General features: G+C 39.6%; 2 protein-coding genes across 2 annotated transcripts; both read right to left on the bottom strand.

Moving 5' to 3' along the window:
* Positions 1–78041: 78041 nt before the first annotated feature.
* On the bottom strand, positions 78042–82075 carry LOC111909173 (GATA transcription factor 25). The gene is made up of 7 exons (XM_023904959.3): positions 81711–82075; positions 81181–81264; positions 80957–81087; positions 79957–80079; positions 79743–79851; positions 79288–79362; positions 78042–78321 (listed from the first exon to the last, which is right to left on the bottom strand). Exons 1-7 carry the CDS (start codon positions 82020–82022, stop codon positions 78268–78270), a joined length of 888 nt encoding a protein of 295 aa, XP_023760727.1. The 5' UTR covers positions 82023–82075; the 3' UTR covers positions 78042–78267.
* Positions 82076–257059: 174984 nt separating this feature from the next.
* Positions 257060–258202, bottom strand: LOC111887799 (UDP-D-apiose/UDP-D-xylose synthase 2). Its single transcript, XM_052767798.1, has 6 exons — positions 258158–258202; positions 257909–258016; positions 257702–257816; positions 257474–257607; positions 257281–257382; positions 257060–257202 (listed from the first exon to the last, which is right to left on the bottom strand). Exons 1-6 carry the CDS (start codon positions 258200–258202, stop codon positions 257080–257082), a joined length of 627 nt encoding a protein of 208 aa, XP_052623758.1. The 3' UTR covers positions 257060–257079.
* Between the last annotated feature and the right edge of the window lie 30156 nt (positions 258203–288358).

The raw sequence follows: 288358 nt of genomic DNA on the forward strand, positions 1-288358 counted from the left end.
CTTTTTTTTTTTTACCATGTCCAACCGGTCCTGGACCCGGTAAAAACCGGACCGAACCGGGAAAAAAACCGGACCGGACCGGATAGAAAACTTAGAACCGAGAACCGGCCCGGGGGTCCAAAAAAACGGTCCGGTCCGGGTCACCGGTCCAAATGCTCACCCCTAATATCAAGTATTCAAGCACAGAAATATCTGCGCAAGGACAACCACGCATTCCTTGCTCACGTCGTCGACACGAACCTCGAAACGAAAGAACTAAAGAACATCCCAGTAGTGAGCGACTTCCCCGACATTTTCCCAGAGGAACTACCTGGATTACCTCCGCAACGACAAGTCGAGTTCAGAATCAACTTAGTCCCAGGAGCTACCCCAGTAGCCAAGTCGCCCTACCGTTTAGCACCAGCTGAGATGCAGGAACTCTCTGGTCAACTTAACGAACTGCTCAACAAGGGCTTTATAAGACCAAGTTTCTCACCTTGGGGAGCACCGGTCTTGTTCGTTAAGAAGAAAGACGGATCATTCCGTATGTGTCTCGACTACAGGGAACTCAACAAATTGACGGTCAAGAATCGTTACCCTCTGCCTCGCATAGATGATCTATTCGACCAACTGCAAGGGGCGAACTATTTTTCCAAGATTGATTTGAGATCCGGATATCACCAGTTACAAGTGCTAGAGGAGGACGTGCCGAAGACAGCCTTCCGAACTCGTTACGGACACTACGAGTTCGTGGTGATGCCATTCGGATTGACCAATGCGCCCGCAGTCTTCATGGATCTGATGAATAGAGTATGCCGACCTTACTTGGATCAGTTCGTCATCGTTTTCATTGACGACATCCTGATCTACTCCCGAAGTAAGGAAGAGCAATGCGATCATCTGCGACAAGTTCTAAGGACCTTACTAAAGGAGAAACTTTATGCGAAGTTCTCGAAATGTGAATTTTGGATCCGAAGAGTCGAATTCTTAGGGCACGTGGTAAGCGAAGAGGGAATCCATGTGGACCCATCCAAAATTAAAGCCATTGAGAACTAGTCAGCACCCAAGACGCCTACAGAAATTCGTCAATTTCTAGGTCTCCCTGGCTACTATCGTAGATTCATTCAGAACTTCTCCCGAATAGCGAAACCTCTTACAACCCTAACCCAGAAAGGCGTTGCCTTTGACTGGGAAGAGAAACAAGAGAGAGCGTTCCAAACGCTCAAGAGAGCCTTGTGCACCGCGCCAATACTATCCCTTCCCGAAGGAATAGAAGACTTCGTAGTCTATTGCGATGCATCAAATCAAGGGCTCGGGTGTGTTCTGATGCAGAAAGGTAAGGTCATCGCCTACGCCTCGAGACAGTTGAAGACACACGAGGTTAACTACACGACCCATGATCTTGAACTAGGAGCAGTGGTGTTTGCTCTGAAGATCTAGAGACATTACTTGTATGGAACGAAAAGCACTATCTTTACCGACCACAAGAGTTTACAACACATTTTCGATCAGAAGGAGGTCAATATGAGACAACGACGGTGGGTTGAGCTACTCAGTGATTACGAATGTGATATTCGTTATCATCTGGGTAAAGTCAACGTAGTAGCAGACGCCCTAAGTCGGAAAGAATATTCTGGTCGCAAAGTCAAGTCATTATCAATAACCATCCATTCACACTTGTCTAAGCAAATTCAGGAGGCTCAACTTGAAGCCATGAAACCTGAAAATGTGACGAGTGAAACCCTTAGAGGAATGGACAAGAATTTAGAAGACAAGGGTGACGGAGCCTTATATTTCATGAATTGGATCTGGACACCAAAGCACGGTGGTTTACAAGACTTGGTCATGACCGAGGCACACAACACTCGGTATTCCGTCCACCCAGGTTCAGATAAGATGTATCTGGATCTTAAAAAGCTATACTGGTGGCCTAATATGAAAGCAGAGATTGCTACCTTCGTAAGTAAATGCCTTACTTGCGCAAAGGTTAAGGTCGAGTATCAGAAGACCTCTGGTTTACAGCAACAACCAGAGATTCCAGAATGGAAGTGGGAGCGGATCACTATGGATTTCATAACCAAGTTGCCCAAGACAAAGGGTGGACTTGACACCATATGGGTCATCGTTGATAGATTGACCAAGTCTTCACACTTCCTGCCTATCAAAGAAACTGACAAGATGGAGAAACTTACGAGAACATACATTAGGGAAATCGTACGACTGCATGGTGTACCTATGTCCGTTATCTCCGATAGAGATAGTAGGTTCACCTCAAGATTCTGGCAGTCACTACAACATTCCCTAGGAACAAGGCTGGATATGAGCACAGTCTACCATCCACAGACCGATGGACAGAGTGAGAGGACCATCCAAACACTGGAAGATATGTTGCGAGCCTGTGTGATTGACTTTGGAAAGGCATGGGATACTCATTTACCCCTTGGCGAATTTTCCTATAATAACAATTATCACACGAGCATCAAGGCTGCTCCATTCGAAGCTCTCTACGGCCGAAAGTGCAGATCCCCTCTGTGTTGGGCTGAGGTGGGTGATACCCAATTAGCCAGGGGGCAAGCTTCCGACAGTACTCTCACCGGTCCGGAAATCATTCGGGAAACAACAGAGAAAATGGTTCAGATCCGTGAACGATTGAAAGCCTCTAGAGACCGACAGAAGAGCTACGCTGATAAACGAAGAAAACCTTTGGAATTTCAGGTGGGAGACCGAGTCCTTCTCAAAGTCTCACCCTGGAAAGGCTTGATACGCTTCGGCAAGCGTGGGAAGCTTAATCCGAGGTATATAGGGCCTTTCGAGATTCTTGCAATAGTCGGCCCCGTAGCTTACAAACTCGACCTACCCGACACACTTCGTAACGTACATTCTACATTCCACGTATCTAACTTGAAAAAGTGTCTGTCCGACGAGACTCTTGTAATCCCACTCGACGAGATCGAGATCAACGAGAGCCTCAACTTCGTGGAAGAACCATTGGAGATCATGGACCGTGAGGTCAAGCAGATGAAGCAAAGCCGTATCCCTATCGTCAAGGTTCGCTGGAACGCCAAGCGAGGACCGGAATTCACTTGGGAACGCGAGGATCAGATGAAACTGAAGTACCCTCATCTTTTCGCTTAATTGTTGTAACTTCATATTTGCTTAAATTCTAATTCCGGGATGAAATTCCTTCTAACGAGGGGATGATGTGACAACGCGAAATTTCCATTTTGTACGAACAATATCTATTCAATAGAAGCTAGTCCAGTTTCAGTGAATTTCATACTTTTCCGAATAAGTTTGTGTATATTAGGGTCTACATTTAAGGAGTTATCAGGAGAGTGGATGCTCATGGGTTTGTGAAACTTGAGTCTTTCATATTCATACTTATCAGTACATCATTAGTGAGTTACCATCGGGGTAACACAGAATCATATACAACTATACTAGAAAGAGAACATATACAACTATACTAGAAAGAGAACATATACAACTATACTAGAAAGAGAACATATACAACTATACTAGAAAGAGAACATATACAATTATACTAGAAAGAGAACATATACAACTATACTAGGGAGAGAACATGTACAACGATACTAGAACAAGTAACATTACATATACATGAATACGTTAACAATTGTGATCCACTGTGTCGGAGCATGCCTTAAATGTCATGGCCCGAGTTGTAGCCAGAATTCTCTTGGAGGGAGAGCGTGAGTTTGCATATAGATCTATACTGGATTGACTATCCTACACCTTGCTGCAAGCTACAGCCGGACCTACAGGTCTGCGGGTGCCAAACGTCATTCCGTTATTACGACCATTCATTATGTCGTTGTTATCACATTATACCTTAATATAAATCCGGTTTAAGGTAGTTAGTACAACAGTAGTTCCTATAATACAAAACTACAGTACTACAATGATTTACCCATTACATATTTTTAGTGATAACCTCACTTAAACATTAATGTACAAACTATATTTGTTAAATGATAGTTACACTTGGGAAATTACACACTTTTACAACAAACGAGTTTACAAAATAGTTAAGCCTTGGTAGAAGGCTACTTTAATAGAAAATATAGGTTTTCTGAGAGATTCAAACTTTTACAAACACTTTCAAACACTTACTTACATTTTTCAAACTTATACTTGAGACAGGTTTAAACGTTTTTGACAACAAACACCGACACTAAAATACTTATGAACTCACCAGCTTAATGCTGATAAACTCTTTCAAAATAACTTGTATTCTCAGGTCATCAGTAGACAGGTACCAAGGCCAGCTTTTGAGAAGATGGAGCGCATCCAAGACTCATCTTATTATTTTGATTTACATTATTTTGGTGTCTATAACTATACAGAAAACGCTTGTATTAAAGTTCTATATTTAATGCAATGGATGATGTTGTTTGCTTATTTACATTTACTGTGTTGTGATACTTTACATGACGTCCTCCACCCCAGAACGTTTCCGCCGTTCTTGGTTTTTGGGTGTGACAGAAGGATTCTGAGCCTAGGAACTCGGCGAGTCAGCAGGCAGATTCGGCGAGTAGGGTTGACCTGGAAGGTTGACTTTGACCAGTACTTTGACTTTGACCAGGACTTTGACTTTGACCAAAGTTGACTTAGTTGACTTTCAGAGGATAGTTAGACTAAGTGTTGCATTGTTATTGGTAGCTCAGGGAGCTAGTGGAGCAGGAGTTCAGAAAGTTGTCGGGCAGCAGCTAGAGGGGGTTACCAGCAAGTTCAGCAAGTGCAGGTGAGTTTCCCTTTGTGTGAATGGGTCTATGGCCACAATGTCGGCCCATGTAGTTATGAGTAGGAAGACCCGGGGGTTAGCCCTAGGCACGGTATGCTAGTATGATATTCAGGACGAGGTCCAGTGTAGTGGGCGGGTGCCCAAGGAATGGTTTGTATGATAGTTATACTTGTTGTCTGTGTGATACATGTATGTGCCTGGTAGGAGGGTGGGTGTGGATGAGGTCCCCTATCTCACCAGCAGCAGAGTATGGACGGTGGTCCATGTCTCATTAGCAGCAGTAGGGGAGAGGCCCAGGTTACAGAAAAGAGTGAGTGTGGGCCGGGCCCGTATCTCACTATCAGTAGGAGCGTGGACGGGGTTCCATGACTCATCAGTTGCAGGACATGGGAGAGGCCCAAGATAGGCGAGGCCTTGAGTATAGGATTCAGTATTATATGTTTAGTTTATGTGTTGTCATATGTTATGTGTTAGTATATGTTGGCAGGCGAGGCCCAGTGACAGGCGAGGCCTAAACGAAACAAATCTGTATCCTAGCAGGCCTCGAAGCTAGGCGAGGCCTGGAGCGGCGGGGCCGTTGTAGCGGGCGGGGCCCGAGGTAGAGGGCGAGGCCCAGAATAGCGGGCGTGGCCTAGTATGTGCATATGTGGTTATGCATGGTATGTGGTAGGTTGGGGAACTCACTAAGCTTCGTGCGTACGGTTTTCAGTTTTGGTTTCAGGTACTTCCGGTAGCGGAGGGAAGAGCTCGGGGTGATCGCATAGTACACACCATAGATTAGACAGCCTAGGATGTTTACTCTGATAACGAACATATGTTTTGGAAATTAATTCTCTGATTATGTTATGGATTGATAATTATGTTTTAAGTAATGATTTTATAAAAGAAATTTTTGGGTATGAATTTTGGGGCGTTACAGAAATGTTAATAATCTCTTAGGATTCTCTAGACATTTCCATTCTCGCACGAACCCTGTAGAAAACCTTATCCACTTTAGTGTTCGACATAAGAGTTGATCCAGACCCAGAATAGGTTCATTGAGAAGATTTCCAAATCGGAAATAAATGAACTAGGACGAGACTATTGAAACCACCAAGTGCCTATACCTTTTAGGGACACCGGTGGGAAATTCGCCTGAACTTCTGAGATTTCCAGTCATCCATCATGAAGCGATGACACCTAGAGTCAGGATCGGAAGTAAGACGGAGTAGAAATTCAATATGTCTTCACGAGAAGAGAACCCTAGGTAACTACCCCAAGAAAACCAATGTCGGTCTCAGTCAAGGATAAGAGGTAGACAGAGGGAGCCAATACATGGAACCCGAGAAGTGTCTTTTCCTCGTATTTGTCGTGATAATACACCCATAAAATTATACAATTAAGTGAGTTAGTGATTACACTACTTACACTATTTGTTAGGTAAATCGCCTTTTCCCCGTCGCAAGTAATACGATTAAATCAGATCCCAGAACCTCAATTGAGAGTGTTTAGTCATAAGTCTTCATGAGCGTTTCCTTCCGCGGTCTTCGTTCCGAACTGTCCTCAGATCTTTCCAAAGCTAGAGAGTGAATCTCTCCAGTATAAAGATAACTTGGTAAGAACGACTCCCAATTTATGGCTTTCCGATACTCTTACCCCCACCTTGATACCCGGACTGCATCATAGGGATTTAGGTCAAACCTTCGAGAACATACTTCTACTCCATAGGTGAACGATTGAAATACATCTAGGTCCAAAGATAGCCTTTACTAGGAATTCTAGTTAAATTATGAAGGGTTAGTAAGAAGGTTATTAGTATGATTTCCTCGCTCATACATTCCCAAGTTATATATAACGAAGACCCGGTAGACAGTAGAATGTGAGGTTGCTGACTTAGTTTCTTTTCCTCGTCGGGATGTGAAACTAAAGTAGAATCACACATTTTACTATCCGCCCAGTCTTGATTATATCATAACGTGTAAAAGCTAAGTTCTCATGTATAATAACTCTTCTCTTAGTCAGAATCAAGTAATCTAGGGCCAACCTTGGTCACTCACGAACCCCTTGTCTCTCGTGATGCAGAATCATGTCGTCATCCGAAAATAGTCAGCTGAACAACGAAACCCCTATCCTTCATATCGACGCTGCCACCTTCTAAGCCGCGGTAACAGCTGCCGTGACAGTTGTCCTCGCAAACCTCAACACTAGCAATGCAATCACGACTGGAAAAGGAATGGAAAAGTCTAATTGTTGTACCGATCCAGGAAGCCAACGAATGGCAACAGTCACGGACATGCAAAGTTGTAAAACCGAGAGGAGGAAACGAAAACGCCGAGCTCGAAAGGAGCGCCAACGACTCCAAAGACTTGCCGCGCAACAGAAGCAAGCGACAACCCCTGCCCTTTCGGCACCGGCACGACCCATTTCACAAATCCCTGGCACTGGGACCAACCCTACAAACAAAGGTGGTGATAAAGCCGGACTCTTTAAAAAGAAATTTTCAAAGTGGACGAACGAGGATGGCACCCGTGTCCACGTAAGTCTGACTAAACACCTCACTCCCACCACCAATACTAGTACAAACCAGACATGTCACCAATGCGACGAGACGGGACACCTCAAAAAGGACTGTCCAATAATAAAGAACTCCGGCGCAGACGGGAAGATACTAAGGATCACTGCTGCAGGAGAAACTACTCCAGACCCTCGTTAAAGTAGTTAAAGCGTTCGTTGTATCAGACTCGTAAACTGTTTCAAACTAGTACAACTAGAGTCTTATCTTTTACGAGATCCCGTCAGTATAGGGACCCTCATACTCCGTATACTTGGCTTTGTAGTATACCTAGTTCACAACATTAATCTTGTAGTAAATCTAGTACTGTAACTCTGTTAAAAGTTGCACTGTTGTGGATTTAGGGCGGAGTCACTCAGTCAACACTCCTTTCCACCTTAATTATACATGACTAGTGTATACTAGGCGATTATAAAGAGGCCTCGTGAGAAATTCATTCATGAAAGGTACATTACTCCGAAACCTCGGGACCCTCTATAGTTCTGCGTCGACTCTATCGGTCGAAGTATCCGCGACAGTGATACCATGGCTGAAACCCGAGAGGCCAAGAACATGTGTGCCCGTTCAGCACATGGCCCTACCGACCCTCATTCTATATCATGTCGATGTATGCCAACTTTGATGCCTCTATCAATCATGGTTCGACTTAGTGCAACCATGTGTAAATTCCTAGTGCTGTGTAAAAAGAACTTTCACCATAGCCATTTTGGCAAATAAAAGATCTTCCGAACTTAATAATAAAACCTAATGCAATCCGTCGGTCGTCTCTCTTATCTAAAACCTTCCGAAATACCTTGGGGAAGGGTATCGCGCACTGTTAACCAACCTCTCTTTAGGCAAAATAGAACCCGAAGCGAAAGACACTGCAGGTATTCCAGAAGACAATAACCATCCGAAACCTACTCCGTAGATCCTCCAGAAAGACTATTAGCACCACAAAACCAGGTTCGTGAATCAAGAGAAAGAACTCATGGGATTAACATACTACTACTGAGTATATGCATTAGAGTGGCATATAATTCAGATTAATAAGATTTAAGATGTGTGCTTCCTCCCTACTCCATGTTCCTCGTTGGGTTGTGGGTTTGGGGTGGGGTCGCACAACTGAACATCCCGTCGATCTCAATTATATGCGGCTTGCATACACCATGTATTAGTGATTAGGCCGAGTATGAGCTCTACCACGAGCCTTAAAGTGAAACTCTTCTTCCTATCCTATAGGATAAGAGCTAGAGTCAAGAGAACCACTGCGGGTTGAGCTACTGAAATGACCACAAATTCGAAATTTGTTGTCATCCCGGTTAGGCCAACATAGTAGCTAACACCCTCAGTTGGAAAAGTAACTCAAGTTGTAAGAGTCGAGAACATTGACTAAGACCATCCATTCACGCTTGCCCCCACGAATTAAGCATCTCGGCGGAGACCCCAGGAAACTCTAAGCTGTGATAAGCTAAACCCTGGGAAGAGTGGATGAGGAAATTAGAAGCTCCGAGTGATGGAACCCTATACTTTCTAGACTTAATCTAAATCAAGGAAACTCAGAAACACTGGAAGAGTAGGTGCAAGGGATACACACACTACTCAAGTACTTCGTCCACCCCGCTACCGCCTAGTAGTGCCTAGGGTACTCCACCTCCTCACGTGGAAGAAGGCACCATCGCCCTGTAGACGATAGACTGCATTCTCCGAAGTGAATACTAGAATGCCAATAACCACAGGATAACCTCAGCAGCCAAGAATGCTTGAATAAAGTCCGAAAGTAGGTTGCGTTAAGCCTTATAACCCAGATCCCGAAGAGATTATAGACTCGACACCAGTCTAGGTGTTAGTCGATGGATTATACAAGAACACACGCTTTCTGCAACTGGAATAAATTGACACCTTTGAGAATAGGGCATGTCTTATAGATTCGTTGGGCTACTAGGTGTTCCAAGGAATACTATCTCAAAAGAGATAGTAGAACCACCTCCTGAAGTAGTCCAGCGCTTCAGAAAATCTCAACGGGCTAAGTTAGCCCTCATCGGAGACTGTTATCCATGAAACAACAGAGCGAGTAAGAGCATGATTCTTTCCAGTAGGAATCATACTGTGAAAGCATCCGTCAAAAGATGATGAAAATCTAAAACCCTCTAAACATCGTCTGGTAAAACCCTATCTCACTGACTCTGAGAGTTTCCGATAGAAACACCTCAAGAATCAGAAGTGTAGGTCCATTTTGCACTAGGTCAAGATAAATGCCACAAAACCAATACATGCCAGTGTGTAGCCAATACATCCGATGATCCAGAAAACCTCCGAAAGCCAATCAGTAGGAAATGCGAATCCGGGGATAACCCGAGCCTTCTAAGAACCAACCCGAAGAACTACACCCCCGGTATGAGAGAACGTTTGGAACTTCAAAATGGAGATCACGCCAGTGATGATCTCACCATAGAAGTACATTATGTTCTAAGTACTGAAAAGCTCTATCTTTCCGAGAGCTTAGGACCATCCGAGATTCTTTATAAGAATTGGTCCAAACATAGTCAGAACACGACTACCTTCAGAAATCCCATAAATTCTATCCCAAATCGATTAGGAAGTACCCTAATCTCTTCGCACGACTATTCATGCCTACTTCCTTCCCTAAGCTCTAATTTCGGGACAAAATTCCCTCTAACGGGGTGATGATGTGACAACCCGAAATTTCAATTCGTCTTAACGACGTAATTAAGCACGTCAAAAATTTGCCAAATTTATCCCAAAATATTTTTGGCCGGATTTAAGCCCGTTGGAATATTTTAAATAATATTCGTCAAGCGAACCAAAAATAAGGAAGTAAAATTTAGAGTTGCCGTGTTTAGCCTAAGTCGCGGAACTCCAAAATTTAAAATTTACGGACAAAAACTCGGAGTTTTTGACCTCGAACCCCGAGAGTATAAATATGACACTTAGTTATTTTCTCTCATTTTTCTGACTTCCACCTCAAGAACACTCAAGAAATCCTCTGAACTATCATAAGTTCATCCCGTCAAATCCGCCAAAAACGATTATCCAAGCTCCTAGAACGTAAGTGCACTTACCCTAGCTTCTTGTGTTCTTAATAGAAACTTGTATACACTTGAAATCATCCAAGAACACCAATAACAAGGTGTTTACGGTCCAAGAACATTCTTGGACCTTAAACCCTTAATTGGGTGCCAAAGTGTGCCTTGGTTCATTCTAAGCCTTGACAACTAGCATACATCCCTTCCTAGATGAGTTTAGCATTCGAAAATCATCATTTTCCCCATGTTCATATGAGTTTACGGTTTGGGGAGTTCATCCCAAAACCGTAAACACCTCCAAGAGGTGTTTAGATGCCCCTAATGCCTTCAAACGGTTGTGTAATGGAGTAGAACCTTACTTGCATGAACTAGGGACCCCAAGAACATGTAATGAAGGGAAAAACATGATTTTATGGTTTTAGAACACCTCCCAAAACCGTAAACACCTTTCCAAGGTGTTTAAGTGCCCTTAACACCTTCCTATGCTTGTATAAATGACTAGAACCTTGCATGCATAGCCTAGAACCACCAAAGAATAAGTGAAATGCACAAACATGAGTTTATGACCGTAAACTCATGTGTTTACGGCCGTAAACTCATGGGGGTTAAGGTCCAGAAACCGTAAACACCCCTAAGAGCCATCATTTGAAGAGTAAACTCCAAAGTGAGTCCATACACTCTTCATATGCAACCCTTGGTACTCCTAACACTTGTAGCAAAGTGTTTTCATGTAGTAGGACATACTTACTTCCTTAATTAGTTTTTAAATGACTAATTAGATACTTAAATGTATCATTATATGTTAAATACGATCCGAGTGATTGTTTAAGTCCTCACTTGACACGTAACATCCTATACCGTCCATTCATCTGAATCGCCCACGTCAGGTAAGTTCATACCCCTGAAATAACCTTTTAATTGATTTTAACTGCTTTTATAGGGGGGAATACAAGTTGAACTGTACAGCTATCAGATAAATCACATGTGATTAATAACTGTATAGTAAAATAGATTTTTGCATGTTAAACTGTTTTATCCAGCTTAAGATTTCCAAATCATGTTTTCGAATCTTGTCAAGGTATGAATATCCCTTTTTAGATCATTAAAGGTTTTCCAAAGGTTTTCTTCTCTTAAACTGTGTTATAAAAATCATTTTCAAGGCTGTTTATGAATGGTTTTTCAAAGGATTCCCAAAGGTTTTCAAAACTTGTTTTACAAAATGATATCAAGTCGTACATTTCTTATGTGTAAAGGTTTTCCAAAGGTTTTACCTAAGTTTATTCTATGCTTTTATCTCGTTAAATGCATGCCTATATTTGTATAGTTATATAAATAATTTTTAAAGGACTTAGGAAAGCTAGTTCGCCCTATATCCTTTTCCTCGTTGGGATGTGCTCTGGTGGGTATCGGTTATCTGTCCGAAGGTCGTTTAAACATTAGTTATATATCATGTATACATGTATAGACATAAAGGTTTCCATCGACCAGTTCATTTCCCTTGGGTAGCAAGGGCATCCTTCCATTCATCATTCATATACCTGAAACATTAGTGACTATTATAGGAGTAGTTAGGAGATTTCTATTTACTCTTTCTAGTACGGAGAATTCTAAAGGAGTCAGTTCATTCGTGAGTCTATATCATTATTCCGGTACTTATAAATTTGAAATACGAGATACATCCTCGGGACATGGATTTCATCGTTGTCAAGTTGGTAACCAGAGTCTCCTGGAGGGAGAGTGGGCATTGTGTGTATAGATCTATACGGCACAGACACTCCCACACCCTGACTGCTAGCTATAGTCCCCGACCGACCAAGCCAAGGGGTGACAAATGTCACATTCATTCTGAAGCTTTCAGGGCGTCAAGTATTCGATTGTCAATCAGTATGGTTACGAGTATCTCTATGTTTACCTTATAATTCATGGCCTTAAGGTAACAAGAATCATCACGGTATCTTTGAAACCATCTTAACCTAGTTTCCTAGTTATATACTAGGTAATGTTATAAATCTGTAAACCAATCCACTTAGGATTACCAAATATTTTAGACCTTGCTAGCTGTATCGTTCATTTGATATTGTCTGGGTTCTGTGTTTCTTTGTTTTAGACCTTGCTAGCCATATCGTTCATTTGATATCGTCTGGGGTCTGTGTTTCCTTGTTTCAAACTGAGCCAGGCGTGTTGTTCATTCGATACCTTCCTGGAGTCTTTGTTTTACTTATTTTAGACTTTGCAAGGCGTCCCGCCTGAATTCTATGATTTATTTACCTTTAATCTTTGCGAGGCGTTCCGCCCGGAGTCTACATTTTATATACTTTTAGACAACAGTGTTTTCTGCTGAGGAAGAATACGATTTCCCTTTTTATTTTACTTGAGGCTTTTCTCATAACTCCTTTAAAGTAAAAACTGTATTTTGATAATGATAGTTCTTTTGGGAAATTACTCTTTGAAACATAAAACAATTAGGCCTTGGTAGAAGGCTGCTTTTATTTAGAAAATATAGGATTTTCTGGAAAGGATTCTAACACTCGGTAGATTCTAAACCACCACCTTTCATGAGGTTATTTTGAATAAAACATGTATTTATACTAATGTCATTAAATACTTATGAACTCACCAGCATTATAAAAATGCTAATACTCGCTTTGAAAATAACTTGTATTCTCAGGTTATCAATAGACAGGTACATCCCGGGAGCTTTTGCGAAGTCAGCCTAGAATCGAGCTGCATCTATGATATGTTCTGTATTACTTGAATGTTGCTATGAAATGTAACCTATGTAAAATTATTACTATTAATGTAATGGTTGTTGTACTTTGATTACTATACTGCATATGTTGTGATATTTGACATGACGTCATCCACCGTAGAACGTTTCCGTCGTTCTGGTTTTGGGGTGTGACAAGGTGGAGGAACTGAAGTATGATATTGTGGAATATCATCTTCATGTGGAAATCCTTTTTCAACAGATTCAGGAAGACCATAGTTCTCTGACCTAGATCTATAAGAGATAAATTCAAGTTAGTTGATTTAAATCCTAAATATAACACCCAAAATGAAATATTAAGGCTAGGACCCAACACAATATTTTACAATTGCGAAGTGGGATGCCGTAATCCAATTTTAAAATATTTGAAGGTAGGTAAATGACGATTTACCAATTTGCACTATGAAAAAAAATGCATTATTAAGTTTTAATTGGATTGAAATTCCTTGATCCTTTGAGATTCATTGAACTTTTCAATGGCATGTTTAAATATCGATTTTGCCCTTCAACTTTGTGACTGGGATGTCGAGGATCACAAACAAGGTGTGAATAACCATCCAATTAGCTTGGTACACCGAATGTTACAAATAAACTAATCAATGTGTTAGTTAACCATAAACTCTCCATTGATCTATGTTTAACGTCAAGCTACCCTTTGTCATACATTGTCAGTCCAAGATTAGTGTTCCGGTTAACCACACACGCTCCACTAACGACTTAAACAAGGTGCAAAGTGTAATTTAATGTATTAGCACCATTTTCACATTTTCCTAATGTACCTAAGATTGGGAATCTTATAAAAGTTTAGTTGATTTACATCTTAGAAATGAACAATAAAACTAGTTAGATGACTTACATCTTAGAAGGACTTGTAGTTCTTGACCTTTGAAAGCTTGAGCACCTCAAGTGTGATGCCTCTAATGGTTCACAAACACCAATATGAAAGAGGAGGCTTGAGAGAATAAGTTACTTAGCATAAAATCAATACACACTCTCCAAGAATGTTGTGGCTATGTGTGTAACCATTAAATTACACTTTATATTTATCATTATACTTTTAATGAGGGAGAATTAATGTCCTATCCTACCCGTTCGGCAAACGACCCTCCACCAGTCAAGGAAGCGGTGGGTGAGAGTGGACACCCATTAAACCACCATTTTATAGGCAATAACCTTATACCCCCCTTATAGACCGACTTCGTGATTGAAGCTTACTAACGGTAAGACTGACTTGTCTTATACATACACATATATTATTAAACTTATAATATTATAAGCTATAAGAGTTGAATTTTAACTTTTAAAACTCTAGGGTTTGGAATTAAAGTTTCATTAGTGAGACTTTACAAATTCCAAAACTTGAGGGCAAGTTTTGAAACTTGTCAAAACTCTTCATTTCTATAACTTATGAGTTAATGTCACACCCCCAAACCAAGGATGGCGGAAACGTCCGGGGGTGGAGGACTTCAAGTATAGTATCATAACAACAATTGCAATAGTGATTAAAGTAAAAAAAAAACAACATATACATAATTGAAAGAGTTACACATTGTATGAATTACATGTTTCTAAATCAATTACAATATGTAGACAAAAAATGTGAAATGTTTGACACCTTAACGTCCCATCCTCAAAAGCACTTGGTTACATGTTTAGTGATTTCCTGAGAATACAAGTTGTTTGAAAAAGTGTCAACACAAAGGTTGGTGAGTTCATAAGAGTTTTTGTTTGAGAAATAGCCGTTTTCCTTGTAAAAGCGATAGAGTATGTTTCCAGAAAATTCAATATTTTATTTATTACGTAACTGTAGTCTTAAGACCCAAAGACTGAAGTGTATAAGTAATTCATCATACTTATAGTGAATCATGCAAGTTTAAATCGACATAAACTCGTTAATTTAGAAGTAAAACCCCCTATTTAAGGTAGAATTTTTCCATGTAAACTTGAAAGATTATTAACTATTTATGTGAGCGGCTATAACCATACTATGACAAGAGATAACCTGCACAACGTCTTTCAGACGCCCTGATCCTATGACTCTTGTCACCCGCAGACCTGCCGGTCCGGCTGTAGCTAGCAGCGAGGTGTGGGATGTCAACCCCAATATAGATCTATATACAATTATCATGCTCTCCCTACAAGAGACTCTGGTTATAACTTACAGGAAATTTGAATCCCATACTCGAACGTATGGGTAGAGATTGTCTCACAACCTAAGTTAACTAGTTTACAAATGATTTGTTATTAAACCCTTTTCCCGTAGAGGGAGTAAAATAACCTTTTATGAATAAATTAGTGATATGAAATCCTTGAACTATTACTTCTATAGTTTATTAGGCCGTGTATGATAACCCGTTTGTTTCGAGAGTAAAGCCTTTGTCATGTGGTAACAATCCCATAAACTATGCTTATTGTAGTTTATTATATGTATTCGAAATAAATGATGAAACCTTATCATGAATGACAAATTTTTAGTTTACAATGATAAACTAACAAGGAAATGCATTTAGTATTTAGAACTTATCGTTATACACTTTGCTCCGCATAATACAAAGTGTTATAAAAGTTATAGGCTGTTATTTAGTTTTAGCCTTTCAGCACTGATTTAGAAAAGTCATAGAAAAATTATATGAAGTCAACAACTAAATCCGTAAATTCTGAGAGTTCACAAAATGTGTCTAGTTTGTTCATAAATTTTATTATGATTTTTGAATGCTTCTAAATTGTGTAAAAATGCTCATATTCACAGACTGGTCCGGATTCGTAGCTATAGTGATAGGCGGTTTTGTAAATATGACCATAAATTGTAGAAAAATCGTATGGAGATGTGCAAGTAGTCATTGTAAAGCTAAGAACTGGAACTACCTGCACCTAAAACAGTTTTGAAAACTAAAATGTTTAAGTTGACCAAAACAGTTCGTGAATGGAGTCCAACTTTTCTGATGAAAGCTGTTAGAAATGTTTAGTTATGTTCTTGGTGTTTTAACTTGTATTCTCCCCCTTAAAACTTATGAAAACATGAAAATAGAGGGGTATGAACTCACCTTGAGTGATTTCAGTAGATGGATGATGGAGAAAAGAAGTGTTCAACTCAAGAACACTTTGGGAGATTGCTTGAAGATTCGAAGATCTAACACAAATATGATGGAGTTTGTGTAAGATATCTATGATTCGAGTAGAAGGAAGTGAAATAATCATATGGAGGATGTTAATACTTAACAAAAGTAGAAGAAAAGCTTGGAGAATAGCCTTGAATCTCGAATTTTAGAGAGAGAAAATGAAGTTTGTTCTTGATGGAAAAATGAGAGGAAATGAAAGAAACGTGAGGAGAGAGGAGGGTTTTCTAACCCTTGACCAAGTGTGTGGCTGAAAAATGGTGGGAAAAGTACCATGAAATGACTAGGTATGGGCTGATGGTGAATAGTGACATGGAGTGGGTATGAGAGTGGTTGCTTGTGTCATAGAATAAAGAAAAGTCAACACTCAACCTTTGTAGTTCATCCACTCTTCATGGATAAGGTTTTATCCCCCAAAACATGGGTAATTAGTAGATATGGGTCCCTAAATGTTAAAATAAAGTTTCGGGTGAAAATCCCACGTTAAAACGATGAAAAACGAAGCCAAAATAAGGTCGGAATCAAAAACCGGGAAGAAATGGGCTTTCCAGCGAGACCTCTCGGTCCTGGCCGAGGTTCGGTCCCTTCTGGTCATGGGCCGAAGGCGAAATGAGGTGAAAGAGGGTAAGAGGCGAAATGGGCCGAAGGTAGCTTCGGTTCCTTGTGCGAGGTTCGGTTCATCATGCAAGGCTCGGTCCGAAAGGGAAGGTTCGGGTTCGGTCTGCCGAGCTTCGGTCCGAGGGGGTAGTTCGCTTCTGACAAGTTCGCTTCTGACAAGTTCACTTCCTAAGAAGGTTCGGCTCCTTAAGAGGGGTTTCGGCTCCTTAAGTCTATTTTATCCGTTTTTACCCCGTTTTAAGCGGTTTTTGACCTGGTTAAGGGTCGGGATGGCCCAAAAGACTATAAAAAGTTTAAGGAACTTTTGAGAGAGATTTGGGAGAGATTTCGCATTCTTGGAGAGATTTCTCATATAAAGAGAGATTTGGGAGATATTTCACATACTTAGAGAGATTTAGGAGAGATTTCACATTCTTGGAGAGATTTCTCATACAAAGACAGATTTGGGGAAAGATTTCACATACTTAGAGAGATTTGGGAGAGATTTGACATACATGGAGATATTTGGGAGAGATTCTAAATAGAGAGAGATAGGCTGAAAACGATTGAGAGAGGTTTCGTGTGTGACATTTGTGAGTGCCCAGCTTCGCAATGCAAGGTCCATAAACCCTGTTAAGCCATGTTTAAGGATCTTACACACTCCCGATGAGTATGCAACATTGTTTTATCGATTTGGTTCGTTACTTACCATAGTTTTAGGTTAAGGAAATCTAGATGTACGTACTTTTCAGTTTATGATTTCTCATTAGAATAGCGAGTTGTATAGTAATTACCTAACATAAGCCCTAGTACACAAGGGTTAGTTGAGTTGACTGGTTTGACTTATTGACTTTATTTGACTTTGACTTGACCAGAAATTGACAGTTGTCACATCATCCCTCCGTTAAGAGGGAATTTCGTCCCGAAATTAGCACTTTGACCGGGACTTCGAGAATTTGGAGAAAAGATGGGGGAAACTTTTCGTAGTACAAGAAATTGGTATGGCGCGGACCAATCCGCCTGATGTTAAATGATGACCTTGGAATTTCTTATTGTAACTTGAGCTAAGTCGATTTAAAGGAGTTATTGTTTTGAAATGATAGTGTATTCTATGTGTTCCTTTAGGCTCTCCACTACAAAGTGGAGACTCCCGTTCATTTCAAATTCGCCAAGTGGTAAGTGGGCATTCCCACGCTTTACCAAAGTTAATTACCCAAGCTATTAACATGTCGCCCGAGGTTTGTACAGTCCCTTTTGGTTCTGCCCGTTGGTTTGCTGTTGGTAGGCCATACTCAAGTCCAACCTAGTTCCGTGTAAGGTTTGCCAGGGTGACGAAACGAATCTACTATCTCTGTTAGAGATAACAGATATCAATAGACCCTGTGGTTGCATAATCTCTTTGATGTACGTTCTAGTCGATTCCTCCATCCTGTCGGTTTCTTTGATTAGCAGGGAATATGCGGATTAGGCCAGTCTGTCGACGGTAACCCAAATGGTATCGAGACCATCCATTGCCTTGGGTAGCTTGGTTATGAAGCCCATGGTTAGCTGCTCCCACTTCCTTTCAGTTATCATTGGTTGTTGTAGGAGACGTGAAGGCTTCCTTTATTCTCTCTTGACATTGGCACAAGTCCGATACTTGCCCACATATGTAATGATGTTTGCTTTCCTATTTGCCCACTGATGGTACTTTTTGAGGTCCGGACACATCTTTTCCGAGCCTGGATGAAGGGAGTAGCGAGTTCTCGTGTGCTTCGTTCGTGACATTATTTTCTGAATCCATCAACCTCGATGTATAGATCCAGTTCATGGGATGACATATCGCGCCGTCCGCGCCTTCTAGGTTCTTATGATCGGTGAAGATTGTATGCTTCGAGTCGTAGAGATGGTGCCTCTAGACCTCTAGGGCGAACACTACCGCTCCTAGTTCGAAATCATGCGTTATCTAGCCGACCTCGTACGTTTTTAGCTGTCTTAAGTTATAAGTAATAACTTTTCCTCAGAGCGTTGCATAGGGCCTGTTGTAGTGTTACTCGATTTCTTAGCTCGGTAGGAAGCATGAGGGTTTGGTTTACGCGACTAGACTTATTCGGATGGTAGGACGTTCACTCGTCCTCCTGGGTAACCTTGGCCTGAAGTTCATGGCAGGACTCGTACCTGGTCCATCTATCATTAACTTACGCATATAGGTCGTATGTACTTAAGGTTGGCAAGACAGTTGGATGGGTGACTTTGCCCCAAGTCCACAACCAGACATGGAACAGGAAATAGGGCGGAAGCATATATCCAATGTCCATAGAATCTTAATTATACATTATCCTCGTGTATACACATAGTAGTGGTAGACTAATCCTATCCATCCCAAGCTTCTGTGCTTGAACCTTGTCTGCTGTATGCGTGACATTCCCGAAGGGTCTCCTAGAAATACTTGTGATAAGGTTTCGGGAAGTATAACACTCCTCTGGTGCGTGTTTTGGGGTTTCACAGTGAGAAATGACCCGGAGGTCCGTGCTGGATGTGTTTATGGGAGACAAAGGTTTCGATATTTAGTGGGTTAGGTGAAGGGTCCTTTCGTACCCATTTACTCGGGAAGGTGGAGAACTATACCATTTGAAATCGAATGATGACAACAGTATCTTTTTAGGTAGGACACGTGTTAATCTGTCTTCATACGGAGTGCTCATTAGAGTGATAGAGTATCTTGTGTTTCTTTCCAGTGTGATCCGTTTTGCTCGATGTTATTATTACTGAAGATGATTCATACCATAGTGTCTAGCACTGGCAGTGGGTGTGCTTCGATAGCTAGTAATGATACTTGATATCATGATCCCTGAAAGGACGCCGAATGTAATTTGATGTTGGTGAAATCGTCGAGTGGGTGGCCCCACTCAATTCCTACTACTAGACATGGAATAGGAGTCATGATGGAATTATTTGTTTCAAGACTTTAGTATTTTGATTATAATTGACCCCGATGTATGTACAAAGTCATCACAGCTTACAGGTAATTATCCTAAGGTCATATATGGGTGTCTTTGGTTTGATTTGAACGAGAGAGTATTTTAACTACTTTTAGAAAGACAGTGATTTTAGCAAGCATACCAAATTCATTACAAACATATGGTACTTAAACGTTTTCGTTGTTGGAAACATTACAAAAGTCCTAAGAAGTTTCCCTTGTTGCTTCCGCTGGTCCAGTTATCACACTCCTCCTGCTCCTCCGTCATTCTTCTCGGTTGGACAGTCTCTCTTGAAGTGTCCTGTTTCACCACATAGGTAGCATACTGGGCCTACCTTGGTTCTGGTGCTTGAAGAGAGGTGTTGGGTTTGGTTTCTGAAAAAGCGAGCAGTATGCCCGTTCTTGTCGCATTTTTTACAGTGCATCACCCGGCAAACCCAATTGTGATGGAAGCCACACTTGATACACTTTGGGAGTGATCCCTTATATGGTCTGGCCGGCGCTTGGGTGACAGATCTTGTGGCTAGTGTCGAGGCATGTGTCGTGACTGTTGTTGTAATCGCAGGTGCAGCTACGGATTGCTTTCTTCCAGCGACTTTTTGAGGTAGGTTACACTTCTTTTCATCCCAAGACTTTCGCTTCTTGTTTGTAGGTTTGTGGCCTGAGGCATTTTCGTTGGTAGACGCCCGCTAGTGTTCTTGATTGGTGTTGTAGTTAGTATTTCTGACATCATCTTCGCGTCTGTTGGCGTAATTATCATTGAGCTGTGACATGACGGCTGCCACGGCTGCCGTGACTGCAGCTTGAAAAGTAGCATAGTCTATCTGTAGGGTTGGCGCCTTGCTAGTTGGTTTGTTGCCTCTTGGTGAAGACGTAGCTTTGTTTCGTGATGAAAAACGACTTCGTGAGTGGGGTTAATTGTCTCAAGTGCATTCTTACGATTTATATTCATATATATAAATTTTGCACACTGTTGTACTATTCTTAGTGTTCCTGCTAACGTTCCTGAGACGAAGTTATTGTAGTGGGTAGAAGTAGGTTTCGTACAGGCGTTAAGCTTTACTCATCTTAGGTTCATGTTTGTCTGAGCACACTTAGCTGAGGAGTTTTGATAGGATCCGGTGCATTAGGGCTGGTATGATCACCCCCTATAGGTCTTATGGAGAAGGCATCCCCTAAATCATAAGGTTTAAGGGGAGAGACGGTAATGAGTTCTTAGAATGGCTATACGTTGCGAGTTTTCTAACTAAGTTTATCTTAGTTCAATTTGTAACGTATTTCGGTTGTTTATGGTGTTCTGAAAACAATTCATAATGAGAGTCTATAAATGATAAACTCATGTGTTTTAGTAGTTCTGTATCCAAGTGAAACCTTGTAATTTGATCCAAGCTAGGTCCTCATAGTGACCAATTGATGTATGCTTAGTTATATAATTAAGACTAAGTAGACCTTTGAGTCTTCTAGGTATGTCCTAAGCACATCTTGTTAATATGATTCTAGTAATTCTGGTTTCAGCGAAAATTTTGACCTCGATGCAGGTTTGTCTCACATCCATGCAAGGAAAAGTTTTGATAGCAACTAGATCTCTCGATTAGTATGACCGCTTAAATCGTAGTGTCGTGCTTACGCTTAGAATAGAGTAGCACCAACGCATACTCATGAACCTATTTTACGAGGTCTTGTGAGCGGTATGAACTCTACACACAACGATCCGTCCCTTGCGATGCCTGAGGCAAAGTTGATGCACCTTACAGCTCTGCCAATCGATGCTTGGCTACAATCCTCCTCTCTTTGGATGCCGTGTGTCTATCCTGTTACTCTCTTGCCTCTGCCCGAGCTGCGATGAGGTTCTAAAAAAAATGTTGGCCTCTGAAATAGTAGTCTATCTCCGAGTCTCAGGTACGTGAGACAGTAGGGTCTGTAGTAGCACGCAGTTTCCGAACTCGGGTTGTATTCTACCTGTTTTAATCCCTGATGTTCGCGATCTGTCGGGTCTTCTCCGGGAGGGCTCTGTCAGTCGGTCCCCTGTGGTTGAGGTCATAGCACCCTCGTTGGTCTCCACATGGTGGATGCTGTCACTGATGTCGACTTCAACCCTCGATCACGGTTGCCCAACGGGGCACAGGTTCGATGTAGTCGAAACGGTTTGCGGGAACCCCAGCTATGCATGGAGGGTTGATTACCTCCGGTTCCGCTTCTGATTCTTCTCATAACCATCTACCATTTCTCTGGTTGGGAAAGTAGGGGTCGTTTGGTAAGTAGGATCTTGCTATGTTGTACGTGCGAGAATAGGAGTGGAAGAGATAATTATTGGACGAACTATCTAGATAATTATTAGATGATATGTATCAGTTATGTCAATACTTGTGTAGTGTATACCAGTTATATGAAATCAAGGCAGGATAGTCCTTCAAATAGGTGACTCTAACTCCAAATCCACAATCCAACGAGAACAGGAAGTAAAGCAATGGTCACAGATTCTGAGTCTATAACGCCTAAATTTCATATAACCTTAGCGTATCCACTTAACAACTATTGACCTACTTGATACAGACATGTTTAGTTCTCATGTAAGCACTTATAGTAACACAAAATACTCCCATAGTTTTTTAAACTCATGTTCTGTTCTAATGTTCTCATTGTGGTAGTGTCGGTAAGTTTTTAGACTTGTCGCCATATCACAACCATTCTTGGGCATGTGCTAATCACTCCTCGGACCAGCATAGTTGATCAGGCTATGCCACTCCCAAGACTGACCATACATCCCCGAGCTTAACTATGATATTCAACAATCGTAACACTTTTTGTTCTGGTCATTGTGACACGTAGGTTAGTATTAATGCAGGTATGAATACTTTAAACATAAAACTATTTATTTTCTAAAAGTATACCCCTTTAAAACATTTTAAAATCAAAGACTTTTAGTCCCAAATGTGTTTATAGTTTGTATATCTTATGTGGCTTGATATACTTAATTCACTATAAACCGTGCTCTGATACCAATCTGTCACACCCCCAAACCAAGGATGGCGGAAACGTCCGGGGGTGGAGGACTTCATGTATAGTATCATAACAACAATTGCAATAGTGATTAAAGTAAAACAAAACCAACATAGACATAATTGAAAGAGTTACACATTGTATGAATTACATGTTTCTAAATCAATTACAATATGTAGACAAAAAATGTGAAATGTTTGACACCTTAACGTCCCATCCTCAAAAGCACTTGGTTACCTGTTTAGTGATTTCCTGAGAATACAAGTTGTTTGAAAAAGTGTCAACACAAAGGTTGGTGAGTTCATAAGAGTTTTAGTTTGAGAAATAGTCGTTTTCCTTGTAAAAGCGTTAGAGTATGTTTCCAGAAAATCCAATATTTTATTTATTACGTAACTTTAGTCCTAAGACCCAAAGACCGAAGTGTACAAGTAATTCATCATACTTACAGTGAATCATGCAAGTTTAAATCGACATAAACTCGTTAATTTAGAAGTAAAACCCCCTATTAAAGGTAGAATTTTCCATGTAAACTTGAAAGATTTATAACTATTTATGTGAGCGGCTATAACCATACTATGACAAGAGATAACCTGCACAACATCTTTCAGACGCTTTGATCCTATGACTCTTGTCACCCGCAGACCTGCCGGTCCGGCTGTAGCTAGCAGCAAGGTGTGGGATGTCAACCCCAATATAGATCTATATACAATTATCACGCTCTCCCTACAAGAGACTCTGGTTATAACTTATAGGAAAGTTAAATCCCATACTCGATTTGTTATTAAACCCTTTTCCCGTAGAGGGAGTAAAATAACCTTTTATGAATAAATTAGTGATATGAAATCTTTGAACTATTACTTCTATAGTTTATTAGGCCGTGTATGATAACCCGTTTGTTTCGAGAATAAAGCCTTTGTCATGTGGTAAAAATCCCATAAACTATGCTTATTGTAGTTTATTATATGTATTCGAAATAAATGATGAAACCTTATCATGAATGACAAATTTTTAGTTTACAATGATAAACTAACAAGGAAATGCATTTAGTATTATTTAGAACTTATCGTTATACACTTTGCTCCGCATAATACAAAGTGTTATAAAAGTTATAGGCTGTTATTTAGTTTTAGCCTTTCAGCACTGATTTAGAAAAGTCATAGAAAAATTATATGAAGTCAACAACTAAATCCGTAAATTCTGAGAGTTCACAAAATGTGTCTAGTTTGTTCATAAATTTTATTATGATTTTTGAATGCTTCTAAATTGTGTAAAAATGCTCATATTCACAGACTGGTCCGGATTCGTAGCTATAGTGATAGGCGGTTTTGTAAATATGACCATAAATTGTATAAAAATCGTATGGAGATGTGCAAGTAGTCATTGTAAAGCTAAGAACTGGAACTACCTGCACCTAAAATAGTTTTGAAAACTAAAATGTTTAAGTTGACCAAAACAGTTCGTGAATGGAGTCCAACTTTTCTGATGAAAGCTGTTAGAAATGTTTAGTTATGTTCTTGGTGTTTTAACTTGTATTCTCCCCCTTAAAACTTATGAAAACATGAAAATAGAGGGGTATGAACTCACCTTGAGTGATTTCAGTAGATGGATGATGGAGAAAAGAAGTGTTCAACTCAAGAACACTTTGGGAGATTGCTTGAAGATTCGAAGATCTAACACAAATATGATGGAGTTTGTGTAAGATATCTATGATTCGAGTAGAAGGAAGTGAAATAATCATATGGAGGATGTTAATACTTACCAAAAGTAAAAGAAAAGCTTGGAGAATAGCCTTGAATCTCGAATTTTAGAGAGAGAAAATGAAGTTTGTTCTTGATGGAAAAATGAGAGGAAATGAAAGAAATGTGAGGAGAGAGGAGGGTTTTCTAACCCTTGACCAAGTGTGTGGCTGAAAAATGGTGGGAAAAGTACCATGAAATGACTAGGTATGGGCTGATGGTGAATAGTGACATGGAGTGGGTATGAGAGTGGTTGCTTGTGTCATAGAATAAAGAAAAGTCAACACTCAACCTTTGTACTTCATCCACTCTTCATGGATAAGGTTTTATCCCCAAAAACGTGGGTAATTAGTAGATATGGGTCCCTAAATGTTAAAATAAAGTTTCGGGTGAAATCCCGCGTTAAAACGATGAAAAACGAAGCCTAAACAAAGTCGGAATCGAAAACCGGGAAGAAATGGGCTTTCCTGCGAGACCTCTCGGTCCTGGCCGAGGTTCGGTCCCTTCTGGTCATGGGCCGAAGGCGAAATGAGGCGAAAGAGGGTAAGAGGCGAAATGGGCCGAAGGTAGCTTTGGTTCCTTGTGCGAGGTTCGGTTCACCATGGGAGGCTCGATCCGAAAGGGAAGGTTCGGGTTCGGTCTGCTAAGCTTTGGTCCGAGGGGGTAGTTCGCTTCTGACAAGTTCGCTTCCTAAGAAGGTTCGGCTCCTTATGAGGGTTCGGCTCCTTAAGAGGGGTTTCGGGTCCTTAAGCCTATTTTATCAGTTTTTACCCCGTTTTAAGCGGTTTTTGACCTGGTTAAGGGTCGGGATGGCCCGAAAGACTATAAAAAAGTTTAAGGAACTTTTGAGAGAGATTTGGGAGAGATTTCACATTCTTGGAGAGATTTCGCATACAAAGAGAGATTTCACATACTTAGAGAGATTTGGGAGAGATTTTACATTCTTGGAGAGATTTCTCATACAAAGAGAGTTTTGGGGAGAGTTTTCATATACTTAGAGAAAATTGGGAAAGATTTCACATACTTAGAGAGATTTGGGAGAGATTTGACATATATGGAGAGATTCTAAATAGAGAGAGATAGAGTGAAAAAGATTTAGAGAGGTTTCGTGTGTGACATTTGTGAGTGTCCGGCTTCGCAACGCAAGGTCCGCAAACCCTGTTAAGCCATGTTTAAGGATCTTACACACTCCCGATGAGTATGCAACATTGTTTTATCGGTTTGGTTCGTTACTTACCACAGTTTTAGGTTAAGGAAATCTAGATGTACGTACTTTTCAATTTATGATTTCTCATTAGAATAGCGAGTTGTATAGTAATTACCTAACACAAGCCCTAGTACACAAGGGTTAGTTGAGTTGACCGGTTTGACTTGTTGACTTTGACTTGACCAGAAATTGACAGTTGTCACAGTTAACGTTGGTTTTATGAAAAGACTCTTGATTTTCCATAACTTGAGGACAAGTTATGGATTTCATTAAAACATTTATGATAAGACTTTTCATGTTCCATAACATGAGAACAAGTTATGGAACCCATTAAAGAACATTTAGATCAACTCTAACAAGGAAAAATATCATATAATTTTTTTAATCATGATCTAAACTAACTCATAAGGCAAAATAGTTTCAAATCAAATGATACAAGTAATTAGCTTAACATATAAGTTAACAACTATCATAAGAATTTTGAGAACTATCTTTTGATGACTCTTGGAATTCATAACTTATGAGTTTAATGTTATTTTAATGGATGAGACTTTTCATTTTCCATAACTTGAGGACAAGTTATGGAGGTCATTAAAATTAATTTAGATCAATTTTCAACAACTAAAATTATCGTATAATTCAAGATTGATCTAGCTAAGCTCATAAACAAGATAATATCAAGTCAAAAATTTGCAAGCAACATTGTTTATCATATAAAACAACAATTATCTTAAAACTTTGATAATTATCTTGTGATTAGATATGCATGATCACTACCATATCATAAAAAACAGATTTAATGATGTAAAACAGTTTGTAGTAGTGATTCCAATCCAATCTAGGCCAAGAAAACTCGAAATTCCATCACCAGAGCCATGGACTCGACGAGTGCATGAACTGACTCGTCGAGTTGCCCTTGTTACTGAGTGGACTCGGTGAGTTCATCAGTCAGAGGTCAGAAAATCGACTTTTTTTCAACTTTGAAAATTAACAAGCATCAAGTATAACAGAAAACAATCCTAGGCTCTGATACCATTGTTGGGTTTTGACCATTATAACACGCCTATGGTGCACATGCAACCCTAAATGCTTTGGATCTATTTTTTCTCTCATTATACATACATATTTTCAATTTTCCAAACATACATCCTAACTAGAATACAAATTGTCAAATGAACAATAAAACTAGTTAGATGACTTACATCTTAGAAGGACTTGTATTTCTTGACCTTTAAAAGCTTGAGCACCTCAAGTGTGATGCCTCTAATGGTTCACAAACACCAATATGAAAGAGGAGGCTTGAGAGAATAAGTTACGTAGCATAAAATCAATAGACACTCTCCAAGAATGTTGTGGCTATCTGTGTAACCATATTAGGTCATGAGGGGTTCTTTTTATAGTGCTAGGGTTACATCTTTGCAAACCCTAATGACCATTCATATTACTTAGGCTCCATGGGTTTAAACCTCCATGGACTATCCATGGATTATCTCATTGGTTTAGCCCATCCTAAATAACCATGGATCATTAGCCCACATTATAAGAATCATTGATTTACACAATCAATCGCCATATATTTAATTAGTCTCTTTTGATCACAAAATTAATTATTGACCAATACTAATTAAATAATATGATTTCATATTAATATATTATACTTGTAATATATTAATAAATCATAAATAACCTTATTCTCAAAAGTTCATCCTTTCAAATTACACTGGTGAAGGCAACCCAAAAGGACCATGCTACAATTGGGTCAAGTACATCCCAGTTATAGTTATGGGATTAGACACCAAATCCAACATTAGTGACCAGATGTCACCCTCTTAAGTTGTCCCTAGAATATACACTCCATTGGCAATGGTGTTCCACCAGTTTGCATCACTAACAACATTTAGAAAACCCATATGTCAATGCTCAATAAACGTGCTAAAATCTGTTGTCATAACCTTAGATTTATGATAAAGATCCAACCTCTACGCCAAATCAGCCAAACTGCACTCTCTTATTTGTCCTCTTAAACAAAAAGTGATGTTTTCCATGTCATAAATATCATCCCTCTTCTTGAACCGGACAGTAGTGAGAAACTCCACACATAATTCCTTAAATATCGACTCTTGAATCCTAAATAATCGCCTCCATCTTGTGCACACAAACTGAATATCATCCCCAACAAATTCCTTGACCAAATATTGGTCAAGCATTTCCACTAATCCAACTTCTTGAAACCAATTCCAATGGAGAGCATTCGACACGTGAATCTCCCGGACCCACATTGAATCTAACTTGTTCCTTCATTCACTCATAACCGGAGGTTCAACAACACTGGGAAAATTATACCACGGGAAATCTTGGGATGCACTAGGGTTTCCTTGTCGTCTTCTGTTCATTTTCTACAAAAACAAACAAACCAAACAACCCAAAAAAACAAAGCAATTTAGGAATGAAATAAAAAAAATCAAAAATATAATGTTCACTGAACCGTCAGCACGACGTGGTCAGGACCAACACATCGTGTTTCAAGAACAGCTCGGCGATGATGAACGAAATCGAACAAGAATCAACCGATTAAACTCAAATTAAGCACAAGGGTTTTGTTTAGGCTTACTATTAACACTATTAGGCATCAATTTCCCGTCCAAAACTAGTAAAAACAACTCCAAATTGAGTCAAAAATCAGAACCCTAGGTTTAAAAAACCACTAACCAAAATTGTTGGACAAAACCATTAGGAGTAGAAAGATGTTACCTTTGTTGAAGAAAAACGTGAAAAATCGAAGATTGTTGGAGAAGGATGTCGCGGAGTGCAAAACTCGACATGTTGGGAGCGTGTACGTGTAAAAGTGAATTAATTTTTTTTACCTTTAGGGTTAAATCTAAATTCAGTGTAAAAACCACCATGTTGTGTATGGAGACAACACGTCGTGTTGGTTTAAAGCTTCGTGATTATCGGGCCCTTTTCCACCACGACATCGTGGAACAGATCATCACGTTGTGGTGGTATACAGTGCACCATAAAAAAGTAACTTATTATTTTTTTTCTTTTATAAAAAAACCACACCCCACACTTGTGCCTTGCTTGCCCTCATAGCAACATTTATTAGAAAAATATTGAAAAATCCTTTTTAAAGCACAATAAGACAATAACAAAACAAAATTTAAAACTAAAAGAAAATAAAAGGCAAACTCAAATTCCGGGTTGCCTCCTGTAAGTACTTCTTTTTGAGGAGTCGTGAGCTAGACTTCTTTCCGCCCTACGTTGCGGCGATTTCTTCCAAAATCATCTCCTCTCCTTCCATATCTTCTTTTGGCATTCCTTCCTTGTAATGTTTCACACAATGCCCATTTACTTTAAACGATGTTTCATCACCCTTATATAATTCAGTTGTTCCATACGGAAAGGCTTCTTTTACCATGACCGGACCATACCATCGTGTCTTTAATTTGCCCGGAAAGATTTCATTCTTGAGTTAAAGAGTAGGACTTTTTGACTGGGCTCAAAATGCTTATTGCCTCTTAACCTAACATCATGCCACTTCTTTGTTTTGTCCTTATAAATCAAGGAATTAGTATATGCTTCATTTCTCAATTCCTCTAAGGCATTCATCTGTATCAAACAGTTAGTATGCAATTCGGATGATTCAAAGCCCAAAATGCCTTGTGTTCGATTTCGACCGGTAAATTACATCTTTTACCAAAAACTAGCCTATAAGGCGTAGTACTAATTGGAATTTTAAAAGCGGTTAGAAATGCCCATAATGCATCATCAAACTTATGGGACCATTCCTTTTTGTTACTTCCGACCAACCTTTATAATATTCTTTTTAAAAGCCATATTTGTTATTTTGGTTTGTCCACTTGTTTTTGGATGATAAGGTGTTGCAAACCTATGGTGGACCATATTTTTGTAATACGCTTTCAAGTCGTTCATTGCAAAAGTGAGTTCCCCGGTCACTAATTAATACTTTGGGCATTCCAAAATGAGAAAATAACCATTTAAGAAATTTAACGACAACACGTGCGTCATTAGTTGGTAAAGCTTGCGCTTCCGACCACTTCTAAACGTAATCAACTGCTACTAATATGTACTTATTACCTCTCGAAGCCGGAAATGTTCCCATGAAGTAAAACCTCCAAATGTCAAACACCTCACAGACTTGAATGATGTTTTGTGGCATTTCATTGCGTGAATAAATATTACCCGAACGCTGGAAAGAGTCATACTCCTTGACAAAAGTGGTAGCGTCTTTGAAGATTGTGGGCCAATAAAATCCCGCATTAACCACCTTCTTTGTCGTGTATTGGGCCACGTAATGTCCTCTAGTTGGCCCACTATGACAATGTTAGAGAATGTCTTTTGCTTCACTTCTGAATATGCGATGTCTAATAATCCCATCCGCATAACTTCTAAATAAGTAAGGCTCATCCCAAAAATAGCATTTGAGTTCTGAGAAGAGTTTCTTCTTTTGTTGATGGGATAAGCCCTTGGGTAGATATCTGCTTGCAATGTAGTTGACAATATCTGCATACCATGGATCTTCACCCATCATTTAAATCAAATTTTCTTCGGGAAAGTTATCATCAATCTCATCTTCATTCAATTCTTCGAGTTTTGGATTATTTAATCTTGAAAGATGACCGACCGCCAAAATTTCCATTCCCTTTTTGTCCGCGATGTCGATGTCAAATTCTTGAAGTAAAAGCACCAATCGAATCAATCTTGGCTTCACATCCTGCTTATTAGACAAACACTTCAGATAAGAATGGTCGGTAAAAACAATTGTTTTGGAAAAAATCAGATAGGGACGAAATTTGTCAAAATCATAAACTACGGCCAACAACTCTTTTTCTGTAGTTGTGTAACTTTCTTGTGTCGGATTAAGGGTTTTGCTTACATAATAAATGGGTTGAAAGTGCTTATCAACTCGTTGTGCCAAAACTGTTCCTAAAGAGAAATTGCTAACATCAAACATAAGCTCGAAAGGTAAAATCCAATTTGGGGCTACCATGATTGGGGTGTGAGTCAATTTATCTTTTAAATTTTCAAAGGCTTCCAAACATTCTTTAGAAAATTTAAAATCCGCATCTTTTAAAAGCAATTGGGTTAATGGTCTTGCAATTTTTGAAAAATCCTTTATGAAATGATAGTAAAATACCGCGTGACCCAAAAAAACTCTGCACCCCTTTCATGTTTGTTGGAGGTGGTAATCTAACAATCGTATCAATCTTTGCATGATCCACTTCAATCCCTGCCTTGGAAACCTTGTAACCTAGGACTATTCCCTCCTTCACTATAAAATGACACTTTTCCTAATTCAAGACTAAGTTGGTGTTCTCACACCTAACAAGAATTAAGTAAGTCAAGGTTATCTAAACAATCATTCAAAGATGAACCAAAAACCGAAAAACCATCCATGAAAACTTCTATGAACTTTTTCACCATGTCGTGAAAGATTACGGTCATGCATCTTTGAAATGTGGTCGGTGCACTGCATAGTCCAAATGGCATCTGACGATAGGCAAAGGTCCCGCTAGGACATGTAAATGTCGTCTTGTCTTGGTCTCGTGGGTCGATGGGAATCTGGAAATACCCTGAAAAACCATCTAAAAACATCAATAACGTTGACCAGATAAACGTTCAAGAATTTGATCGATAAAAGATAAGGGAAAGTGGTCTTTGCAAGTGACATCGTTTAACTTGCGATAATCGATGCATACTCGCCAACCAGTTACCTTTCGTATCAAAATGAGCTCGTCCTTTTCGTTTGCAACCACCATCATGCCACCCTTCTTTGCTACAACATGAATTGGGCTAATCCATGGGCTATCGGAAATGGAATATATAATCTCGTCATCTAATAATTTCACCACTTCTTTCTTCACCACTTTTTGCATCTTTTGATTTAATCTTCTCTGCATTTGTACCACTGGTTTGGCCCCTTCTTCCAGGTTGATTTTGTGTGAGCAATATGAAGAGATGATCACTTTTATGTCGGAAATCTTCCAAGCGATGGCGTTCTTGCATTTTCTCAATACCTCCACCAACCTTTTCTTCTCTTTGGGCTCAAGATTAGCTTATATAATAGTAGGCTTTTGCTTATTTTCCTCCAAAAAGGCATATTACAGATGTTTGGGCAAGGTCTTTAGTTCTTCTTTCATGTTCTGAGAAGCCATAACGTCGTGGTCTTCTACCTGCCACGCCATGGTGTTTTCAAATGGCACGCTGATCACGATTTTTCACTTGATCAAGACGTGGTCAAGTCACCAAGTCATGGTTGGCCTTCTGATTGTATTTTCAGGTCTTTAATTTCACTTTCTTCCATAAGACTATCTAATTCTTCTATGTCATGTTCATCATCAAAATCATTTGTAACAACGTAAATTTTAAAACCAATTTTTTTCATTTTTGTAAACACCAAAACATCAATTAATATTTCAAATTCAAACGTAAATAATATTGTCACAATAGAATACATCCCCAAGATCATAAAATAGTTCTTCCTGATAATGTGTACGATCACGCCGGCGCCCTTCCACGGTCCTCGCTAGTACTTGAAACACATCACACAACAACTGTAAGCATAAATGCTTAGTGAGTTCCCCAAGATACAACCTACGCACATACGCCTTTCCAGACCCTGACCTTCCGGTCCATGTGTCTCAGGGGACTTCCGTCCCGACTAGGTAAACCTTCCGATCCTACCCACATCAACCTTACGGTCCACATCACAACGCCTTCCGGCCCATAACATATTCGCCTTCCGGCTCATATCAAGCATATCATACATGGCACATATAACGAATAACTTATCACCCATATCACATATATCTCATAGTATATCCGACCATCCGGTCACGCAGTCAAACCCTTCCAGGTACAGTATAGTGAGAAAACTCACCTTGTGGAAAGTCTAAGATCTCGTGTCCTCGCTATCACCGAATCCAAACGACAGCTCAGCCTCGCCTAAACATAAAAATATCATTTATTACACAAAGACTTCCACCACTAAAACTTTACCCTTATCATCATTCCTCAGAGGGTAAAAGACCAATGTACCCTTCCTTGACCTAAAGTCCTTATTTGACCAAAACCCTAAAAGTCAACAAAAGTCAACCCTGAGAGTACGCGGGGCGTACTGCTAGATGTACGTGGGGCGTACATCGCTAACCCCCCTGGATCGGGGTCTCCACCCAGTACGCTACGCGTACTGGAAGTTACGCCCAGCGTAACCACCAGAATCAGCCACCCTCCATTTTTGGTCTTAATCGGTTAAGCCATTACTACAACTTCTAGATCCGACTCTTTTAGTGTGTCTAAACCCATAAAGTCGAGACCTTTAAGCCTTGGCATGGCTGTAAAGGCTCTAACATCACATAACAACCTTTTATTCAAACTCAAGGACCTAGATCTCATGCATGGTGCAATACCCACATCCAAGATGCCATTTTTATGAGTCTACAACTCCAATAGATCAGAAATATGAAGTATCTAAGCTTATGGAGGCCATTTGCACAAAAAGTCTCCACCTTTGGGACTTAAACCCTAGAAAATGACATCTTAAGCATATAACATGAACCAAGTGACAAGATCCGAACTTTTTACCTGAAAATGAAGCTTTAGCCCTTACAAAGCTCAGATCTACACTTGAGCACCACTTCTAGCCTCTCCAACAAGCTCTTCTTCTCCTTTGCAACCTTGGAATGGCACCACCAAGCTTAGAATACACACACAATGGCCAAAGAACGAAGGTACACTCTTTTTAGGGTTTCACTCTGAGGGATGGTGGCTGAGAAGTCCAGCCACACATTCCTTTTATAGCCCCTCCAAAGGAAATTAGGGTTTGGATCTGAATGAGTTACGCCGGGTGTAACCTTGGGTATGCCCCGCGTACCTGAGGGGGAACGCGTCCAAATGAGGCGCGCGAGTACGCGCAGCGTACACCTTGTACGCCTAGCGTACTCGCCTACCATGAAAACCCTAAATCATCAACTTAACCAAAATGCAAGGCCAAAAGAAGAATACCTAGATTTCAGGCTATTACAATTCTCCCCCACTAGAATCAGACTTCGCCCCCGAAGTCTCATACTGAAAACAACTCCGGACACTGATCCCGCATCTCAGACTCGGACTCCCATGTCAGCTCGGACCCCTTCCGATGTTGCCACTGCACTTGTACCAGGGGTACTTCCTTGTTCCTCAGAACCTTAACTTTCCGATCCCTGATCGCTACCGGTCTCTCCACATAGTTCAGGCCTGCATCCACCTGAATATCATCCAATGGCACCACTGCCGACTCGTCGGCAATACATTTCCTCAACTACGAGACATGAAAGGTATCATGGATCTGCCCCAACTCAGCAGGTAGATCCAACCGGTAGGCTACCAGGCCTACCCTAGCAATTACCCTAAAGGGTCCAATGTACCGGGGTCCCAACTTGCCCCTCTTCCTGAATCGTATCACTCCTTTCCAAGGAGAGACCTTGAGGAGCACAAGGTCACCAACCTGAAACTCGAGCTCGGACCGTCGCCTGTCCGCATAACTCTTCTAGCGACTCTGCGCGGTCAACAACCTCTGCCTAACCTGCTGAATTTGCTCGGTCGTCTGGAGTACGATCTCCGTGCTACCCATCACCCGCTGCCCCACCTCTCCCCAGCAGATGGGGATGCGACACCTCCGCCCATACAACAACTCAAAGGGTGGCATACCAATGCTCGAATGATGGCTGTTGTTATACGAAAACTCTGCTAAAGGTAGATAGGTGTCCCAGCTCCCTCCGAAATCCAAAACACATGCTCGGAGCATATCCTCAAGAGTCTGAATCGTTCGCTCGCTCTGTCCGTCCGTCTGCGGGTGGTATGCGGTACTGAAATGCAGTCTCGTACCCAACTCCTCATGAAACTTCTTCCAAAATATGGAAGTAAAACGCACATCACGATCTGAAACAATCGACATCGGAACCCCATGCTGCGATACCACCTCCCTCACGTATAATTCCGCCAACTTCTCCGCAGAAGAGCTCTCGCTGATGGCTAGAAAATGAGCGCTCTTCGTCAATCTATCCACGATCACCCAAAACGCATCGACTCCCCTCGCATTCCGCGGAAATTTGGTGATAAAATCCATGGAAATATGTTCCCACTTCCATTCGGGAATCTCTAGCGGCTACAATTTACCGTGCGGACGCTGGTGCTCGGCCTTAACCTGCCGACAAGTCAGGCATATCTCAACAAACCATGCAACATCCCTTTTCATACAGGGCCACCAATACTCCTTCCTTAGATCCAAATACATTTTTGTAGCCCCGGGATGAATCGAGAATTTCGATCGATGCGCTTCCTCCATCAAAATAGTACGCGACCGCCCACAAACGGTACCCAAATCCGACCCTGAAAAGTCATAAGCCCTCGACCATCCGTAACGAATCCTGATACCTGACCTACAACTCGCTCCCTCTTCTGATTTTCTGGTTTCGCAGCCTCAGCCTGAGCTCCTCGAATGGTATCCAAAATCGGGGTCATCACCGTCAACCTCATACAAATATCCCGGATCGGGGCGCTTTCCGCCTTACGGCTCAACGCATCGGCCACCACATTAGCTTTGCCCGGGTGGTACAGGATCTGACAATTGTAATCCTTTACCACGTCCATCCATCTCCTCTGTCGCATATTTAGATTTGGCTGATCCATCAAGTACTTCAGACTCTTATGGTTCGTGTAGATGGTACACCGAACCCCATAAAGATAATGCCGCCAGATCTTGAGGGCAAACACCACAGCCCCCAATTCCAGGTCGTGGGTGGGATATCTCGACTCATGAGGCTTCAACTGCCTCGAAGCATACGCTATCACATGTCCCCTTTGCATAAGCACCGCCCCCAAACCTGATATAGATGCATCACAGTACACCACAATATCCTCCATCCCTTCCGGGAGTGCAAGCACCGGAGCCTCGCACAATTTCTGACGAAAGGTCTCGAAGGAGGACTGCTGCTCCGGTCCCCATGAAAATGCAACACCCTTCCGGGTCATCCTAGTAAGTGGCACGGGGATCTTGGAGAAATCCTTGATAAACCTGCGATAATATCCAGCCAACCCCAGAAAGCTCTTGATCTCAGTGGGCGATCTCGGCACTTCCCACCTTAACACCGCCTCAATCTTGGCCGGGTCGACCAATATCCCTTTCTGGTTAACAAGATGCCCGAGGAACTGGACCTCTCGTAACCAGAAATCACACTTGGAGAGTTTGGCATACAGCCTCTCCGATCTCAATACCCCAAGAATTTCCCTCAAATGTTCCTCATGCTGCTCCCTAGACCTCGAATATACCAAAATATCATCAATGAATATGATCACCGACCGATCCAACATCGGCCTGCACACCCGGTTCATAAGATCCATGAACGCGGCCGGGGCGTTGGTGAGCCAAAAAGGCATCACCACAAACTCATAATGTCCATAACGAGTTTTGAATGCAGTCTTCTAAATATCTTCATCCCGAACCCTCATCTGATGGTAACCCAACCTCAAGTCTATCTCGGAGAACCAAGATGCCCCCTGCAACTGATCGAACAGATCGTCGATTCTTGGTAACGGATACCGGTTCTTAACCATCAACTTGTTCAACTCCCGGTAATCGATACACATCCGGTGTGAACCATCCTTTTTCTTGACGAACAAAATTGGCGCTCCCCAAGGTGAGCTACTTGGTCGAATAAACCCCTTCCCCAACAGCTCCTGAAGCTGCAAGGATAACTCCTGCATTTCCGGTGGAGCGAGATGATAAGGCGCCTTAGCGATGGGCGCCACTCCCGGAACCAAATCGATACGGAACTCCACTTGCCTTTCCGGAGGCACACCTGGTAACTCTTCGGGGAACACATCCGAAAACTCGCATACAACAGGAACGTCATCAACCGAATTGTGCCTCCCCGAGGCCACTCGAGTATCCGTCACGTAGGCTATGAATCCATTGCAACCCTGCTACAAACTCTGTCTTGACCTGGCAGCCGAACAAAACGCCGACCCACATCGGGTCCCCTCGCCATACACCGTAAGTACTCCCCCACTAGGGTCTCGAATCATCACCATCTATCTCTCGCAGTCAATGACTGCCCCAAACTTACTCAACCAGTCCATGCCCACGATGACGCAGACATCCCCCATCGCTATAGGAACCAAGTCTATATGGAATTTAACCCCGAAAATCTCGAGCACACATCCTCGAATCACATCAGTGGCGTATACCGCTTTCTCATCCGCTATAGAAACTCGCAGGGTTCGACTCATCACCTCCCGATCAATACCGATGTGCTGGCTAAAAGCCAACGATACAAAAGACCGACTCGCACCCGAGTCAAATAATACCAAAGTAGGTACAAAATTCACAAGAAAAGTACCTACGTATATCATAATATAAGCACAATACCTTATCATAAAAGTAAATACGCGAAAGAATACATACCGGCTACGACATCAGGCGCCGCGCAGACCTCCTCCGCAGTCAACTGAAAAGCTCTTCCACGAGCCTTCGGAGCCTCGGCCTTCACTGGCCGAGTCTCGGTAACCCTGGCAGCAGGCGTAGAACCCTGGCAAAGCTGGGGGCACTCGGCCTTCCAGTGGCCGGTCCGGTTGCAATGAAAGCAAACCATAAATCCCTTGGGGCAATCCCTAGCAATGTGCCCCTCCTTGCCACACTTGTAGCAAGCACCCGATCGACATGCCCCCTCGTGACCCTTGCCGCACTTTCTGCAAGTGCGGCCCTTCTGACCTCCCGACCTCGAATCGGCAGACTTGGTCCACTTGGTTGCCGGCTGAGACTGAGCCGGCCGCTGATCCACCCGTTGAGACTCGGCCTCCTCCCTGGCCTGGGTCTCTAACTTGATTTCACGCTTCCTGGCATTCGCCTGAAGCTCAGCAAAAGTCTGGTATGACGAGTTCGATACGAACTCCTGGATATCCCTCCTCAGCACACCCAAATACCGGCTCATCCAAGCCTGCTCCGTGGACACCTGCTCAAGGCAAAACATCGCCCTCTCATGAAACTTCCACGTGATCACCGTGACAGAATCATTACCCTGCTTGAGGGTCAAGAACTCCTGAACCAACCGTTCCCTCTCCACCGGGGGAACGTACTCGTCTCTGAACATAGTAGTAAACCTCTCCCAAGACACGGCTGACACCTCTGCAAGAGTGAAGTTCGCCGTCACGAACTTCCACCAATCCTTCGCTTCCAGGCGGAGCTGGTTCAAAGCGAACCGTACCCTCAGAAGCTCCGGACATAAACAAGTGTAGAAGCATCCCTTAATATCCGCAATCCATCTCATCGCAGCGATCGGATCCTGCGTTCCATCAAACTCGGGTGGCTTCATGTTGTTGAACTCCCGGAATAGCAACGAGTCACCTCCCTGTGGTCTGGCAGCAGCCGCAGCCTCAGTCACCGCGGCGTACCGCTCATCGAAAGTCTCCAACAGCGTGGTCTTGATAGACCCGAACATCTCCGGAATCTCGGCCCGGATTGCCGCAGCTACCTCATCGTGAATCATCTGACGAAGCTCCTCGTAACTCACACCGCTCGTCTCAGGTCTGTGACGCATCCCAACCATGATGCCTCTGAAATACGACAGAAAAATTATCAGAGACTCCATCGAGCATAATCGTACTCGATAACGCAACCCTACTCGGTCTCCGATACCCAAGGATTCTTACTTGGGTTGCCCACTGACCCGGTGTCTTCAGTAGTACGGGCCCAATACTACCGACTACACCGCATCAGCATTCACCCCAAGTCCTCCTCCGCAAACCTCGGATCATGAGTACTCTATTCTTGCTATGCACTGGCTACCCACTCGCTCTCAAAGCATCTCATAGCAGCAGATTTCCCTAGACTAAGGCATCACAAATCAGGCCACTCTAGTCCTAATATGAATACCTAGTCTACTAGCATGCGTATCATATCATATCTCATAACACATGTTGTAAGAGTATTTTGGGGAGTTTACCATTCGGGCGCTGGCTGACCGTACACACTTCTTCTTCCTTGGTTGTTTCAAAATCACTTATCAAATTTTCTATTGGTTTTGAAAATTTCTCAAATCCTCGGTTTGAGTTCAGTTACGCCCGCTATCAAAATCACGCAGTCAAACCCTTCCAGGTACAGTATAGTGAGAAAACTCACCTTGTGGAAAGTCTAAGATCTCGTGTCCTCGCTATCACCGAATCCAAACGATGGCTCAGCCTCTCCTAAACATAAAAATATCATTTATTACACAAAGACTTCCACCACTAAAACTTTACCCTTATCATCATTCCTCAGAGGGTAAAAGACCATTGTACCCTTCCTTGACCTAAAGTCCTCATGTTGACCAAAACCCTAAAAGTCAACAAAAGTCAACCCTGACAGTACGCGGGGCATACTGCTAGATGTACGCGGGGCGTACATCGCTAACCCCCCCTGGATCGGGGTTTCCACCCAGTACGTTGCGCGTACTGGAAGTTACGCCCAGCGTAACCACCAGAATCAGTCACCCTCTATTTCTGGTCTTAATCGGTTAAGCCATTACTACAACTTCTAGATCCGACTCTTTTAGTGTGTCTAAACCCATAAAGTCGAGACCTTTAAGCCTTGGCATGGCTGTAAAGGCTCCAACATCACATAACAACCTTTTATTCAAACTCAAGGACCTATATCTCATGCATGGTGCAATACCCACATCCAAGATGCCATTTTTATGACTCTACAACTCCAATAGATCAGAAATATGAGGTATCTAAGCTTATGGAGGCCATTTGCACAAAAAGTCTCCACCTTTGGGACTTAAACCCTAGAAAATGACATCTTAAGCATATAACATGAACCAAGTGACAAGATCCGAACTTTTTACCTGAAAATGAAGCTTTAGCCCTTGCAAAGCTCAGGTCTACACTTGAGCACCACTTCTAGCCTCTCCAACAAGCTCTTCTTCTCCTTTGCAACCTTGGAATGGAACCACCAAGCTTAGAATACACACACAATGGCCAAAGAACGAAGGTACACTCTTTTTAAGGTTTCACTCTGAGGGATGGTGGCTGAGAAGTCCAGCCACACATTCCTTTTATAGCCCCTCCAAAGGAAATTAGGGTTTGGATCTGAATGAGTTACGCCGGGCGTAACCTTGGGTACGCCCCACGTACCTGAGGGGGAACGCGTCCAAATGAGGCGCGCGAGTACGCGCATCGTACACCATGTACGCCCAGCGTACTCGCCTACCATGAAAACCCTAAATCATCAACTTAACCAAAATGCAAGGCCAAAAGAAGAATACCTGGATTTCGGGCTGTTACATCATTGTCTTGAAGAACCATGTACCCCTCTGAATCATTGTCCTTCCACCCATTCAATTCTTTTTCCAATACCTCATCGAAGATATCTACCACCAAAGCCATGTCATCGGTTATTTTTTAATGTTTCATAGCTCGATCACTCCAAAAGTGATAACATCTTCTCCAACTTGAAGGGTGAGTTTTGACTCTCGTATGTCTACCTAGGCCCGTGCGTTTCTTAGAAAAGGTCTTCCAAGAATGATCGGAACTTGGTTGTCTTCTTCTATATCAAGAACAACAAAATCTGCGGGAAAAGCAAATTTGTCAATTTTAACCAACAAGTCCTCACATATACCTCTTAGAAAGGTCACCGTCTTCTTAGTAAAGTGAATTGCCATGCGAATTGGTCTCGGTTCCGAAAGATCTAGTTTCTTGAAAAACTAAAAGGCATAAGATTGACACTAGCTCCCGAATCGGCAATAGCGTAGCTTGTGGCCATATTTCCGAATTAGCATGGGAGTATCAAGCTTCCCGGAACCCCCATCTTCTTAGGTAACTTGTTAAACATAGAGGCTGAGCAATTCTCATTTAAGATATCCTTTGCTCAGATACCACTGATACCACTGATAGGTTTTGACTACTATAACATCCTTATAGTGTACGTGCAACCCTAATGCTTCAGATCTATGTTTTTCTCTAGTTATACATGCAAATCAAAATATCCAAAGCATGAACCCTAACTAGCATACAATTTTCGGAAATCATAACACAAAACTAAGTTAGAAGAATACCTTTCACTTGTAGCTTGTAGATCTTGACCTTCAAGAGATTAGTGCCTCAATTGTTGCACCTCAAATGGATCACATACACCAAGTAGCAAGTTGGAAGAATATGAGAGAGGTTTCGGAAGCTCAAAATTAGTTGGTATTCCTTTTAGGGTTCTAGTGGCTGATTTTAGGGATCCAAGGGGTTCCTTATATAGCTGAGCTACTAGGGTTTCAGGTAAAACCCTAATCCAGTTGCTTAATCCCCAAGCAGCTGACAAGATGCTTCCAGAAAGCCCTATAGATGAAATCTATGTGGACTCCCTCATGGAATTCATCCATCCCTTCCTTAGGGATCCATAAGCCTAACTTTGCAATTATGTTATACTTACAATATCAGTCCCCTTAATTCAATTAGTCTCTTTTGATCACCAAATTAATTTCTGATCAATACTAATTAAATAATATGATATCTCAATTAATATATTATTCTTGTAATATATTAATAAATCATTTATCAACATCTTTCTCATAATTCATCCTATCAAATTTCTATGGTGAAGGCAACCCAAAAGGACCATGCTACCATGGGTTCAAGTACATACCAATTATAGTTATGGGTTTAGACACCTAATCCAACACGATTTTCCGACACCATTGTTTGATCCCGAGGTGTGTGATTCGCTGAACCATAATAAGGAGGGCCATGTCTACCGGTCCTCCACGATTGAGGTTATAGAAACCTCGTGTGACAACCCAAAAATTTCTAGCTTGCATTCTTCATTTCTTAGCAATAATAGACTCGTTTTGCTATCTTGTAGTACCATTTAGGGTCTATTGGAGAGTTCTAAATGTGTTATAATCAAGGTTGGAGTGTGGAAATGGGTTAACTAAAAGTGTAGGAATCAAAAAGAGGCCAAACACTCCAACACATGGAGTGTGCGGCCACACACTTGAGTATGCGGCCACACACATGTGTTTGCGGCCTCACACCCTTCTCAACCGCACACTCCACCTATATATACAACACTTAGTCATTTTTGAACACTTCCTTCACTTCTTCAAGCATAGAACACGAAATCCTCTCAAGTATCATCCATTCTCCTTGAAGATCTTCATAAAAAGGTACCAAGAACACCAAGAACACCATCTGGCAGCACACACCATCTGGCAGCACACATGGCCGCACACAGGGCCGCACACATGTGTTGGCAGCACACTAGGCCGCACACCTGGCCGCACATACACATATAGTGTGTATTTTGGCCATACACTCCCTTATATAGCCTTATACCCCTTCATACAATCATATATGGTTGTAACACTTCACTATAAGTGTTTACTAGTCCCTAAGGTGGTCCCAATTCATTAATTAGTTGTTAATAACACTAATTATATTCATATATGTGTCAATATATGCTAAATAGGATTCGCGTGTGTACTCAAGTCACCACTTGATACTTAGCAATTGATCCAACATTTTCATCAGATCCACTCATTACAGGTGAGTTCATACCCCTTAATCAATGTTTTAAACTGTTTTTAAATGTTTTATGGGGGGGGGGGGATACAAGTAGAATTGTGCTAATTATTATATCAATCACATGTGATTAATATGCAGCATTCAAATGATTTACTACATATTAATCGTTTTACCAAACAGGTTCTTCAAATGATTTTTCTTAAATGTTATATATGTTTCAAAATCCTTATTAAACTGTTCATTACACACTGTATGATCCTTTTTCAAACCATTTTACTTCGATCTGTTTTTACTCCAAGCTGTTATCAAATCGTTTTACTTCAAACTGTTTTTACTTCAAACTGTTTTATAGATTGACATCAAGTTGATCTTTTCTTAAGATAATAATTAGGTTCAAAGGTTTTACAAAACTTATTTATGCTTTTATATTATAAATTGCATGCCTCTATATGCATAGTTATATAAGAAATGTTTAAAATACTTAGGAAGGCCATCCACCCTATTTCCTTTTCGCGCTTGAGATGTGGTCTGGTGGGATATCGGGTACTCGTCCGAAGGTCGTTTAAATATTAGTTATATAACATATATACATATATAGTCATAAAGGTCCTTCCAGTTCATCCCATGCCCTTGGGTAGCAAGGGTATACATCCATGTCCATACGTACCAGTTAGATTACTAGTAAACTACCATACGGGTAGTTTAGGAAGATACTAGAACACTACTAGAACGCGTCACCATACAATGAGTCAGTTCATTCATGATTCAATATTTGCTAGAACATTACAGTACATTACTATACTTGCTAGATAGAGAGCACGTACACTCCAGCTAGAACATTACAGTACATTACTATACTTGCTAGATAGAGAGCACGTACACTCCAGCTAGAACATTACAGTACATTACTATACTTGCTAGATAGAGGAAGAACACACATTACAGCTAGCACACGTAGAACTTTTCCGTACATTACATATACATTACTACGTAGACATAATCGTGATCCACTGTATCGGAGCATGCCTTAAATGTCATGGCCCGAGTTGTAGCCAGAATTCTCTTGTAGGGAGAGTGTGAGTTTGCGTATAGATCTATACTGGATTGATTATCCTACACCTTGCTGCTAGCTACAGCCGGACCTGCAGGTCTGCGGGTGCCAAACATCATTTCTTTTTTTTACGACCATACTTATGTCGTTGTTACCAGTCAATAGCATGGTGCAATTAATCACATAATGCGTTAATATAAATCCGGTTTAAGGTAGTTAGTACAGCAGTAGTTCTTACAGCACTACACTACAGTACTACATAAATTTTCCCTTTACATATATTTAGTGATCTTTTCACTTAAGCATCAAATGTAAAAACTATATTTTGTTAATGATAGTTACACTTGGAAAATTACACACATTTACAAGAAACGAACATTTAGAACAATTAATTCTTGGTAGAAGACTACCTTGAGAACAGTTAGGTCTTGGTAGAAGACACCATTATATAATAGTAGGAATCATAGGGATTTCTAGAGTTTTTCAAACGTTTACAATTGTTTTACAAACATTTTTATACTTACAGTTCATATACAAATTCTTACATACAAATTCATACATACAAATACTTACTTACAAATTAAGACACTAAAATACTTATGATCTCACCAGCTTTATAGCTGATTCTCGCTTTCAAAATTACTTGTATCCTCAGGTCATCTATAGACAAGTACCGATGCAAGGATTAGGGAAGATGGAGCTCGTTGAAGACTCATCTTTCATTTTGATTTATGCTTTAGTGTTTATCAAAATTTGACAGAACACATTTGTTTAATAATTATATTATTAATGCAATGGATGATGTTGTTGCTTTTTTACTACTTTTCATTGTTGTGATACTGTACATGACATCCTCCGCCCCAGAACGTTTCCGCCGTTCAATGGTTTTGGGGTGTGACACCTCGTTCTATGTTGCATGGAGAACGCTGATGTTGCCACTTGCTCCACCTTTCCAGGTCCTCCACCCAGTGGGGCATGGATCCCTCGTAGCGCAGTCGATATGTGGGAACCTGTCGATGTAAGGAGGATTTTATGACTTCATACTCTGTGTCCGAGTCCTCCTCTCCTTCTTCCTCTTCCCCTGGATCCTCTTTGATCCACCCACCATTTCCCTTGTTAGGGAAATAGGGGTCTTCGGGCATGTGAAATCTTGCCATGATATACATGCGAGAATGGATATATGAGAAATACATGTAAGGCTTAAGTGTATGATCCTATAGTACTCTAAAATACTCCTATAGTATTTTAATCTTCATGTTTGATTCTAGGGTTTCTTGGTATTTAGGGTTGGTAATTTTTAGATTTGTTTCCGACCACGACCATTTCCTAAGCACATGCTGGTCATATCTCGTATAAATATAGTTGATCAGACTATATTTATCCCATATATGATTACATAACTGTCTAGGCTTAACCATAGTGTTTAACTCCTCTAAATACTTTTATACGGTTCTTATTATGACATTGTTTCTAGTATGTATGCATGTACGTATACTTTTTAGAAAAATACTATTATATTTTAAAGTATACTTCTTATTCAGAGTGTTTTAGCCCCGTTGGATTTATAGTTGTATATCTTACTTGGTTTGATATACTTAGTTCACTATAAACAATGCTCTGATACCAATCTGTCATACCCCCAAACCAGAATGGTAGAAATGTCTGGGGGAGGATGACTTTTATGTACAGTATCATAACGATTGAATAGTAGCAATCAAAGCATTACAAGCATTGTATTGAATATATAATAAGTTTACATTGTGCTCAAAACATTGTTTATATGATATCATATGCATATGACAAAAGTAAATAACGTGATGCGACGACGTCTCATCATCCAAAAACTCTATGGTTACCTGTTTACTGGTTTCTTGAGAATATAAGTGATTTTAAAAAGTGTTAACAATTAAGTTGGTGAGTTCATAAGCGTTTTTGTATGAGCAGGATTTGTAACTGTCTTGTGTAAAAAGGATGGTGTATACTTCCAGAAAATTCAATATTTTCTATAAAAATGAACTGTAAGTCTTGAGTACAAAGACTAAAAATGTGAGAAAATGTTGTACTGGGAAAATAGTATTAGTAAGTTTTAGCTTTATAGAAAACTACTTGAATGTATGTTATCCTCGTTGTAAGTCATAAAATCCCCAGACTAAGAATGTAAGTAATGTTGTACGGGAAAGTAGTCTTAGTAAGTTTTATCTTTATATAAAACGACTTGAATATGTGTTAACCTCGTTGTAAGTCTTAACCCAAGACAAAAATGTAACTAATGCAGTACTGGAAAATAGTTTTACTAAGATTTATCTTTTTATGAAAACTATTTGAGTGTACGCTAGCCCATAAACCAAATTTTTTGTTAATACCCTATGTGAGTTATTATAATCATACTAATGCGACTAGTTGCCTGAACGACGTGCTTCGGACGTCGGAACTATTACGACATTTGTCACCCTAGACTTGCTGCTCTAACTATAGCTAACAGTTGAGGTGTGGGGTTGTCAATCCCATATAGATCTATACATAAGTGTCACACTCTCCCTCCAAGAGACTCTGGTTATAATGCAGGTCTTAGTTGTGTACTCTAGTAGGTACGGTGAAGCCAAATGTCTCACAACCAGTATCAACCGGTTTACGCCTATTATACTGAAAATTCATTTTCTTGTAAATGAAATAATTATATGTTTAAATAATTTTATGTTTTTTCTGAAATGGTAGTGTAGTTTTGTGATGTTTGTTTGTCAAGAACATTTATATAATCATTTATATAAATACATAGTAATTATCTTGTCTAGTTGCAAAATGTAAGGTCGGACATCATTTTTTGGGTGGTAACCCATGAAATAATGAAATAACTAGAATGTACTCCTTTTTTTTAGAAAAGCTATATTTTTGGTAAAAAGCTTCCTAAAAACCTTGTAGTTTTACAAATCATAATTTTTTTATGATTTTATAACATGGATTGTATTTTGTTTTTGTTAGTTTTGCATTTGAAAACTAATATAACACAAATATTTGTATAAAAGCAAGTAACAACCATAACTCATGCAAATAATATCTTATTTTTAACATAAAGATGAAATATTGCAAGTATTTGTGTGGTAAACCAAGTTGTACTTGTATCCCCCCCCCCCCGGGGGCGCGTAAAACATGAAAAACTTGAAAATGTGGGGGTATCAACTCATCTTGAGTGGATTTGTGGGTTGTTTGAAGAGTTGGTGTGAAGATTTCCAAGCCTAAACACTTGGATGTGGTTGATGAACCCTTTGAAGATGATATTATCCTAAGAGTTTTAACACATAATAATGTGTGTAAATATGATGGAACTAGCATGATAGTGTATAATAAAACACTAGATTAGAAAGAAAAGCTTACCAAGATACTAAGAATAAGCTTGGAGATTTAAATCCTTGGAAGCTTAGACTTGGTTCTTTGAGAGAAGGGATGAAGGGAAATAGAAGAAATTGAAGAATGAGATATGGAGTGGGTGCTTTCTGTCGTATATAAAAAGGAGAAGATGAGGTGATGTTTACTTGGATATTTGTTGGATAATAACATAGATACCTATTGGGTGAAAATTAGTGTTGGAACAGATGACATATCCTATCATGAAGTCAAACCTCCTTTTTCTCTTTATTCCACCAAAATCATCTTGGGAAGGGGTCAAATGGGTGATTTCGGACAAGGCATGACCAAAATCACCTTGTACACCATGTGATTTCGGTCCTAATGGTTTTGGTCTTGGTGATTTCGGCCTAGGTGTGTTCTAGGCTTATGATTTCGGTCCTACACCATTCTCTCATGGTGTTTTTGGTTTTGGTATCCCCTATTAAAGGGGTTTTCAGTCCTAGTGGTCTTTAACATGGGATTTCGGTTTTGTGTTACCCACTAAAGGGTGATTTCAGTCCTAAGCAAACCGAAATCACTAGGTTGGTGGGGTCCTAGGCCTTAAATACTTTAAATGCAAATGGAAAATTGTATAATTCTTGGTTTTGTCAGCTTTCAAGTGTTTGTTACGATTATGATTTTCATATATATATATATATATATATATATATATATATATATATATATATATATATATATATATACATACATACACAACAATACCCTTTGGCTTTCAAAGTTTTATTGCGACAAGGTTACATTGTGGTCGTACTTATACATAGATACATTTCAAACCTTTCTTGACAAAAAATTTGATAGTTGTCAAAATTTACATCGAAAACTCATGTTCCAGATCTTAAAGTTTCATTCTGGAAGCCGCTGGAACACGAGGAATTGTTTTGGAACACAATGAACTCGTATGGAACATGAGGAATAGGTCTGAAACTGGTCTGAAATATTGATCATTTCCATTTCAGAATGAAGTGATAACACCTTTTTTATTTGTGCAGCACGACATGATTTTTGATGCATCAATTACACTCTCATGTAAACCCAAAATCGGCGGGGAAATTCTTGCGGCATTCAGAGACATACCCGAATGAGAGATTATGTTCTGGAATACATGTTTTGGGAGGTGGTTAGTGTCACACCCCCAAACCAGAACGGCGGAAACGTTCGGGGGCGGAGGGCGTCATATTCAGTATCATAACAGTTCATAGAAAGAAAGTACACATCACCATATATATTAAGTTTTTCAAAATGTTTACATAGTTGTATTTGTTACATGATCAAAAGATAAATACATAAACATCTTTCAAAAGAAGTAATTAACGTCAGCACGTTAATCCCCAAAAGTTGATTTCCAAACCTGCTTAGCGGTTCCCTGAGAATACAAGTTATTTCAAAGAAAAAGTGACAACAATTAAGTTGGTGAGTTCATAAGTAGTGTTTTGAGAAAATGTACGCCATTCGAAAGTTCGTGTATGATTTCCAGAAAACGCAGTATTTCAAATGTAAAGAGTTATGATTCGTTGTGTTGAAAATGAATGTATTAGATCCAGAAAATCCCATATTTTCCCTAATAGTTGAGATATGAATTGTTGTGTTTTCCAAGAAAGACCCTTATTTTCTTATAAAAGTATGAAATGCATATGAATGTACGTGTTATAAATTGTAAATAATTGCACCAGGAAAATCTCTTATTTTCCTATTAGTTGTTTGGTTTGTATACAGGAAAAACCCTTATTTTCCTAACATAACTGGCAGTCTCTAAGACCGAAAATCGCAAGCAAACGACGTTCTTAAAAGTTGTGTCATAGTTTTATATAATAAAGCTATACGAAGATCGCACTTGTTAGATGAAGAATAGTTTTAATAACTATTCGTTCATAAAAGCATAATACCATAATAATTGTATATCCGATGAGTTTTATAACCATACTAAACATAGTATGCCTGTAGCGACGTTCTTCAAGCGTCGTAGCGTTATGACAAACTGTCACCCCAAAGGACGGACTGTAGCTAACAGTCAGGGTGCGGGATCATGACTTCCCGTATAGATCTATACACATTTGACACGTTCTCCGAACGGGAGACTCTGGTTATAGACAGGACTTGTAGTGATACCTTTTAGCAAAAGGTAGTATTTGAAGCTGTATACGTCTCACGGATTCTCAACTAACTCTGTATTAAAGTAATAGTCTTGCATGCAAAGTTTATCCTTTTTACAATGTTTGACAAAGCATAAATCATAAGTTCTTTGAATGTATAAAACGGTTTAGTAACGATGGTTACCCTTGTTATGATGTATTTGTACGTAAACGTATAAATGAATCATATTTCTATTTATAAAACATATTGTACTTTGAATAAATCTAGTGCATGCAAGGTATAACAAGAGTTTTCATATACTAGTTATGAATTACATATGAGTCATTTGATAAAAACGAGCAAAGTGAAACTTTATGTAACACACGATAATAACCGTGTGTTTACTTGTATTCTCCCCCGAAATGTATTAAAAGTACATGATAAAGTCTTTGAAAGTGTATGAAAGGGGTACGAACTCACTTGATTGATTGAAGATAGCAAGATGGAAAACTGGGCATAGTTTCGTCTCGGGAAACGGATTTTTCTCAGGATTCTCGGGAATCTCGGGAGTAAAATCGACCTTCGGGACTTGAGCAAGATGATTAGGGCTTCGGGGTAGCGCGGGCACGGAAATCGAGGCAATATCGTGAGAGAAATAAGAGAAATAGGGTGGATTTTCCGGAACCCTCGCATCTCTATTTATAGTGGTCTTGGAAGCATCGGTACGCGGGGCGTACTCGTGCGTCACCCGTGACCGAGTCCTCGACTGCTTCGCTTCGGATGGGACGGATCGCATAGGCTCGCATAGGGGCGACGTGGACAGACCGAGACCAAGGCCTTCGCGTACGCGGGGCGTACGAGGCTACGCAGCGTGTAACTCGGATGAGGATGCTGACTCCCCCTTCGGATATTACCAGATTTTTGAATTAAATTTATATATAATTTATTTAATAAACTTCAAAAAATCATATCTTCTTCATACGAACTCCGTTTTCGATGGTCTTTATATCCACGCGTAGGTGAGACTATGCTCTACAACTTTCGTTTAGACCTCGTTGGCAAATTATGAAATTATTTTTATTATTTATTTATAAAATGTCGTGATTAAGGAATTTCTTTAAAAATTCATAACTTCTTTATCTGACGTCGGTTTTTGCCAGACTTTTTACCGCTGAAATACCATTGTCGGGACCTTCGATTCTTGTTTAGGTCATTCCGGCCAAAAGTCGCTCGATCTCCGATTCGAGTTTTTAGCTGTCTGCTGCTAAGCCGAACTTGGAAAAATCTTAACTTCAATATACGAAGCCGGATTTGGGCATTCCTTTTTACGTACGATCCCGGTTTAATGATATTAAACATAGAAGGAATTTAAATAGATACTTTTTGGGCATTTTATTGAAACTTTGCGTTTTTACGTAACTTCGTATTGCCGGTTTTTGTCGGAAAACTTAGAATGGTCATAACTTCTTCGTTATAACTCAGATTTTAGTGTTCTTTATATGCTTGGAAACCTTAAGACGATATCTACTACATAGCGTACTCCAAACAGAGCCTTTGAATACTTCATTTTTCGATGATATTCTAATTACTTTTTCAAAGAGGTTACAAGACTCAAATTTCAAGGACCTGAAATGACGGGTTGTTACAGTTAAACATTCCTAATGTAGATGGGGATCCTTTGCTTCTACATTACGTCTTTTGCCATGAAGTTGTCACCGACCCCCGAAGCCAAGTACATGAAATGGTTTTGAGATTGGGGTTATGAGTTTTCATTCAGGAAGAAAGAATTTTGTCTCATCACCGGCTTCCGGTTTGGTGACTATTTTCCTGCGTCTGCATCTGGCGCCGCCTTCCGTTCTCATGTCTTTCGGACGAGGATGCAATCCGTGTATGTCTTCTGTACCTATTAGAGAAGGGTTTTAATGGGCAGTTGGCTAAACAGCCTGTTATAGAAGATTATTTCGCTTTGTTATCCAACCTTGATTAATTCAACAAGTATAATATCGTTTATTTTATAATTACTAATTATAATTACTTGTCGTTGCTAATATTTTTTAGAAATTTAATTGTAAACTATTTTTTTATGTGGCAGATATCCATGGAGGGGGGGGGGGGTAATTTGGGATGAATTGTACAAACAACTATTTACTATATTCAATAAGGTTGACAAGCTTATACATCCAGATGAACCAAAAGAGAACGGATCTCAAAAATTGACCTGCACCCTACAGGGGTTTTTATACGCTTTTAAGGTAAATATATGATAAAAAAATTTATTATTTATTTTTGTTTGCTAACATTCTAATAGTTTTTTATTTATTTATTTGCTTGATAAGATTTAGATATTGATTCTTGAGACTTTTCTGTTGAGTATTTGTTTGGTACCCGATAACAGAATGTGATCCTTCGGGCTGTTGCATGGTTAAATTTGAGGCCTTTACAAAAGACTCACTACAACCAGTTTTTACAAATTGACGAGGTATGGTTACTTTATTATTTAAATATTTAGTTATTTTATAATTTATGTTTATTTATAATTTCATAATTTACGTTAGCAGGATAATAGACTCGTACAGAAGTTGGAGCCGACGGAATATGAGATGCATGCTGAATGTGGATATGTAGCTCGGTATGGATTGATCACCTTGATTTTCCCCACACTGAAGTTCACATGGCACCTTCACTAACACCATCACTCAAAAACTCCCCTACCCATGAACCTCAAGAAAAGAAAGCACAGATAGATGATCCATCTCACTGGCCATTACCACCACTGTCGCCCGCTGACCCATTAACTAACAAGGACTGAATTATTAGTAACTTGCAAAATGAGGTTCGTCAGTTGAAAAATGAGGTCCGTGAATGTCACTAGAAGTTGAGATCTCAGGATGATCGTTTAACAGAGCATGAAGCTATTTTAGCCATGGTTCTAAAACGTATCAATAAGACTCTCGGGGATGATGTTGGTACCTCGAAGGGGATGGAGGTACATTTTTAATTATTTCATCGTTTATGGTCGTTATGTTTTTGCGTCGCTTACAAGTATACATTCTTGAACCATACAAGAATACTACAACGACAATGACTTATGGGAGCATAATTATGTCTTAAGCACCCCCGAACACCTTCTGAAAGACGGCACATATAGTGTGTATTTTGGCCATACATTCCCTTATATAGCCTTATACCCCTTCATACAATCATATATGGTTGTAACACTTCACTATAAGTGTTTACTAGTCCCTAAGGTGGTCCCAATTCATTAATTAGTTGTTAATAACACTAATTATATTCATATATGTGTCAATATATGCTAAATAGGATTCGCGTGTGTACTCAAGTCACCACTTGATACTTAGCAATTGATCCAACATTTTCATCAGATCCACTCATTACAGGTGAGTTCATACCCCTTAATCAATGTTTTAAACTGTTTTTAAATGTTTTATGGGGGGGGGATACAAGTAGAATTGTGCTAATTATTATATCAATCACATGTGATTAATATGCAGCATTCAAATGATTTACTACATATTAATCGTTTTACCAAACAGGTTCTTCAAATGATTTTTCTTAAATGTTATATATGTTTCAAAATCCTTATTAAACTGTTCATTACACACTGTATGATCCTTTTTCAAACCATTTTACTTCGATCTGTTTTTACTCCAAGCTGTTATCAAATCGTTTTACTTCAAACTGTTTTTACTTCAAACTGTTTTATAGATTGACATCAAGTTGATCTTTTCTTAAGATAATAATTAGGTTCAAAGGTTTTACAAAACTTATTTATGCTTTTATATTATAAATTGCATGCCTCTATATGCATAGTTATATAAGAAATGTTTAAAATACTTAGGAAGGCCATCCACCCTATTTCCTTTTCGCGCTTGAGATGTGGTCTGGTGGGATATCGGGTACTCGTCCGAAGGTCGTTTAAATATTAGTTATATAACATATATACATATATAGTCATAAAGGTCCTTCCAGTTCATCCCATGCCCTTGGGTAGCAAGGGTATACATCCATGTCCATACGTACCAGTTAGATTACTAGTAAACTACCATACGGGTAGTTTAGGAAGATACTAGAACACTACTAGAACGCGTCACCATACAATGAGTCAGTTCATTCATGATTCAATATTTGCTAGAACATTACAGTACATTACTATACTTGCTAGATAGAGAGCACGTACACTCCAGCTAGAACATTACAGTACATTACTATACTTGCTAGATAGAGAGCACGTACACTCCAGCTAGAACATTACAGTACATTACTATACTTGCTAGATAGAGGAAGAACACACATTACAGCTAGCACACGTAGAACTTTTCCGTACATTACATATACATTACTACGTAGACATAATCGTGATCCTCTGTATCGGAGCATGCCTTAAATGTCATGGCCCGAGTTGTAGCCAGAATTCTCTTGTAGGGAGAGTGTGAGTTTGCGTATAGATCTATACTGGATTGATTATCCTACACCTTGCTGCTAGCTACAGCCGGACCTGCAGGTCTGCGGGTGCCAAACATCATTTCTTTTTTTTACGACCATACTTATGTCGTTGTTACCAGTCAATAGCATGGTGCAATTAATCACATAATGCGTTAATATAAATCCGGTTTAAGGTAGTTAGTACAGCAGTAGTTCTTACAGCACTACACTACAGTACTACATAAATTTTCCCTTTACATATATTTAGTGATCTTTTCACTTAAGCATCAAATGTAAAAACTATATTTTGTTAATGATAGTTACACTTGGAAAATTACACACATTTACAAGAAACGAACATTTAGAACAATTAATTCTTGGTAGAAGACTACCTTGAGAACAGTTAGGTCTTGGTAGAAGACACCATTATATAATAGTAGGAATCATAGGGATTTCTAGAGTTTTTCAAACGTTTACAATTGTTTTACAAACATTTTTATACTTACAGTTCATATACAAATTCTTACATACAAATTCATACATACAAATACTTACTTACAAATTAAGACACTAAAATACTTATGATCTCACCAGCTTTATAGCTGATTCTCGCTTTCAAAATTACTTGTATCCTCAGGTCATCTATAGACAAGTACCGATGCAAGGATTAGGGAAGATGGAGCTCGTTGAAGACTCATCTTTCATTTTGATTTATGCTTTAGTGTTTATCAAAATTTGACAGAACACATTTGTTTAATAATTATATTATTAATGCAATGGATGATGTTGTTGCTTTTTTACTACTTTTCATTGTTGTGATACTGTACATGACATCCTCCGCCCCAGAACGTTTCCGCCGTTCAATGGTTTTGGGGTGTGACACCTCGTTCTATGTTGCATGGAGAACGCTGATGTTGCCACTTGCTCCACCTTTCCAGGTCCTCCACCCAGTGGGGCATGGATCCCTCGTAGCGCAGTCGATATGTGGGAACCTGTCGATGTAAGGAGGATTTTATGACTTCATACTCTGTGTCCGAGTCCTCCTCTCCTTCTTCCTCTTCCCCTGGATCCTCTTTGATCCACCCACCATTTCCCTTGTTAGGGAAATAGGGGTCTTCGGGCATGTGAAATCTTGCCATGATATACATGCGAGAATGGATATATGAGAAATACATGTAAGGCTTAAGTGTATGATCCTATAGTACTCTAAAATACTCCTATAGTATTTTAATCTTCATGTTTGATTCTAGGGTTTCTTGGTATTTAGGGTTGGTAATTTTTAGATTTGTTTCCGACCACGACCATTTCCTAAGCACATGCTGGTCATATCTCGTATAAATATAGTTGATCAGACTATATTTATCCCATATATGATTACATAACTGTCTAGGCTTAACCATAGTGTTTAACTCCTCTAAATACTTTTATACGGTTCTTATTATGACATTGTTTCTAGTATGTATGCATGTACGTATACTTTTTAGAAAAATACTATTATATTTTAAAGTATACTTCTTATTCAGAGTGTTTTAGCCCCGTTGGATTTATAGTTGTATATCTTACTTGGTTTGATATACTTAGTTCACTATAAACAATGCTCTGATACCAATCTGTCATACCCCCAAACCAGAATGGTAGAAACGTCTGGGGGAGGATGACTTTTATGTACAGTATCATAACGATTGAATAGTAGCAATCAAAGCATTACAAGCATTGTATTGAATATATAATAAGTTTACATTGTGCTCAAAACATTGTTTATATGATATCATATGCATATGACAAAAGTAAATAACATGATGCGACGACGTCTCATCATCCAAAAACTCTATGGTTACCTGTTTACCGGTTTCTTGAGAATATAAGTGATTTTAAAAAGTGTTAACAATTAAGTTGGTGAGTTCATAAGCGTTTTTGTATGAGCAGGATTTGTAACTGTCTTGTGTAAAAAGGATGGTGTATACTTCCAGAAAATTCAATATTTTCTATAAAAATGAACTGTAAGTCTTGAGTACAAAGACTAAAAATGTGAGAAAATGTTGTACTGGGAAAATAGTATTAGTAAGTTTTAGCTTTATAGAAAACTACTTGAATGTATGTTATCCTCGTTGTAAGTCATAAAATCCCCAGACTAAGAATGTAAGTAATGTTGTACGGGAAAGTAGTCTTAGTAAGTTTTATCTTTATATAAAACGACTTGAATATGTGTTAACCTCGTTGTAAGTCTTAACCCAAGACAAAAATGTAACTAATGCAGTACTGGAAAATAGTTTTACTAAGATTTATCTTTTTATGAAAACTATTTGAGTGTACGCTAGCCCATAAACCAAATTTTTTGTTAATACCCTATGTGAGTTATTATAATCATACTAATGCGACTAGTTGCCTGAACGACGTGCTTCGGACGTCGGAACTATTACGACATTTGTCACCCTAGACTTGCTGCTCTAACTATAGCTAACAGTTGAGGTGTGGGGTTGTCAATCCCATATAGATCTATACATAAGTGTCACACTCTCCCTCCAAGAGACTCTGGTTATAATGCAGGTCTTAGTTGTGTACTCTAGTAGGTACGGTGAAGCCAAATGTCTCACAACCAGTATCAACCGGTTTACGCCTATTATACTGAAAATTCATTTTCTTGTAAATGAAATAATTATATGTTTAAATAATTTTATGTTTCTTCTGAAATGGTAGTGTAGTTTTGTGATGTTTGTTTGTCAAGAACATTTATATAATCATTTATATAAATACATAGTAATTATCTTGTCTAGTTGCAAAATGTAAGGTCAGACATCATTTTTTGGGTGGTAACCCATGAAATAATGAAATAACTAGAATGTACTCCTTTTTTTTAGAAAAGCTATATTTTTGGTAAAAAGCTTCCTAAAAACCTTGTAGTTTTACAAATCATAATTTTCTTATGATTTTATAACATGGATTGTATTTTGTTTTTGTTAGTTTTGCATTTGAAAACTAATATAACACAAATATTTGTATAAAAGCAAGTAACAACCATAACTCATGCAAATAATATCTTATTTTTAACATAAAGATGAAATATTGCAAGTATTTGTGTGGTAAACCAAGTTGTACTTGTATCCCCCCCCCCCCCGGGGGGCGCGTAAAACATGAAAAACTTGAAAATGTGGGGGTATCAACTCATCTTGAGTGGATTTGTGGGTTGTTTGAAGAGTTGGTGTGAAGATTTCCAAGCCTAAACACTTGGATGTGGTTGATGAACCCTTTGAAGATGATATTATCCTAAGAGTTTTAACACATAATAATGTGTGTAAATATGATGGAACTAGCATGATAGTGTATAATAAAACACTAGATTAGAAAGAAAAGCTTACCAAGATACTAAGAATAAGCTTGGAGATTTAAATCCTTGGAAGCTTAGACTATGTTCTTTGAGAGAAGGGATGAAGGGAAATAGAAGAAATTGAAGAATGAGATATGGAGTGGGTGCTTTCTGTCGTATATAAAAAGGAGAAGATGAGGTGATGTTTACTTGGATATTTGTTGGATAATAACATAGATACCTATTGGGTGAAAATTAGTGTTGGAACAGATGACATATCCTATCATGAAGTCAAACCTCCTTTTTCTCTTTATTCCACCAAAATCATCTTGGGAAGGGGTCAAATGGGTGATTTCGGACAAGGCATGACCAAAATCACCTTGTACACCATGTGATTTCGGTCCTAATGGTTTTGGTCTTGGTGATTTCGGCCTAGGTGTGTTCTAGGCTTATGATTTCGGTCCTACACCATTCTCTCATGGTGTTTTTGGTTTTGGTATCCCCTATTAAAGGGGTTTTCAGTCCTAGTGGTCTTTAACATGGGATTTCGGTTTTGTGTTACCCACTAAAGGGTGATTTCAGTCCTAAGCAAACCGAAATCACTAGGTTGGTGGGGTCCTAGGCCTTAAATACTTTAAATGCAAATGGAAAATTGTATAATTCTTGGTTTTGTCAGCTTTCAAGTGTTTGTTACGATTATGATTTTCATATATATATATATATATATATATATATATATATATATATATATATATATATATATATATATATATATATATATATATATATATATATATATATATATACATACATACACAACAATACCCTTTGGCTTTCAAAGTTTTATTGCGACAAGGTTACATTGTGGTCGTACTTATACATAGATACATTTCAAACCTTTCTTGACAAAAAATTTGATAGTTGTCAAAATTTACATCGAAAACTCATGTTCCAGATCTTAAAGTTTCATTCTGGAAGCCGCTGGAACACGAGGAATTGTTTTGGAACACAATGAACTCGTATGGAACATGAGGAATAGGTCTGAAACTGGTCTGAAATATTGATCATTTCCATTTCAGAATGAAGTGATAACACCTTTTTTATTTGTGCAGCACGACATGATTTTTGATGCATCAATTACACTCTCATGTAAACCCAAAATCGGCGGGGAAATTCTTGCGGCATTCAGAGACATACCCGAATGAGAGATTATGTTCTGGAATACATGTTTTGGGAGGTGGTTAGTGTCACACCCCCAAACCAGAACGGCGGAAACGTTCGGGGGCGGAGGGCGTCATATTCAGTATCATAACAGTTCATAGAAAGAAAGTACACATCACCATATATATTAAGTTTTTCAAAATGTTTACATAGTTGTATTTGTTACATGATCAAAAGATAAATACATAAACATCTTTCAAAAGAAGTAATTAATGTCAGCACGTTAATCCCCAAAAGTTGATTTCCAAACCTGCTTAGCGGTTCCCTGAGAATACAAGTTATTTCAAAGAAAAAGTGACAACAATTAAGTTGGTGAGTTCATAAGTAGTGTTTTGAGAAAATGTACGCCATTCGAAAGTTCGTGTATGATTTCCAGAAAACGCAGTATTTCAAATGTAAAGAGTTATGATTCGTTGTGTTGAAAATGAATGTATTAGATCCAGAAAATCCCATATTTTCCCTAATAGTTGAGATATGAATTGTTGTGTTTTCCAAGAAAGACCCTTATTTTCTTATAAAAGTATGAAATGCATATGAATGTACGTGTTATAAATTGTAAATAATTGCACCAGGAAAATCTCTTATTTTCCTATTAGTTGTTTGGTTTGTATACAGGAAAAACCCTTATTTTCCTAACATAACTGGCAGTCTCTAAGACCGAAAATCGCAAGCAAACGACGTTCTTAAAAGTTGTGTCATAGTTTTATATAATAAAGCTATACGAAGATCGCACTTGTTAGATGAAGAATAGTTTTAATAACTATTCGTTCATAAAAGCATAATACCATAATAATTGTATATCCGATGAGTTTTATAACCATACTAAACATAGTATGCCTGTAGCGACGTTCTTCAAGCGTCGTAGCGTTATGACAAACTGTCACCCCAAAGGACGGACTGTAGCTAACAGTCAGGGTGCGGGATCATGACTTCCCGTATAGATCTATACACATTTGACACGTTCTCCGAACGGGAGACTCTGGTTATAGACAGGACTTGTAGTGATACCTTTTAGCAAAAGGTAGTATTTGAAGCTGTATACGTCTCACGGATTCTCAACTAACTCTGTATTAAAGTAATAGTCTTGCATGCAAAGTTTATCCTTTTTACAATGTTTGACAAAGCATAAATCATAAGTTCTTTGAATGTATAAAACGGTTTAGTAACGATGGTTACCCTTGTTATGATGTATTTGTACGTAAACGTATAAATGAATCATATTTCTATTTATAAAACATATTGTACTTTGAATAAATCTAGTGCATGCAAGGTATAACAAGAGTTTTCATATACTAGTTATGAATTACATATGAGTCATTTGATAAAAACGAGCAAAGTGAAACTTTATGTAACACACGATAATAACCGTGTGTTTACTTGTATTCTCCCCCGAAATGTATTAAAAGTACATGATAAAGTCTTTGAAAGTGTATGAAAGGGGTACGAACTCACTTGATTGATTGAAGATAGCAAGATGGAAAACTGGGCATAGTTTCGTCTCGGGAAACGGATTTTTCTCAGGATTCTCGGGAATCTCGGGAGTAAAATCGACCTTCGGGACTTGAGCAAGATGATTAGGGCTTCGGGGTAGCGCGGGCACGGAAATCGAGGCAATATCATGAGAGAAATAAGAGAAATGGGGTGGATTTTCCGGAACCCTCGCATCTCTATTTATAGTGGTCTGGGAAGCATCGGTACGCGGGGCGTACTCGTGCGTCACCCGTGACCGAGTCCTCGACTGCTTCGCTTCGGATGGGACGGATCGCATAGGCTCGCATAGGGGCGACGTGGACAGACCGAGACCAAGGCCTTCGCGTACGCGGGGCGTACGAGGCTACGCAGCGTGTAACTCGGATGAGGATGCTGACTCCCCCTTCGGATATTACCAGATTTTTGAATTAAATTTATATATAATTTATTTAATAAACTTCAAAAAATCATATCTTCTTCATACGAACTCCGTTTTCGATGGTCTTTATATCCACGCGTAGGTGAGACTATGCTCTACAACTTTCGTTTAGACCTCGTTGGCAAATTATGAAATTATTTTTATTATTTATTTATAAAATGTCGTGATTAAGGAATTTCTTTAAAAATTCATAACTTCTTTATCTGACGTCGGTTTTTGCCAGACTTTTTACCGCTGAAATACCATTGTCGGGACCTTCGATTCTTTTTTAGGTCATTCCGGCCAAAAGTCGCTCGATCTCCAATTCGAGTTTTTAGCTGTCTGCTGCTAAGCCGAACTTGGAAAAATCTTAACTTCAATATACGAAGCCGGATTTGGGCATTCCTTTTTACGTACGATCCCGGTTTAATGATATTAAACATAGAAGGAATTTAAATAGATACTTTTTGGGCATTTTATTGAAACTTTGCGTTTTTACGTAACTTCGTATTGCCGGTTTTTGTCGGAAAACTTAGAATGGTCATAACTTCTTCGTTATAACTCAGATTTTAGTGTTCTTTATATGCTTGGAAACCTTAAGACGATATCTACTACATAGCGTACTCCAAACAGAGCCTTTGAATACTTCATTTTTCGATGATATTCTAATTACTTTTTCAAAGAGGTTACAAGACTCAAATTTCAAGGACCTGAAATGACGGGTTGTTACAGTTAAACATTCCTAATGTAGATGGGGATCCTTTGCTTCTACATTACGTCTTTTGCCATGAAGTTGTCACCGACCCCCGAAGCCAAGTACATGAAATGGTTTTGAGATTGGGGTTATGAGTTTTTATTCAGGAAGAAAGAATTTTGTCTCATCACCGGCTTCCGGTTTGGTGACTATTTTCCTGCGTCTGCATCTGGCGCCGCCTTCCGTTCTCATGTCTTTCGGACGAGGATGCAATCCGTGTATGTCTTCTGTACCTATTAGAGAAGGGTTTTAATGGGCAGTTGGCTAAACAGCCTGTTACAGAAGATTATTTCGCTTTGTTGTCCAACCTTGATTAATTCAACAAGTATAATATCGTTTATTTTATAATTACTAATTATAATTACTTGTCGTTGCTAATATTTTTTAGAAATTTAATTGTAAACTATTTTTTTATGTGGCAGATATCCATGGAGGGGGGGGGGGGGTAATTTGGGATGAATTGTACAAACAACTATTTACTATATTCAATAAGGTTGACAAGCTTATACATCCAGATGAACCAAAAGAGAACGGATCTCAAAAATTGACCTGCACCCTACAGGGGTTTTTATACGCTTTTAAGGTAAATATATGATAAAAAAATTTATTATTTATTTTTGTTTGCTAACATTCTAATAGTTTTTTATTTATTTATTTGCTTGATAAGATTTAGATATTGATTCTTGAGACTTTTCTGCTGAGTATTTGTTTGGTACCCGATAACAGAATGTGATCCTTCGGGCTGTTGCATGGTTAAATTTGAGGCCTTTACAAAAGACTCACTACAACCAGTTTTTACAAATTGACGAGGTATGGTTACTTTATTATTTAAATATTTAGTTATTTTATAATTTATGTTTATTTATAATTTCATAATTTACGTTAGCAGGATAATAGACTCGTACAGAAGTTGGAGCCGACGGAATATGAGATGCATGCTGAATGTGGATAGGTAGCTCGGTATGGATTGATCACCTTGATTTTCCCCACACTGAAGTTCACATGGCACCTTCACTAACACCATCACTCAAAAACTCCCCTACCCATGAACCTCAAGAAAAGAAAGCACAGATAGATGATCCATCTCACTGGCCATTACCACCACTGTCGCCCGCTGACCCATTAACTAACAAGGACTGAATTATTAGTAACTTGCAAAATGAGGTTCGTCAGTTGAAAAATGAGGTCCGTGAATGTCACTAGAAGTTGAGATCTCAGGATGATTGTTTAACAGAGCATGAAGCTATTTTAGCCATGGTTCTAAAACGTATCAATAAGACTCTCGGGGATGATGTTGGTACCTCGAAGGGGATGGAGGTACATTTTTAATTATTTCATCGTTTATGGTCGTTATGTTTTTGCGTCGCTTACAAGTATACATTCTTGAACCATACAAGAATACTACAACGACAATGACTTATGGGAGCATAATTATGTCTTAAGCACCCCCGAACACCTTCTGAAAGACGGCACGAGTAGTTGTCTCCGGTATAAGTCCCCAAAAATATATGTCCATATGGTATAAGTCACCATGGACACAAATGAAGAGGAAAGGTGTTACACGGCAACAACCAGCACCGTTGGACAATCTTTTAGATCCTACCATACACATTGTATATAAAGAATGGGATGGTTCGTTGTTGTTTGGTCACAATTATTTGATTGGTTTTGCTATGCTTGAGTTTTGTAGGGGTGAGCAAAACTGAACCCGGAAACTAAAAAGCCAACAAAACCGAAACCGAACCATAAACCGACGGTTTGGGTTTAGAATTTTCAAAAACCGAAATTTTTGGTTTGGGTTCGGTTTTTGGGTTTGGTAAAACCGAAAGAAACCGAACCGAACCGACTTTCATATATTACATGTATTCTATGAGTTATATATGTATATATACGTAGTCCTTGGATTATAAACACAAACTGAAGCACTGGTCTAGTGGTTAACGCGTTTGGCGATTGTAGGAAATGGCGCAGGTTCGAAACTTGCTAGTGACGTTTTTATCGATTTATTTTGGCAACGAGTTAATTACATCCCACATCACCCCATTACTAAAACTTAGCCAACATTCTCTTCTATATAAGCTCACCATCCTCTTTTGTTCGATTATCTCTAACATTGATTGAGTCCCACATCGCTTAGGATATCTAAATATAACTTATCCTCACCATTATATAGTTGATGAGTTGAGGTAGGATTAAGAAATAAGTTTGAGATTTAGTTTGAATTATAAAACCGAAACCGAACCGTGAAACCGAAGTTTAAAATCGAAAACCGATAAATTGAATCCATTGGTTTGGGTTTCGGTTTGGGTTCAAATTTTCAGAAACCAATCATTTTCGGTTTATGTTCGGTTTTAGGTCACTGACCCAAACCGACCCATGAACAACCCTAGAGTTTTGGACATGGTTATATGCAGATAGTCATGGAGGATGGTCGTCATATGATGTAAGTAATATAATTATTTTCTCATTACATACTACACTTCTAATAACAATACTAACTTTACTAATAAAAATTTAATTGGCAGCACATCATGATGTGGATCTTATTGTTGCTAGAGCATGGAACGGATGATGCTCGGTGGATGGTTGTGTCGTTAGCTTTCAACACTAATACATTTGACTGGAGTGACATGGCTGATGGATCTGTTTACTCAACTTAGGCAGACTGTGATACGGTATAATTTTGTTTGGATTACATTACCTGAGTATTTATTTACTAATTTATTATTTCTAAACCTTTTTGTAGCTTTACATCCCAATCAATATACTACATACTCATTGGTGTTTGGGTGCTTTGGATTTTAAGACATTCCAAATGACTATATACGATAGTCATTGGAAGGGTGGTTCCTGTTTGGAAAATGATGATTGGTTTTTAGGTATGAGAGCCCACATGTACAAAGTGCTAGTGGGAGTCAACTACTAGGATACTGAACCAACTGATTCAATCCCACTTGAGAGCTTCAAGATGACCATCGAAAAGGCCCCATACATACTACAACAGATTGGCAGCGGAGGGGATTGTAGTGTGTTTTTGTTGATTCCTGGAGGCGTTGTGTAACATCCAAAAATAGAACCCAAAATTTTTTGTTTTATTAATACTAAAAATCACATCATCGATAACATACCAAAAAAACTATGGAACAAGTATCCCAAAAGATCATAACAAATGTAACATAACAACTGTATCAAAACATATCACAGTTCCTAATGAAAACTCCCAGGATAAGAAAAACTAAAGTTGTGGTGTATGCGATGCTATCGTCCCGAACTCTTCCCCATACTAGCGGAAGTACCTGGATCCAAAAACTGAAACTGTAAGCACGAAGCTTAGTGAGCTCCCCCAAACTACCACATATCATACCATAATACAGATAACACATACTGGGCCCCGCCCGGCATCGGACCGAAGTCCGGAATAACATGGGCCCCGCCCGGCATCGGACCGAAGTCCGGAATAAACTAGATATAACATATCAAGAACATATAGCATAATCACATTCTGTATCGGGCTTGCCCGACATACTACACATAACAAAACATGCATGAATCACGAAGACATCAAGCATACATACTACTGCATCGGACCAAGGTCCGGAACTACTGCTAACTAAACAGGTCGGCATTATGGCCGTAGACGCGTTCCTACTAGAAGGAAACTCACCTTGTAGTGCTGGCTGTTGAGATGCTAACTCTAAAAGTGGCTGACTGTCGCTCCGGAACTGTCCGGCTACAAATTCCAAAAACACTAGATCAGTTACTGGTAAATGCTCTCAGGTTAAAATGACTATTTTACCCCTAGTCAAAGTCAAATCCTTGGTCAAAGTCAACTCCATGGTCAAAGTCAACTTCCAGTTGACCGGACTCGCCTAGTCAGGGTGCAGACTCGTCGAGTCCCTTCTTTACTAACTCTGACTTTGACTCACCGAGTCCCTTTCCCACTCACTGATTCACCCTGACCTCACAAGTCGAAGAAACACGGGGACTAGCGACTCGACTCGTCGAGTTCGAAGAACAATTCGCCGACTCCTGTCGTGCAGATTCCATACAATCGAATTCTAAACCGTTCCAGAGCATCTAACTCGTAGATCTAAGCCCCTGGGACCATCTAAAAACATAAAGTTGCTTACTTTACATGTAACTAAGAAGGAATGAAGCTATTTCACTCAAACACTACTTTTCCTGGGAAACTCATCCGACTCGCCGAGTTGTTCAAACAACTCGTCGAGTCTAAGGCAATCTTCATCGGACTCGCCGAGTTGCTCATCTAACTCGTCGAGTCCACGGTTATTTTTATATGACTCGCCAAGTCCATTCAGTCCCTTTTCCATACAGACCTGACTTGAGCCATGCAGCGGTTCGAAATCACAGATCCAAGCTTCTACGACATGCTTATCACGTAAAGTTGCAAACATTACGTGCATGCATGGCTTTAAAGGCTTCAAATGCCAAAACTAAGCTCTTAATGGGGTTCTAAGCTCGAGAGGGACCTCAATCACGATTATGACTGAAACTTTACACTTCTAGAGTGCAATGAGGGTCCAGATCTGATGTTTCCATCAAAAAGAGAGTCCATCTCTCAAGTTTGAATCATAAGAGGCTCCAACGAAGGCATAACAAGCATTTAAATGGAGGAATACACAAGGTCATAACTTCATTACCTAAATGAGAACAGATGGAAGCTAACTCCTAGATCTCTCTTCTCTTCTATGGACCTTCTTTCCTTCTTTCTCTTCCCAAAGCTTCCAAGCTAGCAAAAACACACTCAAACACAACAATGGGGCTAGGGTTTATAGGGGAAATTTTCTGAGAGTGATAGAGGCGAGGTTGGGGGCATATAAGTGTGTTTAAATAGGGTGCAAACCCTTAGAATTAGGGCTTCATCCAGACAGGCAAACTCACTGAGTCCCAGCGTATGGACTCGTCGAGTAGCCAGCTTAAATCGTGTGACCATCCTGTCTCTACTCGACGAGGCAGGCTACAGACTCGTCGAGTACCCCTCAAGAAATGAAAATACTTTATTTAAATCACATACCATAATGGGGCGTTACAACTCTCCCCCAATTATCTTAGACTTCATCCTCGAAGTCTGTTGCTGCTGTTGTATCAGAAAATAACTCTGGATAATGCTCCCTGATCTTGCCCTCGGACTCCCACGTGTACTCTGAACCCCTTCGGTGCTGCCACTGCACCATTACCAACTGAACCACCTTGTTCCTCAAGGTCTTCGTCTTTCAATCTAAGATTGCAACTGGTCTCTCGATATAATTTAGGCTGCTATCAACCTGAATGTGCTCCAAGGGTACAACTGCTGACTCGTCCACCAAACACTTTCTCAACTGGGAAACATGGAAAGTGTTATGGATCTGGCTAAGCTCCGCCGGAAGATCCAACGGATAAGCAACCCGACCCACCCGGTCCAAAACCCTAAAAGGACCAATGAACCTGGGGCCCAGCTTGCCCCCCTTCCGGAATCTGATAACACCCTTATAGGGTGATACCTTCAGGAGGACCATATCGCATACCTGAAACTCCAAGTCCGAATGCCTCGTGTCGGCATAACTCTTTTGTCGACTCTGCGCAGTCTGCAATCTGCTACGGACTTGTTGGATTAACTCAGTGGTCTTGAGCACCACCTCGGTGCTCCCAGTGACTCGCTGACCGACCTCTCCCCAACAAATCGGGGTTCTACACTTCCTCCTATAAAGCATCTCGAAGGGAGGACGGTCAATGCTGGCGTGGTAACTGTTGTTATACGAAAATTCTGCTAACGGAAGATACATATCCCAACTGCCACCGAAATCTAAAACACATGCTCGAAGCATGTCCTCGAGAGTCTGAATCGTCCGCTCGCTCTATCCATCCGTATGAGGGTGGAACGCGGTACTGAAATGGAGACGAGTACCCATCTCGTCATGGAACCGCTTCCAGAATCTGGAAGTAAAATGGACGTCTCGGTCTAACACTACTGAAATAGGCACTCCATGCCGTGCCACCACCTCGCGCACATAGATATCAGCTAGCTTTTCGGCCGATATGCTCTCCTGGATCGGTATAAAATGGGCACTCTTCGTCAACCGATCCACAATAACCCAAATCGAATCCACCCCACGTGCAGTCCTGGGAAGCTTAGTGATAAAATCCATAGTGATGTCCTCCTATTTCCATACGGGAATGTCTAACGATTGCATCTTGCCGTGGGGTCTCTGGTGCTCTACCTTGACCTTCCTGCAGGTCAGGCGTCTCTCCACATACCAAGCGACATCCCGCTTCATGCAGGGCCACCAATAGTCAGGTCAAAGATCTCTATACATCTTCGTCGCCCCTAGGTGGATGGAAAATCGAGACTTATGGGCCTCGTCCATCAACACCTGTCGTACTCTGCCCCAGTACGGTACCCACACTCTCCCATGAAGAGTCAACAATCACCGGTTGTCATAATCAAAGGAAGCTACTCGGACCACGATCCTCTCACACTTCTGTCTCTCCTACTTGAGGCCCTTGACCTGTGCCTCCCTGATTTGCTCCAACAATGGAGTAATCACTGGCATCCTCAGACATATATCCCTGATCGGGGCCGCTGCCACCTTGCGGCTCAGAGCGTCGGCCGCTACGTTGGCCTTCCCTGGGTGATAAAGGATCTCACACTCGTAGTCCTTCACCATGTCTAACCACCGCCATTGCCTCATGTTCAGATTCGGCTGGTCCGTGAGGTACCTCAGACTCTTGTGATCCGTGTAAATGGTACAACGGACCCCATAGTGGTAATGTCTCCAAATCTTGAGGGCAAACACCATTGCCCCTAGCTCTAAATCGTGCGTCAGATAGTTAGCCTCGTGAGGCTTCAACTGTCTAGAGGCATAAGCTATCACATTCCCTCGCTGCATCAACACTGCTCCTATCCCTGTGATCGAAGCATCACAATAGACTACAAAGTCATTCACTCCTTCTGGCAGGGTAAGAATCGGTGCCTCGCACAATCGCTGTCTGAGGGTCTCAAATGCTGCCTGCTGCTTAGGCCCCCAACGAAACACCACCGACTTCCTAGTCAGTCGGGTAAGTAGAACTGCTATCTTGGAGAAGTCCTGGATGAATCTCCTGTAGTACCCTGCCAATCCTAGGAAGCTCCGAATCTATGATGGAGACCTCGGGATCTCCCACTGCATCACGGACTCGATCTTGGCCGGATCCACTAGAATACCCTTCTGGTTGACGAGGTGACCAAGGAACTGCACCTCGCACAACCATAACTCGCACTTGGAGAACTTCGCAAAAAGTCTCTCCCTCCTCAGTGTCTCCAACACTTCTCTCAAGTGCTCCTCGTGCTGCTCCTGAGTCTTGGAGTAAACCAAGATGTCATCAATTAATACTATCACAGACCAATCCAACATCGCCCTGCATATACGGTTCATGAGATCCATGAACGCGGCTGGAGCGTTGGTGAGCCCAAAAGGCATCACCACGAACTCATAATGACCATAACGGGTCCTACAAGCTGTCTTCTGAACATCCTCACCCCTGACCCGCATCTGATGATAACCGGAGCGCAGATCAATCTTGGAAAACCAAGATACTCCCTGAAGCTGATCGAACAAGTCATCTATCCTCGGGAGTGGGTAACAGTTCTTCACTGTTACCTTATTCAACTCCCGGTAATCAATGCACATACGGTGCGACCCATCCTTCTTCTTCACAAACAGGATCGGGACTCCCCATGGTGAGCTACTTGGTCTGATGAAACCCTTGTCTAGCAGCTCCTACAGCTATATAGACAACTCCTATATCTCTGGAGGAGCCAACCGATATGGTGCCTTGGCTATCGGAGCCACACCGGGAACCAGATCAATCCTGAACTCAACTTGTCTCTTCGGAGGTATCCCAGGCAATTCCTCTGGGAATACGTCCGGGTAGTCTTGCACTACCGATACATCATCAATTGTCGCCTTGCCCTTCTCCCGAGCATCTAAAACGTAAGCGACGAATCCTGCGCAACCCTGCTGGAAGTAGCGTCTCGCTCTCGCTGCTAAGCAAAGAATCGGTCCGCATTGTGGCCTCTCGCCCTGAATCACTAACTCTCCCCCGCTGGGGGTGTGGACCCTCACTAGCTGTAGCTCACAATCAATCACTGCCCCATTAGGGCTCAGCCAATCCATACCCACTATAACATTATTCTTTCACAGGGGAATAGGAACCAAATCCACTGAAAACTGCTCATCAAATAGTTGCAGTGAACAACTCCTATGTACTATCGCGACCCTGATGGTCCTGTCATCAGCTATCTCAACCTCAAGTGGACAATCCAGCTCCCCCGGAGCTCTGCTAAACCTCTTGTTGAGCGCAAGCGAAAAAAATGATCGGGTATCCCCCGAATCAAACAATATTGTAGTTGGGATGTCGTTCACTAAGAACGACCCTATATACAAATACATATATAATATTAGAAACAATCAATGATAAATGCGGAGATAAAAGGAAATACATACCCGTCGCCACGTCAGGAGTCACTCGCGCCTCCTCTGCTTTCATCTGAAAAGATCTACTCTTCGCCACCGGTGCCTCGGCCCGGCCCTAACGACCGTCCGTAATCCTCAAGGTAGCAGGAGCAGGTGCCCACACCTTCCCTGCTGCGGCTAAGCTCGGACACTATGACTTTTTATGTCCCCTCTGATTGCAATGAAAGCAAATCAGATCTGATGTTGTGGTGGTGGTAGTAGTAGTTGTACAGTCTCTGCTCATATGCCCAGTCCGGCCGCACTTAAAGCAGTCGAGGCTCCCTGCCTTGCACACCCCATCGTGCCCTCTCCCACATTTTCCACACCGACTGTGGCTCTGCTGTCCCCTGGACCTATGATCTGACACCTTGGGCTTTTTGCCCGAACTCCCACTGCCAGATACCGCATCTGGCTTCCTCTTCTTCTTCATCTCTAGATCAATCTCTCTCTCACGAGCCCTAGCAATCATGTCATCCAGCATTTTACAGCTGGACCGGGTCACAAACTGGCGGATATCACTCCGCAACATCTCATGATAACGGGCCTTCTTCATTTCCTCATCAGTTGCGTACTGAGGAACGAGAAGAGCCCTTTCCCTAAACTTGGCGGTAATCTACGCCACTGTCTCTGTAGTCTGGGTGAGATCCTGAAACTCCCTGGCTAACTGCTGCACTTCAACAACCAGTGCAAACTCGGCTCTAAACCTGGTAGTAAAATCAGCCCAAGTCATCACATCCAGTGTTGCGTCATCCCCAATGACATGTCCAATCTCCTCTCACCAATCTCGTGCCCTGTCCTTCAGAAGACAGGATGCTAGTTTGACCTTGTCCCCCTCGGGACATCTGCTGGTGCGGAAAGCATTGGCGACATCTGCCAACCACCTGGTACTCGCTATGGGGTCCCGAGCCCCATGATAGTCAGGAGCTCCACAAGCTCTGAACTCCCTGAAGGTAAGCGTGCGCGACCCCATCATGGTTGCCACCTTAGCACAAAAGGTGCTCAACTTCTCATCTATCAGCTCCAAAATACCCTCCTTGATCAAACCAAAGATCACAGGAGTCTGCTCGAGTATGATGCGAGTAATCTATGAAGAGAGAAACTCCCTAGACTAATCATCCAAATGCTCGGCTCCTAAGCCTCCTGATCCCTCACCAGCACCTGAACTGTCGACTGCTGGTCTCGGGCGCAAAACCACCATTCTGAAACACATAACGACAACGTCAGAAATACTGATATATCTCGAGGGATCACTATTACTACAAGTTTGCTGGTTTTGCCTTGGCCTTCCTTGATTCAAGTACAGATCCTCTGCTTCCAGTAGTATGGGCCCCTACTACCTTCCACATCTATATGTACCTTCCCCACGAACTGCCTCGACTTCACCATGTCCCATCTACTACTACTGCTGATCTCATGCCAATCTCATCCTAGGCTAGTCCTAGGGTGATCACCAACCCACTCTCCGCCATCAGCTGCATAAGAAGTCCCCACTTTCTTCGCCTAACTAGCTCGCGAGTACTATTACATATCACTCAGACTAGATAATTCTTCGAATGAGGGATCCTACCCTATAACGGTTGGACTCAAACGAGAGCTGCGAAATAGAGCTAGACCTACCCTTCTGAAATTATCTAGTCCTTGCAATATGTAACTTAACATATTCGTTTACTAGTTAGTGAAAGACAACTAGAATTCGTAAGAGCACAAGGCAAGCAGCATTCGGGCATTGAGTACATAATCATGCATATACTACTCTGGTTGTCATCTTGACTAATCTACACTAGCATACAATACTAAGCTCATACTATCAGGCATAACCTGACCAGGCTATCCTACTGCTGTCTACTCAATACTAGCATGCAATTCTCATAAAGTTGAAACACATATAGCAGGCACATAAGGCATCCTCCTAGATCCTCAGTCCAATTCTAGCATGCTGTTCTAATGAAACAGAAATTGATAATCATAACATAAGCTTGTATGGGTAATTTGGGAGTACTTACTTGAGCTCGGCTGATCGCATGCACCACACCCCTTTTTAAGAAAACTCTTTTTCTTTCTAAGTTCTTTTCAAAATTTCTTTTCGAAAATGTTTCTCTTTAAAAAAATCTTTCACCATTTCCTTAGTTTGAGTTCAGACACACTCGAAAGTATGCCTGAATCCCTCAAACCAAGGCTCTGATACCAACTTGTAACGTCCAAAAATACGACCCAAAAAAATTTGTTTTAATAATACTAAAAATCACATCATCGATAACATACCAACAAAACTATGGAACAAGTATCCCAAAAGATCATAACAAATGTAACATAACAACTGTATCAAAACATATCACAGTTCCTAATGAAAACTCCCAGGATAAGAAAAACAAAAGTTGTGGTGTGTCCGATGCTATCATCCCGAGCTCTTCCCCTTACTAGCGGAAGTACCTGGAACCAAAAACTGAAACTGTAATCACGAAGCTTAGTGAGCTCCCTCAAACTACCACATATCATACCATAATACAGATAACACATACTGGGCCCCGCCCACTGCATCGGGCCCCGCCCGACATCGGACCGAAGTCCGGAATAACTTGGGCCCCGCCCGGCATCGGACCGAAGTCCGGAATAAACTAGATATAAGATATCAAGAACATATAGCATAATCACATTCTGTATCGGGCTTGCCCGACATACTACACATAACAAACCATGCATGAATCACGAAGACATCAAGCATACATACTACTGCATCGGACCAAGGTCCAGAACTACTGCTAACTAAACGGGTCGGCATTGTGGGCGTAGACGCGTTCCTACTGGAAGGAAACTCACCTTGTAGTGCTGGCTATTGAGATGCTAACTCTAAAAGTAGTTGACTGCCGCTCCGGAACTGTCCGGCTACAAGTTCCAAAAACACTAGATCAATTACTGGTAAATGCTCTCAGGGTAAAATGACTATTTTACCCCTAGTCAAAGTCAAATCCTTGGTCAAAGTCAACTTCCAGTTGACCGGACTCGCCGAGTCAAGGCGCAGACTCGCTAAGTCCCTTCTTTACTAACTCTGACTTTGACTCACCGAGTCCCTTTCCCACTCACTGATTCACCCTGACCTCACAAGTCGAAGAAAAACGGGGACTCGCAACTCGACTCATCGAGTCCAAAGAACAACTCGCCAAGTCATGTCGTGCAGATTCCATACAATCGAATTCTAAACCGTTCCAAAGCATCTAACTTGTAGATCTAAGCCCCTGGGGCCATCTGAACACGTAAAGTTGCTAACTTTATGTGTAACTAAGAAGGAATGAAGCTATTTCACTCAAACACTACTTTTCTCGGGAAACTCATCCGACTCGCCGAGTTGTTCAAACAACTCGTCGAGTCTAAGGCAATCTTCATCGGACTCGCCGAGTTGCTCATACAATTCGTCGAGTCCACAGCTATCTTCATATGACTCGCCGAGTCAAGCTTGCGACTCGTCGAGTCCATTCAGTCCCTTTTCTGTACAGACCTGACTTGAGTCATGCAGCGGTTCGAAATCACAGATCCAAGCTTCTAGGGCATGCTTATCACGTAAAGTTGCAAACTTTACGTGCATGCATGGCTTTAAAGGCTTCAAATGCCAAAACTAAGCTCTTAATGGGGTTCTAAGCTCGAGAGGGACCTCAATCATGATTATGACTAAAACTTTACACTTCTAGAATGCAATGAGGGTCCAGATCTGAGGTTTCCATCAAAAGGAGTGTCCATCTCTCAAGTTTGAATCATAAGAGGCTCCAAAGAAGGTGTAACAAGCATTTAAATGGAGGAATACACAAGGTCATAACTTCATTACCTGAATGAGAACAGATGGAAGCTAACTCCTGGATCTCTCTTCTCTTTTATGGACCTTATTTCCTTCTTTCTCTTCCCAAAAGCTTCCAAGCTAGCACAAACACACTCAAACTCAACAATGGGGCTGGTTTACAGGGGAAATGTTCTGAGAGTGAGAGAGGCGAGGTTGGGGGCGTATAAGTGTGTTTAAATAGGGTGCAAACCCTTAAAATTAGGGCTTCATCCAGATAGGTGGACTCGCCGAGTCCCAGCGTATGGACTCGTCGAGTAGCCAGCTTAAATTGCGTGACCATCCTGTCTGTACTCGACGAGTCAGGCTACAGACTCGTCGAGTACCCCTCAAGAAATGAAAATACTTTATTTAAATCACATACCAGAATGGGGCGTTACACGTTGATTACCAAGAAATTGATTTATGTGGAGGGTAAAACCACCGGTCCATGGGCTATGGGTTATACAAAACGACTAGCGGAATTTTTTATGGTACAAAAACAAAGATAATTTGAAAATCGTATTTGTAATATGACCTACAAACACATCCTTTATTTAGTTTATGTATTTATTAGTTGTTTGTTAATTTTAATTGCACTTTATATTTTATTAAGCCAAAAGTTATACATTTTATGAAAGCAAAACTTGTACATTATATTTTATTCATTTTTTATTTATAAAACCAAAACTAATCGAAAAGCCACAATGTTACACACACAAAAAAAAGTCAAATATGTTTCGGAACCATGATTTGGAATCGTACTTCAGAATTCAAAGACTTCTCCAAAATAATACGTTACGGAGAATATTGTTACTTTACAAACAAAAAGAAATAATAATAAAATGGTCATTTTTGTCAAAAATGTTATTTATAAGGGTTAAATTACTCAATTTCTCTTCCATCAAGCCCTTTGGTAATTAATTTATGATGACTTGACGACAATGAAGGTCAAAGATTATTTTTAAAACAAGAACTTAATAGTGAAATTTATAATTGTTTTTATATTAGTTTTTTTAACAAACATGAAAATATAGTGATTTTTTATACTTTGTCATCTATTATAAAGTATGAAAATTGGAACATTTTAATTGTCATGAATATTGTCTTTTTTTTTTTTTTTTAATGTTTTCTAGATTTAAAAAAAAATTTGCACCATTCTACTAAGACAAAATTGCAAAAATGGTCCCTGTTGTTGGCAATATTTTGCGGTTTTTGTCCAAAAAAGTTTGGTGGTGCATCAATGGTCCAATTTTGGATCTTTTTAGTATTTTTGGTCCCTATACACTTAAAATGACTATTATACCCTTTAGATTTGTATTTTCTATTTTTTTTAAATGTTTTTAAATAATTAAAGATACAAAAAGTCTCTCTCTCTCTCTCTCTCTCTCTCTTTCTCTCTCTCTCTCTCTCTCTCTCTCTCTCTCTCTCTCTCTCTCTCTCTCTTTCTCTCTCTCTCTCTCTCTCTCAAGAATACCCACCATATGCCACCCTCTCAAGAACTCCCAACATATCCCACCATCGTTCACCACCAAGATCCATCTGCTACCAACGACGTTCACCACCACCATTTGTCTGCCATCATCACCATTTACCACCACCATCCACTTGCCACCATCGTTGTTCTCCACCATCCGCTTAAGAACACACCCAAAATCTTTCTTTATCTCTCCTCCTGCCACTATTTCCATTCCCCAACACCATTCGCCGCCAACCACCTCCATCTCCCTACCCTCACCTCTCCTTCCTTAACCTGATAAGCTTTCACCACCAACCACCAAACCACCGGTCATCAGATTTTTTCTAGAAAACCCTACTATATGCCTTTCCCTCCCAGATCTTGCCGGAAAAATCAAACCAAAAGCTTGGTCGAGCTCTGCTAACTTCTCACCATCCACAAAGACCCGAAAAATCGGAAAATCAATGGATTTAAAGAAGAAGGTGAGTGTTGAATGTGGCTTGATGTTGATTTTGTTGTCGAATAGTCAATGTGGCAGGTGGTGGATTGAAAGGAACATATGAGGTCGATGGTGGCGGCGCATCCATCAGCCTCCCAAATTAGCCACCAATCACCACCATAAACACTCCTCCACCCCTTTCTTGATCACACGACAATAACCACCAATCACCTCCCAAATTAGCCACCAATCACCATCATAAATTGACATGACGTCTCTATTTAAAACAAAGAAAAAGAAATAGGAGGTAGGTGTCGATCAATTGTGAAAAACTGGAGACGTGGGGTGAACCAAGGCGATATATGGCAAGAAAAAACCCAACCTCTCTGATCGCCTTCTTCATCTTCAGATTCTGAGATAATTTCCAAACCCCGACCCTTCATGTTCGTCTCCTTCTTCTTTAGAATAAAAAACTGTGGAGATTTGGGGGTTTTGTTACAGGTGTTCAGATGTAAAGGTGGCATGATGGTCGTCGAAGAAACAGATGTGAAGGGTGGTTATTGGTGGTGCGAAGGAGAAGCATGGGACGATGAAGCCTGCAATATTGATCCGGTAGAGAATGCCTTCAAGAACGAGTTGGGTTTCTTTTTGATCTGGAGGATCATAAAGAGAGAGAGAGAGAGAGAGAGAAAGAGAGAGTGTGGTGGGTTTATTTTATTTTTGTTTTTTATTTTATTATAAGAATAAGAAAATAAATAAAAGAAATTAAAATATAATTATTTAAGGGGCGTATTAGTCATTTTAGGTGGGATGTGGACCAAAAACACAAGAAAATACAACCATAGGGACCAAAACTACACAATGTATCTAAAATTGGACCAGTGGTGCACCAACATTTCGTTTTGGACCAAAAGCACATAAATTTGCCAACCACAGGGACCATTTTTGCAATTTTGTCTTCTACTAAACTAGTATTCATGACAAAATTGCAAAAATGGTCCCAATGGTTGTCAAAATCATGCGGTTTTGGTCCAAAAAGATTTGGTGGTGCACTAGTGGTCAAATTTTGGATACCTTGTGCAAATTTGGTCCATATGTCGTTATTTTTAACAGTTTGACTGTTAATTTTTTTTATAATGACTATTTTACCCCGAGAAACCATTTCTGCAATTCCGTCTTTTTACCAAAGACAAAACTGCACAAATGGTCCCTGTGGTTAGCTCAAAATTGCCACTTTAGTCCAAAAAAGTTTGGACTAGCACCAGTGGTCCAAAACTTTGATTTTGTTGCAACTTTGGTCCAAAACTTTATGAAAATATTTAAAATGACAAATATGCCCTTACTTTTATCTTTTATCTTTTTCTTTTTTATTTCTATATTTATAAGAAAATCAAAAATAAAAATATCATCCACCCTTACTATCTACCACACCCACAACCTCTTTCATCTTTCTCCTAACCCCACCAGAATAGCCTGCCGGAAAAATGAGAACGTCGCTGACACCATCGTCGGGAACTGTCACCATTGCCGGAAACAACCATTGTTCGCTGGAAACCACCAATTTTCACCGGAAACGACCATTGTTGCCGGAAACCACTGTCACTGTCCAAAATCACCACTATTTACACCAGATTAAACCATCTGACTCGTTAGCTTGCCAAATTTGTTTCCGTCGATCGTCGATTCTTGGTTTTTAAACCGCCACTTACCACCGTTAGTCGCCTAAACCAACGTCGATCTTCAACTCTAAAAATCCCTTCAATGCAAGAAACCATCAATTGTCTGTCTCCGACTCGATCTGTCGTCGAACGACGACCGGAGTGTCACCCCTTTCTTAGGTTGTCTTCTCCAATATGATCGGTTTCATGTCTAGATCTGGAATCCCCTGCCTTTCGTGGTCGACCTGCAATATTGTCGACAGACAACCTTATTCCAGCCGCCGCCGCCGCCATGAAACCCTAATCGATCGGACCTAATGTTTGTCACAAGTGGCATAAAAATCAAGGGTTTTCAGAGCCACCTTCATCAGCGTTGAAGATCTGGTCAACTTACCTCATCTTTCTTTGTCTTCTACGCCGGAAAATCGAGGGTTTTCTAGATACCGCCGGTGGTGTTGACCGATGTGGTGGTGACGTTCATATCTTCGGTCGATAATATTGGTGGCGTCCACATCTTTGGTCGGTGACGGTGGTGTCGTTTATATCTCCGACCGATGGTGGTGGTGGTATTTATCTTTGTGAAAATTTTGTAGAAAATGGGTAGAAAGACGGGAAGGGGGAGAGGTCGGGTGGGGTGGGGTTGTTTTTGTTAATTATTTGTTTTTGTTAATTATTTGTTTTTGTTAATTATTGTAACAAAAAGAAAATAAAAAAACAAAATTAAAAGGGTAATTCTATCATTTTAAATATTTTCATAAAGTTTTGGACCAAAGTCGCAACAAAATCAAAGTTTTGGACGACTGTGCTAGTCCAAACTTTTTTGGATCAAAGGGTCAATTTTCAGCTAACGACAGAAACCATTTGTGCAGTTTTTGTCTTTACCAAACCATATGGACCATTTCTGCATATCTTCTTCTTAACTTAATTGAAATATTAAACATTAGTTTTTTTAATTAATTTTTTAATTTCTTTTTCTTGGATTATTATATATTAATAAATATTTTTTAATATATAATATTTAATATAATAATATTATTATTTTATTGGAGTATTGATTTCTTTTAATTAATTCTTTTTTAATTTCTTTTTTATACTTCAATAAAGTTAAAAAGAAGATATGCAAAAATGATCCCTATGGTTTGATAAAAAGACTCAATTGCAAAAATGGTTTCTAAGGGTAAAACAGTCATTTAAAAAAGTTAACAATCAAACCTGTTAAAGTTAACGACATAGGGACCAAATCTGTAGAAGGTATCTAAAATTAGACCACTACTGCACCATCAAACCTTATTGGACCAAAACCGCATAATTTTGACAACCACAGGGACCATTTTTGCAATTTTGTCGATATCCATTATATTCCCCGTATCTGTTGGGTATCTTTTTCACCCCACTTGTTGCGGCTTAGCAAGGACAGGGGTAGTATTGGGATTGAAGGTGGGGTACAGGGATGGAGATTGTAGCCTCCGCCAATATCCACCCCCGTTTACATCCCTAAATGTATATCACTCGACCGCTTAAACTTAAAAAAAATAATAATAATAAATAAATAAATAAAGCTTCGGCCCTTATACTTATAAATTTTCAAATATACCGATTTGGGAACTAAATTTTTTGGCCCTTCCATGAGGTATTTCATTACACCACAATCACATCATGGCCCTGAATTTACATATTTATAAATGGAACCAACAAAACAAAACAAAAATGCATATAGCTGCCTTCATACTTAAAAAAAAAAAAAAAAAAAAAAAAAAAAAAAAAAAAGCCTAATGACAAGCAATAGAAGCAGAGAAGTATATCAAAGTTAAGTTTCAGTCTTTACTCAAGTATGCTGGGGATTTTTAAAAAAGACCCCAAGAGAGTAAGGAGTTTGAGGTCAGATTTGCGGATTAAATCCATCAAATGCATATGTACACCAAGTAAAGTAAGGTACAAAGGTCTATTAGTTTGATATTGATATATTTATAACCAACATATATGCAAGAGAAGAGAAGAGAAGAGAAGCAGGTGATAATGGTATCAACTCAGTTACCAAACCCCAGCTCAGCAGCATTACTGCATCTAGGCATGTACTCATCCTACAACAACATTACAACATGGAAATGGAGAATCAGTCATGTATGTTATTATGTAAACTATTCACAATACAACAGCTTGTTCTGTTGTACAAAGTTTGTGCATTTGACACACTACAAAATTTGAAACTTTTGTCCCAACAAACCAAAATAATGTAATTAGGCATAATTCTATGATTCTTAAAGTGTGTGTTTGTGGGTGGGTGGGTGTGAGGGGGAGATAGTGATAGTCTTCTTTTTATGGATTTAACGAAATGGTCGTTAACTTAAATGAGCCATAGACGAAAAGCGTTAAGAAACAGTTAAATAGGGACCAAAATAATAATAAAAAATTACACTCTTTTTTAAGAAGAATATCCAAAAAACAATGATATAACACGGGGATCAAAACTGCAGTTTACTTGAATCAAATATTCAACAACTTGTGGTCCTTTGTCATAGGGCGTGTTTGGTTTGCAGATTCCACCAGAATTGGAATTTGAGATTCCATTCCATGGTGTGTTTGGTTGTCAAATGGACACAACTCATTTCCATCAAAATCTTTTGAACTCCATATCCAATGGATTTCACCATTCCTAGGTGATGGGATGAACCCAATTTCAGTCTTAATTTTTTTTTATTAAAAGACAAAAATACACTCAGTGTATATTGTAATAATTAGAAACAAAAATTCAATTATAGATGAACAACATATGTCTATAAAGATAAAATTTTAATAATTATTTTAAATTTTATTAGTAAATTCCATTCCATTTCCGGCCAACCAAACACTCACAAATTGTGATTTCTTCAATTTCCAATTTCTTTAACGGATTCCATTTCTTAAAAAGAACATTCTACAAACCAAACGCCCCCTTGGTATTCTTGGAGATAGTTAGAGGCAAAAAGAGATTTATTGTATGAGCAGCATAATAATCGTGATATGTGTAAATGGCCTAAACTAGTAGTAGCAAGGAAGAATTATAGTACCTTACAATTGTAGACCTGTTGAGCTAGAGAAGAAGAATGATCACTGGATTTCTTTGAAAGGTCCCTCATTGTGCCCTGTCACGAAGTTTTTTTTAGGTGAATAATAGTAAAAAAGGAATAAAGCTAGTAGCAAAGAAGAAAACAAAATTATAAATCATAAAAGGAATAAAGCTAGTAGCAAGCCCAAAGCTTGTATTTGCATATTAGCATAGCAAAGGAATTGATAGAACTTTGAAAGCCAAATGTGGTTGGTATAAAGAAAATTGGTACTTTGTTTGCAAGCATTAGGAGCATGGGGAAGAAGATGATTTAATTATGGTGGTGTTTTTGTTTAGGCTCACTCTTGATTTCCCATGTGTGCAAAAGATGTTATCATTGGCATAGTATAATAATTTATTTAAAAACCAGGAAAAATGAAAGTGAAACTTATAAAGGAAGAAATGAAAGATGCGAACCCTGTTTGCCCAGAAAAGTCCGCAGGCATTGCAAAGAGTCTTAGGACCATCTGGCCCTCGTCGCATCATAGGGGTGTCCTTGGACCGAATACCACAATGACCACATGATCTGAACACCAACACCCATTCAAATTAGTATTAATATTCTCACATTCCATTAACTTATACATGCATGGATAATTAATGAGGGAAAACTTATATAAGTATAACTCACATAGTTGTGACTGCCATCTCATCTTCTGCTCCACCCTCAGCCTCTGCAGCAGTGTTCCAGGGACCAGATTCCTTTTCCTTTTCCTTTTGGGATGTTACAAATTGGCCTTTCTTACGCTTCATCCTGAAGACAACACAGATCAACTTTACATGAATATCTACCAAATGCTCCCTCATCTATATAAACAATAGAAAATTTTGTAACTATTATTAAGGTTAAACACAACAAATAGTCATTGATTTCTTTATTACTTTTATTTCTTCCGATTACAGCATTGTGCTTTCACGAATCTACCCAATTATAGCAATGTCACTAAAATACAAAGTATATTTCAGTCCTACAATTGAGTAGATTTTTCCAATTATAATGTCCTAATAAGCAAAATATCAAGTACAATGCTATAATTGGGTAGATTACAACAAATTAGTAAGAAAAATATTTGAAAGTACAATGTTGTAATATAATGAAACTAAAATGTGATAATGCACAAAGAACTGAAGAAGTGAAAGTGAAGCCAAAATACAGGAAATAATAATATCAACCAAACTCCATGTAGAAGATACAACCTTCCGTAAGAGACAAGCAAATCCTACTATAAAAACATCAAACAAATGAAGCATCTATGTTTCTGCTAACAATCAAATAGGAGCTTGATTGAGACATATGCACAATTATTAGTAACTAAAGTAAAAGCAACCATATCTTTATATCATTCATCGGGCATATATTTAAACTCTAAATCAAGTAGTGATATATATATATATATATATATATATATATATATATATATATATATATATATATATATATATATATATAACTTCAAATAAGCAAATATGGTTTCTGCAATCAGTTGTGTTGTTTTTGTGTCTAGAATATTATAAAGTGCAAAGAACCAAGTCCCTTTCAGATACAAGATACAAGATATGTCTTTATATTATTTAAAATTTGAGAGCTAATGAATGGTTTTGAATACTAAGATGTCATGTTATGTTGTTACCTAAGAGCAACTTCTTGACGAACATTGTATCTGATCTTCTTCTCAAAGCAACGTTCTTTCCTCTTTTGACGGAACCTGCTCAGAGAAGCAGCTCTGCGAGGGTCGCTACAGCGAGCAAGATAATCAAAATCCTGAACCGCAAAACAAATTCAATTTTAATTTTAATTACACACGTCACACATGCCAAATGCAATTAAGAATGGTATGCTAATAATAATTATTACTCTCTCATTTTGGTATGCTAATTCTGCACCTTGCTGACCAACTGGGAATTCGCATCCCCCAAGATGTAAAAACACCTTTTGCACCTGTCAATTGTCATCATCAATCATACATTTCAAACCCACAGATAGAAATAAATAAACTCATCTTTCAAGATTGATCGCTCATCAGTATAGAGTTTTCTTTGTCAACATACCCTAACAAAACATTAATTACTCTTTCCAACAACCACATCATCAAAGTTCATAAATACAAAACCCCCACATTTTACTTGTGTTATACAGACAAACTCAAAAACTCCATCAAAGAACCCAAAGAAAACAAAGCGAATTCAGCTTGTCAAAACCAACATAACTAAGTAAAAAAAAAAAAAAAAAAAAAAAAAAAAAAAAAAAAAAGCTCCAAATTTTTTATTTTCTTCTCATTCTAGTTTTCAGTCAAAAATAGAATTATGATCCCACATACAAATTTTATTGCATAGAAACATTAACTTTACACAGTAAACGATGAAAACAAGAGTCAATATTTTGACCTTGTCCGTTGTGACATTGTCGAAGACGTAGACTTGGCCACAATAAGAGAGAGTGAGCTGGTCACCGGCGTCTCCGCTCGGCATTACGGAGAGCTCCGAGTAAACAACCCCATCGATTCCCTCAAAATCACAAATGTCATCACTCCCGCCGTCCGCGTCGTCGAGCCCGTATGAGACATTCCGGTTGTCAATCGAATCAACTCCATTGCTACCGACTCCATCGGGGTTGCCCCGAATTACTTCCGACTCGGTGGTGCTACTAACCACAGGCGGAATCCCACCAAACTCACTCACAGTCGACTTCCCGTACATTATAGGTTTTGAAGAATAGTTAGTACAAGTGACTACCTCTGTAATGTATAGGTTTTGAGAGGGGGGCAAACTAAAAACCAATTACCTTTTAAAAAAATGTATTTACAAAAAAAAGGTAAAGTAAAACGATTCTTGCTGCATCGTATAATTTATTATGACATCCGACCCTCCTAAGGTATGAGTTGGTCGGGTTCGGATTAATCGGATTTTGGGGTTAATAGGGTCGAGTTAGTCGGGTTAATATACTAAACACTTAATTTAAACATAGTATATATAGTTTTTTCAAGAGTGAAACCATTTTTTTACTCTTTTCTTAACATCAAGAATACATACAAAATGAAATAAATTAAAAATAAAAGATCATGGAGCTCATGGTTATTACAGCATACGAGAAAGCATGCATATCACAATAGCTAAAAGAGTTCTTCCATTATAAATATTAAATAGATGAACTTTCAATCTCTAGTTAACGATCAACACCATGTAGTTTATTCATGTTTATAGTTAGTTTAAAGTAGAAATAACTATCAAAATAAAATCTTTACTTTCTCAGTCGCTCCAGTACTTTTGAGATGTGGAGGTTTTATATTTTTTTGAACTTCAATTTCACAAATGGGAGTTACTTAACCCTCATATGCTTCTAGGGTCACAAAATTTTACATTTTCAAAGGGTTTGTAGTCTTTTTGTACTGTTCAAGTAGAGAGCAGTGGAATATGTAAAGGTTGTGAATTCCTAACTGGGTTATTTGGGTAGACCCGAAACCCGATTTTTTTTTTTATAAAAATCAACCATAAACCTGACCCTAACTACAAATCGGGTTTGTCGGGTTGACCCGAAACCCGATTTTTTTTATAAAAATCAACCATAAACCTGACCCTAACTACAAATCGGGTTTGTCAGATTAACCTGAATAACCCGATTTGGAATTCTAACCCTATTGAACCTGAACCTAATTACTTTATTCGGGTTAGGGTCGGGTCGAGTTAATCGGGTTCGGGTTTTTCTGACAACCCTAATTATAAATACAATTTTGTTATGTTTTAATTCATATTTTATTTTTTTTCCTCATTTAACATTGTATTTTAGAAAACGTTTTATTTTCAGCCCTTTGACCGGCCACCAACAGGTCATTATGACATGTCTGTTTTGCATTTTTTTCGGTTTGTTTTTTGTCCCAACATTTATGCATGAGTTTTCATTTAGCCCCAACATTCACACATTAGTTTGTAATTAGACCCAACATTTTTTCCCCATTTGCCATTGCTTTTTAGAAAAAAAATTCATTTTAGCCTTTGGCCAGTCACAAATACGTATTTTAAATATTTGGTTTCTCAACAAATGTCATTAGAAATAATCAATTGTTTCTTAGATGAGTTACAAATGAATTAACAATTTTGATTGACTTAAAGGTTCGAATGTCATATTAGATGTCACAGACTTATACAAAGTATTTTTTTCATTTATTTTAAAATACATGTGTACACCAAATACAACTAACACCGATAATACAAAAAGAAAAAAAAAGTCATTGACTTACTAGCTAACACGCCCCGCCTCTCAAGGAGAAGTCACAATTTCGACTCTTTAGAAATATTTGGTTTCTCAACAAATATGTCACTTAAAATAACTAATTGTTTCTTAGATGAGTTACAAATGAATTAACAAATATTTCTCCTTGAGAAGCGGGGCATGTCACATAATTTATTAGAAATAACCATTTTATTGACTTAAAAATTAGCATGTCACAACGTTTATTAGATGTCTCGAACTCGAGACTTATACTAAGTTTTTTTTCCTTCATTTTAAAATACATGTTCACATTAAATACAACAAACAATGATAATACAAAAAAAAAATGTCATTGGCTTACTAGCTAACACGCTCCACCCTCAAGGAGAAGTCACAATTTCGATTATTACCTTTGTTTTTTCTTTTTTTTATTTTAAGTTATTTTGTTTTAAAATAACTACTCATGACTGACCAAGGGTTAAAATGAAATTTTTTCTAAAAAGTAATGACAAATGGGGAACAAAAAAAAATATTGGGATTAAATGCAAACTCATATGTAAATGTTGGGGATAAATGCAAAGTAGGCCTCTTAGCCCACAGCTGACTACTTACTAATGTTGGGGCAAAATGAAAATTGAGAAAAATGCAAAATTGACACGTCATCATGACATGTTGGTGAACGATCAAATGCCCGAAAATGAAATATTTTATACAATATAATGGAAAATGAGGAACAAAAAGTAATATTGCGACTAAAACAAAACAATATTGTATATATAGTGGCTTTTTGTGGCATAAACCCAAAGTAAAACAACATGGTATGTGATTCGTTAGAATCTAATGAAATTTTAGGAATTAATAACTTTCCATTGTTTAGTTTAACTCTAATTGGATTTTTAAATTAGAATATTTTCTGTAAAATGAATGAAAGTGAATTTTCTTGAAAGTTTGAATGAAATTAATTCGAATTTATGTGGAAAATGCAAGAATGTCATATTACCCTCTACCACCATCACTACCAATACCCACCACTACCGCCATCGCCACCACCACCACTCGTCACCACAACTATCATCGCCACCACCACCACCACCATCACCACTGATGTCGCTACCGCCATCGCCATTACCATTACTCGCCACCACTATCACCGTCACTAGCCACCAACGTCGTCGTCGCTACCACCATCACTGCTATGACTACCCATCGCAGCTACCATCACCATAACTACGATCACTACCCACTGCCACCACCACTGCTACGATTACTACCACCACTTACGACTACCGCTAGCATCCACCGCCACCACCACCTCTACGGCCATCGCCGCCATCACCTACCACTGTCTCCACCACCTACTGCCATCACAACCACAACCATCACCAACCAACACATATAACTTATGAAACAATATAAAATTAAGCAAAAAAAAGCAATTATATCATTACATCATTCCAATTTTATTTCCTTCCAACCAAACAAAAAATAGAATTGGATTCCAATTTCATTTTATGTCAACCATACAGCCTATGGAATTTGAGTACAATTCGTGACAACTTCCAATTCCTTGATATATTTCAATTCTTTCATAAACATTCTATGAACCAAACACCATTATTTGGTGCAATTTTGTAACACTTGGTTCAGGTATGAAATAAATATATCAATTTTCAAGTTTTTGGAATGGAACTCGACAAGTTGGGAGGCTTCATCTCGTTGTGTAGAGAGCTTTCCAGCCGCGTGTCTTTTAGGGTTTACTCGACGAGTTGAAGGCTGAACATGAAACCCTAATTTTTAGGGTTTGCACACTATTTAAAGGCCTTAAGCCTCATTTTTAGCCTCCCTTATCGCCTCCTTTGTCCAGAGAAATCCTAGTTCGTGTTTCATCCCTCAATTTGTGTGTGTGTGAGAGAGAGCTTGAAGTGTGATTTTTGGTGTTCTTTTGGAAGGAACTTGAAGCTTGAAGAGTGTTGATTGAGAGGAAGGTTGTAGATCCGGTGTGTACACTGTTGTAGCAGCCATTGTGAGGTATAAAGTCGATACCTTGGCCTTTTATTGCTTAGATCTCCTTCTACGGAAGTATTTTGCTATTTTTGGTTCATATTGGAGTCACTTTTGTAATGATGCATTACTTGAAGTTGCCACTTCAGATCTGGATGGCTTGTGGCCCCTTGGCCCTAAAGTCTCAAGCTTTATCGAGTATAGGCCCTCTTCCATGCCCTAAGTTCCTTAATGAAGCTTTGATGGAGTGTTTTAGCCCTTTGATACCATGAATGGACGTAAAGTTGGCAACTTTACGTGGTATCTCAATCCTAGGGGACCAGATCTATAGTTTGGGGCATTAGACTTGCTTAAAAGCGGCTGAATAAGTTAAGACAAGAAGAAGAGTTGGCTCGGGGTTTCCCCAATCTTTTGGACACTGTTCAAACTCGACGAGTTGCTATGATAACTCAACGAGTTGACTAGGGTTTTTCCCGGTTTTCTGAGAGCTAAAGGAACTCGACGAGTTAGCAAGTGTACTCGACGAGTTGGGTCAACGTGGAATGTTGACCTTGCATGTTGACTTTGACTTTGACCATGGTTGACTAAGTTTGACTTTAAGGGTATCTTTGGTATTTCGGTATTTTGATGAAGTTAGTCACATGGTGGTTGTAAGCAGTTGAGTTTGGAGTTGTGAGTCAGGATTTGATCGTATCAGTTCAGCATTCCTTGAGAGGTGAGTCTCTTCACCATACCAAAGGGGTCGAAGGCACCACGGCCGGCCCATTCAGTTAGTTGTGATGGTTATTGTGGAATCATTATTGATATGCCTAGTATGTATGTGAATGTGTTTGTACCTTATTGATGTGATCTCACCCAAAATTGAGGTTTGAACACGTTTTTCCCGATCGTTCTTTTGGTTGCAGAATTGTAAAAAAAGGTGGAAACCGCGACCCGTTGTCTATAAAGAGACAAGAACCTTGGTATAAAACGCCACAATCAACCCACCAAATTGTTTGATAAGTTTGAACGCCACAATCTATGAAAACCTGATAAGTTCTAAAGTTCACAAAGAACGAAAAGAGTTAAAAACTCACAAATTGTATTCAAAACATGATTGCTTTCAAATGGATACAAATACCACGTTTTTATAGTGTGGGAAGAGCACCTAAAGAGCCATGAATTAAAGAAGTGTCTTTAATTTAAGGCATTTAACCCCTAAGTTTAAAACTATGAACCTAGACATGGTTTATCACAAGGTTCATGTAACCTAAGACCCTTTTATCTTCCCAACACTTAATTAGGAGATATAAAAATGAAAATTACATAATAATATATATAGAAAAAAATGAAATGGGCTTATAAAGGCTCTTATTGGATCTTGTAAATCACTCTTGGACTTGAATTATGGAAATCCAACTTTGATTAGGTCCAATGGGTCTCCATGCACTTTCTTGAGTACAACTTCTCTAATCAACCCATTTAAAGCCTCTTTGAATGCTTTAGCTCGTGCCCTCATAACCGGTCCATTTGGCATTTGAATTTGATCCTTTGTTGATAGTTGTGGGTTTGCATCATTCCCATCCTCTTGAAAAGGATTTGTCCTCAAATCAGAACCTACATCAAAAGGAGCTAGATCAGTGACATTGAAAGTTGCACTAACATTATACTCACCCGGCAGGTCCAATTTGTATGCATTGTCATTGATGCACTCTAAAACTTGGAAAGGACCGTCCCCTCTTGGAAGCAATTTTGAACGTCGTTGGGCTAGAAATCGTTCTTTTCTCATATGTAACCAAACCCAATCACCAGGTTCAAAAATCATCTTGCGTCGCCCTTTATTCACTTGCTTTGAATATTTCTCCGTTCTTCTCTCTATATTTAGTCTTTTTTTTCTCATGTATCTGTTTCATAAAATCAGCCTTTTTGTTTCCATCTAAGTTAACCTGCTCAAGAAAAGGCAAAGGTGATAAATCCAAAGGAGTCAAAGGATTAAAACCGTATACAATTTCAAATGGTGACATTTTTGTAGCAGAATGAGTGGCACGATTGTATGCAAACTCAACATGTGGCAAACAGTCCTCCCATGTTTTGATGTTCTTCTTTATTAAAGCCCTCAACAAAGTGGACAAGGTCCTATTCACCACTTCTGTTTGACCATCTGTTTGTGGGTGATAAGTTGTTGAAAACAAGAGTTTTGTCCCTAATTTTGCCCACAAAGTTTTCCAAAAATAACTCAAAAACTTAGAATCCTGATCTGAGACAATGGTTTTTGGCATTCCATGTAACCTGACAATTTCTCTAAAAACAAATCAGTAATGTGAGATGCATCATTAGTTTTATTGCACACAATAAAGTGAGCCATTTTAGAAAACCTATCAACAATCACAAAAATAGAGTCCTTTCCACTTTTGGATCTTGGTAGACCCAACACGAAGTCCATTGAAATATCAACCCATGGTTCACTTGGTAGCGGAAGTGAAGTATATAAACCATGATGTTGAACCTTGGATTTGGCTTGCTTGCACACAATACAATTATTACAAATTCTTCCAACATCCACCTTCATATTTGGCCAAAACAAATGTTCCTGCAAAGTAGATAATGTTTTTGCAATCCCAAAATGTCCCATAAGGCCTCCACTATGTGCTTCTCTAACCAAAAGCTCACGCAAGGAAGATTTAGGAATGCAAAGTCTTGATTCTTTGAACAAAAAACCATTATGTAAGAAAAACTTTTCAAAAGAGCATTGTTCACAAGCCTGGTAAATCTGCCCAAAATCAACGTCATTGTGGTATAATTCCTTGATTTGTTCAAATCCTAGAATTTTGAAATCTAGAGAAGAAAGTAGAGAGTGTCTACGTGACAAAGCATCAGCCACAACATTTTCCTTACCTTTCTTGTATCAGATGACATAAGGAAATGTCTCAATGAACTCAATCCACCTAGCATGTCTTTTGTTTAATTTGTGTTGTCCTTTTAGAAACTTTAAGGACTCATGATCTGAATGAATTACAAATTCTTTAGCCCACAAATAATGTTGCCATGTTTTCAAGGCTCGGACCAAAGAATATGTAACACCATAAATTTCAAAACAATTTTTCGCATTTTATAAAAACATAATTCATTCATTATTCATAAAAACATCATTGTTTAAAACTCAATTCATAACATATATCAATCTCAAGATCTCATAACATAAAATCCCGTGTGTGGACTGATCAAGTCGGCGCCTTCCCGCGATCCTCACTAGTACCTGAGACACATAACACAAAACACTGTAAGCACGAAGCTTAGTGAGTTCCCCAAAATACTATATATAACACATATTAGCCACTCGAGGCTATAACTCTATGGGTCCGTGCACCCAAACTCTATGAACCTTCCGGTTCTAACTCTGGGAACCTTCCGGTTCTAACTCTATAAACATGCACAACATAAATCACACAGAAATATTGCAGTACAACACATAGCATACAATTACTCTGTCACATAACTCTGGTTACCTACTCAAGGTAAAGTATAGTGAGAAGACTCACCTTGGATATCTCAATAAATCTCTGACTCGGTAAACTCTGGTCTAGCCCCTGCCTAATCACATGAAATAAATACTCTAATTAATACAACCCTCAGGGCTAGGCTAATCTCTCTCTCTCTCTCTATATATATATACATCCTCTAGGAAGGGTAAAAGACTATCCTATCCTTCCGATGACTCTAAGGTCCAAACATTGACTAACCCTAAAAGTCAACGAAGTCAACGGTCAACCTTGACCAAACTTGTCGAGTGCACAACTGTGACTCGGCGAGTCCACACATGTTCTTCACTCTCCTAGTCCTCATTCGACTCACTGAGTCAACCTCAACTCTGCAAATCATCACTGATCACAATCTGTGAAATGTCCCGACCCAACTCGCCGAGTCCGACTCCTAACTCGGCGAGTACCATCGTGCACCCTGTCCTCTAGATTCCCTCTGACTCACTGAGTCACTTCCCCAACTCAGTGAGTCACCAACTGTGTGATTATCGGGAAAACCCTCGTCCTACTTGGCGAGTCGGCTATTGGACTCGGCGAGTTCATGCCATGCTCAAGCTGAACTGACCTCCTGAGGTCAGATCCGCTCCTCTAAACTATAGATCCAGCTACCCAAAGCATTATAATCATGTAAAGCTAACATCTTGGTGCTCATGCAAAGGCTCAAAGGCCTTATTTGAAAATATGACCTCTAAAATGACATCCTAAGCTTATAACTCCCATTAACACTCATAAAGCTCAAGGGAAAAGGGTCTCTGGACCTCTTTGGGTCCAGATCTACTACACCAACACGAGAAGGGACCAATTACTCCATATAACCATCCTCTAAAGGGGCTAAAAAGCCCTAACTCTAGGAATTACACCATCAACTGAAGAAGGGTCGAATGAATACCTCAAAATGAAGTCTCTAAGCCCTGGAATCACTAGATTAGCACCCTCTTCAGCCTCCTCTTGTCTTGGTCCTCTTCTATTTGCAAAAACACTAACAAATGATCAAGAAATGGCTCCTTTCCTCTCACAATCGCTCTAGCTCACTTAGGGTTTCTCTCTGGGATCTGGTAGCCGCAAATGACGGCCATAAGGCCCTTTAAATAGGCCCCAAACCCGAGGAATTAGGGTTTCATTAAATAGCGTGGACTCACCGAGTCCAGCCATCCACCGGATAATGATTCGCGTCTCTACTCGGCGAGTCTACGCATCAACTCGCCGAGTTCTTCCACAAAACTTGAAATACAACGAATAAATATAATACCTGAAATTCCGGATGTTACAGAATAAAGCTCTTTGTCATAAGTTGGGTAATTTAAAGTTGCCCCACTTAGTTTTCCATTGAAATATGCCAAAGGTTTACCCTTTTGCATCAAAACAACACCAATTCCAATTCCTGAGGCATCACATTCAATTTCAAATGTTTTGTCAAAATTAGGCAAAGACAACAAAGGAGCATGAGTTCAGTGAAACTTGAGTTGTTGAAAACCATGCTCTTGTTCTTTGCCCCCATTTAAACCCAACATTCTTTTTGATGATTTCTGTAAGTGGTGATGCTAAAGTGCTAAAATGTTTGACAAACCTGCGATAAAAACTTGCAAGGCCATGAAAACTTCGAACTTCACTTATAGTCTTTGGAGTTGGCCAATCTTGGATGGCTTTTACCTTTTCTTCATCAACAGCCACTCCTTGGGAGCTCACCACATACCCAAGGAAAACGACTTGGTCGGTACAAAAGGTACACTTCTTCAAGTTAGCATATAGCCTTTCCTTCCTAAGCACACTCAAAACACATGTTAGATGCTCAAGGTGATCTTTTGGACACTTTGAATAATTCAAAATATCATCGAAGTAAACAACCACAAATTTGCCAATATATTCACGCAAAACATGGTTCATTAATCTCATGAAGGTACTAGGAGCATTAGTTAGGCCAAAAGGCATTACTAACCATTCATATAAACCATGTTCTGTTTTAAAAGCTGTTTTCCACTCATCACCTTCTTTCATGCGAATTTGGTGATACCCGCTTTTTAAATCAATTTTGGAAAAAAGTTTTTCTCCATACAACTCATCAAGCATATCATCGAGTCGGGGAATGGGATGACGATACTTTACCGTAATATTGTTGATGGAACGGCAATCTACGCACATTCTCCAAGAACCATCCTTCTTTGGCATCAACAAGACTGGAACGGCACAAGGGCTCATACTTTCTTGAACCAATCCCTTTGCAAGTAACTATTCAACTTGACTTTGTAGCTCCTTGGTTTCTTCAGGGCTTGTTCTATAGGCTTGTTTGTTGGGAATAGACGCCCCAGGCATAAATTCAATTTGGTGTTCAATCCCACAAATTAGTGGCAATCCATTTGGAACATCTTCAGCAAACAAGTCTCCAAATTCCTGCAAGAGAGAGGTAACATCAGTCGGAAGATTTCCGGCCGAAATGTTAGTGGCTATTGGAGCTTCTTTGAATAAAAGAAGCACAAAATGCATTTTTGATTTAAAAGCTTCTTTTATCTCACTTTTTTTCGCCAATGCAATATATTTATTTTCCTTTTTTTCTTTCCCTCTTTTTTTCATGTTTTCTTTGTTTTTTTCACTATCTTTTTTTGTTCACTTTCTTTTTTTGTTCACTTTCTTTTTTGTTCATTTTCTTCTTTTTTGTCACTCTTTTTTTTTTCCATCACTATCTTTTTTCGCATCTCGTTGAAGTTTTACTTGATCTTGGTAAACTTGAATTGGTGACATTGGTACAAGATTTACCGGTTTTGTTTTGTAAACAAAAGTGTATTTGTTGGTGAAACCATTGTGACTTACGTGCCTATCATAGTGCCATGGTCTACCTAGTAGCAAATGAGTAGCTTGCATAGGAACAACATCACACAACACCTCGTCTTCATATCTTCCAATCCGAAATGAAACCATCACCTATTTTGTAACTCGCACCTTATGGTAGTTTGCTGCATAAAATCATGTAAAACTGAAGTATCAACTTTTGAGGTCAATACCTTATTATTATAAGTTGTCATCATACAGGAACTTGCTGGAACTCTTTTATGTGACCGAAATCACCCCATCCCTTGGGGATTTTGGTCCTAATGGTTCTAGAATGGAGTTTGCGGCCAAAGTATGGTCCATTAGGGTGTTTTCGGCCAAGCTATGGTCCATTAGGGTGTTTTCGGCCAAGCTATGCCTATTGAAGTGTTTTTGGTCTTGAATGATTCCCATGGATGTGTTTATGGTTCTAGTTAATTGGAAACTCAAATATGGTGGCCTTAGAATTTGAGTGTCCAAGGTTGTGACCAAATTACAAATTTTTGTGTTAACACCATTTTATTCTTGTTTTATTGCATTTGATTACTTAAGGCTTATTGCAACATGATTTCCAAATGTATATTATAAAACATCATTGTATCAAAGTTAAACATTGCATATACACTTACATACAAGACCCTTTAGTCTTGGTTTGACCCTAAATTTTCTAGTTGTCACATCATCCCCCCGTTAAAATGAATTTCGTCCCAAAATTTGTTCTAGTGTGGGCCCTTAAGAACTAGGGAAGAGATGTGGGTACTTCTGCCTCATCTAGTCTTCGCGTTCCTAGGTGAACTCAGGTCCTCTTTTGGCACGCCATCGAACCTTCACAGTGGGGATGCAACTTTTTTTTGTTCGTTTCACTTCCTTATCCATTATCTCCATGGGTTCCTCGATGAAATGGAGATTTTCATTTACCTTAATCTCATCAAGCGGGACAACGAGAGTTTCGTCAGATAGACATTTCTTCAGGTTTGACACATGAAAGACAGGGTGTACATTGCTGAGTTCTTGTGGCAACTGTAGTTTGTAAGCCACCAGACTGATCCTGGCAAGGATCTCGAATGGTCCAATGTATCTTTGATTCAATTTTCCCTGCCTTCCAAAGCGTATCATCCTTTTCCAAGGAGATACCTTTAGTAGTACACGCTCACCGACTTGAAATTCCAGAGGCTTCCGTCATCTGTCTGCGTAGCTCTTCTAACGGTCTCTGGACGCCTGGAGTCGTTCCCTAATCTGAATGATCTTCTCAGTTGTTTCCCTGATAATCTCAGGCCCGATGAGTGTGTTGTTTGGTGCTCGCCCTTTTGCTAATTGTGTATCCCCCACCTCGGCCCAACAGAGAGGTAATTTGCATTTACGTCCGTATAGAGCGTCAAAGGGAGTGACCTTGATGCTTGTGTGATAGCTATTATTGTAGGAGAATTCAATCAATGGCAAATGGGCATCTCATGCCTTGCCGAAATCTATCACACAGGCCCTGAGCATATCCTCCAATGTTTGGATGGTCCTCTCACTCTGACCATTTGTTTGGGGATGGTAGGCAGTACTCATATCGAGCTGAGTTCCCAACAATCTCTAGAGTGACTGCCAAAACCGAGAGGTAAATCTACTATCTTGGTCGGAAATAATAGATTTTGGCACACCGTGTAATCTCACGATCTCTCTTATATAGGTTCTGGTTAACTTCTCCATTTTATCTGTTTCCCTTATTGGCAGGAAGTGGGTGGATTTTGTTAATCTATCGACATTTACCAAAATGGTGTCAATTCCATCCTTTGTCTTGGGCAATTTGGTGATGAAATCCATCGTTATCCATTCCCACTTCCACTTGGGTATTTATGGTTGTTGTAGTAGACTCGAGGGCTTCTGATACTCTACCTTTACTTTGGTGCAAGTCAGAAACTTGGTTACGTAGGTGCTTGAGATCCAGGTACATTTTATCCAAACCTGGGTGGATGGAGTACTTTGTCTTTTGGGCTTCATTCATAACCACGTCTCTGAACCCACCAAATTTTAAGGACCAGATTCGGTTCATGAGGTAGTAGGCTCCGTCCTCTTTGATCGCAAGATTCTTGTCCATCCTATTCAAGGCTTCATTTGTGATGTTTTCTGATTCAAGGCTTCCAGTTAAGCCTCTTTGATTTACGAATACAAGTGGGAATGGATGGTCATTGTTAGCATTCTTAATCAATGACCCGAGTACTCTTTCCAGCTTAGGGCATCAGCCACCACATTGGCTTTGACCGGATGGTACCGGATCTTGAACTCGTAATCGTTCTGCAACTCGACCCATCGTCGTTGCCTTATATTCAGCTCTCTCTGGTTTAGGATATGTTTGAGGCTTTTATGATCTGTGAAAATGGTGCACTTTGTACTGTATAGGTAGTGCCTCTAGATCTTTTGCGCAAACACGACTACTCCCAACTCCAAGTCATGTGTGGTGTAGTTCACTTCATGGTTCTTTAGTTGCCTTGACGCGTAGGATATGACCTTCCCTCGTTGCATGAGTACACACCCTAATCCTTGATTGGATGTGTCGCAATAAACCACAAAGTCTTTTGTCCCTTCTAGGAGAGACAAGACAGGGGCGCTGCATAGAGCTTGTTTCAAATTTTGAAAGACAGCCTCTTGTTTCTTCTCCCAGATGAAGGGTACACCCTTTTGAGTTCAGGCAGTGAGCTACTTGGCGATCTTAGAGAAATTATGTATGAACCTCTTGTAGTAACCAGCGAGGCCTAAGAATTGCCTGATCTCCGTTGGGGTTCTTGGGGTTACCCAACCTGCAATTGCTTTGACCTTGGAAGGGTCCACATGTATTCCCTCCTCACTGACCACATGGCCCAGAAAATCCACTCTTCGAATCCAAACCTCGCATTTGAAGAACTTTGCATACAACTTCTCTACCCTTAATGTTTCCAGAACCTACTGCAGATGTTGACTGTGTTCTTCTTTACTTCGTGAATAGACGAGTATATCATCGATAAAAACAATCACGAAGTTGTTGAGGTAGGGTCGGCAGACTCGGTTCATCAGGTCCATAAATGTTGTAGGCGCATTTGTTAGACCGAAGGTCATCACTACAAATTCGTAGTGTCCATAGCGGGTTCAGAATGCAGTCTCGGGGATGTATTCTTCTCGAACTCATAGCTGGTGATACCCAGACCTTAAATCTATCTTTGAGAAGTTACTTGCTCATTGTAGTAGGTCAAAGAGATCATCGATCTGGGGAAGAAGGTATCGATTCTTGATGGTGAGTTTGTTGAGTTCACGGTAATCGATGCACATATGAAACGACCCATCCTTCTTCTTTACGGATAAGAACAGAGCTCCCCAGGGTGAGAAACTTGGCCTTATAAACCCCTTGTCCAGTAATTCACTTAATTGAATGGAAAGCTCTTGCATCTACGTAGGAGCTAATCTATATGGCGACTTGGCAATTGGTGTGGCTCCCGGTATCTAGTCGATCTGAAATTCTACTTGTCGTTCGGGAGGTATTCCCGGAAGGTCTTCGGGAAACACATCGGGAAAATCTCACACCTCAGGGATATCTTTAATGTTCTTTTCTTATTTCTTTTTATCAACCACATAAGCTAAGAAGGCGTGGTTTTTCCTGTGTAAACACTTATGTGCTTTGATACACGAGACAAGGCGAAGGTTCGTACTGGGTTCGTCGCCATATATAACTAGGGTTTCATTGTTGGGTAAGTGAAGGTGAACAACCTTCTCATAGCACATAATATCGGCACGGTGGGGGCTTAATGTGATAACCTAAACCCTTTTCTAGTTTCTGTTAATTAATTTCCGTTAATAAAATTTTATTTGATTGGGTTTCGTCAAGTTCCTTCGGTTTGGAAAATCATTTAATTATATATTTTTGACTTCTATATTCGATTCGGAACCAAAACCACACGAAATTTTGGGAATTCCTTCGAATAAGACCAAGTTCACGGTCGTACACCCGTGTACGGCCGTACACTCGTTTACGACCAATATCGGGTGGACCCCACCGCCAACCAACGACAACCCCTATAAATATGAGACCCTACCCCTCATTTACACTTTTCTAGCCGAACAACCACTTCTTCTCTATCTCTAAACTCTTGACCGTACACCCCTAAAACACCCTTATTCTTCCGTAAAACATCAAAAACCACCATTGGGGATCATTTCGGAGCATCTAGAACACATTTTTCATCGATTCCAACACTCTTGTTCTTGAGTGTATGACTGTATACCTTCAAGTTCGTTGACCGTACACTCATTCACAGCCGTACACCATTCAAGAAGCTATTCACAATCGTACACCTTGTTCACGGTTGTATACTTGTTCATGGCCGTAAACCTATTCACGGTTGTACACACTTCCTAAGTAGTGAATTAGATTGAAAACCCACTTTCCTCGATTCAGTCAAGTCCCGGTAACATTCCTTAACCGAAAAAAGTGTTTTTCTAACACTTTACCTAACGAAATTGCTAATTTAGATACATATATGTATTTAATTGTTAATAGGATTCCGTTAAGTGCCATACGCTACAACTCGAGGGTCTTCATTCCAATTTGTTGATTCGACGTTTGCACACAACTAATAGTGAGTTCTTACCCCTATGTTGTAACACCCATAGAATTCAAGCCAATTTAAAACTTTTAAAACATTTCCAAAACCATTAACCATTACAAAACTTGTTTTCAAAATGTATCATATCAGAGTATCCCAAAAACAAAGTCATAAAAAGCGAGGAGCTGTACGTTCACGCCTTTGTGTTGGAACCTGAAAGTGAACCTCTAGCAATCCCAAGGCCACATTCCGAAGCTCAGACATTCCAGAGTAAGTGTTCCGGAGTCAATAATGAAGGAGTAGTCCGGAACATTATCTGGACCAGAAAAGAAGTGAAGAGAAGACTGAAGACATTCCAGACACGTCCGGAATGAACACTGATCCGGAAGAACCTTATTTTGTCTTAAAGTATTTATTGTATTTGTACTTGTTTTGATGTAATGTTTCATAAGACTTAGTCTATTATCTTATTTGGACAATCAAAATGTCATACATATTTCTTTTGTCCAGTCCTATGTAAACATTGTAGTTAATTCACTATAACCTTTACTCCTATTTATAGGAGCATTCAATTCAATTCAACTACATTTCTTTCATTCACTTTTGGCATCTTTACTAAGTTCATTCAAACATTCTTCTTGTTCTTCATTTATTAACTTTACTTTGATCATTTACTATCTCATTCTTCATTTAATGTCTTGATGATTTGTTGAATATTCTATCTAAGACTTGACTGGTCTTTCCAGGCTAGACTTGAAATATCTTTAGCAAGCAGACATTGATCTTAAGCATTCATTCAAGGTTTGAGTTTTCAAACTTTGTCTCTGCTACAAGTGTCCAAATTGAACCTCTAGCAATCCCAAGTAAGTGTTCTGGAGTCAATAATGAAGGAGTAGTCTAGAACATTGTCCGGACTAGAAAAGAAGTGAAGATAAGACTGAAGACATTCTGGAGTGACTCTCATGTCTGGAATTAACAATGATCCAGAAGAACCTTATTTTGTCTTAAAGTATTTATTGTATTTGTATTTGTTTTGATGTAACGTTTTATATGACTTAGTCTATTATCTTATTTGGACAATCAAAATGTAAGAAATATTTCTTTTGTCCGGTCCTATGTAAACATTGTAGTTAATTCACTGTAACCTTTTCTCCTATTTATAGGAGCATTCAATTCAAGTCAACTATTGATCTTTCATTCAATTTTGTCATCTTTACTAAGTTCATTCAAACATTCTTCTTGTTCTTCATTTATTAACTTTACTTTGATCATTTACTATCTCATTCTTCATTTAATGTCTTGATCATTTGTTGAATATTCTATGTAAGACTTGACTGGTCTTCCCAGGCTAGACTTGAAATATCTTTAGCAAGCAGACATTAATCATAAGCGTTCATTCAAGTTTTGAGTTTTCAAACCTTGTCCCTACGCATCGATCTTGTTCTCACAATTGGTATCATAGCTTGAGTGGTTGTCCTTTGAATCCATAAATATCAGATTATAGTTGATTTGAAATCACCTTGGTGTTTCAATCAATTCGGTGTCAACGATAAAAGTTCTTTTATATACCACTTTAGCTTGAAGATATCTTAACTTCAATGGATGCTTCTAATCCTCAGAAAATGATTTCAATGCAAATCGCAAAAAGTATGGGTGGCCCTACACGTGCCCCATCACTAGATGTGGAAGAATATGATCACTGGAAAGTTAGAATGGAAAGATTTTTATTTTCCATAGATAAAGGTGAAGAAATTTGGAGATCTATCACAAAAGGTCCACATGTTCCTGTAAGAACTGTTGTAAGAGATGCAACTGCTCAGCTCATGCGTGAAGATGAAACTCGACCAACTCCTCTAACTACCGATGATAACGAGAAGCTGCATGCTGATCAAGTTGCTTTCTCAAAAATGGTGTGTGGTGTTCCTCCTTCACTCTTTGAACATACCAAGTTATGAAAATCATCCAAAGAGATATGGGACACCCTTCAGGACCTGATTGAAGGATTTGAAAATATGAAGGACAAGCACCTCACCTTAGTTGTCAATGACTTTGACACATTCACCACCACTCCTGGTGAATCAGTGGCCTCTGCTTCCAACCGTTATCGCATTGTGGTAAACAACATGACTGCTCATGGGATTGTCTGAATTCCTTTGGAGTACAATCTCAAGTTTATAAACAGTCTGGGAAAAGGATGGGGAAATGTAAAATCTTGTCTCCAAAGTAATGGTTACTTGAAAAAGCTGAAGCTTTATCAACTCTTTGATGAACTTCAAGGCCATGAGTCCAATGTTGCTCAAACCATAAGGGAACTCTCCGGAGGTCCTCTTAGTCTTGTCAGTTCTTTTGAATCAACCATTCCAAACTCATCTACTTCGGATCCCTTTAAACCCATTGTTCAATCTACTCAATCATCCACACATACCTTACCCATACAAATCTACCCTGTTGATGACTCTGAAGCTGTGGACTCTGAACTCCGTTTCCAACAGGAGTTCGCACTACTTTCAATGAAGTACAAGCTTCCTTTCAATACTTCTTACAAACCATACCAAAACCGATTCCATGCTCCTCACTAGAACAATCGTCAACCATTTTCAGCTCCGGAACCCAAACCCTCCGAAAATCCTCCTGCATACAAACCGAACCTCCCTAAAACAAGCTCTACTTCGGAACCCTCTCATAGTTCAAAATCAGACAAACCAAAAATTGTGTGTCATAAGTGTGGACATGCAAACCATTTTGCTAAAGATTGTTTGGCTGATGCTCCACTAAAGCCAAAGGTCAAGGACTCTTCCTACTACGTCCGAAGAGCACAGGAGATGGCTGAAAGTGAAAAAGTCTTTGTCACAACGGTTTCAAGAGATGTTGAAGGATATTGGTCCTTTGGGGATGATGATGATATGGAAACTAAAAGTAATATGTGTTTGATGGTGAGACAAACCATTGAATGTGATGAAGGGTATTGGTCTTCTAGGTCAGAAGATGAAGATGATGATGCTGAACCTCACTATTGCTACATGGCAACCAATGATCCACCAGGTCAAAGCATCATTCAACAGGTAAAATCTATGATCTCTGATAATAATTTTGACTTGTCTCTCTGTGAACCTTATCTGACCCAAATTCAAACAGATATGAACACCATCTATAAAGCTTATGAATCTGCAATAGACGCGAGTGAGAAGAAGGAGTGTGAGTTAAATCGTATTAGGTTATGTTTCGAGGACAAAAAGTTAAAAATCGAGTCTTTAGAGCATGAAGTTGTAATGTTAAGTGATGAATGTATCATTTTGAAAGATAAATGTGAAATCACCTATTCCGAACGTAATGTTTTGATTTTCGATAATAAACGTCTTAATGCCAAAATAGATGCTTTGCATAATTCTGTTGATATGCTTGAAGCTGACATTCAGATAACACATAATTTTCGTCATCCATGGTCTAAAGCACCTGGTCTCGGAAGCGAGTTTCCGAAACCAATTGCTAGTCCCCTGAAGGATTTGCAAAATTTGACATTCATGGGAGAAGTTTCGAACATAAAACATTCGGACACTCATGTTTCTCCTTTGTCACCCCTTCCGGAGACTATAGACCATTTTGAGTCCCTAATTCCTGTGTTCAAACCAATTGTTGTCAAATATCCTAATTCTACGCAAATTTCGCCTCTGATAGACCTGGACCTGAATCGGACCACATAATTCCATTACAGTCTCCCAAATTGCGTAGACCATGTTCCTAGAAGCAATCACACTAACAATTGTTTTGTTGAAGAAATTCCTACCCTAATAACTGAAACTAATACCTCTGAGTTTATATGGGCATCCTTAGATGATAAAGTTGGAAAATCAAGCAGTTTCTCCGCTGATTCTAGTGAATCAGATTCCTTAGTTGTCTCAAAAACTAAGTTGGTTCCCATTACTCCTAAGTTTAATAATCCATCCACAGGACAATCCTCAAAGTCCTTGTCACACACTAAGATAAAACCAATGCTGAATAGGAAGGATGTTATAGATCCAAAAGTAGAAGCTAGAAACGCACTTAAGAAGGAAGTTAAGACTAGACAAAATTCCAGGTTCATTGCCAACTCCAAACCAAATGTATCCAGGAACTCTCATGCATCAAGTCATAGTCAAAAATCCTTTGCTCCCACTAAGATTCTCAAAAGACCTTCCATGTCTCATAGTCGTGTAGAACCTAAGAAAGCAGAAAGTTCTACTCAGCCTAAATCTCGTTTGAATGTCACAACACACCAAAACATCCCTCCTCGGACGAACTCATTAGTTTTCATTGCAAAATCTGATGGCAAAATCTTTAAACCAAAACCTTCAAAACCAAATGTGTCATCAAGCAAATCCATAAATCAAAAGAAAACTTCATCTTCAAAATCTTTAAAGGAAAATTTTGTGTGGAAAATCAAAACTCCCATTGATGAAAAATCAATTCCGGAAGTGACAAATGTTACCAAAACTCCGGAAGTCAAAAGTCCGAAGCAAACTATTCCAAAACTACAAGTCATTGAATATGACTACTGGATAGATGAAAAGACATTAGCCTTTTATCTATTTTCAAAAGATTCAAAGAATTCCACTCAGAAACACAAAGTTGTTCCAAAATCACAATCAAAGTCCAAAGACAATTCCTATGTCCCAAAATCTAATTCGGAGCATAAAAACTCCATTACTCACTAATTTTGCAGGCACTTTGTGCTTCGTGTGACATCCCCAAAATCTCGGCCAGAAAAGACCGATTTTCATTTATGATTTTAAAATAATTTCAGAGTAAATCCTTTTGATTTGAAAGAGTTGCAGAATTTGTTCCCAAAATCAAAACATGATAAAACAATGTTTACCAAAGCATTTCATTATAATCAAAACTCGGGGTGTCATGTTCCAATACAGACCAATAAGCATAAACGATAACATTACAAGTCATTCAACAAATATATACATATACAGACTTGTAAACAAAACAACAGATGGTTCATCCATCTCATGCCCTTGCGCTACTACCTTTAATACAAATAAAACTGAGTGGGTCAGGCTTGGGAGCCTAGTGAGCATATAAGGTTTTCAACCCACAATAAATAATCATATTTAATTTTCACCAACCAACAATAACCCAATTACCCATTCCCGTTATTTTCACTTTATGTCCCTAAGACAACTAACATAAGGGACCTAGTCTAAGAATATTTCATCGGGGTGACAACACATGCTTCGGGGGTACCTCAGCAATATAAGTCAAATAAGGCAACCATGAGGGGGATGGAGTACAACGAATGAACACCCAAGTTCATTAACACCTACAGGTGGCGAACCTGCTAATGTTTCCACAAGACTATCTAGAAAAGTCCGTGGTCGTCATCTAAACTCCGCTAGATGACTAAATCAAACAACAACGAGGCCCCTCATCTGTTTATTACACACCAACTATCTACCCATGTTCTACCCAACATATTAGTAGATAAAAATATACATTTTATACATAGTTTAAAAACCTGTATAGCATGCTTTAATCAACACATATTTCACATAACAGATGAGGCACACACACATAACACATATCTCATAGAGAATAAATCATATCTATGAGTTAGAAGAAAGTGAATACACATTCACACATATAAACAACAATATACTTAATACACTCAAACCATACTTGTATTATTATCGTGTTTATGAAAGGTAGTATACACTCACTTGATCAGAAGATGATCGGGCAGCACTACGACTTTCAAAAGTAGTAATCCTCAGCAGATCTGGAAGATCTTCACAAAAATCGAACTTCTTGCGGGCAGAGCTTCGGCTTGGGAACCGCACTTCTCGGGATCTTCAGGATCTCGGGACTTGCCTCGGGGCTCGAGAATGATACCGGGGCTTCAGGGTATTTCTGGCACGCAAAACGGGAGAGAGAAGAGAGAAAATGAACAAAAGAATCGGCTGCCTTCGGATCCTATTTATAGGAGGAGGCTGGAGCCTCGGAGTACGCGGGGCGTACAGGCCTGAAATCGTCATGGCGTTCGTCATCCGAAGACACTTGCTGCGAGGGTTGTCATGCTTCACTGTACGCGGGGCATACACGAGTACGCGGGGCATACTTCGGATGAGTCCGATGACTCGTCCTCGGATAATACCGGATTTTTCAATTAAATTTAAATACAAAATATTTAATAAACTTCGGAAATTCATATCTTCTTCATACGAACTCCGTTATCGACGTTCTTTATATCCACGCGAAGGTGAGACTATGCTCTACAACTTTCGTTTAGACTCCATCGGCTAATTTTAACTTTATTTTTATTATTTATTTTTAATAGGCCGAGACAGTAAAACTTCGTTATAAATTCATAACTTCTTCGTTTGACGTCCGTTCTCGCCGAACTTTTTATCGCTTCGATACCAACAACGAGACCTTCGATCCTCGTTTAGATTGCTTCGGCTAAAAACCCCTCGATCTCAAATCGAGTATAACAAGCTGCATACCGCTAAGCCGAAACTTCGATAAATCATAACTTCCTCATACGAAGTCAGATTTGGGCGTTCTATATATATTTGGAAACCTCGTTTCAACTACTACAACATTATTCAAAGATATTAAGTTTATTTTACACTTAAATTTTGATGCTTATTTTTATTCTTAATTAATCAAACCACATAATTAAGCAATTAAGCACAAAACACATAATACTCAAATAATAAAATCTTATTATTTCAAAGCGGGTTACAAAGGTTAACCTAGACTATTACATTGCTAAAAAAGGCAAGCCCGGAAACACAGGCGTTACAATTCTCTCCACCTTAGAATGATTCCGTCCCCGTAATCACACATCAACAAACAAATGCGGATAGCGACTCAACATGTCACTCTCCGTCTCCCAGGTGAGATTCAGCCCATTCGTGTGTTTCCATCGGACAAGCACTAACCCAACCATTTTGCGTTGCAACTTCTTAGTCTTTCGGTCAACAATTGCCTCTGGTTCTTCAATCAACCTTTTGTTCTCATCAATTCTCAATTCAGAAATTGGAATTATATCGGGTACTTCTCCCGTGAACTTTCTCAAATAACACACATGAAAAGTGTTGTGAATTCCATTCAGTTCTTTGGGTAATTCGAGCTTGTAAGCTTGGTTCCCAACCCTTTGAAGAACTTTAAACGGTCCAATAAACCTTGGACTCAACTTTCCCCTTTTACCAAATCTTATAAGTCCCTTCCACGGCGAGACTTTAAGCAAAACCGAATCTCCAACCTCAAAAGTCATCGGTCTTCGCTTTTTGTCAGCATAGCTCTTTTGACGATCCTGAGCTGCTAACATTCTTTCCCTAATTATTTTCAACTTTTCAGCAGTTTGATGAACCATCTCCGGTCCCATAAACTGCTTTTCCCTAGCCTCAAGCCAACAAGACGGCGTACGACACTTCTGTCCATACAAAGCTTGATAAGGTGCCATCTTTATGCTCGAGTGGAAACTATTATTATAGGAAAATTCTACCAAAGGTAAATGTTCATCCCAATTACCTAAGAATTCCAAGGTACATGCTCTCAGCATATCTTCAAGTGTTTGTATCGTTCTTTCACTCTGACCATCAGTCTGCGGATGATAAGCTGTGCTTAAACATAACTTGGTACCCATTTCCTCTTGTAGACTTTTCCAAAACCTCGAGGTGAAACGACTATCACGATCTGATACAATCGTTAACGGAACACCGTGAAGCCTCACAATTTCCTTCACATAAGAATTCGCAAGCTTTTCCATAGACCATTTCTCCTTGGCTGCTATGAAATGCGCACTCTTAGTGAATCGATCAACGACCACCCAAATCATGTCGTGACCATTCTTTGTTCTGGGCAGTTTAGTGACAAAGTCCATAGCAATGTCTTCCCACTTACCCATAGGCACATGCAATGGTTCTAAACTCCCGTAAGGTTTCTGATGTTGTGTCTTGACTCTCGCACAAGTCACACACTCAGCCACATATTTTGCAACATCAAGCTTCATCGTCGGCCACCAGTAGTAGGGTTTCAGGTCCCTATACATTTTAGTGCTACCCGGATGAATTGAGTACATGGTTTTGTGAGCTTCTTCCATCAGAAGATCCCTAATTCCTCCTGACTTAGGTACCCAAATACGATCATGGAATACCTTCAGTCCATGACTGTTTGTACCAAACACCAACGTTTTACCCAAACGTTCCTCCTTTCGGTCATTTTTCTCAGAAGCTTCCTCTTGAGCTTTCTTTATACTTTCCACAATGGTCGAGACAACTTCAATTCTCAACGCTCTTGGCCTTTTCCTTTCAAGATTGACTTTCCGACTGAGAGCATCAGCGACAACATTAGCTTTACCGGGGTGGTAAAGTATCTCGCAGTCGTAGTCTTTAAGTAATTCTAGCCAGCGTCGTTGCCTCATATTCAATTCTTTTTGATTAAAGAGATATTGGAGACTCTTATGATCAGTAAAAAGTTTGCACTTCGTGCCATAGAGGTAATGCCTCCATATTTTCAGAGCGAAAACTACCGCTGCCAACTCCAAATCATGAGTCGGGTAATTCTTTTCATGCTCCTTCAGCTGTCGAGACGCATATGCTATCACCTTTTCTCTTTGGGTCAAAACACAACCCAATCCAACCCCATACGCATCGCTATAAACAACAAAGTCTTCAACTCCATCGGGTAGAGAAAGTATCGGTGCCTCGCATAGCTTCTTCTTTAACTTCTCGAATGCTTCTTTATGCTTATCACTCCAAGCATAAGTAGCTCCTTTGTGGGTCAAAGCTATTAATGGAGTAGCAATCGAAGAAAAGCCTTGGATAAACCTGTGGTAATATCCGGCTAATCCTAAAAAGCTTCGAATCTCCGTGGGACTTTTCGGTTGTTCCCACTTCATCATAGCTTCAATCTTTGCTGGATCAACCATTATCCCTTCTTGGTTGACCACGTGACCCAAGAATTGGACTTCACGAATCCAAAAATCACATTTGGAGAACTTTGCATACAGCTTCTCCTTCTTCAGAACTTCTAACACTTCTCGCAAGTGTCTGCCATGCTCCTCCTGGCTTTTCGAGTAAATCAGAATGTCGTCTATGAACACTATCACGGATTTATCAAGGAAAGGATTACAAACCCTATTCATCAAATCCATGAATGCTACCGGAGCATTGGTTAGTCCAAACGACATAACCAAGAACTCGTAGTGTCCATATCTAGTTCTGAATGCAGTCTTCTCAATATCTTGATCTCTTACTTTTAGCTGATGATATCCTGACCTTAGACCGATCTTCGAGAAATAGCTCGAACCTTGCAATTGATCAAACAGGTCATCAATCCTTGGCAACAGATATCTATTCTTTATTGTTGCCTTGTTCAGCTCTCTGTAATCGATGCACATTCTCATACTTCCGTCTTTCTTCTTTACGAATAACACCGGAGCTCCCCAGGGCAATGAACTAGGTCTAATGAAACCTTTGTCCAATAACTCCTGAAGTTGCATCATCAGCTCCTTCATCTCCGTTGGTGCTAATCGATAAGGTGCTTTTGCTATTGGTGTGGTTCCTGGTAACAAGTCTATTCTGAACTCCACTTGTTTATCAGGTGGTAATCCAGGAAGATCCTCGGGAAATACTTCCGGATAATCACACACCACTGGAATGCTCTGCATCACCTTCTTTTCTTTCTTAGCATCAATCACAAATGCTAAATATGATGTACATCCCTTGGTCAAACACTTTCTAGCTTTCATTAGGGAAATGATTCCAGAATTCACTCTGCATTTGTCCCCATACACCATAAACGAATCTTTCCTAGGCGGGTTTACTTTAACTATCTTCTTCTTGCACAAAATTTCGGCATCATTGGCGCTAAGCCAATCCATTCCCAACACGATGTCGAAACCATTTAGTTCGATAGGCAATAATTTCTCGTGAAACTTATTCCCATTAAGGTCGATTAAGATGTCTTTCATACGATGGCTAACAGGTACAAACTTGCCACTAGCTACTTCGACTAATAAAGCATTATCTAGTCTATCAACAGGCAAAGCTAGCTTTCTACCAAACTCATGCGAAATAAAGGAGTAGTTGGCTCCAGAATCAAACAATATTTGAGAAGGTAATTCGTTTACGAGAAAGGTACCTGAAGCGACATCAGCTTCATCTTTCGTAGCCTCAAGTGTCATCTGGAAGGCTCTCGCCTTCAGCTTTAGTGGAATGTTGGGCCTAACTGCCTCCTTCTTCGGACAGTCTTTCAAAATATGCCCCTCTTCATAACAACCAAAACACATCCTTTTGTTGTTCGGACATTCATTGGCAAAATGTCCGACCTTTCCACACTTGTAGCAGGTTACATCCTCGCTACATTTCCCAAAGTGCTTTTTCTTACACTTATCACACCACTTCGTTTCGCCTCCCTTTCCTCCAAACTTTTTCGAATCAGATTTCGAAAATTTGCCTTTCTTACCGGAACCAGATGTTCCCTCAAACTTTCTTTTCTCACCAACCTCAACCTTGTCGGTGGTTCTTCCCTTAATCATGTTCTCAACAGACTTGCAGCCCAGATAGCTGCCTCTAGAGTAAGTGCCTGATGTATTGGCACCTCATACTCCCATGGGAGTCCCTTCGCATACCGGTCCACCTTTGTCAGCTCATCTGGAATGATGTGCAAAGCAAACTCCATCTTATCAGTGAAGTTATTGGTGTATTCATCAACTGACATGCTGCCTTTCGTCAACGTCAGAAACTTGTTCTCTAGTTCCAACAGATTTTGAGCCGAGCAGAACTTGCGCTTGAACTGCACCAAGAACTCTGCCCATGACAATTGCAGTGGCTCATTAGGGCTCAAAGTCTTCCCTAGAGTGTTCCACCAATGAACGGCTCCACCTCAGAATTGACGTACTGCATAGATAGTCTGCAACTTACCTCTGCAGCCACAAGTCATGAAGGCTAGCTCCATTTCGGAGATCCAATCCATAACCCCAATCGGATCCTCCTTTCCATTGAAGGTCGATGGTTTGCAAGTTAAAAAGTCCTTGTACTTGCATCCCATTCCATCATTCCTTCCATCATGGTTATTTTGCCTAACTATCGGTGGGTTGGCTTAACCAACAGACCCACTGAAGTTTCCACCTTCCGAGTGCCCTTCATTTAATTCAGGCTCTTCCACACGAATTGACAGTTCTTCATGATTCTGCTGAAGCAACCGTATAGTTTCATCCATCTGATGATCCAACATCGTCTGAATCATCATTTGCACACCAGCCATGGTTATTGGCTCAGGTGCTGCTGCTACGACAGGTATTTGTTCAATCACTGGTGGTTGATTCCTGTTTTCATCAGCATTTCCAACTCACTTCTTGTTCTCACCATTTTGATCTACACATCGAATAAGGTGAAATTAGATCCTCAATCACGATAGATATTCAAATCATCCTTATCACTCCAAAAGGTTTACATGCTAGTTCTAATATCGTAGACGCACGCTTAGAATCCTACACACATAAGGTTTCTAGATCAAGTCGGCAACAGACCATAGATTCGAACAAATAATATCATATATGGCAACATATAACATTTAGCACATAAAGCATTTTAGGCAACTTTCCTAAAATAAACTAGTGCTCGTGTCTAAAACACAGCAGACACACATCTCAAAATTTCACTTAGCATTCTAAGTTTAAGTCTAGAAATCCTACAAATTCCTAGTTCGCTTAAACTAATGCTCTGATACCAACTGTGACATCCCCAAAATCTCGGCCAGAAAAGACCGATTTTCATTTATGATTTTAAAATAATTTCAGAGTAAATCCTTTTGATTTGAAAGAGTTGCGGAATTTGTTCCCAAAAACAAAACATGATAAAACAATGTCTACCAAAGCATTTCATTATAATCAAAACTCGGGGTGTCATGTTCCGATACAGACCAATAATCATAAACGATAACATTACAAGTCATTCAACAAATATATACATATACAGACTTGTAAACAAAACAACTGATGGTTCATCCATCTCATGCCCTTGCGCCACTTCCTGTAATACAAATAAAACTGAGAGGCTCAGGCTTGGGAGCCTGGTGAGCATATAGGGTTTTCAACCCACAATAAATAATCATATTTAATTTTCACCAACCAACAATAACCCAATTACCCATTCCTGTTATTCTCACTTTATGTCCCTAAGACAACTAACATAAGGGACCTAGTCTAAGAATATTTCATCGGGGTGACAACACATGCTTCGGGGGTACCTCAGCAATATAAGTCAAATAAGGCAACCATGAAGGGGATGGAGTACAACGAATGAACACCCAAGTTCATTAACACCTTCAGGTGGTGAACCTGCTAATCTTTCCACAAGACTATCTAGAAAAGTCCGTGGTCGTCATCTAAACTCCGCTAGATGACTAAATCAAACAACAACGAGGCCTCTCATCTGTTTATTACACACCAACTATCTACCCATGTTCTACCCAACATATTAGTAGATAAAAATATACATTTTATACATATTTTAAAAACCTATATAGCATGCTTTAATCAACACATATTTCACATAACAGATGAGGCACACACACACATAACACATATCTCATAGAGAATAAATCATATCTATGAGTTAGAAGAAAGTGAATACACATTCACACATATAAACAACAATATACTTAATACACTCAAACCATACTTGTATTATTATCGTGTTTATGAAAGGTAGTATACACTCACTTGATCAGAAGATGATCGGACAGCACTACGACTTGCAAAAGTAGTAATCCTCAGCAGATCTGGAAGATCTTCACAAAAATCAAACTTCTCACGGGCAGAGCTTCGGCTCGGGAACCGCACTTCTTGGGATCTTCAGGATCTCGGGACTTGCCTCGGGGCTCGAGAATGATACCGGGGCTTCGGGGTATTTCTGGCACGCAAAACGGGAGAGAGAAGAGAGAAAATGAACAAAAGAATCGGTTGCCTTCGGATCCTATTTATAAGAGGCTGGAGCCTCGAAGTACGCGGGGCGTACTGGTCCGAAATCGTCATGGCATTCGTCATTCGAAGCCACTTGCTGCGAGGGTCGTCATGCTTCGCTGTACGCGGGGCATACTTCGGACGAGTCCGATGACTCGTCCTCGGATAATACCGGATTTTTCAATTAAATTTAAATACAAAATATTTAATAAACTTCGGAAATTCATATCTTCTTCATACGAACTCCGTTTTCGACGTTCTTTATATCCACGCGAAGGTGAGACTACGCTCTACAACTTTCGTTTAGACTCCGTCGGCTAATTTTAACTTTATTTTTATTATTTATTTTTAATAGGCCGAGACAGAAAAACTTCGTTATAAATTCATAACTTCTTCGTTTGACGTCCGTTCTCGCCTAACTTTTTATCGCTTCGATACCAACAACGAGACCTTCGATCCTCGTTTAGATTGCTTCAGCTAAAAACCCCTCGATCTCAAATCGAGTATAACAGGCTGCATACCGCTAAGCCGAAACTTCGATAAATCATAACTTCCTCATACGAAGTCAGATTTGGGCGTTCTATATATATTTGGAAACCTCGTTTCAACTACTACAACATTATTCAAAGATATTAAGTTTATTTCACACTTAAATTTTGACACTTATTTTTATTATTAATTAATCAAACCACATAATTAAGCAATTAAGCACAAAACACATAATACTCAAATAATAAAATCTTATTATTTCAAAACGGGTTACAAAGGTTAACCTAGACTATTACATTGCTAAAAAAGGCAAGCCCGGAAACACAGGCGTTACACTTCAAAGCAAGAAACAATATGGTATATTGATAGTGCTTTCTCCATGCACATGACGAGGCAAAAGGAATTTCTGCGTGACTTAAAGCTCACTCCAAATGCTGGTTACGTAACATATGGAAACAACTCAAATTCTCAAATTCGTGGTTATGAAATCCTCACTAATGGAAACTTCTCTATCTCAAATGTGGCTTATGTAGTTGATCAGAAACACAATTTGATAAGTGTTGGTAAGCTCACTGATTGAAATCGTCGTGTGGAATTTTGCAAAAAGTAGAACTATGTAATGACCGAAGACCGGAAAGAGTGCCAAATCAAATCACTTCGCAACAAGAACATGTACCCACTGGATATCAACATGATTATTGGCAAACCGCAACTTTGCCTTCTCTCCAAGGCTGTTCCTGATGTCAGTTGGTTATGGCACCAAAGACTTGCTCATCTAAATTTTTGATACATGAATGATCTTGTATCTGGCGAAATGGTTAGAGGTTTACCTCTACTAAAATTCGAAAATGATCATTTATGTGCTGCTTGTGAGTGCGGTAAACAATCAAAGAAGGGTCATTCTGTTATCATCGAAAAATCCATTTCGGAACCTCTGGAGCTTCTACACATTGATCTCTATGGAGCTTCCACTGTAGAAAGTCTTCATCATAAGAAATACATCCTTGTGATTGTTGATGATTTTACACGGTTAACATGGGTCTTCTTCCTTCAGCTGAAATCCGAAACAACCTCAGAGCTCATCAATTTTGTCAAAGGAATAAAAGTTCTCATCAAATTCCCAATTAGGAGAATCCGAAGTGACAATGGCTCTAATTCCACCATTGAAAAGTTCCTCACCGAAAAAGGAATTGACCACAACTTCTCAGCTCCCTATACCCCATAACAAAATGGTGTAGTCGAACGATGAAATAGACTTATTGCTGAAGCTGCTCGATCCATTTTGAATTTCGCAAATCTGCCACTCTACCTTCGGGCTGAAGCAGTATCTACTACTTGCTTCACTTAAAATCGGAGTATCATCAATCGTCGCCTCAACATGACACCATATGAAGCAATGTATGGTCGGAAGCCAACAATCTCGTTTCTACATGTCTTCGGATGCAGGTGCTTCATCAAAAACAACCGAGTTCCGCTTGCCAAGTTTCAACCTAAAGCTGATGAAGCCATCTTCCTTGGGTACTGCTCAAAATCGAAAGCTTACAGAGTTCTTAACCGGAGAACTCGTGTTCTGGAAGAAAGCTTTGATCTTACTTTCGATGACAACTTTGTCCAGAATTTTGGCCCAACTCACATCACCACTCATATTATGGAGTCTGATGCTCCTCCGCCAGGATGTCCGAACCCTCAAACTATCTTAAAAGTTGATTTTGAAACACTCTTTGGTCCTTCCGAAACAGCTCTTGAGTTGGAATCTCGATCAAAACCAAACCTCATTCCAATCCCTTTTTTGGAAGTTCCTGTCTCACAAAACGTCTCCGGTCTGATCCCAAGCCTCCCTCCATTTGATTTCGAACCATTTCAACCTTCTCAGGTTGAGGGAGAGAATGCTCACCCCTCTCTTGAATCAAATGTGGATGGATTCCAAGATGCAGCTGCTGAGTTTGATGAATATAATCCTCTTAATAATGATGAAAATGAAAACTTCTTTGAGTTTCCTTCTGATGATGATGACAATCTCTCTGTTTCAGAAGTTTAGGGGGAGCATCAACCCAACATTCAAACCATTCAGGGGGAGCAAATCAACTCCACTGTTGATATAGGATTGACTGTTGCACAAGAACTTCCACGATTACATGTTTGGACCAAGGATCATCCTCCGAACCAAGTAATCGGTAACCCCAATGCTGGTATACAGACTCGTTCTGCTACAAGTGTCTAAAATGAATGCCATTTTTCAGCATTTATATCCATGGTTGAACCCAAATCCATCAAAGAAGCATTGGAGCATGCTGACTGGATTACAACCATGTAGGAAGAACTGGCTGAATTTGACCGAAATGAAGTTTGGACTCTTGTACCTCCTCCTCAGAATCATCCCATTGTCGGTACAAGATGGGTATTTCACAACAAGCTAGATGATGCAGGATTTATTATTCGAAATAAGGCAAGACTGGTGGCCAAAGGATTTACTCAGATTAAAGGCCTTGACTATGATGAGACCGTTGCTCCGGTTGCATGTCTTGAAGCTATCAGAATCTTTCTTGCTTATGCTGCTCAAAAAGGTTTCAAATTTTACCAAATAGATGTTAAGAGTGCATTTCTTAACGGTGAACTTGACACTGAAGTGTATCTTTAACAGCCCCCCCAGATTTATTAATCTCTATTTTCCGAATCACTGTTACAAACTCCGGAAGGCTGTATACGGACTCAAGCAAGCTCCTCGGGCATGGTACGAGACTCTCACTGATTTTCTCAAACGCTCTAATTTCCAAAGAGGTATTCTTGACCCCACACTGTTCCGAAGATCAAATGGTAAACATCTCATGCTAGTGTAAATTTATGTAGACGACATCATCTTTGGATCTACGGACCCATCTATGGTTGCTGACTTTGCTAAACTTATAATCAATCGATGATAAATGAGCATGGATCGGGAGTTAATTTTTTTCCTTGGTCTTCAAGTCAAACAGACTAACAAAGGAATTTTCATTCACCAAGAGAAGTACATTTCAGAACCCCTTAAGAAATACTCAATGGACACCTGTGCCTCTGCAAAGGTACCAATGGGCTTCAGACACAAGATCTTTGCCAACCCTTCCGGTGTTCCCGTTGATGAAAAGAAATATCGTGGAATGATTGGATCTATACTCTATCGCACAGCAAGTCGTCCGAATATAATGTTTTCCACATGCCTATGTGCTAGATTTCAAGTCAACCCAAAAATGTCCCATCTTTTGGCTGTGAAACAAATTTTCCGATACCTTAAAGGTACCAAGAGTCTTGGAATCTGGTACCCAACAAATGAGAGCTTCTGACTTCAAGCTTATTCAAATTTGAACTATGGTGGTCTTCAACTTGATAAAAAAGCACTTCGGGTGGCTGTCAATTCTTAGGTGGTCATTTGGCCAGCTGGTCATCCAAGAAACAGAACTGCATTGCACTCTCTACTGCCGAAGCAGAATACATTGCTACTACCAACTGTACATCTCAAGTCTTATAGATGAAAGCTCAACTCTTGGATTATGGTTACTGCTTTCAACGCATTCACATCTATGACTCTCAAAGTGCCATTGCAATTTCTCACAATCCAATTCAGCACTCAATGACCAAGCACATCGATATAAGGTAACACTTCATAAAATATCATGTACTTAATGGTAACATTGAACTCATTTTTGTTCCATCTGACGATGAAATTGCTGATGTCTTTACCAAGGCATTAGACAAAACCAAATTCAATGGTTTTCTCAACAAGATGGGTATGATGATACCAGATCCTCAATGCCTTCAAGAGACTTGTTCTCTTTGATAGAAGTATTTGAAAGAAACCTCGTTCCGATCTCAAACTCTTTTCATCTCGAAACTACCTTCTCTCGGAATACATAGGATCATTTCTCTTGTTTTTATATCTGACCTTCACTTGAGTTTTTAAGTTGTACAGTTCATTCTGATTGTTTGCTACTCTAAATCCACATTGTCACCTTAGTCGATTGTCATCTTGGAACATACTTCATAATGTCATCCTGAAATTCCACTCCGGAAAAGGGATTACATTCTATGCTCCAGATTTTTCAAATGCACACTGGAACTATTTAAATGTGCTCCGGAATTTCACATCACTCCGGAAGATTTCTTAAATTTTCAAATCCAGAATGTTTTACAAATTTTGCTCCGGAACTCTCAAATCTCACAATTATGATCCGAAACCTTTTTCAAATCTACTTCGGAATTTCCTCAAAATTACCACCCCAAAATTTTTGAAAATCATCGAAGTATCTGCTCCGGAACTTTCAAAAACAAAACTGAATCTTTGCTCCAGAATCAACATTCTCCCCGGATTCTTTCGCTTTCCGGACCTTCTTTTTTAAAATTCGGCATGTTCTGGAACACAATTTTTTATCCTCAGTACCTCACTTCATCCGAAAGCCCAAAGGATAATAATATGAAACACCCTTTTCTCTTAACGATTACTTTTGAAAAAGATCCTTATCCTATCATCGTTGATTATGATGTACACGTTTGCACGCTTCCATAAGAAACCATGAATCACCGTTTGGAGGTTACTATTTTGAGCTACATTCCACCCAACCTCTCAACTGTCACATCCCAAAACCAAGAACGGCGGAAACGTTCCGGGGTGGAGGACGTCATGTCAGTATCATAACAGTGTAAAGTAGTAAACAAGCAACAACATCATCCATTGCATTATAAGTAAAGTTTTAATACATGTGTGTTCTTTCATAATGTACAACACTAAAATGAATAATCAAAATAAGACGATTCTTGTCTGTGCTCCATCTTCTCAAAGCCTAACCATCGTACCTGTCTAACTGGTATCCTGAGAATACAAGTTATTTTGAAAGCGAGTATCAGCCTAAAGCTGGTGAATTCATAAGTATTTAAGTGTCATTGTCTTGTTTTGGAAAGCTGTTATGAATGCCTTGTAAATATTTTAAATGAAACAATTCATATAAGTATGAAAACCCTAGAAAATCCCTTATTTCCTACTAGTATGCAATGTAGTCTTCTACCAAGACCCGAATGTTTTGCTATGATAATGATAGTTTTTCCTGTTTTTTGACTATTACAAACAGTACTTAGTCTAACTCATCGTTTATGTGAATGTATCACAAAATAAAGTAAATAGGTAAAGAATATGATAGTCTTTTACCAAGACCTGAATGTTTTGCGATGATAATGATAGTTTTTCCTTCTTTTTGACTATTACAGACAGTACTTAGTCTAACTCATCGTTTATGTGAATGTATCATATAATAAAGTAAATAGGAAAAGAATATGATAGTCTTCTACCAAGACCTGAATGTTTTGCTATGATAATGATTGTTTTTCCTTCTTTTTGACTATTACTAATAGTACTTAGTCTAACTCATGGCTTATGTGAATGTATCACAAAATAAAGTAATATGAATAATGTAATCATGTAATTGTTATCCTTTTGTATTAGGATTAACATGACATCGCGGAAAGCGAAATGTATAACCTTTGAACATCCGTAAATTGTTCAATTGTCCTCTATAGAAGCAGCAGGGCGGAGGAAGGGTTAGTCCCGTAAAGGTACTCCTAATATAAGTATTAACCGTAGGCATCCGTAGATGTTCATCAACCTCTGTAGTGAATAGTTGGCTCGAGGAATGGTTAGTCCCGTAAAGGTACTCCTAGTATAAGTAATAACCGTAGGCATCCGTCGATGTTCATCAACCACTGTTGCTAACAGGTGGGATTCGGAATGGTTAGTCCCGTCTAGATATCCCGTCGAACTGGGATAGGTAGGACAATTTACACAGAAGGTACTAATAAATCATCCTCGTGAATCGAGATACAAGTATTCATGTAAGTGTATACAGGTAAATGTATCTACATAAAGGTACTCATTGTATGGTATTCATGTAAGCGTATTCAGGTAAATGTATCTACGTAAAGGTACTCACTGTATGGTATTCATGTAAGCATATTCATGTAAGCGTATTCAGGTAAATGTATCTGCATAAAGGTACTCATGTATGATGTAAGCATATGTAAACATACTCGTGTATCATGTAATGTACTGGTATAAACTCATGAATGAACTGACTCTTGTGTGATTCCTTGTAATAGGAATAATGTTTTTTTATCTCCTAACTATCCCTATAATAGTTAACTGGAAGGTAATTGATTGTCCAAGCAGGTTTATACACCCTTGCTATACAAGGGTGAGGGAAACTAAATGAAGGATGAAAACTATAACATCACTACATATATATATATATATATATATATATATATATATATATATATATATATATATATATATATATAATGAAGGATGAAAACTATAACATCACTACATATATATATATATATATATATATATATATATATATATATATATATATATATATATATATATATAAGAACATAAGTGTATATATATAGTTTTGTTCAAGAAGGTAAAAATAATGGTTTTGTAAGATATCTAAGAGTTTTGAACAATAATTAAGAGTGACTTGATGTCATTTTAATAAACATTTCAAAACTAATACTTTTGTTACCAAGGTATTTTAAGATAGAAAACCATTTCATGCATCACATTTTGTAGTATGTGAAATCTGTTGGATGAAAACACAGTTATAAAATACAAATGAGTGATTTAATAACATACTGTTTTCTACTTGTATTCCCCCTGTGACAACCCAAAGATTTCCGTTAGTTTTAACGTCGAAGTTAACGTCGAAGTTAACATCAAAAATTAACGTCGAAATTAGTTACGTCAAAAATTAGTCAAATTTATCCCGAAAATATTTTTGACCAGAATTAAACCCGTTGGAATATTTTAAATAATATTCGTCAACCGAACAAAAATTAAGGCGGTATAATTTTAAAGTTTTCCGTGATTAAGGAAGTGGTGAAAAACCCGTTCGTGGTCGGTGTCAGGAAAACCCCAGCCAGGCCATAAGCTCCACCCTATATAAGGGAGGAGTGGGATTCACTCCCACCATTTTCCCAACTTAGACTCTCTCTCTTTCTCTTTATTTTCTCTATCTACAAACGGATTTTGGTCAAAAATCGCCCATTCAAGCTCCAAATCGGTAAGTTAACCTTCCTAGCTTGTTATGTAACTTACCTAGCTTGCAAATTCGTGACTTAATCATCTGAAAACCCCAAGAACATGAGTTTACGGTCTTGGGAGCCTCCCAAAACCGTAAACCCCTTGGATGTGGGTTTTAAAGCTCAAAAACCCTTCCAAAACACTTCTCATGCTTAGCAATGGCTTAGAGACTTACCCGACAGGATTTAGAACACCAAAATCGGACCAAAAGGGGAGTAAACATGAGTTTACGGTCTAAGAATGTTCTTGGACCGTAAACCCATGTTCATGGACCATAAACACCTTTTAAGGTGTCAAGCTATCCCTCAAACAACTCCAAGGGCTTCCATGAACTTCCTAGAGTGCATAGAACCTTATTTTCCTTCATTTTATGCACCAAAGCATACTAAATGATGTCACACTTGAGTTTACGGCCCAAGAAGGTTCTTGGACCGTACACACCCATTCTTAGGCCATAAACACCCCCAAAGGGTGTTAAAGTGCCCTTAACACTTTGTATGGCTTGGAATTGGACCTAGAACTTCGTATGCTTAACGTACAACCACAAAAATGCATGATTCATGGGCTAACATGAGTTTACTGTCATAAACTCGTGTGTTTAAGGTAGTAAAATCCCCAAGTGTATCTCCTTAGACCGTAAAATCCTCAAGGAGTAAACTATGGACCGTAAACTCCATTTTGTGCCCATTTTGAGCCCCAATCACTTCCTTAGCCCTTGATTCAACTCTAGCATGACTCCATGAGTGAGTTAAGACCTTTAAGCATCCCATGACACTACTACCATGAGTTTACGGCCGTAAACTCATGGGGGAAAGGGTCTTGAAACCGTAAACACCCATAAGGGCCTTCATTTGAGGAGTAAACTCCAAAGTGAGTCCATACACACCTTCTATGCAACCCGGGACACTTCTAGCACTTGTAGAAAAGTGTTTTATGTCGTAAGACATCCTTACTTGCTTAATTAGTTGTTAAATGACTAATTAGATACTTAAATGTATCATTACATGTTAAATAGGATTCGCGCGTGTGGTCAAGTCCTCACTTGACACTTAGCATCCTATACCAACACCATCACCCGATCCACTTACAACAGGTGAGTTCATACCCCTTAATGAACCTTTTCAATTGTTTTTACATGTTTTAGGGGGGGGGATACAAGTTAAACATGCCAGTTATCATATCAATCACATGTGATTGATAACCCGCATGCACGAGGATTTATTACACTGATAACTGTTTTGCCAAGTATGATACTGTAAATGGTTTTCCAAAACGACTTTACTTGTTCAAATCTTTAATTATTTTGTTTTATCAAAACTATAACCAAAATGTGTTTATGAAAGGTCTTCAAAGGATTTCTAAAGGCTTTCAAACTTATTTTACAAAAGAATACCAAGTCGTGATTTTCTTAAGTATAAAGGTTTTCCCAAAGTTTTCTTCCATGTTTTCATACTCCTACTTGGTTAGATACTACTGCTTCGTTATACTTCCACTTCGAGATACACTTATACTTGATAATGCTTCTACTTCACTTATACTTATTAACGCTCCTACTTCACGATACGCTTCTACTTCACGATACACTCCTACTTCACGATACGCTTCTACTTCACGATACACTTCTACTTCACGATACGCTTCTACTTCATGATACGTTTCCACTTAGTTAGATGTATGCCTGTACATGTATAGTTATATAAATAATGATTAAAGGACTTAGGAAGGCTAGTTCGCCCTATTTCCTTTTCTTCGTTGAGATGTGGTCTGGTGGGATCGGATATCCATTCGAAGGTCGTTTGATCATTAATTATATATCATGTATACATGTATATACATATGGGTTGATATCGATCGGTTCAGTTATGAGTCTCTACTGCTAGTCCAACACTTACATCAGAATCCACTATTCGGGATACATCTTCAGGACACGGCCTTCTCCGTTGTCTACTTGGTAACCAGAGTCTCTTGTAGGGAGAGCGGACATTGTGTGTATAGATCTATACAGGATTAACACCCCCGCACCCTGACTGCTAGATACAGTCCACGACCTACCAAGCCAAGGGGTGACTAATGTCACATCTTTATTTTGACGCTTGCAGGGCATCGAGTTCTCTAGTATCTATCAGTATGGTTACGAGTATCTCGAGGTTACCTTATAACTCATGGAATTAAGGCAACGACGCTTAACACAGTATGCTGGAAATACACACCTTGAAAATACACACCTCGAATATACACACCCGGAATTACACTATTTTTAGACCTTGCTAGACGTATCATTCAATTGATACTGTCTGGGGTCTGTATCCACTATTTTAGACCTTACTAGACGTATCATTCATTTGATCCTGTCTGGGGTCTGTATCTCTTTGTTTTTAGACCTTGCTAGACGTATCATTCATTTGATCCTGTCTGGGGTCTGTGTCTCTTTATTTTTAGACCTTGTTAGACGTATCATTCATTTGATCCTGTCTGGGGTCTGTGTCGCTTTGTTTTAGACCTTGCTAGACGTATCATTCATTTGATCCTGTCTGGGGTCTGTTTTTCTCTGTTTTAGATCTTGCTAGACGTATCATTCATTCGATACCGTCTGGGGTCTGTATCTCTTTTGTTAGACTGAGCAAGGCGTGTCGTTCATTCGATACTTTCCTGGAGTTTATGATCTCTTTGCCTTAGTCAGCAGTCTTCACTGCTGAGGCATACATTATTTTCCTTGATATTCTCATACTTTCTTTAAAATCAAACACAGTATATTGGTAATGATAGTGTTTAAGGGAAAATCTCTTTTCACAACCTAACTTAGTCGGGTCTTGGCATAAGACTACATTTATTGAAGAAAATATAGGATTTTCTGGTAAGGACACTAATACACTGTAGACTCTAAACTACCACTTTTATAAAGTTATTTTGAACTTAAACAAGTGATACTAAAGACTTATGAACTCACCAGCATTTATAAAAATGCTGATACTCGTTTTCAAAATAACTTGTATTCTCAGGTCAGCAATAGACAGGTACATCTCAGGAGCTTTTGGTGAATACAGTTCTGTACCAAGCTGCACCTATATTATTACTTGTATTACCTTGATGTTTCTATTTATTGTAAACCATGTAAAACTATTACTATTAATGCGATGGTTGTTGTACTTTAATTACTATACTACATATGTTGTGATACTTGACATGACGTCATCCACCCCAGAACATTTCTGCCGTTCCGGTTTTGGGGTGTGACAGATTGGTATCAGAGCATTGTTTACAGTGAGTTAAGTATATCAATTCATAAAAGATATACAACCTATAAATACATATGGATAAACACTCTGACCAAGAATTATACTTTAAAATATAACCATATTTTACCAAAGTATAAGAACATCCAGAATCCAAACACTCGAACACAAGTATCAGAAGAAGAACAAGAATAAAAGTCTTCGGATGTTGGGCATTACCGTCAAACTTGGGCAGTTATGTAATCGTAAGCTGGAATAAATGTAACCTGATCAACTACATTTATTCGAGATGCGATGAACGTGTGCTTGGGAGTGATAGTGGTGTTGCAACAGGTCTGAAATTTACCAACTAGGAATGATAGAGTCAAACATAAAGTTTAAAATACTGTGGGAGTATTTTGGAATACTAAAAGACACACATTAATCCCAGAATCACATTCAGAAGATAAGAACAAACAAGAAATTAAAATACCATAGGGGTATTTTAGGGTACATAGATAACCTTGTGTGAAAAACTAAAAAGATCCTTATTGATATACCTACAATTACAAAGGGTATACTCACAAGGTTATATATAATAAGGATCCCATAGGCTAAGAATGTGTGGTTTCGCTCTACTTCCTTTTCTTCATTGGGATGTGGATATAGAGTTGTATTACATATTCGAAGGCCTATCAGATCTAAGTTATATATGATTTGTATACCCTATGTAATCGTAGCAGGACTCGATATGGATCACCCAGTGAAATGTTAATAATCTCTTAGGATTCTTTAGACATTTCCATTCTCGCACGAACCCTGTAGAAAACCCTATCCACTTTAGTGTTCGACGGAAGAGTTGATTCCGACCCCGAAGAGGTTCATTGAGAAGATTTCTAGTTCGGAAATAAATGAACTGGGTCGAGACTATTGAAATCACCAAGTGCCTATATCATTTAGGCACATTGGTGAGAAGTTCGCCTAAACTTCCGAGATTTCCAGTCGTCCATCATGAATTGATGACACCTAGAGTCGGATTCGGAAGTATGGCGGAGTAGAAATTCAATATGTCTTCATGAGAAAAGAACCCTAGGTAACTATCCGAAGAAAACCAACACCGGTCCCAGTCAAAGATACGAGGTAGACAGAGGGAACCAGTACATGGAACCCAAGAAATGTCTCTTCCTCATGATTCGTCACGCTAATACACCCATAAAATAATACAATTTAGTGAGTTAGTGATCACACTACTCACGCTATGTGTTAGGTAAATCGTCTTTTCCCGTGCAAGTAACACGATTAGAGTGGATCCCCGCACCTCTATTGAGGGTATTTAGCCATAAGTCTTCATGAGCCTTTCTTCCCGCGATATTCGTTCCGAACTGTTCACAAATCTTTCCAGGACGGAGAGTGAAACCTTTCCCAGTATAAAGGTAACTTAGTAGGAACGACTCCCATCTTATGGCTTTTTCCGACACTCACACTCCTACCTTGCATACCAGGACTACATCATAGGGATGTAGGTCGACACTCAGGCAACCAATATCTGAGGCACGGGAAAAATTTATGCCTAATAAAGTATGGACAGGTATGTCCAGGGTTAACCATCGTCTCTCATCCGTTTGAGTTCTTTTCCGTATAGTAAAACCATGCCTCCGAAGGATCGTAACCCATCCGCTGGCAAGAAATCGACTCTCCTATTCGATGAAGCTACGTTCCAGGCTGCAGTATCGGCAGCCGTTGCAGCTGTCATGGCCCAGCTAAATGCTAACAACGCCAATATTAGCAAGAGCCCTATCAGAAATTCCGATCCAAGTAATGGACAACAGCAACCAACACCTACATACCCAGCCACCCAAGAACCTCAACCAAATCCACTGAAGAGAAAGTTCAAGATTGAGGAGGGAAGTAGCTCGGCTCAAGGACCTTCCGAAGGGCAACAAGTTGAGACAGTCAATATCCCTGCCAGCTCTTCCATCCCGACTTCAAGGAGACCACACCTAGGAAGCCTTCCCTACTGTGGCAAGTGTAGCTACCATCATCATGGTATATGCCGGGAACTCTTCTGTGCTAGATGCAACAGGAAGGGGCACACCTCACGTACCCGCAGAACCCCGGTGGAGTCTATTACATCAATCACCAATGTGACGACCAATCCAGTTTGCCGTCTATGTGGTGAGATTGGACACTTCAAAAGGGACTGCCCAACCGAAGGAAACAACAAAGACTCAGGAGAAGTCTAACTCTAATGCTTAGGGAGAAGCATCAAGGAAATCGGTAGATTTTGGTACGTCTCTCAATCTCAGATAACTAACCGAAAACATTAAAAGGCTAATTCAAAATGTAAATACTTCCCCGTTAAGGCGAAAGTCGCAGCACTGTTATAAAATTTAAAATTTCATTAGGTAAAACTATAATGGCTACATATATACGTTACGACCATGTATAATTAAGATGGAAAGACCTAGAGTGAGTGAATGCCGCCTCATTTCCTGTTCCTCGTTCGGTTGTGGATTTAGGGTGGGGTCGCTCAGTCAACATTCCTCCCCACCTTAATTATACATGACTAGTATATGTTAGGCGATTATAGAGATGCCTTGTGAGAATCCATTCATGAAAAGGTACTCTACTACATTCAGGACCCTTTATAGTTCTGCGTCAACTCTATCGGTCCAAGTATCCGCGACAGTGATACACGAGACAAAACCCGAGACGCCTTGAACGGGTGTGCCTGTTCGGCACATGACTCTATCGACCCTCACACCGTATCATGTCGAAGTGTGCCAACTTCGACGACTCTATCAATCATGGTTCGACTTAATGCGACCATGTGTAAATCCCTAGTGCTGTGTAAAAAGAACTTTTTCCTTAGCCATTTCGGAAATTAAAGGTTCTTCCGAACCTAAACATAATACATATAATCAAACCTAATGCGATCCGTCAGCCGTCCCTCTTACCTCGAACCTTCCAAAGTACCCAAGAGAAGGGTACCGCACGCCGTTAACCAACCCTCCTTAGACAAGAAAGAAACCGAAACGAAAGACACTGCAGGTATTCCAGAAGACGATAACCACCCGAAGCATACTCCGTAGACCCCCCAGAAAGACCCTTCGTACCTCGCAATCAAGTTCGTGAATCAAGAGAATAGAACGCATGGGAGTGACCACTATAACTGAGTATATGTCTAAGGGTGATATATAATGGAGATCGAAGTTCTGAGTGATGGAACCCTATACCCACTAGATTTGACCTAGACCGAGAAGAACTCAGAACCTTCGGAAGAGTAGTTACGGAAGATGTTCTCACTACTTAGGCACTTCGTCCACCCCGGTACTGACAAGTAGTGCCTAGAACCCTCCGCCCCCTCGCATGGAGGAAGTCACCGTCGCCCTGTAGAAGATAGAGTACATTCTCTGAAGCGAACACTAGAATACCGAGAACCATAGGATAACCTTCGCAGCTAAGAATGCTTGAATAAAGTGCGAAAGTAGGTTGCGTTAAGCCTTATAACCTAGATCCCGGAGTAATTATGGACTTGACACCAGTCTAGGTGTTAGTCAATGGGTTATACAAGAGCACGCACTTTCTGCATCTGAAATAAACCAACGCCTTAGAGATTAGGGCATGTCTTACAAGATTCATTGGACTACTAGGTGTTCCACGAATACTATCTCGCACAGAAATAGTAGAACCACCTCCCGAGATAGTCCAACACTCGTCTGGTGAAACCATATCTCCCCGACCCTGAGGGTTTCCGTTAGAAATATCTCAAGAATCAGAAGTGCAGGTTCATCTGCACAATATTGAGATAGACACACTGCAGCAAACAGATACCCGTAGACATGCAATCCATCCGATGATCCGAAAAACCTTTGAAAGTCAAACAGTAGAAACACGAAATCCAAGGACAACCCGAGCTTTCTAAGAACCAATCCGAAGGACTACACTCCCAGTATGAGAGAACGTTTGGAACTTCGGAATGGCGATCACACCAGTGATGATCTCGCCATAGAAGTACACTATGTTCTAAATACTGAAAAGCTCTACCCTTCCGAGAGCTAAGGACCATCCGAGATTCTTTACAAAGATTGGTCCAACCCTCGTCAGACCACTACTACTTCCGGATATTCCACAAGCCTCTAGACTTGATAAGTGTTGCCCGACGTCACTCTTCGTATCCCATACATCTTGATAGAAACCATTGGGAATCCTAACTTCGTAGATGAACCAAACAGGAAGTATCCTCAAACCTTTACTCGATCATTCATACCTACTTCCTTGCCTAAACCTGAATTTCGAGACGAAATTCCCTCTAACGGGGGGATGATGTGACAACCCAAAAATTTCCGTTAGTTTTAACGTTGAAGTTAACATCAAAAACTAACGTCAAAATTAGTTACGTCAAAAATTAGTCAAATTTATCCCGAAAATATTTTTGACCGGAATTAAACCCGTTGGAATATTTTAAATAATATTCGTCAAGTGAACAAAAATTAAGGCGGTATAATTTTAAAGTTTGCCGTGATTAAGGAAGTAGTGAAAAACCCGTTCGCGGTTGGTGTCAGGAAAACCCCAGCCAGGCCATAAGCTCCACCCTATATAAGGGAGGAGTGGGATTCACTCCCACCTTTTTCCCACCTTAGACTCTCTCTCTTTCTCTTTACTTTCTCTCTCTACAAATGGGTTTTTGGTCAAAAATCGCCCATTCAAGATCCAAATCGGTAAGTTAACCTTCCTAGCTTGTTATCTAACTTACCTAGCTTGCAAATTCGTGACTTAATCATCCAAAAACCCCAAGAACATGAGTTTACGGTCTTGGGAGCCTCCCAAAACCGTAAACCCCTTGGATGTGGGTTTTAAAGCTCAAAAACCCTTCCAAAACACTTCTTATCCTTAGCAATGGCTTAGAGACTTACCCGAAAGGATTTAGAACACCAAAATCGGACCAAATGGGGAGTAAACATGAGTTTACGGTCTAAGAATGTTCTTGGACCATAAAACCATGTTCATGGACCATAAACACCTTTTAAGGTGTCAAGCTACCCCTCAAACAACTCCAAGGGCTTCCATGAACTTCCTAGAGTTCATAGAACCTTATTTTCCTTCATTTTATGCACCAAAGCATACTAAATGATGTCACACTTGAGTTTATGGCCCAAGAAGATTCATGGACCGTAAACACCCATTCTTAGACCATAAACACTCCCAAAGGGTGTTATGCCCTTAACACTTTGTATGGCTTGGAATTGGACCTAGAACTTCGTATGCTTAACCTATAACCACAAAAACGCATGATTCATGGGCTAACATGAGTTTACTGCCGTAAACTCATGTGTTTAAGGTAGTAAACTCCCCAAGTGTATCTCCTTAGACCGTAAACTCCTCAAGGAGTAAACTATGGACTGTAAACTCCATTTTGTGCCCATTTTGAGCCCCAATCACTTCCTTAGCCCTTGATTCAAATCTAGCATGACTCCATCAGTGAGTTAAGACCTTTAAGCATCCCATGACACTACTACCATGAGTTTACGGCTGTAAACTCATGGGGGAAAGGGTCTTGAAACCGTAAACACCCATAAGGGCCTTCATTTGAGGAGTAAACTCCAAAGTGAGTCCATACACACCTTCTATGCAACCCGGGACACTTCTAGCACTTGTAGAAAAGTGTTTTTATGTCATAAGACCTCCTTACTTGCTTAATTAGTTGTTAAATGACTAATTAGATACTTAAATGTATCATTACATGTTAAATAGGATTCGCGCGTGTGGTCAAGTCCTCACTTGACACTTTGCATCCTATACCGGCACCTTCACCCGATCCACTTACAACAGGTGAGTTCATACCCCTTAATGAACCTTTTCAACTGTTTTTACATGTTTTAGGGGGGGGGGGGGAATACAAGTTATACATGCCAGTTATCATATCAATCACATGCGATTGATAACCCGCATGCACGAGGATTTATTACACTGATAACTGTTTTGCCAAGTATGATGCTGTAAATGGTTTTCCAAAACGAATTTACTTGTTCAAATCTTTACTTATTTTGTTTTATCAAAACTATAACCAAAATATGTTTATGAAAGGTTTTCAAAGGATTTCTAAAGGCTTTCAAACTTATTTTACAAAAGAATACCAAGTCGTGATTTTCTTAAGTATAAAGGTTTTCCCAAAGTTTTCTTCCATGTTTTCATACTCCTACTTGGTTAGATACTACTGCTTCGTTATACTTCCACTTCGAGATACACTTATACTTGATAATGCTTCTACTTCACTTATACTTATTAACGCTCCTACTTCACGATACGCTTCTACTTCACGATACACTTCTACTTCACGATACACTCCTACTTCACGATACGCTTCTACTTCACGATAAACTTCTACCTCATGATACGCTTATACTTTACAATACGCTACTACTTCATGATACACTTTTACTTCACGATACACTTCTACTTCACGATACGCTTCTACTTCACGATACGTTTCCACTTAGTTAAATGTATGCCTGTACAGGTATAGTTATATAAATAATGATTAAAAGACTTAGGAAGGCTAGTTCGCCCTATTTCCTTTTCTTCATTGAGACGTGGTCTGTCAGGATCGGATATCCATCCGAAGGTCGTTTGATCATTAATTATATATCATGTATACATGTATAGACATATGGGTTGACATCGATCGGTTCAGTTATGAGTCTCTACTGCTAGTCCAACACTTACATCAGAATCCACTATTTGGGATACATCTTCAGGACACGGCCTTCTCCGTTGTCTAGTTGGTAACAAGAGTCTCTTGTAGGGAGAGCGGACATTGTGTGTATAGATCTATACGGGATTGACACCCCCATACCCTGACTGGTAGCTACAGTCCACGGCCTACCAAGCCAAGGGGTGACAAATGTCACATCTTTATTTTGACGCTTGTAGGGCTTCGAGTTCTCTAGTATCTATCAGTATGGTTACGAGTATCTCGGGGTTACCTTATAACTCATAGACTTAAGGCAATGACGCTTAACACAGTATGCTGGAAATACACACCTAGAAAATACACACCTCGAATATACACACCCGGAATTACACTATTTTTAGACCTTGCTAGACGTATCATTCAATTGATACTGTCTGGGGTCTGTATCAACTGTTTTAGACCTTACTAGACGTATCATTCATTTGATCATGTCTGGGGTATGTATCTCTTTGTTTTTAGACCTTGCTAGACGTATCATTCATTTGATCCTGTCTGGGGTCTGTGTCTCTTTGTTTTTAGACCTTGCTAGACATATCATTCATTGATCCTGTCTGGGGTCTGTGTCTCTTTGTTTTAGACCTTGCTAGACGTATAATTCATTTGATCCTGTCTGGGGTCTGTGTCTCTCTGTTTTAGATCTTGCTAGACGTATCATTCATTCGATACCGTTTGGGGTCTGTATCTCTTTTGTTAGACTGAGCAAGGCGTGTCGTTCATTCGATACTTTCATGGAGTCTATGATCTCTTTGCCTTAGTCAGCAGTCTTCACTGCTGAGGCATACATTATTTTCCCTGATATTCTCATACTTTCTTTATAATCAAACACCGTATATTGGTAATGATAGTGTTTAAGGGAAAATCTCTTTTCACAACATAACTCAGTCGGGTCTTGGCATAAGACTACTTTTATTGAAGAAAATATAGGATTTTATGGTAAGGACACTAATACACTGTAGCCTCTAAACTACCACTTTTATAAAGTTATTTTGAACTTACACAAATGACACTAAAGACTTATGAACTCACCAGCATTTATAAAAATGCTGATACTCGCTTTCAAAATAACTTGTATTCTCAGATCAGCAATAGACAGGTACATCTCAGGAGCTTTTGGTGAAGACAGTTCTGTACCAAGCTGCACCTATATTATTACTTGTATTACCTTGATGTTTCTATGTAATGTAAACCATGTGAAACTATTACTATTAATGCAATGGTTGTTGTACTTTGATTACTATACTACATATGTTGTGAGACTTGACATGACGTCATCCACCCCAGAATGTTTCCGCCGTTCCGATTTTGGGGTGTGACACCCCCCATTAAAGCATTTAAAACATTTATTAAGGGGTATGAACTCACCTTTTGTGAGTGGTTCTAACGGGTATGCGTGAGGGATGAGAATTTCCACGAATGAAGTCCCGAGACACAATAAGTCCTAAATGACATATAAGGATACATATTGACATGAATATTGTGTCCATAACATCTATATGAAAGGAAACACCTTCCGGGACTAGGAAACACCTTGACCAAGTGTTGGAATCACATGTGATTCAACATAGGAAGGTATAAAGGCACTCACATGAGTTTACTACCATGAGTTCACGGCCCAAGGGAGTTTACGGCCGTAAACTCATGGCTACTCATGTGGGAATGCAAGTTTGAAGGCTTGGGAATGATGTAGGGACATTAGCTCTAACCTAGGATGAAAAAGACCACCATCTTTGGAGTTTTTGAGGAGTTCACGGCCCTAATGAGTTTACTACCGTAAACTCATGGCCATTTATGTTTATGAGGGTCCTAAAGGACATAAGAAAGCATTCTAACTTCAAGCCTAAGCCTTTAGAAGTGTTTGTGGCATCAAAACACCCCTATCTTGAGTTTACGGCCCATGGACCATGTGGTCATGTGTTTGCGGCCGTAAACACTCATGGGTGTTGGTATTTTGATTTTTTTGAGTCCTAAACACATCATGGTAAAGTGTTATGCTTGTCTCTTGGCTTATGGAACACATTTAGGGCATTTTGGCACCCTAATATGGAGTTCACGGCCCATGAACATCCTTGGCCGTGAACTCACTTTCAACCATTGATTCTTAATGTTTTCTATCCCTAAACTCATTAGTGTACAAGTCCAAACTAGTTTCATGGCTTAAAGAAGGACTAGGCACCATTTGGCCCTTATAAAAGAGTTTACTCTCCAAGTGTTCTTGGGCGGTAAACTCTCAAATCTTGGTGTTTTGATCTGATTTTGATGTTATTAAGCACAATCTTAGCTATATAATACAACTAGATAGAAGTACTTACGATTTGGGATAAAAACCCGAAGATCTGTGAGAGAGAAAATGGCTTTTCTCTAGTTGGAAATGTGACTAATGAAGGAATATGGTTCAGATTTCTATATATAGTCCTGGGATTTTTGGCAAAAAATATTTTATTCCCGAAATGAACTCTAATATCATAGAGTTTTGGAATAACAGTGTTGCACAAAACCCTAGTGCATCCACTCTCCTGATATCTCCTTAAGTGTAAATCCGGAAATATTCAAACTTATACCCAAAAGTCTGGAATTTCATTGTAACTGCTCTAACTTCTATTGACTTGATATGGTTTGTTCAGAATGGAAATTTCGGGTTGTCACATCAACTCCCAGTCACCTCAGCCCCCATAAATCTCTTTATCATTTAATGCGACCCATTTTCATCCGGATCCTCGTCACCACATTCACCGACCCGACCCACTAACCTCACCTATAAATACCATTCAAACTCCCTTTTTCATAACTTTACGCTCTCAATACATCTAAACCCTTGGTTCTCTTTCAGTTCTTAGTGTTCTTCAAGCAATCATCCACCTGTAACAATGACGTCATCACAAAACCCTTCTCAGACTGCTGCTACTCCAAAGAAATCAATTGCAAGGAAGAAATCTTCCAAATGATCATAGGGTTCATCCTCATCTGCTGATGAAGAACCCTTTTTGAGAGACACTACCCAACTGTTCTCCCTAAATCCACTTGACTATGACGAATCGATCAGAGTGATGATTGAGTTTATCGCAAACCACCCCATCTCTGTTCCACTCACCAAAATCCCTGAACCACCACTACCGCTTCATCACCTTCATCGCTTTCACCAACATCAGACTCAAAGATGGTGTTTTGGAAACCACAATCATCGGCGACAGGATCGTTCCCATCTAAAAATTGACCTTCCTTAAGGCGATTGGCGAAAAACCCAACCCAAAGGGTTTCAAAGTCGTCGAACCAACGACTGAAGAGTTTCAGACATTCTTGAATTACATTGGCTACACTTAAGACTTCAAGGCCAAAGATTTCAAGAAATCTATTGTATCTGGACTTTGGACCGCACTCATGCACCTCATCCTCAGAGGACTGTCCGACAAGCATGGAGGCACTGATACCTTGAGCAAGGATTGGATCAATGTCGTCTTTAGCATCTATTCCGGACGCAACAACATCGTGGATCTTCCGGAGGTTTTATGGCAGGATTTCTATAAGTTTGCTGTCAAAAGGAAGAACAATGAAATTTCAAGCCCTAGGTTCTGGGCTCTGACTCTCCAACAAATCTTCAAGGAGCTTTCCGAACCACTTCCGGTGAACACCATTCCTTCGGAGGTATGTGTCTCTTTCAAAATAGTTAAGGCCTATAGGATTCCGGACCAATCTTCCTTTGGTCCGGTTAGACGCCTTCCGGACCACATGTTGGCCCTCATTCCTTCTGATTCCCCTTATTTAAAACATCTAGAGCCATCGGTTGTGTTCAACCCAACACAACCTGCCCCTGTCTCTGTTGAGCCTACTTCGGAAGAGGCCAAACCTACTAAGTCCGGATCTAAGGTCAAGAAACCATCCAAGCGAAAGGCTTCACCCTCAAAGCTCAAAAGCAAAAAGAAAGCCAAAGTCAGTACTTCCTCCCAACATGAAGGAACCCATGACTTTCTGGCTGATTTTGGTCGTCCGTACACCCCACCTACCCACTCATCTGAGCTACTCCTCGATGATTCAAAATCACAAGCACACTTTCATAGGGAGTCTCCACACAATCCACCCTCACTTTCTCAAAAAGGTGATGCAGGTGTTGAACGTAGTTCCTTGCAGCCCCCTGGAACAAAACCACATGTCACCTTTGATGATCCTATTGTCTCTTCTACACGCACACACTCCGGAACCCCTGTTCTGGACCCCAAGCTTTCTGGAGAAGGAGTTGTCCCTCTAACTTTGGAAGCCTCAGCTGGTCCGATACCCGGAAGGAGTACAGGACGACCAGGTGCTAATGATCCACTTTGGGAAGAATATGTTAATAGGGCCGCATCTAGACATCCGGATCTCACTCGAGCTCAAGTGGAGTCCACGCTCATTGCCATGAGGAACAAGGCTATTCAGAGCAACTTGCCCTATGTACCTCCTACTGACATAGATTCTATAAACGAGATCACCTGGGAATAGCTCCCCATTACTTCACATCAAAGTGTTTTCCACACGGATCCGGAAGAAGAGATCTCGGAAGAAATCATGCTGGATGAAGATGCAAAAATCCTTTCGGACGCACATCTTATGACTTCAGCTAACTACCAATCGAAGGCATCCGCATCCAAGTCTGCCTATGACTTCAGATCCTCATCTTCTACAACTCCGGACGATGGTTCAAACGCCAAACTTCAAGAAGATGATGCAACAACAAAGTCGGGTCCTTCAACAAATGTTTCCTCACAAGCTCCTCCAAACCACTTGGATTCTGATTTTGAATCCTACGCTGGTGACTACATAGACCCCTTTGCACTCCTCAAGATCCAAACGAATGTCTCCCACACAATGCAGAAAGTGGCCTCCATTGAAACTTCTGTCACAGAGCTAAATACGAAGATGGATCAAAAAGTCTCCGGACTTGATTCTAAGCTTGATGCCATTCTTAAATCTCTTTCTCAGCAGTCCGGACCATCTGTTGCTGAGAGAGAAGCTTAATTGGATCAGCTGATCTCTCTTCGGCTCAAGCGAACAATGGAAGAAGTGGACTCATAATACGATGTTCTGGTCGACAACTATCTTAATACAATCACTTCCATGCTGAAGGTCCATGACGACATGGTGGCTGCTACCAACGACCTAATCAAACAGACCCACATTCGTCATGAAAAAAAATTCAACGACTGGAGAAAGGAGATCAAATTGAAGGATGAGATGAACTTAATAATCCAACAAGTCCTTATCAAACTTCTTCGCTTAACTTGGAATATCGTTGATGTTCCGAACCAGAAGTTTGATGAGATGATATCCATCCATGGTGAGATGTTCAAACACCTTTCTGCTTAAGCCCCAACATCTGAATCATATGACACCCTCAATCTTCAGCTCAACACTGGTCTTCAAAAAGTCTTCTCAAAATTTGACGAGCTCAAGGATTCCATGATACTTGCACCGGTTCTGAGGGCACCCGACGCAAGAGGGGGAGAAGGACCAAGTAAACTTTGGAAACCTGCCTCGGAGTTCAAACTCCGAGATGAAGAGTTGGATTCCGATAATGAAGTCCAAATTATGTCCGTACTTCTAGGAAACTCTTCTGCTGAAGAAGAAGACAGTGACGAAGATACGTACGTCACAAATGGAGTTCTATGCCTTAAATCTCCTAAGAAACTATTTCCTAAGGTTCTATCTGAGGAGGAGAAGAGAGTTTGGCCCGCAACCTCCTGGCCAACTTCTTTACCAAATGCTTTTCAAAAAGCAGTTCAAATGGCCAAAGCAAAATCCCTCCTCACCGCACAGGCCTTCCGAGCCACTCCCTCAATACAACCCCTCATCCCGGAACTAAAAATCGCTCCGATCGATCAGGGCTCTCCTCTCTGGATCCCAGATGATATTGCTGAAGAAACACTTCCGAATCCCACTCCGGAATTCATGATTGACGAAAATATGAAGATGGTTGTCAATGCACTTCAAAGACACAAAGGAAATAAGCCTATGACTACTAAATAACAAGCCCTTCATTTTAGACCTCCCCTCAAGCAGAAATTTGGATGGTCACAGGTTGAAATCAATAAGGCACTAGAGGACTGATGTGTTTTGAGCATTCTAACACTTCCTAAGTGTACATGCAACCCTAATAACCTTGGATCTATGTTTGTCTAATTATCATGCAAAGTTGAATTCCAAGGTTATATTCCTATCTAGCATACATGGGGAACAATTTCTAACTTGAATGAAAGATAGAATAACTTACCTTGTTGTTGCATATGTTCCTTGAAACCTTGTGAGCCTAGCACCCCAAGTGTGATGCCTTAAATGCTTCATACAACACCAAATGCCCTTGGAAAGACTTTTGAGAGAATAGACACTTCTTCAAATAGGCCTAGCCCTCTAGTTTCTTATGTGTAGCCGATTTTGGTGGAGAATGGGATCCTTATATAGTGTTGACACATCTAGGGTTACACCATGTAAACCCTAATGTGTCATGACTCTTCATTTCCATGACCCATGGGTTTGTAACTCCCATGGAGCATCCATGGAGCATCCTATGGGTAGAACCAAACTTGATAATCCATGGAGCCTCTTAGCCCACTATACAAGATATGAATGATTTACATAATCAACCCATATATTTAATTAGTTATCTTTTGATCACTTAATTAATTCCAAATTAATTCTCTGATCAAACTAATCAAATAATATTATTAATATATTAGAACTTATAATATATTAATAATCTCCAAGTGTTATTCCTCTCATTTAGTTTATCCAATTGCATGGTGCCATGCAACCCAAATGGACCATGCCTGGTCGGGTCAAGTACTAACCAGAAATAGTTATGGACTTAGACACCTTATCCAACAGTCTCCCACTTGGATAAGTCTAATAACTATAACTCCAGTACTTCAGGAACCGACCGGAAATCGTAGCTCTTTCAAGGTCTCTCGGAACTGAGAAGATGTTGATACGCCATTTAAGATAAGTGATCATATAATCCTCTGTTCTAGATATCAGCCGGACAAATACATGGAACAATGTCTTACTTATTGTCCAACAGTTTGTTTCCCGATTTCCGATTTGTTTTACAAAGAACTTAATTGCACACATCAACTTAGTTCTGAATGGGCCCGGTACATAGGTCAAAACAAAATCATCGAGGGGCCCAAATATCAGCTTCTAATCCAAGAAGGAACAGATAAACTTCGACTCATTTGTTTGTTCTACCACTCATTGAATTATACACAAAGGTATGTTTTATAACATCGAGTTACCAATGCGTTTTCGTACAATCAATGCATAACCAACTTGTAAGTAACAAATCATATCTCTGGGTTTGAAGAGTTATATGATATTAACGTCTCACGATCACTCGAGATAAATTCCATGAAGTGATTCCAGTGAGCGTGGGTTGAGTCCAATGTTCAGAACTTATGAGCACTCATGATTGTTGTAGCCTTGTCCAACACCTTAGACCTCTGCAACCAATCATGACAGTCTTGATTCATACCTACTTCCGACATATGACCGACTGTGGAGGTTTGAAGAATATGTTATACCAAACAAAATTATTCTGGAAGTCAAAACATGCAAAAGAAATATAGTAAACGATCGACAAGAGATAGAAACACTTTACTCATAAATAAAACACCTTTTATTCATCATCTAATGTCAATTACACTTTACAAATTTCGAGGTTATCTAACTACTAAATCTAATATCATCCTTCAGCCCTATGCTCCGAGCATGCTGGAGATGCTTAACTCGAGTCAGTCCCTTCGTGAGGGGATCTGCTGGGTTCTCATCCGATGATACCCTCTTTGCCACGAGGAGTCCTTCTTCTATCCGATGTCTGATAAAATGGTATTTTCTGTCGATGTGTCAGGGTCTCCCGTGATCCCTTGGTTCCTCGGCTAAGGCAACAGCGCTTTCACTATCACAGAAAATTTCCATTGGTTCTTTAATAGCTGGTACAACTCCAAGGTCTCCAATGAAGTTCTTCAGCCATATCGCCTCCGTTGCCGCCTCGCTAGCTGCAATATACTCTGATTCACAAGTTGAATTAGCCACTCTCTCTTGCTTAGAGCTCTTCCAAGAAATTGCTCCTCCGTTTAGGGTAAAGAGCCAGCCCGACTGAGAGCGGAAATTATCCCTATCGGTCTGGAAGCTAGCATCACTATACCCTACAACTCTCAAGTCATCACTCCCACCGAGGGTAAGGACCCAGTCCTTAGTCCTCCGTAGGTACTTGAGGATATTCTTTACCGCAGCCCAGTGTGCCTTGCCAGGGTTCCCCTGGTACCTGCTAACCATGCTCAGTGCAAAGGCTACATCAGGTCAAGTACACGTCATTGCATACATGATCGATCCTATAGCCGAAGCATAAGGTATTCGACTCATTTCTGCTATCTCATCCTCAGTGCTAGGGCTTTGTGTCTTACTCAATCTGGTGTTACTTTGGATGGGTAACTCTCCTTTCTTGGAGTCCTGCATGTTGAATCTCTTTAGCACCTTATCCAAGTAGGTACTCTGACTAAGTCCAATTAGTCTTTTACTCCAATCTCTCAAGATCCTTATCCCTAGAATATAGGTAGCTTCTCCTAGGTCCTTCATAGAGAAACACTTCCTAAGCCAGGACTTAACTTCCTGCAGAGTTGGGATGTCATTTCCTATGAGTAGTATGTCATCCACATACAATACCAAAAAGCTAACTATACTCCCACTAGCCTTGACATACACGCAAGAATCATCTTCACTCCTAGAAAAGCCAAATTCCTTGACCTTTTCATCAAAGAAAAGATTCCATCTGCGAGGTGCTTGCTTCAATCCATAAATGGATTTCTCAAGCTTACACACTCTATTAGGGTACTCGTTGCTGACAAAACCCTCTGGCTGACTCATGTAAACATCTTCAGCCAACTTTCCATTAAGGAAAGCGGTTTTGACATCCATTTGCCATATTTCATAGTCATGAAATGCAGCTATGGCCAACAGAACCCGAATAGACTTAATATTGGCTACTGGAGAAAAGGTCTCATCATAGTCCACTCCAGGAATTTGAGAGAAGCCCTTTGCAACCAGTCTAGCCTTATAAGTGTGTACTTTACCATCCATGTGTGTCTTCTTCTTGAAGACCCATTTGCACCCTACTGTCTTACGACCTGGTACATTCTCAACCAAGTTCCAAACTTGATTGTCATACATGGACTGTATTTTGCTGTCCATTGCCTCTTTCCACTTGGCTGACTCAGGGCCTGCCATGGCTTCCGCGTAATTGCTAGGTTCATCCAGACTTATCAGTGTCTCATCACTGATAAGTGTATCACCTTCTGCAGTAATGTGGAATCCATAGTAATGCTCAGGAGCATTCCTAACCCTTGTGGACCGCCTCAGAGGTACAAACTTGTCAGTTGGCTCAACAGGAGTTTCCTCCTCAAGTTGAGTGCTAGGGTTTGAAGTTCCTTCACCGCTTGACTCTTGAATTTCTTCAAGATCAACTTGCCTCCCACTGTTTCCTTGGCTTATGAACTCTCTCTCTCTCTCTAAAGAAAGCCCTCCTAGCTACAAAGACAACATTTTCACTAGGTCTATAGAAGAGGTAACCAAAGGATTGCTGTGGGTAGCCGATGAAAATACACCTCTCGCTTCGGGGTTCGAGCTTATCATGAGTCTCGCATCTCACAAAAGCCTCGCAACCCCAAATCTTGATGTGGTCTAGTTTGGGTACTTTACTAGTCCACATCTCGTGAGGAGTTTTGGCAACTTTCTTTGTAGGGACTAGATTAAGGATATGGGCGGCAGTCTCTAAGGCATACCCCCAAAATGAGGTTGGTAGCGAAGCTCGACTCATCATGGAACGAACCATATCCAACAAGGTTCAATTACGCCTCTCAGCCACACCATTCAACTGTGGTGTCCTGGGAGGTGTCAATTGTGAGACTATCCCACATTCCCTTAGATAGTCAAGGAACTCTGAAATAAGATACTCACCACCACGATCGGATCGAAGCATCTTAATGTTCCTGCCCAATTGATTCTCGACTTCCTGTTTAAATTCCTTAAACCTTTTGAAAGTCTTTGACTTATGCTTGATCAAGTAGACATATCCATATCTACTGTAATCATCAGTAAAAGTCAAATAATAACGATTAGCATCCCTTGTGGCATGTTTGAATGGTCCACACACATCCGTGTGTACAAGGTCCAACAAACCTTCACCCCTCTCACAAGAACCTGTGAAGGGTGACTTTGTCATTTTTCCAAGTAAGCATGATTCGCAACTATCATCTGAGTTTAGGTCAAATGACTCCAAGACTCCATCCTTTTGGAGTTGGCCTATGCGTTTCTTGCTTATATGTCCAAGACGACAATGCCATAATGATGCTTTATCCAAGTTATTATTAACAGAATCAATACACAATACATTATATCCTAAGTTATCAACCACATATACTGTTTCATACACGTCATCACAAGGTAATGCTTTAAAATAAAGAACATTATTAAAGAAAGCATTAATCGAACCAACTTCATTATTAAATGAAAAGGTGAAACCTTGTTTATACAATGCATGAAAGGAAATAATATTTCTTGCCATTTCTGGTGAATAACAACACTTATTCAAATCTAAACAAAACCCACTACTTAGCGATAAAGTATAAACTCCAATCTTGGTGACAGGTAAAGCTTTCCTATTCCCCATGATTAGGTTTATTCTTCCTTGCTCCACATTCTCACTTCTTCTTAGTCCCTGCAAGTCACAACAAATATGAATACCACAACCGGTATCAAGGACCCAAGATTTAGAATGGGGTGAGTTATTAGAAATGATAGTGTAAATACCTGCATGGTTGGGTTTAACTTTCCCATCCTTCACATCTTGCTGGTATTTTGGGCAGTTCCGCTTCAAATGTGATTTTTCATGGCAATAGAAGCATTCAACCTCTTTTGGGTCAGAAGAAGGAGTGACGAAACCTTTCTTGGTTCCACTTGAAGAAGAGCCAGCAAGGGTCCGAGCCTTGGTACCCTTCGAAGAGCTCTTTCTCTTCTTCCCTCGACTTTTCCCGATTGCCAAAACAGGAGTGGAGTTTGGAGTAGGAGTGTTAACAACCGACTTCCCCTTAAGGCCTGTTTCTGCGGTCTTGAGAAGTCCCTGAAGTTTGCTGAGTGTGACCTCTTCCTTATTCATGTGATATGTCATGCGGAATTGATCATAGCACAATGGTAAGGAGTGCAAAATGATATCTATTGCAAGCTCCTCAGGGAAGCTCACATTAAGCTTCACCAATCGATCTACATACCTTTTCATTTTCTGCATGTGGCTCGTGACGGATTCCTCGTCCTTCATCATGATTGTTATCATGGAGCAGATGATTTCATACCTTTCTTGTCGTGCATTTTGATGGTATCTTTCCATCAGATCTTGGTGCATTTCATAAGGGTAGAAATCCTCATAAGACTTTTGGAGTTCCGCTGTCATCGTGGCCATCATGATGCATGCCACTTTCGTAGCATCCCTTTCATGTGCCTGAAAGTCAGCGATCTCCTGGGAGTTGTAGTGGTCTCATCAATCTCCTTAAGCTCCTTGTCAAGGACATATTCTTTGTCCTCGTAGCGGGTAATCATCTTGATGTTTCTGATCCACTCATTGAAGTTGGATCCATCAAAAGTGACTTTTCCACACAAGTTCATAAGGGTAAAGGAGTCATTAGGGTTAGAGCCAGAAGCAGCATTGTTTGAAGACATCTGAAAGAAAAGGACAAGATTAGTTTAGATATTAAGAGAGTCCTTAATAAAACACCCAAATGTAATATTAAGGCTAGGATCCAATCACAATATATTATAACTTAGAAGAGGTATGCCGTAATCCAAGCTATAACATATTTGAAAGGTAGGTGAATGACGATTCACCAATTTCCACCATGAAAACCGAAATATTAAATATTAGGTTTTTTGATTGGTTCTTAGAAATTCCTAGATTCTTTGAGATTCAATGAACTTTTCAAAGGCATGTTTCAATTTCGAGTGTGCCCTCCAAGTTTTGTGACTGGGATATCGAGGATCACAAAACGAGGTGTGAAGTAACCATGCAAATCACTTGGTACCCTTAAAGTTTATCACTCAATTGATGTGCCGGTAAACGACACACGCTCCACCGATACTATAATAAACTTTAAGTCACCCTTTACCTACCTTGTTAAGTCCAAGGTAGTGTGGCGGTTAACCACACACGCTCCACCAACGACTTAAACAAAGTGTAAAGTGTAATTTCATGGATTAGCACCTTATTCACATTTTTCCTAAAGTAACTAAGATTGGGAATTTAATAAAACATTTAGTTACTTTATAATATTTATCATACTTTTAATGAGAATTTATAAGTCCTTGTCTTACCCGTTCAGCTAACGACCCTCCACCGGTCAAGCAAGTGGTGGGTGAGAGTGGACACCCATTAAGTTGCCATTTTATAGGCAACAACCTTATATCCACCTTATAGACCGGCTTCGTGAATGAGGCGTACTAGTGGTAAGATGACTTTGTTCTTATATATATATATATATATATATATATATATATATATATATATGTATATATATATATATATATATATATATATATATATATATATATATAATTATTAAATCATAATAATATAAGTATACGGGTTGAATTTTAACTTTTAAAATTCTAAGGGTTGGAACTAAAGTTTTTAGCATGACTTTACTTGTTCCAAAACTTGAGGGCAAGTTTTGTAAACTTTCAAAACTTTTCATTTCTTGTAACTTATGAGTTTATTAGAGTAATAAAAATGAAGACTCTTCATTTTTCTAACTCTTGTGTTCTTTTAATGGTTTTAACTCAAGTGACTTTTGGTTTTCCATAACTTGAGGACAAGTTATGGACTCCATTAAAACACATTATGATCAAGAATTAAACTACCACATAGGTTACAAATAATTCCTATGATCATCTAAACATCATAAGATCAAGAACATGAATATGAACACTTTCATGAATCAAAACTACACTTAAAACTTTGTAATTTTGATAACTAGTTGTTGTAAATGGATTAGCAAATACATTACACGATCTAAAACAAGTTTTCAAGTACCAAAACAGTTTAGGGTAATGTTTCTAGTCCATTTCCAGCAACTAAAATTGAAAATCTGCACTCTGTGGCTCCTACTCGCCGAGTGCATGAACCTACTCGGCGAGTAGGTTGAAGATACAAGTGAACTCGGCGAGTCACCCCATGGACTCGGCGAGTTCATCAGGCAGACATCAAGTTTTTCGACTTTTTTCAACTTTTAAGCACAAATAACAAACAAACAAGCCTAGGCTCTGATACCACTGATGGGTTTTGAGCATTCTAACACTTCCTAAGTGTACTTGCAACCCTAATAACCTTGGATCTATGTTTGTCTAATTATCATGCAAAGTTGAATTCCAAGGTTATATTCCTATCTAGCATACATGGGGAACAATTTCTAACTTGAATGAAAGATAGAATAACTTACCTTGTTGTTGCTTATGTTCCTTGAAACCTTGTGAGCCTAGCACCCCAAGTGTGATGCCTCAAATGCTTCACACAACACCAAATGCCCTTGGAAAGACTTTTGAGAGAATGGGATCCTTATATAGTGTTGACACATCTAGGGCTACACCATGTAAACTCTAATGTGTCATGACTCTTCATTTCCATGACCCATGGGTTTGTAACTCCCATGGAGCATCCTATGGGTAGAACCCAACTTGATAATCCATGGAGCCTCTTAGCCCACTATACAAGATATGAATGATTTACATAATCAACCCATATATTTAATTAGTTATCTTTTGATCACTTAATTAATTCCAAATTAATTCTTTGATCAAACTAATCAAATAATCTTATTAATATATTAGAACTTATAATATATTAATAATCTCCAAGTGTTATTCCTCTCATTTAGTCTATCCAATTGCATGGCGCCATGCAACTGAAATGGACCATGCCGGGTCGAGTCAAGTACTGACCAGAAATAGTTATGGACTTAGACACCTTATCCAACAAGGACAACATTCGGATCCAGGCCTTGAAAGATAATCCAGATCCAATGCCCATCTCTCCTCTTTTCCGTGAAGGCATTCTCAAGGCTGAGGAAATAATTCCGTGCATGTACTAAGATATCCCTTCTAATGATTCCGATCAGCTGGATCTTCCTCTCTCTCCCTTCAACAAATTTTACATTAAGTTTGCTCCACTTCACCCATCAGATGATCCGCATGTGACTATCCGGATTGAAAGAGAGAGACTCAAAATCTTGTATTCCAAACATGCTCAACTTCTCAAGGAAGTCTGGTCAAGGAAAAGAATCACCAAGGTGGATGGCTTCAGAAGAAAAATACTAGTGAAGTTTGAGCTCAACTGCCCCCTCTTCTATTTCCACATCCTCCGGAACAAGCCTACCCCCCGGACCGTTACTGATGCGGACTTCCCATCCATGAACCCAAATGACATCCTCACTTTGGCTGCCTATTTTAGAGAAAATTAGAAGGATGATATAAGTATGGGATCATACCAAGCCACTCTAAGCTTCTTGAAGGATTATGTTGCAGAATTCTGCAGACGTGATTATGAGCTTGCACATCTCTATGGGACGGAACAATTTGTTGCCAAAATTGACTTCGTTCTTCTGGAAGCTGAAGTTCTTGCTGATGGTCCTATTGAAGAAGCAGTTCTAGGGTTTGTCTATACCACAAGAAGATCAAATAAGAAGGACTTCTTCCGAGTCCTTGACAAACATCTAGTTCCGACCAAAGCCTTGAAGAAGTTCATATCCAAGGCATCCAAGTCCGATGCTCCAAAGCATGTCAAGGAAAAGTTCGTGAATCAGTTGGCATGGTACATAGAGGCCCAAGAATGGTTATTCCGAGCATACACCTTCATCAAGGAAGAAATGAACTAAGCTTGCTGGATTGCTAAGTTCACTTAGGGGGAGATTGTTGGAACCTGAAAGTGAACCTCTAGCAATCCCAAGGCCACATTCCGAAGCTCAGACATTTCAGAGTAAGTGTTCCGAAGTCAATAATGAAGGAGTAGTTCGGAACATTGTCCAGACCAGAAAAGAAGCGAAGAGAAGACTGAAGACATTCCGGAGTGACTCTCACCTCCGGAATGAACACTGATCCGGAAGAACCTTATTTTGTCTTAAAGTATTTATTGTATTTGTACTTGTTTTGATGTAATGTTTCATAGGACTTAGTCTATTATCTTTTTTGGACGGTCAGAATGTCATAAATATTTCTTTTGTCCGGTCCTATGTAAACATTGTAGTTAATTCACTGTAACCTTTACTCCTATTTATAGTAGCATTTAATTCAAGTCAACTACAAATCTTTCATTCACTTTTGGCATCTTTACTAAGTTCATTCAAACATTCTTCTTGTTCTTCATTTATTAACTCTACTTTGATCATTTACTATCTCATTCTTCAATTAATGTCTTGATCGTTTGTTGAATATTCTATCTAAGACTTACTGGTCTTTCCAGGCTAGACTTGAAATATCTTTAGCAAGCAGGCATTGATCTTAAGCATTTATTCAAGGTTTGAGTTTTCAAACCTTGTCCCTGCGCATCGATCTTGTTCTCACACTTTGCCTTGCCACGATCTCCTAATGTACTTGAAACAATAAACTGAAACTGTAAGCCCGAAAACTTAGTGAGTTACCCCCAAAATACCCATACACACAACCATACACATACAGCAATGAACATCATACTATGGGACCAGTCAATCATCAGGTTGGAATACCCCTGACCCTCAACCATCGGGTTAGAATGCCAACATACTACGAGTCCAATCATCCTCGGGATGGAATACTCCCGGCCCACAACCATCGGGTTGGAATGCCTACACTCTTACACATACAATAACTACTATGGGTCTAATCATCCATCAGGATGGAATACCCCAGGCCCTCAACCTTCGGGTTGGAATGCCCACATACTACGTGTCTAATCATCCTCGAGATGGAATACTCTCGGCCCACAACCATCAGGTTGGAATGCCCACCTACTGTGAGTCCAATCATCCTCGGGATGGAGTACTCTCGGCCCACAACCATCAAGTTGGATTGCCCACATACTATCAAATAAATATGTGCACCTATATCATATAATCATATAACAGTCTACCAAGACAACATACTAGGGCTCTATCATCCTCGAGATGGAATACCCTCCACTACCAATCAATCATGTGCACATATTACAAGTAATCTCCTACGAGCATACAGAAAGTTAGACCTAACTATAGGTCACTAAGCATAACCACATATGATCTACCAGGATACCGATCTAACCGATCGTACTAACATGTAACCATCCTATCTTACAGGATACTGAGCTATCATATCACAATAGTAACTATCTCAAATAACAATTCAAAGGGATGACCTTGGTGCCTTAGAACCTTGAGCATGGTGAGGATAACTCACCTTGCAATGCCGAACTAAAGAGATAAGATCAAATCCTCCGATCACCGCCACGAAACCACCACCTAACACTTTAATGAAACCATATCAATAAGTGCCCAGATTACCAGAATACCCTTGGAAGTCAAACAGGTCAACTCTTGGTCAAAGTCAACCTTCCTGGTTGACCCTACTCGCCGAGTCAACCTAGTGACTCGCCGAGTTCATGAACTCAAAAGCCCCACAATTCACGACTCGACTCACCGAGTCATCCCATGACTCGTTGAGTCCTTCAATTCGAGTCCTAGCCTGTCCAACTCAGTGAGTCCACTCAACTGACTGATCCGCATCATAACCAGATGGGTTAGGGTTTGTGTTGGGTAGCGGTTTATGATGTATTGCGTCTATTGGGCTCGATTATTAGTCCAAGTTTTGTTACTCCGGTTTGGGCCTGTCCAACCGAGAGCTGATAGGGTTTAATATAAATATATATGCTTGCATGCATATTAGGTTAACGATTGATAGCAATAACGATAGAAAAGATTATTACGATAGATCAGAGATTATTTCTTCATCGTTCTTGTAAACCCTAAATCCTCTACAGTGGAAGTTCTTTATCAAGCTCTGCTGGGGATTATTGAATCAATCATTCGACACACTTTGATCCATTCTTGTGTTCTTACAGTTTTCTTGTTTATTATTTTACCTGTTATAAAGATCTAATCGATCTTCAAGTTAGTTTTTAACTTATCAATTGGTATCAGAGCAGGAGGCTGTGTAATTCATACACTTCTTTTCTGTGAAAAAGGTTCCGATTAGGGTTATTCCGCATTTACTGATATTTATTGAGCTGTCATCCCATAATTGATGTAACTCGGTATTTATTGTTTTGCCCTAATTTAATACATTACAAGTCTGATCTTTTAACAGGCTATTCGATCAAGCATGGACGAGTCGCAATCCAATCCCATTAATATTTCGAACAACATTGGATCAACAACGAAGATTCCCATCCTTTACACCCATGATTATGAAGTCTAGGCGTATCACTTTGAAGATTATGTTATAGGATCTGAGGACAATGGATACCTCATCTGGGAAGCAATCGTATCTAGACCCTTTTCTCATTCAGCAACTTCAAGGATTATTAAAACTCAGAAGGAGTATAATGATCTTTTGAAAGACGTTAAAGATATTGATCAAGACGAAAAAGATAAATTTCAGTGCAATATCAAAGCATTGAGATTAATTAGATTCGCTCTTCAATCCGATACTTTCAGGCTGGTGAGTTCATGCACAACTGCAAAAGAAATATGGGACAGGCTACGAGAATTATACTCTACGGACGAAGATCTTGAACACTCCATTCAAACCTTACTCTTGTCCGAGTTTGGTGAATTCAAGCAGGGAACCGAAGAAACCGTGACTCAAACGTTCGATCACTTCAATCATCTTCTTAGCAAGATGATTAAACATGACATTGAAAGGAAGCTAATTGAGCAGAAGGTTACGTTTTTGAACACTCCATTCAAACCTTACTCTTGTCCGAGTTTGGTGAATTCAAGCAGGGAACTGAAGAAACCTTCAATCATCTTCTTAGCAAGATGATTAAACATGACATTGAAAGGAAGCTAATTGAGCAGAAGGTTACGTTTTTGAACGGCCTCAGATCAGAGTGGAGAGCCGTAGTGTCCACAGTTAAAGCGCATGAGCAATTCAAATCCTATTCTTTGGCGAAACTGGTGGGCATCCTGAAATCTCAAGAAAAGATCGTGTTACAGGAGAAAAATGTGGTCTCAAGCTTGGGTTCATTGGCCCTCCTGTCCAAAAGCAAAGCGGTGATGGAAGAAGAAGACCTCAACTTGGAGGACTATGACCTCACTTCTGAAGACTATGCTATGATGGTGTCAAGCCCCAAGAGGTTCATCAAGAAGAGATTTCCCACCAACAAGAACCGAAATTGGCAGGGGAGTTATAGTTCTGAAAAGGTCAAAGATGAACCAAAGGCAGAAGAATCAAAGAAGGAACCGAAAGCTGAAGGAGATTCAGGAGTGAGCTGCTATTATTGTGGAGGAAAGAACCACTATGCAAAAGATTGTGTCCTCAAGAAAATGGCAGAAAAGGATGATGAAAAAGATGAAGAAGCTTTGTTGCTGAAAAATCTGGATGAGATCAGGAAGAAGAAATCTACTGCTAACCCTTCTATGAATGCTTTAATTGTGCAGGGTTCGGTAGCGGATGATGAGTTCGGTGGCGTGGAGGTCTGGTCAACCGACTCTGAAGATGATGAAGTAAGGAAGCCTTCTCATGGAAAGGCTTATGTGGCGAAAGAAGAGAGAAGTTGTGGAAAATGCTTGATGGTGTCCGACGTATCTTAGATGAGGGGATACAACACAGATGGTGGGAATGAAGACACGAAGGAGCAACAGAATTTGTGCTTTACAGCTAAACTGCTCAGCGTGAAGTTCAACGAGCTTGATGAACTGATCAAGAAGGTACAATCAGTTTTTGTTTCATTCAAAGTCCCACAATGCTCATACGAAAAAGAATTAAAAAATGTTAATTCAAGAATCTCTCATCTAGACAGTAGTTTAACTCAAACTCGAGTCACCAATTCTAACCTAACTGACCCATTAAGCAGGGTGTCTTCGAAGAGTGAGGAACGGAGGATGTGGATCGAACTGAAGGAGTCGGAGTTAATCAAAACAAAAGATGAAAACAGTTATTTGTAAAGAGACAATTTAAAGCTTTTAAAACAGAGAAATGTTTTTTGTTTGATTGCTAAACGTCTTTACACTAATATCACTCAGCTTCATTTGGATTGTGAAATAGGACAAAAGATTCATCGCATGATTTTACCCTTCCTTGAGTTTAAGGAGGATGAAATTGATGCTGAAGCGTATAATTGTGAAAGTTTTATTTCATCTGAGGATGTTAATGTAACAACCCGAAATTTCCGTATAAATTATTGTAACTCTTTTGTAGTCCAACTCGCGAAACCAATAGTCGTTCCAAATTCGAATTACAATCTTCCGTATAATTAAGTCATTTATTAGTACACATTTAAAATGACTTAATGAGTGTCTTAATACATTTAGAAATCATTTTAACACCCAACTTTAGTGATCGGAATATTTCTAGAAATTACCATATCGGGTTACGGTAACTCAATCGGGTACGACCAAAAACCTCATTTAACGTCGGTATCGGGTAGAATTCTATCGTGTCCAATTCCTGAACATTATATAAACATGTTTAAGACTCCATTTGAATCCTTTGGCCAAATTCTCACTAAACTCTTACAACCTCTCTCCTCCAAGCTAGAATTAAGGTCCAAATCACAAGTTTAAGGCTTCAAATCTTTAAGGTAACCTCTCTAGCATGTTATTCATCATCTTTAGCCTTCAAATTGATGAATTAATTGAGTTTTGGGGTCAAGAACATGAGTTTACGGCCAAGGAGCAAGCTTGGGCCGTAAACTCCATTTTATGGGGTTTTAAGCTCTTAAACTCCTTCCAAAACTCAATTGGACTTTAGATATGGCTAAGGGACTTTAAGATATGGAATCTAATCAATTAAAACTTGAACTTTGTGAAGTTTGAAGGAGTTTACGGCCAAGGAGCATTCTTGGGCCGTAAACTCATTAAACTAGGGTTTTCATGCGTTTAAAACCCTTCCAAATCACTTCTAAGGCTTAGATATGAATTATAGGACCTTGGATATAACATTTGGACACTTGAATCAAAACATTTGAAGGACTTATGTGAGTTTACGGCCAAGGGGAGTGCTTGGGCCGTAAACTCCCTAAAACAAGGCATAAAATCAATTTTAAAGTGTTAGAAAGCCATCCAACACCACCAAAAGCCTTGGAATAAATCAAGGGACCAACCAAAAATAGTTTAAGGGACTTAAACACAACATTTATGGGTTTTCTAAGAGTTTACGGCCAAGGCTTGTTCTTGGGCCGTAAACTCCAAAATTTTTGGTGTTAGAATGCAAACTAAACACCCTTAAAGCCTTTAGATGAATTTTAGAGACCCTTCTATGCAAGTTTTAGACCTTGAAACACATTATATCACCCTATATAAGAGTTTACGGCCATGAAGAGGGTCTCATGGGCCGTAAACTCCATAGCAACCCTCAAATGTCCCATAAAACTCATGATAGGTCTTGGAATAATCCTATTAATCACATATGATTTGTTTTAACAACATTTAGCATCATTTTTATAAGGATTAAGGAGTTTACGGCCAGGAGCCTATGCTAGGCCGTAAACTCCCATAAATTAATCATGTTGGTGATTTTAATCCATTCCAAGCATTTAGAACAAATCCTAGAAACATTTCCCATGTCCATGTAAGCCATTTAAGCCATTTAAACACCCAAAACCACACCCACATGAGTTTACGGCCGTAAACTCATGTATGTGTGTGTTTTGTGAGTGTAAACTCATTTAAATGTTTACTATGGAGAGTAAACTCAAGTCCCAAGTCCCTTGTGCCTTTACACGTCCTTAAACGCCACCTGGGTCACTCCAAACGCTCATTTTAAGGTGTTTAACCTCATTGGAGTGTAATGTTCGATATGATTAGTGAATGTATCCCTAATTGTATATATATGGACATTATTTCATTTTACATAGGGTCATCGCGAGTAATCAAACCCCAAACCAACGTCCAGCATTCAAAACCGACACGTTTTCGAGTCCGGTGAGTTCATACCCCTACCTTTTTTTTCACTGTTTTCACTGTTTTTAGGGGGGGGGGGGGGGGAACACAAGCAAAGTACAAGGAAATTTTTGTACTTAAAACACGTTTTCAAATGTGTGTTTCGTATTTCATATGCTTTTATTACTGATTACCACAAACTAATAACCATTTGAACATGCAGATCACGTAACATATATTTGTGAAATAGGACTTTTAACTATTATGTTTTACATATATTTCACAAATGGTTTTTCTACATTTATCGGTTAAAAGCATGACATAAGACATTAGAATATAATACCTGTACACTGTTTTGTCCTCAGAAACACTCCACATATTTACACGAGTGGAGGACTATCATATTATTACTAGTAAATTTGTTAATCCTGTATAATTGGAGACACGTCCTTGGGGAACACTCCATCAAGGTACGCGAGTGGCGGACTAAACCCATAACCAGAATCTCTGGTATTTAGAGAGCGTGACTTGAGTGTATAGATCTATACGGGGCTGACTACCCCACACCTGGCTGCTAGCTACAGCCGAACCGAAATGGTTCAAGGGTGACGAAAGTCATAAGTATGTGGACAACTTATTGCCACATGTGGACTACTTATTGCCACAGGTTTTAGTCTATTGTATGGTTATGGAACTTGCAATTAGGATGACAGAGATTTACTTATAGTAACAATGAATCACTCTATACATCTTTTACATCTTTCACATCTTTCACAACACCGTAGCTAACATTCAGGAAAGTACGGGACTTTCCTGGGGAAAAACGTGGAAACAAACCACAGTTACATCTTTTACATCTTTACATCATTTACATTTGAAACCAAAATGCAGGAAAGCATGGGGCTTTTCTGGGTAACAAATACCTAACTAGAAAGAGTAACTAACTGGATAACATTACATCTTTTACAATTTGTAAATACACAATAAGGAAGGTATGGGACTTTCCTGGTAACACATGATAAGCAAACAGAATAGTTTAATCAGTCAGACAACTAACTATACATTTTCACATGAATAAACGTGTTTTCAGTGAACAACTTACCATACCTTTCAATTGTGAATCAATAACTAACTATTAAGAAAATACGGGATTTTCTTGGTTCATATAACATTTCAGAAACAGAAAGGAAGCTCGAATCATGTTCACAAATAAAAACCGCTTATGAACTCACCAGCTTTATGCTGATTTGCAAACCGCTTGTGTTCTCAGGTCAGCATTAGAACAGGTATCTGAAGATTTCTTTTGATCAGAAGACGGAGAACATGAAGACCCGTTTCATTTTGTCAATATATACTATGTATCACAACTGTACAAACTTTACTTTTGAAACAATTGTAAAACTTTATTATGTAATGTAATGGTTGTTCTACTTTACTTACTATGTGCATTGGATTTGGTACTCAACGTGGAGTCAACCCCGGAAATGTTTCCATCTTCGATTTTCGGGGTGTGGCAGATTGGTATCAAAGCCCTTGTTTATAGTGAATGAAGTATACCAAACCTTACATGGTATAAAACTATAAACACTTAAGGGCCTAAGTGCTCTGAATTAAAAGTATCTTCAAACTACAAGTATTTTCAAAAAGTATACAAGTATACCGAATCGTCGCTATCCGTAACTACAAGTAGAACAGAACATAAGTAATTGGGTGTTGTGTACTATGGTTAAACCTAAGCAGTTATGTAGTCGTGTCTAGGGTCAATATAGCCTGGCCAACTATATTCATTCGAGACACGGCCAACATGTGCTTGGGAGTGACTGTAATATGCGGCATGCCTAAAACTTACCCAATATCCCAAACAACAAATCGTCGCTGCAGCAAACCATGAAATACTATGGGAGTATTTCTTGAGCCGTTCCTTTGTAGAAATTCTTGTATACGCATTAATCCTTGATTATTACTCTAGCGATAAAATGTTCTATATAGATAACTCCTTTCTGCTTATTCGCTTAGTATGATGCTATAATTGCCTTAATGAGATATCTCCTGTCCCATATCTCTTGATTCAATTCAGAGGACTTATGATCCACTCTTTCCTGATCTTTTTAGATCAAGATGCCTCCAAGAAAAAGACCCAGCTCAAAGAACAACGATAATCCCTCTTCGCCGCCACCCCCTCCCCAGTTTGACCTAGCATCACTCCAGACGATGATGACAGCTGCAATGGTAGCAGCTATGTCGCAAATGAACTCTAATGGTTCAGGAGGTGGTTCTCAATCTCAAAACCCTGAAGGTAGTCATGGGCACCAAAGAGGAAATTCTTATAAGGATTTCATGAACGCGAAACCAACATCCTTTAATGGCACTGGAGGTGTCATATCCTTATCCTGATGGTTCGAGAAAATCGAGTCCATCTTCGAAATCTGTGCTTGTGCAGAGTCTGATAAAGTTAAATTTGCGGCTTGTACCTTCGAGGATAAAGCGTTGACTTGGTGGAATGGCCGAGTCAAATCTCTGACCTTACCTGTAGCCAATGCCATGGGTTGGGAGGCCATGAAAGAACTTCTCATTACTGAGTACTGTCCCCGTGGCGAAATGCAAAAATTAGAGCATGAGCTTTGGAACTTGAAGATGAAAGGTTCTGACATTTCTGCGTATACTTCCCGATTTGATGATCTCGCACTTCTTTGCCCGAGATTAGTCACTCCTGAAAACAAAAAGATCGAAAGGTTCGTTTGGGGGTTATCTCAACCGACAAAGAGTCATGTTTTGGCTGCTCGTCCGAATACTTATGATAGTGCCAAAACTTTAGCACAAATTCTGATTGATCACAGCGATGACGTTAAGGAAATCACTACCACTTCTGAACCGACTCAAAGGAGTGGTGAAAAGAGGAAATTCTGGAAAAAGAAGAAGGGTCAATCTTCTCAAGGATCATCCAAGAAACAACAAACGGTAGCAGTCCATGCTGCTACTGTTACTCCTGTAACTGCAGTTTCTGTCATGGGATCCACAGCCTCAACTCCTACCAGTAAATATGCTGGTAACCTCCCTTTGTGTGACAAGTGCAAATACCATCATCATCCTGGTCCCTGCCGAGAATTGTCTTGCACCAGCTGTGGTAAGAAAGGGCACACAGTTCGATTCTGCAGAACTCCTACCCAATCAGCCAACCAATCATCGGGAGTAGGTGTTAGTCAAGCCTGCTACAACTGTGGAGAAGTTGGGCATTTCAAAAGGAACTGTCCCAAGAAGTCAACTGCTGATAACACTAGAAGGATTCTAACCATGGGACGGGAGGAAGCGGTTGCTGATCCCACTGTTGTTTCGGGTACGTTCCTTCTCGACAACTCATATGCTAGTATTCTTTTCGATTCGGGTGCTGAAAGGAGTTTTGTTACTCATGCATTCAAACATAATCTAAAACCAAATCCTCAACCACTAACTGAAACGTTTACTGTCGAGATGGCTAACGGTGAGAAAGAACGCGCTAATGATATATTCATAGGTTGTACGCTTACCTTAAACGATCACTCATTTCCTATAGATCTCATGCCCGTCTCCATTAAGAGCTTTGATGTTATCATTGGCATGGATTGGTTGAGTCCCAATCATGCTGATATTCTTTGTTACGAAAAAGCTATCCGTCTCCATTTTCCTTCGAATCAAACTCTAGTAATCTATGGCGATAAACCCAGTTACAATCTTCATATCATCTCTTGCATCAAAGCTCGAAGCTCCTTCGAAAGGAGTGCGTTGCATTCTTAGCTCATGTAATCAACAAGAATCAAGAAGTTAAAAACCTCGCGAGCATCCCCGAGGTCTGCAATTTTCCTGATGTGTTCCCCGAAGAGCTTCCAGGAATTCCCCCCGAACGTCAGGTCGAGTTCCGCATTGACCTAATTCCTGGAGCTACTCCCGTAGCAAAATCTCTGTATCGCTTAGCTCCGGCAGAAATGCAGGAGTTATCCAGTCAACTCAATGAGTTGCTCAGTAAAGGATTCATTAGGCCGAGTTCCTCACCCTGGGGAGCTCCGGTTCTGTTTGTCAAGAAGAAAGATGGATCCTTTCGAATGTGTATCGACTATCGTGAATTGAACAAGTTGACCGTTAAGAACCGATATCCTCTTCCACGTATAGATGACCTCTTCGATCAACTTCAGGGAGCCAGCTACTTTTCTAAGATAGACCTTCGGTCAGGGTACCATCAATTACGAGTCCAGGAAAATGATGTTTCCAAGACAGTTTTTAGGACTCGGTATGGACACTACGAGTTCGTAGTGATGCCCTTCGGTCTAACCAATGCACCGGCTGTGTTCATGGACCTTATGAACCGGGTGTGCCGTCCCTTCTTAGACAAATTCGTCATCGTGTTCATTGACGACATCCTCGTTTACTCCCGAAGCGAAGAAGACCACAAACAACACTTGAGACTGGTGTTGGAGACCCTTAGATCCGAAAAACTATACGCAAAATTTTCCAAATGTGAATTCTGGATACGGAAGGTAACTTTCCTCGGTCACGTGGTAAGCGGAGAGGGTATTCATGTAGATCCTTCCAAAATTAAAGCAATAGAGAATTGGTCGGCACCGAAAACACCCACAGAAATTCGTCAATTCTTGGGTCTCGCCGGCTACTATCGACGATTCATTCAAAACTTTTCCAAAATCGCCAAACCTTTAACCACTCTAACACAGAAAGGTGTACCCTTTTGTTGGAGTGATAAACAAGAAACTGCATTCCAAATGTTGGGATTAAAACCCTGATTGTGATTTGATGAACAAGATGCGGAAAATAAGAACAAACACAATAATGAAGATTATGTCGAATGATCACTCGATTTATTGAAATATGAGGGATAAATTACACTTAAAGCATAGACTAAAGAATCTAACACTAAGAAACCTCACGTGGCGGCTACATTTTGCCTCACTCTTAACCCTAATTGTGAATAATACATGACTATTTATAGGGAAAAGACAAGTCTTGGGCTTTTAACCTAGAATTCATCAAAGGGGCCCATTGCCATCATCCATGGAGTGCTTTGAAACCCTACAATCTCCCCCTCAAAGTATGGAATGGATGACAATGCTTTAACTTCCAAAACAAGCATCTAGCAAATAAAAAGATCTGCAACGAGGAATATATGAAGCAATCCACGAATCTTGATTCTTCAATAGTCTTCAAACACAGGCTCTAGGATATATAAATCAAGCACTGAAGTAATGTCTTTAAACTTCATTTTCGAATGTAATCCCAAAGAATCTTCATGAAAACCAAACCCGCCATAAAAACCAATTTCAGAACAAAGAAACTGAATCACTTCTTGTCTTTGAAGAGCTCCCCCTCCAAGTCACAATGATCTTCAAATAAGCTAATGATATAAGCCATCAAAAAAATATCATGTAACAACCCAAACTTTAAGATTCGTAACGCCACTTGATCGAGAAAATACAAGAAGTCGGAGATATAACAAGTCCTTAGCAGAGCTCGATGAAAAACTTCCGCTGTAAAGGATACTTCTCTGTAAAAACCTTAGTAGAGCTCGATGAAGAACTTTTGTTGTAAAAGCTACCTTCATAATTCTCCCACAAGCTTTATCAAAAATCTTCAACTTTGAAAAGTCACAAATCCAATTTCGAATGGCCATACCAAATTCTCCCCCGATTTATAATCAAAAACATGATTATAAAGCCTTCAAATGGTCATGAGAATGATCTTGAATGGATAAAAATTTACTATGCTCCCCCGCGACAAAAAGATATGAAGTATAAAATCCGAAAAAAAAATCGTGAAAATTTAAAAGTGGATCCCTTGGGAAGAAATGTTATGGTGTGTAACAATTTCATGGGAATCACTCAAAAGAAAAGTTGAGATTTCATGAGGGCACATTCGTCAATTCATTGGTGAAATCTTGATCAAATTAATTGGTCACCGTCAATTCGTTGGTGTTGAATTTTGGGTTTCACTTAGGTCGTAGTGGCACGAAACTAAGATCATTAACACAGATGTTGTGTAACCATAAACCTCAGTGGTAGTTTCTGAGAGTCTCAAGGGTTACGTTGATGAAACGAATGTAATGGAGAAGGATAATGAGGATGGTGTAAGAAAACCTAGTACCTCTGCTGCGAACAAAAGGACCAAGCAGGAAACTCCTAATTCATGTGAGAAAAGAGTGAGGTCGCTCATGATTAGAATAAATATGTTAGCCTTATTGGGAAGACAAGGTTTGTGTATACCAAGTCAGGAAGGCTATTATTCAAAATCGTATGAGGCTTGGGACACATACAGCAGCATGCTTCTAGGGACAATTAAGTAAGTCATCAAATATATCCCATAAACAAATGAGCACACACACAAAAAAATTAAAATATTTTTCGAGTTTTGATAATGAAAAAGATAAAAATAAAAAAAAAAAATTAGGACTTAAAAAAAACTTTGAAAAGAAAGAAAAAAATGAAAAACCGAACCCGAACGTTCGGTTGGTTTCGGTTGGAAAAAGTTGAAAAACCGAACCCGAGCGTTCGGTTGGTTTCGGTTCAGGAAAATTTTGAAAACCGAACCCGAACCTTCGGTTGGTTTCGGTTCTGGAAAATTTTGAAAAACCGAACCCGAACCTTTGGTTGGTTTCGGTTCTGGAAAACTTTGAAAACCGAACCCGAACCTTCGGTTGGTTTCGGTTCTGGAAAACTAAAATATACAACTTAGGAAAACTACCTTTGAAGTAATGAGCAAGTCAGATGATTAAACCGAACCCGAACGTTCGGTTGATTTCGCTTCTTACGTTAGAGATTGAGAGGTAGTGTGAGGTACTGACTCTGATTCCATCATACCTAGCCCTTGCAATATTTTATTGAATGATGCTTCAGGAAGAGCTTTGGTAAAGACGTCAGCCAGTTGATCAGTGGTTCTTACGAAGTGAACTTTGACATTTCCATCTTCCACATGATCTTTGATGAAGTGATACCTCAGTGCTATGTGTTTGGTTTTAGAGTGTTGCACTGGGTTATGACAGATCCTAATTGCACTTTCAGAGTCACAATATAGTGGGATCTTCTTCATATTGAGTCCATAGTCGCGAAGTTGACTCTGGATCCAAATCACTTGGGATGTGCAGGATGCAGCGGCAATGTATTCCGCTTCGGCAGTAGACAGCGACACACACGTTTGTTTCTTGGATTGCCAGCTGACCAACTTCCCATCAAGAAATTGACAGCCACCAGTTGTGCTTTTGCGGTCGAGTCCACATCCTCCAAGGTCAGCATCAGAATAGGCTTGAACAAAGAAGCCTGAATTGGATGGATACGATAGACCTAAGGAGGTGGTTCGCTTGAGATAGCGTAAGATGTTCTTTACTGCCAGCATATGAGGTTCGCGTGGGTTAGCCTGAAATCGAGCACAATAACACACAGAAAACATGATGTCAGGCCTGCTAGCAGTTAAATACATCAGTGAGCCTATCATTTGACGATAGAGCGTGATATCGACAGCCGGTTTATCTAATGAAGGGGTGAGCTTTGTGCCGAATGCCATTGGGACTTTTACTTTTGAGTCTCCCATCATTCCAAACTTCGCTAGGAGAGTCTTCGTGTAAGCTTCCTGATTGATAAAGATGCCTTCGGGTCCCTGTCTTATATTTAAACCAAGGAAAAAATTAATAGGACCCATTGAGCTCATTTCAAACTTAGTCTCCATCAACTTTCTGAATTCAACTGTCAAGCTGGGATTCGTAGAGCCAAAGATCATGTCATCGACATAAATTTGAACTATCATAAGGTGGTTACCTTCCTTTTTGCGAAAGAAGGTTGGGTCAACCGAACCTTGTTTGAATTTAGACATCTTTAAAAATTTTGTAAGCGTTTCATACCAGGCTCTCGGAGCTTGTTTGAGGCCGTACACAACTTTATCCAGAATATAGCAATGATTTGGGTACTTTTCGTTCACGAACCCAGGAGGTTGCTCCACATACACAGTTTCTTCGAGTTCTCCATTGAGAAATGCACATTTAACGTCCATTTGGAAAACCTCAATGTTTTTGTGAGCAGCATAGGCCAGGAATATTCGAACATATTCTAGCCTAGCTACTGGAGCGAACGTCTCTTCATAATCTATCCCTTCCTCCTGATAGTATCCTTTGACCACCAGACGAGCCTTGTTCCTTATAACATTGCCTTCCTTATCCATTTTGTTCCTAAAAACCCATTTGAGACCAACAACCGAAGCATCCAGAGGAGTTGGAATGAGGCGCCAGACTTTGTTCCTTTCAAACTCGTTCAGTTCGTCTTGCATTGCTTGAACCCAATCAGAGTGATCGAGGGCAGTGCTCACTGTCTTCGGTTCAACTTTTGATACAAATGAGTTAAACATACAAAACTCAACCTTGGAAAATAAGGATGTCTGTTTTGCCTTCAGTTGAGATCGGGTTAGAACTTTTTCAGAAACATCACCAACTACTTGAGATATAGGATGATCTCTGGTCCATTTGGTAAGAGGAGGGTAATTCGGATCAAAGGTTGGGTCTAGTTCAGCGTCGATCATTTCTTCTGGCTCAGATTGACTATCGTAATCGAGCGTCATATCATCATGCTCCCCCTCAATTGATGAGTCTTGAGAAACATGAGGTTCAGGGGTTTCTTGTGGTGCTGGACTTTCAGGCGTTGAAGCACCTTCGTTTGGAGGGGTATTTTCGGTTGGATAAGCACCTTCGGTTGGTGAAGCACCTTCGGTTGAAGTTGTAGAGCTTGGCTCCCCCTGGACTTGTGAGCTTGGCTCCCCCTCGACATGAGAACTTGGCTCCCCCTCTACTGAAGCATTAATGGATGGAGATTCATCAGTGGGCGATTCTCCTTCATGTATTCTTCTTGCAGCATCTTCGACAATCTGCTTCATATGATCAACTTTGTTGTCAGCTGCATTTGCTTCTGAGAGAGAAGCTTTTTCCGGTTCGTCAAAGAGTTCCACAAACTTCTCGTATAAATTGGCGATCGAGATTGTGACTTGGCCAGTTTGAGGAAAGATTTCCCCGGCAGTGTCTTCTATGGCCTGTAGCTTCTTGACATAGCTATCGTCAAAGGTCACATAGTATGTCTCTTCAATTCTTCTTGAACGTTTGTTTAAGACCCTGTACGCCTTGGATGTGAGTGAGTAACCCAGAAAGATTCCTTCGTCGGCTTTGACGTCAAACTTGTTGCGGTGTTCTTTTGAGTTAAAGATGAAACACCTTGAGCCAAACACATGGAAGAATTTCACGTTGGGTTTTCTGTTATTTATTATCTCATATGGTGTGAGCGTGAATCGCTTATTGAGATAGGACATGTTCTGTGTATAACAAGCAGTAGAAATAGCATCAGCCCAAAAATAAAGTGGTAAGGAAGCGAAACTTAGCATAGTTCGGGCAGCTTCACACAGGGATCGGTTTCGTCTTTCGACTATTCCGTTCTGTTGTGGTGTGTAAGGAGCTGAGAAATTGTGACTAATTCCCTTTTCTGCAAGAAACTCTTCAAACTCCCTGTTCTTGAATTCGAGACCATTGTCGCTCCTGATGTTACGAACGACCTTCTTGAGCTGGACTTCAATTTGCTTGATAAACACTTTCAGCCTTTGAGTCGCTTCAGATTTGAGCTTTTGATAACAAACATATGGTTGGGTTTCCTTTGATGGGTTTCATGTTCAGAGGAAACATTTCACCCTTTCGCTCTGACTTTAGAATCACTTTCTTTGTCTTTTTCTCTATGATTTCAGAACCTTCATCATCGAATGAAACTTTGAGACCTGTACCTCCAACAAGCTGAGATACACTAATGAGGTTGTTCTGGAGTCCTTCCACATAAGCCACCTTCCTTATTGTAAAGTCACCATTCGTTATCATCCCGTATCCCTTTATGGTGCCGAAAGAGTTATTTCCAAACTTAACGTTGCCACCATTTGCAAGAGATCGGTATTCCCTGAGCTCCTCTTTCCTCCCTGTCATGTGACGTGAGCAGCCACTATCGATGTACCATTCTTCGTCAAACTGCTCGTCACTTATAACCTGCAAAAGTTAAGTAGATTCAGGAACCCAAAGTTTCTTGGGTCCATGTGAGATTTTCATGGGAACGGGGATAGTAAGAGAGATGTCAACTAGATATGTCCGTTTTATTAGAGTTGTTTCATCTTTCTTTTTAATGGTAAAAACTTTTATTTTGTTAGGATTGGTTGTGTTCGTTTTGGACTCTGGTTTGGATTCATCGACCTTCTGCTTTCCCTTCTGTTCAGCTGATGAATGAGGTTTTTGAGGAGAAGCGGGATTAGCTTTAGAGCAAGATGAAGATGAATTGGTAGAAGTAGAAGAACGAGAAGAGTTAGAATTAGAGGTTTTGGATGGAGAGGACTTCCTGGTTGGTGACTCTAGGTGACTCTTTTGCTTTTGATCATTGGAGGGACTGACCTTAGAGTCTTGTTGTCCTTTAACTTCAGAACTGAACCTCTGCGTTCGGTTGGAGTTGTTCTTGGAACCGAACCTTTGGTTTCAGTTGAAGTCCTTTTCAGAACTGAACCTTTGCCTTCGGTTGGTATTTTCTTGTGAACCGAACCTTGGCTTTCGGTTGATGTCCTTTTCAGAACCGAACCTTTGCCTTCGGTTGGTATCTTCTTGTGAACCGAACCTTGGCTTTCGGTTGATGGAATTTTCAGGCTTTCTTACAGGATTGTTTTCATACTTCAGATTCTTGTCTTTGTGTGAATAGTATGCATTCTGGGAGTGCCAGAATTGTTTCCTCTCAGAAAGATTTTTCCTGTATCTTAGGTTCCTTTCTATCTTCTTATCCCTCATCTGCTTAGGTTGATGATGAACGTTCGCTTTCGTTTTTGTTGTCACCTTGGCTGGTTCCTTTTGAACTTCAGGCGTTTTAATTTGAGCCGAGGGAGCAGAGAGAACATCCGAAGAAGATTCAGTTTGTACTGAGGAAGTGGAAGGAATATCTGATGTAGTTTCACTTTGAGCTGTTGGAGTAGAGGGAATGTCTTCTTTTGCAGAACGATCATCCTCTTGAGGAATATCTTTCGTACCACTGGTGCTTGGTTCACTGAAATTATCAGACTTATTCAAAGGTTCAGGTATGTATCTCCCTTTTCTCATCCAGGAGGTTCTTTCAGATAGGCCAACAGTTTCGTTTCCATTATCTATTGGAGCTTCCCAGAAGTACTCATCACAGCCATCAGCATTGTCTTCGTTTACAATATTTGTGAGCTCGGCTGTTTGATGTTCGGTTACTCCAGTCACTTTGTATACTTGATTTGGAGTTGTCCTGACCTTTTGATAGACCACTGCTTTTTCTACTAATTTCGGGGACTTTTGTTGGGACAATCTAGCGAATTCCACAGAATTTTCAGAAATAAGATTTTTGTGGTTTTCAGTTTCGCTTTTAACAAATTCTGAGCAGTCAACCGTATCCTCTACAGAAATTTCACTCATATTTTCGTCCTCGTTGAGCTCAGATGCATTTTCAACATCGATTTTATTTGCTGAGCTTACGTTGGCGTTTAGAGAGTCAAATTTTTGCATGGTTTCGGTTCTCAGTTTAAGTCTGTCATTTTCGTCCAAAAGATTTTTGAGCATGTCCTTGTGGTCTTTGGATTTGATGAAGGACTCAATTTTGTCCAGTCCATACATATAGGTTGGGTTGACATCATCAGATGATATCACACTCTCACAATTGTAGGCTTCGGCATCGATTTCATCCTCCTTAAACTCTAGGAAGGGCAAAATCATGCGATGGATCTTTTGGCCTATTTCACAGTCTAAGTGAAGTTGAGTAATATTGGAATATAAGCGTTTAGCAATTAAACAAAAAACATTTCGTTGTTTTAACAATTTTAAATTGTCTCTCTGCAAATAAATGTTTTCGTCTTTGACTTTAACTAATTCCGACTCTTTTAACTCAATCCACATTCGCCGCTCCTCACTCTTCGACGCCACCCTGCTTAATTGATCAGTCAGGTTAGAATTGGTGACTCGAGTTTGAGTTAAGCTACTGTCTAAATGAGAAATTCTTGTATTAACATTTTTTAGTTCTTTCTCATATGAGGATGGTGGTACTTTAGATGAAATAAAAACAGATTGTACCTTCTTTATCAGTTCATCGAGCTCATTGAACTGCTGGCTGAGTGGTTTGGCCGTAAAGCACATATCCTCCTGTACCTTTGGTCCATCGCTTCCTCCATCGGTGTTGTATCCCCTCATTTGTGATACGTCAGTCACCATGAAGCATTTTCCTCCACTGCTTTCCTCCTTCGCCACATACGCCTTTCCATGGGTAGGCTTCCTCACTTCTTCATCTTCTGAGTCAGTAGACCAAACTTCTGTGCTACCGAACTCATCGTCATTAACCGAACCCTGCACAATAAGAGCATTAATAGAAGGGTTAACTGTAGACTTCTTCTTTCTCAACTCATCCAATCTCTTCTGCAGCACAGCTTCCTCATCATTCCCATCGTCCTTTTCAGCCATCTTCTTAAGAACACAGTCCTTAGCATAGTGGTTCTTGCCACCACAGTAGAAACAGCCTACTCCGGAATCGCCATCTACCTTCGGTTCCTTCTTGGGCTCCTCAGCCTTCGGTTCATTGTTCACTCTTTCAGAGCTGTAAATCCCCTGCCAGTTTCGGTTTTTGTTGCTGGGGAATCTCTTCTTTATGAACCTCTTAGGATTGGACACCATCATGGCATAATCCTCAGACGTGAGGTCATATTCCTCCAAGTTGAGCTCTTCATCCTCCATCACAGCTTTACTTTTAGATAGGAGGGCCAACGAACCAAGACTAGAAATGACGTTCTTCTCTTGCACCACAATCTTCTCTTGGGACTTGAGAATACCCACCAGTTTCGCCAAAGAGTATGATTTAAACTGCTCATGGGCTTTGACTGTGGAAACCACTGCTCTCCACTCAGAACTTAGTCCGTTCAAGAAAGTAACCTTCTGTTCAATAAGCTTTCTTTCAATATCGTGTTTGATCATCTTGCTGAGAAGATGATTGAAGCGATCAAACGTGTGGGTCACCGTTTCTTCGGCCCCTTGCCTGAATTCTCCAAACTCAGATAGCAGCAAGGTTTGGATAGAATGTTCTAGATCTTCGTCTGTGGAATACAGTTCGCGAAGTCTATCCCATACTTCCTTCGCCGTAGTACATGAGCTGACTAGTCTGAATGTGTCTGACTGAAGGGCGAATCTGATCAACCTTAATGCCTTAATATTACACTGGAATTTGTCTTTCTCGTCTTGTGCAATATCCTTCACGTCCTTAAGCAGATCGTTGTACTCTTTCTGTGTCTTGATGATTCTGGATGTAGCAGAATGAGAAAACGGTCCACTGATGATGGCTTCCCATATAAGATAACCATTGTCCTCCGATCCAATCACGTAATCTTCAAAATGATGCGCCCATACTTCATAGTCATGGGTGTATAAGATTGGAATCTTTGTCGTCGAACCGATGCTGTTGGAAATATTAATAGGGTTTGATTGCGTTGCGTCCATAATGATCGTAAAACCTGTTCAAAGATCAGACTTGTAATAAAGCAGATTAGGGCAAAACAATAAATACTAAGATACGTCAATTAAGATGACGGCTCAATAAATATCGATGATTGCGGAAAACCCTAATGGAAATCTTTTTCACAGAAAAGATGTGTATCGATTACACAGCCTCCTGCTCTGATACCAATTGATGGGATTAAAAACAACTTTTAATCTATGAAGATCGATTAGATCTTGAACAAGTATATAAATATGAAACAGCAAAAACGCAATAATATGAATAAAACAGCTTGAATCAAACGTGTCGAATGATTAAATAAAATCCTCAGAAGAGCTCGATTAAGAACATCAACTGTAGAGGTTTAGAAGATTACAAGTATGATGAAAGAAAAATGTTGTACGCTGTATCAATCGCTATTACGACAGTCTCTGTAATCTTAACCTAATATGCATGCAAGCATTAACTTAAATACTATACATAAAAGGCTCACGGTTGGACAGGCCCAAACCGGAGAATACAAGGCTAATTTAACGAGCCCAAAAGACGCAATATCAATTAAAACTTCAGCCCTACAATTTTTTTTTTCATTATCAAAACTCCAAAAATATTTTAATTTTTTTGTGTGTGTGCTCATTTGTTTATGGGATATATTTGATGACTTACTTAATTGTCCCTAGAAGCATGCTGCTGTATGTGTCCCAAGCCTCATACGATTTTGAATAATAGCCTTCCTGACTTGGTATACACAAACCTTGTCTTCCCAATAAGGCTAACATATTTATTCTAATCATGAGCTACCTCACTCTTTTCTCACATGAGTTAGGAGTTTCCTGCTTGGTCCTTTTGTTCGCAGCAGAGGTACTAGGTTTTCTTACACCATCCCCATTATCCTTCTCCATTACATTCGTTTCATCAACGTAACCCTTGAGACTCTCAGAAACTACCACTGAGGTTTATGGTTACACAACATCTGTGTTAATGATCTTAGTTTCGTGCCACTACGACCTAAGTGAAACCCAAAATTCAACACCAACGAATTGACGGTAACCAATTAATTTGATCAAGATTTCACCAATGAATTGACGAATGTGCCCTCATGAAATCTCAACTTTTCTTTTGAGTGATTCCCATTAAATTGTTACACACCATAACATTTCTTCCCAAGGGATCCACTTTTAAATTTTCATATGAGATTTCATATTAATCAAAGCCAAAACAAAATCAACTCCACTTACTTGTTCAACAGACTACACTGGTCTCACAAGTACTTTGTTCGCTTTCGTTCTTATATCAAGAATTGTATTGATGAATCAAAGCGATACCACCTTTAATAAGCCTAATTAAAAGAAGCCTTTCAACATTTATTAATAAATGTTTGATCGTAATTTAACGGGATTCCACACTAACACTTTGAGGTCTCTCTTGACCTTGAAGGAAGAGATTCGTGCCCGGGATCATCAGTTTCATGTCATTCTTGGCATCACAAAATATCCTTAAAAGAGTTGCTTTATTTTTTTTTTCTTTTACACTCTCTTCACGAAAATCTTTGATTTTCCCAAATTCCGTTGCTAATTATTTACAGGCTGGATTTTACTTTCGTGGTTAATTATGGAGCTGTGGTAAAAAACAATCCACGTGGCAATTTAATTCAAAATGGCGTTTAAAAGGGATAAGACGAAAGGTTGCTGACTAGGCGGGAGATTAAAAGGATTGAATTTCAAACGACAGTAAAAAGTGGGCGCGTGTGAAGGTGAAACGGCCACGCTTTTACTGACATTTATGGACGCGTGTGCGATTATCAAGCGTCATCTCTCTGGCATTAAACGCGCGTGTGGAAATGGAAACGGTTTCTCTCTCTGAAACGGCGCTTGTTGGGTAGCGTGATCCTAGGAATCTGACAATCTCTCTCCTACGTGATCATCGCATAAAAGATATCAAACGATTTTTCTCTCTCCAATTCCTCACTATAAAAGGGCGTCTACAACACTATTTACCTTTTTACTGCTTCCGGATTTTCTAAAGAGCAAAAACCTCCAAAGTACTTCACTGTTCATCTTCTTCTCCAACCTGCAACAATGGCTGAATCTTCTTCCGTCCATGCTACTTCTCAGATTCTTCCAATCCGTCCTCAGCAATGCCTAGTCATTGATCTGAATCCACTGGCGTATGATTCCTATATGTCGCCGGTCATCGAATGTCTCAAGTACTCCCAGCTTGCTCCTGCACTGTCACGGATTGAAACGGTGCCAATGGTGGCCTTATCTCAGGTCTACGCGACGGCTTACTACGACAAGGCCGTCGACAGGGTATTCTTCGAAGTGGCAGAACACAAGACTTCGATTTCTCGCCCCCGTTTCTGCACTATGTTGGGGTTTGCTGCTGACCCGTCGCGAGTTCACCCGGAGACGATTCCGGTTGGGATGTTGTACAACATGTTTTACAACATGATCTACACAGAGGTTCTCACCTCCGTCGCCAAATTTAAGAAGTCCTGCCTACCGCCCCAGTGGAATGGGTTATTTACAGTTCTCTTCAAGGGCTTATCAGAAAGGAGCTCAGGATCGGACGGTGCCAGTCGTCTTTTCCTGTCGATTATGTATGGGGTGTACAACGGGATAAATCTGGACTATGGGTTTGTCCTTTGGCAACAACTGATTCAGAGCCTCTCTTCTTCTTCCCGACACTCCGAGGTGTCGCTGGCCCGGTTCTGGATTCTGATAACAAGATGGGCCATGGACAAGTTTAACGTTCCAACAGCCGACGGTGCACCGATGTCTTCTATTGGTACGTTTCATACCAAGAAGATCATCGTATCCGATGCATCCAAATTCTCATTCATTGGCTCTATCCCGGAGTCGATGTATGCCGATGTGCCCGCTGATAGCAGACTGATCAGAACGATCAAGGAGTTTCGCCCAACTGGTCCGAGGGAACTGACACCGGACATGCTGCGATTGATTCATGATGCCGATAAACCGGTGGCCAGGGGCAAAAAGGCAGAGAAGGGGAAGCAAGTATCCAAAGCTCCAAAGGGACCTTCTCCCAAAAAGCGAAAACAACCGAAGGCTGCTCCGTCCCCACAGCCGAAAAGGAGGAAAACCCAACCGAAGCGAAAGCTCCTTATTCCCTCCTCTTCAAGCGAATCCGAAGGTGGGAGTTCGGACTCTGAAGGATCTCAAGGAGACGAATCTCCTCAACGAGGCAACACACCACCTCGTTCCCCAACCCCTGACATGGAACTTCATCAATCTCCTATTCCTTCACCTCCACCAACAATTCCTATTTCCATTCCCACCATAAACCCTACCATTCCCCCAACCTCATTTCCTATACCTCCACCCATATTCACCACATCCACCGAAACACCACCAGTTACCGAAACCCCTCCAGTAACCGAACCTCAACAAACTGAAACACATACCACCCATCCTACCCATACACAACCACCACCAGAAACTAACCCTCCACCCACTCAACCTGAACCAACAAAACCCGTAACACCCCCAGCTTCACCACCACCTCAATCTCCAGAAGACGCCTTCGATGGCGGTGATCAATATCTTGGTGGTGATCACATGAACTTTGATTCGGTCTACTATAGTCCGTTTCAAGTTCAGAGTGATGAAGAGGATGATGCTCTAGTGACAAAGAAGCATCTCAAAGAACTTAACGAGAAGATTGATCAACTTCTCGCCTCCTCTTCCAACCAGCAGTCATCTTTATCTGAAGCTGCCCTTCAGAAGATCGTTGACGCCTTCTCCAGGGCTCAACATGATTCCGTAGCCTCAGCAACTGCTGCCATCGACGCCTCCACCCGAGCCTGTGAGGCCGCGACCGAAAAAGTCGATAAACTATTCTCCGACACTACTGTCCTGTTAAAATCTTTGCAGGAAAGCGCCGACGCCACAAAGACAACTCTGGAACCGATTGTTCAGCAATTGGCCAAGTTCGTCTCGACGGAGTTGACTTCGTTCGCTACCCTCAGACAAAATATCAGCGACGACAACTCGGCACTCCGTGCCTCCATTGATGCCCGCCTGGCAAAGCTTCAAGAGGATCTTGCAGCTGAGAACTCTCTAATGGACGTTTTGGCGAGTAAAACAACCGCCCTAAACGTCAAGAGCACACAACTTTCCAACTCTCAAGAACAATTGGACGCTCTTCGATCCGAAAGGGAGGTCATAAAATCGTGTGTTTCGGATGTCCACGCAGCATTATCAAACATCCTGGAAGCACATGACCCCATCCTGAACCATTCGGTGAGGCGTACCCTCGGTGAAAAGCTCTCCCCGACCATGGACCTTTTAAGCAAAATTGAAGGCCTACCGAGTTTCGTGTCCATTCCAAAACAAGGGGGAGATGAGAAGAAAGGATCGAAACCACCTCCTTCCTCCAAGGCTACTCACACAACCGAACCACCCCCAACTGGTCATGCCTCGGGTTCGGGTGTGAAGAACAAGGGCAAAAACATAGCAGAGGGAGGAGATGAAGATGAAGATGAAGACAAGGAGACCATTACTGACATGTTAAAAAGAAAGAACAGTCGCAATGCTGAAGACGATGCCAGTCGTGTGGCGCGTGAGGCTGAAGAAGCCGAACGAAAGCAAAAAGAAGCCCACGATCTCCTTGAGAGCCGAAAGTTGCTCTTCCTTGCCTGGACCAAGGATCGCATGATAAAAGAGGCCATAGAGACTCTAAGCATTCTATGGCTCGAGCCGGTGATATCGTTCAACTGCAACAACACTATCGATTCGCAGTTCGATATGCCGCTGACTCGAAAGGCGTTCATCTTCCACGTCTTCTCTAACATTTTTGAAGTCCCGCAACTGAACGATGAGCTTGACAGGGAGCTCATTGACTTCTACCTGGAGGCCGCTCGCCCTCAATACCTCACATGGAGCGCCCAGAAGATTGTTAATGTTCGGGTGCTGAAGCCTTATGCCGTGGGGAGATTTACAAATGTCAAGTTCAAGCTTATCCGAGGATCTACAAGAACTGCTCACATCATCACCCTGGCGGATTTGCCGAATCTGAATCCTCATGACTGGATAGTCTTGTACAATATCCTGCTGACAAATGAATCTGAATATGGTCCCATCATAGACCATGTCAAAAGGATGTTGGCTTGCTACATCATGGAGGTTGCCCAAATGGATCAGGAGGTCGCCACTGTTTTCAAAAAGAAACCGAAAGTAGCACCAGTGGGATCGGCCAGTGATCTAAACACAATGCAAATGGGTAAGATAGATCCGAGGCGAAACTCAGTGATGTTCACCAGAGCCGAAGGACAGAAATGTCTCTTCGCTTTAGCTGACAAGCACCTTTACACCACTGCTTGCTTGGAACACGTCTTATTTATCATCAAGCGGTGTAAGGACAATTCGGCTGATGACATCAAGTACTTCAATGATATGATAAATTGGTACATCCGGTTTAGACAAACCATCCTCTCCATAACCAAGTGTCTGTTTAGCACCGTGAAAAAGAAGGTACCAGCTTCAGCTGCCGGCCCAAGTAAAAAGTGAAGGTCTCGCTCCAAATTGACGCAAAGGGGGAGATTGTAGGGCTGAAGTTTTAATTGATATTGCGTCTTTTGGGCTCATTAAATTAGCCTTGTATTCTCCGGTTTGGGCCTGTCCAACCGTGAGCCTTTTATGTATAGTATTTAAGTTAATGCTTGCATGCATATTAGGTTAAGATTACAGAGACTGTCGTAATAGCGATTGATACAGCGTACAACATTTTTCTTTCATCATACTTGTAATCTTCTAATCCTCTACAGTTGATGTTCTTAATCGAGCTCTTCTGAGGATTTTATTTAATCATTCGACATGTTTGATTCAAGCTGTTTTATTCATATTATTGCGTTTTTGCTGTTTCATATTTATATACTTGTTCAAGATCTAATCGATCTTCATAGATTAAAAGTTGTTTTTAATCCCATCACCAAACATTGAAGAAAGCCTTATGTAGCGCGCCTGTTCTGTCTCTGCCCAAAGGGACAGAGGATTTCGTCGTCTTCTGTGATACGTCTAATCAAGGTTTAGGCTGTGTGCTTATGCAAAGAGGAAAGGTGATTGCTTACGCCTCAAGGCAGTTGAAAGCACACGAGGTCAACTATACTACACACGACTTGGAACTAGGAGCTGTAGTCTTTGCATTAAAGATTTGGAGACATTATCTCTATGGAACCAAGTGCACAATCTTCACTGATCACAAGAGCCTACAACACATCTTTAATCAAAAAGACTTAAACATGAGGCAACGGTGATGGGTAGAATTACTCAGTGACTATGAGTGTGAAATTCGTTACCACCCTGGCAAGGCCAATGTAGTAGCAGATGCCCTTAGTCGAAAGGATAGTGCAGGACACAAAGTGAAGAACCAGACGATGACCATCCATTCCAACCTACCCGTGTAAATCAGAGAAGCTCAATTGGAAGCCCTGAAATCTGAGAACATGACAAATGAAGCTTTGAGAGGGATGGACAAGAAACTTGAGATCAGAGGTGACGGAGTTCACTGTTTCATGAATCGAATTTGGATTCCCAGATCCGGAGGATTCAGAGAAATAGTCATGAAGGAAGCGCACAAAACTAAATACTCTGTTCACCCAGTTCTGACAAGATATACTTGGATCTCAAGAAACAATATTGGTGGCCAAACATGAAAGCTGAGATAGCTACATTCGTGGGCAAGTGCTTGACTTGCGCCAAAGTCAAAGTCGAACATCAGAAACCTTCAGGTCTGCTTCAACAACCCGAGATCCCCGAGTGGAAATGGGAGATGATTACCATGGACTTCATCACCAAACTACCAAAGTGTTCTAGTGGGTACGATACCATTTGGGTAATTGTCGACCGTTTGACAAAATCCGCTCACTTTATTCCAATTAAAGAATCATACAAGATGGAAAGACTTGCGCGAACCTACATCCAGGAGGTAGTACGTCTACACGGTGTACCTGTATCCATTATCTCTGATCGAGATAGCAGGTTTACCTCCAAATTCTGGCAATCCCTTCAGAAAGCCCTTGGAACCAAACTAGATATGAGCACGACATATCATCCTCAGACCGATGGACAAAGTGAAAGAACAATTCAAACCCTGGAAGACATGCTTAGGGCATGTGTCATTGACTTTGGAAAATCGTGGGATACACATCTATCCTTGATCAAATTCTCGTACAACAACAATTACCACACCAGCATTAGGGCTGCTCCATTCGAAGCCCTATACGGTCGTAAGTGCAGATCCCCTCTGTGCTGGGCCGAGGTGGGGGATACACAGTTAGCCAGGAATTGAGTTCCCGACAGTGCTCTCACTGGTCCTGAAATCATCCGCGAAACCACCGAAAAGATCATTCAAATCCGTAACCGACTGAAAGCCTCACGTGATCGTCAAAAGAGTTACGCTGATAATCGTCGGAAACCCCTAGAATTCCAGGTTGGAGACCGTGTCCTGTTAAAAGTCTCGCCCTGGAAAGGCACTGTACGTTTTGGTAAGCGTGGGAAACTTAATCCAAGGTACATTGGACCCTTTGAGATCCTCTCCAGGATCGGTCCAGTTGCCTATAAACTTGATTTACCTCACGAACTCAGTAACATTCATCCTGTCTTCCATGTTTCAAATCTCAAAAAGTGTCTATCCGATGAAACCCTAACAATTCCCTTAGACGAGATTGAGATCAATGAAAACCTTAACTTTTTTGGAGGAACCGATCGAAATCATGGATCGAGAAGTCAAACGTACGAAACAGAGTCGCATACCATTGGTGAAGGTTCGCTGGAATGCCAAGCGAGGACCAGAGTTCACTTGGGAGCGAGAAGAATCGATTAAACAAAAATATCCACAACTCTTTTCTAATCCATGATTTGTATCTTGTCTTGTGTTTTAAACTTTGAATTTCGGGACGAAATTCCCTCTAACGGGGGGATAATGTAACAACCCGAAATTTCCGTATAAATTATTGTAACTCTTTTGTAGTCCAACTCGCGAAACCAATAGTCGTTCCAAATTCGAATTACAATCTTCCGTATAATTAAGTCATTTATTAGTACACATTTAAAATGACTTAATGAGTGTCTTAATACATTTAGAAATCATTTTAACACCCAACTTTAGTGATCGGAATATTTCTAGAAATTACCATATCGGGTTACGGTAACTCAATCGGGTACGACCAAAAACCTCATTTAACGTCGGTATCGGGTAGAATTCTATCGTGTCCAATTCCTAAACATTATATAAACATGTTTAAGACTCCATTTGAAGCCTTTGGCCAAATTCTCACTAAACTCTTACAACCTCTCTCCTCCAAGCTAGAATTAAGGTCCAAATCACAAGTTTAAGGCTTCAAATCTTTAAGGTAACCTCTCTAGCATGTTATTCATCATCTTTAGCCTTCAAATTGATGAATTAATTGAGTTTTGCGGTCAAGAACATGAGTTTACGGCCAAGGAGCAAGCTTGGGCCGTAAACTCCATTTTATGGGGTTTTAAGCTCTTAAACTCCTTCCAAAACTCAATTGGACTTTAGATATGGCTAAGGGACTTTAAGATATGGAATCTAATCAATTAAAACTTGAACTTTGTGAAGTTTGAAGGAGTTTACGGCCAAGGAGCATTCTTGGGCCGTAAACTCATTAAACTAGGGTTTTCATGCCTTTAAAACCCTTCCAAATCACTTCTAAGGCTTAGATATGAATTATAGGACCTTGGATATAACATTTGGACACTTGAATCAAAACATTTGAAGGACTTATGTGAGTTTACGGCCAAGGGGAGTGCTTGGGCCGTAAACTCCCTAAAACAAGGCATAAAATCAATTTTAAAGTGTTAGAAAGCCATCCAACACCACCAAAAGCCTTGGAATAAATCAAGGGACCAACCAAAAATAGTTTAAGGGACTTAAACACAACATTTATGGGTTTTCTAAGAGTTTACGGCCAAGGCTTGTTCTTGGGCCGTAAACTCCAAAATTTTTGGTGTTAGAATGCAAACTAAACACCCCTAAAGCCTTTAGATGAATTTTAGAGACCCTTCTATGCAAGTTTTAGACCTTGAAACACATTATATCACCCTATATAAGAGTTTACGACCATGAAGAGGGTCTCATGGGCCGTAAACTCCATAGCAACCCTCAAATGTCCCATAAAACTCATGATAGGTCTTGGAATAATCCTATTAATCACATGTGATTTGTTTTAACAACATTTAGCATCATTTTTATAAGGATTAAGGAGTTTACGGACAGGAGCCTATGCTAGGCCGTAAACTCCCATAAATTAATCATGTTGGTGATTTTAATCCATTCCAAGCATTTAGAACAAATCCTAGAAACATTTCCCATGTCCATGTAAGCCATTTAAGCCATTTAAACACCCAAAACCACACCCACATGAGTTTACGGCCGTAAACTCATGTATGTGTGTGTTTTGTGAGTGTAAACTCATTTAAATGTTTACTATGGAGAGTAAACTCAAGTCCCAAGTCCTTTGTGCCTTTACACGTCCTTAAACGCCACCTGGGTCACTCCAAACGCTCATTTTAAGGTGTTTAACCTCATTGGAGTGTAATGTTCCATATGATTAGTGAATGTATCCCTAATTGTATATATATGGACATTATTTCATTTTACATAGGGTCATCGTGAGTAATCAAACCCCGAACCAACGTCCAGCATTCAAAACCGACACGTTTCCGAGTCCGGTGAGTTCATACCCCTACCTTTTTTTTCACTGTTTTCACTGTTTTTAGGGGGGGCGGGGAACACAAGCAAAGTACAAGGAAATTTTTGTACTTAAAACACGTTTTCAAATGTGTGTTTCGTATTTCATATGCTTTTATTACTGATTACCACAAACTAATAACCATTTGAACATGCAGATCGCGTAACATATATTTGTGAAATAGGTCTTTTAACTATTATGTTTTACATATATTTCACAAATGGTTTTTCCACATTTATCGGTTAAAAGCATGACATAAGACATTAGAATATAATACCTGTACACTGTTTTGTTCTCAGAAACACTCCACATATTTACACGAGTGGAGGACTATCATATTATTACTAGTAAATTTGTTAATCCTGTATAATTGGAGACACGTCCTTGGAGAACACTCCATCAAGGTACGCGAGTGGAGGACTACACCCATAACTAGAATCTCTGGTATTTAGAGAGTGTGACTTGATTGTATAGATCTATATGGGGCTGACTACCCCACACCTGGCTGCTAGCTACAGCCGAACCGAAATGGTTCAAGGGTGACGAAAGTCATAAGTATGTGGACAACTTATTGCCACATGTGGACTACTTATTGCCACAGGTTTTAGTCTATTGTATGGTTATGGAACTCGCAATTAGGATGACAGAGATTTACTTATAGTAATAATGAATCACTCTATACATCTTTTACATCTTTCACATCTTTCACAACACCGTAGCTAACATTCAGGAAAGTACGAGACTTTCTTGGGGAAAAACATGGAAACAAACCACAATTACATCTTTACATCGTTTACATTTGAAACCAAAATGCAGGAAAGCATGGGGCTTTTCTGGGTAACAAATACCTAACTAGAAAGAGTAACTAACTGGATAACATTACATCTTTTACAATTTGTAAATACACAATAAGGAAAGTATGGGACTTTCCTGGTAACACATGATAAGCAAACAGAACAGTTTAATCAGTCATACAACTAACTATACATTTTCACATGAATAAATGTGTTTTCAGTGAACAACTTACCATACCTTTCAATTGTGAATCAATAACTAACTATTAAGAAAATACGGGATTTTCTTGGTTCATATAACATTTCAGAAACAGAAAGGAAGCTCGAATCATGTTCACAAATAAAAACCGCTTATGAACTCACCAGCTTTATGCTGATTTTCAAACCGCTTGTGTTCTCAGGTCAGCGTTAGAACAGGTATCTGAAAATTTCTTTTGATCAGAAGATGGAGAACATGAAGACCCGTTTCATTTTGTCAATATATACTATGTATCACAACTGTACAAACTTTACTTTTGAAACAATTGTAAAACTTTATTATGTAATGTAATGGTTGTTCTACTTTACTTACTATGTGCATTGGATTTGATACTCAATGTGGAGTCAACCCCGGAAATGTTTCCGCCTTCGATTTTCGGGGTGTGACAGTTAATCCGACGTATATGTATGGACTAGACAAAATCGAATCTTTCATAAAGTCCAAGGACCATAAGGACATGCTTAAAAACCTTTTGGATGAAAATGATAAACTGAAACTGAGGACCGAAACCATAAAAAAATTTGACTCATTGAATGCCAACTTGAGCTCAGAAAATAAAATTGATGTTGAAAATGCATCTGAGCTTAATGAGGACGACAATATGAGTAAAATTTCTGTAGAGGACACAGTTGACTGTTCAGAATTTGTCAAGAGCGAACCCGAAAACCACAAGAATCTAATTTCAGAAAATTCAGTGGAGTTTGCTCATTTGTCCCAACAAAAGTCCCCGATTCTTGCAGAGAAGGCAGTAGTATACCAAAAAGTAAGAACCACTCCAAATCAGGTGTATAAGGTCACAGGCGTAACCGAACATCAGACTGCTGAACTCACAGCCATTGTAAACGAAGACAATGCTGATGGCTGTGACGAGTTCTTCTGGTCAGCTCCGATTGACAACGTTGATGAAACGGTAGGTCTGTCTGAAAGGACTTCATGGAAAAGCAAAGGCAAATATGTGCCAGAACCCTTGAATAAGCCTGATAGCTTCGATGTGCCAAGTACTAGTGGTACAAAAGATATTCCTCAAGAAAAAGGAATTCCTGCAAAAGAAGTCACTCCGTTAAGCGAAACATCATCAGTTCAGAGTGAACCGGCTAAAGGAAAACAGAAACCTAAAGCCAATATCCATCATCAACCGAAGCAGATGAGAAATCAAAAACAATAAAGGAATCAGAGATACAAGAAGAATCTCTCTGAAAGAAAACAGTTTTGGCAATCTCAAAATGCCTATTTCTCATATCGTGACAGGAACTTAAAGTCAGAGAAAAGTCCTGTTGAATCACAAGAGAGCAATAACAACCGAAAGCAGAGGTTCGGTTCAGAGAATAACATCAACCGAAAGCAGAGGTTCGGTTCAGAGAATGACTTCAACCGAAAGCAGAGGTTCGGTTCAGAGAACAACATCAACCGAAAGCAAAGGTTCAGTTCAGAAAACAAAAGAGATCAAAATTCTAGAGTCGGTCCCACAAATGATCAAAAGCAAAAGGGTCACCTAGAATCTCCAGCCAAGAAATCATCTCAGTCTAAGCTCTCTCATTCTAACTCTTCTAATTCTTCAAACTCTTCTAATTCCTCTCAACCACATTCTATATTCCATTCTGTTCACTCTCAAAAACCTCAATCATCAACTGAACTAAAAGGAAAACAGAAGGTTTCAGTAGTTAAACCAGAGTCCAAACCAAAAGCTATGAATCCCAATAAAATTAAGGTTTTCACCATCAAAAAGAAAGATGAAACAACACTAATAAAAAGAACATATCTTGTTGACATCTCTCTTACTATTCCTGTTCCTGTGAAAGGCTCATTAGGACCCAAGAAACTTTGGGTTCCTAAATCTGCTTAATTTTTGCAGGTTATCAGTGACGAGCAGTTTGACGAAGAATGGTACATTGACAGTGGCTGCTTGCGTCACATGACAGGAAGGAAGGAAGAGCTAAGGGAATACAGGTCTCTTTCAAATGGTGGAAATGTCAAGTTCGGGAACAACTCCTTCGGCACCATAAAAGGCTATGGAATGATTACAAACGGTGATTTCACGATTAGGAAGGTTGCATATGTGGAAGGACTACAACATAACCTCATCAGTGTATCTCAGCTTGTTGGAGGTACCAGTCTCAAGGTTTCATTTGACGATGAGGGTTCTGAAATAATTGAGAAGAAGACGAAAAGAGTTATTCTCAAATCGGAGCGTAAAGGTGAAATGTTTCCCCTAAACCTCAAACCTATCAAAGGGAACCCAGTTGTCTGCCTGTTATCCAAAGCACAATCTGACGAAAGCTGGTTGTGGCACCGAAGGCTCTCTCATCTCAACTTTAAGGATATTGACAAACTTGTCACTGGAGGTCATGTTCGAGGTCTTCCTTTGCTCAAGTATAATAGGGAACATTTGTGTGCTGCATGTGAAATGGGGAAGCAGAGTCGTCAAAGTCATCCATCTATAATAAACACTAAAGTTGTTGAACCACTAGAGTTACTTCATATTGATTTGTGTGGTCCATTATCTATCAAAAGTATCGGTGCTAGCAAGTACATTCTTGTTATTGTTGATGACTTTTCACGTTTTACATGGGTGTTCTTTCTGAAGCTTAAATCTGAAGCGACTCACAAGCTAAAGGTGTTCATCAAGCAGATTGAAGTACAAGTGAAGAAAGTCGTTTGCAACATCAGGAGCGACAATGGAATGGAGTTCAAAAATAAAGAATTCGAAGAATTCCTGGCAGAAAAGGGAATTAGTCACAACTTCTCAGCTCCCTACACACCTCAACAAAACGGAATTGTCGAAAGACGAAACCGATCTTTGTGTGAAGCAGCCCGAACCATGCTAAGTTTCGCTTCCTTACCTTTATATTTTTGGGCTGATGCTATTTCTGCTGCTTGTTTTACACAGAACAGGTCATATCTCAATAAGCGCTTCACTCTCACTCCTTATGAGATCATCAACAACAGGAAGCCGAATGTCAAGTTTTTCCATGTGTTCGGTTCATGGTGTTTCATCTTTAATTCTAAAGAACACCGCAACAAGTTTGATGTCAAAGCCGATGAAGGGATATTTCTGGGCTATTCTCTCACTTCTAAAGTGTACAGGGTATTAAACAAGCGCTCGAGGAAAATAGAAGAAACTTATTACGTGACTTTTGACGATAGCTATGTCAAAGAGCTAAAGGCCAACGTAGACACAGCTGGAGAAATCTTTCCTCAAACTGGCCAAGTCACAGCCTCAATCGCTACTCTATTTGAGAAGTTCATTGAGCTATTTGATGAACCAAAGAAGGCCACTCTCTCAGAAGCCAGCGCAATAGACAACAAGGTAGATCATCTTAAGCAACTGGTCGAAGATGCTGCAAAGAGAATGAATGAAGGAGGATCAAGTTCTGACGACCCTCCACAACACAATGCTTCAGTCGAGGGGGAGGATCCACCATCATCATCACAGCCGAGCTCACATGTTGAGGGGGAGAACAGTTCTCAAGCTGCTCCCGAACGCACTTCACCAACCGAAAGTGCCACACCACCCGAAGGTGCATCAACGCCCGAAAGCTCATCACCACCATAAACCTCTGTAGCGCAAGACACTCAAGACATTCCTGAAAGCTTATCTGTCGAGGGGGAGCATGCCAATATGTCTTACGACTATGAAAGTCAATATGAACCAGAAGAGATGATAAATGCTGAATTGGATCCAACCTTTGATCCAAACTACCCTCCTCTCGTCAAATGGACCAGAGATCATCCTGTCTCTCAAGTTGTTGGTGATTTATCTGAAAAGGTTTTGACTCGATCACAACTCAAAGCAAAACAGACTTCCTTGTTTTCAAAAGTAGAATTCTACATGTTTAACTGCTTCGTCTCAAAAGTTGAACCAAAGATAGTTAACACTGCTCTTGATCACTCCGATTGGGTTCAAGCTATGCAAGACGAATTGAATGAATTCGAAAGGAACAAAGTTTGGCGACTCATTCCAACTCCTCCAGATGCCTCGGTTGTTGGTCTCAAATGGGTCTTCAGGAACAAAATGGACAAGGAAGGGAACGTGATATGAAACAAAGCACGTCTGGTAGTGAAAGGATACTGTCAGGAGGAAGGAATTGACTATGAAGAGACTTTCGCTCCTGTAGCTAGGCTGGAATCAGTTAGAATATTTCTTGCCTATGCTGCACACAAAAACTTTGAAGTCTACCAAATGGACGTCAAGTGTGCATTTCTCAATGGAGAACTTGAAGAAACAATGTACGTGGAGCAACATCCTGGATTCGTAAATGAAAGGTATCCTAATCATTGTTATATTTTGGACAAAGCCGTGTATGGACTGAAACAAGCTCCGAGAGCCTGGTATGAAACGCTGACAAAGTTTTTAAAGATGTCCAAATTCAAACAAGGTTCGGTTGACCCAACCTTCTTTCGTAAGAAGGAAGGTAACCACCTTATGATTGTTCAAATTTACGTCGATGATATCATCTTTGGCTCAATGAATCCTAGCTTAACGGCTGAATTCAGAAAGCTAATGGAGACTAAATTTGAAATGAGCTCAATGGGTCCAATTAACTTTTTCCTTGGTTTAAATATTAGACAGGGACCCGAAGGCATCTTTATTAATCAGGAAGCTTACACGAAGACTCTCCTTGCAAAATTTGGCATGATGGGAGATTCAAAGGTCAAAGTTCCAATGGCGTTCGACACCAAGCTCACTCCATCCTTGGATAAACCGGCAGTTGTTATTACGCTTTATCACCAGATGATCGGTTCTCTGATGTATCTTACTGCTAGCAGGCCTGACATAATGTTCTCTGTTTGTTATTGTGCTAGATTTCAGGCGAACCCACGCGAACCTCACATGCTTGTAGTGAAGAACATTCTACGATATCTCATGCGAACTACCTCTTTAGGTCTATGGTACCCTTCCAACTCAGGCTTCTTCGTTCAAGCCTACTCAGATGCAGACCTTGGAGGTTGTGGACTAGACAGAAAAAGCACCACTGGCGGCTGCCAATTCCTTGACGGGAAGTTGGTTAGCTGGCAATCAAAGAAACAAACGTGTGTGTCTTTGTCTACAGCTGAAGCAGAATACATTGCAGCTGCATCCTGTACTTCTCAAGTGATTTGGATCCAGAGTCAACTCCGAGACTATGGACTCAATATGAAAAAGATCCCACTATATTGTGACTCTGAAAGTGCAATTAGGATCTGTCATAACCCAGTGCAACACTCCAAGACTAAGCACATAGCACTGAGGTATCACTTCATCAAAGATCATGTGGAAGATGGAAACGTTGAAATTCACTTTGTTAGAACCACTGATCAACTGGCTGATGTCTTTACCAAAGCTCTTCCTTAAGCGTCGTTCAACAAAATTCTACAAGAACGTTCGGGTTCGGTTTTTGTACTCATGTACCAAAATGAACTGAACGCTCGGGTTCAGTTGAATAATTTGCACTTCCCTCATCAATCAAAGGTGGTTTTCTTGGTTGTAAATTTCATGTATAATTGTTCCTATTACATTTCTTTTATTGCCAAAAGTATTTCCTTTTTGAAAATCTAATTTCTTCGGTAACCAAAATAGACCGAACGTTCGGGTTCGGTTTTCCAAAATTTTTCAAAACCGAAGCCAACCGAAGGCTCGGGTTCAGTTTTCCAAAATTTTTCAAAACCGAAACCAACTGAACGCTTGGGTTCGGTTTTCCAAAATTTTTCAAAACCGAAATCAACCGAATGCTCGGGTTCGGTTTTTTAAAATTTTTCACAACCGAAATCAACCGAACGCTCGGGTTCGGTTCCAACGTTTTTTCCAAAGTTTTTATTATTTTTTTTTCTTTCTCAGTCTTATTTTTTTTATCATTTATTTTTTTAATATTAAAAATTCCAAAAATATTTCTTTTCTTCTAATATCAAAAACTCCAAAAATATTTTGTTCTTTATTTCCTTTTTGGCTTTAATTTTATTTGTGTGGTTTTTTATGGAGAATTTGTTGAATTAGTTAAGTGTCCCTAGAAGCATGCTGCTGTATGTGCCCAAAGCCTCATCAGATTCTGAAGAATAGCCTTAATGACTTGGTATACACAAACCTTGTCTTCCCAATTAGGCTATCACATTTATTCTAATCGTGAGCTACCTAACTCTCTTCTCACATGAGATAAGAGTTTTCTGCTAAGTCCTATTTTTCAAAGCAGAGGTACTTTGAGTTCTTACACCCTCTCTATTGCATTTCTCCATTACATTCGTTTCACAAACGTAACCCTTGAGACTCTCAGAAATTACCACTGAGGTTTATGGTTACTCAAAAACTGCGTTTATGATCTTAGTTTCGTGCCACTACGAGCTAAGTGAAACCCAAAATTCAATACCCAATCTGAATTGACGGTGAACAATTAATTTGCTCAAGTTTTCACTAATGGATTGACGGACGTATCTTCATGAAATCTCAAATTTTTATTTTGTGTGATTCCTATGAAATTGTTAAACACCATAACATTTCTTCCCTTGGGATCCAGTTTTTAATTTTTTTGTTGAGATTTTATATTTTCCAGCCATTTTAAAATTATTACCCACCTACTTGTTCAACAGACTACACCAGTCTCACAAGTACTTTGTTCACTTTCTATCTTATTTCAAGATTAGGACTGCTGAATCAAGGCAAAAGCCACCCTAAGAAGCCTAATTAAAAGAATCCTTTCAACACTTCTTAATAAGTGTTTGATCGTTATTCAACGGGAAACCACACTAACACTTTAAGGTCTCTCTTGACTTTGAAGGAAGAGATTCGTGTCCGGGATCATTTGTTTCGTGTCTTTATTGACATCACAATTTTTCCTAAAAAGGATTGCTTTATTTCTTTTCTTTTACACCCTTAGCACGAAAATCTTTGATTTTCCAAAATTCTGGTTCTAATAATTACAGGCTTTTTCATTGGATTGGTGGTCAATTATAAGCTGTGGTCAATTTTAATCCACGTGGGCGTATTATTCAAAATATGCCATTACACTTTAAAGGGATAAGATGAAGATTTGCTGACTCAGGCGGGAGTCTAATTGATTTGATTTCAAACGGCGTAAAAGCGAATGCGTGCGGATTTGAAACGTCTAATCTCCAAATGACGTCGCAGACGCGTGTGTGAATTTGAAACGGTTCTTCTCTAAATGGCACAGAAAGGGCGCGTGTGAATCTGAAACGGTTTGTCTCCAAACGACGCTTGATGGGAGGCGTGTTCTTAGGGATCTGACACTCTCTCTCATGCGTGATCATCGGTTACCCTAACTGTCACGCATCAGTCAAATTCCGAAAAACCCTTCGTATTTCGATAGAAGATTTGGGAAGATCTTTCTCTCTCCTTAAACCCCAGTATAAAAGGCGACATCCTCTACAATTTACCTCTTTACTGCAATCAAAATTCCCAGAGCGCAAGAAATCCCTGAACCCTAACTGTTCATCATCTTCTTCACTCTCTTCAACAATGGCAGATTCGTCTTCTGTTCACGCCACTTCTCACATTCTTCCCATTCGCCCTCAACAATGTCTCATCATCGATTTAACCCCTCACGCTTATGATTCCTACATGTTCCCAATTATCGAGTGCTTGAAGTTTTCACCGATTGCTCCTGCACTTTCATGGTCGGAATCAGTTCCAATGGAGTTCCTGTCGCAAATCTATGCGATACGACAAAGTGGTTGACAGGATCTTCTTTGAGGTTTCTCATCACAAGGCGTCCATCTCCAAGCAACGATTTTGCTCCCTGTTAGGGTTTGAAGCTGATCCTATGAGGGTTAATCCAGAGACGATTCCAATGGGGCACCTGTTCAACATGTTTTACAACATGGGTTATACGGAGGTGCTTACTTCCGTCGCCAAGTTCAAGAAGTCGTGCTTGCCGCCACAGTGGAACAGGATTTTCACTATGTTATTCAAAGGCCTTTCTGAACGGAGTTCTGGCTCTGATGGCTCCAGTCGACTGTTCCTGTCCATCTTGTATGGTGTCTACAATGGCATCAATGTCGATTATGAGTTTGTTCTTTGGCAACAACTCATCCAGAGTCTCTCCTCTTCTTCACGGCATTCAGAGGTGTCTTATGCAAGGTTTTGGACCTTGATTACCAAGTGGGTGATGGACAAGTACAATGTCCCCACTGTCGCCGGCGCACCGATGTCTTCGATTGGTACATTCCACACCACGAAGATCATTGTCTCAGATGCTTCCAAATTCCCCTTCAATGGTTCCATTCCGGAATCCATGTATGCTGACGTTCCAACTGACAGCAGGATTATCAGAACCTACAAAGAATTCAAGCGTTCTGGTCCGAGGGATATCACGCCGGAGATGCTGAAATCGATTCACGATGTCGACAAGCCTGCTCCAAGAGGCAAAAAGGCTGACAAAGGGAAACAGGTGGAGAAAGGGGCTAAAGGCCCTTCTCCTAAGAAGAGGAAATCCACAAAATCTGCTCAGTCTCCACAGCAGAAGAGGCGAGAGACACAATCTAGGAGAAAGTTGATTATCGCTTCCTCCTCCAGTGAGTCAGAGGGTGAAAGTTTGGATTCAAACGACTCTCCAAGAGGCAACACACCACCCACATCTCCTACCCCGGAGATTCAAATCCCTCATTCTCCAATTCCCTCTCCTCCTCAAACTATTCCTACTTCCATTCCCACCATAAACCCCTTTACCCACATTCCAAAAACTTCATTCCCAATGCCACCACCCATCTTCACCGATGCAACAACAACATCCACTGCAAATGTTACAACCAACGTATCTGATACGGGGGTTCATACTGATGCAACTGAACCTCCACCAGCAACTGAAACCATAAACACAACCGAAACCCAAAAAGCACCCAAACCTACCCCTACTCAAAAACAACCCGAACCTACCCCTACCCCTACACCCGAAACAATCCAACCCGAACCTACCCATACCACTAAACCACCAGCTTCACCACCACCACCATCTCCCGGTCATGCCTCTGACGGAGATGATACTTTCCTTGGCCGGGAAAACATGACCTTTGATTCGGACTATTACAGTCCGTTTCAAGTGCAGAGCGACGATGATGATGACGCTCCGGTCACAAAGAAACATCTTAAGGAGCTTCATGACAAGGTCGACTTGCTCATTGCCTCTTCTTCTACCTCTCAATCATCCCTCTCTGAAGCTTCTCTTCAGAAGATTGTTGATGCTTTCTCAAGGGCTCAGCAAGATTCTATCGCTTCTGCAACCGCCACCATCGATGCCTCAACAAAAGCCTATGAGGCTGCAACCGAAAAAGTCGATAAAGTATTTTCTGATGCCTCTGCCCTGTTAAAGTCATTACAGGAGAGTGCTACTGCCACCAAGACTACGTTAGAACCAATTGTTCAACAGTTGGCCACGTTTGTCTCTACTGAGTTGAAGTCTTTTGCTTCACTTCGTCAATCCCTGACAGACGACAACTCAGCCTTCCGTACTTCTATTGACGAGCGTCTCTCTAAACTCCAAGAAGATTTGGCTGCTGAGAACTCGTTGATGGATGTCTTGGCAAAGAACACCACTGCCCTGAAGGTCAAGAGTGCTCAACTTTCCCATTCTCAATAGCAAATTGACACTCTTCAGTCCGAATGGGAGGTCATTAAATCGTGTGTTTCGGATGTCCACTCAGCCATCTCCATAATCCTCGAAGCACATGATCCGATCCTTAACCATTCTGTGAGGCGAACCCTTGCAGAGAAGCTCGCTCCTGCCTTGGATCTGTTAAGCAAAATTGAAGGGCTACCCGATTTCGTGTCCAATCCGAAACAAGGGGGAGAAAAGGAGTCTGGATCTCAACCACCTTATTCCTCAAAGGCGACTCACACAACCAAACCTCCTCATGTAGGCCAAGCCTCCGGTTCGGGTGTGAAGGATAAAGGCAAGAAGATTGCTGAGGAAGAAGACAACGAAACCATTGCCGACTTGTTGAAATGTAAAAGTCGACGCAATGATGATGAGGAAAACTCTTTTTCCTGCTTGGACTCTCGAGAGGATGATAAAGGAAGCAATAGACACTCCTAGCATCTTGTGGCTGGAACCAGTTATTTCCTTTGACTGTTCCAATACTGTCGACTCTCAGTTCGACATGCCACTGACCCGAAAGGCGTTCATCTTTCACGCCTTCTCCAATGTTGCCGAGTTCCCTCATCCTCATCCGGAGGTTGACCGGGAATTGATTGATTTCTATCTGAAGGCTGCTCATCCTCAATACCAAACCTTGAGCGCTCAGAAGATCATGAATGTTCGGGTCTTGAAACCATATACTGAAGGGAAGTTTATCAACGTTCGGTTCAAGGTGCTCAGGGGATCTGCCAAAACCGAACATGGCATTTCTTTAGCAGATCTACCGAACCTCAATCCCCATGACTGGATCATCTTGCACAACATCCTATTGACCAACGAAGCTGAATATGGTCTGATCATCGACCATCTCAAGAGGATGCTGGTGTGCTACATCATGGAAGTTGCACTGATGGATCAGGAGATTGCAAGCGTCTTCAAGAAGAAACCAACGATCTCTCCTGTTGGCTCGGCCAGTGATCTGAACCAGATAAAGATGGGCAAAATTGACGCGAGACGAAACTCCATCATGTTCACTAGGAATGAAGGACATAAATGTCTTTTTGCCTTAGCGGATAAACATATGTATACCACTGCTTGCCTAGAGCATGTGTTGGGGATCATCCATAGATGCAGAGAAAATACAGCGGATGATATCAAGTATTTTGACGACATGATACAATGGTACATTTGGTTCAGACAGACAATCCTGGCGCTTATCTCACGTCTGTTTGAAACTGTAAACAAGAAAGTTCCCGCTGCTGGCCCAAGCAAGAAGAAGAAGTAGTCTCGCTCCAATTTGACGCAAAGGGGGAGATTGTTGGGTAGCGGTTTATGATGTATTGCGTCTATTGGGCTCGATTATTAGTCCAAGTTTTGTTACTCTGGTTTGGGCCTGTCCAACCGAGAGCTGATAGGGTTTAATATAAATATATATTCTTGCATGCATATTAGGTTAATGATTGATAGCAATAACGATAGAAAAGATTATTACGATAGATCAGAGATTATTTCTTCATCGTTCTTGTAAACCCTAAATCCTCTACAGCGGAAGTTCTTTAACGAGCTCTGCTGAGGATTATTGAATCAATCATTCGACACACTTTGATCCATTCTTGTGTTCTTACAGTTTTCTTGTTTATTATTTTACCTGTTATAAAGATCTAATCGATCTTCAAGTTAGTTTTTAACTTATCAGTTTGCGACCCGACTTGTCAAGTCCAAGAACAGACTCGCCGAGTTCACTTATGTGATCCCCAATCAAACGATTTCAGTCCATCCCACTGCTTCCGGCTCATAGATCTGGACTCCAAAGGCTAGTTTTACACGTAAAGTTTCCAACTTTACATGCATGCAAGGTGGTATTTGCTCATCACAAGCTAGAGAGAAGGTTCAAGACAAGAATGCTCACATACATGTTAAAAGGTCTGATACTTCATGCCTCCATGCACCAAGACAAGTCTACATTTGAAGTTGCAACCACAGATCTAGAACCAAAACCCAAAATGGGTCCTAAACATGCTAAAAAGGCCCCAAACTCCATGCATGAGTAGATCTAGAAGAGGAGAGATCAAGGTAACGACTTCTTACCTCCAAGATGTGCCCAAGCTGAAGTAGACTCTAGATCTACACAAATTCCTTGATGCAAGCCTCTTGATCTACAAGCCACCTTTACTAGAAACACCTTCCAAAACTTTAAAACTCTCTTCAATGGATTCATTTAATTCAACATGTAATCGTTAGTATAGCATTTTTTAAATGAGCATTCTTAGCGTACTTACCTAAGTACTAACAAAAGTCCCGAGATTATAACCAAAGTCTCCTGGAGGGAGAACTTGAGTTTGTGTATAGATCTATACGGGATTGACAATCCCGCAACATAACTGCAAGCTACAGTTAGGTTGACAGGCCTGGGTGACAAAGTCATTTTGATTCAGACACCTGAAGAACGTCGTTCAGGCAGTTCGATGGTCAAGTATGGTTATAACAACTCATAAATTTGGTAATAAGATAATACGATTAATGTATGAATGGTAATAACTTTAATTAGTTTTATTATAAAGTAATAGGACTACTATACATATTAAAGTTTTCAGAGCTTTCTGAACTTATTATGCATACTGATGATAATCAGGGTGTTTCTTGTAAAAGAGGTTTCTTATTCAATCAAACAATGCACAACACATTCAATGAGATTCAGTAACAAACATTCATAGTTAGTTCTATAACACCTTAATTTATGCATCAGGGTTACGTATGAAGAATATTCGATAGACTGTGTAATATGTGATTTCCGCCTCATTTCCTGTTCCTTGTTTTGTTGTGGACTTAGGGCAGATCCATATAATCCATTGCTTTTTCGATATTGGTTTATATGTGACTAGTATGAACTAAATAGTCATAGAAAGAACTGGTTTATCATACTTCAATTAAAGAAAATATTGGATTTTTTTGGAAACATACGAACATTTTTATAGATACATTAACAGGTTTTCTCTTCAAAAACATGCTTATGAACTCACCAGCTTTATGCTGATACTCTTTCAAAACTGCTTGTATTCTCAGGAAATTAGTAGACAGGTACCTCCTAGAGTTTTGAGAAGACGAAGCATAAGAGTCTTGTCTTTTACTTTTGTCATACTTTTGATGTCTATAAACATGTATCAAACCGATGTAAATATTTTACTTAACGATTGTAATGGTTGTATTTACTTTGATTACTGTAATGCAATGGTTGTGATACTATACATGAAGTCATCCAGCCCCGAACGTTTCCACCGTTCCGGTTTAGGGGTGTGACAGATTGGTATCAGAGCTATTGTTTATAGTGAACTAAGTATACTGAACCTTACATGGTATACAACTGTAAACACTAAGGGGCCGAAGTTCTCTGAACTAAAAATATACTTTTAAAATATAAGTATTTTATAAATAGTATACAAGTATCCATAAGTACCTGAAACAGTATCATAAGTAGAACAGAACAAAAGTATTTGGATGTTGGACACTGCGGTTAAACCTGGGTAGTTATGTAATCATGTCTAGGATCAATATAGCTTGATCAACTATATTTATTTAAGACATGACCAACATGTGTCTGGGAGTGATTGTGGTGTTGTAGCAGGCCTAAAACACTTCAAGTTATATACATCAAGATATCAATAGAACATAACATACAACTTAAAATACTATAGGAGTATTTTAGCTAGAGAAAAATACAATATAGAGATTCATTCTAAGTGTTGCTACTTATTTCTTCCTAGCGATAGTTTACTTGCATTAGTAACTTTTCTCTATTTATCACTTAGTAAAATGCTTTATCTATTAGGGTGAGATATATCTTGTTTCATATCTCTTGATTTAAGATCTAGGGGACTTACCATCCTATTCTTCCTGATTATTTTTAGAACAAGATGCCTCCCAGAAAGAGACCCAAGAGGAAGAACAACGACCCTCCGCCGCCGCCACCTCCTCAGTTCAATCCTGCCATGTTCTAGGCAGCAGTTACAACCGCCGTGACTGCAATAATGATGCAAATAAACCCCTGTGGCGCTAGCAGATCTGGAGGTGGTACTCATCCCCAAAATCTTGGCGATCAGGGACATCAAAAGGAGTGTTCCTATAAGGACTTCATGAATGCGAAACCCAAATCCTTCGACGACAATGGAGTTGTCATTTCCTTAACCCAATGGTTCGAGAAGATCGAATCCATCTTTGAGATTTGCGCTTGTTCTGAGGCAAACAAGGTGAAGTTCGCCGCCTGTACCTTCATCGACAGAGCATTGACTTGGTGGAATAGCCGAGTCAAATCCCTAACCCTGCTGATAGCGAATGCAATGGGTTAAGAGAGTTTAAAGGAACTCATACTCACTGAGTACTGCCCAAGGGGTGAGATGCAGAAGTTAGAGCACGAGCTCTGGAACCTGAAGATGAAGGGTTCTGACATTGCCGCTTACACAAATAGATTCTGCGATCTGGTACTTCTCTGTTTGGGAATGGTCACCCAGAAAGCAAGAAAATAGAAAGATACATTTGGGGATTGATGCCCCCAACTCAAGGAAATGTGTTGGTTGCTAAACCTACCACTTTTGACAGCGCCAAATGCCTGGCGCAGACCTTGATAGATCATGGGGTTGGCCTCGATGATGTAGTAGCCGCTCCCGAACTACCAAAGGCGAGTGGTGGAAAGAAAAAGTTCTGGAACAAGCGAAAGGGCCAGTATTTGCAGGAGCCCTCCAAGAAACAACAAACAGTGGCAGTCCACATTGTTGCTATTTCTGTTGTAGTTCCCACTATTCCAACAACTCCTAGCCGCTATGCTGGAAACCTACCTTTGTGCAGCAAATGCAACTTCCATTATTTGGGAGTTTGTAGAGAAATTCAATGCACCAATGTGGTAGAAAGGGGCATACAACGCGATTCTGCAAGACACCAGCTCAACCGACGAACTAGGTTGCTGAAGCGGGCGTGGGTCAATCCTGTTATGGCTGCGGAGAGGTTGGGCACTTCAAAAGAAATTGCCCCAAGGCAACAGCAGGTGGTAACACAGGGAGGGTGCTGGCGATGGGCCAGAAGGAGACAGTTGCTAATCCCATAGTTATTATGGGTACGTTCCTCCTTGACAAATCTTATGCATGCATTCTTTTCGATTCTGGTGTGGAGAGGAGTTTTGTTAGTTATGCATTAAAACACCTACTCAAATGTAAATCCCAACTTTTAACCGAAACATTTACCTTCGAGATGGCTAACGGAAAGAAAGAGAGCACTAACGACATATTCATAGGCTATACCCTTACCCTAAATGATCATTCCTTCCCAATCGACCTTATGCCAGTTTCCATAAAAAGCTTTGATGTCATCATTGGTATGGATTGGTTGAGCCCCAATCGTGCTGATATTCTTTGTTACGAAAAATCCGTCCATCTTAATCTTCCCTCTGGCGAAGCTCTCGTAGTTTATGGCGATAAACTCAGCTCAAACCTTCGTATCATTTCATGCATCCAAGCTCAGAAATATCTGCAGAAGGAGTGCCATGCATTCCTAGCTCACATCGTTAACAAAAAGCAAGAAGTTAACAACCTCGAGAGCATCCCTAAAGTCTACAACTTTCCTGATGTCTTCCCCAAAGATATTCCAGGAATCCCTCCCAAGCGCCAAGTTAAGTTCCGTATCGACTTAATCCCCGGAGCTACTCCCGTAGCTAAATCCTTATATCGTCTAACGTCGGTAGAAATGCAAGAGTTATCCAGCCAGCACAATGAGTTGCTCAACAAGGGATTCATAAGACCAAGTTCCTCACCCTGGGGAGCCCCGATCTTATTCATGAAAAAGAAAGATGGATCCATTCGGATGTGCACTGATTATCGAGAACTGAAGAAGCTTACCATCAAGAACCGTTATCCTTTACCCAGAATCGACGACCTCTTCGATCAACTTCAGGGAGCCAGTTATTTCTCGAAAATAGACCAAAGATCAGGGTACCATCAGTTGCGAGTTCATGAGAGTGATGCTCCCAAGACAACATTCCAAACTCGTTATGGACACTACGAGTTTGTAGTAATGCCCTTTGGCCTAACCAACGCACCGATGATATTCATGGATTTGATGAATCAGGTGTGCCGCCCTTTTCTAGACAAGTTTGTAATCGTGTTCATCGATGATTTACTTGTCTACTCTCGGAGCGAGGAAGATGATAGTCAGCACTTGAGGCTAGTCTTAGAAACTCTAAGGGCGGAGAAACTCTATGCAAAGTTTTCAAAGTGTGAATTATAGATAAGAAAAGTAACCTTCCTTGGTCATGTGGTTAGCGAGGAAGGGATACACGTGGACCCTTCTAAGATCAAAGTGATTGAGAATCGGTCAGCACCGAAGACACCCACATAAATTCGTTAATTCTTGGGCCTCGCTGGCTACTATCACAGATTTATCCAAAATTTCTCTAGAATTTATAAGCCTTTAACCACCCTGACACAAAAAGGTGTAACCTTTAGTTGGGGAGAAAAGCAAGACACTGCATTTTAAACACTGAAGCAGGCCCTATGCAGCGCACCTATCTTGTCTCTGCTCGAAGGGACAGAGGACTTCGTTGTCTACTATGATGCATCCAATCAGGGCCTAGGCTATGTGCTCATGCAGCGAGGAAAGGTTAATGCCTATGCCTCGAGACAGCTGAAAATGCATGAAGTCAATTACATAACTCACAACCTAGAGTTGGGAACAGTGGTCTTTGCGTTAAAGATTTGGAGACATTATCTGTACGAAACCATGTGCACTGTCTTCACCGACCATAAGAGCCTACATCATATCTTTGATCAAAAATAGTTAAAAGATGAGGCAACGACGATGGGTAGGGCTATCATCCCAGCAAGGCCAATGTAGTTGCCGATGCCCTAAGCCGAAAAGAGTATTCAGGTCGTAGAGTGAAGGCACTGACAACGATCATCCATTCCCATTTATCCGCTCAAATCAAAGAGGCTCAGCTGGAAGCCTTAAAACCAGAGAACATGACGGGCGAAGCCTTGAGAGGAATGGAAAAGAACTTAGAGGTCAAAGGAGACGGAGTTTACTATTTCATGAACCGGATCTGGATCCCGAGGTACAGTTGTTACAGGGAGGTTATCATGAACGAAGCTCATAAGACTAGATACTTCGTTCACTTAGGTTCAGATAAGATGTATCTGGATCTCAAACAACTCTATTGGTGGCCGAACATGAAAGCAGAGATCGCTACCTTCGTGGGCAAGTGCCTGACTTTCACCAAGGTGAAGGTAGAATATCAAAAGTCCTCAGGTCTACTCCAGCAAACAGAAATACCTTAGTGAAAGTGGGAAAGGATTACAATAGATTTCATCATTAGGTTGCCCAAGTCTCCGAGTGGGCACGACACCATCTGGGTAATTGTTGACCGACTGACTAAATCCACCCACTTCTGGCCAATCAAAAAAAAACTTCAAAATGGAGAAACTGACATGAATTTACATTCAAGATATAGTCCGTCTGCACGGTGTACCTGTGTCCATCATCTCTGATCAGGATAGCAGGTTTACCTCAAGATTTTGGCAGTCGTTGCAGAAGGCTCTTGGAACAAAGTTGGATATGAGCACAACTTACCATCCACAAACAGATGGGAAGAGTGAGAGAAACATTCAAACATTGGAAGATATGTTGAGAGCCTGCTTCATCGACTTTGGCATGTTGTGGGACACTCATTTGCCCTTGGTCGAATTTTCCTACAACAACAGCTACCATACCAGCATCAAGGTTGCGCCGTTTGAAGCCCTTTATGGACGTAAGTGCATATCCCCTCTATGCTGGGCTAAGGTGCGTGACATGCAGCTAGTCAAGGGTCAAGTTCCCGATAGCACTCTCACAGGCCCAGAAATCATCCGAGAGACTACTGAAAAGATCGTACAAATCCGAGAACGACTAAAAGCTTTAAGAGATAGACAAAAGAGCTATGCCGATTCGAGAAAGACTAAAAGCTTTAAAGGTCTCACCCTGGAAAGGATCGATACGCTTCGGAAACCATGGAAAGCTGAATCTGAGATACATTGGACCATTCGAGATCCTCGCTAGGATCGGTCCCGTAGCATACAAAATTTGTCTACCCCGAGAACTTAGCAACGTACATCCTATCTTTCTCGTCTCGAACCTAAAGAAGTGTCTGTCCGATGAGACACTTGTTATTCCTCTCGATGAGATAGAACTAGACGAGAGTTTACACTTCGTGGAAGAACCCGTGGAAATCATGGACCGGGAAGTCAAACGAATGAAAGAAAGTCGTATCCCTATAGTGAAGGTTCGTTGGAGTGCCAAGCGGGGACTTGAATTCACTTGGGAGCGTGAAGATTTAATGAAACAGAAGTACCCTCATCTATTTCCGAGTCCATGATTTGTATTCTATGATTGAATTTCGGGACGAAATTCCCTCTAATCGGGGGATGATGTGACAACCCGAACCCTTTTCTAGTTTCCGTTAATTAATTTCTGTTAATAAAATTTTATTTTATTAGGTTCCGTCAACTTCCTTCGGTTTGGGGGTAATTTCAGAGCATCTAGAACTCGTTTTTCATCAATTACAACACTCTTGTTCTTGAGTGTACGACTGTATCCCTTCAAGTTCGTTGACCGTACACTCATTCACGGCCGTTCACCTTTAAAGGCCATACACCATTCAGGAAGCTGTTGACGGATGTACACCCTGTTCACGGTCGTACACTTGTTCACGGCTATAAACCCCATTCACAGCCGTACACACTTCCTAAGTAGTGAATTAGACTGAAAACCGACTTTCCTCGATTCAATCAATTCCCAGTAACATTCCTTAACCGAAACAAGTGTTTTTCTAACACTTTACCTTACGAAATCGCCAATTTAGATGCATATATGTATTTAATTGTTAATAGGATTCCATTAAGTGCCACACAGTATAACTTGAGGTTCCATTCCAACTCGTTGATTCGACGTTTGCACACAACTAACAGTGAGTTCATACCCCTATGTCTTTACTGTTTTTAATGTTTTAAGGGGGGGGGGATACAAGCCAAACATAAATGATTTTATGAAATTTATACAAAAGCATTTCAATAAACTTAAAACGGATGCAATTGATACAATCATACAGTTTCTATATTTTTATAAAATATGTAGATATTTTGTCCCTTTTGTATTATGCAGAGCATTAGGGAAGTTTTCATCATAATCATGGAGCTTACAATGTAAAACATGAATTGAATACATGAATGAACATATAAACTATAATAGGTGTAGTTTATGGAACAATTAACATATCAATGTACAAATCATAGATTCAATGCAACCAGACATATAAACTATTAAATGTGTAGTTTATGAGATATATAAACAACAAGTTAAATTTAATGGATTCATTTAATTCTAAATGTAATCATTAGTATAGCATTTTTTGAGTGAGCATTCTTATCGTACTTGCCTAAGTACTAACAAATGTCCTGAGATTATAACCAGAGTCTCCTGGAGGGAGAACATGAGTTTGTATATAGATCTATATGGGATTGACAATCCGGCACCATAACTGCTAGCTATAGATAGGCCGGTAGGCCTGGGTGACAAAGTCATTTCGATTCCGACACTTGAAGCACGTCGTTCAGGCAATTCAATGGTCAAGTATGGTTATAACAATTCATAAATTTGTTACTAAGAAAATACGATTAATGTATGAATGCTAATAACTTTAATTAGTTTTATTATAAAGTAATAGGACTACAATACATATTATAGTTTTTAGAGCTTTCTGAACTTATTATGCTTACTGATGATAATCAAGTTTTTTCTTGTAAAAGAGGTTTCTTATTCAATCAAACAATGCACAACACATTCAATGAGTTTCACTAACAAACATTCATAGTTAGTTCTATAACACCTTAATTTATGCATCAGGGTTACGTATGAAGAATATTCGATAGACTGTGGAATATGTGATTTCCGTCTCATTTCTTGTTCGTTGTTTGGTTGTGGACTTAGGGCAGATCCACATAATCCACTGCCTGTTCGATATTGGTTTATACGTGACTAGTATGAACTAAGTAGTCAAAGAAAGCACTGGTTTATCATACTTCAATTAAAGAAAATATTGGATTTTCTTGGAAGCATACAGACATTTTTATAGATTCATTAACAGGTTTTCTCTTCAAAAACATGCTTATGAAGTCACCAACTTTATGTTGATACTCTTTCAAAACGTCTTCTATTCTCAGGAGTTTTGAAAAGACGGAGAGTATAGAGTCTCATCTTTTACTTTTGTCAAAGTTTTGATGTCTATAAACATGTATCAAACCGATTTAAATTTTTTACTTAACGAATGTAATGGTTGTGTTTACTTTGATTACTATAATGCGATGGTTGTGATACTATACATGAAGTCATCCACCCCCGAACGTTTCTGCCGTTCCGGTTTGGTGGTGTGACACTTAACCAGTCTATGATGATGATCACATCAAAACTCCTAATAGTAACCGGCATTAAGTTGATTTGAAATGAGTGATTATTAAGTGTTAACGCGCTACCTATGAATACGTCGTTGGTTGTTTCTGTTTTCCCATCAGCCATTTCCACCGTGAAAGTTTCGTTTAATTTTTGGGGATTTTGATTGAGTAGATGTTTAAAATTATGACTAACAAAACTTCTTTCTGGCCCACTATCAAACAAAATGCATGCATAGATGTTGTTGAGGAAGAACTTACCAGTGACTACTGCTGGATTTTTCACAGCCTCCTCATGTCTTATTGCTAGGAATCAGCCTATTCCCCCTTTGTTTTTGTTGTTGGCCTTTGTAGTGACCAGTTTCTCTACACCCACAACATGCTTGACTTACACCAGCATTGTTAGGTTGATTGGTTGGTTGTGTTGGCATTTTGCAATATCGGGCGGTGTGCCCCTTCCTATTGCAGTTAGTATAGTGCATCTCTCGGCATGCACCGTTGTGGTGGAAGATGCATTTATCACACTTCGGGAGATTTCCTGCATATGGATTGGTAGGTACTGGCGTGGCAGGAGTGGTAGCATCATGAACCGCCACAACCTGTTTCTTCTTCACAGACTCCTAAGTTTGTTGCTCTTTCCTCTTGTTTCTCGAGTTTTTCTTGTTATCACTTCCTTTCTTTGGTTCAGTGACGGAAGTCATTGTGCCCTTTTATACTCCATGGTTATATAGCTTTTGCGCTAGGCGTTTGGTGTTGTTGAACGTTGTTGGGTTGGCATCAATCACATTCCCTTGAATCGGGGGAGTTAGCCCCCAAATGAAACTTTCGACCTTCTTACTTTTAAAGGTGATCATTCCCGGACACAAGAGCGTTAGGTCGCTGAATCTAGCAATGTAAGCTTCAATGTCGGAGTCCTTCACAATGAGATTCCACAATTCATACTCGAGCTTCTATACCTCACCTCTAGGACAATACTCTTCAAGCATCATGGTCTTGAGGTCCTCCCACGCCACCAAGTTGATGTGGCCATTCCACCATGTAAGGGATCTATCGGCAAAAGTACAGGCTACGAATTTTACTTTGCTTTCTTCCGGGCAACCACAAATCTCAAAGACTGACTCTATCATTTCGAACCATCGAGTAAAGGCTATGACCCCTCTATTTCCGTTGAATGGCCTTGGCTTTCTATTTGTAAAGTCTTTGTATGAGCACACTCGTTGAGGCCTTTGATTACCCCCGTGGTTGGAATTGCCCATTCCATTCCCACTTCCGCCTCCATTTGCAATATTGTTGTTAATATGTGCCAGAGCCGCAGTGATTGCGGCTAAAACGGCCGCCTGGAATGTGGCCGAATCCATTTGTGGTGGAGGCGGCGGCGGTGGTGGTGCTGTCTCGTTGTTCTTGCATCGGATGTATCTCTGGGTGGCATTTTATTTTGTAACAACGTAAATTTTCAAAACAATTTTTCATTTTTAACACATAATTTCATTTATAAGGAAATCCCAAAATCCAATGTTTCACATATTATTCGAATAAAACAAATCCCAAAATCTCAATACATAAAAGACCTCAGTGTGTACAACTCATGCTGGTGCCTTCCCGCGATCCTCGCTGTTACCTGAAACACATATCATATAACACGGTAAGCATAAATGCTTACTGAGTTCCCCAAAATACCCCATACAACACATAGACCACTCGATGCTATATCTCGGTATGAACTTTCGGTCGATGTGTCTCAGCGGGACCCTCCAGTCCCATAACTCGTTGGACCCTCCGGTCCGGTCTATATCGTTGGACCCTTCAGTCCGGTCTATATCGTTGGACCCTTCGGTGCGGTCTATATCGTTGGACCCTCCGGTCTGGTCTATATTGTTGGACGCTTCGGTCTGGTCTATACAACACATAACATACATATATCACAATACAAAATCTCAAGCATACACATACACATAAGACCCTTCGGTCTACACATAGATACCACTCTAGGTAATGTATAGTGAGAAGACTCACCTCGGGTAACTCGGATAATCTCGCTCTCGAAATACTGATCTACCCTCCGCCTAACCACATAAATAATTTCTTCAATTAAATAACGGCTCCCAAAGGCGAGGTTACACTTTCTATAATCCCACTGAAGGGTAAAAGACCATTTTACGCCTCGTTGACCAAAAATTCCAAATGTTTACCAAAACCCTAAAAGTCAACGAAAGTCAACAACAAGCAGTACGCGGGGCGTACTCCGGCTAACCAGAATCGGGGGACTCGACCCCCTACGCGGTGCGTACTAGGATTACACCTAGGGTAAGTTCTAGTTTCATATTTCCTTCATTTTTAGTCTGAATCCATTAAGACCTAAGTTCATTTTCCAGATCTAAGCTCTCTAATGCCTCTCAAGCCATAAAGTTGAAACCTTTAAGCCTTTGCATGGCTATAAATGTCATCATTCACTTCAAACGTGTAACCTCATTCCCTCATTAAGCCCTAATCTCATGCATGACTTAATCTTAACGTCCAAGATTGGATTTTTGTGAATCCCCAACTCATATTACTCTGAAATAGGGCAAATCTAAGCTTATGGAGACCATTTGCTCAAAAAGTCTCCATCTCGGGACCAAAAACTCTAAAAAATTGGTCCATGAAGAACAAACCAAAAATAATAAGGGATGCTTTGAGCTTTTTACCTCCAAGTGAAGCTCCACCCTCTGTAGAACTCAGATCCAAGCTTGTACTCCAACTTCTAGCCTCCACAAGAACCTCCTCTTCTTCTTCACTGTCACACAAAGGCACTCTATAGCTCAAGACACTCACATACAAGCTTAAGAACGATGATATTACTCTCCTAGGGTTTCTCTCTGTGGAATGGTGGCGGGGGACAAGACCATGTCATTCCTTTGATAAAGAAGAAGGGTTAAAGAGATGCACCTGAATTTCGGAATGTTACAATTCTCCCCCACTAGAACCAGACTTCGCCCTCGAAGTCTCATGCCGCAAACAATTCCGGATGCTGCTCCCGCATCTCCAAATTCGGCTCCCAAGTTAGCTCGGAGCCTCTTCGATGCTGTCACTGGACCTAAACTAGGGGCACTTCCTTATTCCTCAGAACCTTGATCTTCCGATCCATTATTGCGATTGGTCTCTCAACATAACTCAAGCTCGCATCCACCTGAATATCCTCTAGCGGTACAATTGCCGTCTCGTCGGCAATACACTTCCTCAACTGAGACACGTGGAAGGTATCATGTATCTGGCTCAACTCTTCAGGTAGCTCCAAACAGTATGCTACTGCACCCACCCTAGCAGTCACCCTGAAAGGACCAATGTATCGGGGTCCCATTTTACCCCTCTTCCGGAATCGGATCACTCCTTTCCAAGGAGATACCTTCAGAAGTACAAAGTCTCCCACCTGGAACTTGAGCTCGGACCGTCGCCTATCCGCATAGCTCTTCTGGCGACTCTGAGCTATTAGCAACCTCTGTCTGACCTACTGTATCTGCTCTGTCGTCTGAAGCACTATCTCAGTGCTACCCATCACTCGCTGTCTTACCTCTCCCCAACAGATGGGAGCCCGACACCTCCTCCCGTACAATAACTCGCAGGGGGGCATACCAACGCTCGAATGGTGGCTGTTGTTATAGGAAAACTCCTGTAACAACGAATATGTGTCCCAACTTCCTCCGAAGTCCAACACACATGCGCGAAGCATGTCCTCGAGCGTCTGAATCGTCCGCTCACTCTGTCCGTCCGTTTGTGGGTGGTAAGCGGTATTTAAATGCAGCCTCGTACCCAGCTCCTCATGGAACTTCTTCCAGAACCTGGAAGTGAAACGCACATCTCGATATGACACAATCGAGATCGATACTACATGCCGCGATACCACCTCCCTCACATACAACTCTGCCAGTCTCTCTGCAGAAGTGCTCTCACTGATAGCAAGGATGTGAGCACTCTTCGTCAGCCGGTCAACGATCACCCAAATTGCATCGACACCCCTCGCGGTCGTTGGCAATTTGGTGATAAAGTCCATAGAAATCTGCTCCCACTTCCACTGGGGAACCTCAAGTGGCTGCAACTTGCCATGTGGACACTGGTGCTCTGGCTTGACCCAGCGACAGGTCAAGCACCTCTCAACGAACCACACAACATCCCTCTTCATACAGGGCCACCAATAGTCTTTCGTTGGGTCCAAATACATCTTAGTGGCCCCAGGATGGATCGAGAAACTCGACCTGTGCGCCTCTTCCATCAGAATGGTACGTGCCCCGCCCCCAAATGGCACCCAAATCCGACCCTGAAAGGTCATAAGCCCTCAACTATCGGTAACAAACTCATGTATCTGCCCGATCACCCGCTCTTTTGCGATTCTCTAGTCTCACGGCCTTTGCCTAGGCCTCACGAATGGTATCCAACATCGGAATCATTACCATCATCCTCATACAAGTGTCTCGTATCGAGGCACTCCCCCCGCCCCCCGGCTCAGGGCATCGGCTACAATGTTAGCCTTGCCCGGATGGTACAGGATCTCGCAGTCATAATCCTTTACTACATCCAACCATCTCCTCTGGCGCATGTTCAGGTTGGGATGATCCATCAAATACTTCAAACTCTTGTGGTCCATGTATATGGTACACCAAACCCCATACTAATAATGGCGCCAAATCTTGAGGGCGAACACCACAGCCCCCAACTCCAAATCGTGGGTGGGATACCTCGTCTCATGAGGCTTCAACTGCCTCGATGCGTATGTTATAATGTGCTTTCTCTCCATAAGCACCGCACCCAATCCCAATATCGACAAGTCACAATACACCATAAAATCCTCCATCCCTTCTGGGAGAGCTAACACTGGGGCTTCGCATAATGTCTGACGTAGCATCTCAAAGAGGCCTGCTGCTTAGGACCCCAACTGAAAGTCACTCCCTTCCAGGTCAACTTTGTGAGAGGAACAACAATCTTGGAGAAATCCCTGATAAATCTTCGATAATAGCCAGCCAACCCCAGAAAACTCCTGATCTTGGTGGGGGATCTCGGCACCTCCCAACTCATCACAACCTCAATCTTGGTCGGATCAACCAATATCCCATTCTGGTTGATGGGATGTCCTAAGAACTGGACTTCTCATAACCAAAAATCGCACTTGGCGAATTTGGCATACAACCTCTCCGATCTCAAAAATCTGAGAATCTCTATCAAATGCTTCTCGTGTTGCTCTCTAGATCTCGAATACACTAATATATCGTCGATGAACATGATCACCGATCGATCCAACATCGGCATGCACACCCTGTTCATGAGATCCATGAATGCCGCTGGTGCATTGGTGAGCCCAAAAGGCATCACCATGAACTCGTAATGCCCATAACGAGTCCTGAACGCTGTCTTTTGGATATCCTCATCATGCACTCTCATCTGATATCCAGACCTCAAATCAATCTTGGAGAACCAAGACGCTCCTTGCAACTGATCAAACAGATCATCGATCCTCAGTAAGGGGTAACGGTTCTTGATCGTCAATTTGTTTAACTCCCGGTAATCATTGCACATCCGGTGTGAACCATCCTTTTTCTTGACAAAAAGGATCGGTGCTCCCTACGGTGAGCTACTCGGTCGAATAAACCTTAGCCCCAATAGCTCTTGAAGCTGCGAGGATAACTCTTGCATCTCTGGCGGCACAAGGCAATAAGGTGCCTTGACAATAGGCATCGCTCCCGGAACTAAATCGATACGAAACTCCACCTGCCTCTCGGGAGGCAAACCCGACAATTTCTCGGGGAAAACGTCTGGGAACTCTCGCACTATTGGTACATCACCAACTAAACTCGGCCTCTCCGCGGCCACTCGTGTGTCCATCACATAGGCCACAAACCCACTACAGCCCTGCTGTAGACTCTACTTTGCCCTAGCAGCCGAATAAAACGCTAACCCAAAACGGGTATCCTTGCCGTACACCGTAAGTACTCCCCCACTAGGGTCTCGTATGGTCACAAACTATCGCTCGCAGTCGATAACCGCTTCGAATCTGCTCAACTAGTCCATGCCTACGATGCCACAGAAATCTCCCATCGCAATCGGGACCAGATCTATCGGAAACTCAACACCGAAGATCTCGAGTACACATCCCCGAATCAACTTAGTAGCATATACCGCTCGCTTGTCAGCTATGGAAACTCGAAGAGGTCGACTCAACGCCTCTCAACAGATACTGATGTGCTGACTAAATGCTAAAGACATGAAAGATCAACTCGCACCCGAGTAAAATAACACCAAAGCAGGTACCAAACTCACAAGAAAAGTACCTACGCATACCATAATATAAGCACAATATCTCAAAATCAAAATAAATAGATGAAAGAATACATACCAACCAAAACATCAGGTGCTGCGCGGACCTCCTCCGCTTTCAATTGGAAGGCTCTCCAGCGAGCCATTGGTGCCTCGGCCTTCACTGGCCGGGTCTCGATAGCTCTGGCAGCAGGTGTAGATCCCTGTGTTGATCCCTAAAGCAGTTGTGGGCACTCAACCTTCCGATGGCCGTTCTGGTTGTAATGAAAGCAAACCGTAAATCCCTTGGGGCTATCCCTCGCATAAGGCCCTTCCTTCCCGTATTTGTAACATACCCCAGCTCTACACATCCCCTCATGGCTCTTGCCGCACTTCCCACAAGTACAGCCGTTTGGACCCCCAGATCTCGAATCAGCGGGCTTTGCCCGCTTGGCTTCCAGCTGAGCCTACGCCGGTCGCCTGTCCCTCATCTGATACTCGGCCTCCTCCCTGGCCTGAGTCTCCAACTCAATCTCTCTCTTCTGGGCATTCGCCTGGAGCTCAGCAAATGTTCGGTATGACGAGTTCACCACGAACTCATGAATATCCCTCCTCAGTATGCTCAAGTACTGACTCATACGTGCCTGCTCATAAGACACGTGCTTAGGGAAAAACAACTCCCTCTCATGAAACATCCTCGTAATCACTGTCACAGACTCATTCCCTTGCTTGAGGGACAAAAACTCATGGGCTAAACGTTCCCTCTCCACAGGGGGAACATACATATCTCTAAACATCACAGTGAACCTCTCCCAGGTCACCACAGCAAGCTGTGCCGTAGTGAAGCCCGCCGTCACAAACTTCCACCAAGCCTTCACCCCCAAGTGAAGCTGGTTCAGTGCAAACCGAACCCTCAGATGCTCTAGACACGAGCAGGTGTAGAAGCATCCCTCGATATCAGAAATCCATCTCATCTCAGCAATCGAATCTTGCGTCCCATCATACTCCGGTGGCTTCGTGTTGCTGAATTCCCGGTACAGCAACGAGTCACCCCCTGAGGTCTAGCAGCAGCCACAACTGTAGTAACTGCAGCAGTTGCAGCCTCAGTAGCCACTGCGTATCTCTCGTCAAACATCTCAATCAAGGTGGTCTTGATAGACCCAAACATCTCCGATATCTCTACGCGGATCTCCACATCCACCTCATCGTGGATCATCTGACGAAGCTCCTCGTCACTCACGATGCTCGTCTCGGGTCTGTGGTGTGTCCCAACCATGATGTCTCTGAAATACAACATAAAAATTTCATAGACTCGCTCAAGTATACTCACACTCGATAACTCAACCTTACTTGTTCCTTAGTACCCTAAGGATTCTTACTTGGACTGTGCACTGATCTGGTGTTTTCAGTAGTTGCATCGGCATTCATTCCAAGTCCTCCTCCTTGGATCGCAAATCACAAGTACTCTATATCTTGCTAAGCACAGGCTACCCTTCGGTAGACTTCTCATAAGCTCCTCACTGCTACCTACCTACTCTCGAAGCATCTCATAGTAGCAGTAATCTCCTAGGCTAAGGCATCACAAATCAGGCCACTCTATTCCTAATAGGATCGCAAATCACAAGTACTCTATATCTCGCTAAGTACAGGCTACCCTTCGGTAGACTTCTCATAAGCTCCTCACTGCTACCTACCTACTCTCGAAGCATCTCATAGTAGCAGTAATCTCCTAGGATAAGGCATCACAAATCAGGCCACTCTATTCCTAATAGGAATACCTAGCCTACTCTAGCATGTATAACATATAATATCACATATCGTAACACAAAATGTAAGGGTATTTTGGGAAATCACCGTTCAGGCGCTGGTTGTTCACACACAATGCTTCTTTCTGTTTTTCTCAAATTCTTTTATCCTTCTAGAAAAAATGTTCCTTTTTATGAAAAACTTTCTCAAATCCTCAGTTTGAGTTCAGATACGCCCGAAGGTGCATCCGAATCCCTCAAACCAAGGCTCTGATACCAACTTGTAACAACATAAATTTTAAAAACAATTTTTCATTTTCAACACATAATTTCATTCATAAGGAAATCCCAAAATCCAATGTTTCACATACTATCTGAATAAAACAAATCCTAAGATCTCAATATATAAAATCCCTCAGTGTGTACGACTTATGTCGGTGCCTTCCCGCGATCCTTGCTGGTACCTGAAACACATATCACATAACACGGTAAGCATAAATGCTTACTAAGTTCCCCAAAATACCACATATAAGACATACACCACTCGAGGCAATATCTCGGTACGACCTTCCGGTCCATGTGTCTCAGCGGGACCCTCCAGTCCCGTAACTCGTTGGACCCTCCGGTCCGGTCTATATCGTTGGACCCTCCAGTTCGGTCTATCTAGTTGGACCCTTCGGTCTGGTCTATACAACACATAGCATATATATATCACAATACAAAATCTCAAGCATAACATACACATAAGAGCCTCCGGTCTGCACATAGATACCACTCTAGGTAATGTATAGTGAGAAGACTCACCTCAGGTAACTCGGATAATCTCGCTCTCGAAATACTGATCTAGCATCCGCCTAACCACATAAACAATTTCCTCAATTAAATAACGGCTCCCAAAGGCTAGGTTACTCTTTCTACAATCCCATAGAAGGGAAAAAGACCATTTTACCCCTCCTTGACCCAAAAAGTCCAAATGTTGACCAAAACCCTAAAAGTCAACAGAAAGCAGTACGCGGGGCGTACCAGCTCGTGTACGCAGGGCGTACTCTGGCTAACCAGAATCGGGGGACTCGACCCCCTACACGGCGCGTATTGGGATTACGCCCAACATAAGTCTCGGTTTCATATTTCCTTCATTTTTATCCATTCAGACATAGGCTCATATTCCAGATCAAAGCTCTCTAATGCCTCTTAAGCCATAAAGTCGAAACCTTTAAGCCTTTGCATGGCTGTAAAGGTCACCATTCACTTCAAACATGTAACCTCTTTCCCTCATTAAGCCCTAATATCATGCATGACTTAATCTTAACGTCCAAGATTGGATTTTTGTGAATCCCCAACTCATATTACTTTGAAATAGGGAAAATGTAAGCTTATGGAGACCATTTGCTTAAAAAGTCTCCATCTTGGGACCAAAAACTCTAAAAATTGGTCCATGAAGAACAAACCAAAAATGATAAGGAATGCTTTGAGCTTTTTACCTCCATGTGAAGCTCCACCCTCTGTAGAACTCAGATCCAAGCTTGTACTCCAACTTCTAGCCTCCACAAGAACCTCCTCTTCTTCTTCACTATCACACAAAGGCACTCTATAGCTCAAGACACTCACACACAAGCTTAAGAACGATGATATTACTCTCCTAGGGTTTCTCTCTGTGGAATGGTGGCGGGGGACAAGACCATGTCACTCCTTTTATAGTCCTCAAGCCACAATTAGGGTTTTGCATCTGGGCCAGCTACGCCCACCGTAACCCTTGGTACGCCCGGCGTACCTAGGCGATTATGCGTCCAAAATAAGTGCATGAGCATGCGCAATATACTCTTTAGCATGCCCAACGCACTCAATTGCCATACTTTTTCCTTTTGGGGCTAAACTTGACAACTTGATAAAGAAGAAGGGTTAAAGAGATGCACCTGAATTTCAGAATGTTACATATTGCCACAAGTGGAATTTGATAAGTTTTTGATAAGGGTTATGATGCGGATACTGTTGTAATGAAACATCACATTTAGATATGTAAAGTCTAGTGATTATCGAGCGTTATTTTGTACATACAGATAAAATCTTGTTTTACCAAATAAAAATGAATAGATAAGACATAGCAGATAACTGATTGGTTTTGAGCATTCTAACAGTCCTAAGGTATTCATGCAACCCTAAATACCTTGGATCTATGTTTTCACTATTATACATGTAAACTTGAAGTTTCCAAGGTATTACCCTAACTAGCATACAAAAATTTGATACATAGTAAATAAAACAAGTTAGGAAGCATACCTTTTTGTTGTGGTTAATTGCTTGGAGCTTTAAGAGCTTAGCATCAATAGTGAGAATGCCTCAAGTGGAATCACAAATCACCACCAACACTTGGAAACTTTGGAAGAGAACTCTCTAGCTCACAAAATCAGCCACACTCTTGACAATACTCTAGGGTGCCATTTTCTTGAACCAAAGGGCTTCTTATATAGTGTGCACGTTAGGGTTACACCATGTAACTCATGAATTTCCACATTCCTCCTGATCCATGGGTTTTAGCCTCCATGGAGCATCCATGGGTCACCACATGGGTTAAGCCCATCGTAAGGAATCATGGATCATTAGCCCATATTATAAGAATGAATGATTTATGCAATCAATCCCTATATATTTAATTAGTCTCTTTTGACCACAAAATTAATTCCAAATTAGTTATTGATCAATACCAATTAAATAATATGATTTCATATTAATATATTATAACTAATAATATATTAATAAATCATTCATATCCTCTTCTCAAAGTCCAAATTATTCTGGTGAAGTGCAACCCAAATGGACCATGCTAAATCGGGTCAAGTACATACCAAATATAGTTATGGACCTAGACACCTTATCCAACAGTCTCCCACTTGGATAAGTCTAATAACTATAATTTCAAGTATGACTTCAGGATCTGACCAGCAATCGTAGCTTTTAAAACCTGTTGAACTAGAATGCACCATTTTAGACAAATGATCACATAATCCGCTGTTCTCAAGATATCATCCGGAAAAATACGTGGAACAACGTCATACTTATTGTCCATCATTTTGTTTCCCGATTTCCGATTTGTTTAACATATAACTTAATCGAACACATCAATTTAGTTATGACCGGGCCCGACACATAAGTCAAAACAAAATCATCGAGGAGCCTAAGATATCGCTTTTAATCCTCCAAGGAATAAAAGGAATATATAAACTTCGACTCATATGCTTGTACTAACTATACGCAAAATGATACAATACAGTACATTTTATAACATCAAGTTACTGATGCATTTTTGTACCATCAGTGCACAACCAACTCATAGTTAACAACTCATATCTCTTGGTTTGAAGAATTACACGATATTATCATCTCACGATCACTCGAGATAAATTCCATGAAGTGATACAAGTGAGCGTGAGTGTAATCCAATACTCAGAACTAATAAGCACTCATGAATTTCATAGCAATATCTAACCATCTCAGACAATCTACAAGGCAAATTCATGACATTCTTGATTCAATATCTACTTTCAAAGTATGATTGATTTGGACGCATCATTGATTTGTTCAGAGTTTGACGACAGTGGTTTTAAGAGCTACGATTGATAGTCGTGTTTTGGAGTCATACACAATAATAGTTTTAGACTTATCCAAGTGGGAGACTATTGGATTAGATGTCTAAGCCCATAACTTGGCATGGTCCATTTGGGTTACACTTCACCAGAACAATTGGATAGACAAAATGAGAAAAAGGATACTAGTGTTTTATATTAATATTATAAGTTCTAATATATTAATATGAAATCATATTAATTAATTAGCATTGATCAAGAATTAATTTAGAATTAATCTAGTGATCAAAAGGAACTAATTAAATATGGACTCTTATATATATGTGGTGGACCAAGTTCATTTAGGTTGGGCTAAGCTTTCATGGATAGTCCATGGAGTGTTTAACCCATGGATCCTATGGAAATGAAAGGTAATGGGTATTAGGGTTTATATGCATGTAACCCTAATCCTCCACACTATATAAAGAGGTCCTTGGTTCATAAAATGGGCACTAGTGCATCGAAATGAGGGCAAGTCCGATTTCATAAGAAGGAACCTAAGTATCCTTATTCTCAAGTTATTCCAAGTTGGTTTTGGTGATTTGTGATTCCACTTGAGGATTCCACACTATTGGGGCTAAACTCTTAAAGTTCATGACTTGAAGCTTCATCAAAAGGTATGCTATCTAACTAGTCTCTTGTAGTATAGTTGCGTCATTGTATGCTAGTTAGGATGTCACCTTGGAATATCATATATTTGCATGTATAATAGAGAAAACATAGATCCAAGGTTTATAGGGTTGCATGTACACCATAGGAGTGTTAGAATTCTTAAAACCCATCAGTGGTATTAGAGTCTAGGCTTGTTTTCATTTATACTTGATGCAAACTTGGTTTTCAAATACTAAAATCTTCCCAAACTGGAAAACTCACCTAGTTCTGGCCAAAAAACTCGCCGAGTTCATGTGTTAAGGCATGAACTCGACTAGTTCCTTGGAGAACTCGACGAGTTGAGCTTCCAGTTTATAGATTTTTGTGGTTTTTGGCTGGAATTGGACTAGGAACATTACCCTAAGCTGTTTTTGAACTTGTAAACCTGTTTTTGATGTGGTAATGTTCATGCTAATCCAGTTTCATATATAATTGTCAATAGATTCATGTTTTGTATTAGTTTAATGGTTAGGCTAATTACATGAAAAGTGTTTGATTTGAATTATCTTGTTCTTATGAGTTAAAAAGATTAATAGAAAAGTTATGTGATAATATGTTTTCAATTCAAATTGATCTAAATGATGTTCATAAGAGATGTTTTTGTAACTTGTCCTCAAGTTATATGAAAAGTCACATTTATGATTATTGAAACTCATAAGATTTCCATAAGTTATGAAAAATGGAGAGTCTCATTTTTAAAGCTTTAAAGTCTTCCATTACTTGTCCTCAAGTTATGGAACTTGAAGAGTTTTTTCATTAAAACTACTTTAAACACATAAGTTATGGAATTGAAAAGTTTTTGAATAGTTCAAAACTTGCCCTCAAGTTTTGGAATTTGTAAAGTTTCCCCTCATGAATACTTTAATTCCAAGTTAAACACTTCGAATTTTAAAAGTTAAAATTCAACCCTTAAACTTTATAGTATTAAAAGTTAATAATATATATATGTATAAGAACAAAGTCAGTCCTATCGTTAGTAGGCCTCATTCATAAAGCCAGTCTATAAGGGGGGTATAAGGTAACTGCCTATAAAATGGCAGTTTAATGGGTGTCCACTCTCACCCACCGCTTCCTTGACTAGTGGAGGGTCGTTAGCCAAACCGGTACGACAAGGACTAGAATTCTCCATTCATTAAAAGTTTTAATGATAAATACTAAGTAACTAAACTATTATGAACTCCCCATCTTAGTTACTTAGGAAAAATGTGAATTTGGTGCTAACCCATGATATTACACTTTGCACTTTGCTTAAGTCGTTAGTGGAGCACGTGTGGTTAACCGACACACTAACCTGGATTTCACAAGGTAGGCTAAGGGTAACTTAATGTTTATCATAGTATCGGTGGAGCGTGTGTGGTTAACCGGCACATTGATTGAGTGGTAAATATTAAGGGTACCAAGTATATTTGCATGGTTATTCACACCTTTTTTTTGTGATCCTCGGCATCCCAGTAACAAAATTTGAGAGGGCGCAATCGAGATTGAAACATGCCATTGAAAATTTCAATGAATCTCAAAGATCTAGGAGTTTCAAATCCAATTAAAACCTAATAAATTATTTTGTTTTTCATGATGAAAATTAGTGAATCGTCATTTGCCTACCTTCAAATATTCTATAGCTTGGATTACGACATCCCTCTTCCATGTTATAAACTATTTTGTTGGATCCTAACCTTAATATTTCATATTGGGTGTTATATTAAGTACTTTAAATCAACTATCTTGAATAGCTCCTAAAAGATGTATGGTTCATAGAATTATGATCTTCCCAAAAAACTTGGAACAAGCTTTCCTAATAAAGATGATGTTCCGTGGTTGGATATCGGAAATCATACTTCTCTTCCTCCACCTCCTCTAATTATTCTCCCTAACCCACAACTTCTTGAATAGTTCAGAGTCACTCAAGCCCTATTGGCAAACAAGGTCTATGTGTGCTCACATATTGACAAGTTGGGAGAGTTGGGTGTCAAAGTCTTGAGAAAGTTGGTTGTTCAATAACTTTGTAAGTCACATAGTGAGTTCCTTTGGGACTACTATGTAACAGACTATGACATGACCCTAATGATCTTATCTATTTGCTTGGTGCTACTGATTAAGCAATGATTTGGAGCTCTGGTAAAACAAATTTGATTAGTAGATCAACTTCCCAAACTACCATGGACATTGACAATTGGTAACATTGGATATCTAGAAAAGCTTTTGCTTCCCAATGGAAAGGGATCGACCATAGTCAACTTGGTTGACCAAATGGTAAAGAGAACGACAAGTCTGAGACAGTCCAGTGTACCATTCTCAAAGGGTCCATATGTTTCTATTGCCAAAAAGGAAGAGGCATTGATTGCAAAGCTACCCTAACTACTTGAAAGATCTGAGAGAAGGTCAAGTCAAAAAGTTTGACTCTGCTTCAGGTAAGTCCACTATCTAACTCTCTTAAGTTCCTATCTGGGGATTCTTAATACATTTTGATGATAGCAGGATCAAGTAAAGGGAAGGAAGCTTAAAAGAAGAGTACGCTGAATCTGATCGCGAAGATTAATTTCAATAGCAGGGTTCGAAGATTGGATTCTTGAGCTACTACTTAGGATTTATGATAGACTGCTAAAAAATATGCAATACCATAGTTTTCATTTAAAGTTGCATTGTAAGGAATTTTTTTTCACATTTATAAATAAATAAAGTTTTGTTTTATTTTATTATATCTCCTTGCAATGGCATTTATGAAAAAATGATGTTTGTATGTTTCTAGTACATAATGGAAATGTGAATTTGATTCTTCTATTTGTGGTAGTGTCTAAAATCAACCAAACAAGGAAAGATTCTCATCACCCAAGTTTTCAATTGGACCGAAACTTGGAATCATGCAAGTTGTATAGTATGATGAATGAGAACTTTCAGCTTTGGAAAATTAAGATTAATTCCTCGTTCACATGTATATGTGAGTCAAGTGAAGGACTAAGGGATCGAGTACACATTCTTGTGCACTGGCCAAGTCCACCACAAAAGATCGATAAGACTATTCGTCATGATTTACTAAAGTTTAGTAAACATGTTTATACTTACAAGTTTAAGTATAACTCTGAAACATTGTGATAAGTTAAAAACTATCTTGAAGATCGATTAGATCTTTATAACAGGTAAAATAATAAACAAGAAAACTGTAAGAACACAAGAATGGATCAAAGTGTGTCGAATGATTGATTCAAACAATCCTCAGCAGAGCTCGATAAAGAACTTCCGCTGTAGAGGATTTAGGGTTACAAGAACGATGATAAAACTTCTAAATAATTCTCTAATCAGATCTGCTCTATCGTAATCGTTATCAAATCATTTACTTAATATGCATGCAAGCATATATATTTATACTAAACCTTATCAAGCTCTCGGTTGGACAGGCCCAAACCGGAGTTACAAAACTGGACTAATAAGCGAGCCCAATAAACGCAATACATAACAAAACTCTACCCAACAATCTCCCCCTTTGCGTCAAATTGGAGCGAGACTACTTCTTCTTCTTGCTTGGGCCAGCAGCGGGAACTTTCTTGTTTACAGTTTCAAACAGACGTGGGATAAGCACAAGGATCGTCTGTCTGAACCAAATGTACCATTGTATCATGTCGTCAAAATACTTGATATCATCCACTGTATTTTCCTTGCATCTGTGGATGATCCCCAACACATGCTCGAGGCAAGCAGTGGTGTACAGATGTTTATCAGCTAAGGCAAAAAGATATTTCTGTCCTTCATTCCTAGTGAACATGACTGAGTTTCGCCTCGAGTCAATTTTGTCCATCTGCATTTGGTTCAGATCACTGGCCGAGCCAACAGGAGATATTGTTGGTTTCTTCTTGAAGACACTTGCAATCTCCTGATCCATCAGTGCAACTTCCATGATGTAACACACCAGCATCCTCTTGAGATGGTCGATGATCGGACCATATTCAGCTTGGTTGGTCAAAAGGATGTTGTGCAGGATAATCCAATCATGGGGATTAAGGTTCGTAAGATCTGCTAAAGAAATAGCATGTTCGGTTTTGGCAGATCCCCTAAGCACCTTGAACCGAACGTTAATGAACTTCCCTTCAGTGTACGGTTTCAAGACCCGAACATTGATGATCTTCTGAGCGCTCCAAGTTTGATATTGAGGTTGAGCAGCCTTCAGATAGAAATCAATCAAGTCCCGATCAACCTATGGATGAGGATGAGGGAACTCTGCAACGTTGGAGAAGGCGTGAAAGATGAACGCCTTTCGGGTTAGTGGCATGTCGAACTGAGAGTCGACAGTATTGGAACAGTCAAAAGAAATAACTGGTTCCAGCCACAAGATGCTCGGAGTGTCGATTGCTTCCTTTATCATCCTCTCGAGAGTCCAAGCAGGAAAAAGAGTTTTCCTACTCTCGAGAAGGTCGTGGGCTTCCTTTTGTTTTCGTTCAGCTTCTTTAGCTTCTTTTGCCACACGAGCACTATCATCAGCCTCATTGCGTCGACTTTTACGCTTTAACAAGTTGGCAATGTTTTCTTTGTCTTCTTCCTCTTCTTCCTCAGCAAGCTTCTTGCCTTTATCCTTCACACCCGAACCGGAGGCTTGGCCTACAGGAGGAGGTTCGGTTGTGTGAGTTGCCTTTGAGGAATGAGGTGGTTGAGATACAGACTCCTTTTCTCCCCCTTGTTTCAGAATGGACACGAAATCGGGTAGCCCTTCAATTTTTCTTAACAGGTCTAGGGCAGGAGCTAGCTTCTCTGCAAGGGTACGCCTCACAGAATGGTTAAGGATAGGATCATGTGCTTCGAGGATGTTGGAGATGGCTGAGTGGACATTCGAAACACACGACTTAATGACCTCCCGTTCGGACCGAAGAGTGTCAATCTGCTGTTGAGGATGGGAGAGTTGAGCACTCTTAACCTGCAGGGCAGTGGTCTTCTTTGCCAGACCATCCATCAACGAGTTCTCAACAGCCAAATCTTCTTGGAGCTTTGAGAGACGCTCGTCAATAGTAGTACGGAAGGCTGAGTTGTCGTCTGTGAGCGATTGATGAAGTGAAGCAAAGGACTTCAACTCAGTAGAGACAGACGTGGCCAACTGTTGAACAATTGGTTCCAACGTAGTCTTGGTGGCATTAGCACTCTCCTGTAAAGACTTTAACAGGACAGAGGCATCAGAAAATAGTTTATCGACTTTTTCGTTCGCATCCTGACAGGCTTTCGTTGAGGCATCGATGGCGGAGGTTGCCGAAGCGATAGAATGTTGCTGAGCCCTTGAGAAAGCATCAACAATCTTCTGAATAGCAGCTTCAGAGAGTGATGATTGAGACGTAGAAGAAGAGGCAATGAGCAATTCGACCTTGTCATGGAGATCCTTAAGATGTTTCTTTGTGACCGGAGCGTCATCATCATCATCGCTCTACACTTGAAACGGACTGTAGTAGACCGAATCAAACGTCATGTTTCCCTGCCAAGGAAAGTGTCGTCTCCGTCAGAGGCATGACCGGGAGATGGTGGTGGTGGTGAAGCTGGTGGTACAGTGGTATGGGTAGGTTCGGGTTGGGTTGTTTCGGGTATAGGTGTAGGGGTAGGTTTGGGTGCTTTTTGGGTTTCGGTTGTGTTTATGGTTTCGGGTGCTGGTGGAGGTTCGGTTGCATCAGTATGAACCCCCGTATCAGATACGTTGGCTCTAACATTTGCAGTGGTTGTTGTGGTTGCGTCGGTGAATATTGGTGGTGGCATTGGGATTGAAGTGTTTGGAATGTGGGTAAAGGGGTTTATGGTGGGAATGGAAGTAGGAATAGTTTTAGGAGGAGAGGGAATTGGAGAAGGAGGGATTTGAATCTCAGGGGTAGGAGATCTGGGTGGTGTGTTGCCTCGTGGAGAGTCGTCAGAATCCGAACTCTCACCCTCTGACTCGCTGGAGGAGGAAGCGATAATCAGCTTTCTCCTGGGTTGTGTTTTTCGCCTCTTAGGCTGCGGAGACTGAGCAGCTTTTGTGGGTTTCCTCTTCTTAGGAGAAGGGCCTTTAGCACCTTTCGCCACCTGTTTCCCTTTGTCAGCCTTCTTGCCTCTTGGAGCAGGCTTGTCGGCTTCATGAATCGACTTCAACATCTCCGGTGTGAGATCCCTCGGACCAGAACGTTTGAATTCTTTGTAGGTTCTGATAATCCGGCTGTCAGCTGGAACGTCAGCATACATAGATTCCGGAATGGAACCATTGAATGGAAACTTAGAAGCATCTAAAACGATGATCTTCGTGGTATGGAATGTACCAATCGAAGACATCGGAGCACCGACGACAATGGGGACGTTGTACTTGTTTATCTCCCATTTCGTAATCAAGGTCCAAAACCTAGCATAAGACACCTCTGAATGCCATGAAGAAGAGGAGAGACTCTGGATGAGTTGTTGCCAAAGAACAAACCCATAATCGACATTGATGCCATTGTAGATACCATACAAGATGGATAGAAACAATCGACTAGAACCATCAGAGCCAGAACTCCTTTCAGAAAGGCCTTTGAATAACACAGTGAACATCCCGTTCCACTGTGGCGGCAAGCACAACTTCTTGAATTTGGCGACGGAAGTAAGCACCTCCGTATAACCCATGTTGTAAAACATATTAAACAGGTGCCCCATTGGAATTGTCTCTGGATTAACCCTCGTAGGGTCAGCTTCAAACCCTAACAGGGAGCAAAATCGTTGCTTGGAGATGGACGCTTTGTGATGAGAAACGTCAAAGAAGATCCTGTCAACCACTTTGTCGTAATGAGCAGTCGCATAGATTTGCGACAGGAACTCCGTTGGAACTGATTCCGCCCTTGAAAGTGCAGGAGCAATCGGCAAAAACTCCAAACACTCGATAATGGGTAACATGTAGGAATCATAAGCATGAGGGGTTAGATCGATGATGAGGCATTGTTGTGGGCGAATAGGCAGTATGTGAGAAGTGGCGTGAATAGAGGATGAATCTGCCATTGCTTGAAGAAAAGGAAGAAGATGATGAACAGTTAAGGTTCAGGGATTTCTTGCGCTCTAGGAATTTTACTTGCAGTAAAGAGGTAAACGGTAGAGGATGTTGCCTTTTATACTGGGGTTTAAGGAGAGAGAAAGATCTTCCCAAATCTTCGATTGAGAATGGAAGGGTTTTTCGGAGTTGACTGATGCGTGACAGTTGGGGTTGCCGATGATCACGCATGAGAGAGAATGTCAGACCCCTAAGAACACGCCTCCCATTAAGCGCCGTTTAGATATGAAGCATTTCAGATTCACACGTGCCTCTTATGCGCCATTTGGAGAAGAACCGTTTTAAATTCACACACGCGTCTGCTACATCATTTGGAGATTAGACGTTTCAAATCCGCACGCGTTCCCTTTTACGTCGTTTGAAATCAAATCGATTAGACTCCCGCCTGAGTCAGCAACTCTTCATCTTATCCCTTTAAAGTGTAACGGTATCTTTTGAACAATGCTCCCACGTGGATGAAAATTGACCACAACTTATAATTATCCACCAATCCAATGAAAAAGCCTGTAATTATTAGAACCAGAGTATTGGAAAATCAAAGATTTTCATGCTAAGGGTGTAAAAGAAAAGAAATAAAGCAACCCTTTTTAGGAAAAATTGTGATGTCAACAAAGACATGAAACAAATGATCCCGGGCACGAATCTCTTCCTTCAAGGTCAAGAGAGACCTTAAAGTGTTAGTGTGGTTTCCCGTTGAATAACGATCAAACACTTATAAAGAAGTGTTGAAAGGCTTCTTTTAATTAAGCTTTTTAGGGTGGCTATTGCTTTGATTCAACAGTCCTAATCTTGAAATAAGATAGAAAGTGAACAAAGTACTTGTGAGACCGGTGTAGTCTGTTGAACAAGTAGGTTTGTAATAATTTTAAGGTGGCTGGGAAATATAAAATCTCAACAAAAATTAAAAACTGGATCCCAAGGGAAGAAATGTTATGGTTTTTAACAATTTCATAGGAATCACACAAAAAAAAATTTGAGACTTCATGAAGATATGTCCGTCAATTCATTAGTGAAGACTAGAGCAAATTAATTGTTCACCGTCAATTCAGATTGGGTATTAAATTTTGGGTTTCACTCAGCTCGTAGTGGCACGAAACTAAGATCATGAACGCAGTTTTTGAGTGACCATAAACCTCAGTGGTAATATCTGAGAGTCTCAAGGGTTACGTTTGTGAAACGAATTTAATGGAGAAATGCAATAGAGATGGTGTAACAAATGATTTATGCAATCAATATATATATATATATATATATATATATATATATATATATATATATATATTTAATTAGTCTCTTTTGACCACAATATTAATTCCAAATTAATTATTGATCAATACCAATTAAATAATATGATTTCATATTAATATATTATAACTAATAATATATTAATAAATCATACATATCCTCTTCTCAAAGTCCAAATTGCTCCGGTGAAGTGCAACCCAAATGGACCATGCTAAATCGGGTCATGTACATACCGAATATAGTTATGAACTTAGACACCTTATCCAAAAATAACAACATCCATAAATAAAATAACATGACTGTTTCATTGATGATAAAGTAATGGTACATAACTTTTTGGAAAATTGACCTTTATAAGGTCTACAGTACATCATGATAAAAATCCGGAAGCATAACGACCCTCCAAAAAGTGTAATCACCTAGACGTTGGGTCGGTCCTACATACAAAATAAAAAAAAGGGGTAACACTTGTTGGATAAGGTGTCTAAGTCCATAACTTATTTGGTATATACTTGACCCGACCGGCATGGTCCATTTGGGTTGCATCTCATCCAAACTATTATGGATAATTTTATGAGAGTTATACACATATGTTTATTAATATATTATGAGTTATAATATATTAATATGGAGTTACGTTATTTAATTAGTTTTAGTCTTAAATTAATTATGGATTAATTTAGAGATTAAAAGGAATACTAATTAAATTATGGGCTATTTGTTTTATATAGTGTGGGCTAATACTCATTTGTTAATGGGCTAGGCTTATGTGGAAGTCCATGGATGATCCATGGAGCTTTTAACCCATGGATCCTTGGAATAGGAAAAGACATGGGTTATTAGGGTTTCACCCTAACCATGCATACTATATAAGCATGCTTATGGAGCATAAAAGATAGCCTAAGAGAAAGCTAGTGTTCTAGTGTGTGTGTGCATGTGTGTGGCCGAAAATACAAGAGTGTGTATACTCTCTCAAAGTTTTCCAAGAGTTTGTGGTGTTTGTGATTCCATTTGAGGCATTCACACTATTGGTGCTTGGCCCTCAAACTCCTAAGAACCCAACACAACAAAGGTATGTAATCTCTTCTAACTCTTTTATGTTGAAATGTTCCCCATGCCATGTTAGATAGGTTATAAACCTTGGAAAATTATTATTTTGCATGTATTTAGACAAACATAGATCCAAGGTTTATTAGGGTTGCATGCACACTTAGGAAGTGTTAGATTGCTCAAAACCCAACAGTGGTATCAGAGCCTAGGCTTGCTTGTTTGATACTTGATGCAAAATAGTGAAAAAAGTCGAAATCGTTGCTGTCTGCATGCTAGACTCGCCGAGTCCATTGGGGGGACTCGCCGAGTCCAAGGCAAACTTCAACCTACTCGACGAGTCCGTTCGTGCACTCGGTGAGTAGGATCGAAAGAATGCAGAATCTCGACTTTTGCTGCTGGAAATGGACTGGAAACATTACCCTAAATTGTTTTGGTGTTGTAAAACTTATTTTAGTTGGTGTAATGGTTGTTCTAATCCATTTACAATAGCATATATCAAAAATCCATGATTTTATGTGTTCATATAATTCTTGAATTTTTGATGATCATGTTCATGTTCTTATGAATTTAGAAAATGATAGGAATTATTTGCTGAATTGTTTAGAATTAATTCTTAATCATTTATGTGTTTTAATGGAGTCCATAATTTGTCCTCAAGTTATGGATTACCAAAGGTCACTTTCATTTAACACACACTTAAAACACATAAGTTACATGAAAATGAAGAGTCTTCATTTTATGAACCTTTAATTCATAAGTTATGAAATGAAGAGTTTTGCAAAGTTACAAAACTTGTCCTCAAGTTTTGGAATTTGTAAAGTTTCACACACTTTAATAAACTTTAATTCCAAACCTTAGAGTTTTAATAGTTAAAATTCAACCCTTATACTATTTATAACATTAATGGTTAATTATTATATATATGTATAAGAATAAGTCGTTTTACCGTTAGTAGGCTTCATTCACGAAGCCGGTCTATAAGGTGGGTATAAGGTTGTTGCCTATAAAATGGCGACTTAATGGGTGTATACTCTCACCCACCGCTTGCTTGATCGGTGGAGGGTCGTTAGCCGAACGGGTAGAACAACGACTTTAAATCCTCATTAAAAGTATAATGAATATTATAAAATAACTAAACTCTTTTAATTCCCAATCTTAGTTATTTTAGGAAAATGTGAACATGGTGCTAATCCATGGAATTCACACTTTGTACCTTACCAAGTCGTTAGTGGAGCGTGTGTGGTTAACCGGCACACTAATTAGACTAGTAAGGATCACGAAGGGTAACTTAATGTTGTCATAGATCAATGGAGCGTGTGTGGTTAACCGGCACATTGATTAGGTGATAATATTAGGAGTACCAAGTGAGTTAGCATGGTTATTCACACCTTGTTTTGTGATCCTCGGCATCCCAGTCACAAAACTTGAAGGGCACAATCGAGATTGAAACATGCCATTGAAAAGTTCAATGAATCTCAAAAGAATCTAGGAATTTCAAATCCAATTAAACCTAATTAATCATTTCGTTTTCATGGTGGAAATTGGTGAATCGTCATTCGCCTACCTTTCAAATATATTATTACTTAGATTACGGCATCCCTCTTCTAAGTGTAATATATTGTGATTGGATCCTAGCCTTAATATTACATTTGGGTGTCTTATTAAGGATCCTAAATATCTAATCTAAACTTACTTTCTTCTTTCAGATGTCTTCCAACACTAATGCTTTAGGCTCTAACCCAACTGGTTCTTTCTCTCTCATGAATCTTTGTGGGAGGGTCATCTTTGATGGTTCCAACTTCATGGATTGGATTAGGAACATCAGGATGGTTACTCGTTACGAGGACAAGGAATATGTCCTCGATAAGGAGTTAAAAGAACTTGATGAGTCTACTGCTACTCCTGAGGAGATCGCTGAATTCAGGACTCATGAGAGAGATGCTACTAAGGTGGCATGTATCATGATGGCCACGATGACAGCCGAGCTCCAAAAGTCATATGAAGATTTCTACCCTTTTGAGATGCACCAAGACTTGATGGAAAGGTACCATCAGAGTGCTCGTCAGGAGCGGTATGAAATAATCTCCTCCATAATAACTACCCGCATGAAGGACGGTGAATCCGTCACGGGCCACATGCAAAAGATGCAAAGGTATGTGGACCGTTTGCTGAAGCTGAATGTTAACATCCCCGAGGAGTTAGCAATTGACATTATTTTGCACTCCTTGCCTTCTTGTTATGATCATTTTCGAATGACATATCATATGAACAAGGAGGAAGTTACCCTCAGCAAGCTTCAAGGACTCTTGAAGACCGCTGAAACCGGTCTTAAGGGTAAAGCGGTTGTTACCTCTACTACTCCTACTCCAACTTCTACCCCTGTTTTAGCTATTGGGCAAGGCAAAGGGAAAAAGAGGAAGCACCCTTCGAAGGGTACCAAGGGAAAGTCTCTTGAAGGCTCCTCATCCAAGACTAAGAACGGTTCTGTCACTCCTTCTGCCATTCCAAAGGATGCTGAATGCTTTTATTGCCATGAAAAGGCACACTGGAAGCGAAACTGCCCTAAGTACTTGCAGGATCTAAAGGATGGGAAAGTGAAACCCACCTATGCAGGTATTTACACTATATTGTCTAATTACTCAACATATTCTAACTCTTGGGTGCTTGATACAGGATGTGGTATTCACATATGTTCTGATTTGCAGGGCCTAAGAAGAAGTGAGGATGTGGAGCACGAGAAGATAAACTTAATCATGGGGAATAGGAAGGCTTCACCTGTTTCCAAGATTGGAGTTTATACTTTGTTGCTTAATAATGGGTTAAAATTAGATTTGAATAAATGTGTATACTCGTCTGAAATGGCGAGGAATATTATTTCTTTTCATGCTTTGTACAAACAAGGTTTTACCTTTTCGTTTGATAATGAATGTGGTGGTATTAATGCTTTCTTTAATAATGTGTTTTATTTTAAAGCATTACCTTGTGATGGCGTGTATGAAACTGTGTCGATTGTAGACAACTTAGGAAATAATGTGTTGTATATTGATTCTTCTACTAGCCTAGATAAAGCATCATTGTGGCATTGTCGTCTTGGACATGTAAACAAGAAACGCATAGACCAACTCCAAAAGAGTGGAGTCTTGGAATCATTTGACCTCAAATCAGATGATAGTTGTGAATCTTGTCTACTGGGAAAAATGACAAAATCACCCTTCACTGGAACTTGTGAGAGGGGTGAAGGTTTGTTGGACCTAATACATACTGATGTATGTGGGCCATTCAAAACCGCCACAAGGGACGCTAATCGGTATTATGTGACTTTTATTGATGATTATAGTAGATATGGGTATGTCTACTTGATCAAACACAAGTCCGAAACCTTTGAAAGGTTTAGGGAATTCAAACAGGAAGTAGAAAATCAATTGGGCAGGAACATTAAGATGCTTCGATCCGATCGAGGTGGTGAGTATCTTAGTACCGAGTTCCTTGACTATCTTAAGGAGTGTGGGGTTGTCTCACAATTGACTCCTCCCAGGACACCACAGCTGAATGGTGTAGCTGAGAGGCGTAATCGTACCTTGTTGGACATGGTTCGCTCTATGATGAGTCGAGTTTCGTTACCAATCTCTTTTTGGGGGTATGCCTTAGAGACTGCCGCCCATATCCTTAATCTAGTCCCTACAAAGAAGGTTACCAAAACACCTCATGAGATGTGGACTGGGAAGGTTCCCAATTTGGACCACATCAAAATTTGGGGTTGCGAAGCCTTCGTGAGGCGTGAAACTCATGATAAGCTTGAACCCCGAAGTGAAAGGTGTATTTTCATCGGCTACCCACAGAAATCCTTCGGTTACCTTTTCTACAGACCCAGTGAGAATGTGGTCTTTGTAGCACGAAGAGGGATCTTTCGCGAGAAAGAATTTATAAGCCAAGGAGACAGTGGGAGGCAGATTGATCTTGAAGAAATTCAAGAATCAATTGGTGAAGGAACCTCAGACACTAGCAATCAACCTGAGGTAGAAACTCCTGTTGATCCAGCTGACGAGTCTGTACCTCCGAGACGTTCCACACGGGTTAGGAACACACCTTCGTTTTATTATGGTTTTCATATTACTACGGAAGGTGATACGTTTATTAGTGATAGTACACTAGTAAATTTGGATGAACCTAGCAGTGTTAAGGAAGCCATGGCAGGCCCGGAGTCTGCTAAATGGAAGGAGGCTATGGACAGCGAGATACAGTCCATGTATGACAATCAAGTTTGGAACTTGGTTGACAATGTACCAGGCCGTAAAACAGTCGGGTGCAAATGGATCTTCAAAAAGAAGACCGACATGGAAGGAAAAGTGCATACTTATAAGGCTCGACTGGTTGCGAAGGGTTTTACTCAAACTCAAGGTATTGATTATGATGAAACCTTCTCGCCGGTGGCCAAGATTAAGTCTATTAGGGTTATGTTAGCCATTGCAGCATTTCATGATTATGAAATATGGCAAATGGATGTCAAAACCGCTTTCCTTAATGGAAAGTTGGCTGAGGATGTGTACATGAATCAGCCAGAGGGTTTTGTCAATGCAGAGTACCCTAATAGAGTATGCAAGCTTAAGAAATCCATTTATGGATTAAAACAAGCATCTCGTAGCTGGAATCTTTGTTTTGATGAGAAGGTAAAAGAGTTTGGCTTCTTGAGAAGCGAAGATGAGTCTTGCGTGTATGTCAGAGCTAGTGGGAGTATAGTTAGCTTCTTGGTACTGTATGTGGATGACATACTACTCATAGGAAATGACATCCCAACCTTGCAGGAGGTTAAGTCCTGGCTTGGGAAGTGCTTTGCTATGAAGGACCTAGGGGAGGCTACCTATATCCTAGGGATAAGGATATTAAGAGAAAGGAGTAGGAGACTAATTGGACTTAGTCAGAGTATCTACTTGGATAAGGTGTTGAAAAGGTTCAACATGGAGAATTCCAAGAAAGGAGATTTACCGATCCAAAGCAATACCAAACTGAGTAAGACTCAGAGTTCGAGTACAGAGGCTGAGATAGCTGAGATGAGCCAATTACCATATGCTTCCGCAGTTGGCTCGATCATGTATGCTATGACTTGTACCCGTCCTGATGTGGCATTTGCTTTGAGCATGGTCAGCAGGTATCAGGGGAACCCTGGCAAGGCTCATTGGACCGCGGTAAAGAACATTCTCAAGTACCTGCGGAGGACTAAGGATTGGGTCCTTACCCTTGGTGGCAGTGATGACTTGAGAATATTAGGGTATAGTGATGCTGGTTTTCAGACTGATAGGGATAATTTCCGCTCTCAGTCGGGCTGGATCTTTACCTTAAATGGAGGGGCAATTTCTTGGAAGAGTTCCAAGCAGGAGACGGTGGCTGATTCGACTTGTGAATCAGAGTATATAGCAGCGAGTGAAGCAGCGAAGGAGGCGATATGGCTAAAGAACTTCATCGGAGACCTTGGAGTTGTACCAGCTATTAAGGAGCCTATAGAAATTTTCTGTGACAACAATGCTGCGGTTATCTTAGCCAAGGAACCAAGAGATCATGGCAGATCCCGACACATTGACAGAAAATATCACTTCATAAGGCACAAGATTGAAGAAGGACTCCTTGTGACAAGGAGGATATCGTCAGATGAGAATCCTGCAGATCCCCTTACGAAGGGACTGACGAGGGTTAAGCATTTTCAGCATGCGAGACGCATCGGGCTGAGGGACGATATTAGTTTTACAGATTAGATAGTTTTCCTGAAACTTGTAAAATGTAATCGACGTTTGATGATGAATAAAATTTGTGATTTATTTATGAGTAAAGTGTTACTATCATTGTCAATTATTTACTATTGTTTCAGTTTTGCATGTTTTGACTTCCAGAATAATTAATTTGTTCAAACCTCCACAATCGATCATACGTCGGAAGTAGGTATGAATCAAGATTGTCATGAATTGGGTTTGTAGATGCCTTAAAGGTGTTTAGGCATGGCAATGGTTGCTACAACATTCATGAGTACTCATAAGTTATGAGTATTGGTATAAACCCACGCTCACTTGTATCACTTCATGGAATTTATCTCGAGTGATCGTGAGACGATAACATCATATAAATCTTTAAACCTAGAGATATGAGTTGTTACCTATGAGTTGGTTGTGCATTGATTGCACGTAAACGCATCAGTAACTTGATGTTATAAAACGTGCCTTTGTGTACAATTCAATAAGTAGTAGAACAAGCATATCAGTCGAAGTTTATCTGTTCCTTCTAGAAATAGAAGCGATATCCGGGCCCCTCGATGATTTTGTGTTGACCCATATACCAGGCCTGGTCAGAACTAAACCGATGTGTTCAGTGAAGTTCTTCGTCAAACAAATCGGATAATCGAGAAACAACTGCTAGACAATAAGCAAGACATAGTTCCATGTGTTTGTCCGGCTGATATCATGAGAACAGAGGATTATGTGATCACTTATCTAAAATGGCGCTTCATAGTTCGACAGAGTCTTCATTGTTCGAGGGAGTTTTCGAGAGCTACGATTGTTGGTTGGTTCCTGAAGTTATAGGCAAATATAGTTATTAGACTTATCCAAGTGGGAGTCTGTTGGATAAGGTGTCTAAGTCCATAACTTATTTGGTATATACTTGACCCGACCGGCATGGTCCATTTGGGTTGCATCTCATCCAAACTATTATGGATAATTTTATGAGAGTTATACACATATGTTTATTAATATATTATGAGTTATAATATATTAATATGAAGTTACGTTATTTAATTAGTTTTAGTCTTAAATTAATTATGGATTAATTTAGAGATTAAAAGGAATACTAATTAAATTATGGGCTATTTGTTTTATATAGTGTGGGCTAATACTCATTTGTTAATGGGCTAGGCTTATGTGGAAGTCCATGGATGATCCATGGAGCTTTTAACCCATGGATCCTTGGAATAGGAAAAGACATGGGTTATTAGGGTTTCACCCTAACCATGCATACTATATAAGCATGCTTATGGAGCATGAAAGATAGCCTAAGAGTAAGCTAGTGTTCTAGTGTGTGTGTGCATGTGTGTGGCCGAAAATACAAGAGTGTGTATACTCTCTCAAAGTTTTCCAAGAGTTTGTGGTGTTTGTGATTCCATTTGAGGCATTCACACTATTGGTGCTTGGCCCTCAAACTCCTAAGAACCCAACACAACAAAGGTATGTAATCTCTTCTAACTCTTTTATGTTGAAATGTTCCCCATGGCATGATATCTAATATTTGATGCATCCCAACTTAGACACTTGAACACTTTATTTTCAAGGTTAATTTCGTTGTTTTTAGCTTTCGAGTGTTTACAATGCTTTCTGGGAAAAATAGGGTTATCACATGTACCACCCGGGCAAGGCTAATGTGGTGGCCGATGCGTTGAGCCGCAGGGCGGAGAGCACTCCATTGCGAGAGGTATGTTTGAGATTGACCATGATAGCTCCGGTATTGGATGCCATTCGTGGGGCACAGGCCGAGGCTGTGCAGCCGGAGATGCAGAAGAGGGAACGGGTCGTTGGTTTGGTTTTAGAGTTCATTACGGATGGTCGAGGGCTTATGACTTTTCAGGGTCGGATTTGGGTACCGTTTGTGGGTGGTACGCACACTTCTTTGATGGAGGAGGCTCATCGGTCGAAATTTTCGATCCATCCGGGGGCTACGAAGATGTATTTGGATTTGAGGAAAGAGTATTGGTGGCCCTGTATGAAGAGGGACGTCGCATGGTTCGTTGAGAGGTGCTTGACCTGCCGTAGGGTTAAGGCCGAGCACCAGAGACCGCATGGCAAGTTGCAGCCATTGGAGGTTCCCGAATGGAAGTGGGAACAGATCACTATGGATTTCATCACCAAATTACCGAGGACGGCCAGAGGAGTTGATGCAATTTGGGTGATTGTGGATAGGTTGACGAAGAGCGCTCACTTTCTTGCCATCAGTGAGAGTTCTTCAGCGGAGAAGTTGGCAGAGTTATATGTGAAAGAAGTGGTATCTCGGCATGGGGTGCCGATCTCGATTGTTTCAGACCGCGATGTGCGCTTCACTTCCAGATTCTGGAAGAAATTTCATGAGGAGTTGGGTACTAGATTACATTTTAGTACCGCATATCATCCCCAGACAGACGGTCAGAGTGAGCGGACGATTCAGATGCTTGAGGACATGCTTCGAGCATGTGTGTTGGATTTCGGGGGTGGCTGGGATGCGTACTTACCCTTGGCAGAGTTTTCCTACAACAACAGCCATCATTCGAGCATTGGTATGCCACCCTTTGAGCTGTTGTATGGTAGGAGGTGTTGGACCCCCATTTGCTGGGGAGAGGTTGGGCAGAGAGTGATGGGCAGTACAGAGATCGTGCTTCAGACGACAGAGCAGATTCAGCAGGTCAGACAGAGGTTATTGACCGCCCAGAGCCGACAGAAGAGTTATGCAGACAGACGCCGGTCCGAGCTTGAGTTTCAGGTCGGCGACTTCGTTCTCCTGAAGGTCTCTCCTTGGAAAGGAGTGATTCGATTCAGGAATAGGGGCAAGTTGGGGCCCTGGTATATTGGGCCATTTCGTGTGATTGCGAGGGTAGGCCGGGTAGCCTATCGTTTGGAATTGCCAGCAGAGTTGGGGCAAATCCACGACACTTTTCATGTGTCGCAATTGAGGAAATGTATTGCCGATGAGTCGGCAGTGGTTCCATTAGAGGATATTCAGGTGGATGCGAGCCTGATTTATGCCGAGAGACCAGTAGCCATCAGAGATCGGAAGATCAAGGTTCTGAGGAACAAGGAGATACCTCTGGTGTTGGTTTAGTGACAACACCGGAAGGGATCAAAGATGACCTGGGAGCCGGAGCGCGAGATGCGGGAGCAGCATCCGGAGCTATTTTCGGAGCGAGACTTCGAGGGCGAAGTCTAGTTCTAGTGGGGGAGAGTTGTAACAGCCCGGATTTCCAGGTATTTTATTTTTTTGATTTTTTTTGGTGTTTTGAGGGGACTTGGCGAGTTGGAGCTCAGACTCGCCGAGTAGGGTCGCGATTCTGGACGCAGGATTCGTCTGGACTCGGCGAGTCCAGGATATGGACTCGACGAGTCCGCGCTGTTTAATGAAACCCTAATTTCTCGGGTTTGGGACCTATTTAAAGGGCCTTATGGCCGTCATTTGCACCCAACAGTCCATAAAGAGAAACCCTAGAGTGCTTTAGCGATTTGAGAGATAAAGGAAGCATTTCTTGACATTTGTGTGTTGTTTAGCAAAGAAGAGGGAGGCTCTAGCCAATAGGAGGCAAAGGAGACTGCTATTCGGTGGATTTGAAGCTTAGCCCTTCAATCTAAAGGTATGATTTCGGCTCATCTCCTGTTTTGTGAAGTATAATTGATTTTAGGGTTTCTTGTGACCTTTGTTGAGTTGATTGGATGACCAAATAGTCCCTTGCTAGTGATGAGACTCCGGATCTGGATCCATAGAGGTCCAGAGAGCCTCATTCATCAAGCTTTATAGAGAACAATGGAGGTTATGACCTTGAGTAGTGAGATTTGTTGATAATTCTTCATATATGGTCATATAGAGGTTGTTTATGCACCAAGTCTGGGGCTTTACGTGGTGAATCAGTCTAGGAAGGCCAGATCTATGAATTGTTGGAATAGATCTGACCTTAGAAGCAAGTTTGAGTGATTGCATGGCATGGACTCGCCGAGTCCGATGAGCAGACTCGGCGAGTAGCTTGAAGATTGCCTTGGATCGGCCAGTGAGTGGTCCAGTCGAGTCATGGGTTGACTCAGTGAGTCAGGGCGAGTTAGAGAGGGTTGTCAGTGGGTTGAGTCGAGCTGGGACTCGCCGAGTCGTTCTTGAGACTCGGCGAGTTGAGTCGGGGTGGCCCCGCGATTTCTGCCAGGTGAAACTCGTCGAGTCGGGGGGGAGTACTCGACGTGTAGAAAGGGAATCCTAGAGAGTTGGTGAGAACGTCTAGACTCGCCGAGTTGCCGTGTGCACTCGCCGAGTCCGGTCAAAGTTGACTGTTGACCGTTGACCTGTGTTGACTTCTTAGGGATAGTCAACCTTAGAGATAAAAAGTGTTAATTAGAGTCATGTGATGTTATAGGAGGATTAGAGCTCGGGGGATCGAGCGCGAGGGATTTCCAGGATTCGTGAGATACCGAGACACGCGAGGTGAGTCTTCTCATTATATTTTACCTTGAGTAGGTAATCAGAGCTATGTGTCAGTGTATGTATGTTATGTGTATGCTATGTGTTGTACTGCATTATTTCTATGTGATTTATGCTGTGCATGACTTCAGAGTTGGAACCGGAAGGTTCCTAGAGTTAGATCCTGAGGGTTCACAGAGTTGGGTGCACGGACCCATAGAGTTATAGCCTCGAGTGGCTAATATGTGTTTTATGTGTGGTATTTTGGGGAACTCACTAAGCTTCGTGCTTACAGTGTTAGTGTTGTTGTTTCAGGTACTAGCAATGACCGTGGGAAGGCGCCGGCTTGATCTGTACACACGCAGGGGACTTTTGATACATTTATATGATCTTGGGATTTGTATGATACAGATTGGAATTTGAAACTTAATGTTTTTATGAAATTAAATGAGAAATGTTTTTTTTTATTGCGAAAAATTATTTTGAAATTCACGGTGTTACAAAGTAGCATCAAGTATAACGGAAAGCAAGCCTAGGTTCTGATGCCATTGATGGGTTTTGAGCATTCTAACACTCCTAAGGTGTTCATACAACCTTAAATACCTTGGATCTATGTTTTCACTATTATACATGCGAACTTGAAGTTTCCAAGGTGTTACCCTAACTAGCATACAAAAATTTGATACATAGTAAATAAAACAAGTTAGGAAACATCCCTTTTTGTTGTGGTTAATTGCTTGGAGCTTTAAGAGCTTAGCATCAATAGTGAGAATGCCTTAAGTGGAATCACAAATCACCACCAACACTTGGAAACTTTGGAAGAGAACTCTCTAGCTCACAAAATAAGCCACACTCTTGACAATACTCTAGGGTGACATTTTCTTGAACCAAAGGGATTCTTATATAGTGTGCACATTAGGGTTACACCATGTAACTCATGACTTTCCACATTCCTCCTGATCCATGGGTTTTAACCTCCATGGAGCATCCATGGGTCACCACATGGGTTAAGCCCATCATAAGGAATCATGGATCACTAGCCCATATTATAAGAATGAATGATTTATGCAATCAATATATATATATATATATATATATATATATATATATTTAATTAGTCTCTTTTGACCACAATATTAATTCCAAATTAATTATTGATCAATACCAATTAAATAATATGATTTCATATTAATATATTATAACTAATAATATATTAATAAATCATACATATCCTCTTCTCAAAGTCCAAATTGCTCCGGTGAAGTGCAACCCAAATGGACCATGCTAAATCGGGTCATGTACATACCGAATATAGTTATGAACTTAGACACCTTATCCAAAAATAACAACATCCATAAATAAAATAACATGACTGTTTCATTGATGATAAAGTAATGGTACATAACTTTTTGGAAAATTGACCTTTATAAGGTCTACAGTACATCATGATAAAAATCCGGAAGCATAACGACCCTCCAAAAAGTGTAATCACCTAGACGTTGGGTCGGTCCTACATACAAAATAAAAAAAAGGGGTAACACTTGTTGGATAAGGTGTCTAAGTCCATAACTTATTTGGTATATACTTGACCCGACCGGCATGGTCCATTTGGGTTGCATCTCATCCAAACTATTATGGATAATTTTATGAGAGTTATACACATATGTTTATTAATATATTATGAGTTATAATATATTAATATGGAGTTACGTTATTTAATTAGTTTTAGTCTTAAATTAATTATGGATTAATTTAGAGATTAAAAGGAATACTAATTAAATTATGGGCTATTTGTTTTATATAGTGTGGGCTAATACTCATTTGTTAATGGGCTAGGCTTATGTGGAAGTCCATGGATGATCCATGGAGCTTTTAACCCATGGATCCTTGGAATAGGAAAAGACATGGGTTATTAGGGTTTCACCCTAACCATGCATACTATATAAGCATGCTTATGGAGCATAAAAGATAGCCTAAGAGAAAGCTAGTGTTCTAGTGTGTGTGTGCATGTGTGTGGCCGAAAATACAAGAGTGTGTATACTCTCTCAAAGTTTTCCAAGAGTTTGTGGTGTTTGTGATTCCATTTGAGGCATTCACACTATTGGTGCTTGGCCCTCAAACTCCTAAGAACCCAACACAACAAAGGTATGTAATCTCTTCTAACTCTTTTATGTTGAAATGTTCCCCATGCCATGTTAGATAGGTTATAAACCTTGGAAAATTATTATTTTGCATGTATTTAGACAAACATAGATCCAAGGTTTATTAGGGTTGCATGCACACTTAGGAAGTGTTAGATTGCTCAAAACCCAACAACACTAACACATACGTAAACATCTAGTCTATCATATCTGGTGAGTAGGATAGATCATACTCACGTCGAGTAGTCCCCTGCGGTGTCTGGGATGAAGTAGAGGCACCCTGTAGCTCGGCTAGTCGACACTCGGCTACCCGTACTCTCTCCTCAAGAGCAACATATCTCTCCTGATATTCCCTTACTTTCGCTCGCACGATAGTGAGGTCCTCCACGAGTCAGTCCATAGGGTAAAATTCCCTACTGAGGTCACGAGTGCGTGCGACCATGACCTCCATAACAACCCTCATCTCCATGACTCGGTGGACTTTCATCCGAGCCTGATCTCCGATGTCTGAAATCCTCCGGACCATGACGGGAAGGGCTCTATCCACATGCCCTCGATGACGAAGGTCGTAAAATCCTCGCTCCATCACGAAAGGTGGGTGTTGCCCCTAATGCCGCTCCACCTCTCAAGGTCATAGGCCCAGGGGCGTAGGGCCATTATAGCCCCATCAGTGTGCTGGTACCCTAGCCATGGAGGGAGGGTCGATGACTTTGGACTCTGCGTCCGACTCATCCTCCTCCTCCTCCTCCTCGTCCTCGTCTATCTCCTTATCTACTTCCTTCTCGACTTCCACCTCCGACTCATCCTCCGGAATCTCCTTAGGATCCTCCTCAGGATCCTCTACTATCCACTCCGCATTCCCCTGGTTGGGGGGGTATGGATCTCCTGGGTGGTGAAAATCCGTCATGGTGTCTGTACGAAAGTATAGATTGCCAAAATACCCCTATAGTATTTTATTTCTTTTAGTTTTGTTCCTAGACCCTTTTGGTTCAAAGCTGGTAAGTTTTAGATTTTTTGTCCACCTCAACCACTCGTAAACACATGTTGGTCATATCTCGAATAAATATAGATGATCAGGCTATGTTTATCTTAGATATGTATACATAACTGTCTAAGTTTAGTCGCGATGTCAAACTCCTCTAAATACTTTTTATTAGTTTCTTTGTTTTGACACTATCCTTATTATGCACACATGTATGTATACTTTTTATAAAATACTTATATTTTTAAAGTATACTTTTAGTCAGAGTGTTTTAGCCCCATTGTATTTATAGTTGTATATCTTGTATGGCTAGATATACTAGTTCACTATAAATAATGCTGTAATACCAGTTTATCACACCCGCGAACCAGGACGGCGGAAACGTCCGGGGGCGGATGTTGTCATTGTATAGTTTCATATCAATTGAATATAAATGGACATAGCTGATGGGTTTTGAGCATTCTAAGGCTTCCTAAGTGTACATGCAACCCTACTAAACTTGAATCTATGTTTTCTCTATATACATGCAAAATTCTTTTTCAAGATTATTTCCTAACTAACATGGCATGGGGAATAAATAAAATATAAAACTAGTTGAAATACATACCTTGTTGTTGCTTGGATTCCTTCAAGACTTTGTGAGCCTAGCACCCCAAATGTTGTGCCTCAAATGCTTCACACAACACCACAAAACTTGGAATAACTTGAGAGAACACTTCTAGCACTCAAAACCGGTTATGCCCTCTCTAGTAACACTAGTTACCGATTTTGCTAGCCAAAGGGTCCCTTTAATAGTGGTGTCACAATTAGGGTTTCATTAAGAAGACCCATAATTGTCACGACTCTTCATTTCTCTTGACCCATGGGTTTGTAACTCCAATGGACTATCCATGGAGCTCCAAATGGTTACATCCATAACCCATAAACCATGGATCATTAATCCACCATAAAAGAATTGATGATTGTCATAATCAACCCTATATATTTAATTAGTCTCACTTTTTTCACCAAATTAATACTAGATTAATACTTGATCAATACTAATTAAGTAATACTATTATTAATATATTAGAACTTATAATATATTAATAATCATAAGTTTCTTATTCTCTCATTTAGTCTATCCAAGTATTGCAATGCCATGCAACCCAAATGGACCATGCCGGGTCGGGTCTAGTCCATACCAAATAAAGTTATGGACTTAGACACTATATCCAACAGTCTCCCACTTGGATAAGTCTAATAACTATATTTACAAATATGACTTCAAAATCCGACTAGCAATCGTAGCTCTTTCAACGTCTCTCGGAACTGAGATGATGATGATACACCATTTAAGATAAGTGATCATATAATCCTTTGTTCTCATGATATCAGCCGGACAAACACATGGAACATGGTGTTACTTATTTGTCCATCGTTTTCTTCTCAATCTCTGATTTGTTTCAACATAGAACTAAATTGAACACATCAATTAGCTTCTGACCGGGCCCGGTACATAGGTCAAAACCAAATCATCGAGGGGCCCAAATATCGCTTCTATTTCTAGAAGGAACAAATAAACTTCGACTAATATGCTTGTACTAACTACTTGTTGAATTATTCACAAAGGCACGTTTTATAACATCGATTTACCAATGCGTTTTCGTACAATCAATGAATAACCAACTCATAGTCAACAACTCATATTTCTAGGTTTGAAGATTTATATGATATTACCGTCTCACGGTCACTCGAGATAAATTCCATGAGGTGATGCAAGTGAGCGTGGGTTGAATCCAATACTCAACCCTTATGAGTACTCATGAATGTTGTAGCAACCATTGCATTGTCTAAAGCACTTTAGACAAATCATACAACCCAAATTCGTGGTAGTCTTGATTCATATCTACTTCCAACATATGACTGACTGTGGATGGTTTGAATAATATGATATATACCATAACATAATTATTCTGGAAGTCAAAACATGCAAAGTGAAACACAAGAATAATACTAATCTTATATGGCCCCAACACTTTCAGTGTAAATAAAACACCTTTTATTTAAGCACCATATTGATTACTCATTATTTATGTTTCGATTAATCAACTTTATGCTTGAATTAAAACCTTAGTTGTCCCATGCTCCAAGAATTTACACTATGTTTTACCAAACAACAATTATGCCATACTCCAAGTATGCATACTATGTTTACATATGGTCCTCTCTTTGTGAAATAGATCAATTGAAAATATTCCAATGATGCTCATTTCACAATTTCAACCCTTGTTGTAAATGCAAGAATACCAAACTCTTTCCATTTACTATAATCTGTTAGATTCTAAACTAATACGCAATGACCCCCTTGTGATGACTATGCACAGAAGTCACAAAGACTTGGCAACAGACATTACAAAGTATTCCAATGGAAAACAATTCCATGGAAATGAAGTCTCAAATTCAAAGTACATTCCTTTGAACATCCTTCTTAGCATTAAGTTCTTTAATCTTACACAGATTCAAAGAGTAACTTTCACATATGGAAACAATTCCATATTCCTTCTTGCATTAAGTTCTCTAATCTTACACAGATTCAAAGAGTAACTTCCACCTATGGAAACAATTCCATATTCCCATTTTGACTGTCACTTTTGAACAAGAGTTGCCTCTTTTCAAAATATGTCAATATGGTCCTAACTCTATACTTCCAATTGTCCATGACTAACCAATCTTTGGTAAACCTCAAACTGTCCTCGAAAATTGCTTATTCATTTTAGTCATATCCAGTTCTAATCCCTTTTCCCTGCTTAATGCCCTAAGCATTAGGAAAATTTAGAATGGATGAATATTATAGTACATGCAATCGATCCTATATCCGAAGCATATGGGACATGATTCATGCTATAAAATTTTTATTTGCCATGTTCTCACAATTCAAACTATGAAGAGGTATGCCATAATCATAATCGAATTTTGAGAACGTAACATATATAGAAATTCCTTATGTTGAACAATTCCAACATAACATTCATATATATATCCTTGACTAAAGTTGATAAAACTCAATCTAAGCTGGTAGAATTGGAATGAAGTATAAAATCCTCTCCCTTCATTATAACAAACAACTTTTCAAAGCAAATTGAAACTTTTGTTTTCTATACTTAACATTGATAACTTGCAATACTTAACATAATCATCATGCTCCCACTAGCATAATGATTACTAGCATAACACTTTATACTCCCACTAGCTTTGACATGTACTCAGAAATCAACTGGACTTCTAGAAATCAATACTTTATTGACTTTCATACCAAAGCTCATAATTCTGATACTAGATTGCTTTGATAAGACTTTATCAAAAACATACAACCTTCCTTAGATAACATACATGTTTGTCTAGACCTTTTGCAATTCTCACTAGTTAGTGTGCCGGTTAACCACACACGCTCCACTAACTATATGAGAATGAAAATATCACAACCGCTATCTACTTAAAATCTTCTTAGTGGAAGCGTTTCCTCACCATCATTTTCATGAATCGAAGAGAAACCTTATCACACTTAGATTTTATGGTGTATGTGTTCTTTTCCATGTGAATTTTGTCAAAACCATAATCACAGGACTAGGTTAGCGACACTTCCAAATTCATATGGACTGAACGTGTGCAATTTTAATTTCTTGCCACCCGGCAGCACAGGGCCTACCATCGCTTCCAGGTTGTTATGCAAACAATCGGGAACTTTCACAACTCCAATGCAAAGCCGACCTTAACTAGGATGAGCACAAAATATGCCAACACGATAGGTTACAAACATCAAGTCGTGGGCTAGTGATTAACAAATCTCTTGATTAGTTCTTGAACCTATCTTAAGATCTTTTTAAGACTCCCACTGACCTCTTGACATATATGATTCTCTTTGTCAAGAACCATTCCTTGACAAAAACAAATATTCAATAGTTATTGTGGATTCCTATCAAGTTAAAAACGTCCCATAATTGGACTTAGTTGGTCTTTGTTTTATCCAAAACATCACAACTTACCAACCTCAAATGTATGAGAGTAGGACACATCTTACTCTACATTTGACAAGTGTTATGGACTTTCTAAAGACTATGTCACTCAAGTTACAATCTTGGAGTATAACTCCAGGATTTGTTTTTGGAACGAAGTATGAATTATCTTTTGATTTAACCATTTCAACAATTTACGATTCCTCTCCTTAGGCGACAAACACACTAAGGTGTCCTTAGAGGATCAATTGTGATATGGTCTCATAATCACTAAGATAATCATAAAACAAAATACACAAGTACTCTCCCATCTCTTCAGATTGGAAAAACTTTTATATTTCTGCCTTATTCGATTCTTCTTACTCATTTTGTCTATCATTGAAACTCTTCAATGATCCAGAATTATGCTTAAGCTTGTAAGTATAACCATATTTACTAATCTTTGGTAAATCATAATGAATAATCTTATCAACCTTTGTGGTGGACCTGACCAGCACACAACCAAGTGTACCCAATCTTTTAGTCCTTCACTTGACTCACATGTACATGTGAACAAGGAATTAGTCTTAATTTCCCAAGGATGAAAACTTCTCATTCATCATACAATAGAAGTTGCATGATTCCAAGTTTCTATCCAACTGAAACTTGGGTGATGAGAATATTTCCTTATTTGGTAAATTATCACACTACCACTAATGAAAGAATCAAATCCATTTACCCATATTGCTTATCAATGGACACATATAAGCAACAACATTTTTCACAAATGCCATAGTAAGGATACTTAAAATAAATAAAACCAAAACCATTTTTCTTTTATTATAAAACTTTGTGGAAAACTTATCGTTACAACCCATATGAAAACCTTGTTGTTATCTATTCCTAAGCAATATGTTTCAACTCTTAAGTAACAGCTCAAAATTTTGATCACCGAACCATGCGATCAAAATCCCTCTTCGCGATTAGAATCAGCATATACTTCCTTTATGTTTCTTCACTTTTCTTTGATTCTTAAAACATCAACATGTGACCCAGTCACATCTTGCAATAAGAATCTCAGAATAGAAACTTAATAGAGTTAGACAATGGACTTTACCTGAAGTGGAGTCAAACATTTGACTTTACTATCCTTATGGACTTTTCGGTAAATTTGGCAGCTTCGCAACCAATGCCATTCCTTTGGCAACAGAAACATATGGACTCTTTGGAAACGATACCCGGGACTATCACAGACTTAGCCTTTCTCTTTACCATTTGGTCAACCGAGTTGACTATGGCCAATCCCTTTCTATTTGGAAGAGAAAGGTTTTCTGGACTTCTAATGTTACCATTGTCAATGTCCATGGAAGTTTGGGAAGTTGATCTTCCAATCAAATTTTGCTTTACCAATGCTCCAAATCATTTCTGATTCAACATCATCAAGCAAATAGGTAAGATCATTAAGGGTCATGTCGTGATCTGTCATCAGGGAGTGACCAAGTCAACAACCAACTACCTTGAGACTTCGACACCTGACTCTCCCGGCTTGTCAATATGTGACTTAATCTCCAAGACCAAAGCACATATAGACTTTATTTGCCAATAAGGATTGAGTGACTTAGAACTTATCAGGTCTTGAAACTTGTGGGATAGGGAGATTTATTGGAGGAGGTGGAGGAAGTGAAGTATGATTTCCAGTCCCACTAATGCACAACAAAGGGAATGATCTTTCACCTTGGTTGCCATTTGGGATATCATCTTCATTAGGAAGCTTCTTCCTAAAGATTTGGGAAGACCTTAATATAACACCCAATATGAAATTCAAGTTAGTTGATTTAAGTTAGTTGATTTGAAATATAACACCCAATCTAAACTAGACATCTATAATGGGAGAAATTCAAGTTAGTTGATTTAAAGTCCTTAATATAACACCCAATATGAAATATTAAGGCTAGGACCCAATAACCTATTTATAACTGGAAGAGGGATGCCGTAATCCAAATTATAAAATAGTTAAAGGTAGTTAAATGACGATTTACTAATTTCCACCATGAAAAACGAAATATAATTAAGTTTTAATTGAATTTGAAACTCCTAGATCTTTTGACATACACTGAACTTTCAATGGCATGTTTGAATCTCAATTGTGCCCTCTCATGTTTATGACTGGGATGCCGAGGATCACAAAAAACGTGTGAATAACCATACAAATTGACTTGGTACCCTCAACAATATTACCTAATCGATGTTCCGGTTAACCACACACGCTCCACCAATCTATAATAAAGTCAAGTTATCCTTTGCCACACTTACTAGTCCATGTTAGTGTGCCGGTTAACCACACACGCTCCACTAACGACTTGGTAAGGTACAAAGTGTAATTTTATGGGCTAGCACCAATTTCACATTTTCCTAAAGTAACTAAGATTGAGAATTCACAACGTATAGTTACTTTATAATTCATTATACTTTTAGTGAGTATTTAAAGTCGTATCCTACCCGTTCGGCTAACGACCCTCCACCGATCAAGGAAGCGGTGGGTGAGAGTGGACACCCATTAAGTCACCATTTTATAGGCAACAACCTTATCCCCCCCCCCCCCCCCTCTTATAGATCGGCTTCGTGAATGAGGCCTACTAACGGTAAGAATGACATATTCTTATACATATCTATATAATAAAATTATAATAATAGTATAAGTGTTGATTTTTAAACTTTTTTAAAAATCTAAGTTTTAATTTGGAATTAAAGTATTAAAGTGTAAGACTTTTCAAATTCCAAAACTTGAGGGAAAGATTTGAAACTATTCCAAGTCTCTTCAATTTGTAACTTATGAGTTTTAATGGTTCATAAAAATGAAGACTCTTCATTTTATGAAACCTCTTTAGTTCTTTAATCACAATTTAAAGAAGTGACTTTTGGTTATCCATAACTTGAGGAAAAGTTATGGACACCATCATTGCCATTAAGATCATGAATTAGACATACATGGAGGTTACACATAATTCCTATGATCTTCTAAAAACTCATAAGAACACAAATTCATGTCAAGAAATTTCAAGAAATCATATAAACATATACAATACTTGAAAATTGATAAAAGTCATTTAAAATGGGTTACCATAATCATTAACATTTTGAAAAACAGATTTTACAAGTCCAAAACAGATTGCGAGAATGATTTAAATCCATTTCCAACAAGAAAACACGAAAAACTGCCCATCACGCTCCTACTCGTCGAGTGCATGATTCTACTCGTCCAGTAGGATGAATTTGTTCATGGACTCGACGAGTCCTCCCCATGAACTCGGTGAGTCCAGTCGTCAGAGTAAAGAATTTTCGATTCTTAAGCAGTTTTGCATCAAGTATACAGAAAACAATCCTAGGCTCTGATACCACTGATGGGTTTTGAGCATTCTAACACTTTCTAAGTGTACATGCAACCCTAATAACCTTGAATCTATGTTTTCTCTATATACATGCAAATTTCTTTTTCAAGGTTATTTCCTAACTAGCATGTCATGGGGAATAAATAAAGTATAAAACTAGTAGAAATACATACCTTGTTGTTGCTTGGATTCCTTCAAGACTTTGTGAGCCTAGCACCCCAAATGTTATGCCTCAAATTCTTCCCACAACACCACCAAAACTTGGAATAACTTGAGAGAAAACTTCTAGCACTCAAAATCAGTTATGCCCTCTCTAGTAACACTAGGTACCGATTTTGCTAGCCAAAGGGTCCCTTTTATAGTGGTGTCACAATTAGGGTTTCATTAAGAAGACCCATAATTGTCATGACTCTTCATTTCTCATGACCCATGGGTTTGTAACTCCCATGGACTATCCATGGAGCTCCAAATGGTTACATCCATAACCCATAAACCATGGATCATTAATCCACCATAAAAGAATTGATGATTGTCATAATAAACCCTATATATTTAATTAGTCACACTTTGATCACCAAGTTAATACTAGATTAATACTTGATCAATACTAATTAGATAATACTATTATTAATATATTAGAACTTATAATATATTAATAATCATAAGTGCCTTATTCTCTCATTTAGTCTATCCAAGTATTGCAATGCCATGCAACCCAAATGGACCATGCCGGGTCGGGTCAAGTACATACCAAATAAAGTTATAGACATAGACACTTTATCCAACTATAGAAACTCACACACATGCATTAAGAGATACAAACTTACATTGTTACATAGTGTATTTGTTCAAAGTTTACACAATATTAACTAAAAAGTAACGATTCCAAAATGCAACAAAAATCCAGTTCCGATGACTTAAGTACCTGCTTACTGGTTCCCTGAGAATACAAATCATTTGAAATCCTCAACATTAAATGTTGGTTAATTCATAATCATTTTGTATGAAAAACGGTTTGTATTTGTTTTGTTTGAAAAATATTTTATGGTTCCAGAAAATTCGATATTTTCTATGATAGTAAATTGCATGTCTTATACCAAAGATAGAAAATGTATGTATGCATGTTTCTTTGTATGTTCCCAGAAAATCCAATATTTCCTGATGTATGAGAAATATGTAGTCTTAAACCCTAAAACCGGAATAGTATCTTGATAAGTAGTATGTAGTTTCATATTTTATGAAACCAATGAAGTGTAAGCTTCCCGTAAACCAAGATAGTATTGTTAATCCCTAAGTGAGTTGTTATCACCATGCTAATGTGACTGTTATGCATGTACGAAGTTCTTCAGGCATCATCGGGAAGATATTTGTCACCCTAGACTGGCCTGTATAGCTGTAGCGAACAACTCATGTGTGGGGTTGTCAATCCTGTATAGATCTATACACAACTATCTCGCTCTCCCTCCAGGAGACTCTGGTTATTGTGACAACCCAATATTTCAACTCTTTGTAATGACCTAAAAGGTCAAGTATTGTAACCACTTTTGAGTTAATAAAATTAACTTTGATAATAAAATGTCCAAAAAGTTTCTATTTAAACTCCTTCTATGTTTAAATGTCTTTAAACCATGATCGTACGTAAAAAGAACGCCCAAATCCGACTTCGTATATTGAAGTTATGATTTTTCCAAGTTCGGCTTAGCAACAGACAACTAAAAACTCGAATCGGAGATCGAGCGACTTTTGGCCGGAATGACCTAAACGAGAATCGAAGTTCTCGACAATGGTATTTCAGCGGTAAAAAGTCTGGCAAAAACCGACGTCAGATAAAGAAGTTATGAATTTTTAAAGAAATTCCTTAATCACGTCATTTTAATAAATAAATAATAAAAATAATTTCGAAATTTGCCAACGGAATCTAAACGAAAGTTGTAGAGCGTAGTCTCACCTACGCGTGGATATAAAGACCATCAAAAACGGAGTTTGTATGAAGAAGATATGATTTTTTTGAAGTTTATTAAATAAATTATATATTTATTTAATTCAAAATCCGGCATATCCGAAGAGGAGTCAGCGTCCTCATCCGAGGTACGCGCCGCGTAACTCTGTACGCCCTGCATACCCGAGGGCCTTGGTCTCGGTTCGTCCACGTCGCCCCTATGCGAGGCTACCGACCCGCCCATCCGACCCGCCGTCCCATCCGACCCGCCGTCCCATCCGATCCGTCCCATCCGAAGCCGAGGCAGTTGAGGACTCGGTCATGCATGACGTACGAGTACGCGCTGCGTACTAGCGTACGCCCCGCGTACCGAGGCTCCTCAGACCCCCTATAAATAGCATGCAAAGGCTTCCGAAAAACTTGCTCATTTCTCTCCTTTCTCTCACGATCTTGCCTCGTTTTTCGTGCCCGTTCAAACCCGAAGCTCTAGTCTTTTTGCACAAGTCCCGAGGGTCGATCTTACTCCCGAGATTCCCGAGAATCCCGAGAAAATCCGTTTCCCGAGACAAAACTCTGCCCGGTTTTCCATCTCGCTATCTTCAAACTTTCAAGTGAGTTCATACCCCTTAATTTACCTTTTAAATGTTCTATAAATTCTTTTATATGCTTTCAAGGGGGGATTACAAGTAAAACACATGAGTATTATCGTGTGTTACATAAAGAATTATTTTATATGCTTATATATATCCAAATCATATGTGATTTATAAACTTTATAGAGAACTTTCATATATATAACATATGTTACAATAGCATTCTATCTTTTGAAATATAAATTGTTGTAATGCATGTATAAACTAAACTTTTCTTAGATTTTATGTATACTTGTCTATCTTAGACTCTACAACAAAAATCTATGCTTTCATATCAAATGATTCATTTTCTAGGTATTTCTAAACAAACGAGACACACTTTTAGAAAACTATAATAGGTATAGTTATACGAACAAATTTCTAACTCTTATGTACTAGAAACATGAATTTCAAGAAGTCACTTTCGTATACAAGAACAAACGTAACATTTTAACAAGTAGATCTGTTTTTATACCACGGTTTTTGTGAGACACTAACTTCACGTACGTTCGAGTACACATTTCAAGTCCTGCATTATATACCAGAATCCCTTGGAGGGGGAGCATGGTGTTTTCGTATAGATCTATACGGGCTTGACAACCCGCGCCCTGACTGTTAGCTGCAGCCCACCGTTTGGGGTGACAAATGTCATAACATTCCAATGCCTGAAGAACGTTGTGTATAGGCATTCCAAGTCAATAGTATGGTTATAAAACTCACATGGGGTATTGAAAATGCATTGATTTACGAGGTTTTCAAACACATTGGTTATTTTACACTTACATACATTTTAGAAACAAACATTGGTCTTGAGTGAAGGCTACTTTTATACTAGTAGAAAATATAGGATTTTCTAAACACAAACAAACAAAGGCAAAACATTTCATTTCATACAAACATTGTCATTTAAATACCTATGAAACTCACCAGCTTAAATGTTGATCTACTCTTTCAAAATTACTTGTATGTCCCAGGGAATCAGTAATTTCAGGTATCATTATGCTTTTGATGAAGGGATGCTGCGGCGCCAGTTTAATCTCATATTTTGACATCATATTGTAATTGGTTTTGAACATGTAACTTTTGACAAATGTAAACTTTCAATTATATATATGATGGTTGTATTGCTTTCTTTACTATGTATTCATTTGTTACGCTACCACATGAATTCATCCGCCCCCGAACGTTTCCACCGTTCAGGTTTGGGGGTGTGACAGATTGGTATCAGAGCAATGTTTATAGTGAACTAAGTATATCGAACCACATAAGATATACAAACTATAAATGCTTAAGGGACTAATACTCTCTGACAAAACAATTTTTCTTTTTACGCTTAAGCAGCGTTGCGTTCAACTTAAATTGATAGTTTATTTAAGTACAATTACATGCATACCACAAATTATTTTAGTGTTATTCAACTATACAAGTATTTAGACAAGTTGACACTACGATTGAGACTCGATATATGTAATCAGATTTTGGACAAATATAGAGTGATCAACTATATTCGCCCGAGATTGGACCAACGTATATCGAGGAATGATCGTAGTAAGCAACAAGTCAAAACTTACCAAACCGTTACTAGAATCAAACACAAGAATTTAAATACTATAGGAGTATTTGCTATCTAAACTAGTTAAACTTACATGTTTTGCATGTTTCAACTTTATTCAATTCTTATAACCCTATTTCTCGTACAGTCAAATGGTTGGATTTCACCACCATGGCGACCCCTACTTTCCCAACCAAGGCAACGGAGGATGGATCGAAGATGATCCCGAAGAGGACGAGGAACCCATAGAAGTGGGTGATGACTCCGGTACCGACTCAGAACCGGAAGTTATTGATCCACCACCCATTCAACCTCCCGTCTTCGTAAGGAACTTTCAAGGACCGACTCTCGTATGGGGAAGTCACCTCCATCATTGGAGCCAACAACAAAACCTACGCCCTCCCTACGGCATGTGCCGGGACTTCTATGATGTCCGCGGCGGAGGTTCGGCTGATCGAGCACTCCCGGTAATGGTGGGTAAGTTAGCCAATCAGTCCTATCAGTCCGGACTTCAAGCTAGCCGACTTCGGGATGTCAACGTGGAAGTGCAGGTTCACACTTCTGACATCCGTAGGCTGGACAAGATACAAGACAATGCTCAACTCCAAACCGAAGCATTCCAAGCGCAAATGATTGCAGCCCTCGCTGAACTGAGGGAACAACAAGCCACTTTTGATAGGCGTCTAATGGAGTCGAAGCAATCAGATGCAGAGTCAAGCTCCAAGCGCAACCTGCATCGCAAGTAGTGCTTGTCAAAGTCTCAAATTTTGTTATAGCTTAGGACATCGGCTAAAAGTCTTTAAATTTCTCGAACTTTGTAATCGGAGACCCTTATAGGGGTCAAATTTTCATGATCGTTGTAACGACTTTTATATTAATATAAGTGAGACTATTATTACTACGTTAAGTATTTCGTTCAAACCTTGAAAGGTCTTTGAGAAAACAAATAACTTTCATTCTTCTATTTTAAGACTCATACTATCATCTGTTGTTGAACTATAGCGATTTAGTTAATGAGACACATATATTTTCTATTCTATGGAATTCTTATCTTTACTTTTTTAACCTATAGTTGAAAGATGCCTCCGTGTAGGAATCCAAGGCGAAGCAACGGTGGGGAAGCACCTGTACCACCACCACCTCCACCACCTCAATTTGATGCTGTTATGTTCCAAGCAGCAGTCACCACAGCGGTGGCAGCAGCCATGTCACAGATCAATAACTCGAGTACTAATGGCTCGGGATCTGGCACACACCCATCCAACCATGGCGAGAGTCATGGACCACCTCGAGAATGCACCTATAAAGACTTCACTAATGCCAAGCCCCAGATGTTTTATGGAACTGGTGGTGTGATGGCCCTGAGGCAGTGGATTAAAAGGACGGAGGCAGTCTTTGAAATCTGCTCCTGTCCTGAGCACAGCAAAGTCAAATTTGCAACTTTCACCCTTATTGATAAAGCTTTAACTTGGTGGAATGGCCACGTTAAAGTACTTACCCTAATAGTGGCAAACTCCATAAGCTGGGAGAGCCTGAAAGCCATGATGATGAGAGAATACTGCCCACAGGGAGAGATTCAAAAGCTCGAACACGAACTATGGACTCTCGGAATGGTTGGTACCAACATCGCTACTTATACCAACAGATTCTGCGAGCTGGCAATCCTTTGTCCAGATATGATTGCTCCCGAGATCAAGAAAATAGAAAGGTACATCTGGGGACTGACGCCCCAAATACGATCAAGCGTGTTAGCTTCCAAACCTGACACCTTTGAAAGTGCTAAGGAACTAGCACAATCTCTGATTGACTACGGAGGTCATCAGAACTCAACCACTTCTGCACCAGAACCACAGAAAGGAAACAACAACAAAAACAACTACAGCAACAACAACAACAGCAACAACAACAACAACAACAACAACAACAACAACAACAACAACAACAATAGCAGGAAGAGAGTGTGGAATAAAGGGAAGGGTGGGTCTTCCCAAGAATCCACAAAGAAACAACTGGTTTCAGTGAATGCTGCCACTGTACCTACTACAGCTTCTACAAATACCTACCCAACAAAGCCTTATGTAGGTAACCTCCCAAAGTGCACCAAATGCACTTACCACCACCATGGACCTTGTCGGGAAATGAAGTGCGCCAACTGCAACAGAAAGGGACACACAGCCCGTTTCTGCAAAGACCCTGCAAAGTCGATCACTCAAGTTCCCAGTGCGGGTGTAGGGCAGACTTGCTACGGTTGTGGCGAGGTGGGCCACTACAAGAGGAACTGTCCTAAGGCAGCAGGCACCGGCGGTGTGGGATGAGTTTTGGCAATAGGCCACGACGAAGCAGTAGCTGACCCAACTATAGTTGCTGATACGTTCCTTCTCGATAATTCATATGCATGCATATTATTCGATAGTGGAGCGGAGAGAAGCTTTGTGAGTCAAAACTTTATTCATTTACTTAAACCTAAACCTAGCAAGTTAGAAAAATCATTCACTGTAGAGATGGCCAATGGAAAAACCGAAACACTAACTGCATATACATGGGTTGTACGTTAACTTTAGACGGCCATTCTTTTCCAATCAATCTCATGCCGGTCCAAATTAAAAGTTTCGACGTCATAGTCGGCATGGATTGGTTGATTCTTCTTCGCGCCGACATCAAGTGCTTTGAGAAAGCAGTCCGTCTTAATCTCCCTAACAACGAAACATTAGTTATCTACATCGACAAATCAAGTACAAACCTTCGCATCATTTCGTGCATCCAAGCTCGAAAGTGCTTGCGGAAAGATTGTCGAGCATTCCTAGCGCACGTCGTTGATACAAGTCAAGAACTGAAGGACATCAAGAACATCTCGGTAGTACGCGACTTTCCTGATATCTTTCCAGAAGAACTACTAGGATTACCACTGCAACGCCAAGTCGAGTTCAGAATCGACTTAGTTCCAGGGGCTACCCCAGTAGCGAAGTCGCCTTATCGTCTTGCACCAGCAGAGATGCAGGAACTTTCCAGTCAACTTAATGAACTCCTTCAAAAAGGATTCATAAGACCAAGTTTCTCACCTTGGGGAGCACTGATCTTGTTTGTAAAGAAGAAAGACAGATCGTTCCGTATGTGCATCGACTATAGAGAGCTGAACAAACTTACTGTCAAGAACCGCTATCCTCTACCCCGTATTGACGACCTATTCGATCAACTTCAAGGAGCAAACTACTTCTCCAAAATAGATCTACGATCCGGATATCACCAATTACGAGTTCTAGAGGGGGATATTCCAAAGACAGCTTTCCGAACTCATTATGGACACTACGAATTTGTAGTGATGCTGTTCGGATTAACCAATGCACCAGCAGTATTTATGGACCTAATGAATAGGGTATGTCGTCCTTACTTGGATCAGTTCGTCATCGTCTTTATCGATGATATACTTATCTACTCCCGAAGTGAGGAAGAGCATAGTCAGTACCTACGAAGTTCTCTAAATGCGAATTTTGGATTCGAAGAGTCGAATTTTTAGGCCACGTTGCTAGCGAGAAAGGGATACATGTGGACCCCTCCAAAATTAAGGCCATTGAGAAGTGGTCGGCACCAAAGACACCTACAGAAATTCGTCAATTTCTAGGTCTTGCTGGCTACTATCGCAGATTCATAAAGAACTTCTCTAGCATTGCGAAACCTCTTAATACATTAACCCAGAAAGGCGTGGCCTTTGACTGGGAAGCAAAATAAGAGAAGGCATTTCAGAAACTAAAACAGGCCTTGTGCTCCGCACCGATACTATCCCTCACCGAAGGGATAGAAGAATTCGTAGTGTATTGCGATGCGTCAAATCAAGGACTTGGTTGTGTTCTTATACAGAAAGGGAAGGTTATTGCTTATGCCTCCCGACAGCTTAAGACACACGAAGTGAACTATACGACACACGATCTTGAGTTAGGAGCAGTGGTATTTGCTCTGAAGATCTGGAGACACTACTTATACGGAACAAAGAGTACTATATTCACCGATCACAAGAGCCTTCAACACATTTTCGATCAGAAGGAACTCAACATGCGACAATGACGATGGGTTGAGTTACTAAATGACTACGAATGCGAAATTCGTTATCATCCTGGCAAGGCCAACGTAGTAGCTGATGCCCTCAGTCGAAAGGAATACACTGGTCGGAGGGTCAAATCTCTGACTATGACTATCCATTCCCACTTATCCACACAAATTAAGGACGCACAAATGGAAGCTTTGCAACCTGAAAATGTGGCGGGTGAATCCCTGCAAGGAATGGAAAAGAATCTAGAAGTCAAGGGTGGCGGAGCCTACTATCTCATGGACCGAATTTGGACCCCGAAACATGGTGGTTTCAGGAACGTAGTCAAGACCGAAGCACACAACTCATGATATTTCGTTCACCCAGGTTCAGATAAAATGTATCTGGATCTTAAGAAACTGTACTGGTGGCCTAACATGAAAGCAGAAATTGCTACCTTCGTAAGTAAATGTCTTACTTGCGCTAAGGTTAAGGTCGAGTATCAGAAACCGTCAGGATTACTACAACAACCAGAGATACCAGAATGGAAATGGGAGCGAATTACTATGGACTTCATAACCAAGTTACCCAAGACGACAAGTGGACTCGATACCATATGGGTCATTATCGACAGATTGACCAAATCCGCGCATTTCCTACCCATCAAGGAGACTGACAAAATGGAAAAGCTTACAAGAACTTACTTAAGGGAAGTAGTGCGACTGCATGGTGTTCCGATATCCATTATCTCCGATAGAGATAGTAGATTCACTTCAAGATTCTGGCAGTCACTACAAAGTTCCCTGGGGACTAGGCTAGACATGAGTACAGCCTACCACCCACAAATAGACAGACAAAGTGAGAGAACGATACAAACTTTAGAAGATATGCTGAGAGCCTGTGTGATTGACTTTGGAAAGGCATGGGATATCCATTTCCCCCTTGTCGAATTTTCATACAACAATAGTTATCATACAAGCATAAAGGCTGCTCCGTTTGAAGCCCTCTATGGTCGAAAGTGCAGATCCCCTCTGTGCTGGACTGAAGTTGGTGTTACCCAGTTAGCTAGAGGAAGAGTTCCTGAGAGCACTCTCACCGGTCCGGAAATCATACGAGAAACGATAGAGGAGATCGTTTAGATTCGTGAACGATTGAAAGCCTCTAGAGACCGACAGAAAAGCTACGCTGACCAAAGGAGGAAACCTTTGGAATTCCATGTAGGAGACCACGTCTTATTAAAGGTCTCACCGTGGAAGGGTTTAATACGCTTTGGAAAGCGTGGGAAACTAAATCCAAGGTACATAGGGCCTTTCGAGATTCTTGCCAGAATCGGCCCTGTGGCTTACAAGCTTAACCTACCGCGTGAACTTAGTAACATACATCCAACCTTCCACGTCTCAAACTTGAAAAAGTGTCTGTCCGATGAGACTCTTGTTATTCCACTCGACGAGATCGAGATCAACGAGAGCCTCAACTTTGTGGAAGAACCAGTAGAAATCATGGACCGAGAGGTCAAACAAACAAAACAAAGTCGCATACCCATCGTGAAGGTTCGCTGGAACCCCAAGCGGGGACCTGAATTCACATGGGAACGCGAAGATCAGATGAAACAAAAGTACCCTCATCTCTTTCATGTTCACTAGTATCTTTACTACTTTAAATTTCGGGATGAAATTCCCTCTAACGGGGGGAAGATGTGACAACCCGATATTTCAACTCTTTGTAATGACCTAAAACGTCAAGTATTGTAACCACTTTTGAGTTAATAAAATTAACTTTAATAATAAAATGTCCAAAAAGTTTCTATTTAAACTCCTTCTATGTTTAAATGTCTTTAAACCATGATCGTACGTAAAAAGAACGCCCAAATCCGACTTCGTATATTGAAGTTATGATTTTTCTAAGTTCGGCTTAACAACAGACAACTAAAAACTCGAATCGGAGATCGAGCGACTTTTGGCCAGAATGACCTAAACGAGAATCGAAGGTCTCGACAATGGTATTTCAGCGGTAAAAAGTCTGGCAAAAACCAACGTCAGATAAAGAAGTTATGAATTTTTCAATAAATTCCTTAATCACGTCATTTTAATAAATAAATAATAGAAATAATTTCGGAATTTGCCAACAGAATCTAAACGAAAGTTGTAGAGCGTAGTCTCACCTACGCGTAGATATAAAGACCATCGAAAACGGAGTTCGTATGAAGAAGATATGATTTTTTGAAGTTTATTAAATAAATTATATATTTATTTAATTCAAAAATCCGGAATATCCGAAGAGGAGTCAGCGTCCTCGTCCGAGGTACGCGCCGCGTAACCCTGTACGCCCTGCGTACCCGAGGGCCTTAGTCTCGGTTCGTCCATGTCGCCCCTATGCGAGGCTACCGACCCGCCGTCCCATCCGACCCGCCCCATCCGATCCGTCCCATCCAAAGCCGAGGCAGTCGAGGACTCGGTCATGCATGACGTACGAGTACGCGCTGCGTACTAGCATACGCCCCGCGTACCGAGGCTCCTCAGACCCCCTATAAATAGCATGCGAAGGCTTCCGAAAAACTTGCTCATTTCTCTCCTTTCTCTCACGATCTTGCCTCGTTTTCCGTGCCCGTTCAAACCCGAAGCTCTGGTCTTTTTTCTCAAGTCCCGAGGGTCGATTTTACTCCCGAGATTCCCGAGAATCCCGAGAAAAATCCGTTTCCCGAGACGAAACTCTGCCCAGTTTTCCATCTCGCTATCTTCAAACTTTCAAGTGAGTTCATACCCCTTAATTTATCTTTTAAATGTTCTATAAATTCTTTTATATGCTTTCAAGGGGGGGATTACAAGTAAAACACACGAGTATTATCGTGTGTTACATAAAGAATTATTTTATATGCTTATATATATCCAAATCACATGTGATTTATAAACTTTATAGAGAACTTTCATATATATAACATATGTTACAATAGCATTCTATCTGTTGAAATATAAACTGTTGTAATGCATGTATAAACTAAATTTTTCTTAGATTTTATGTATACTTGTCTATCTTAGACTCTACACCAAAAATCTATGCTTTCATAACAAATGATTCCTTTTCTAGGTATTTCTAAACAAACGAGACACACTTTTAGAAAACTATAATAGGTATAGTTTTACGAACAAATTTCTAACTCCTATGTATTAGAAACATGAATTTCAAGAAGTCACTTTCGTATACAAGAACAAACGTAACATTTTAACAAGTAGATCTGTTTTTATACCACGATTTTTGTGAGACACTAACTTCACGTACGTTCGAGTACACATTTCAAGTCCTGTATTATATACCAGAATCCCTTGGAGGGGGAGCATGGTGTTTGTGTATAGATCTATACGGGCTTGACAACCCGCGCCCTGACTGTTAGCTGCAGTCCACCGTTTGGGGTGACAAACGTCATAACATTCCAATGCCTGAAGAACGTTGTGTATAGGCATTCCAAGTCTATAGTATGGTTATAAAACTCTCATGGGGTATTAAAAATGCATTGATTTACGAGGTTTTCAAACACATTGGTTATTTTACACTTACATACATTTTAGAAACAAACATTGGTCTTGAGTGAAGGCTACTTTTATACTTGTAGAAAATATAGGATTTTCTAAACACAAACAAACAAAGACAAAAGATTTCATTTCATACAAACATTGTCATTTAAATACTTATGAAACTCACCAGCTTAAATGCTGATCTACTCTTTCAAAATTACTTGTATGTCCCAGGGAATCAGTAATTTCAGGTATCATTATGCTTTTGATGAAGGGATGTTGCGGCGCCAGTTTAATCTCATATTTTGACATCATATTGTAATTGGTTTTGAACATGTAACTTTTGACAAATGTAAACTTTCAATTATATATGATGGTTGTATTGCTTTCTTTACTATGTATTCATTTGTTACGCTACCACATGAAGTCATCCGCCCCCGAACGTTTCCGCCGTTCAGGTTTGGGAGAGTACTTGTGTATTTTGTTTTATGGTGTATGTGTTCTTTTCCATGTGAATTTTGTCAAAACCATAATCACAGGACTAGGTTAGCGACACTTCCAAATTCATATGGACTGAACGTGTGCAATCTTAATTTCTTGCCACCCGGCAGCACAGGGCCTACCATTGCTTCCAGGTTGTTATGCAAACAATCGAGAACTTTCAGAACTCCAATGCAAAGCCGACCTTAACTGGGATGAGCACAAAATATGTCAACACGATAGGTTACAAACATCAAGTCGTGGGCTAGTGATTAACAAATCTCTTGATTAGTTCTTGAACCTATCTTAAGATCTTTTTAAGACTCCCACTGACCTCTTGACATATATGATTCTCTTTGTCAAGAACCATTCCTTGACAAAAACAAATATTCAATAGTTATTGTGGATTCTAATCAAGTTAAACACGTCCCATAATTGGACTTAGTTGGTTTTTGTTTTATGCAAAACATCACAACTAACCAACCTCAAATGTATGAGACTAGGACACATCTTACTCTACATTTGACAAGTGTTATGGACTTTCTAAAGACTATGTCACTCAAGTTACAATCTTGGAGTATAACTCCAGGATTTGTTTTTGGAACGAAGTATTAATTATCTTTTGATTTAACCATTTCAACAATTTACGATTCCTCTCCTTAGGCAACAAACACACTAAGGTGTCCTTAGAGGATCAATTGTGATATGGTTTCATAATCACTAAGATAATCATAAAACAAAATACACAAGTACTCTCCCATCTCTTCAGATTGGAAAAACTTTTATATTTCTGCCTTATTCGATTCTTCTTACTCATTTTATCTATCATTGAAACTCTTCAATGATCCAGAATTATACTTAAGCTTGTAAGTATAACCATATTTAGTAAACTTTAGTAAATCATAATGAATAATCTTATCAACCTTTGTGGTGGACCTGACCAGCACACAACCAAGTGTACCCAATCTTTTAGTCCTTCACTTGACTCACATGTACAAGTGAACAAGGAATTAGTCTTAATTTCCCAAATATGAAAACTTCACATTCATCATACAATACAAGTTGCATGATTCCAAGTTTCTATCCAACTGAAACTTGGGTGATGAGAATCTTTCCTTATTTGGTAAATTATGACACTACCACTAATGAAAGAGTCAAATCCATTTACCCATATTGCTTATCAATGGATACATATAAGCAACAACATTTTTCACAAATGCCATTGTAAGGATACTTTGAATAAATAAAACCAAAACCATTTTTCTTTTATTTTAAAACTTTGTGGAAAACTTATCCTTACAACCCATATGAAAACCTTGTTGTTAGCTATTCCTAAGCAATATGTTTCAACTCTTAAGTAATAGCTCAAAATTTTGATCACCGAACCATGCGATCAAAATTTCTCTTCGTGATTAGAATCAGCATATACTTCCTTTAAGTTTCTTCACTTTTCTTTGATTCTTAAAACATCAACATGTGACCCAGTCACATCATGCAATAAGAATCTCAGAATAGAAACTTAATAGAGTTAGACAATGGACTCTACCTGAAGTAGAGTCAAACATTTGACTTTACTATCCTTATGGACTTTTAGGTAAATTTGGCAGCTTCGCAACCAATGCCCTTCCTTTGGCAATAGAAACATATGGACTCTTTGGAAACGATACCCGAGAATATCACAGACTTAGCCTTTCTCTTTACCATTTGGTCAACCGAGTTGACTATGGCCAATCCCTTTCTATTTGGAAGAGAAAGGTTTTCTGGACTTCCAATGTTACCATTGTCAATGTCCATGGAAGTTTGGGAAGTTGATCTTTCAAACAAATTTTGCTTTACCAATGCTCCAAATCATTGCTGATTCAGCATCATCAAGCAAATAGGTAAGATCATTAAGGGTCATGTCGTGATCTGTCATCAGGGAGTGACCAAGTCAACAGCCAGCTACCTTGAGACTTCGACACCCGACTCTCCCGGCTTGTCAATATGTGACTTAATCTCCAAGACCAAAGCACATATAGACTTTATTTGCCAATAAGGATTGAGTGACTTAGAACTTATCAGGTCTTGAAACTTGTGGGATAGGGAGATTTATTGGAGGAGGTGGAGGAAGTGAAGTATGATTTCCAGTCCCACTAATGCACAACAAAGGGATTGATGTTTCACCTTCGTTGCCATTTGGGATATCATCTTCATTAGGAAGCTTCTTCCTAAAGATTTGGGAAGACCATAGCTATCTAAACTAGACATCTATAATGGGAGAAATTCAAGTTAGTTGATTTAAAGTCCTTAATATAACACCCAATATGAAATACTAAGGCTAGGACCCAATAACCTATTTATAACTGGAAGAGGGATGCCGTAATCCAAATTTAAAAATAGTTAAAGGTAGGTAAATGACGATTTACTAATTTCCACCATGAAAAACGAAATATAATTATGTTTTAATTGGATTTGAAACTCCTAGATCTTTTGAGATACACTGAACTTTCAATGGCATGTTTGAATCTCAATTGTGCCCTCTCAAGTTTGTGACTGGGATGCCGAGGATCACAAACAAGGTGTGAATAACCATACAAATTGACTTGGTACCCTCAATAATATTACCTAATCGATGTGCCGGTTAACCACACACGCTCCACCAATCTATAATAAAGTCAAGTTATCCTTTGCCACTCTTACTAGTCCATGTTAGTGTGCCGGTTAACCACACACGTTCCACTAACGACTTGGTAAGGTACAAAGTGTAATTTTATGGGCTAGCACCAATTTTACATTTTCCTAAAGTAACTAAGATTGGGAATTTATAATGTATAGTTACTTTATAATTCATTATACTTTTAATGAGTATTTAAAGTCGTATCCTACCCGTTCGGCTAACGACCCTCCACCGATCAAGGAAGCGGTGGGTGAGAGTGGACACCCATTAAGTCACCATTTTATAGGCAACAACCTTATACCCCCCCCCCCCCTTGTAGATCGGCTTCGTGAATGAGGCCTACTAACGGTAAGAATGACATATTCTTATACATATCTATATAATAAAATTATAATAATAGTATAAGCGTTGATTTTTAAACTTTTTTAAAAATCTAAGTTTTAATTTAGAATTAAAGTATTAAAGTGTAAGACTTTTCAAATTCCAAAACTTGAGGGCAAGATTTGAAACTATTCCAAGTCTCTTCAATTTGTAACTTATGAGTTTTAATGGTTCATAAAAATGAAGACTCTTCATTGTATGAAACCTCTTTAGTTCTTTAATCACAATTTAAAGAAGTGACTTTTGGTTATCCATAACTTGAGGACAAGTTATGGACACCATCATTGCCATTAAGATCATGAATTAGACATACATGGAGGTTACACATAATTCCTATGATCTTCTAAAAACTCATAAGAACACAAATTCATGTCAAGAAATTTCAAGAAATCATATAAACGTATACAATACTTGAAAATTGATAAAAGTCATGTAAAATGGGTTACCATAATCATTAACATTTTGAAAAACAGATTTTACAAGTCCAAAACAGATTGCGAGAATGATTTAAATCCATTTCCAACAACAAAACATGAAAAACTTCCCATCACGCTCCTACTCGTCGAGTGCATGATTCTACTCGTCCAGTAGGATGAATTTGTTCATGGACTCGACGAGTCCTCCCCATGAACTCGGCGAGTCCAGTCGTCAGAGTGCAGAATTTTTGATTCTTAAGCAGTTTTGCATCAAGTATACAGAAAACAATCCTAGGCTCTGATACCACTGATGGGTTTTGAGCATTCTAACACTTCCTAAGTGTACATGCAACCCTAATAACCTTGAATCTATGTTTTCTCTATATACATGCAAATTTCTTTTTCAAGGTTATTTCCTAACTAGCATGGCATGGGGAATAAATAAAATATAAAACTAGTAGAAATACATACCTTGTTGTTGCTTGGATTCCTTCAAGACTTTGTGAGCCTAGCACCCCAAATGTTATGCCTCAAATGCTTCACACAACACCACAAAACTTGGAATAACTTGAGAGAACACTTCTAACACTCAAAATCAGTTATGCCCTCTCTAGTAACACTAGGTACCGATTTTGCTAGCCAAAGGGTCCCTTTTATAGTGGTGTCACAATTAGGGTTTCATTAAGAAGACCCATAATTGTCATGACTCTTCATTTCTCATGACCCATGGGTTTGTAACTCCCATGGACTATCCATGGAGCTCCAAATGGTTACATCCATAACCCATAAACCATGGATCATTAATCCACCATAAAAGAATTGATGATTGTCATAATCAACCCTATATATTTAATTAGTCACACTTTGATCACCAAGTTAATACTAGATTAATACTTGATCAATACTAATTAAATAATACTATTATTAATATATTAGAACTTATAATATATTAATAATCATAAGTGCCTTATTCTCTCATTTAGTCTATCCAAGTATTACAATGCCATGCAACCCAAATGGACCATGCCGGGTCGGGTCAAGTACATACCAAATAAAGTTATGGACTTAGACACTATATCCAACAATAGAAACTCACACACATGCATTAAGAGATACAAACTTACATTGTTACATAGTGTATTTGTTCAAAGTTTACACAATATTAACTAAAAACTAACAATTCCAAAATGCAACAAAAATCGAGGTCCGATGACTTAAGTACCTGCTTACTGGTTCCCTGAGAATACAAGTCATTTGAAAATCCTCAACATTAAATGTTGGTGAATTCATAATCATTTTGTATGAAAATTGGTTTGTATTTGTTTTGTTTGAAAAATATTTTATGGTTCCAGAAAATTCGATATTTTCTATGATAGTAAATTGCATGTCTTATACCAAAGATAGAAAATGTATGTATGCATGTTTCTTTGTATGTTCCCAGAAAATCCAATATTTCCTGATGTATGAGAAATATGTAGTCTTAAACCCTAAAACCGGAATAGTATCTTGATAAGTAGTATGTAGTTTCATATTTTATAAAACCAATGAAGTGTAAGCTTCCCGTAAACCAAGATAGTATTGTTAATCCCTAAGTGAGTTGTTATCACCATGCTAATGTGACTGTTATGCATGTACGAAGTTCTTCAGGCATCATCGGGAAGATATTTGTCACCCTAGACTGGCCTGTATAGCTGTAGCGAACAACTCAGGTGTGGGGTTGTCAATCCTGTATAGATCTATACACAACTATCTTGCTCTCCCTCCAGGAGACTCTGGTTATAATTTAGGACTTAAAATGTATGCTAGGTAGGTACGGTGAAGAGTACGTATCACTAGAGCATTAACGAATTTACGTAAACTACGACTCCTTTTTTCTTGTGTAACAAATTACTTGTACTATTTGAATAACTTATGACATGATTTTTACGACACACAAATTATACTATCAATAATTTGTCTTGTATGTTTTTGTGTAAAATTATTTATATAAACTTTATATAAATATCAAGTTGAAATCTTGTCTAGTAGTAATATATGTTGTTAAAACATAGTATTCTTGGTTTTGACCCACCAAAAAGTGATGACTAAAATATGATCACTTCTACTTGAAAAACTATTTTTAGCAAAGAGGGTTACCAAAACTTGTAGTTTTACAACTCATATTTTCTTGTTGGTACTAGTATCACATAATGAGTTTTATTTTTGTACATCAACTTATAAACATGGTTTTTGTGTAGATAAAATAGTGTTAAGCATATCTTATGAAAATATTATTTCATATTCAAATAATAAAGATGAAACTAACAAATATTCATAAGATAAACATGTTTCACATGTATCCCCCCACCCCCCCCCCCCAAAAAAAAATAGCATGAAAGCTCGAAAAATAGGGATATGAAGATCACATTGGGTTACTTTTGTGGATGATTTAAAGAGTTGTAAATAGACTTCGAGACTAAACACTAGGATGCTCTTGATGAACTCCTTGAAGCTTATAATACCCTAAGAAGGTTAACACACGAATTTTTTGTGTAAAGAGGATGAAATTTACATAATAAGGTGTAAAATCACTATAGTTGTTGAAATTACTTACCAAAAATCTATGGACCACCTAAATGATGAGGATTTTTGGAAAGGACTAAGCTTATTCTTGAGAGAATTTCTTGTGAATAATGGAGATGATGAGAGGTAGGATAGTGAAAGAAATGGTGAAGAACTTGCCATCTGGACGTGGTTTACATGAAATGAGTGAGTATGGATATTTGCTAGGTATTTGAGTGTTGTGAATGGTGGTTTGCTGGATAAAATGTAGTAAAGCTGAAGTATCAACTTTTGAGGTCAATACCTTATTATTTTAAGTTCTCACGGTACACGAACTTGCTAGAACTCCTTTATGTGACCGAAATCACCCCATCCCTTGGGGATTTTGGTCCTAATGGTTCTAGAATGCAGTTTGCAGCCAAACTATGGTCCATTAGGGTGTTTTCGGCCAAGATATGGTCCATTAAAGGTGTTTACGGCTAAAAGGGTTGCCCATTGAAGTGTTTTCGGTCTTGAATGATTCCCATGGATGTGTTTACGATTCTAGTTAACAGGAAACTCAAATATGGTGGCCTTAGAATTCGAGTGTCCAAGGTTGTGACCAAATTACAAAATTTTGTGTTAACACTATTTGATTCTTGTTTGATTGCATTTGATTACTTATGGCTTATTGCAACATTAGTTCCAAATGTATATTATAAAACATCATTTTATCAAAGTTAAACATTGCATATACACTTACATACAAGACCCTTTAAACTTGGTTTGATCTGTTATTTTCTAGTTGTCACAGGATGACCGCACTGTGAGTGTTGCAAGGGAATATCAGGAATGTGTCCTGAATGTGTTTGGGGAGAGGTTTCGTGTCGATCTTGTTTAGATACCATTGCGAGGGATGAAGGTGATTATCGGAATGGACTGGTTAGGGGACAATGGGGCCATGATAGACTGCGAGCGCTACCTGGTAAGAGCTCGAACCCCATGCCGAGGAGAACTGGTTATTCTTGGGGAGAGGGCCCCCGGCCAACCCTCTGTTCAGCTGCGAGGGCTAGGAAAATTCTCCATCAGGGTTGTTCGGGATCTTTGGTATATATCTCAAATACGAGGGATGAGACCACGACATATTTGGGTAGTGTGCTAGTTGTACTGGATTTTCGGGATGTCTTGCCCGAGGAGTTGCCTGGGGTACCTCCGGAGAGGCAAGTAGAGTTTCGCATTGATTTGGTGTCACGTGCCGCTCGGATAGCCAAGGCACCGTACCGGTTAGCTCCGCTCGAGATGCAGGAGCTGTCTACACAAGGGTTTATCCATCCGAGTAGTTCCCTGTGGGGAGCACCGATCCTGTTTGTTAAGAAGAAGGACGGGTCACACAGGATGTGCATCGATTATCGGGAGCTGAATAAGCCGATGGTGAAAAACCATTATCCGCTTCTGAGGATTGATGATGTGTTCGATCAGCTGCAGGGTGCATCTTGGTTTTCCAAGATTGATCTTTGGTCGGGGTACCATCAAATGAGGATTAGGGATGAGGATATACCGAAGATAACTTTCAGGACCCGGTACGGTCACTACAAGTTTGTGGTGATTCGATTCGGGCTCAACAATGCCGCAACAACATTCATGGACCTCATGAATAGGGTGTGTAGGCTGATGTTGGATCGATCTATGATCGTTTTATCGATGATATCTTGGTCTATTCTAAGACCAATAAGTAGCTTGAGTAGCATTTTAGGGAGGTATTGGAGACACTGAGGATGGAAACGCTTTATGCCAAGTTCTCAAAGTGTGATTTCTGGTTGCGAGAGATGCAATTTTTGGGGCACATCATCAACTAAGAGGGTATTTTGGTTGATCTAGCCAAGATTGAGGCAGTGATGCGATGGGAAATACTGAAGAATGCATCTGATATCCGTAGCTTCTTGGGCCTAGCGGGGTACTACTGGAGATTTATTCAAGATTTCTCCAAGATTGTCATGCCTTTGACTCGTTTGACCAAGAAGAATGCGACTTTCGATGGGGCCCCACTACAAGAAAAAAGGCCTTTTACGACGCTCATTGCGCGTCGTAAAACGCTCAGACGACGCGCAAATGCGTGTCAAGGAAGGCCCTGTCATAAAGAGAGACGACGCGCTTTTGCGCGTCGTCTATAGACGACGCGCATTTACGACGCGCGGTTACGACACGCAATGCGTATCAAGGAAGGCCCTGTCATAAAGGAAGACGACACGCATTCGCGTGTCGTAACCTTACGACGCGCGTGTTAATGACACGCAATGCGTATCAAGAAAGCCCCTGTCAAGAAAGGCCATGTCATAAATGAAGATGACACACATTTTTGCGTATCGTAATTTTAAATGTTTAAAAAAATATTTTTTTATAGATTTACTAATTTTCAAATTAAATTTGCATTTAATGCATCATAATAGAAAATAAAATATCATATACAAAAAATATGATCCATTTCATAAAATTTAATGTCATACAAAAATAGAATCCATTGCATAATATTTTATTACAAATTTGACATTTTTTTGTTTCCGTACTTTGACAATTTGTGCTGCTGCTGATTCCGGAGCCAATCCGCGACTGCATTCCAGAGCTGATTCAGTGGAAAGAGTATCCCAGACTCCATCACTTGAAATTACAAGCCGCCCACAAGCAGAAGATAGCTGAAGATCATGAATAAATAAAATTTGTTAATAAAAAGAGGAATAAATTGAGTTTAATTACTAAACACCAACATTCAAACCAATTAATGAAAGTTAAAGCATCTAAATAATATAGCATGGGATGCAAATATATCATGCATCGTACAAACAATGAAGATTTTTAGTTTCTGGAAGATTATTGACATCATTGGGATTAAGAGTTTTCTTTGCTTATTCGTTGCACCTCATATGTTTCCATCACATTTGAAGGATTATAATGCTACATAGCTCTATTAAAGATGCTACAATATCTCTCTATTGTTATGCATGAAATCAAGACATATGATCTTCTAATACTAGAAAACAAGAGCTATTCGGAATAATAAAGCTACATACCTGAGTTTGCAAGAGGTATCGCAAGGTGCTGCCGACTCAAAACCAAGCAGCCTTAGGCACTTATCAAGGACTGAACTGAGGATGCACATCTGATAGAAAAAAGATAAAAATATAATTACAAGGATTAATAAAAGCTATTCGGAAGCCAACAATGAGAACCAAATTTATTTAAAAAAAAGGAGATAGAGAAAGAGAGAGACCACTTGCATCTAGCCTCTAAAAATGTGCTTTGTGTGACCATCACCCGGATCAGCACCAATCTGGATCTTTTGATCTGAGGCTCTGTTATGTGTCTCGCTTAAGACATCCAGATAATCTGAATGCTTCTTCTCAGTTTGAAACTGCAATAATTGAGATACATTTCATTTAGAGGGGATAGATAAAGAAAATATGAATGACCATCAATTTATCAGTAATCAAAGGGGACGGTTCTCTTCAGCAGAAAGATAGAGCCTTTGATAGATCCTAGTGAATCAGTTACTAAGGAATGTGACATGTAGATTGGATTGGTAAACCAAAAGGTAACAGTGTCACTGCAGGGTTTTGCATTTTCTTGAGACTCAAAAGGGCAGTGATGTCTTATTCTAGGTTGATTGTTAAAAAAATTAATATGGAATACCTAATATGGAAACAGTAAAAAAATTAATAGTAAAAAAGTGGACTCTTATTCTACTAGGTTGATTGTTAAAAAAGTATATACGTCTCCAGGGGTATCAAGAAGTGGCTGCTAATTGGTGGAGCCAACAATTGGCTCGGGAATATGATCTTCTAGGTAAGCATACCTACACAAAAGTTAAATTACTTTTTAGCCCTTATGGTTAATTGATAACACACACAGATGCAGGATGAAATAAAGAGAAGGAATAACATACCTTTTTTCAAATACAACAAGTGTAGAAGATTCATAACTCTCAAAGTGATGCTTTGAGTTAGGAGGTAGGTAAGCAAACGAGTCTACCTACAGTTCAATGACAAATATTAACTTGTCATTTTCATTCTACATTTAAAATTAATTCTTATTAGGACATTCTACTTTTAAACCTACCAATCTAGCAATTTTTTCAAAGAATATAATTTATAATTTTTTTGTGGAAAGTACATTGTTATTTCTTGAATACAAGATGTTACAAAACTTACCTTTGCAGCCATACATGAATCAATTATTTTCTTAGCTTCAGAAAGAACGTGAAACAAAAAGCTTATGTTCCATATTAATTCTAAAAGAAAAAAAGGCTTTGATTATTTGAAGGGAAAAATGCATACATCAATGAGGCCCACACACCCTGCGTATGCAATAAAATGGAATGTTAGGACTTAGGACAGGACCAAACTTTTACTTTCCCAAAATACCCTTTTCACTAACCTTGGTCATCATTTCAGCTAGCTGCCTCACTGTAACTTCATTATTGGGGTTTCCAACATTGAAGATATGACCATTAGCTCTAGCAGGATTCTCCTGTGAAGAAAATAGTCAAGAATGAGATTCATCTTTGATTGAAATTAAGAGTGTTGTAATAACTAATAAGTAACATACAATCATCAAAAGAACAGCTTCAATGGCATCCTTGATATAGACAAAGGTCCTTTGAGATTCACCACCATCAACTAGCTTCAAAGGCTCACGTCTGAGAAGATTCTGTGAAACAAAAGAATCCATTTTTTAAGTCCAGATAACGATTAAATTGAGTAATTAAATAGATAAAATTCAGTGATATGGTGAAACATACATTGCTAAAGCAAGCAAGAACCCTGGGAACACCTTCACTGGGACCATCAATCCCTGGAATGAAATCCATCCTAGGGCCCATCCAGTTGAAAGGTCTAACAATGGTGAATTCAAGGCCATTTTCAGCACCCTCAGCTGCAAAGAAAGCCAAAGTCATGAGAGGAGAATTCCATGGTGATTGGTGAATTCAATCATTTAATGAGAGATGAGAAAAAGAATGTGTTTATACCATAGATTAGCCTCTCGATCAATTGTTTTGCGCATGCATAAGACCACCTTTGTTTCTCAATTGGGCCAAAAATGCAAGGGGATGTATCTTCTTTAAGGATATAGTAAGCAGGATCCTGTAAATTGTTATGATCAAAGAAAAAAAAGGAGTTAATAAGTAAGTATTGATTAAATAATGCAGATACCTACTTTAAATCTGAATTCTTACCTGTCGCAAGGGGCTATCTTGGGGAAGATAGCTACCAATGGTTTTCCCGTATACTTCACAAGTGGAGAAGTGAATGAGCCGCTTGTTATTCTCTGAACAGTACTTAACCTAAAGGATGAAGATAAGATTGACGATTTATAAATCATAGAATTGGTTGAAATTATCGAGCATCAGAAACAGTAGAAGAGTTTATAATATAGAAGAAATGAAAAATATGTCGAATCAACGATACAGAAACGTGAATCATACCACAGGGAGAGCGTCCAGATCTACCCTCGCCGACGATGCCGCCATGCTAAATCTCCGGGGATGAGTAGCTTTCTGCTAGATTTTCTCTCGATGGACTGTATATGATCGGATATGGCGTCGTCGGTGATGGAGGAAGGTATTTAAAGCAGTGAGAAAAAAGAGGGAGAAAGATTTACACAGGAGTAGTTCTTCTTCCTTGACGATTTAACCGGAGGAGGAGCAGGATCATAAATCGACAATCTCTGTGCTTCTATAACCTTCCTACGCTTCTCCGATTTCTTCTCAATAGCAGTGAAGACATTATCATTACCAGCGACAACGGATCCGTTTGGAAGCGCCTTCGGTTGAGGCACCTGCTGCGGCTGATTCTTCCTGTTCTTCTTAGCGTAAGTAACCCTCTGCCATCCTTGATTGTTGTTGTTGTCTTCAGAAATATTGTTGGATTTGAACTCCATTTCGGGAATTGGATTAGAGAAGAAGATAGGGATAGATTCGGAGAAAGGGAGAGATGATCAGAGCGCTGATTTGGTATTTGATTGAGAGAGAGAGAGAGAGAGAGAGAGAGAGATAAGAACGATTGAAAGAAGGTAGAGGAGAGCATGGCGGGGTTTTTAATTTTTTCAGAATTTCATTTCCCCCTTTCCCCCAGAACGCGCGTTCCATTAAAAAATATAAAGCGACATCCTTAGACGACGCGCATTTTATTATAGGTGCCCTCCGTGTTTTTTTTAGACACTAATTTAAGGGCGCGCAATAATGCGTGTCTTCTATCCTTAAATTTTTTTGAAGAGATGACATTTTTCTAATGTCACTCTCCTTTGCGTAACATAGATCAATGAGCGTCGTATTTTGCGCGTCGTAAAAGGCCTTTTTTCTTGTAGTGCCCGGACCAGCAATTGGCTTTCGAGACTTTAACACAGAGGTTATGTGAGGCCCTGATTTTAGCACTACCCGAGGGATTAGATGATTTGGTAGTGTATTGTGATGCGTCTATCTCGGGGTTAGGGGCAGTTTTGATGTAGAGAGGGCATGCGATTACGTATGCCTCGAGGAAACTAAAGCTTCATGGGGAGAATTACCCAACTCATGACTTGGAATTGGGGGCGGTTGTGTTCGGCCTAAAAAATTGGAGGCATTACTTTTACAGAGTTCGGTGCACCATCTTTACTGACCACAAAAGTTCGAAGTATTTGTTAGATCAGCAGAACCTGAACATGCGATAGAGGAGGTGGTTGGATGTACTAAAGGATTATGATTGTGAGATCTGATGGGTTTTGAGCATTCTAACACTTCCTAAGTGTACATGCAACCCTAATAAACCTTGGATCTATGTTTGTCTAAGATACATGCAAATAATTATTTTTCCAAGGTTCATATCCTAACTAGCATGGCATGGGGAACTTGAATCAGATAAAGTTAGTAGAAACACTTACCTTGTAGTTGTAGTTGATTCCTTGGAGTTTTAGAGCCTAGCACCAATAGTGTGGATGCCTCAAATGGAAATCACAAATCACCACAAACTTGGAACTTTGAGAAATAGTCACTACTATCTTGAAATCGGCCCTCACCTCAACAAGTGTCAATTAGTATGATTTCAAGAACCAAAGCCTCATTTATATAGTGTGATGGATTAGGGTTACATCCATGTAAACCCTAATACCCATGTCTCTTCATTTCCATGAGATCCATGGGTTAAAGCTCCATGGAGTATCCATGGACTTTTCCATACAAGCCTAGCCGATTCCAAATAAGCATTAGCCCACACTATATAAATATAGAAGCCCATATTTAATTAGTAATATCTTTGATCTCTAAATTAATCCCAGATTAATTATAGATCAATACTAATTAAATAATATGATCTTATATTAATATATTAGAACTTATAATATATTAATAAATCATAACCTGTACTATTCTCAAATATTATCCATAAATTGTTTGGATGAAGTGCAACCCAAATGGACCACGCCGGGTCGGGTAAAGTACATACCAAATATAGTTATGGACTTAGACAATATATCAAAAAAGATCTTGTACAACCCAAGGAAGGCAATGTGGTGGCTGATGCCTTGAGCCGCAAGGTGGCGAGTGCTCCGATTAGGGATGTTTGTTTGAGGACGACAATGGTTTCCCCCTTATTCGATATGATCAAGGGGGCTCAGCTGGAGGGTTTGAAGAAAGCGAACTGGAAGATAGAGTGGATTCGGAGTCATTTTCCCTTGTTTGTTCGGGATGGTCGGGATCTTTTGACAAAGTGTGGCTGGGTATGGGTACTGGTATCCGGGGGTGTGAGACATAAGATCTTAGAGGAGGCACACACGTCCAAGTTTTCTATTCATCTGAGGGATACAAAAATATACAGAGATCTGAGGTTGAGTTACTGTTGGCCTTGCATGAAGCGAGAGGCCGCTTGGTTTGTGGAGCGGTGCTTGACCTGTAGGAAGGTCAAGGCCGAACATCAGAGGCCTAACAACAAGGTTCAGCCACTACCCATTCCCATGTAGAAATGGGATGAGACCACCAAGGACATCATCACGAAGTTACCAAGGACGACGAGGGGTGTGGATGCCATTTGGGTTATGTTGGATTAGTGTCTAAGTCCATAACTATTTTGGTATGTACTTGACCCGATGGTGCATGGTCCTTTTGGGTTGCCTTGACCAAAGCAACTTGATAGGATGAATTATGGAGAAAAAGGATTAAATATGATTTATTAATATATTATGAGAATAATATATTAAAGGAGAAATCATATTGTTTAATTAATATTATTCAAGAATTAATAAGAATTAAGTTTGTGACTAAAAGAGATTAATTAAATTTAAGGGACTGGAACTGTCAATTGTATGATAGTTGACTATTGAGCTAATGGACTCCATATTAAAGGGTGGACGAATTCTATGGGGAAACCCATTAGAAATCGTCCAAGGCCTTTAAGGAAGGAGCCCATCGGTTGCTTAGGGCTTAAGCATCCAAATTAGGGTTTCCTTGTTAGATAACCCTAATAGCCTCACTATTTAAGGAACCCTTATGCCCCAAAAACGTGGACAAGCTTCCTTCTAGGGTTTCCACACATTTTGGGCAGCCTCCTTCTCTTCTCCTCTTCATCCTCTTGCTCTTGGATTTTGTGAACCATTAAAGGAGTGACATTTGTGACTCTAATCTTTCTAAAGTCAATACAAGAAGGATTTGAGATTGTTATTCCTTTATAACAATCAAGGTATGATCTAAACCCTTATTTATATGTTATATTGATTATCATATGCTAGATCTAGGGTTTATAGTCTTGGATAACTTGCATGTACAATAGAGAAACCTAGATCCAAGCATTAGGGTTTGTATGAGCACATAGGATGTTCTTATGGCTAAAACACATCAGTGGTATCAGAGCCTAGATTGGTTTCTATTGTATTGATGCATATTTGATCGAAATCAGCACTGAAAATCGAATTTTTTGGCTTCTGAGTGTTTGACTCGGCGAGTCACTTGGTGCACTCGCCAAGTCAGCTGTAGTCGACGAGTCCAGGTCCAGAGTTGACGAGTCAAATCGTCTGACAGCTCGTTTTCGCGATTTTCTTCCTATTTTGGCTTTTGATAATTACCATAAATATGTTTTTGCTATAGAATCCGAATTTTATCAATATTTGGTGATTATCCTTACCTAAATAGAAGATAATTGTCAAATTTAGATAATCATTTGTTTTATTAGATAATGTTTGATTATTTGTAATTTAGATTTGAATTATCTTGTGAAAAAGATTTAATTCTTCCCCTTTAGGTTTTATAGTTTAAATTTGAACTTAATAGTTTTGTTTTGAAATTTAAATAGTTGAAAACCTAATGTTTTGAAAAGTTTCAAAAATTTCCCTCAAGTTTTGGGATTTAAATTTTGATTAAAAAGTTTGATTTTGAAATATTTAAATTCTAAACCCTAATGTTTTGAAATGTTTCAAAACTTGCCCTCAAGTTTTGGAATTTAAAAGTTGATTAAAAGTTTAATTTAGGAATGTTAAATTCTAAAACCCTAGTGATGTTTTGAAAAGTTCAGATCACACCCTTATGGTTTTATTAATTAATTAAGGTGTATAATTAAAAGAGGTTTAATAAATCCATAAAGTTTTGATTTACAATTTAATTGAATTAAAAGTATAATTGTTAAATTTGACCACCTAGTATTTTAAAAGTGTAAAATACACCTATACTATATATAACATTAAAAGTGTAACATTATATATATGTATGAGTAAAAGTCAGTCTTACCGTTAGTAGGCCTCATTCACGAAGCTGGTCTATAAGGGGTGTTTAAGGAAATTGCCTATAAAATGGCGGTTGAATGGGTATGCACTCTTACCCACCGCACTCTTGACTAGTGGAGGGTCGTTAGCCGAACGGGTAGGATAGGACAAAACCTTCCATTATAAGTATAATGAAGTACAAAAGTAACTAAATGTTTTCAAATTCCCAATCTTAGTTACATTAGGCAAAAGTGAATTGATGCAATTCCATGAAATTACACTTTGTGCCCTTGCGAAGACGTTAGTGGAGCGTGTGTGGTTTATGTCACAACTAGAAATTTTGTGTCTTGTAATCACTAAAGTAAAATGTTGAATAAAAAACTTAAGATCATGTGTGATACCTATTATTATGACATCAAAAACTTCAATCAAATACATCATACAAATACTACAAATAGTCAACAAGCAATTGGAAACCCTAGAAGTTCTTATTTAGGTCCATTTTGCACTAGGACTTCCTTATTGGACTCAATGGACCAATAAGCATCCAATTTGACTATCATGGGCTTAGAACCCTTAAATAGGCTCTAATTGGACCCACATTAATTTATTTCAACATTTTGGGCCATATTGGGTCTAGAATGAAATAAATTGAAAGTTTTGAACCATGATTAACCTAAATTAGCCCAACAAAGTGTAAAAATCATGTTATATTTCTTTTAGGTCAAAAATCATCCAACTTAACTTCTATATGGGCTTGAGGGCATTAAAGCCCAAATCTTTCCTTTTTCATCCAAATTCTCGGCCCAAGGCCCAAATCCAAGAAGAAAAGAGGAAGGGTTGACTTAATGCATGCCACCTCATTATTATATGGTGGTTATCCAAGCTAATATTCCTCAAACATCCATGCTAATCTCATTTCTCCATGCAACTCTCTCTCTCCCTCTCTCTTCTTGTCTCGGCCGTGAGTAACACACACACACACACACACCTCACAAACTCTCTCTAGATTACTCAAGAAATCATCCTTCGTCTCCATTCAAAAATCTCGAAATTTTGCTTGTGCATCAAGAGGATTTCAAGAAAATATCATCACTTCTTGGTAAGCTACACATATCTAAGGATTTTATAACTCTTTTCTCATGATTAGATCCTTTCTCTTAAACATTTGTGGTAATCATGCTCCTAGAATCATCTCAAAGTCGAGATCATCATCAAAGGGTTGCTAAGGCCAAAAATCACCAAACTTTCTTCCATCTTTTCTTCAAAAACCGAAACCACACCCTAAGGTGAGCTTCATACTCCCTATTTTCTGTTTTATAAGTTTTGTGGGGGGGGGGAATACAAGTGAAAGTGTAGATCTATATATGTTTTGTATGTCTTGTATGATTTCTATGCTTATATGTGTGTTTTTGTGTGATTATGATGTTGGATCTAGCCATAAACTCCTAAAAATCGAGATATATGTTATGTTAAATGATACTAGCATAAATTATATTATTACATACAAAGTATTCCAAGAAAAATTGCTAAGTGACTTGATAACATCTTCTTTGGGCAAAAAACTCATTTTTTGGACACAAAATGTTAAAAAAAAATAAAGTTAAAGGGCCCAAATTGACATATTACGAATTCTGATGGATGAGAGGAGTCAAAACAGTTTACCTAAAATATTTTCTGGAAATATACTCATTTGGAGGATTAAAAATATAAATTTCAAGCTTAATGGGCTAAAAATGACATTTTCGGCCCAATAGGGCCCAATATGCGAAATTTTCTGTTTTGGAGGGCTGAAACTGTGTTTTTTGGTAAAAAAGTGGACTATTAGTGTTCTAAGTCCTTTTCAAAGGTTAAAAATGCTTTTCATAATTAAAAAGGACCAAAGTTGCAAACATTTTCCAATTTGGGCCAAAAGTGTAAAAATTGCGAAAAAGAGGGGTTACAACCGTGAAAATTGTATTTTCAGGGACTAAAACTGTTTTCAACTAAAAATATGCTGAAAAATATCAATTTCAATAAGTTTTGGTGTTAAAGTGTCAAGAAAATGGTTTAAGGACTAAACCGGAAATTTATTTATTCAAAGGGTTGAAAAAGTAAATTTACAACAAAAAGAGGGGTTGTAAAAGAAAAGTTGCAATGTTAATTCAATACATCCGTTGTGATCAAACATTGGCACTGCTACTACCGACGAATTATATTACACAACAACACCAAAAATCGTTATCAAACGAATTGATTCGGTCTCGAATCAATAATAAACCCGAAACTACTAACACGACGATAACTCGACTCATACACGGAAAATTTGGGAATTCAATACACACGTGAGAGTGCACAGACGTCGATGCACCACCTTTGGGCCCAAAAGTGTAAAATCTTGTTTGTTGGGCCTAGCTAGCCCGATGACCTGATCTTTAGGCCCGAAGACTTCAACCTTACGAGTTGTTGGGTCTTACATGATCCAACACAGCGTAAAAGGACTTTCAATGGCTTTTATACTATTGGTCCCCAAGGGTCCTTTGGTACTGCTAGTAAAGTCGGTTATTCAAATGTGAGTCGGGTCAAGGGCCCTTCGCACTCTTTTTATCCCCAACCGACTAACGGAGTTATCGAGGTCTTCGTGCCCTCTTTCTTTTCGGATGTGGGACTACAAGAAGTTAGGGCGGTTGGATTACATGAATAGTACGGACGACGCCTACGGGATCGTTAGTATAGTTGTAAACTGGTCGTTTGTGTAACGCGTGTTTATAGCAATTCACCATGCGCAATAATCCGACGTCGCCTGGAATCAATGACTTCACACGCCGCGATAGTACAACAACTACATGGAATTCAAAGTGTTAGGAAAACATCGGGTTTTCCTAGGGTTTTTCAATACATACGGTTTCGAAATGTACACAAGTTTAATGAAAATTTTTTACAACTATAGAAACAAACAAGCATACTTATGGATCTTCACAAACTTTTTCATAAACTCTTTTCAGAAAATATCGGATTTTCTGGTAGTTTTTCAAAACAATACAAAATGTTGCTTTTCAAATACCGCTTATGAACTCACCAACATTTCATATGTTGACGTTTTTCAAAATACTTGTATTCTCAGGTAACAAGTAAACCGAAGGAAAATGTACTCAGTGATGGCTTGCAGTTTGTTTATCTATGAACCGAACAATTTATTTTTGGGAATGTAATGCTAAAACAATGTACTCAGTGTAAACTTTATCAGTTGTACTATATTAATGCATGGTGATGAATGATGTTATGTTTCATATATATTCAATGTTATGGTATTCAATTAAGTAACAACAACCCTCGGACATTTCCGCCGTCTGGTTCGGGGGTGTGATAGTTTACCAGCACACTAAATGGTTCTACGCAAAGGTAGCAAAGGGAGCAAAGGGTGACTCAATGTTTGTCATAGTTCGGTGGAGTGTGTGTGGTTTACCGACACATCGAATAGGTGATTGTAACATGTGGGGGCACCCTGTAAGTTTGCATGGTTCTTCACACCTGCTTTGTGATCCTCGACATCCCAGTCACAAACTAGAGGGGCATATCAAGATTTAAACATGCCGTTGAAATGTTCAATGAATCTCAAAGGATCTAGGAGTTTTCATAGATTTAAAACTTAAATTTCTTTTTCGTTTTTCGTTGGTGGAAATTAGTGAATCGTCATTCACCTACCTTCAAATATTCTGCAACTAGATTACGACATCCCTTTTCTATGTTGTAGCGTATTGTGTTGGGTCCTAGCCTTAATATCTCATTTGGGTGATTTATTAAGGACTCAATTAATCAACTAACTTGAATTTGATTTTTTCTCCCATTTTGTAGATGTCAAAGTACGACGACTATGGTCTTCCCAAATCCCATGGAACAAGCATTCCACATGAAGATGATATTCCACGATTCGATCGAGGAACCAGAGATCATGCTTCACTTCCTCCACCTCCTCCAATTATTCCCCCTAACCCACAAGATCGAAGAATTGAAAGGTTCAATGTCACTAAAGCCCTATTGGAAATGAAACATGAAGATGGTAAACCTGTGTGTGCTCACGTTCTAGGAATAAAATCACACATCGATAGGTTGATAATGTTGGGTGCGTCATTCCCTGATAAGTTGGCTGTGAACTGGGTTCTGCGGTCACTTCCTGAATCATATAATGAGTTTAAGAGAAAGTATTATATGATGGATCATGACGATAACCTTATTGACCTAACTTACATGCTTATTGCTGCTGAATTAGAAATTATTTGGCAAAGCAATGGAGCATATTTGTTGGGAAAGTCAACCAACCATGCTTCCGAGGATGTTCTAAGAGAACCGACCTGTGTTTGCTGCCAAGAGAAAGGGCGTTGGATACAAGTCTGCCCTAAGAGCCTGAAGATTCCAAAAGATGGGAGAGTCAAAGAGTATGGTTGTGCTTCAGGTAAAATCCACTATCTAACTCCATTAAGTTCCTATTCATTGACTCTTAATACATAATGTGATAAGATTGCAGTTGAATGTTTTGCAGGATCAGTGAAAAGAGAGGAAGCTTGATGAAAAAGCAAGATGAGTCTAATCACGAAGAAATGGATCTCGATCGCATGGATTTGAAGATTAGATTTTGAGCTTAGAAAGTTATGATAGAATTGTTAGGAATATTTGACTACATAGTTTTTCAGTTGATTTTTGCATTGTAAGGACAAATGTTTTCCGCTGCTTTTATGAATAAAATAAATTTGGTTTGACTCATTTATTTATTTATTTATTTCCTTGCATTGAAATCGTTATGAAAAATTGAATTTCATATATTTCTACAACAAGTGGATGTGATCCTTAATTATGTTGTTTGTGGAAATGTCGAGAATTTACCAAATAAGGAGAGTTTCTCATCACCCAAGGTTCAATTGGACAGAAACTTGGAATCATGCAACTTGGTTGCACGAAGAATGAGAAATTTCATATTTGTAATTTAGACTAATTCATTGGCCAATTGTCAAGTGAAGGACTAAGAGATCGAGTACACAAAGTTGTGTGTTGATTAAGTCCACCACAAGAGTAACAAAGATATTCGTCATGATTTACTAAAAGTTTAGTAAATGTGATTATACTTACAAGATTAAGTGTAATTCTGAATTGATTGAAAAGTTTAAATCAATAGCAGAACGAATAAGAAGAATCAAGTAGGCAGAAAGATAAAAGTTTCTCTATTCTAAGAAGAAGGGAGAGTACCTTTTATGCTTTATGATATGTCTTAATGATTAAGAACCATAACTCAATTAATCCTCTAAGTAAGTCTTAGTACAATTGTATGTCTAAGAAGATGAATTAACAATTGAAGAAGTGGTTAAATCAGAAAGTCAATCATACTTCGTTCCAAAACAAGTGTTAAAGTTAAGATTGTTATATTGAGTGACAAATCTTAAGAAGGTTTATAGCATTCATCAAATATAGAATTAGAAAAGGGTTTTTCTTATTCTCACACATTTTGAAATTGGTAAGTTGTGATGTCTTGGATTAGATAAACACCAACAAGGACCAATTTTATGAAATGTTTTGTCTTGATAAAAGCTGCACTAACTCTTGAATATTTGGTTTTCAAGAAATGTTTATTGACAAGAGAATCTTATATTTCAAGGAGTCAGTGGGAGTCTTAATGGTCTTGAAAGGTTTCAAGAACAAATCAAGAATAAACCTTATCGATCATCACTAGCACACGAGTTAAGACACTATCTCTTTTATGTGTCGTTCCAATTGAGTTAATTATGCATGTGATCCCTATGAGTTCTCATTTGAATGCATAAAAGGAAAGGACCTTGATCAATGAAAAGTACATTGGTAGGAAAGGGTGTATTGCTTAACTACTTGGAAGACGTGGTGGGCAGTTGTGTTACCATAAGGCAAGAAATCAAGAACATGAAAGTTCGGTCCATATGAGTTTGAATTTGTCGTAAACTTTGGTTTTGACAAATTCACATGGATAGGAACACATACACCATTAAAATCTAAGTGTCATAAGATTCCCTCCTTCATGGAAATGACTGTGAGGAAATGCTTTCACTAAAAGAGATTTTAAGAAGATAGTGATTGTGAAAATTAGAATCTCGAATTCGATTATGGTTAAGATATCCCTTTCCATGATTCGAATTGTGAGATTTGGCAATTAGTATGAATTGTTTAAGACACATATATGAGCTATCTAAGGCAAAGGTGTATAAGTTCAAGAAGCGTTGATAAAATATTATCAAAGCCTTGGGTATTAGAAATATGAACCTAAAGAAATTCAATAGGCATTGTTTTTCTGAAAGTTAAGCTGTTTCTGAATACATGTCGAAGCTAGTGGGAGCATAAGTATTATGTTTATAATAATCATCGTGATAGTGGAGAATAAAAGTTGTGCTTGTATGATTATTAAGGCAAGTATTGCAAGTTAGCAATCTTAATTATAGAAAAACAAGAGTCATACTTTGCAAAGTTGTAAGAGTTGAATAGTTTTTTTGCTATAATTAAGGGAGAGAATATTATGCTTCATTTCAAATCTAAAGGCTTAGGTTGTAGAATGTTAATAAATTAGTCAATGATATATAGTGCGTTCTTAAATTTCGATTATGATTACGGCATTCCTCTTCATAATTCGAATTGTGAGAACGTAGCACATAAAATATTATGGCAGAAGATTGATAAAGTATTAAATCTTCATGTAAGACATTATGCATCGTGTCCCATATGCTTCGGGTATAGGATCGATTGCAAATGCTATAATATATGACCATTCTAAAATTTTCCAAATGTCTAGCACATTTAGAGGGAAAAGGACAAGAATCAGTTTTGACTAAGATAATTAAACAACTATCAAAGGACAATCCAAAGTTCGCCAAGGATTGGTCGCTTGTGAGTAGTTGGAAGTATAGTATTGAATGGACTATATCAACATTATTATGAATGATGGGTTTTGGTCATAAGACATCCTATGTGCTCATACAAACCCTAATGCTTGGATCTAGGTTTCTCTATTGTACATGCAAGTTATCCAAGACTATAAACCCTAATTCTAGCATTCAAATAATCATATTAACATGAGAATAGGTTTATAATGTTACCTTGATTGTTATGTAGCAATAACAATCCCGATTCCTCCTTGAATTGACTTTGGAAGGCTTAGAGTCACAAGTGTCACTCCTCTAATGGTTCACAAACACCATAAGCAAGAGGATGAAGAGGAGAGAGGATGGAGGCTGCCAAAACCGTGTGAAAACCCTAGCAAGATGCTTGTCCACGTTTGTGGTACTTAAGGGATCTATATATAGTGAGGCAATTAGGGTTATCTAACAAGGAAACCCTAATTTGGATGCTTAATCCTTAAGCAACCCATGGAGCCCTTTTCTCAAGGTCTTGGACGATTTCATATGGGCTTCCCCCATAGAATTCGTCCACCTTATAACAAAAGGCAATCCATGGCCCAAATTGCAATTATCTTATAACTACAATTCCAGTCCCTTAAGTTTAATTAATCTCTTTTAGTCACAAAACTAATTACCAATTAATTATTGACTAATATTAATTAAACAGTATGATTTCTCCTTTAATATATTATTCCCATAATATATCAATAAATCATATTTAATCCTTTCTCTCCATAATTCATCCTATCAAGTTGCTTTGGTGAAGGCAACCCAAAAGGACCATGCACCATCGGGTCAAGTACATACCAAAATAGTTATGGACTTAGACACTAATCCAACAGTCTCCCACTTGGATAAGTCTAACAACTATCTTGTGTATGACTTTAGATCCTGATCTGCAATCGTAGCTTTCCAAAGCCGCTGTCAACTCTGATCCTGTCAGATACGCGTGTCCTTAGATAAGGGATCATATATTCCTCCATTCTTGATATCATATGATTTCAAATCATTCTCTTTGTACTATATCTCGATTCTGATTTATGACGACTGACTAATTGAACAAATCAAATTAGCCCTAGCCCAGCCGAGCATTTACGTTTGTCATCACAAAATCATCGAGGGGCCCAAAGATATCGCTTTTATCCTACTTTGAATAAAAGGAACGGATAAACTTTGATACGATGCTTGCTTGCACTCACTCACCGAATCACACACAACAATATGTTTTATAACACCAAGTTACTAGTGCGTTTACATATTATCAATGTGCAACAGATTCGCAAGATACAACTCACACGTCTCAGTTTCAAGAATATAAGATGTTATCGTCTCACTAATCACTCGTGATACAATTCAAGGAGAGATCCAAGTGAGCGTGGGTTTAATCCAATGCTCAAATCACATTTATAAGCACTCATGAATGTTGCAGCAAACATTTGCTTATGTCTAATACTCTTTTAGACAATCCACACCAATTCACGACAGTCTTCATTCATATCTACTTCCAACATATAAACGACTGTGGCCCGTTCGAATAATTAGATTATTCTTAATAAACTCAATTATTCTGGAAGTCAAAACATGCAAAGCGAAACACAAGAATAATACTTATCCCATATGGCCTCAAACCTTTGAGTATAAATAAAACACCTTCTATTTATCTCCATATCGATTACTCATTATTTGTCGTTTCGGTTAATCAACTTCTTACTTGAATTACAACACTTATCCCATGCTCCTAGCATGCACACAATGTTTACTGATGGTTCTTACTTTGTGAAATAGATCACATCGGACTCATTTCCAATCATTCTCATTTCACAACTCCAAATCCTTTTTCCATAAGTTAAAGAGTATCAAATTATTGCTACTTACAGAATATGCTAGATTCTAACATTCTATGCAACTATCCTTTCGTAATGTCACTGCACCAAAGTCACAAAGACTATTGCCAATGATATTACAAAGTCCTCTATCGGAGACTGTTATAAGACAATTCCTTAGATATGATGTCTCTCACTCAAAGTACATTCCTTTGAACATCCTTTTGCATAAAGGTTTCCAATCTAGACATATATTTTCAATATTCAATTCCCAATATGGACACGCTTCCATATTTTCCATATGACAACTCATTCTCAATAGAATCTTATCTATTCGTAATAAAGTCGATATGGTCCATCCAATAAGGAAACATTTCCATATTTTCAAATACTATACTTCCAACTACTCACAAGCAACCAATCCTCGGCGAACCTTGGATTGTCCTTTGATAGTTGTTTAATTATATTAGTTAAAACCGATTCTTGTCCATTTTCCCTCTAAATGCGCTAGACATTTGGAAAATTTTAGAATGGTCAAATATTATAGCATTTGCAATCGATCCTATACCTGAAGCGTATGGGACATAATGCATAATATCTTACATAAATATTTGATACTTTATCAATCCTCCGCCATAATATTTCATTTGCTATGTTCTTAAAATTCGAATTGTGAAGAGGAATGCCGTAATCATAATCGAAATTTTAAGAACACACTATGTACCTTTGACTAAATTTATTAACATTCCACAACCTAAGCCTTTAGATTTGAAATGAGGCATAATATTCTCTCCCTTAATTATAGTAAAACAACCTTTCAACTCTTACAACTTTTCTAACAACCCGAAATTCATATCCCTAAATGTAACCCTTCTCGCGACTCGTTCCGAGAAATCCAATCGCCGTTTCCGATTTCGTTTCTGTTTCCTGCCTTTTATTAAGTCATTAATGTGGATTTTATTTTAAGACTTAATGAGTGTCTTAATACCCTTAGAACTCATTCTAACGTCTCATATTAATGATCGGAACATTTCTAGAATCAACCATATCGGGTTACGGCAAATTGGCCGGGTGTGACCAAAAGCCCCGTCTAACGCCGGTATCGGGTAGAATTCTACCGTGTCCCGAACTTGGACACTATTTAAAGTGATCCAAGTCTTCATTTTTAAGCTTTTGCTCCATTCTACAACTTTCACTCCAACCTCTCTCTTCAAACTAGAATTTAAGGTTCAAATCTCAAGTTTAAGGTCTCAAATCTTCAAGGTACCTTCCTATACTCATTTTGCATCATATTGAGCCTTCAAATTTGAGTTTAAACCATGGATTAGGACCATTACCATGAGTTTACGGCCCTAGAACAGTCCTAGGCCGTAAACTCATATAAATGGGGTTTTTGGAGCAACAAAACCCTTCCAAACCACAATTAGACCTTGAATATGGCTAGATGACTTTATGAAATGGAGTTAGAATGCCTCAAACCATGATTTAGAGCCTTATATATGAGTTTATGTCCAAGGATGGTGCTAAGGCCGTAAACCCATATTTAAAGGGTTTTTAAGCCCTTAAACCCTTCCATGGCTCAAACAAGACTTAGATACGACTTTTAGAATATTGGTTATGGACCTAGAACACCTTAGACGTGAACTTTGAGGGGTTTGTGTGAGTTTACGGCCAAGGCATGTGCTTGGGCCGTAAACTCCTTAAACATGGGTGTAAACTCATTTTCAACGTGTTAGAAAGCCATCCAACACCACCAAAAGCCTTGAAATAACCCATAGAACCAACCAAAAATAGTTTAAGGACCTTAAACACATCAAAACTCTTCATTTGAGATTTTACGGCCATAGAAGGTGCTCCATGGCCGTAAACTCCTAAAAGTATGTCATTTTGTGCCCAAAAATTATTTCAAGACTTGTAGGAGTTTTTAGAATCACATGTGATTAACTTTGGGACCTTAAAAACAATTATTCAAGGGAATATGAGAGTTTACGACCATGGGCCCCATGCCAAGGCCGTAAACTCCCTTAAGTGTTGTATTTAGTGATTTTAATTCATTCCAAGCCTTAGGTAAACTTTTTCCAACCCTTTCCAAGTGATAATAGCCATATATGACCCTTTAAGCACCATGAATCTTGCCAACATGAGTTCACGGCCGTGAACTCATGTGTGAGTGGTGTATAGGCCGTAAACTTCATTAGGGAGTTTACTCTTGGGGAGTAAACTCAAATTCCAAGTCCCTCGCTTCATTTCCTGTCCGTAGATGTCACCCGGGTCACTCCAAACACCCGTTTTGAGGTGTTTTCATTCGTTGGAGTGTAACTTCATATCTAATTAGAGTTTGTAAATCTAATTAGATATATTTGTATTCCATTTCATTATACATAGGAACCTCATGTGTTATCAGGCCTCGATTCGACGTTTAGCATCCGAAATCGACACATTTCCGCGTCCGGTGAGTTAATACCCCTACCCTTTTTCAATGGTTTTTCAAAGTTTTCAGGGGGGAATACAAGCAAAAGTACAAGAATATCTTGTACTTAAACTCATGATTTTAGTTAAAGGGTTTCATAATTGTACATTTTTAAGAATTGAAAACCTTTTAACAAACTGTTTTAACTTGCAGAGTTATTTGTTTTAACCCGATTTTCAATTCTTATTATACACTGATGTATTGTATACTTTATATTTGATGATACACATAGACATACAGTCAGGAAAACATGGGGTTTTCCTGGGGAGGACAATGAACATAATCAGAATTGGTAATAGTTCACACACACAGAGTCAGGAGAACATGGGGTTCTTCCTGAGTAACAATAGTACGTAACTAGAAAAGTGTGACAAGTTAAACAACTGAACTACAATTCACAAGAACAATCATGTTTTTCATCGTACATTGTTTACTTCACTTTCGGATTTGGAAACTAACTTTACATAAGAAAATATGGGATTTTCTTGGATAACCACTTTTTCAGGAAAACAATGGAACTCGTACATTTTCAGAAAAACTAACCGCTTATGAACTCACCAGCTTTATGCTCATTTTCAAACCGCTTGTATTCTCAGGTCCGTGTTAGACAGGTACCCGACGATCTCCTTTGGTGAAGAAGAAGTGTGTAGAAGACTCATTTCGTGTTATTCATATATACTATGTATCACTTGTATAACTTATTCTTTTGAAACAAATGTAAAAACTTTCATATATGTAATGTATTGGTTGATTTACTTTACTTACTATGTTCATTGGATTTGATACTCAACGTGGAGTCAACCCCGGAAATGTTTCCCCCTTCGGTTTTCGGGGTGTGACAGATTGGTATCAGAGCCCTTGTTTATAGTGAATGAAGTATACCAAACCTTACATGGTATAAAACTATAAACATTAAGGGGCCTAAGTGCTCTGAACTAAAAGTATCCTTCAAAATATAAGTATTTTCAAAAGTATATAAGTATACCGACCTGTCGAGATCCGTAACTACAAGTAGAACAAAACATAAGTAAATGGGTGTTGTACACTGTGGTTAAACCTGGGTAGTTATGTAGTCGTGTCTAGGATCAATATAGCCTGGCCAACTATATTCATTCGAGACACGGCCAACATGTGCTTGGGAGTGACTGTGGTATGCGGCATGCCTAAAACTTACCCTAATACCACAAACATCGAGTTAGTGTCGTAACGAATCACGAAATACTATGGGAGTATTTCTCGAGCCAATCCTTGGTACAAATCCTCATCATACATTGTTCTTTGATCATTCTCTTAGCGATAATTTTCTTGTCTTGATAACTCTATCCTGCTTTATCGCTTATTCAGCATATATATATATGTCATATCTCTTGATTCAATTCAGAGGACTTATCATCCTCTCTTCCTTGATCTTATTAGATCAAGATGCCTCCAAGAAAGAGACCCAGCTCCAAGACCAACAACCCTCCGCCACCACCTCCTCCTCAAATCGACCCTGTAGTATTCCAGGCAGCTGTTACAGCCGCAGTGGCAGCTACCATGTCTCAACGGAACTCTGGCGGTTCCGGTGGTTCGGGAGGTGGTACCCAAACCCAAAACCAAGAAAACAGTCAGGGATGCCGGAAAGAGGGTTCCTATAAGGATTTCAAGAACGCAAAACCTGTTGGATAAGGTGTCTAAGTCCATAACTTATTTGGTATATACTTGACCCGACCGGCATGGTCCATTTGGGTTGCATCTCATCCAAACTATTATGGATAATTTTATGAGAGTTATACACATATGTTTATTAATATATTATGAGTTATAATATATTAATATGAAGTTACGTTATTTAATTAGTTTTAGTCTTAAATTAATTATGGATTAATTTAGAGATTAAAAGGAATACTAATTAAATTATGGGCTATTTGTTTTATATAGTGTGGGCTAATACTCATTTGTTAATGGGCTAGGCTTATGTGGAAGTCCATGGATGATCCATGGAGCTTTTAACCCATGGATCCTTGGAATAGGAAAAGACATGGGTTATTAGGGTTTCACCCTAACCATGCATACTATATAAGCATGCTTATGGAGCATGAAAGAGAGCCTAAGATAGCCTAAGAGAAAGCTAGTGTTCTAGTGTGTGTGTGCATGTGTGTGGCCGAAAATACAAGAGTGTGTATACTCTCTCAAAGTTTTCCAAGAGTTTGTGGTGTTTGTGATTCCATTTGAGGCATTCACACTATTGGTGCTTGGCCCTCAAACTCCTAAGAACCCAACACAACAAAGGTATGTAATATCTTCTAACTCTTTTATATTGAAATGTTCCCCATGCCATGTTAGATAGGTTATAAACCTTGGAAAATTATTATTTTGCATGTATTTAGACAAACATAGATCCAAGGTTTATTAGGGTTGCATGCACACTTAGGAAGTGTTAGATTGCTCAAAACCCAACAAAACCCCCGTCCTTTGATGGCACTGGAGGTGTCATTTCCCTCACCCGATGGTTCGAGAAGATCGAATCTATCTTTCAAATCTGCGCCTGTTCAGATTCAGACAAGGTGAAGTTTGCCGCCTGCACCTTTATTGACAAAGCCTTGACTTGGTGGAATGGCCGAGTCAAATCCCTAAGCTTACCTGTAGCCAACGCCATGGGTTGGGAAGCCATGAAGGAACTTCTGCTGGCTGAGTACTGCCACCGGGGCGAAATGCAGAAGTTAGAACACGAACTTTGGAACCTGAAGATGAAAGGTTCCGACATCACTACTTATGCTTCCAGGTTCGACTATTTGGCACTACTCTGCCCGGGAATGGTTACCCCGGGGAGTAAGAAGATAGAGAGATTCATCTGGGGTCTGACCCCGCCAACTAAAGGAAACGTCATAGCCACGAGGACGGATACATATGACAGCGCCAAACGCTTAGCACAGATCCTAATCGATCATAGTGAGGACCTCGAGGAGGCAACTACCACTCCTGAGCCGATGGTGAGGAGTGGGGAGATAAGAAAACTTGGGAAGAAAGAGAAAAGTCAGGCATCGCACGAGTCTTCGAAGAGACAGCAAACGGTGGCAGTTCACGCTGCCACATCCCCTGCAACTGTGTCTGTTGATAGATCCTCAACCTGAAAACCTGCCAATAGGTATACTGGAATCCTTCCTAGTTGTGACAAGTGCAACTATCATCATCTTCCTTCCAGTCCATGTATCGAAATAATTTGCAACAAATGTGGCATAAAGGGTCACATGGCGAAAAACTGTAAGACACCAACCCAATCAACGAGTCAAACTTCCGGAGCAGGCATTGGTCGGGCCTGCTATAGTTGTGGAGAAGTTGGACATCTTAAGCGAAACTGTCCCAAGGCTGTAACACCTGGTAACACCGGAAGAGTTCTAGCAATAAGACAAGAGGAGACAGCCACTGATCCCACCGTTGTCATAGGTATATTTCCTCTTGTTAAATTTATATACATGTGATTCTTTTCAATTCTAGCACCGAAATAAATTCGTTAACCATCCATTTGAACATCTTCTAACCCCATCGTTTGCGAGTAACCGAATATCTATATCTTCGAGATGGTTATCACGTGAGAACGAGAACGCTTGTGTCATATCCTTAGATTGTATCCTCAAACCGAACAATTATTCTTTTCCATTCGATCTATTGGCAAACTTTTTATGAAATGCTTTGATGTCACCTTTAGCATGAAATGACCGAGCCTCATTCATGTTGTCTTTTCCTAGTTTTGAGAAAGCCATTTGTTCTAAATTCCCTCCGACCCGACTCTCATGATCTTCCTGCATCAAAGCTTAAAAAGTCTTCCCCTGTATCTCTCGTCCGAGTGATCATCGAGAAACGAGAAGTCTACGATTCTTTCCCCGATACTGTTTCCAAAGAATTCTTGAAAATTCTTTCCGAACGCATAGTCCAATCTCGCATCGACCTAATCCCAGGAATTTCCTCGTAGCCAAACCTCAGTGAGCACGATGTGTGCAAGTCAGCAATCAGGGCTTGATACGATCACTACGAGGTAGTAGTGGCGCCCTTCGGTCGAACCATTTTCTTGGTCCGTAGATAAGGAAAGCAGTCATACTCGTAAACCTTTCCAAAAGCTAAAGCAATAAAGAATTAGTTGACACCAGGAACACCCATGGAAACCTGTCGATTCTTGGGTTCCGTCGACTATAATCGTAAACTCATGTAGAAGTTTCCCTTAGAACCATCGAACCCTTAGTTACTCTGCCATGTGAAAGCGTACCCACTTGTTGGAGGTTTTACCCTGGAAAGACATAGTACACCTTAAGAAGTGCGGAAAACTTAACTTGTGGAACCTTAGACCCTTTGAGATATTCGTTAGGAATCGATTCCATAGCCCTCTCCGAACTATCCTCAGGACTCAGTAGCAACCATCTGATATTCCGCATATTTATTCGTAAGGCTTGCCGACCTGACAAAAACCTTAGTCACCCTTGACGAGGTCAAAACCGATAAAAATCCGAACCTTCATGGATGAATCAATTGAGATCATGGATGGAGAGATTAACCATGCGTAGCAAAGCCACATCCTGACAGTGAGGGTTCGCTGGAATGTCAAACGGAGACCCAATTCCACTTAGGAGCTTGAAGACCCGAAGCAGTAGATTCATTCTCATATCTCTTTTCACTTCGTGATCTGTATTCGAGTCTTTGAATTTCGGGACGAAATTCCCTCTAACGGGGGGATAATGTAACAACCCGAAATTCATATCCCTAAATGTAACCCTTCTCGCGACTCGTTCCGAGCAATCCAATCACCGTTTCCGATTTCGTTTCCGTTTCCGGCCTTTTATTAAGTCATTAATGTGGATTTTACTTTATGACTTAATGAGTGTCTTAATACCCTTAGAACTCATTCTAACGTCTCATATTAATGATCGGAACATTTCTAGAATCAACCATATCGGGTTACGGCAAATTAGCTGGGTGCGACCAAAAGCCACGTCTAACGCCGATATCGGGTACAATTCTACCGTGTCCCGAACTTGGACACTATTTAAAGTGATCCAAGTCTTCATTTTGAAGCTTTTGCTCCATTCTACAACTTTCACTCCAACCTCTCTCCTCAAACTAGAATTTAAGGTTCAAATCTCAAGTTTAAGGTCTCAAATCTTCAAGGTACCTTCCTATACTCATTTTGCATCATATTGAGCCTTCAAATTTGAGTTTAAACCATGGATTAGGACCATTACCATGAGTTTACAGCCCTAGAACAGTCCTAGGCCGTAAACTCATATAAATGGGGTTTTTGGAGCAACAAAACCCTTCCAAACCACAATTACACCTTGAATATGGCTAGATGACTTTATGAAATGGAATTAGAATGCCTCAAACCATGATTTAGAGCCTTATATATGAGTTTAGGGCCAAGGATGGTGCTAAGGCCGTAAACCCATACTTAAAGGGTTTTTAAGCCCTTAAACCCTTTCATGGCTCAAACAAGACTTAGATACGACTTTTAGAATATTGGTTATGGACCTAGAACACCTTATACATGAATTTTGAGGGGTTTGTGTGAGTTTACGGCCAAGGCATGTGCTTGGGCCGTAAACTCCTTAAACATGGGTGTAAATTCATTTTCAAGGTGTTAGAAAGCCATCCAACACCACCAAAAGCCTTGGAATAAATCATAGAACCAACCAAAAATAGTTTAAGGACCTTAAACACATCAAAACTCTTCATTTGAGAGTTTACGGCCATAGAAGGTGCTCCATGGCCGTAAACTCCTTAAAGTATGTCATTTTGTGTCCAAAAATCATTTCAAGGCTTGTAGGAATTTTTAGAATCACATGTGATTAACTTTGGGACCTTAAAAACAATTATTCAAGGGAATATGAGAGTTTACGGCCATAGGCCCCATGCCAAGGCCGTAAACTCCCTTAAGTGTTGTATTTAGTGATTTTAATTCATTCCAAGCCTTAGGTAAAATTTTTCCAACCCTTTCCAAGTAATAATAGCCATATATGACCCTTTAAGCACCATGAATCTTGCCAACATGAGTTCATAGCCGTTAACTCATGTGTGAGTGGTGTATAGGCTGTAAACTTCATTAGGGAGTTTACTCTTGGGGAGTAAACTCAAATTCCAAGTCCCTCGCTTCAATTCCTGTCCGTAGATTTCACCCGGGTCACTCCAACCGTTTTGAGATGTTTTCGTTCGTTGGAGTGTAACTTCATATCTAATTAGAGTTTGTAAATCTAATTAGATATATTTGTATGCCATTTCATTTTACATAGGAACCGCGCGTGTTATCTGACCTCGATTCGACGTTTAGCATCCGAAATCGACACATTTCTGCGTCCGGTGAGTTCATACCCTACCCTTTTCAATGGTTTTTCAAAGTTTTCAGGGGGGGGGGGATACAAGCAAAAGTACAAGAATATCTTGTACTTAAACTCAAGATTTCAGTTATATGGTTTCATAATTGTACATTTTTAAGAATTGAAAACCTTTTAACAAACTGTTTTAACTTGCAGAGTTATTTGTTTTAACCCGATTTTCAATTCTTATTATACACTGATGTATTGTATACTTTATATTTGATTGTTCACATTTAAAATGATAGAACACATAAACCATTGTAATGTCTGTAATAAAACACTAAGGTTCGAGTGTAAAAGACAAACACCATCAGAAAACATAAAACATCTGTATGTCCTTAACAATACACCTAGGCTTGAGTGTGATAGATAAATACCATCATAATATACAAATCAATTGTAATGTCCTTAATAATACACCTAGGATCGAGTGTAGAGGACAATTATCATAAGATAACTCATATATCATTTATAACGTCCTTAAAAATACACCTAGGATCGAGTGTAGAGGACAATCATCATTAAATAACACCTAGGCTCGAGTGTAATGTCCTTAATAAAACACCTAGGCTCGAGTGTAAAGGACAGGTACGTTAGAAGTTAACTAGTCGTAAATATTACTTTCCTAGTCGAAAAGTAAAGAGGAATCTTAAAGATTGGAGACACGTCCTCGTAACACTTCCTTGGCACGAGATAGTGGAGGACTAACCCTGTAACCAGAATCTCCAAACGTAGGAGAGCGTGGCTTGAGTGTACAGATCTATACGGGACTGACAATCCCACACCTGGCTGCTAGCTACAACCGAACCGAAAGGTTCAAGGGTGACGAAAGTCATAAAGGGATACTGGCCCTGGTCCGAGTCATATCCAGTCTGAGTATGGTTAAGGACTCGCAATCAAGATTATTGACACTTTACAAGTATTTATTAGTTTTATGTACGTAATAAAACTAATGTATCTTCAACGATGACAGGCACACATACACGCACATTCATGAAAACATGGGGTTTTCCTGGGGAGAACACTGAACATAACCAGAAATCGGTAATGATACACATACAAATACAGTCAGGAAAACAACGGGTTTTCCTGAGGAGGACAATGAACATAATCAGAATTGGTAAGAGTTCACACACACAGTCAGGAAACGTGGGGTTTTCCTGGGGAGGACAATGAACATAATCAGAATTGGTAATAGTTCACACACACACAGTCAGGAGAACATGGGGTTCTTCCTGAGTAACAGTAGTACGTAACTAGAAAAGTGTGACAAGTTAAACAACTAAACTACAATTCACAAGAACAATCATGTTTTTCATCGTACATTGTTTACTTCACTTTCGGATTTGGAAATTAACTTTACATAAGAAAATATGGGATTTTATTGGATAACCACTTTTTCAGGAAAACAAAGGCACTCGTACATTTTCAGAAAAACTAACCGCTTATGAACTCACCAGCTTTATGCTGATTTTCAAACCGCTTGTATTCTTAGGTCCGTGTTAGACAGGTACCCGACGATCTCCTTTGGTGAAGAAGAAGTGTGTAGAAGACTCATTTCGTGTTATTCATATATACTATGTATCACTTGTATAACTTATGCTTTTGAAACAAATGTAAAAACTTTCAGATATGTAATTTAATGGTTGATTTACTTTACTTACTATGTTCATTGGATTTGATACTCAACATGGAGTCAACCCCGTAAATGTTTCCGCCTTCGGTTTTCGGGGTGTGACAGGTCACACCCTGAAAACCGAAGGCGGAAACATTTCCGGGGTTGACTCCATGTTGAGCATCAAATTCAATGTACATAGTAAGTAAAGTAAACAACCATTACATTACATATAGAAAAGTTTTACATTTGTTTCAAAAGAAAAAGTCATACATGTGATACATAGTATATATAAACAACACGAAACGAGTCTTCTGAGAACTCCGTCTTCGCACAAAAGGATCGTCGGGTACATGTCTAATGTGAACCTGAGAATACAAGCGGTTTGAAAATTAGCATAAAGCTGGTGAGTTCATAAGCGGTTACTTTTTCTAAACATGTACGAGTTCCTTTGTTTTCCTGAAAAAGCGGTTATCCAAGAAAATCCCATATTTTCTTATGTAAAGTTAGTTTCCAAATCCGAAAGTGAAGTAAACAATGTACGATGAAAAACATGAGTGTTCTTGTGAATTGTAGTTCAGTTGTTTAACTTGTCACACTTTTCTAGTTACGTACTATTGTTACTCAGGAAGAACCCCATGTTCTCCTGACTCTGTGTGTGTGAACTATTACCAATTCTGATTATGTTCGGTGTCCTTCCCAGGAAAACCCCATGTTTCCTTGACTGTGTGTGTTTATCTTTACCGGTTCTGGTTATGTTCAGTGTTCTCCCCAGGAAAACCCCATGTTTTCCTGAATGTGTGTGTATGTGTGCCTGTCATCCTTGAACGTACATTAGTTTTATTACATACATAAAACTAATAAATACTCGTAAAGTGTTAATAATCCTAATTGCGAGTCCTTAACCATACTCAGACTGGATATGACTCAGACCATGGCCAGTATCCTTTTTATAACTTTCGTAACCCTTGAACCTTTTGGTTCGGTTGTAGCTAGCAGCCAGGTGTGGGATTGTCAGTCCCGTATAGATCTATACACTCAAGCCACGCTCTCCTACGTTCGGAGATTCTGGTTACAGGGTTAGTCCTCCACTGTTTCATGCCACGGTAGTGTTACAAGGACGTGTCTTTACTCTTTAAGATTACTCTTTGGTTTTCGACTAGGAAAGTAGTATTTACGACTAGCTATGATCTACGTATCTATCCTCTACACTCGAGTCTAGGCGTTTTATTAAGGACATTACACTCGAACCTTGGTGTTATCTAATGATGACTGTCCTTTACACTCGATCCTAGGTGTGTTATTAAGGACGTTACAAATGTTATATATGCGTTATCTTATGGTGATTGTCCTTTACACTCGATCCTAGGTGTATTATTAAGGACATTACAATTAATTTGTGTGTCATGATGGTGTTTATCTTTCACACTCGAACCTAGGTGTATTGCTAAGGACATACAGATGTTTTATGTTTTCTGATGGTGTCTGTCTTTTACACTCGAATATAAGTGTTTTATTACAGACATTACAATGGTTTATGTGTTCTATCAGTTTAGGTGTGAACAATCAAAATGTAATGTACACAATATAACAGTATATAATAAGAATTGAAAATCGGGTTAAAACAAACAACTCTGGAAGTTAATACAGTTTGTTAAAAGGTTTTTAATTCTTTAAAAATGTACAATTATGAAACCATTTAACTGAAATCATGTGATTGAGTACAAAATATTCTTGTACTTTTGCTTGTATTCCCCTGCTGAAAACATTGAAAAACCATTGAAAAAGGGTATGGGTATGAACTCACCGGACGCAGAAATATGTCGATTTCGGATGCTAAACGTCGAATCGAGGCCTGATAACACGCGAGGTTCCTATGTAATATGAAATGGCATACAAATATATCTAATTAAATTCATAAACTCTAATTAGATATGAAGTCACACTCCAACTAACGAAAACACCTCAAAACGGGTGTTTGGAGTGATAGTTGTAAAATGGAGCAAAAGCTTCAAAATGGAGACTTGGATCACTTTAAATAGTGTCCAAGTTCGGGACACGGTAGAATTCTACGCGATACCGGCGTTAGACGGGGCTTTTGGTCGCACCCGGCCAATTTGACGTAACCCGATATGGTTGATTCTAGAAATGTTCCGATCATTAATATGAGACGTTAGAATGAGTTCTAAGGGTATTAAGTCACTTATTAAGTCATAAAATAAAACCCACAGTAACGACATAATAAAATGCCGGAATTGGAAACGAAATCGGAAACGGCGATTGGATGGTCGGAACGAGTCGCGAGAAGGGTTACATTTACGGATATGAATTTCGGGTTGTTACATTTAGGCGTGTGCTTGGGCCGTAAACTCCTTAAACATGGGTGTAAACTCATTTTCAAGGTGTTAGAAAGCCATCCAACACCACCAAAAGCCTTGGAATAAATCATAAATCCAACCAAAAATAGTTTAAGGACCTTAAACACATCAAAACTCTTCATTTGAGAGTTTACGGCCATAGAAGGTGCTCCATGGCTGTAAACTCCTAAAAGTATGTCATTTTGTGTCCAAAAATCATTTCAAGGCTTGTAGGAATTTTTAGAATCACATGTGATTAACTCTGGGACCTTAAAAACAATTATACAAGGGAATATGAGAGTTTACGGCCATAGGCCCCATGCCAAGGCCGTAAACTCCCTTAAGTGTTGCATTTAGTGATTTTAATTCATTCCAAGCCTTAGGTAAAATATTTCCAACCCTTTCCAAGTGATAATAGCCATATATGACCCTTTAAGCACCATGAATCTTGCCAACATGAGTTCACGGCCGTGAACTCTTGTGTGAGTGGTGTATAGGCCGTAAACTTCATTAGGGAGTTTACTCTTGGGGAGTAAACTCAAATTCCAAGTCCCTCGCTTCATTTCCTGTCCGTAGATGTCACCCGGGTCACTCCAAACACCCGTTTTGAGGCGTTTTCGTTCGTTGGAGTGTAACTTCATATCTAATTAGAGTTTGTAAATGTAATAAGATATATTTGTATGCCATTTCAATTTACATAGGAACCTTGCGTATTATCAGGCCTCGATTCGACGTTTAGCATCCGAAATCGACACATTTCCGCGTCTGATGAGTTCATACCCCTACCCTTTTTCAATGCTTTTTGAAAGTTTTCAGGGGGGGAATACAAGCAAAAGTACAAGAATATCTTGTACTTAAACTCATGATTTCAGTTAAATGGTTTCATAATTGTACATTTTTAAGAATTAAAAACCTTTTACCAAACTGTTTTAACTTGCAGAGTTATTTGTTTTAACCCGATTTTCAATTCTTATTATACATTGATGTATTGTATACTTTATATTTGATTGTTCACATTTAAACTGACAGAACACATAAACCATTGTAATGTCTGTAATAAAACACTAAGGTTCGAGTGTAAAAGACAGACACCATCAGAAAACATAAAGCATCTGTATGTCCTTAACAATACACCTAGGCTCGAGTGTGATAGATAAATACCATCATAATACACAAATCAATTGTAATGTCCTTAATAATACACCTAGGATTGAGTGTAAAGGACAATTATCATAAGATAACTCATATATCATTTATAACGTCCTTAATAATACACCTAGTATCGAGTGTAGAGGACAGTCATCATTAAATAACACCTAGGCTCGAGTGTAATGTCCTTAATAAAACACCTAGGCTCGAGTGTAAAGGACAGGTACGTTAGAAGTTAACTAGTCGTAAATATTACTTTCCTAGTCGAAAAGTAAAGAGGAATCTTAAAGATTGGAGACACGTCCTCGTAACACTTCCTTGGCACGAGATAGTGGAGGACTAACCCTGTAACCAGAATCTCCGAACGTAGGAGAGCGTGGCTTGAGTGTATAGATCTATATGGGACTGACAATCCCACACCTGGCTGCTAGCTACAGCCGAACCGAAAGGTTCAAGGGTGACGAAAGTCATAAAAGGATACTGGCCCTGGTCCGAGTCATATCCAGTCTGAGTATGGTTAAGGACTCGCAATCAGGATTATTGACACTATACAAGTATTTATTAGTTTTATGTATGTAATAAAACTAATGTATGTTCAAGGATGACAGGCACACATACACGCACATTCAGGAAAACATGGGGTTTTCCTGGGGAGAACACTGAACATAACCAGAAATCGGTAATGATACACATACACATACAGTCAGGAAAACATGGGGTTTTCATGAGGAGGACAATGAACATAATCAGAATTGGTAATAGTTCACACACACACAATCAGGAAAACATGGGGTTTTCCTGGGGAGGACAATGAACATAAACAGAATTGGTAATAGTTCACACATACACAGTCAGGAGAACATGGGGTTCTTCCTGAGTAATAGTAGTACGTAACTAGAAAAGTGACAAGTAAAACAACTGAACTACAATTCACAAGAACAATCATGTTTTTCATCGTACATTGTTTACTTCACTTTCAGATTTGGAAACTAACTTTACATAAGAAAATATGGGATTTTCTTGGATAACCACTTTTTCAGGAAAACAAAGGAACTCGTACATTTTCAGAAAAACTAACCGCTTATGAACTCACCAACTTTATGCTGATTTTCAAGCCGCTTGTATTCTCAGGTCCGTGTTAGACAGGTACCCGACGATCTCCTTTGGTGAAGAAGAAGTGTGTAGAAGACTAATTTTGTGTTATTCATATATACTATGTATCACTTGTATAACTTATGCTTTTGAAACAAATGTAAAAACTTTCATATATGTAATGTAATGGTTGATTTACTTTACTTACTATGTTCATTGGATTTGATACTCAACGTGGAGTCAACCCCAGAAATGTTTCCGCCTTCGGTTTTCGGGGTGTGACAACTTTGCAAAGTATGACTCTTGTTTTCTATAATTAATATTGCTAACCTTGCAATACTTTCCTTAATAATCATACAATCATAACATTTATGCTCCCACTATCATGATGATTATTATAAACATAACACTTATGCTCCCACTAGCTTCGACATGTATTCATAAACATCTTATCTTTCAGAAAAACAATACCTATTGATTTTTATTAAGTTCATGTTTCTAATACTTAATGCTTTGATAACCTTTTATCAAGGCTTTTTGAACTTATACACCTTTGCCTTAGATAATTCATATGTGTGTCTAAATAATTAAGACAAATTGCCAAACCTCACAATTCAAATCATGGAAAGGGATACCGTAACCATAATCGAATTCGAGAATGCATTTTTACAATCACTATCTTCTTAAAATCTTTCTTAGTGAAAGTATTTCCTGACAATCATTTTCATGAAGGAGGAAATCTTATGACACTTAGATTTAAACGGTGTATGTGTTCCTATCCATGTGAATTTGTTAAAACCGACGTTTACGACAAATTCAAACTCATATGGACCGAACTTTCTTAATCTTGATTTCTTGCCTTATGGTAGCACAGCTGCCCACCATGTCTTCCAAGTAGTTAAGCAGCTCACCCTTTCTTATCAATGTACCTTTCATTGATTAAGGTGCCTTGCCTTTTATGCGTTCGAAATGAGAACTCATAGGACTCACATGCATAATTAACTCGATTGGATTGGCACAAAAACAAAATAATGTCATCACGATAGGTTGTAAACCTCAACTCGTGTGCTAGTGATGATCGATAAGTTTTATTTGATTTGTTCCTGAAACCTTTCAAGACTATTAAGACTCCCACTGACTCCTTGACATATAATACTCTCTTGTCAATAACCATTTCTTGACAAACAGATATTCAAGAGTTAGTGTAGCTTTTATCAAAACACTTCATAAATTGGTCCTAGTTGGTCTTTGTCTTATCGAAGACATCACAACTTTCCACATTTGATGAATGTTATAAACCTTCTTAATACTTATCCACTCAATGTCACAATCTTAACTCTAAGACTTGTTATTGGAACGAAGTACGATTCATCTTTTGATTTAACCATTTCTTCAATTCTTGATTCCTCTTCTTAGACATACAATTGTGCTAAGACTCACTTAGAGGATCAATTGAGATATGGTTCTTAATCATTAAGACCTATCATAAAACATAAAAGGTACTCTCCCTTCTTCTTAGAATGGAGAAACTTTTATCTTTCTGCCTACTTGATTCTTCTTATTCGTTCTGCTATTGATTTAAACCTTTTTTAATCAATTCAAAATTACACTTAATCTTATAAGTATAATCATATTTACTAAACCTTTAGTAAATCATGACGAATATCTTTGTTAATCTTATGGTGGACTTGATGAACACGCAACTTTGTGTGTTCGATCTCCTAGTCCTTAAGTTGACACTTTGTCAATGAATTAGTCTAATTTCCAAATATGAAGTTTCTCATTCATCGTGCAACCAAGTTGCATGATTCCAAGTTTCTATCCAATTGAAACTTGGGCGATGAGAAACTCTCCCTATTTGGTAAATTTTCGACATTTCCATAACTAAGAATCAAATCCATTATTGTTAATAATAGAAACATCCAAACATCAATTTTTCATATACGCCATTGCAAGGATAAATAAATAATATAAAATCAAAATTTATTTTATTGCGGAAAAAATTTTGTCCTTACAATGCAATTCATTGAAAACTATGCTAATACATCTTTCTTAGCAATCTAATTCTAACTCTAAGTAGTAGTACAAGAATCTAATCTTCGAGAAATGCGATCGAAATCCATTCCTTCATGGTTAGATTCTGCTCACTTCTTCCCTTAAGCTTCCTTTCTTTTCTTTGATCCTACAAAACATCAATTGTAATCTTATCACATTATGTATTAAGAA

This window comes from Lactuca sativa, chromosome 9 (genome assembly GCF_002870075.4).
Source record: "Lactuca sativa cultivar Salinas chromosome 9, Lsat_Salinas_v11, whole genome shotgun sequence".
NCBI classification, from domain to species: Eukaryota; Viridiplantae; Streptophyta; class Magnoliopsida; order Asterales; family Asteraceae; genus Lactuca; species Lactuca sativa.

What these genes read in the sequence shown, in the direction of transcription:
- LOC111909173 (XM_023904959.3), bottom strand. Translation starts at nt 82,022, where the DNA reads ATGTACGGGAAGTCGACTGTGAGTGAGTTTGGTGGGATTCCGCCTGTG. An exon ending in CGTCAAGAAGTTGCTCTTAG is followed by an intron (nt 80,080 to 80,956) that starts GTAACAACATAA and finishes TGTTGTCTTCAG; the next exon opens with GATGAAGCGTAAGAAAGGCC. An exon ending in GACTTTTCTGGGCAAACAGG is followed by an intron (nt 79,363 to 79,742) that starts GTTCGCATCTTT and finishes ACTTCGTGACAG; the next exon opens with GGCACAATGAGGGACCTTTC.
- LOC111887799 (XM_052767798.1), bottom strand. Translation starts at nt 258,202, where the DNA reads ATGGCGGCATCGTCGGCGAGGGTAGATCTGGACGCTCTCCCTGTG. An exon ending in ATCTGGACGCTCTCCCTGTG is followed by an intron (nt 258,017 to 258,157) that starts GTATGATTCACG and finishes TTCATCCTTTAG; the next exon opens with GTTAAGTACTGTTCAGAGAA. An exon ending in TTCTTGCTTGCTTTAGCAAT is followed by an intron (nt 257,383 to 257,473) that starts GTATGTTTCACC and finishes TTTGTTTCACAG; the next exon opens with AATCTTCTCAGACGTGAGCC.